The sequence below is a fragment of the Sorex fumeus genome, unplaced genomic scaffold (assembly GCF_029834395.1).
Source record: "Sorex fumeus unplaced genomic scaffold, SorFum_2.1 ptg000026l, whole genome shotgun sequence".
Taxonomy (NCBI): domain Eukaryota; kingdom Metazoa; phylum Chordata; class Mammalia; order Eulipotyphla; family Soricidae; genus Sorex; species Sorex fumeus.
The window spans coordinates 12,225,736-12,485,138 of record NW_026606083.1 but is presented as its reverse complement, the minus strand read 5'-3'; the positions used below and the strand labels follow the sequence as shown (position 1 = coordinate 12,485,138).

The 259,403-nt window shown below is 50.0% G+C and overlaps 6 protein-coding genes across 10 annotated transcripts; 3 read left to right on the top strand and 3 right to left on the bottom strand.

Moving 5' to 3' along the window:
• The first annotated feature begins 9,336 nt into the window (after positions 1-9,336).
• DCLRE1C (DNA cross-link repair 1C) lies at positions 9,337-31,872 on the top strand. Its single transcript, XM_056114624.1, has 14 exons — positions 9,337-9,451; positions 13,048-13,099; positions 13,825-13,909; positions 14,979-15,038; positions 15,603-15,658; positions 16,328-16,429; positions 18,185-18,257; positions 18,398-18,538; positions 19,357-19,458; positions 21,604-21,740; positions 22,362-22,416; positions 24,180-24,268; positions 24,757-24,851; positions 30,891-31,872. The coding sequence occupies exons 1-14, from the start codon at positions 9,343-9,345 to the stop codon at positions 31,778-31,780; spliced, it is 2,046 nt and encodes a 681-aa protein (XP_055970599.1). The 5' UTR covers positions 9,337-9,342; the 3' UTR covers positions 31,781-31,872.
• A 4,341-nt stretch (positions 31,873-36,213) lies between these two features.
• On the bottom strand, positions 36,214-53,726 carry SUV39H2 (SUV39H2 histone lysine methyltransferase). Of its 4 annotated transcripts, none has more exons than XM_056114655.1 (6): positions 53,650-53,726; positions 51,660-51,805; positions 41,313-41,978; positions 39,156-39,302; positions 36,715-36,844; positions 36,214-36,502 (listed from the first exon to the last, which is right to left on the bottom strand). In XM_056114655.1, exons 3-6 carry the CDS (start codon positions 41,973-41,975, stop codon positions 36,396-36,398), a joined length of 1,047 nt encoding a protein of 348 aa, XP_055970630.1. In that variant the 5' UTR covers positions 41,976-41,978; positions 51,660-51,805; positions 53,650-53,726; the 3' UTR covers positions 36,214-36,395. The 4 variants fall into 4 exon arrangements, with proteins under 4 accessions (XP_055970630.1, XP_055970627.1, XP_055970629.1 ...); XM_056114652.1 differs by lacking the exon at positions 53,650-53,726 and adding an exon at positions 52,451-52,581; XM_056114654.1 differs by lacking the exon at positions 51,660-51,805.
• A 1,986-nt stretch (positions 53,727-55,712) lies between these two features.
• Positions 55,713-76,063, bottom strand: HSPA14 (heat shock protein family A (Hsp70) member 14). Its single transcript, XM_056114589.1, has 14 exons — positions 75,918-76,063; positions 74,981-75,061; positions 74,820-74,902; positions 67,304-67,352; positions 67,069-67,174; positions 65,461-65,551; positions 64,276-64,380; positions 63,297-63,458; positions 61,188-61,343; positions 59,942-60,044; positions 58,454-58,666; positions 57,604-57,777; positions 56,819-56,889; positions 55,713-55,903 (listed from the first exon to the last, which is right to left on the bottom strand). Exons 1-14 carry the CDS (start codon positions 75,972-75,974, stop codon positions 55,825-55,827), a joined length of 1,530 nt encoding a protein of 509 aa, XP_055970564.1. The 5' UTR covers positions 75,975-76,063; the 3' UTR covers positions 55,713-55,824.
• Positions 71,373-72,933, bottom strand: MSANTD7 (Myb/SANT DNA binding domain containing 7). Its single transcript, XM_056114590.1, has 2 exons — positions 72,346-72,933; positions 71,373-71,904 (listed from the first exon to the last, which is right to left on the bottom strand). Exons 1-2 carry the CDS (start codon positions 72,884-72,886, stop codon positions 71,387-71,389), a joined length of 1,059 nt encoding a protein of 352 aa, XP_055970565.1. The 5' UTR covers positions 72,887-72,933; the 3' UTR covers positions 71,373-71,386.
• A 304-nt stretch (positions 76,064-76,367) lies between the features above and the next one.
• CDNF (cerebral dopamine neurotrophic factor) lies at positions 76,368-90,281 on the top strand. The gene is made up of 4 exons (XM_056114692.1): positions 76,368-76,530; positions 84,268-84,395; positions 85,707-85,848; positions 89,960-90,281. Exons 1-4 carry the CDS (start codon positions 76,416-76,418, stop codon positions 90,136-90,138), a joined length of 564 nt encoding a protein of 187 aa, XP_055970667.1. The 5' UTR covers positions 76,368-76,415; the 3' UTR covers positions 90,139-90,281.
• A 20,142-nt stretch (positions 90,282-110,423) lies between these two features.
• FAM107B (family with sequence similarity 107 member B) lies at positions 110,424-259,015 on the top strand. Of its 2 annotated transcripts, XM_056114656.1 has the most exons (5): positions 110,424-110,822; positions 170,953-171,013; positions 252,158-252,341; positions 254,836-254,986; positions 256,328-259,015. In XM_056114656.1, the coding sequence occupies exons 1-5, from the start codon at positions 110,424-110,426 to the stop codon at positions 256,442-256,444; spliced, it is 912 nt and encodes a 303-aa protein (XP_055970631.1). In that variant the 3' UTR covers positions 256,445-259,015. The 2 variants fall into 2 exon arrangements, with proteins under 2 accessions (XP_055970631.1, XP_055970632.1); XM_056114657.1 differs by lacking the exons at positions 110,424-110,822; positions 170,953-171,013 and adding an exon at positions 216,647-216,789.
• The last annotated feature ends 388 nt before the right edge of the window (positions 259,016-259,403 follow it).

Below are 259,403 nucleotides of genomic sequence, written 5' to 3'. Positions count from 1 at the left end.
GCCGGGGCGGGGCGGGGCCGGGGCGTCCCCCGGGGCTCGGCTCTCGGGGTTACCCTCGCTCGGCTACCAGGTCGGCCCGGGCGGCCCCCCCAGAGCTCGCAGAGAGCGCGGCTGCGGTGGTGTCGCTCCTCTGGGCGTCCCTGAGCGGAGCGGCTAGAAGCCAACTGTCGCGCCGCGGCGCCCTCGCGTCTCCTAGCAACGCGGCGCGCGCGCCCGCCCCGACTTCCGCACACAGGCCTTTGTGCGCACGCGCAGGGCGCCCTGTGGGTCAAAGTTGATGGCGCGGGTCTGCGGGGTAGGAGGAGGTTGATCATTGATTGACCTGGGTGCTCTGCTGCTCCGTGTCTAGGCGCATCAGGGCACGGGTGCTGGCGCGCCCGCCCCACCCCGTCCGGGTACTGGAATTCAATGGACTAAGTCGAGGACTTGGTGTACCTAGAAAGATTCTTTCTATGGCTTGTCATTATTTTTTTTTCCTATTATTATTTTCATGATTTTTGTTTGTTTGTTTGGTTGGTTGGTTGGTTGGTTTGGAGCCACACCCTGCGGTGCCCGGTGTGGGCGATCATATGGTCATATGGGGTGTGGGTCATCCCCATGCCAGGCAAACACCCTGTCCGTTATACCATCTCCGGGAAAGTGCACGGTTATGTTTTCAGGGCTCTTGTAGTTATTAACTCCTGATTGCGTTTCCGCAGCCCAAGTTTTCTGAACTCTAGACTTCTTTATAGTCAATGTCCGGCTGTGCAGCCCCTTTCCCCCACCCCGCCGCCCCCTGAGGCCGCACCCCAAACTCCCCACAGTCTCCCCCTTTCGGTAGAAAGGCCTACTAGATCTCTAGCCCACATTCACCCATCAGCATAATTTGTTGGCTTTCACTGCTCCCTCCTCCCCCCTCACCCCCAATCCAAGCCCATTATGTACCCGGATCTGGGTTATGGCAATAATCCCCAGCGGCTCTTGTTTACTATTTGTCTACTACTACTCTTGTCCATTTGCAATGCAGCAACTAGTGTGGGCCCTTGAAAACAGGAGCTGGGTCTGTAACTTCTCCTCTGACAATCCTACAGCATTTTCCGTCTTCCAGAGCCATAGTCACCGAAGCTATGTGAGACTTGCAGGTGTCCCTCCACCTTTGGAAGCCTGGAAGCCCTGGCCCTCTGCAGGTTCTGTTTTGGGGCCACCCTCGGTAGGTAGTGCACAGGACTGGCGATGCTCAGGGGACCGTACTTGGTGCTGGGGCTCAAACTGGAGTTGGCCTATAGTAAGCATCTTAACCCTGTATTATCATTCTGGCCCCAAGAAAAGTATGTCTTCTAGTAATTTCCCAACAAAGTCTTTAATTTACCTCAACAGCTAATTTGGGGGAGGGTTTTTCCTATAAACATAGCAGCCTGTTTGGTCCTGAAAAGGGAGAATAAAGTGAAGATTTGAAGTTCAAAGATCACTGGATTAGTAAAAGAGAGATTCCTTGGGAAATTTGGGACTGAGGAAGCTGACAACCACGTTCTAGATATGTTACCAGCATCCTCAAGAGGAAGTGCTCTCTTATTTGTTCATTGCAGCACTGTTTACAATAGCTAGAATCTGGAAAAAACCTGAGTGCCCGAGAACAGATAACTGGTTAAAGAAACTTTGGTACATCTATACAATGGAGTACTATGCAGCTGTTAGAAAAAGATGAAGTCATGAAATTAATATACAAGTAGTACTACATGAAAAGTATCATGCTAAGCGAAATTAGTCTGAAAAAAAGGGACAGACATAGAAAGATTGCATTCATCTGGGGGACATAAAGTAACAAAATAGGAGAGTAACACCCAAGAATAGCCAAGATAAGTACCAGGAGGATTACTCCATGGCTTTGAGGCCAGCCGCACATGCTAGGGGAAAAGTCAGTTCAGATAGAGAAGGGAGCACCAAATAAAGGGTGTTGGGAAGATCTGCCCAGGATGGGAGATGCATGCTGAAAGTAGACTATAGACCGAACATGATTGCAACTCAATGTCTCTTTTGCAAACCACAGCACTCAAAAGGAGAGAGATAGCAAAAGGGAATGCCCTGCCACAGAGGTAGGGGAGGGTGGAGGGGATGGGGGGTGAGAGGGATACTGGGATCAGTGGTGGTGGAGAATGGGCACTGGTAGAGGGATGGATATTTGATCATTGTATAACTGAAACCCAAGCACAAAAATTTGTAAGTCTACAACTGTACCTCATGGTGTTTCACTAATAAAAATTTAAGGAAAAACAAATTCAATTACTATAAAATAAAAGACAAATTCTCAGAAAAAAAAGAGGAAGTGCTCTTGTGCTTAGCCCCCAGAAAACTGGGCTCCTTTTAAAAAACTGGGTGTAGGCTGTCTGATCTGGGGCAACCTGGAGGGGGATGAGTGAGTCCTCCCACCTGCCCCAAGAGAGCCCCGGAAGCCAAAAACCTCCAGAAATCAGTCTCCACTATGTTCACCACCAATCTCCACAGACTGGGAGGAGACTTATTCATGAATGAATCTGCTGAAAAACCCAGGTATGCTGGACTGGTGACCAAAATCTCCAGGCTTGCAAAGAGTCAGGAATGGACAACCTTCCCATATCTCCCCATGCCTGGCAATCATGCCCAGAAACCGCCTCTGATACATATAAGCTCATTAATGTCCACAATCCAGAGACCCATAAATCTCTTGAAGAGAGCAACATGAGAGAAACATGCTGAAGAGATGCCTCCAGAGCCCAAAGTCACCATCCAGTTAAAAAAAAAAAAATAACCTCAGCTGTATCATTGTATTTAAAACTTGAGAATTCCTGGACACCTCCTACTTCGTACCACTGATGTACCAAGACAAGAGCTTAATGGCTCCAGGGTGGAATACAACAATTTTCACACACACACTTTCCACTAAGAAAACTTTTGGGGGATTATTTTTAGGAACGCCAAGAGAGAGATAGCCACAAAAAAAGCCTGTCTTTGAAAACTCTTGAGCTTATTCGCCAACGTGGTTTGGCGCATGCCTCAGGCAACCGCAAGCTAACGTCCGAACTTGCAAAGCAGTGCAGAGATGCGATCAAGGAAGACCTCAAAGAGAGAAGAGCAGAAGTGCTGGTACATGCGGCAGAAGCCGGGAAAAGTATTCGTAACGCCTGCCTGTCCTTCGCCAACTACAAGACCAAGATGACTGCCCTCCGACGTCCTGATGGATCCATCACATCCTCCAGAACGGCAATGGAGAAGATTATCCATGACTTCTACTCAAATCTCTTCGATAGCCATGTCCACTTGCCGACATACCAAATTCCACAGGATGGATATGTCGTTCCCAACGTTCTCCCTTCCGAAATCCAACACACCATTTCGTCGGTAAAGAAATGAACAGCACCTGGCCCAGACAAGGTCAGACCTGAACACCTGAAGAACCTGCTATCAGTACTCATCAATACACTGGCTCGGCTCTTCACATGCTACCTGTCTGAATGCAAGTTTCCGTCCCAATGGAAAACCAGCAGGACTGTACTACTGTTCAAGAAGGGAGACATCCATGACATTGGCAACTATCGCCCGATCTGCCTATTGTCTGTCATCTACAAGTTGTTCACTCGAGTCATCCTAAATAGGATTGGCAGAACACTAGATGAAGGACAACCATGCGAGCAAGCCGGGTTCCGCAAAGGATTCAGCACCATCGACCATATCCACACGATAACCAAGCTCATTGAGGTTTCTCGGGAGTTCAAGATGCCGCTCTGTCTAATGTTCATTGATTTAAAGAAGGCCTTTGATTCTGTTGAGACAGAAGCGGTCATTGAAGCCCTAGCCAATCAGAGCACTCAAGCCCTATACATCAAGATCCTCCGTGAGCTGTATTGCGGATTCACTACCAGGATCTCACCATTCTACAAAGAAGTAATCATTGATGTCAAGAGAGGGGTGCGGCAGGGTGATACCATTTCACCGAAACTCTTCAGTGCCACAACATCATGCGACGACTGGAATGGGAAGGAATGGGAGTGAAGATAGATGGTCGGCTACTACACCACCTCCGCTTTGCTGATGACATTGTTTTAATAACACCAAACATCAGTCAAGCGGCACAAATGCTGGCCGACTTTGACCGTGAGTGTGGAAAGGTAGGACTATAGCTGAATCTTACGAAGACAGTGTTTATGAGAAACAACCTCATTCCTGATGCCCCATTCGCTCTCAATGGAACGACCATCTCCGAATGCAACAGCTATGTGTACCTAGGTCGAGAAGTCAACATGACAAATGACCTGGCACCCGAGCTGTGCAGGAGGAAGAGAGCGGCTTGAAACGCCTTCAAGAGCGTCGAAGAAATAGCTAAGAGGACGAAGAACCTCCGGCTCCGGGCACATCTCTTTGATTCCACTGTTCTTCCTGCATTAACATATGCCTCAGAGACCTGGGCCCTTCGCAAACAGGATGAGAATGCTATTCGAGTCTGCCAAAGAGGAATCGAAAGAGCTATGCTTGGAATATCACGTTTCACTCAAATGAGAGAAAGAATCCAGAGTTCCAACATCCGTCGATGATCAAGAATCAGGGACGCTGTCTCATTTGCCAAGGTGTCAAAAATCAGATGGGCTGGTCACGTAATGAGATTTAAAGACGACCGCTGGACTAGAGCTGTTACTGACTGGATTCCACGGGATGTCAAAAGACCGCGTGGCCGCCCACCTTCCAGATGGTCAGACTTTGTCATCAAGATCACGAACGATCGGTTTGAGGCTCTTCATGTTCCTAGAGCGAACAGATGCCATTGGGCTACACTAGCACGCGACAGGGACGAATGGAGACGTTACTGATGGCTGCTCGAGCAAATCGACGATTAATGGGAAGTTAAGTGATTAAGTGATTATTTTTAGTGGATTATTCATAACAAGCAATACAAAAGAAATTATTTAGGTCCTGCTTTGGGGGCCGGCTTTGGGGATAGAGGTGGAAACATTCAAAACATGGTGGTGGGAAGGTGTAGTGTAACTTCCTTCAAACTTAACATATAAAATAGGGTGGTTGTGGGAGTGGCTCGTGTTAAGCCCTCTTTGGGACCCTAACTTTCCCTCCCTTGCAAAACAGCTCTGAGCTGTGGGATTAGCAGGAAGGATTTATTCCTGTGGGTCACTGGATCACTTGACATCCCGTTACTCATGGACTTGCTCGAGCAGGCACCAGTAACGTCTCCATTCATCCCTGTCTCATGCTAGTGTAGCCCAATGGCGTCTGCTTGCTCCAGGAACACGAAGAGCCTCAAACCATTCATTCAGGGTCTTGATGAAGTCTCGTAGGTGACTGGCCACATGATCTTTAGACGTCCCGTGGAATCCAGTTGGTAATGGCTCTAGTCCAGCGGTCATCTCCAAATCGCATTATGTGTCCAGCCCATCTGATTTTCAATGCCTTGGCAAACAAGACAGTGTGGTGGATAAAAGTAATAAACTTTTGTGAACAAATTTATAAAAATAAAAGAAAAATTAAAAAAAACCCACATAAGGGCTGGAGAGATAGCACAGCGGGTAGGGCATTTGCCTTGCACGCAGCCAACCCAACTTCGATTCCCAGCATCCCATAGGATCCCCTGAGCATTGCCAGGAGTGATTCCTGATTGCAGAGCCAGGAGTAACCCCTGTGCATCGCTGGGTGTGATCCAGAAAGCAAAAAAAAAAAAAAACCCACATAAAACTAGCTGTTTGGGCACTGAGGATGTCAATGGCCATGTTTGCCTTTCTCTAGCCGAGTCCAGCCTTTGCCCACCCCCCACACACCTCCTCGTGGCTATTCTTAATGTTTACTCTTTCCTGAGTGCTTGCCTCCCTCTTCCCCTTTAGCCCAGTGCTCTTACTTCTTCCCTTGATTCTTTCCTCTTACATACAGCATTGTGAAAAAGAAGAAAGAGCCAGTAGGTGAACAAATAAGGATATGGGCCGTTGGTCACTGCCTTGCCAGGCACTATACTCTGCCTGAGGTAACACACCGGATTCTCCAGATTATCAGGTGATTATCAGAAGGGCTGCAAATTCTGCCCTTCCTATATATTCTGTGCACAATAATAATCCCCACCTCCACCTGCCCTTGATTTATCACAGCAAACAAATGGGTTAGCCCCAGGATCTAGCACAGGACTTGACTCAAATGCAGCTGCAATGCTGTCAATTCTTTCCCACTCTTCTCAATACCTCTATTTCTTTCTTTTCCCTCCACTTCCTCATTCCCCTCTTTTAAAAAATGTTACATAATGAATATATTTACCTTTTTTTGTTGACTTGGCTTTTTGTTTGTTTGTTTTTGCTTGCAATGTACAGGGGTTACTCCTGGTTCGTGCACTCAGCAATTACTCCTGGCCGTGCTCGAGGGACCATATGGGTTGCTGGAAATCGAACCCGGGCAGGGCCGCATGCAGGGCAAATGCCCTACCAGCTGTGCTATCGCTCCAGCCCCTGTTGGCTTTGTTTTGGGGCCATGTTGGGTGAAACTCAGGGGCTATTTCTGGCTCTGCTCAGAAGTGAGTCCTGACAGTGTGCAGGGGACCGAATGTAGTACTGTGGGTTTGAACCAGTCTCCACAGCCATATGCAAGTCAAGTGTCTTAAACCTCCTCTAGCATATATTTTAATAGAAGCGAGTACCACAATTGCAGGAACATACTGATACCGTCTGAGGGTGGCATTATGGATTTTCTGGTGGTTTTGCAGGGCGGGGATTCGAACCCAGGACTTCACAGGTGCATCAGGTGCTCCACCACTGAACCCGAGCCAGGGAGCATTCTGATTTCCTCTCCTGCACAGAACTCATTGTTCCCGATTCATTCCCATTCCACTTTGTCTTTCTTGAGGAGTTTTATTCATCAATTTTGACCTCCAGATGGACAAGAAAGCACTGGAAGGCATATCTTGGCCACTGGGGCAATCATTGGTCACGGGGCAAAGTCTCTTCCGCTTTGATCTGCAGAACTTGGGGGCCCAGTCAGTGCTCGCGAGACATTTGTAACTAAAAACATCAACATCGCTCTGCCTACGGAGACTCACTCCACGGGGATTGGGTACAGTCAGTACCAGTAGGCTCTGATGACAGGGTGCCCGCCCTGGCAGTGTGACGCCCTGGGCTTGCTTCCTCTGCTGCTGGCGGTCTCTGTGGCTCTGCTCTTGGGGGCCCCCATGCTACAATAGCGTGGTATGGCAGGTACATAGCCCAGAGTGTGCAAGCGGCATTGGAAGTGTGGGGACCCCGCCCTTGTAATTATTATAGCTAAGAGTGTGACCCCCCAACACACCCACACACCCCATCACTGCAGCAACAACAGAACACAACAGAACAAAAAGGGGAAAGAAGAGGGGACTAAAATGTTGATCTGCTAGTTCAAAAACTCCAAACCCTCGGCTGGAGAAAACCAGTGGGGAGGACCCTTGGCTTGCACGCAGTCCACCCTGCTTTGGTCCTGGGCACCACATACGGTCGCCTTAGTCCCACCAGAAGTGATCCCTGAGCACACAGTCAGAAGAAAGTCATGAGGTGTGGCCCAACCGCCCCCAACCTCCCAATTCCAGATCTTTCTTCCATCTCCTATCTCCTTATCCCCCTCATATTCATCCTAACTCTTCAAACCTAATTTATAAAATACTATGGTTGTGGGAGTGAGGCTTGTGTTAAGTCCTCTTTGGGACCCTAACTTCTCCTCCCTAGCAAAGCACCTCTGAGCTGTGTGATTAGCAGGAAGGATTTATTTATTGTGGATTATAAGTGGCAGCAGTGCAGCATTTTGGAAAACAGTATGGACCTTCCTCAAGCAAACAAACAAAAAACCCAAACAAACACTAATAATAGGGCTGAAGCTGTGTAAGAGATCTGGGTTCAAACCCTGACGCCATGTTGGGTCCTAGAAACTGCAGGGCTGACTAAAAACCAAACTAGCAATGACAAAAATCACACAACAGATTAGCACTATAAGACCCAGCAACCCTACCTGTGGATTTCAGAGAAAATGAACTCATGAATTCAAAAACATACCCCAAATGTCTATGTAGCAAAACTCACAAAAGTCAATACATGGAAACACTCAAAAGTGCCCATCATAGGTGGTTGGGTGGTGAGAATGTGGCACAGTGAAATGTTTAGCTGTAGGAAACAAAAATGTCACTTCCAGCAAAAAAAAAAAAAAAAGGAAATCGAGGTGATTTATGTGAAGGCAAATGATTGAGATAAAAGACAAATAGTGCATTATTTTCACTACCTGTACAATATAAGGAAATTATACAAGTAAGATGGTGGCTAGTAAATCGATTTCCTAGGGGAAGAGAGTGGGGAAGGAGGGGGAAAAGGTGTAGAGTCTGATGAATGAGGGAAGTGTGAGAGGTAATATTTTACAGAAAAAATGTGTGTGTGGGGTGTGGGGTGGTGGAGGCGGAGCAAGAGTGCAGTGGGTAAGGTATTTGCCTTGCATGTGGCTGCCTGAGGTCGATCCTCGGCATCCCATAGGGTTCCCCCAGCACTGCCAGGAGTGATTCCTGGGTGCAGAGACAGGAGGCCCCTGAGCATCGCGGGGTGTGGCCCCCTCAAAGAGGGGGATAACCCCAGTACCATCTCCCCGCACCGCTAGAGCCTCCAAATCGAGTCCTTTGCCCCTCGGCCCGCTGAGCACTGCACAGGTGGGCCGAGAGCTCCCTCCAAAGTCCGCGAAAAGCAAAGAAATTGGAAACAGGGCCTACAAATCTGGCCTCGCCCACGACTCGGTTACGGGTGCTCTCATCATCATCATCATCATCATCTTCTTCATCATCATCATCATCATCATCATCATCATCATCATCATCCCGCAACTGGGGTAAGAGGGGAGGGTCGGAGCAGGCGTTCTGGTGCCCAGCCCCGCAGCTCCGCCTCCCGCTCTGCTCCCCCAGATCCTGGGGTCGGGTCCCTACACAGTCACCGCCCTCATCCCTGGTCTCCGTCCGCATCCCCCGGTTCCCGCCCCGCATCCCCGGTTCCCTCCCCGCATCCTCTCCGGTCCCCGCCCCGCATCCCTGGTCCCCGCCCCGCATCCCCGGTGCCCCCTGCTCATCCCCCTTTCCCAGCCCAGAACTCCGGTCCCTGTCCAGCCTCCTCGGTTCCCACCCTCATTCCTGGTCCCCGCCCCGCCGGCCGCCGCTCAGACCCGCCCCGCCTGGGCCAGGAGTCGCTCGGCCCCGCCCCTCCGCCCGTGATTGGACGAGGCTGCTTTCGGCCGGCCAATGGCGGGGCGGCGGCAGGTTCCCGGAAGTGTCGGCGCGAATCGCGGGGACCCGGGCCGCCGGCGGCGCCGGGGTTCGGGGTTCGGGGCGCAGCGTCCGGCCGGGCCGGCGCGATGAGTTCCTTCGGGGGCCAGATGGCCGAGTACCCCACCATCTCCATCGACCGCTTCGACCGGGAGAACCTGAGGGCGCGCGCCTACTTCCTGTCGCACTGCCACAAGGGTGAGCGAGCGCGGGGGTCGCGGTGCTGGGCCCGAGCCCGGGAGGGGCGAGCTGCGCTCTCGGGTCAGAGCGCCCAGGTCTCCTGAGAGGCGGATCGGAACCCCGTCTCCGTGTTTGGTTAGCGAGGATGGGGGGGTGGGTGGGTGGGTGGTCTTTCTGCTTTGTTTTCGGCCGGGGCATGGGGGTCAGTTGCAGCCGCGCCGGGGAGAAGCAGCTCAGGGGCTTCTTTGTCCCAGCGGTGCCAGATTCTAACCCGGGTAGGGGTGGGGGGTGTGATGCAAAGCGAGCGCGCACCCCAAGTGGGCCTGAGCCGTTGGAGTAAAGCGCGTGGCTTCCACGGGGCCCACCCCGCCTCGATCCCCGACACCAATTGTGGTCACCACCCCCCCTCCCCCGGCCCAGCTCCTGTGGGAGTGATGCCTGAGCACATGGGGTGTGGACCAGCACCCCCCACCCCCACCCCCTTGTAGAGCATGCACAGCGACCCTCCCCTCGGCGCGCTCTGAGCATCTCCCCAGCTCCTGCGCCGCTCTCCCCAGCCAAGGCGCGCATTTATTTTGGTTTTCTTGGTTCATCTCCTGCTTAAGGACATCCCCACGTCTGCTTTTTCGTGTTAAGACCCTGCCTGAATTCGGAGTTCCATCAACAAGTCGGGCTGGTTCTCGGGTTCTGCTGCCTTTGACCACTGTTATTCCCCTCCAGGGTTTCTTTCTGTCTCACGTGTGAGAGGGACCATTGATCATTCTGTGCCTCTCCTGGCTGACTTCGCTGGGCACCTTCCCCTTCAGCAACAATTTGCACGATCTTTATCTTCCCTTCCAAGCCAAGTAGTCGCTTCATCCATCCCCTCATCAGTTTTAGCTCACTTGGGTCGTTTCCAGATTTGGGCTACCGTGCATAGTACTGCAGTGAACATAGGAGTGCAGGCAGATTTTCTAAATAGGATTTTGGACCCTTGTTGTATATGCCAGGAGGGAATTGCCGCATCACAGGGAAGCTCAGTTCTTAGTTCTTAGTTCATAGTGTCCTCCAGAAAGGCAGAACCAATCAATGTTCCCACCAGCAGTGGATGGAGGGTTCCCTTTCCGCACATCCAAACCAACACTGGTGGTTTCCTTCTTTTTGGGTCTTGTTGGGGTGAGGCGGGAGCTCATTGTTTTCATTTGCATTTTCCTGATGGTAAATTATGCAGAGCATTTTTTCATGTATTTAATGGCCATCTGTATGTCTTCTTTGGGAACGTTTCAGTTTCTCTCTTCCCATTTTTCAGCGTTGTTTCTTCTCCCCATTTTTTGAAAGGGTTGCTTAGTTTTTTTTTTTTCCTATTCCTTCTTGTTAGGGTTTTATGTTTAAGAGAAGTGAGTTTGGAGATGATAGTGTAAACATGGACAGTTGGCCTTTCTCGTTATGGAGCTCTGGCCCAGAATTTAAGCTTTCATGGGAAGCTTCTCCACCAGGCCTCAGGGCTTCTTCCCCAGCCCCTCTACTGTGGAGATCTGTTTTTTTTTTTTTTAATTTCATTGAATCACCGTAAGATAGTTACAGGCTTTCATGTTTGGGTTACAATCACACAATGATCAAACACCCATCCCTCCACCAGTGCACATTCCCTACCACCAGTATCCCTGGTATATCCCCCCTTCCCACTCTCCCCCTGCCTCCATGGCAGACAGTATTCCCCGTACTTTCTATCTACTTTGGGGCATTATGGTTTGCAATACAGATACTGAGAGGTTATCATGTTTAGCCCTTTATCTACTTTCAGCACACATCTCCCATCCCTACTGGTTCCTCAACCATCATTTTCTTAGTGACCCCTTCTCTATTCCAGCTGCCTTCTCCCCTTTGCTCATGAGGCAGGCTTCTCTACTGTGGAGATCTTGGCTGACTTCGACTGTTGCCCGGCTGTACTTCTAATGGTAGCTTATTGTTCTTCCCTGCCTGTCCTGTACATTTCGCTTTCAAATTCACCAGTGAAGAGTGAGTCCTTGCAGCCCTGTCAGTCCCTACTTTCCCCCCAACAAAAGCAGAACCTCAGGACTGCTGCAGGCTTTCTTTACCTCCCCCAGCCCCCCATTTCCTGTGTGACCCCAGCTGTGTGGGGTAGCTTCCGGGCTTAAGTAGGGCATCTTGCGGTCTTAAGAACCCCAGCACTTGTTTGTTCATTGCAGCACTCTTTACAATAGCCAGAAACTGGAAGAAACCTGAGTGCCCAAGAACAGATGACTGGTTAAAGAAACTTTGGTACATCTACACAATGGAGTACTATGTAGCTCTTAGAAAAGATGAAGTCATGAAATTTACATACAAGTGGTACAACATGGAAAGTATCATGCTAAGTGAAATGAGTCAGAAAGAGAGGGATAGACATAGAAAGATTGCATTCATCTGGGGGATATAAAGCAACAAAATATGAGATCAATGCCTAAGAATAGCTGAGATCAACACCAGGAGGATTACTCCATAGCTTAGAGGCCAGCCGGGTATTCTAGGGGAAAGGGCAGTTCAGATAGAGAAGGGAGCACCAAATAAAGGGTGTTTGGAGGATCCTCCCAGGAGGGGAAATGCATGTTGAAAGTAGACTATGGACTGAACATGATTGCCACTCAATGCCTCTTTTGCAGACCACAACACCCAAAAGGAGAGAGAGAACAAAGGGGAATGCCCTGCCACAGAGGCAGGGTGGGAGGGGGGGGGTGGGGGGAAATGGGCACTGGTGGAGGGATGGGTATTTGATCATTGTATGACCGAAACCCAAGCACAAATCTACAACTGTACCTCATGGTGCTTCACTAATTAAAAAAAAAAAAATCACACACACACACAAAAAAAAGAACCCCAGCAGAGGGGCTGGAGTGATAGTATAGTGGGTAGAGCATTTGCCTTGCACATGGCCAACCTTGCTTCGATTCCCAGCATCTCATAAGGACCCGGAGTACCGCCAGGAGTAATTCCTTAATGCAAAGCCAGGATTACCCCTGTGCATCGCTGGGTGTGACCCAAAAAGCCAAAAAAAAAAAAAAAAGAGAACCCCAGGAGTTGAACTAACCAGTGCTTGGCATCGTAGTAGAGACCAGCCTCAAATGGGCAAAGGATCCAGGTGTCAAGGACTTTGGGAAACATCATGTTAGCGTGTATAGGAATTAAGAGACAGACCTCCTGACATCAGTCAGTGTATCTCTGGAACCCTGTGGGTCTGTTCACGTTCAGCCCTGCAGCTTCTGCTTTTGCGTTTCCTTGCAGGTGCTTTGTAATCTTTGGATGCCTGGTGACCTGAGCACCCAGCCATGCTCCTGGACACTGTGGTTCTGGGGATCGAACCCAAGGCCCTGCGCATACTAGCTATGTGCCTCAACCCTCTGAGCCATCTCTCTGGTCACCTTTCAGTGGTTCCTTTCTGTCTCCATAGGCTGAAGAATGTGCCATCACCCAGTTCTTTTTCTAGTTCTCTTCACCAACACTTAACACGAACAGGCCCTTCTCTGCCCCCTCCAGAAAACACCCCAGCAAACCAAAACACACAACAGGCTCAGTTTTCTTGAACTAACGGATTCTATGAAAAATTAAGGTTTCTGCTGTTGATGCTTTATTTTTAGATCACATGAAAGGGTTGAGAGCGCCTTCCTTGAAGAGGAGGTTGGAGTGCAGGCAAGTTATTCTGGGCTTGGGGGGCCTGGTGGGTGGGATGTGGTGTGGGACAGCTCCCCCCTCCACACACACACACACACACACACACACGCGCGCGCGCACACACACACACACACACACACACACACACATTCCCTTGCGATTCTGTGATTTTTTTTTTAAAGTAACCGTTTCACTGAGCAAGAACCTCTGTTTAGAAAGCGGCCAGGAGGCCGGAGTGATGATAGTACAGCGGGTGAGGCATTTGCCTTGCCCACGGCCGGCCTGGGTTCGGCCAACCCGGGTTCAATCCTTGATGTCACATATGGTCCCCTGAGTACCGCCAGGAATGATTCCTGAGCACAGCAGGGTGTAGCCCCCCCCCCAACAACAAACAAATAAATGTCTATTATACAATCAGTTTCTGCCCCCTGAATAAACAGAAACGGTGGGGAGAAGTACAGGGTGGAGGCGAGTGAGATGTCTCCAGTGCCGTCCCCTTCTGGACCCCTCCCCGTCCTTCCGGTAGCTCAGGGTATGGCAGCATCTCCCAAAGGGCTGACCGTGACCCACCTCCGGCAGGACCACCGAGAGGGATACTCTCCGGAGGGAACCAGGGACAGAGAACTTCCCCTCACTGTTCCTGGTGGGACCACCCCATGCAGTGCGGGGACCTGTGTGCGCGATCCCCAGACGGCTCGGTGTGGGTGGTCTGACAAGCTCTCTCTCTCCTGTTTCCCTTTCAGCTTGAAGGTTTTCTTATACTGTTCACCGGTTACTAAAGAGTTGCTGCTAATGAGCCCCAAGTACAAATTTTGGGAGAAACGAGTTGTAAGTTTTGTTTTCTGAATGACAGTTTGATTTTTTTCAAAGAGGGATCTGCCTATTTTTGGAAGGAGAGTGAAAGGGACCTTAAGTTCAGGCCCACATTGGCATTTAGTCTTCTGAAAAGAGCAACTCAGGAGAGCCCTTCCTTTTATTCTGGCTGATTTGTTTTTCTTGTCCTTCTGATTGTTTGATCTCGTTCTAAGTTCTGTTTAAGCTCTGGCTAAGATGCATTTTAAATATAACCATACTCTTTAAAGCAGAAAGTATTTATGAAATAACCAAGTAAGTTCTTTTATTTAGATGATACAATATATTGGGGGGAAATAAACAACCATTGAGCTATAATGAGAAAAGAAAGACACCAGAAAAAAAAGGCAGACTGCTTCGGGGTTGGAGAGATGGTTGAATGGCCTTGGAGTGTGTGCTTTACGTGTCGAGTCCTGGGTCTGACCCCTTTGCAGTATCTTTTAAACACGACGCTGGGAGTCACTCTGAGCATTGCTGGTTAGGACCCAAAAGACTCCCCAAAGAGAAAGAGTAACTTCTTCCTTTGGGAGGAAGGGGCACACCAGTGGTGTCCAGGGCTCACTCCTGGATCTGTGCCAGAGATCATTCTTGGGAAGCATCCAGGGGATCTAAAGTGGTTCCAGGAATCAAACCTAGTTCTGCTATGTGCAAGGCAAACGCTCCACCTGCTGTACTATCTCTCCAAGTCTGTGTGGGACCTAATAAAACAGACCCATTCACTGGTAACTTATTTGGGAGAAGTTGCTGGGATGTCACACCCAGGGTGTCACACAAGCAATATGCTGCACTGCTAAGCCATATCCATGCCCCCTACTCCATCTGTTCATTGGAAGGTAGATTGTAAAGAGAGAGGAACAAAGATATGGCACAGAGAAAACAAAAATGGCCTCAAGAAAGGCAGTTTTAATTTGGCCATCTTTCCAAGGAGGTAAAACTTCCTTAGAATGGCAGCTGTCAGTTTGTGCCTTTCTGGGGTTCAGAAAAGTTATCTGAAGTCATGGAAATTGGAAAATTTACGATGCACACATATCTCTTATTTTAACAGGTATCGATTGAAATCGAAAGTCCCACCGTGATACCTTTAATTGATGAAGCATCGGGCGAGGTAATTAAATATTAAATACTGTGGTTCCAAAAATTGTTACGTAGTACAAAAATAATCATCTCTCTCCAACACCTGCAGACAACACCTCTCTGACAACTGCAGGCAACACTCCAATACCCTAACACCTGCAGACAGCACTGCTCTGATACCTGCAGACAGTACTCCCCACACTAGCACCTGCAGGCATACTGTCTTGCTTATCTCCCCCCGCCCCTCATATGAAATCAGCAGAGGGGGGTAGGAATTCCTTGAATCCCTTCCCTTTGTTCCTAGGCAGTGGAGAGGGTGGTGGTGATGGTGGTATCCTCTGAGAGCTGCGGCTGGCTCTATTAGGGGTATACTTACTGGTTGGAGTGGTCCTACAGTGACTGAGGCACTTGTCTCGCACACACTGAGCCTAGCTTGGTTCGAACCACAGATGATCCTCGAGTACAACAGAGCTGGGAGTAAGCCCTCTGCACCTCCTACTCTGACCCCAAACCAGAGCCAAGCCAAAAAGGGTTTTATTTGCTGGGCTCTCAAAGTAACTTCTGTTGTTCCTTCTTGCTTTTCTTTTCTTTTTAGAAAGAAGAGGTGGTCGTGACTCTCTTACCGGCTGCTCATTGCCCAGGATCAGTGATGTAAGGGGCTTCTCTATCTCCCCATGTTATTCTCTAGGAAGATGTGTTAATTGTGTTATTTTGTAGTAGTACATTTTTAGAAGTTAGAAAATGACTAAGGAGAGGCCAGAGTGATAGTACAGTGGGTAATAAGGCCTTGCACGTAGCAGACCCGGGTTCTATCCCCAGCACCCCATACAGTCCCCTGAGCTCACTGGGTGTGATCCCTGAGCACAGAGCTAGGAGTGAGCCCTGAGCACCATCAAGTGTGGCCCAAACACCAGAATAGAGTGAAAGAAAAATGTCTAAGGAGATTTGATTATTTTCCTGGTGATTTCTTTAATCGACTCCCAGGTCACATTTGATGGTTCAAGGCCAAGGTCGAAATGTGTATTTTGGATTGGGGACAGGGCTCACACAGACGGAATGGGAGACCATGTGGTGCTGGGGGTGAATCCAGAACTTGTCACCCCGGGAGCTGGTCCTGGTGGCTTCCCGTGGCCTTGGCATGTCTGGTCACCTGGGTGCTGGTGTCCCATGTGGTAGGGACTGGCCTGACCAGAGCTGTTACTCTCCCGGTGTCTGACTGGGCCATGACACGCATGGAGGCAGCTGTCTAGGGCTGCATGCGCACCGTCGTTAGGACTTGGAACGGCACCGAGAAGTCACTGAGATCTATTTCCTCTCCAGGTTTTTATTCCAGGGCAGCAATGGGACTGTCTTGTACACGGGAGACTTCAGACTGGCCAAGGGAGAAGCCGCCCGCATGGAGCATCTGCACTCAGGGGGCAGGTGGGCCGGTGACTCTGTGTGAGGGACCGAGTACTCACAAGCACTGTTCTTCCCCAGACGAGTTCCTGTGCTGAAGTTAAACAGTCACACTTGGGATGAGAGAGAGCCGGAGGGTGGGGGTTGGGGAGGGGAAGGGGGAAGGAGGGAGGGGAGAGGAGGGGAGGAGAGGTGGGGAGAGGAGAGGAGAGAAGGAGAAGGCTTCAGGTGTGTGCTGTGCCTCGGGTTGATGCTAGTGGCATCCCCAGTGCCACATGTGGTCCTTGAGTACCGCTGCAAGTGTCCCCGGAGGGTCTCCCCCTCCCCCGACACTTCCTGGGATAGCCAGCTAATCTGTGGCCTTCGGGGCCCTCGTGGGGAGCTGCTGCCTTGGGCGACCTCTTCAGACCTGCCCCGCAGTACACAATCTAATAACAAAATCCAACTGATTTGTAATACTTGATTTTTCTTGGGTGTTTTTTTTTCAAATTTTTATTAGTGAGACATCATGAGGTACAGTTGTAGACTTACAAATTTTCACGTTTGGGTTTCAGTTATACAGTGATCAAATACCCATCCCTCCACCAGTGCCCATTTCCCAACACCACGGATCCCAATATCTGTCTCACCCCCCAACCCTCCCATCCCACCCTGCCTCTGTGGCAGGGCATTCCCTTTTGTTCTCTCTTATTGGGTGTTGTGGTTTGCAAAAGAGGCAATGGGTGACAATCATGTTTGGTTTATAGTCTACTTTCAGCATGCTTCTCCCATCCTGGGCGGGCAGCCATACCTGGTGATGCTTAGGGCTGACTCCTGGCTTCTCACTCAGGCATCTCGCCTAGCGGTGCTCTAGGGACCTGATGGGATGCTGGGGTTTGAACCTGGGTTGGCTGCATGCAAGGCAAGTGCCTTCTACACTATACTATCTCTCCGGGCCCCCTGGACTGTAGCATTTGAAATGGTGAAGGAAATGTTCTTTGCAGAGCATCTTGTCTCTAAGTTGCCTGGGGGAGGTGTGTACACGAATTGACTGAACTTCACCAAGCCATCTTTGTAATATGTTTATTTTTTATTTATTTACTTTTTATTTGGGCTGGAGTGATGGCACAGCGGGTAGGGCGTTTGCCTTGCACGTGGCCAACCCGGCCTACCCGGGTTCAATTCCTACACCCCTCTCAGAGTGCCTGGCAAGCTACCAAGAGTATCTCGCCCGCACGGCAAAGCCTGGCAAGCTACCCGTGACGTATTCGATATGCCAAACACAGTAACAAGAAGTCTCACAATGCAGACATTACTGAGCCCGCTCGAGCAAATTGATGAACAATGGGAGGACAGTGCGACAGTGCTACAGTGTTATAGTGCTACTTTTTATTTATTTATTTTAAGTTTTTTAATTTTTTTGCTTTTTGGGTCACACCCAGCAATGCACAGGGGTTACTCCTTTCTCTGCACTCAGGAATTACCCCTGGCGGTGCTCAGGAGACCATATGGGATGCTGGGAATCGAACCCGGGTCAGCCGTGTGCAAGACAAACGCCCTACTGACTGTGCTGTTGCTCCAGCCCCACTTCTAAAAGATATGTTTGCTTTCTTGGTGCCAGTCCATGTTCTCTCCCACCCAGCTACATCCCTGGCCATAATCTCCCTAGCATGTGGGATGGAAATCATTTCTCAGTAGGGTGGGTATAACCGGAATCTCAGCGGAATGGAGACCCCGGGAGATAATCGAGCCTGTGTGCCTGGGACATTGTTCTTTAGTACCGTTTTCCTCTTGTTGTAGAGTGAAAGACATCCAAAGCGTGTACGTAGATACGACCTTCTTCGACCCGAGATTTTATCAGATTCCAAGTCGGGTATGTGTGCTGGGGAGCTGGGTCTGGGTGGGCTGTGTCTCCTGGGGTGGCCCCGTCCCTGCTGGCCTTTGTAGCCGGCACTGGCAGGGGGTGAGGGATGCTCGGGAAAGTGCGCTCAAGGCCTTGGGACCCTCTGCCAGGAGGAGTGTCTGAATGGGATGCTTGAGCTGGTCCGGAGCTGGATCACGCGGAGTCCCTCCCATGTCGTGTGGCTGAACTGCAAGGCTGCCTACGGGTATGAGTATCTTTTCACCAACCTCAGTGAAGAGTTCGGCATCCAGGTACAGTTCCGGCCTGTCCTGTCCCGTCCCTCCTCCCACCCTCCCCTCACCCGGCCCCCCGCTGCCCCCAAAGCAGCCACTGCAGTCTGGCAAGAGTCTGGTCTGTTCTTCAGATTCTTCAGACTCTGACACAGGAATACCATGGGTTATTTATTTATTTATTTATTTCGGCCATTCTTAAAAATAGCTTAGGTGCTTGTCCTTTGAAAATAGCCAGAAGAGAAGATTTATTTATTTATTTTAATTAATTTTTTTTTCATTTTGGGTTACACTGGTGATGCTCAGGAGTTACTTCTGGCTCTGCATTCAGGAATTACTCCTGGCAGCGCTTGGGGGACCATATGGGATGCTGGGGATCGAACCCAGGTGGGCTGTGTGCAAGGCAAACACCCTCCTCACTATACTATTGCTCTGGCCCAGAAGAGAAGCTTTAAAGTGACACATTGGGGGCCAGGAAACTAGCCGGGAGGGTTGACCTGGGCTTGGTCCCTGGCACCAGGCGTCCTTTCCAGCACTGCCAGCTACATCCCTGCTGTCTTTCCACTCTGGGGAAAGTTATAGCCAGGGCTTACCTGCTTGTCTCTCTTTCCAGCCCCTCTCCAACCCCTGTCTGTGCCCCCCACATCACCCCAGCTGACACATTAGTTTTGACACCTTCAAATGCCTGAAAGTTTCAAAGCTGGCCAGGGGTTAGTTTCTTCCCAGACTCCAAATGCCGGAAGAGCAAGCCCAAGGCCGGCCGGGCCACCCCTGCCCAGCTACCCCTGGACTGTTTATTTCCAGCCCCTCATGTCAGCCGGCCGCTGCGCCTCCCATAGGTCCACGTGGACAAACTGGACATGTTCCGGAACATGCCCGACATCCTGCAGCACCTCACCACGGACCGTGGCACCCAGATCCACGCCTGTCGGCACCCCAAGGTACACGCGGCACTTTGCGTACTAGGAGTGGGACCGAGACGCGAGTGCCACAGCACTGGGCCCCGAAACCCTGTGGGCAGTGGGCAGAAATTGCCCGGGCGCCTTCCAGGCACAGTTCTGTCTTTGTAGTGTCTGTTTTTTCCCGGCGCTGGGGATCGAGCCTAGGGCATGCATGTGCTCTACCAGGAGCCACATCTGTGCCCGGTGAAATCATTCCAAACCCAAAAGAAACATCTTTGGCTTCAGGCCCCACCCAGGCTTCCTCTGGCTCCCTGCTCAGGGGACCCGTTTGCTATGTTGGGATGGAACCCAGGTCAGCTATAGCCAGGGCTTGCCTGCTTGTCTCTCTCTCCAGCCTCAGGAAGGTTAAAAATCTGTTCAGTTTTAAGTTTTGGGGGCTCCCAGAAACTCAGCCAACAGGGCAAGTGGCTCAATGCAAGGATGCAGGGGTGTGGCGGCACCGTGATGCTAGAGAACCCCATCCCCCTGGGGGCAGTGTTTGGGGACCTCCAGGGCTGCCTGTGGTGGTCAGAGGACAGTGGAGTGCTGGGGCCTGGGGAGTGTAGGATATCTCCCTGACCCCAAGGGGGGATTCCTTGGCCACAGCGTGGAACATTCTGCTGTGTGACACTCTCAGTGGACCCTCAGGTGAAGAGATCATTTTCGATACCTGGTCTATGTATTGTAACTTGCGCTGAGAAATCTGTTCACCCCTTTTTATGTGCACACACGCATACACATATACGTACTCGTGAATTTATGGTCAAAAAGAATAGAGACAAATACAAACTAGTTTGTCCTTTTCCTGTTGGGTTTATGATCTCTCACACAGGCTAGGCAGGTGCCCTCCTGCTGAGCTGCCTTCTGGTGGGGTGAGAAGTGGGGTGTGTGGCCAGCAGCCTCTGAATTGAGGAAGTGCTTGCCGCTGAGTCTGTTAATGGCCCCGAAAGCTGTTGGCCCCAAGGAATATAAGGGCCTGAAATGCAGGGCGGGGTATGCCCTGCCTGGTCCACTGGGCCGGCACACAGCAAACAGACAGTACAGGGGTCTGGGAGCATGTGGTGACCGCAGTTCCATCCCAGCACACATGGTCGCCCCAGCATCTCCAAGTGCTGGCGTGGAGCCCCTGAAGCACAGAACACGTGGGGCATTGCCCTGCGCCCCCCCTGCCCCCAAGGAGCGGGTAATGCCGCCTCCTTATGCCCCACCTGTTTGGCCAAGAATCTCTGGGCAGGGCCTCGGGCTTCCTGAACATTGCTGGGGAAACCCCTCCCCTCCCCCACCAAAACATAGCTGACAATGGGGTGCTGACGGACTGGCCCAAACATCGTGTCTTTGGGAAAGAAATGTCTTCCACGTTCTGGAAGACACTGGGGGTAGGTGTGGGGTTCCCCAGTGGGGTACCAGCTTTTTCCCCTCTACTGTGTATATCTGCGAAGCTTCCGTTGTGGGGGCACCAGCAGTGTCCTGAATGCACTGTCCACAGCTGAGTGGCCCGACCTGTTTGTGGAGCAGTGGGCACGGCCCCATCGGAGTCGCCAGCTAACCAGGTGCCACCCCTGTCCCCTAGGGGTCCTCCATCACTCCCTTTTCTATACCAGGACTCCCCAACACCCTCCGCTGGCCTCGACTTGAACCCGAGGCTTGAGGGCACACTTGGCACTTCCTGGGTCGGGAGGCAGGAGCTGGCGTGCCTGGTGCCCTAAGAAGCGTGTTCACTGCTCGCGGGGGCCCCTGGCGGCTCTGTCCTCACAGCTGGTCCCTGGGGCTCTGCTCTCACTACTCCGGTACCTTTTTGTTTGTTTGGGGTTACATGTGGCAATGCCCAGGGATAACACCTGGTTCTGCAACTCCCGGTGGTCACTCCTGATGGTGCTCAGAGGACCGTCTGGGGTTTTGGGGATCGAAAAACCTGGGTCAGCCGTGTGCAAGGCAAGCGCCCTCCCTACTGCATGATCTCTCTGGCACTTCCTAAGAGCAAGCGCAGGTCATTTGTTCCCTGAACGTCCTGCCCTCGCTCCCCTGTCCATTCTCCTGGCTGCCTTGATGGTTCATGCCAGAAACTGACCAGTGCTTATTTTGGGGGCCCTGCCGGCAAACAGATGGAACACACTCATCTGCGCTCCCATCTGACTCTTGTTTTAGGCAGAGGAATACTTTCAGTGGAATAAACTACCCTGTGGCATTACCTCCAGAAATAGGACCCCACTTCGTACCATCAGCATTAAGCCATCTACTATGTGGTTTGGAGAAAGAACGAGAAAAACAAACGTCATTGCGAGGTAAGAAAGTCAGACGCCTTCAGTGAGAACCCCGGCTTGCAGCTAGATTGACTTTAAACATGATTTTTGTTTAAATGTGCTTGGGCTAAGCTCGAGGAGATGTTGTTTATTTGATTAAAAAATTTTTTTTTTTTTTTTGTCTTTTGAATCACACCTGCACTGCTCAGGGGTTACTCCTGGCTCTGCACTCAGGAATTACTCCTGGCGGTGCTTGGGGGACCATATGGGATGCTGGGGATCGAGCCTGGGTCGGTTGCATGCAAGGCAAATGCCCTACCCGCTGTACATCACTCTGGCCCCAGAGGAGATGCTGTTTAGACTCTGCTTAGACTAAAGATCCTGCTGCCACCCCGCCCAGTAGCTGCTTGACGGTTGGTAGGAGGGCAGACTGGAGACTACCCAGGAGGGTCACCATTTAGCAACAGTTTTGTGGTACTGGTCCTTGGGAGTGTCTGTAAGAACAGACACTTCCTGTTTAGATTTCTGGAAAGAATTTCTTCCTGTCCCAGAAAGACATTCTTGACCATGTGGCAGCTCCCTATGGGAAATGGGAAAGCTCGAAGTGGAGAACCTCATTCTGATTGATGAGTCACCGTCTGTTGTGTTCTCATTTCCCTCTAGGACTGGTGAGAGTTCCTACAGAGCATGTTTTTCATTCCACTCCTCCTACAGTGAGGTAAGATGCCAACTACCCGGTCAGTTTGTCCATCTCTTGGTCTGCAGGGTCAGTGGAGGTCAGCCCCATTCTGTGGATTCCTGAGGCATCTCTTTCCCAGCACGTCTTCAGATTGGCTGTGACTCTCCCTATAGCCATTCAGGAGACGCATCTCCTGGATGAGTGACGGCTACAAGTGGAGAAGGAAATCGCTCTTTCACCTATTTGAACCCAAACACTGATGGAGGTTCTCTTCCTAAATGCAGATCTGTTTCCCCACTTCTGTGTTCCAGTCATTTTTAACTAGAGTTGTGAATCTGGGTGGGGAGAACCTGCTTCGTGTCCCCAGAGGGTTTTTTTTTAAGGTCGTTCACATTAATTGATTACATTCAATATTTCAACACCAGTCCCACCAGCATTACAACTTCCCAACACCACTATTTTGAATTTTCCCACCTCCATTCAAGCCTGCCTGCCAGGGTCAGATGCTAGATCGTTTATTTTATTATGACCATTGTGAGAGATCACTTCTGGAATTCTACAGTTGTAAATGGTTGGGGTCCAGAGACATCTCTGTAGGGAGCTGATCCATTTGAGATTCACTTGGGAGTCTCTGGATTGAGGCCGTTGATGCACTGAAATGGTACCAGGAGGCAGATGGTGGGCGTGACAGCCAGGAACCCTAGTGGGCCGGGAGACGGAGAGGGACACCCATCTCCGCTACTGCCCTGTGGCCTGGAGTCTTAGTCCTTGAACCTGCATACCTGGGTTTTCCTTTTGGAAGCTGGTGGCCACTGGGGTCCCATCTGGAGCGGGAGGAGAGGGCGCACCCGCTTTGTCTGAGGTGCCCTGGCAGAACTGGCTCGGTACGGCATCTGGAGATATCTCTGGCAGGCTGCTATCTTCCGAGATTCACTGCTGTGTCTCTGGATCAAGGGCTGTTGGTCTCCCCAGTGTTGTCTGCCTCGTGTGTAGAGCCCCTGAGCACTGTAGGGTGAATCCCCCTAAGAGCAGGTACTCAGAAATAATCGCCCATCATGGCTTGCCTCAGGTGCTAGTCAGATCTGGATCTTGATCAACATTCCTATTGCAAAGCCGTTTGAAGAACAGTATGCAGGCCAGGTCAGTGGCTCAAAGGGTTGAACCTGAGTAATGATTAAAAAAAAAATGGGGCCAGAAAGAGAATACAGTCTTGTGTGCGACCAACCCAGCTTTAGTCTCCGGTACCCCATGTTTTTATATAGTCTGAGCCAGCCAGGAATGATGCCTGAGTGCAGAGCCAGGAGTAAGCCCTGAGCACCATTGAGTGCACTTCCCCCCCCAAAAAAAATCTTGACTCTTCCCTCTGAGAAAAAGGGGGTTTCAGAGAGTACAGTGGTTCTGGTGCTCCCCTCGAATCAGCCAGGTCAGGAATCAGTCTCTCCCCATTCCCTGGGGGCTGCTGGCACTGTCAGGGTAAGACTTTTGCTTTCTGGGCTGTAACTAAGCTAAGACTTCTCTCTCCCTTTTCTTAGAAGGGGTGACCTTTGACAGGGAAGTGAACATCAGATATGGGTTCTTTGAGTCTTTAGTCTTTCCATTGTTCTGAAGGACTTTTCAGTATCTCTGTCCCCAGGCCCCATGGTCGCGCTGGTACAGGGTCCCTGAAGTGCACAGGGGCGCACTCAGAGAATGAGATGGCTCAGCTTTTGCTTCTCGTCCTTGGCTCCCCTTTAACTGATTTACACCCTTATTTTGCATGTGTGTTTTTCAGCCGTGATCGATTTTGTTTTCCTCTCCTCTAGATCAAAGATTTCTTAAGCTACATCCGTCCTGTGAATGCATTTCCAAATGTTATTCCAGTGGGTGCAACTCTGGACCAAGTGAGAGAAACGTGAGTGGTTCCTGCCAGTGTGAGGTGGGGTCAGGGGTGTGCTTGCTTGCTAGTGCTGAAGCTTCTGAGAAGTTGGCATAAAGCCGGTGCTGGTAGTAAGACCCTCGGGAGAGGTAGGAACCCCTCATGTCTGAATGTGCTGTTTCTGTTCATCTTCAGTCCCACCTCTCAGCTGCTAGAAAGAAGGAACCAACTTTGTGCGTTTCTTGCGAGAGGCAAGCAGACCTCAGTGACCAGGAAGGGGCAGCGGCCAGGACACTGTCCCTGAAGCCTGTTGTCTTCTGTTTATCCTGTTGGACAGTCCCACACCAGGCTGTGTTTCAGGGCTTCTCTTTACTGCACCACTGTAGTGAAACGAAGGAAACGTCACTTTCCAGTTTGACAGCTTGCTGCAGACTCCCCATCTGGTTAGATTTGCATTTCTTCAAGTGATGCCTCGATCCGTTTTCCACCCAGAGGGAAAACCCAGCTGTCCGTGTCTGTTTCAGCCTCAAGCCCTTCTGTCGCTCTTCCCAGAGGACAGCACCCAGCTATCGACCCCTGGGAAAGCTGAAGAGAGCCAGAAGCGCCTGCCCGGACTCAGGTGAGAGCACCCTAAGCAGGGCTCCCTGCACACCTGCTCTCCAGGGCTCTGTGCTCTGGGCAGAGTTGCATGGATGGCCTGTTCCCGCTGTCTCTCAGACTTGTCACAGGGCTCCCGAGGCGGGTGGCTAGTAGTGGAAGGGGCTTTGCTGTCCTGGCTGGTCCTGGTGGCCCTGGGGCAGCCCTACCAAAAACCTGTCAGCCTTACACGCTGCGGAGATGCTGTCAGTGCTGGCGGCTGCGTGCCGGCGACCTGCCAGGCTTACACATGGGTTTCTTCTGCAATCTCCTTCCTCATCGCTGTTCTTATCTTGCAGTGAAGAGGAGAGATAAGCCAAGGGTGCGCTTCCCATGCCACTTGGACAGCTGGGCCAGTGGGTCTGTGCCCAGGAAGGGGAAGAGGCCCCAAAGTGTCTACTTGGCTCATTCAGCTGGGCTTGGAACCCCAGCCGGACCTGCACGGCCTCCCAGGTGGTGTCCTGGCCCCAGTCAGGTCCCGAGCAGCTCCTGCGTCATGGGCTTTTACTGCTTTGGGCAACATGCAGTGCCTTAGGGCTGGTCCAGACCAGTGACGCTCCTCACTTGGCACCAAGCATGAGTCGCTGGGTCTTGTCCATGTTGCAACTCCATCTCACAGCACCTTGTGTGCTTCGTCATCCCACTTTTACTGCTGGAGGAAAGGAAGCCTAAGGGAGCCAGGGGCGTGCCAAGGTCCGGCCCGAAGGAAATGACACAGGTTGGCTGTCATCCTAGGCCTGGTATCCTATAGCCAGTGTGTTTCTTCTCCTTTACAATCTAATGGAACCATGTCATGTGCCAATGCCAAGACTGATACAGTAAGTCTATTACTAGTGTCTGGAAGAAAAAAAAAAAAAGCACATTTGTTTTAGCTTCAGTAATTAAAAGTCTTGAAAAAACATTTTTTTTTTGCTTTTTTTGGGGTCACACCTGGCGATGCACAGGGGTTACTCCTGGCTCCACACTTAGGAATTACCCCCATGGGATGCTGGGAATCGAACCTGGGTTGGTCATGTGCAAGGTAAACACCCTGCCCACTGTGCTATTGCTCCAGCCCCCAACAATTTCATTTTAAAAGTACCCCATGACCAGTTGTTTCCTTTGTGAAATAATTTTGAATCTTTTCACTCATTTTGTTTTTCATTGATTTACCATGGTTGGCAAGCTCCCCCTTGCATATTTGATATGCCAAAAATAGTAACAAGCCTCACAATAGAGACGTTACTGGTGCCCACTTGAGCAAATCAATGAACAATGGGAGGATTGTGCTACAGTGCTACCATGCCCCGACCCGTGGGACTAGTCAATGTGGATAACCAGGAGAGGGTGCACGAGTGGGAAAAAGAGAGAGACAGAAGAATGGGAGCAAGTCAAGACTGATCAAGCTCCAAATTTATTTCTCCCAAGCTAGCCTTTTATAATTGATGACACGAGGAAGTGGGCAAAATGGGGAATTAACAAAGCATGCAGATTTTTAAGAAATCGTGGTGTGAGCCCTAACAGTGGGCTAATGGCACTTATCCTGCGCATAGCTCAGAAACTTACGCAATGTATTTTAACATTTTTCCAAGAAGAGATTAGTTCTTAAATCGCAGGTCAGGCTCTACTGACATTTTGGCTCCCAGCAGTACCATAGTTAAAACAGAACCGCTGACCCAGCCACCCAACAATGGTGGGGGGGGCCTGTTATTCTTGTAAGGTTCCTCCTTACTTCCCCCCAATCCTTACTTGCTTAGCTTTGTATTTGCATGAGCAGTATAATTTGGCACTTGTCTTTTTTCTGACACACGCTGCTTAGTTTTTTTTTTTTTTCTTTTTGGGACACACCTGGCGATGCACAGGGGTTACTCCTGGCTCTGCACTCAGGAGTTACTCCTGGCGGTGCTCAGGGGACCATATGGGGTGCTGGGAATTGAACTCGGGTCGGCTGCGTGCAAGGCAAACGCCCTACCCGCTGTGCTATCTCTCCAGCCCCACGCTGCTTAGTTTATCACCCTCTGGATTCACCCAGGTGGCAGCAAACTAAAATTTTTCTTACCCGAGTAGTATTCACCTGCCTAATGTATAATATACTGCAGTTTCCATATCCCTCACCTGTGCTGGGCACTAACCAGCTTTACTGAATTATGGCACAGACTGGACAGAAGTCCCTATCAAGTAATGCGTCCACATTTTCTCCCAGTCTAGTTTTTTTCTTTTTCTTTTTTTTTGGGGGGGGGTCATACCTGGCGATGCACAGGGGTTATTCCTGACTCTGCACTCAGGAATCACTCCTGGCGGTGCTCCGGGAACCATAGGGGATGCGGGGAATCAAAATCGAACCTGGGTTGGCTGCATGCAAGGCTAACGCCCTACCCGCTATGCTATCGCTCCTGCCCCTGGTTTTTCACTTTCTGGATGGTAAATTTGAAATATAAAATTTCAAATTTGTATAAACCCCACCTTAGTTTTTCTTCTACACTGGGCTGTAGGTGTTTTTTCGCTAAGAAACTACTGCGCAAGACCAGGCTTGTTATCTATTTCTTCCTTAGTCGAGGGTGCATTTTCCTGTCTGACTGCATATCTGGTCATTTTACTGGGTGATGGATGTTCTGAACTGTTGCCTTCTTGTGTCATGCTCAGTCACGCTGGATCGAGACCTTTAGTCTGGAATCCCTTTCCACCCAGGGGCCAGGAGCTGCAGCAGCCTGACTGGGGGGTGCGGGATGTGTGTGTGTCTGCACTCGCCTTCCACTGAGCATCTTCTCTCTAGTGTGTGGGGAGCTGCAGCTGAGCCCCCAGGGGGCCCTTGTGGTATGGCAGATGGCCTGTTCTGGGCACCCCCCACGGGCCCACCTCCTCCCTTCCTGCTGGAAGCCAGGTGATGGGGGTGCGAGGGGCTGCACCACCAGTTGGTGTCATCCTGCAGGGTCACATCCACTCAATTCACTTTTTCCTTCTTTTGTTCCTACTAGATTCCTTTCTTTAAAAAAAAAAAACCTGAAAAAACTACTGCTAAAAAAGAAAAAGAGAAAAAAACCTCAACCCCCCTCTCCCCCACAAAACCTGGCATAGCTCTTTGAATACCCCTCTGGATTGATTCCTGTAGTGGAGGTTGCTTTTGGGGTGTTGGAAGCAGGAAGCGCCTCCCTAAGCCTCCCAAATGTGCGCTGGCCTCCCCAGCACGGTTGGCCTGTCCGTGCTGTGTTTCAGTTTTCCCTGTGTTCGCTGTGGTGAGGCAGCGTATGTGCTGGCTGCTGCTTTAAGGCCCGATTCCTGCTCAGAATCTGAAGGACAAGTTGGCAAGTCGTTCTTCTCTTAGCCTCTCTCGGTCTTTGGGCTGTGTCTTGCCACTACTGCAGTGAGCCCCAGAGGCTGTTTCACGGGTGGATAGACAGACTGTTGTTATGTGCAGGCGGCAGTGGGCCACAGGGCCAGGCTCCCGGATGGAGCTCATGCAAGGCTTTTTTCTGTGAAAGTGTTTCAGTGGAAAGACTGCATGATGCTTACAGGCAGAATGCCAACCTGCATCTTTATATATATATATATATATATGAATTTTCAGATATACAAAAAATTTGTTATCTTGTTATAATTTAGGTTATTACAAATTTCTAATTTTTACAAATCTGACATACTCTATTAATCTAGTCTGTCATTATTACTGGATTATACTGTCAATGATACATAGGGTAGAAAAATAAAGGTAAAGGCCCTCCCGTTGATCGTCGATTTGCTCGAGCGGGCCCAGTTAACGTCTCCATTGGAGACTTTGTTGTTACTGTGTCTGGCATATCGAATACTCTCGGTAGCTTGCGGGGCTCTCCGAGAGGGGCGGAGGAATCGAACTCGGGTTGGCCATGTTGGCCGCTTGTAAGGCGAATGCCCTACCCGCTGTGCTATCGCTCCAGCCCAGGGTCGAAAAATAAATTAGATATTTTGTTCCTTTTTTCTTTTGTTATTTTTGGGCCACACCTGGCATTACTCAGGGGTTCTCCTGGCTCTGCACTCAGGGACCACTCCTGGTGATGCTCGGAGGACCATATGGGATGCCAGAGATGGAACCTGGGTTGGCCACATGCAAGGCAAACACTATTTAGGAATCTCAGCACATATTTCTCAGTGGTAAATGGTTTTTCCTCTTTTAAGGATTTTGCATTTTTAGGTTATAACAAGGAATAATGTCAGAATAAACTTAAACTTGTTTTTCAAGCTCCACACATGACTCACAGTGGAAAGCTCACAAAGTAGTGTACAGTTGAACATGCCATGGTGCTGGTGTCTGTGGGTCCAGAACAGAAGCTTCTGACTCAGAAATGATACGGAAGCATTATTAAAAAAATAACTTTGACCCAGGTTCAATCCCCGGTATCTTGTATAGTTCCCTGAGCACCACCAGGAGTAATTCCTGAGTGCAGAGCCAGGAGTAACTCCTGAGCATCACCAGGTGTGACCCAGAAACCAAAAAAAAAAAATTCAGTAACCCAGGACTTAGAACTGTTTTGTGAGAATTCATCTTAGTTATCTTAACTCCTCCAGAAAGAGACAAATAAAAAGATAAGTGACTGGTCGAACGATTAGAAGCCATGGCTTGCTGTGCTGGGCAGAGGTCGGATCAGTCCTTTCTGGCTTCTAACCTGCATTACTCCGCCCTGCTCTGCGCCTGGCTCTTGCTGTCCAGGGTAAGCCGCACTATGGTTCTCAGAGCCTTTTTCGGGTTGGTTGGTTGGTTTTGGGGCAACGCCTGGTGGAGTAAGCTCAGGGCTTACTCCTAACTCTCTGTTCCTGAGCTCTGGGAACCGTATATGGTGGCTGGGATCAAACCTGGATCGGCCACGTGCAAGGCAAGTGCCTTCCTCCATTTGATGTTTGCCCTCTTAGTACCCTAAAAGAACAGTGTTTGGGGCTGGAGTGATAGCACAGCAGGTAGGGCGTTTGCCTTGCACACGACCGACCTGGGTTTGATTCCCAGCATCCCATATGGTCCCCTAAGCACTGCCAGGGGTAATTCCTGAGTGCAGAGCCAGAAGGAACCCCTGAGCATCGCCGGGTGTGACCCCCAAATAAAAGCAAAAAACAAAAACAAAAAAACCAACGGTGTTTAATGACCTCCTGTATCAGCAGGAAGAGAACTCTTACAAGCTTTGCATTTTCTTGGGCTGTGAGAGGAACGTGTGTTCCCAAGCCGATTGCTTACTGTTAGGATGTTAGAGGCAGTTTCCTGACACAGCACTCTGAGAACAGTGAGAAAGGTGCCGCTGGCTTTAGTTCCTGACACAGATGGCTGAGTTGGTATTTTGGTTCAAGATAATTTCCTCTGTGTCTCACACCTGTGCCACAGCTGAGAGGGGGCTCGGACATTTGCTTCTCCTAGTTTGAGAGGCCAGGTTGAACTGCTGGCAGATTGAGGGCTCAGTCCAGGAGCCACCGGGTGGTGGCACGTTCCTCTGAGGAGCATGCATTCTCACCCCCATCTCCCCAAAGCCCATCTGCACATACACGGTGGCTTGGGCTTCACGTCATGAATTTGGGAAGGAAAGTATACACGTACTAAGCACGCTTCGACGTGTTCTCGAAGGAAAACTGCTTTATTAACTGAGCTAGCTCCTTTCGCTTTAGCAGAGAATTCTGAAACGCTTTTCTAAATTTGTGAGTTTCCAAACCTGCCTGATGAACTTAAGCTTCAGAACTTAAAAAGGGAAAGCAAAAGGTCAAAGGCCTGGTTGGGCAGGGGTGAAGAAACGAAGCTGCTGGTTCTGAGACGCTCTCTGTGACTTGAATGCTGGGCACTGTGGCCTTACGGGGGAACACTGGGCTCTCTTCAGCCCGGGGAGTTCTAAGGGCCGAAGGATGGCTGCCTATTGCTCACTCTTTGAAGCAGAGGGTGCTTTACTTCCTGAAGAAGAGAGATCTTCCTCTTGGCAATCCTCATATTGGGGGTGGGGACAGAGCGCGTGCCTCTTCGTGAGCCCATGCACTGATGCTCAGAGCGCATCTCTGCCTCTACCTGTGCTGCTCTCACATCTGCCTGCTTGTCCCACAGACGAGGATGATGAGCTCTTTGACGATCCTCTGCCAGCACCGCTACGGCACAAGGCTCCAGGCCAGCTGACTCTGCCGCCTCACGTCTTCCCAGTAGCTGTTAGAGCTCAAAGCCCACCTGCATCAGGGGCCCCAGGCACAGTGGGCACGCCAGCCTCTCCCTGTGCAAACTTTGTAGACTGCGAGGAATCCAACAGTGAAAGTGAGGAGGAAACCCCAGCCTCCGCATCATCTCAGGGGGATCTGGGTGCTGCCCCATGTCACCCCAGGACTGAGGTGGAAGCCCCGCAGTGGGACGCCTTCTTTAAGAGAAGCCAAGAGATTACTGAGGATGCGGAGGTGGGGGGCGCACAGTCCCCAAATCTGCTCAGTGACTCCGACGGGGACTCCACACACATCTCTTCCCAGAATTCTTCTCAGTCAACGCATATCTCAGAGCAGGGCAGCCAAGGCTGGGACAGCCAGTCAGACACCGTTCTGTTATCTTCCCAGGAGAAGAAGAGCACCAGTGACCCCAGCACCTTGAACCAAGGTGGCCTCCGACCAAACATCAAAGGGAGTTTTCCTGTCTTTTATGTGGAACAAAGCGTCTTTAGCCCAAAGGATACTGACTCTGATCTGAAAAGCAGAGATGAGGATGGAGATAGAGGCCCTGGTGCAGAACCAGTGACTCCCAGTGCGGGGGAGAACACGGCCTCAGACGGAGCATCCCTGACCCTCCTTGCCTCCGGTGCAGAGTCCCAGAGCTCCTCTGACTTTGAAATCCCCTCCACGCCAGAAGCCGAGCGACCCACTCCAGAGCGCCTGCAGGACCTGTATGGGAAGCTGGCCGCAGGGGAGAGTATCACAGTTGGGAAAAGGAGAAGGTCACTCTTAGATGTTCAAGAATGAAGAACGCTTCTCAGCTATCACTAAAGAGCTGATACCAAAAGAAATGAAAATCATGATACATGAAAACAGTAAACTGAAATGTTTTTATGATCTAAGAGGAAAGAATAAAAATCATAATATATGAAAGTGGCAAACTGAAATGTTTTTATTATCTAAAAGGCAGTGAAGGGCAAAGAGAGCAAGGAAGAGCAGAGTGGGCGGGGGCCACCAACGACTGCAGGACAGGATGAGACATCAGAGATCACATTACAGGTAAGTGGTCGAAACCACGGGAAGCCCGGGAAACCCAGCTATGTACGTGTGGGCTATTTCCAGTAGGTTAAAAGTAAAAGGAGGAAAGAAAGATACACCATGTAAATGGTCTAAAAAATACGGGGTGTCTGTGTTAATTCTGTCTAAATTTTCTAGGCGTGAAAGGTCTCGTTTGCCACGGAGACATAATTCAAAATGTGCTCGCACCTAATAGCTTCAACTGGGCAAAGCAACAGCTACTTTAGCCCGCCTGTCGGGGAAGGAGTGAGGACCTAGCAGTCGGCAGGGACACAGATGCACCTCACCCCCAACACGGGCCCCAACACTCCCCCTGACAGCAGACAGTACAAATGCTCCTGCGACAGTTCTGGGGAAGCCTAGTGCTGGGCCAGAGACACTCGCAACTGGCAGAACTGCGTATCCATTAATGATTTACCATAAAATGCTGGCAACACTCTGGGAAAATGAAAGTTGAAACTAGAAAAATGAAAACCGGAAAGAACATAGTTTAATGGCAAAAAGGATATGAAGGTTTTCGGTCATCAATCTTCCTTAAAGTTCATCCAATGTTTATACCTTTGCATGCTTAGATGTGGATTTAATAAAGTTCCATAAACACTTTGGTATGCTGAATTTAAGAACTTTAGGAAGCAAAAGCACACTGCATTTAAAACAAATTTGAAAGTGAAAAATCCAACACCATTTAAAATAATGACCCTCATTATCACCACACTGCGTGCTAATTGTAACAAAAGTCAGTCTTGGATCCATAAGAATCAGTGAAAGAGGAAATTAAACTGGATGCTCAAAGCAGCCAAGAGCAAAAGGACCCAGGAAGTCAGCCCTCTTATTTCAACAGAAATTCTACTCCCCAAATGTCAGGACAGATTAGCCCTTGTCCATTGTCATGAGGGTAAACCACCTATATACATTTGTATATATTCACCGACACTTGAGTTATTACAATATAGCTTATAGTCAAGTTTTAATGCATGCCTATAAAAAACATTCTAAATATATGAGCATTTTACAATCACATCAAACAATAATGCACACTACTGCATTTTCATACATGCTGGCTGAATTAAAGATTTTGAAGTACAGATCGATAATCGAGATAATAGCTAACATTTGTACATGGTGCTTACCCTGACAGTGTTTGATTCCTTCGCTTCACAGCCCCCTTTGAGGTAGATACATTTTTAATCCCCATTCATGGATAGATCCTAAGGCACAGCGAGGCTATTCGCTCGGAGCTACGGTGGAGCAAAGGCACGGCTGAGACGCACAAGTCCAGCCTGAGCGGCCCTGCCACCCCCCTACCTGCCTGTCATGCCCCTCAGACAGGGTTGACCAACAGTGGCGCCTTGGCTTTATGTCAGGAAAGTGTAAAATAAAAAAGGAATCATTTTGAATACCAAGATAGAGAAGCAACCAGGTCCCTGCAGAGGTATCTTTGTTAGATGGTAGAAATGAATTCTTGACAAGTCTGCTGCTTGGTGAGTCAGGGCATGTGAACATTCCCTTAGCTCCTAACCTACCCACTCAAAACTCACTTCCTTTGGTGGACTATAGAAAAAACAGCACCAGCCTGGAAGCACAGGAATGCATATGAAGGATGTGAAGCTTGCTCTAACTCTAAAACTCCTCTGCCTTCCCAGTGAGTCCTTAGCACAGTATGCTTAAGTACCTAGTAGCTCCGACCCTGTGAGAAGCACCATTCACAGTACACTAACGATAACATTTACTTAATAAAAGGATGAACCATGACAACTCAACTTCCCTTGAAGTAGCATTTTGGGCCTGAGAATGCAAATAAGCCTTGTATATGCTTTGCAAGCAGGAGGCCCGGGTTTGAGCCCCAGCACTCAGCATCCCTCTGGGCACATCCAACTGTGGCTCCAAAACCAGAAGAAAAAGTAAAGTAGCATTTAAAGGAATTCTATGTAAACTTTTGGATCATCTCAATAGCAGGTAGTAGGAACTTAATCGTAATTTTCTCTCATCTGGAAATTATAGTAAAACAGAAAAAATAGAATTATGCCACCATAAACAGAAAATCAAATGTCAAATTAATTTTGTTAATAATGGTTGAAGGGTGGGGAAATAGTTCATGTGGCAGAGCATGCACCAGAACACGTGTGATGTCATGCCAAGGTCTGACCCGTGGCACCCCTTGTTGCTGGCCCCCAGCAGGGCTAAGTATAAGACCAGGCGTGGTCCAGGCACCCACAAAAATGCTTGAATTTTAAGAAAAATAGCTATGGGCCTAATGATCTTCAATATGAGAGAAAACACTGCCACGGCAGCATTCCAGTGCAGAGGCCCGGAACGAAGGTACTAGAACATCATTTGGGTGAGATGTCTGATGAATCCCCCGCACCACAAAACCAAATCCAGAACCTGAGGGTGTCAACATAACCTGCACAAGCAGATCAATTTTTAGATTTAAGGATCAAAATAGCATCCTTGAATATTGGGACGGTTAAGGAAACTAAAAAGCTAAAAGCTTTTAGTTTCCTTAACTTTAAGCTTTTGACTTAAAGTTACTGGGAGTTTCATTTAAATAATTTCTATTGGCTGTTTCAAGTTCAATTTTTAACACAAAGGAAACAAGTACTTAAAAGTTTCAAAGGTCCATTACATTTTCATTGATAACAGCCATATTTTTTTCCTGTTGCCCACCTGTTTCACATTTTCTTTGGCACAAGACAAGACAAATAACTATACAGTAAGAGACAGACTCTGAAAAATGCCAAGTAAGCCTGTAAGGACTGACTTTAAAGTAGGCTGGGAACAACCTGTAAGCCTGTGACCCTTTTCACTGCTGACCCCAGGTTGCTAATTTTTCAGAAAGGCAGCATAAGAAATGACACTTGAAAAATGGACTTTTCCTTGACACCACCAAATCTGATTAGCACAGATCCTCTGAAGTCCCAAACATGGAAAATTACCCATATCTTATATGCAAAGAACCAAGTCATCTTGGTGATATAATGAAAAAACAGAGTAACTTCTACCCCCACAAAGGACTAAGAAGCTATTCTGAATAGTTCTGCGTTCTTGAAGTCCATTCAGTTTCACCCACGCTTGCTTTAGTCATTAAACCTAGGGCAATGAACTTAGGAAGAATTTATTTGGAGTACAAAACCAGCTGCATTTACCTTCATGCTGGACATCATGATTATAAATCCCAGAATCAGAAGGAGATGAAACATAGTTTTTCCTGATTGAAGTTTTACTATGCGGGTATGTTGGAGGGGGAGGGCAGGCAGTAAGTGGTGGAGGGGAGACAGTGACTATATTCTATTTCAGTCTTTTTACTTCAAGTAATAAATGGGCTCCTAAATCAGGCACAAACTTTGCCCATGTAAAGTTAACTTTATAACATGTAAAAAGATTCATGTATGTACAAAATACCAGCTCAAAACAGAGATTTTTTTTAAATGGCTTTGTAGGTAATATCATTAAGTTTGGCGAAGAGGAACTGTTAAAACAGCCTGAAATATAAAAGCTGTAATGTTCATGTGAAATGTGAAATGTTATAGCTAGCTCTCAAGGGGTATGTCATTTTTAGTGTTTGCAACTTAATTATCCCACAGAGATCTGCTTGCTGACAGGCCTGAACATATACGTCCTAAATGCCTGGCCCTCAAAACCCTCCAGAGCCCCACTGTACCCGACCTTCCAAGGCAGCTTTACAACTGTCCATGCTTTCTGGAGAATTTTCTCTTATTTAAAAACATTAATTAAAACTTTAAGAAAACTGGCTCAGGCATACACCCCTTATAATAATCTGCACTGCTTCAAAATATGAAATCAAGTTGTAATTACATTTGTAATATTGTGTGTTTAATTTCTGTATAATTAAGAACTCAATGTTTCAATGAAAGCAAAAAAAAAAATAGAGTATAATTCAGTATTGCTTATTTGTCTCAAATGTAAGCATCGTGAATAGTTAAGTAAACAGGAATGATAATACAACAACAAAAAAGTAGAACTTGGCTAGCTGCCCAAACTGAATGAACTCTGCTTCTCTAAATTCAGGGTATATAGCATGACTGACTGTAGCAACAGCTACACTATCAGTTTACCACTTAAAACACTGAGAGAGACTTTCCTCTATTCACACAGGCTTACGTATATATTGATCTAAAAATTGCTTTCCTTCCAGGCTAACACCTGATACATATATTCTGTCACCTCGGGGGGCCTGTTTTTTCTTTTCCAGAAGCATCAGAAATATATTTGGCCAATAATGAGACACATGAACTATAAATTAACGTTGCATGTGGTCTTGATAAGAGGAAGAGTCTCAAATATCATAGGCTGTTCGTTAACGTCAGTAGCATTTCCTGAAGTGTCAGTTGAGGTAGCCTCTGCAGGTCACAGCCCCGCATTTACACACAGTTCTGAGTCTCTTTCTGGCTGGGCTGTGGTCGATAGAATCTGAAGATATATCTCCAGAACCTGAATACGGAAAAAGGAATGCAGAAGAAAGGGTTAAGCCAATTCAGAAGGAGTTTTAAAACTGCCATCAGTTTTACAGTAGCTCTGTATTCATATACAGGACCAGTGTAACAAGTTAGCTAAGGAGACCGAATTCCTTTCACATATATAAAGAAATTAAGCCATTTCACACGGAGACAGTACCGCCCAAGAAACCATACTGGGTACTCTACCTTTCATCTGATAATCAAAAGTCAGCTCTTCTCCAGCATTTATGGTCCTTGTGGAAAATAATGCTATTCGGGGAAGACGTGTATCGAGGTTATCGATGAAAACATTGAATACCTGAAGATTTGGATCACACTAAAAAGGAAATTAGAACCATAGTCAGTAAAACCGATGAACAAACTCTTCGACATGCCATAGTTCAAAAAGATCATCAGACAAATAAGTTCTAGTCAAAATCAAACTGCTGGGGCCGGAGTGACAGGAGAGTGGGGAGGGCGTTTGCCTTGCACATGGCTGACCTGGGTTCGATCCCCGGCACTCCATATGGGCCCCTAGGCATGCCAGGAGTAATCTCTGAGCATCCCCAGGTATTTCTCAAAAAGAAAAAAAAAATTAAATTGCTTATGGTTTTACTGTTGCACAAACAGTAAGAGCAGGCACACATAAAATACTTTCACTTACAGGAAATTTCAGATAATTGTAACTCTAAAGAACTGAATTACAATAAATGCATTGCCCACAGGTAGCTTTAACAGTTATTAGTATTTCTGCCTATCTTATTTCACCTAGTTACAACTTTTTCTTTTTTTAGTGGGGATGGGATGTGTCAGAGCCAGTTGTGCTCGGAGCTTACTCCTGACGCTCTGCTCAAGGATCAATCCTGATAGTGCTCGGAGGACCGTATGTGGTGCTGGAGATCGAGCCCGGGACGGCCACAAGCAAGACAAACACCCTACCCACAGCACCCTTTTTCTGGCCCTAGCTCTAACTTCACAATGTTCTGGAGAGCTTTAATACAAATCTCAGGTATCACTTACTTGTAAGCATTTCTCCAAGGTATACTACAAAACCAGAATAACTGTACTAAAAAAAAAAAAGTCAGCACTACAAAACCCAAAATTTCATACCGATGGATTTTGTTGCTCAAACTTGCTTAGAACATTTTGATATTTTGAAACTACATTAAGTTGGAATAGACAAAAACTAGTGACTCAGAAATGAAAAGGGTTTGATTACCCTTAAAAGAATGTCTATTCTGAGGAATATCTCAGATTTATCACTGAAGGGGGGAAAAAAGGTAAAAGTACATCAGAAAAAAAAAAAAGGAATCAAAATGTCTCTTACATTTTACTCATTTGAATCAAACCAGTTTCTTTAAACAAAGACCCATCGAAAGTTTAACATGGTCTATTTTTTGGGCTGGTCAGGTATGTAATGTACTAATGACACACAATTTCCTTGTCATTTATAAAGTGGAGCTAATGTCATTTTCACAAATCTAGTATTACCTTTCCACTGTCAGTGGCTGCCCACATCACTGTACCTCTGGCCCGTATCCAGGAGCCAGGCGCCCTGCCGCGAGACAATCCCAGCCCAGCCTTTCAAATCTTAAGAGTATGAAATTCTAGATATTCTTTGTTCTTTTCAAACATGAATTAAAACTAAGGAAAAATGCTGATTTGTACTTTAGGGGAAAAAAGAACTCCCTAAGTACTTCAATTTCCTATGCATTGTTAAATTTCATTAAAACGCTAACATATTCACATTTTGAGAAGTGACACAAATTAAAATCAGTTATCACTGTATCACTGTCATCCCGTTCTTTATCGATTTACTCGAGTGGACACCAGTAACATCTCCATTCGTCCCAGCCCTGAGATTTTAGCAGCCTCTCCTTACTTGTCTTTCCCAAACGCTGCCATATTGGAGGCTCTTTCAGGATCAGGCGAATGAGACCTGTTCTTGGTACTGTTTTTGGCATATCGAATAAACCTAAAATTAGCTATGATCTTCTCTAAGAACTGATACAACTGTGATTGCTTTTTGGGGATGGTTGTTTCTGGGCCACTCCTGGTGGTGCTCGGGGAACCCTAGGGGGTGCCAGGATCAAGCCTGGGTTGGTCTCACGAAGAGCAAGCCCCCTGGCCCCGCTAGACTATATTTCCAGTTCAAATTTTATCTTTAAAAAAATTTTTTTTTTTGGCGAAACCTGGTGGTGCTCAAGATTTACTTTTGGCTGACCCCTGCAGAGTCAGAGGACCATGTGGGATGCCAGAGATGGACTGAACTCCAGTGGGCCTCATGCCAGGCAAATGCCCCACCTGCCGCACTATGGTTCCTGCCCTAGCTGTGATGTTTAAACTTTATTGAATTCCTTGGCTCATTAATTTCCTCCTCTATGTAAGGAGAAATACATCTCTTGTAAAGTTGCTTGAAAGTCTCGATTATTTGAAAGATTCTTGCAAAATGTATTTGGCCGGCATCTGAAAAGTTTCCTTACACAGCAGTACTATGACTTAATTAAAGAGACTCCCAGATGAAAATACTTTGGAAATGTTGGAAAGGTAAGTAGTTTAAAGACAGTGATTCTTCAACGATCGAAAAAAAATCACTAAAAAGAGTACTGATTTCAATGACGTGTTCGGTCTAATTTAGTATTTCTTACACTGTGGTTCACAAAATGAGACACATTTCCGTATCGAGCTGCATCCACTGTGAATTCGTCAGATTCATAGTCCAGGTCAAAGAGGTATGTGATTCCTCTATTGTCATACAACTGCCCACGTCTTTCAGCTTCTTCGCTTGTGATTACCTAGAAAGAGACAACTACAGTATATCATAGAGCTGTTGCGGGGCTGGGACCCGTGAGCTTAACTCGCCCGTCAACGAGTCTGTCATTACCATATTGCTACAGGCACATTCAGCTGTCACCAAAACCGGCACACAACTAGAAAAGACAGAGGTGGGAGCAAGTACTAGAGGCACGACGATGGTGCAGGGGGATGAAGACACCGTTCAGACAGTGTTTTACTCTCATAATTCACTAAGGCCTCAGAGCTCTGCTGGAAATGACGGAACACGCAGCACTCTTACTTCCCCGAGTAAGTGACCTAGCACAGTGTCACTCCAGGGGTCGGGGGGCTGGGAGTACAATTAGGGGGGTGTTTTACTTCCCTTAAAGAAAAGGCAGGTTTCCAGAAGGAAGTGGAGTTTTTTCCTTTTTCCCCCCTGTAGCCCAAGTAAGTTTGGGAAGCTCTGCTCTGCAGGCACATTTCCCCTGTGCTCTTGCACAGGAGGAAAGGTCTGTTCGGTTTGCTGTTGACTGTATGGAAAGTTTAGTTTTGTAGAACAGGTTTTCATGAAATTCTGTAGCTTAAAACCATCACCTACAGTTTCTGCCCTTATGCACACGTTACCAAATGCTCACCTTAACAAAACATTAGGGGCCAAAGACATAGTATCAGGGTTAAGGAGCCTGCCTTGCACACAGCCTGCTGTGTTTCGATTCTTGGCACCATACGTGGTCCCCTAAATACTCATCACAGAGCCAGGAGTTAACCCTTGAGCAAGGCGTTCAAACCAAACAAGAAACCAAAAATTAATGTGACTCATGGTGTCAAAAAATTTAGCTGCTGTTATAAACCCAAAAGGGGAATGTTCTTCTCTAATACCCCACAAGGTTAGTTTGATTATATAGTATCTAGATTATATTGCTATGTTCACGTTCAGATGGCACCAACACCTTCACATACCTAGAGAAATTGCCCTGAACAATGATGTTTTAATACTGCCATTCTCTTAAACGAACAAAGACCAATTTAACCTCAACAACAACTTTTACCATCAGTCAGATTTGGGGGCCCTCAATATGTAGTCTCACTTTTGTTTTTCTAGTCTCAGTTTGAGAGCAGATGGAATAAAGGTAGACTGGCAGAGGGCAGACTTGGGTTCAAATCAAGACTCTCCTTACACCTATCTGGTCTCGGATTGCTTTAGTCTCCTACTAGGTGACCATGGAGACAGCAGTCCCAGCTCAGAGAGTTGTTGACTTAATGAGTCAATACAAAAAGCACACATAGAATAGCAACGTGATACATGAGAAATACCATTAATATACATGTGCTATTTGTATTTTAAAAGTATTAAGTAAAATTTGTATTTCCTTGTGAATAAAATAATTGCTTCTATGCATACCTAACAATACAGAAACTACAACAAATTGCTTTACTTTCATTATCTTTCATGTTGATATAAAATTGAGTCCTGTCAACTACATTTGCCCATCTTGGGTCAAATGGGTTCTTTACAATTTATAAGTCTCAAAGTTGGCAAGTGTTTAGATCTGATCTTAAGACTTTTTATATAAAAACCACTTCATGTTTTTCAAAGTTACAAATTGTCAGTTTTAACGACTGTTCATTGAAAGATGACTGTAAGTTTCAACTGTTATTACGTGCACTTCTTGTTTCTATAGCTACCCTCTGCCAGAGTACCTTTCTCTCAAAACTGAAATTCCTATAAATCCACAAGTGAGTATCAAAATAGATCCCTTTTTTTCTTCTTTTTTGGGTCACACCCGGCGATGCACAGGGGTTACTCCTGGTTCTGCACTCAGGGATTACTCCTGGTGGTGCTCGGGGAACCATACGGGATGCTGGGAATCGAACCCGGGTCGGCCGCGTGCAAGGCAAAAGCCCCCTGCCCCCGCTGTGCTATTGCTCCAGCGCCAAAAGAGATCCCATGTTACTGAGGGGAAAAGGGTATTTTTCAAAAGCATAAGCCTCAAATGCACAGGATTTGCTATGCATTACACTGAACTTACCTCTCCAACATACTCCATGACGAAACTCATTCTTTTAATCTTCACAAGCGTCTTGACACCCCAGCCACAGCCATTGCTAGTTCGGAAAATGCACAGTGAATATGGTGTGCCTTTCTGTACAATCCTGTTGGGACAGTCTGGTCCACACTGACACCTTGAGTTGCATTCATAAATGGGAGTACCAGGCGGGATTTTAATCTGTTGGTTTTTATTATAAGCCAAAAGAACTCCAGCTTCGGCAGGACAGCACTTCTCAAAGAAGCAATCTGTGCACGAACACCCAAAGGTCACTTCATTTACTAGGCTGATTCCAGGAGCTGGTTTATATTCATTAATGTAGTAGAAGTCTGAAGGTGGGCCCTCTAAGTCAACAGTATTTTCAACAAAAATCATTCCTTTATGATTCTTTCTTCTGTTGAGTTCATCTTGCCATCTCTGCAAAGCTATCCTCTGTTTAGCCTTCTTTACAACATATTCAGCAATGGCTGGCCTCAGAGCTTTGTCTTTTAGAGTTATTACTTTGCCTTTCTTTACCCGAGATAAATAATTATGCATGTCATTAGAGAACTGCTGAAGTAGTAACGGGCACTTGAGATTTTGCAAAGGTTCCCAAGTATTTGTAGAATCTGGCCATCCTTTCCATTTTACAAGATAATATTCCATATCCTTAAAATAGAAAAAGAAAATGCAAATCAGATGACAGCCCTAGTTACTTAGAATTAACACCTTAAATCAGGATTATCATTTCTCTTAATATATTCCAGGATGATAGTTAAAGGAATTTAGAAGAGGAATTAAAATTTTTTTCCCTTTATATCACCATAAAATAGGCACAGTATTCAGATGGGGTATCATGTTTCTTATAAGATAAGTAAGAGTTATATCTGAGGAAAGATAAAAGATGCTGATTCATTAGTATTTTACCAGTGGTTAAACTGATTAAGGGAGTTTCTTTTTTTCAGTGGTATTGGGGATCTAACAGGGCATGTATTCTACCACTGAGTTAAACCCCTAGGTCCAAAAGATCTATTTATGACCTAGGTTAGGGACTTAGATTGAGGCCAGCATTCTCTAAGCTGCTCCAGGACCATGGACACAAAGAGAAGCTAGTTTATCCTGAAGATATTTGTCCCTGGATACTCTAGAAACACTGTCTAATACAGTCCTTCCTCCTGGAACGTACCCGCCAGACACCGCCAATGCGCGTTAATGAGAACTCAGGTGTGCTTTCTCTGAAAAACCCCGAATCTCAAAGCTCAGCACAAGAGTAAACTATCTTAACTTCAAAACACAACAAAAACTCTGATTATATGTTGAGAAACCTATTTGGGATTATTAAACATGTTATGGAAGGCAGGCTGGAGCAACGGGACAGCGGGTGGGGCACTGTGTCTTGCACGAGGCCAACCTGGGCTCGATTTCTCCGCCCCTCTAGGAGAGCCTGGCAAGCTACTGAGAGTATCCCGCCCTCACAGCAAAGCCTGGCAAGCTCCCCGTGGCATATTCCATATGCCAAAAACAGTAACAAGTCTCACAATGGAGACGTTACTGGTTCCCTCTTGAGCAAATCCATGAACAGCAGGAAGACAGGGCTACAGTGTTACAGTTATGGAAAGAAATTTCACCTGTTTCTTTTTACTTTGTTTAATGTGATTAAGAAAATTTGAATCATCCCTATGAAAACTGGATTCAGGCTGGCAGTCGGTATTCAAGCCCTGAATGAATTAGTCTGCAGCCTGCTGAGGGCCTCTCTGGGCCTGGACCCTTGTCTTCCTCTGTCCTCAACTTGACTAGAATTTCCCCCCCCTGAGGCAATGCCAAGGCAAGTTTCTCTTAACAAGGCAGTCAAGGGTGCAAAATAAGAAACAGGGAACTACAGTCTCAGTTTTTCCCGTGGCCTGGAATAATAGATCTATGTGCTCAAGGACAAAATTCCTTCTGCAAAAGAAAAGCAACCAATCCATGTTCTAGGTCACTGTCACTGTCCTCCTGTTGTTCATCGATTTGCTCAAAGGGGCCCAGTAACATTGTGAGACTTGTTACTGTGTTTGACATATCGAATATGTCACAGGTAGCTTGCCAGGCTCTGCTGTGCGGGGGAGATAGTCTCGGTAGCTTGCTGGGCTCTCCGAGAGGGGCAGAGGAATCAAACTCGGGTTGGCCATGTTGGCTGCGTGCAAGGCAAACGCCCTACCCACTGTGCTATGATCCAACTTACTTGGGACGTACTTCCTTTTCCCTGAAATGCATCTGTGATGAAATTAGGACACTGAGTGCTGTTTGCACAGGTCAGTGATTATTACCGTTGCAGGGGCTGGGAAGTCCAGGCCATGGCAGCAACACTGCGTTAAATAGCCGTCTGAGGAACACAGAGACGCACCCCCTCAGCCCAGGCTGCTGCTCTGCTCTGGTCAGTGCTTGTGAGTTATGAGCACTTGATGAAAAGTGTGTACAGTATTTTCTATTTAAAAAAAATTGTACTTCCTTGACTGTGTGAGGAAGAGGATTCCTCACAATGGTGCCTGCGTGAATGACATCTCGAGATCCAGCGCACACAAGCCTCTAAGCACCCAGAATCCGTCCAACTAGCGAAGGTGTGATATGGATTTCTCTGTCCTGTGGGGAACTGCTATAGTCTGGAATTACTACCAGGTATCTGCTCCACAAAGGAACCAACTTACCGTATCTAAAGTACTGATTCCCCTACCCTGTAGGATTTTATTTTTTCTGATTCGGTTGCACAGTAGTACAACTCTGTTCGTTTGGTTCTGTTCTGCAGTTTTTGACCGTAGCCCTGGGTTACATAAAAAGCTGCCAGCAAAGCCTGCCTCATGAGTAAAGGGGAGAAGACAGCTGGAATAGAGAAGGGGTCACTAAGAAAATGATGACTGGAGGAATTGGTCGGGATGGGAGATGTGGGCAGAAAGTAGATGAAGGACCAAACATGATAACCTCTCAGTGTCTGTACTGCAAACCATAATGCCTCAAAGTAGAGAGAGATTATGGGGGATAATGTCTGCCATGGAGGCAGGGTGAGGATGGGAAAGGGGGTATGCCGGGGATATTGGTGGTGGGGAATGTGCACTGGTGGAGGGATGGGTGTTTGATCATTGTGTGATTGTAACCCAAACACGAAAGCTTGTTAACTATCTCATGGTGGTTCAATTAAATAAATAAATTAATTAAAAAAAAAAAAAGCTGCCAGCAAACAGTGAAACAGACACACTGGCCTCAAGAGTCAGACCATGAAGCCAAACTATCATTAAGCAAAATTAAACACAATGTCACCTAAATTTGCTTCTAAAATAATGTCTTGTATCATTTAACGTGAGTCATTCGCATTTAGAGTGACTAGGTATGCTGCTGATCACTTTGATACCTACAGAAGGCAGATGCCAAACACGAGTACATGAGCAAAAGTGCAGCAACACTGATTTTTCTACCTTGTAGATTTTTTACATTAAGCATATCCTATTTTTATTATTTTATGTGTGTGACTGGGGACTGAGCCTTGAGCCTCACATGAGAAGCACACACTCTACCAGTGACAAACATCCCTGGCCCATATTTTATTTTAAAATCCCATAAAGTGGGGGCCAGAAAGATAGTTTAGAGTTAAAGTGCTTGCTCGGCATTGATCTGGGGTCAGCAGCACACAGAACAAGCACTTTTTAAACTCTATATCGGCCTCCAAGGACCGCCAGGAGCACAGAACCAGGAGAAAGTCTTTAACAGTGTCGGGTGTGGCCCAACACCACCTCCCATTATTTCTATTTGGAAGAAGAAATAGGAAAAATAATTTCTGTCTTAATGAATTCAATGCCCTAAAATTCAAATCAAAGTCATAAAGTATGTAAGCCTCCTATATCCATGCATCTTTTTGAAATGCCATCAACTCTTGATTACCCATAAAAAATGGAATACAGTCATGAAAATGATACATAAATCACTCCTGTACTATTAGGGATGCGTCATTAGAGTTTCTCTTAAAGGCATGCTGGCCCCCACTCTGGTGGAGATGAAACCCATTCATCTTTCCTCTCCAGAATAATTAATCTTAGTCACCAGCGGCTATCTATTAGCAGTTAGGAGGGAAACTTCACTGGGAAAAACGCAGGAGGAAGCAACGCAAGGTGGTTCATTTGCAAAGGCCCAAAAGGGTGGGACAGTAAATCCCACTGGATGCCAACGAGGGAACTCAGTATAGTTAGAGGACCAGAAGGAACCACGCTGCTAGAGACTGATGGGTCGTGTTGGGCAGGGCACTGAGGCACTGGGCAGGGAACAAAAGGCACTGGGTAGGGGGTGGGAGGCGGGCTGGGAAGCACGCACAACTTGGGGGAATATCTCAGCACTGGTCAGGCAAGAGGACACAGGGGCCTGCCTAGTGTTAAGGTTCAGACTATGAACTGAGAGAAGACGAAGGGCAAGAGCCAACTTTAGGGGGCTGGAGCGATAGCACAGCGGGTAGGGCATTTGCCTTGTACGCAGCTGACCTGGGTTCGATTCCCAGCATCCCATATGGTCCCCTGAGCACTGCCGGGGCTAATTCCTGAGTTCAGAGCCAGGAGTAACCCCTGTGCATCACCGGGTGTGACCCCCCTCCCCCCAATTAAAAAAAAAAAAGAGCCAATTTTAGGCCACCACCAAAGCACTGGCCAAGGTTTCTCAGTCTGCAGACAGACAAGCTTTACAACTCTGCAGCTGTGGGAGGCTCCATGGAGGACCAAACCATTTGATGCCGAGTTCCTTAGGGACAACATTCTAGCTCTTTCCTAGTTGCTCAGACAAACCCCGGGCCTGCTCTTACTTTTCCCTCTGGTTCCTTCTGCGGCTTCTCGACAGACAGGCCTGTCCATCCCTGAGGCCACAGAGCTCAGCCTCAGCCCCTTCATACCAACAGGCTCATCTCTGGAAAATCTCAAGTTACCAAGTTCCCTGCAACAAGAATGGCATATGTGCTATCTTGGGTCAAGGGCATATGATGGTTAGGACATTCGAATGGCATTTCAGAGCCAGCCTGGAGCAGGACACAGCTCAGCAGCACGGCAACATGTACAAAACCCTGGGTGCCAGCCCCAGCACCGCCATAGCAAAAGAAATTCCTGCTTAAAAAGCTTTCTGACCTCGTCATTCTAACATTTTAATTTATTTTTGGCTTTTTTTGGGGGGTGGGGGGAGGCAATGCTCAGGCAGGGACTACTCCTGGCTCTGCATTTAGGAACTACTCCCAGCAGGCTCAAGAGGACCATATGGGGTGCTGGGGATCAAACCCGGGGCAAATGCCCTCCCTGCTGTACTGTTGCTCCAGGCCCAGCATTCCAACATTTCTAATGACATGCTGATAAACCCCTAAATCTGACCTCCTGCCCCACCACATGCCCTCTTAGGGGTAAATGGGGGACAGGGGAAACAGTACACAGGTGTCTGTGTATTCAAGGAATTAGAATGTGAACTACATCTGTTTAACTTTATTCTTATTAAAGCACCAAGATTTACAGAGTTGTTCATATCAGTTATTACAGGCATACAATGTTCCAACGCCAATCCCACCATCAGGGTGACCTCTCCTCCACTAATATCCCCAGAATTTCTCCTACCCCCCAGCCTGCCACCTTGGCAGACATCCAACAAATTTATTTCATATTGCTTGCTACAACAAAAAAAGTAGTGGTAAAAAGGAATTATCAGAAAGTAAATCAATAATGGTCAATTTGTGATGACTGACTGCTATATTAACTTATGTAAATAAATTCAAATCATTTAATACAATATTTAATGCCTATTCTCATTTACATAAGTAAGTTTTCAACTCAGGTACCTAAAACGTATTGCATTAATTTTTTTTTTGTACTTAGGTAGGTCTTTTTGTGGTAATAATGTCATTAATAAAGTTTTTCTAAAATTTTGTGCTATATATTTTTGAGTTTACATAAAACAGATATAAAGACTACAAATGTAAAATCTAATTAAAGTGAAGAGAATTAAAGTTTAAAGGGGAAGCTCTGGGGCCAGACTGATAGATAATACATCAAATAGGATGACTGTCTTGCATGTGGTTGACCTGAGTTCGATACCAGTCACCTCACATGGTCCCCTAAGCCTGCTGGGAGTGATTCCTGAGTGCAGAACCAAGAGTAAGCTCTGAGCACGGCTGGGTGTGGCCCCCAACCAAACAAATTAAAATTAAAGGAAAAAAATTTGACGTGTAAAAATAATACTGCTTTTATAGTAAGAAAGGAAATATTGATTTAATACTTAAAAACTTTTTTTTGTTTGTTTTTTAGGTCACGCCCGTCGAGAAAGCTCAGGGCTTACTCCTGGCTCTGCATTCAGAAATTACTCCTGGATGTGCTCAGAGGGCCATACGCACAGTCTGAGGTCATACCCGAGCAGACCATGCGCAAGAAAAATGCCCTCCTGCCGTGCTCTCTCTGATGCCCCCAGATTCATCTTTAAATTTAGTCACTGTGGATTAAAACGTTATTCACGACTAGGTTTCAAAATGATTAGAAAATATGATATCTACTTAAAGTGCATGGAAAATTTATACACAAAAAAACTATTGTCACTATTGAAAGAAACAGGGCACCAGGAAATAGAAAAATATTTGATGTTCATGGACTGAAGAATAATGTCAAAATAACCATCCTATCCAAAGCTTTACACAGACTCAATGCAATTCCCATTACAAACAAAGAAAAAAACAAAAACAATGATATTCTAAATACACTGAATCATAAATTTCCCTGAAGAGTCAAAGCAGTTCTGAGAAGAGATGGGAGGTAATGCATTCCCTGACGAGGAATTCTACTACAGGCAGGGGGCTAATATAGGCTTCAGGCACTTGCTGTGCACGTGGCCGGCCCCAATCTGACCCCAGATGGTTCTCCCCCAAGCACCTCCAGGAGTGACTCCTGAACAGAGTCAGGGTAAGCCCCTGTTCGGTGTGGACCCTAAACTGAAGACAAATACATCACAGTATTATTATTTATCAAAAAGGTGGCACTGAAGCAGCACTTCAGACTAAGGGGACAGACCCAAGAGCCCAGAGAACAGCCTCGGAGGAACTGGGAGCATGAAACGAGCAAAGATCCGCCTCCCTGGGAAGGCTGACAACTGGATGACTGCGTGCAGGAAATGACACTGGACTCGAAGCTCATGCTGTGCATCAACTTTAATTCAAAGCGGATTGAAGACCTCAAGATTAGACCAGGATCCAAATAATACACTGAGGAAAATAGGCAAATCTCTCCAAGATACAGACCTCAGGGGTGTCTTCAATGATCCCGACTCCACTGGCAAAGATTAAAACCCAAAATAAATTGGGGCGACAAACAAAACGTTTTTGCATGAGCAAAAATAAAGATATCCTACTGAATGGGAGAAAATACTTAAAATCATAGATCAGGCCTAATAGTCAAGATGTGATAAGAACTCACTAAACTCAACAGGTGGGGAAAAAAAAATCAATAATCTCATCAAAGACCGGGAGAGGGGCTGGAGCAGTGGATGGGACTCTAACCTTGCATGTGACAAACCAGGTTTGATCCCTAACACCCCATTTGATCCCCACCAGGAGTAATACCTCAGCACAGAGCCAAGAGTAAGTCCTGAGCACCAGTGGGTGTGGACTATGCCCCCCGTCCCTGCCAAAAAGGTGGTGAGATGAACAAGATCCTTGCCTAGTGTTCACTTCCATCTCGCACCAATGAAAGTAGCATACATTAAAAAAAGCTTGAAGACACTCTAGAGAGTGAGTGTAGGGGCTAGCCCACTGGATGCAGCCTACCCCAGTTCAATTTCCAGCACTGGTAGGTCTTCCCGAGCACAGAACTGTCATAGCATCGCTAGGTGAGGTTCAACCTCCCTCTTTCTGCACAATTAGAAACCAGGGTTGGCTGGGACGTGGTGAAAAAGGAACTCTCTCTCATTCACCACCAGTGGGCATGTGATCTGGCTCAGCCGCTAGAGAAAATGGGATGGAGATTTCTTTAAAAGGCTGGAAGCTTCCAGAGGATCCAGCAATACCACTTGAACACTAAACTGGCAAAGACACATGCACAGCTACGTTCACTGCAGCATTAAGTACAAGAGCCAGGACACGGAAACAACACGATGTCTAACAACGAATGACCGGGGGAAAGAAGATAAGGTACATTACATGCCCACAAAAACTGGGAAGCTGGGAAGACAGTACAAGAAGGTGTGTATGCATGCCGCCAACCCTGATTTGACTCCCAGAATCACTATGGCCCTGAGCACAGAGCCAGGAATAGTCCCCTGAGCACCACTGGCTGTGTCCCGATCACCAATGTCCCAACCACACCTAAATAAGATGCAATCTTGCAGCTTGCTGCAACAACAGTGGCATATTTTATGCAGCCACCAGGAAACAGGAAATCTTGCAGTCTGCTGTATTTGGGATGGAACTGTACGGCATCATATTGGGTGAAATGAAGTCAGAGGGAGAAGGACAAATAGTAGAAGGGCTCACTCGTCTGGCACACGGCAATACAAAGAAAAGGAACAGATAGGGCAGAGTGAGCTTCATGTCCCTGATATACCCAAGAGACATGAATACACGTGCCCACCAAAAGTGGTACAGGAATACTCACAAGTGCATTAACAGCAACCTCCAAACGGAAGCAACCCAAATATCCACTGAGTGGTGATTTAGCTGGGAAAGCCCAAACAATGGAGTCCTTAGCAAGAGGAAGGAACGGGGCAGTGCTGCATGCGCCACACAGATGGACCTCTGTGAACACAGCACGCTCAGAGAAGGAAGCCAATCACATTCACCAAAGCCCACGTCCAGCTCATATGCTTCCATCAGGTGACTGACTGCCAAATAGGGAGGGAGAGAGAAAGCAGATGGTGATCACCATCGTCAGGGCCGGAGATGAGTGGGCAGGTGTGGGAGGGACAGCTAAGAAAGGCAAGGCTGCTTTTTGAGGGAAAGAAAAATGTTCTTTAACATTTCTTGTGAGGAAGGCTGCGCAACGCTGAGAGTACATTACAAACTTTGCAGTGGACAAACTGTACAGTCCACACATTAGCCTCAATAAAGCTGTTTTCAAATAGATGGTACAAGGGCTAAGAAACTGGTCTTGCATGCAGCCAACTGGGTTTCACCCCCAGCACCCGATATGGTCCCCCAAGCACTGCCAAGAGTGATCCCTGGGCAGAGCCAGGAATAAGACCTGAGCACAGCCAGGTGTGACCCCCCCCCCAAAGAAAAAATACACAGAGAAGTTACTGAGAAATGAAATCGGAAAAGACAGAAATAACTGCTGTGTGGCAGAGTCAGGTGAACAATTTCATTAAGTTAGGAAGGAGCTGCAAAGGTTTCTGACTGAGATAAACCAGCAGGAATAGTTTTTGATAACAAAGCTGGCACTGCAGAGTAAGCTACGACTGAGGGAGGATGACAAAAAGGGGGGGGGGAGATAACACCCCTGAAAGTCAGAAGGAGGATAGAGGGAGCTTGTACGGCAGGATCCTAGTTTTCACTGAAGGAGAGGAGGATATCAGATAAGAATGAGAGGTGAAGAAAGGGGACGAGGTCTTGAAAAGGAAGGAAAGGCAAGCAAACTGCTGACAGGAATCAGAAGGAAGGTGACCAAGTGTCAAAGGGCCGGGACGTGGCTCAATGACGAAGGTCAAGGCTGGAGTGTCATTCCTGTGGGCAGAACCCAATGGGTCAACCCTGCAGGGAAAGGGAACAACCCCTGCAGGCAGTGTCTGGGAGGAAAGACAGGCTAGCCTTAAGATTTGGATCCAAAACATTTCTTAGAAGAACATCTGTCTTTGGAAAGGGGACTGGGAAGAGAGTGGAAGGAGAGAAGATACAGGACGCTGTTACAGTTACAAGCCACAAGGAAGGCAGAGTGAGTTGGACCCTGTTACAGTTACAAGCCACAAGGAAGCTAGAAGTGAGTTGGAACTCCAGCCACCTGGTCCCACTGGAAAACATGCGCATAGCTAAGGTTGGCGATTCAGTACTATCAAACTTGAATTTCTAAGTTGGTTTTTGTTAATAGTGGGGCAAATGTAATTCAGGAACATAACTGCCAGGAGAAGCCAATCTGTGAAAAAACATTCACTCTGGTAATCCACATGGCAATAGTCAAGAGGTAGAATAAAAGCACCCTCAAATACCCTAAAGCAAGAACATTTTATGCCTCAAAAATCCTCTCAATGTCATTTGGCAATAAAGATGACAGGGCATATAAATGAGGTTTAGAATTTTAAACATTAAGGAAAGCTGTGCTTATCTGTTTAAGTTACAGAAATAGGAAACACTGAAGTCTAATTCTCTTTTAAGGGACTAGGTATTTGCCTTACCTTTACTACCTTGTAGTCACACAAGTACTCCACCTCATAATTGTTTAGATTCCTTTTGGTGATTCCGATCGATTTACATGTGAGCTTTTCTTTTCTACATAATTCCTGAAGAGTATCAAGTGAAACTAGGCAAGGCACACACCAAGCTACAATAAGAAAATAGAATTCTTTACTAATGAAATAGCTACTCAATTAAAACAAGACAAACCAACAACAACAACAAAAAAAGGAAAAACTTAAGACCTCTATGTCCCCACCCTTCAACTGGCAATTTTATAGAACTGAAAACTAATGACAAGAAAAGTTAGGCATTAAAAACACTGCATTAGTAAAATGTGTTGAACTTTCTCCTCAGCCTCTCACCTATGCTGAACTGATGTCAATGTCTTCTAAGCCACTTAAAGTGCTTCAACTTTAAATCCATGAAATACTGAACTATTTGCTTAAGATTAAAGATGGAAAGGTCAACAGAAGTAATGCTTTTGGCTCCCCAACATAACCGCTATTTTACTAAACTATCTCTTTATGACATTGCTTAACGGTACAATCATAGGATTTGTTCAAATGAAACTTTTCCTCCTCCTGCTACAGATCTGAAATCCAACTGAGGTCTAGTACCATAGCCACATACTCATCCTTCTCTACTGTCTCCCCAGCTTAGGAATGCGGCATGAAATCTGAACTCCACTTACACTGCCAGGGCTGGAATGTTAGTGAATAAACCCCCAGCCACAATATTCACGAGAATATTGCTATCAACAACTGGAGTGTATTTATTTGCCAACACTCACTTCCTGTATTGCTTGGAAAGCCAAGAATCACAAAACAGAGTATTCAGTTGACATGATTCCCTACACCAAGCGGGAAGAAACTCAGACGCCTTAGTTATGTAGAAGCCTGTCACTGACAGTGCTCAGGACCCACGAATTCCTACGGACGGACCATCATCGCGGGTGAAAAGTTAACACGCAAAAAAACGATGCTCTAGACCCAGGGCGCGGGCTTGGTTCGCCGTCTCCCGCGGCGAGGGGCGTGCCAAGAAGACGCAGCGCCCCGTGCCGGCCTCTGGCGCGCGCCACCCGAGTCCAGCGGGGCTGTCCTCTCCGGAGTGGCTAGAGGGGCACGGGAGCCCGCCCACGGCAGCCCGCCCGGGCTCTGGCATCGCTTGGTAGCTCTCCAAGGTAGTTGGGTCAGCAACCTTTGCTTCGCAAGTCACTTCCACGGAAGGCGCGTACCGCCTGGGCACTGCCCGCTATGCCCAGCCCAGCCCCAAACTGGGCGCCGGCGGCGGGGATGGGGGGGAGGTTCCTGGCTCGAGGGCAGGAAAAGGGCCGCAGAGAAACGACCCCTGGCGTCCATGGCACTGACTTGACCAAAAACAAAACAAAACAAAACGAAACCAAACAAAAAAACACCCAAACAAACCCAACTCCGGGGCTTTCTGGGCCGCGTCCTGCGCGTGCTGGACCCTTGGGCGTCAGCGGGTCCCCAAGGCGTGGACGGCTGTGTGCTGCGCTAAGAACCGCGGGCCAGGCGCCAGGAGCCGGAGGGTGGACGCCGCGACCCTCCACGAACGGCCCCACCTTTTACTTTTTTTTGGGGGGGAGGGAGTGAAAAAAAAAAGAAAGAAAGAAAGAAAAAAAGGAGGACCGGAGAGGCCACGTTGCCGCTCTGCGAGCTCGGGTGAGGGTCGGACCGGATCACCGTGATTAAGAAACCCTTCCTGCCCGCGGGCGGGCGCGCACAGACCCCACTCGGCCGCGCTCTGGAGCGCGTGGAGAGCTCCCCAGGCTCCCCGCCGGGGCTGACATTCTCCGGGGAGTCGCGGGCCGGGCGCGCCCCGATGACCGTGAGCGGCCCGGGCTGCGCGCGGCCCCCTCGGCGCCCGGCCCTGAGCCCCCCGCTTGCTCCCCGCCGCCCCCCTGGCCGGAACGCTGCCGGCGGGCTCGAACCCCCCGCGGAGGAGCGCAGCCCCGGGGCGCCCGAGTACCTGCGCACGGCGGGCGGGCGGGGCGCGGGCGCGGCGGGCGCCGGGCGCCGGGCCACGGGGGGCGCAGGACGACGCGCGGCGGCGGCGGCGGTGGCGGCGGCGGCGGGGCCGGGGCGGGAGGCGGGCGCGCGGGCCGGGGCGCGAGGGGCGCGGCGGCGGGCGGCGCGGCTGCAGCGGCGGGGCCCGGGCCGGCCCAGCTGCCCTGGCTGCGCCTGCCCAGCCGCGGCGTCGCCCGCCCGCCCGGCCCCGCTCGCGCCTCGGCCGCCGCCATCTTGGCGAGCTTTCATTCAAACTGGCGCGGTCCGAGCCGATAGCTCAGCTGGCCCGACGCTCCACCCCCGCCGGCCCGCGCAGGCGGCCCGGGGCAGGAAGCGGGCGGCGCGCTGACGTCACGGGCCCGCCCCCGGCCGCCGCCGCGCCTGCGCTCTGTCGGGGCGCGCGGGCGCCGGGGCGGGGCGTGGGCGGTGCCGGCGCCGGAGTCCCCGCCCCCTCCGCCCCTGCGCGCGCGTGCGCGCTCGTACGCGCATGCGCCGCCGCCTGCGAGGCTTCTGGGTCTGTAGGGGCGTGCGTGGTTTGTGCGTCTTCGGTGGTGGCTGCAGCCCGGTGGGCCGAAACTGTTCGCAGCCCCCGGCTTCTTCCTTCTGAGCGCCGCGAACCAACTCTCTCTTCTCTCTCTTCGCTCTTTCTCTCTTCCTCTCTCCTCTCTCTCCCCCCTCCCCCGATCTCATCTCAAACTTGAGCTCTTATTCTGCAGATTGGCTGCTGCCTATGACATCGCGCAGTGCGGAGGTGGGTCCCGAGCGTGGGAAATTGAGAGCCTGCCCCCTCCAAGGGGAGCTCTGAGCGCTGCCTTGTGCGCCCAGCGGTCCCTTTAGGGCAGTCCCTTGGAATCCGGTTAGAGCGCAGAATAGAATTTGCATCCGGTGTGTCTGGGGCCTCCACGCCGGCTGGATGCCCAGGGCCAGCACCCTGACCGCTCCTGAACGGTGGGGCTCCACCCGCCAACCAACACGCCCTGTTCACGCTGATCGGCTCAACCTTCGAGAACACAAGTCTTGGCGGAGTGGGGAGAACAGCATCAGTGGCAAGCCAGTGGGCAGCTTACCCAAGTGTGGAAACAGCCAAAGAAACCTGACGTGCCTGGCCATCGTGAAAATCTGAAATACTGGTCATAGCGTGAAGGAAACGGGCCCACTATGAGATCGGCTAGCCATTCATTAAAGAGAGCACTGCACGGTAGCACAGTCCTCCCGTTGTTCATTGGTTTGCTCGAGAGGGCTCCAGTAACAGCTCCATTGTGAGACTTGTTACTGTTTTTTAGCATATCGAATACCTCACGGGGAGTTTGCCAGGCTCTACCCTGCGGGTGGGATAATCCCGGTAGCTTACCGGGCTCTCTTGAGAGGGGCAGAGGACTCGAACCCGGGTTGGTGGGGTGCAAAGCAAATGCCCTATCCATTGTGCTATGGCTCCAGCCCAGCCATTAAAGATATTTATGAAAATCTTAGTTTCATGGGCAAACTGTTTATGATAAGAAAAACTCGAAAAATTCATAGTTTGAACTATGTAAGAAAAATGTATAAATTCAACCTAAACATCGTCTGGGAGGGATTTCCTTTTTGACCTCCCATAACAACTTTCTGTAATGTACTGAAAGTAATGTACTTTCATGTAATTACTTTCTGATTACCTTGGTGAGAAGGAAAGGGTCTTCTCACAAAGAGGTCCTGTCACATATATATATATATTTTTTATTGTTTTCGGGGTCATACCTCTGGTGCTCAGGGCTCTACTCAGGGATCACTCCTTAAGGGGGCCTAGGGACCTTATATGATGCCTGGGATAGAATCTGGATTGGCCACACGTAAGGCAAGCACCCTACCCACTGTAATTTGTGAAGAGAAGCAAAAAATTTAGGACACTGTCAAATTTCTAGTAAAATGTCTGCTCAGATCTTTTCATCCTAGTTTAATGACAAAAAAATTCTTTTACTTTCCCACCAGTCATGACTAATCTGAAGTAAAAACCAGAAAAGATCACAACACTTACCAATGAATTATTGTTTATTAGAAACATTATACAGTTCATTCAAAAGTATTTTAATATAAACATATAAACAAAACCAAATAATGTTGATGTTCTAGTTCTAGAAAGTTCCAGGCTTCTCCAGGCGCACTAGGATGCCACCTCAACGGTGAGCGCTTCGCATTTCCCAGTCTCCTGATCAGTGCACATCACATGTAAAGATCCGTCCCTAAACATAAAAAAAACACGTTCCACAAACTTATTGATAAACAGAAAGTCCATGAGAAACTGAGGTCCTGAGTAACAGATAATTTATAATTTTCTTAAAGGAGTCTTAAGAAACAATAAGCATTTTCAGGGTCTTTGTTTTGTCTCTTGGGGAGCCATACCAAGCAGTGCTCAGGGGTCACTCCTGGTCCCTCAGGGAGCCTTATATGGTGCTGGAAAGGGTTCGCCATGTTCAAGGCAAGAGCGTTATCCCTGGGCTGTCTCTCCAGCCTCATGTGTCTGAATTTAGTTACTGTTTACTATCATTAGGTGGCTCTTCTTAAAAATGTCCTCATATCACTGAGATAAAAAGCTGTATTCACTTTCCCACAGTGATAAAGACTTTGAGTTTAAGGCTTTACTCAAGATGTATCAGGCCATTCACAGATATAGGCCACAGCAAAACCAGCTTGGGAAGTCCAGAGTCTAACCAAGTGTGGCTGATGGAACAAGCTGTTCCTAATGTTAGTTTGATAAAATTTACTTGCAAACAATGCTATTGCTGTTTGTATTGGAGAAACAGTAATGAGGATTCAGTAACTCACTTATTAGAGAAATGTTGGTGGCCAGAGTAAAATAAACTTACTCTCTTTGTAGTCACGAAATTTTAATCATTTGAAACCTTAGAAAACTGAACTTTAAATTGACTGAAAAAAAAAGTATCAAATTTATAAGGACCAGCTGATTACTGACTTAGATTGATTATAACCAAATTAGTGAGTTCATAAAAACTCAGAAAGCAAACGACCTTAGATAAGACTTTGCCAAATACAGTCATTTTTCAGGATGAAAGTTAATAAATAATCGGGTGAAGGATCAAGAAATAGGTTGCCTCCCAGTGAATTTTCTTCACCGCACAAGTAGTTTAATTTCCTACCTTTTCATAGTAAGAACAGCTAATATATCACGTAATCCACTTTCTTTTTTATCTAAATCCTGAAGTACAACCTGTTTATAAGAAAATAACACAAAGATTATTCAATTATTTGGCCTGTGAATTGGTACATTAATTACTCCATTGTACTATATCTTATTACTGAAAAAAACTTCTACCATTCAGAAATAACTTAGAGAGTAGGGCTAAAGTTTTCTTGACTGGAAATGTGTTCTCTAGGAGGGTATTTTAAGATGATTAATGTATTTATCCCAGGTTAAAGTGACTGTTTCCATGAAGTGTTGTTACAGAAATAAAGATTACTTTGGGAGTCAAGATATTAACTATTACATGTAAATTATATTCCAGTAAGTCTTCTCTATGTACTCCCCAAAACACTCACAAAACCTATTAAAGGAACAGAGAGCAAATTCTTTTGTACAGTGAAGATTACATATACCTAAAATTGAGTTTTATGCCGGGGGAATCAAAGCTCTGACCTCTCAGAAGGGTAATACAGACCACACTCAGCTGTACTTGCCTTCTTACCACGGAGAGTTAGGGGCTCAGAGAAAGCATTAATACACTTTTTCGTCTACTTTCCCATTGCTTTCACACTAAAATTATTTCTTCTCTCTTTCCAAGATGACTAAGTATCCCACTCGTGAAAATGTGCCAGATGTCACAGTCATATACACATGTCAGCTCCTAGAAAATGGAATCTCACCCAGAAGAGAAGGCTCACGCGTTCCCCGAGATGAGTTTATGGTCTGATTTCACGTGGTTACCTGCGCAAACTTGTTTTCCTCTTTTGCGGTGCTTTTTCCCTCAGACTCATAGAGCTCCAGGCACACGGAAGACGCACTCCCAGGGGCCTGCAGTGTGTGCTGTCTCCGTGCCGGCAAGGGCGTCCCAGACGGGAACAGAAGAGTGAAGAGGCTGCCTCCTGAAGCATCCACTCCCTAAGCAGCAGGAGAGGAACAGGGGCTTTCAACAACAACACTCTTACTGCAAGGTCTATGCTTCTGGTGAACAATCTGGAAACTCCAGCCAGGCAAAGAGAAGGAAATAGAAGCGATCCTTAATCCCAACCAACCACTTTACTTAGAAACAGAAATGTGCCTCTGTATATTTCAGACTCATTCACTCATTTATTTTTGTTTGGTTTTGTTTGGGGGCCACACCCAGTGATGTTCATGGGTTTACTCCTGGCTCCACACTAAGGGATCACTCTTGGTGGTGCTTAGGGGATCCTATGTGGCACTAAGAATCAAACCTGGGTAGGCCATATGCAAGGGAAGGGCACTACCCACTCTACCTCTGCCCCTAATTAAAGTTATGTTATTATGAAATTAACTTTAAGAAAGTATTGTTAAACATTGCTCCTAAAGAATTTCAGGTCAAATGGCTGAATTCTATACCAAACCTCACAACCAGAAATCAGATATTCACTTCGTGAAGCAGAAGAAAAGGGTTCCACATCGAAAGCTGGAAATCAGCTATGACATTTGTTCAAAGTAAAATCATGTATTTGAACTGAAAACACTTGACCAGGTTCATAAGGAAAACATGGTATGTACAACAACGTACACAATTTGCACCATCCTTGATGGAAAAGTGAAGAACTGCAGAGCATACCTTAACTAAAATGTCTTTGGCTGAGCACTCTATCTTAAGACAGTCTTCCGCTAACAGGTTTTCTTTCCCAATGAGAATTCCTGCTTCCAGAGCCGCACCAATAGGGATGACCTCATCGGGAGGGATGGAATTCAGAAGCTCAACAGCTGGGAAGAGATCTCGAATCAACTGCTGGAGCCTTGGGATTCGAGAAGACCCTCCGCAAAGGACAACCTAGGAAATTAAGAATAACTTCCAGATTTTTTTCTTTTAGAAGCATGGTTGTTTCTCAAAATTGAGTGAACATAGGCTAAGTTATCTTCTCCATCAAACGTAAATGGTGAAAGTAAAAAAACAAAACTTTTATATTCTTTTGTTAATAGTAACACACAATATGCATGCATTTGTTTTGCTTGAGGGCCACACAGAGCTAGGCTCAGGGTTCACACTGGCTTTGCACTCTGGGATTATTCCTGGTGGGGCCCCGGGGGGCGGGGGAGAGAGAGAGAGAGAGAGAGAGAGAGAGAGAGAGAGAGAGAGAGAGAGAGAGATGATGAGACCATGCTGCCTGGAACACGGTCAGGGCCCTCTGCAGGCTGCTGAGGCTCAGTCTGTCCTGTGCTTCCTGCAGGAGGGTGGGCAGCCTGGCCAGGCACCCCTACTTGGTGCTGGGGTCTTTCCCTGGCCCTCTCAGAGGCTGCCTGGGGTGCTGGCCTGGGCCAACTGCAGGAGCTCAGATGCGCAAATGCATGCGACCCCCTCTATAGCCAGGGAAGCCCCCTGGGATTCTGCCCCACTCTTCCCCACCAGGATGGCGTGTCCAAGAGCCTGTGCCTGCTGGTCGCCTTTGGGATGGGAGACCTCTGAGACGCGGGTGTCCTGCTCACACAGTCCAGCTCTCCAAGGCCAGCCTCTCAGGGCGGTGGGGAGAGAGTCTTCCCCGACAACCTTAAGCCTAAGGTCAGGTTTTACCTTAACACAAAGGGAAGTGCTCTGACACCTAACGACAGGTTCTGGCGCACAACACACATTCAAAATTACACGGAGGTCTGCTTTTCACCCGGAACTGAAGATTCCTAACTAACTCGGCAACATATCATAGTTTTTCTCATTTAACACAGTTTAGAAAAGACTCAAATTAATGAAAATATACATCTAGTACTAATGGGTCGGGCTAGAGCAATAGCACAGTGGTAGGACGTTTGCCTTGCATGTGGCTGGCTCGGCTGAGCCGGGTTCGATTCCTCCACCCTTCTCGGAGAGCCCGGTGAGCTACCGAGAGTATCTCGCCTGCATGGCAAAGCCTGGCAAGCTCTCCGTGAGGTATTCGATATGCCAAACACAGTAACATGTCTCATGACGGAGATGTTACTGGGCCCACTCGAGCAAATCGATGAACAACGGGAGGACAGTGCTACAGTGCTACTAATGGATCATTTCCTAGCTCCAAGTCTAAAGCTACTTTGAAAAAAAAATAAAATTAAAACCAAACCAAAACAAAAAAGGTACCTTATTGATGTCGTCTGCTGTAAAGCCGCTTCTTTCTAGGAGGCCTCTGATTGCGTCTATGCATTTATTAAAAAGCGGAGAACAGAGAAGCTCAAATCGGGCCCTGTATAGATGCAGAGAGAGAGGAGTAAGATACAGAGAAGGACTGAAATTTGATTACATGGGGCATCTTTTTCTGATGAAGAAAAAAAAACTGATTCAAGAACTCTCTTTAGGCAGAGAGGAGAGTCCAATGGGCGGGGCACATATTTACATACAAACTATACTTTTTTAAAAAAAAGTCTCTTCACTAAGCTACTTAAATGCAGGGGGCTGATGTTCCAATGCAGTTATGTGCTCTCAGCACTGAAGCACACTGTATGGCTGGTCTGTGAAATCAAAGCATTATTTCCTTCATGAAAATCAAAAAATTCTATGTCCTTCTTAGTTGGTATTAAAAATCAGAAATGGGCAAACATAGCGTTAAGTTAGGAATTCTGGAAACAGGAACAACAGCAGAAAAAGCTCTGCGCACCCAGGCGAGCACTTTCTTCCTCCTGGAGGCTGAGCCTCTTGGAAGTTCTCGGGCGCGCTCTGAACCACAGGAGACCCACAGCACCCCTGAGCATCACCACTGGAACTACTGCTGCAGAGGAAATACATTCTTAAAAAACAAAACAAAATACAAATTTTTTTTTTTTTAGGATTTTCATTTTTTTTCTGTGTGCTGGGGCTGAAACTTAGGCCTCCTACATGTGAGGACCTGCTTACAGTTAACTCAGATGCCCATCCCCTCCACTGATTCCTCATCAATTTTTTTGGGGGGGCACACCCCCGCAAATGCTCAGGGGTTACTCTTGGCTCTGAGCTCAGGAATCACTCCTGGCGGTGCTCAGGGGACAATATGGGATGCCGGGGGCCGAACTCGGGTGGGTTGCCTGCAAGGCAAGCACCCTCCCCACTGGACTACCGCTCTGGCCCCTAGAAATTTAAGAAGTTTTTTTTGAACTTCATTTTTTTTTTTTTAAGGAGGAAGAGAAAGTGGGAGAGAGTGGGGAGTATCATGCTCAAGAGAGAATCCAGGCTTCCCCAAGGGCAGAGAGAGCCCCTACAAACATCCCAGCATCAGACAGGAAAGCAGGAAAGTACTCATCTCAAGAGGGGAGATGTAGGAGACACATGTGCTCAGGCACTACATGTGCTCGGCCATGTGGGCACAAGCAGCACACGGGCTCAGGCAGCATATGCGCCCGAACTTCATGTTTACCTGGACACAGTGCAGTCAAAATCTTGCCCTTCATATAACGAGTCGAGAAAGCAGTTGGCGCTGCCCAGGGTTGATAAGGAATGCTTCGCGACGTCAGCACTGCTCATCAACTTCATCATGGCCCGGCTGTTTCCTCTCACGTCATGTCTGAAGGACCTACGTTGCACAGAAAACTTTCAAGTCTGAAAAATCACTAGGCCACTTTCAGTTGTTCTGAACTGAAATCTGGATAGATGAGACCTGTCAGAGTAACAAGCGCTGAGACGACTATTCTACCAGATTCTATTTTTCTCTTTTCTCTTCTTGCTGTTTGGAACACAGCTGGAGGTGCTCAGGGGTTACTCCTAGCTGCTCAGGGAAGCACTCATTGCTTGTGGGGATCATATGGGGTGCCAGGGATGGAATCTGTGTCATCCTTGTGCATGGCAAGTGCCCTACCCATTGTACTATCTCTCTAGTTCCCCTACCAGATTTTAATATCGGGCATCTAACCCTCCAAGAATTTTAAAGAAATTTCCCAGTAATTGAAAGAAGGATCTTGGGGCTAGAGCGATAGCACAGCAGGTAGGGTGTTTGCCTTGCACGCAGCTGACCCGGGTTCGATTCCCAGCATCCCATATGGTTCCCCGAGCACCAGGAGTAATTCCTGAGTGCATGAGCCGGGTGTGACCCAAAAAAACAAAAAACAAACAAAAAAAAATAAAGAAAGAAAGAAGGATCTTCCCAAGAAAAGATACTAACAAATACATGTAAAACTTTGAAGTACTTGGTGACGGAGAGATGGTACAGTGGGGAGGGTGCTTGCCCTGCATGCAGCTGACCCAGCTTCCATTCCCAGGACCCTGCATGGTCCTCAGAGTCCCACCGGAAGTAATCCCTGAGCACAGAACTAGGCATAAGCCCAGAGCACTGCTGGGTGTGCCCCCCCACCCCACCAAAAAAACCCTCCCCCTCTGCAACCACAGCACAGTCATTGTCTAATGGCATGAAAGTATCTGCCTGGCATTACAACCAACTGGAAATTCTTGTTCAGAGCGACCTTATGCCTATGAAAGCTGGAACATTACAATTCCTCTATCTCCACAGTGAGTTCCTTTTAAAAACACCTTTGTAAGCAGTATAGCTCACATCGAGTACCAGTATTTAGTAGTAAAGTCCACTGTCAGAGCTAGCACAGATCTTTATCATAAAGTTGACTCCTGGTTCTGCACGCAGGACTCACTCCTGCGGGCACTGGGGACCATCTGGGGTGCTGGGGAGGCAAACATCCTACCCTCTGTACTATCACTCGGTTCCCTTAAATCTTCGCTTTAATTTTTGTATCACACATGGAATAACTCATCTATTCGCTCTGGGGGTCACTCCTGATAGTGCTTGGGGGACTCTATGGAGGGCGGGAACTGAACCAGGTCCAACCAGGTGCATGTCAAGTGCCTTTACCCCTGACAGTGCTTGGGGGACTCTATGGGGGGCGGAAACTGAACCAGATCCAACCAAGTGCATGCCAAGTGCCTTTACCCCTGGACTATCTATCCAGCCCAAGGTGCTTTTTTAAAGCCTGATTTAGTCAAACTGATGAAAAGGCTGTATTGATTATAGTTTTTTTTAAAAAGCGCTCTAAGTGTTAACTGTTAAACATTGAATTTTTGAGTTGTCAGACAGGTTTTGAATTTTGCGTGAGATAATTATATTCATTAACTGTGGCAGTCTTATTCCTAAATCACTAAGCCATGAATCCACTTCAATGTGACTCTAATGTCAGGTGATCACTCTCAGAAGCCCAGAAACGCAGACCCCGAGATCCCCAATCACAGTGCCCAGGTCTGAAGAAGCCTCAGCGCAGGGGCAGATGTAAGGGCACTGCAGGGCTGGGCTGGGCTCTGTGGGAGCACCACTGTGGATTCCTATCACATGCAAACAATCGAGCCCAGCACATTGCTGGAGGCTGGGCCTCTGCCATCCCCGCTGCCGGGACTGGACAGAACGCCAGGCAATGTAATGGAAAAAAAATGAAAAATCACACCTCTTCTGAAGCAGGATAGTTTACAATAAATCTAGGGGATGAAGCCCCCAAAGAGAAATTTCAAGTAAAACATCTCCGAGACCCACCTCTGGAACTCGGACGCTAGATACTGCGCCAGGGTCTCTGTGAAGTGTGCCCCGCCGATGTTGGCATCCGTGTTCGTGCAGAGAACTCTGTAGATTCCACTGTTGACCTCCATGATGCTGATAGATAAGGACGTTCCCCCGAGTTTAAACACCAAAACATTGCTTTGAAGAAAGACAAGAAGTCAGGGTGAGTTCGCAAAGAAGCACAACACTTTGAAGTAAACTGGGCACTAGAAGTAACTTATTTTAACTTTTTTTTTTTTTTAAGCTATGGGGCTTTGGGCCACACCAGGCCATGCTCAGGGCTTTCTCTGGCTCTGCGCCCAGGGGTCACTCTTGGTGGGCTCCAGGGGGATGGAACGTGTTGGCCATATGCAAAGTGAGTACCTTACCCGTGGTACTATCCCTCCAGGCTCTGAATTTTCTAGAGTTTTAGACCTAATAGTTTGACTGTGAGATTAGGGAGAAACAAGCCACCAGAATTAATATTCCCAAGCTGCAGCCCATATGTTGGGTCTCTTTAAACTCTCAGAGACTTTACAAGTCTCTGGCAACAAAATTTGGAGCATATCTTATGATTTCATCATCATGAGTCTTAAACTCCTGTGCTGGATTTTCCACCAATGTATGAAAAGCGTTCTCACTATTTCCAAACACATTTCCCAACTGGAACAGGTAGTAACATTAATAGTGCCCTAGCTGGAGCCGGAACTTGGCAAGGATTAGACATTTTAAATGTTTCTCCTATAAAGAGACAAACTGTGAGTGATAAGAGCAGAAAAGCTCCTGTGTTCCCTCCTGCTGGGTCCTTTGGTTTCCGAGGGCATCCCTCTCATCTACGTGATAGCCTCTAAGTGGGGGTTTCACTGTTTCACTCATAAGAGCTTGGAACCGGTGCGTGAGAGACGACTGGGTGAAATGGCTTTCCTCTAACCTGTTTTCTGTGCTGAAGAGCTGAAAGCTGCAAATGTATTTTTACCTTTTTCCAGTGGGGGAGTCTTGTCCGATGCCGTAAGCCAGAAGAGCTGCAGAGGGCTCGTGGATCAACCGCAAGACATTCAAACCTGCAGCTCGCGCCGCTTCCCTGTGAACAATCGGCTCTCAGTGAATTCCACACCACCAAAAGCTCACCTACATTTCTAGAAATGCCCTGCTGAAGAGTTCATGTGGCAGCCAATAGGATTTTATAAATGGAAGAGAAAGGGCAATGCTCTTTAGAAACAACAGAACAGAAGAGACGAATGTGACTTTCTAAGAACTGACCACTTTTTGCCTAAAATAATAATATTCTGAGTCTGTGTTCTCGACAAAAGGACACGTGTTGATGCCGCTGAATGACGAAAAGAGAGCTCTCCAAATGTCCAGGCTTACAAAGTGTGGGAGCCACTAAGACACACTTATGATACAGTTTAGAATTTCTAATTTCTTCAATTTAGGGTAATCATTTCTAACATTCACAAGTTCAAATTAATAAAGCAAGTCTCTGCTAAACTGAAAGCAACTTAGACGATGCCCCAAATCCAAGCCCACCACACAGGTATGGCCTGTTCTAGGGTCACCAGTTAAATCTGCTCGATGACCAGAAACACGAAACACAACGTTCCGTTTGCAAACTAAGAAGAAGGTGGAGACAATGCAAATACAACTTTATAGAACTCCTGCATAAATCTGAATTACGTGAAAACTAAGATAAGAGATTCCTCCCGCCCCGCCCCTTTTTTGGTGACACACAATAGTTTTTACTGAAACCTATTTAGAAAGCTGTGAGGGGAGAGAGGGAGACGTGTGTGTTCAAGAGAGAACAGAAGCTTCTCCAGAGAAGGAACAGGAAAGCAAAGAAACACGGTGACCAGCCAGCTGGACACGTGTCCAAGGAGGACACGGGCTGGAAGAAGAAACCCACAGTGAGACTCAACTACCAGTTTCTTGGTAATCAAGAATATTTCCAAGCCAAAAAAGCTACGAGAGAACCTCAACTATGTACTTTTGGCATTTCATAAAGAGCAGAAAATATTAATGACCATCACCCTACTAATCATATGTACATAAATATGCAATGCACTGACAAATAGTTTTGATATGAAGTATTTCTGAATTTAATTCTTTTACAATGTAATATTACACAATTTTTAAGCAAATAAGATAAATTGACAGCTCTGCTTACCCAAGAGCACTTTTTTGCTTTTCTCCAAAATCAAATGGAACCGTAATGACGACATCATTTGCATCTGAGCCCAAGACAGAGTGTGCTGTTTCTGCATATGAAGACATATAAAAATAAGTTGACACCAAAAAGAGGTATTTTGTGTGGAGTTTTGTTTTTTCTTTTTGGTTTTGGGGATAGTGGTGCTCGGGGCTGACTCCTGGTTCTGCACTCGAGGGTCACTCCTGGCTGTGCTCGGGGACAGGATACGTGCTGGGATTGGACATGTGCAAGACGAACGCCTTATTCCTGTACCATCTCTTGGGTCACTATGAGATTTTTGTTTTGAAACGTGCGCCATCATTCCTCCATCAAGATTTGCCAGTTCACTGGACTGCTCCAGCCTGCTGATTTTCTTCTCCTGCTCTCTCAACTAATGAGCTCCACCCTGTGGTTGTGGTTTAGTCTATGAGCAGGAAACATGGTAGTTTCCAGAGGGCCTGGCTCTCAGGCGTCTGAGCGGCAACCCTCTCCCAAACTAGACGGTTCCACAGAGCGGTTTCTAATGCATCAAGGTGAAGACCGAACCAGCATAATGTCATCAAGCACGTTTCAAGGGCTGCATCCATCCCACAAATTTATAACACATCCCAGGAGCCTCATAACTGACACCAAAGGACAGTAGACACAGGGCCAGAAATATTGCTCCATAGTTGGAAGCCTGCTCATGAGCTGGGGGAGAAGGCAGCTGGAATAGAAAAGGGAACACTAAGTCAATGATGATTGGAGGGATATTTCGGGATGGGAGATGTGCGCTGAAAGTAGATAAAGGACCAAACGTGATAGCCTCTCAGTATCTGTACTGCAGACCATAATGCCAAAAGTAGAGAGAGAGAGAGTATAGAGGAAACTGTCTGCCATAGAGGCAGGGGGAGGGGTGGGATGGGACAGGGGGATACTGGGGACATTGGTGGTGGAGAATGTGCACTGGTGGAGGGATGGGTGTTCATTGTATGACTGAAACTCAAACATGAAAGCTTATAACTGTATCTCAGTGATTCAAAAAAAAAAAAAAGGAGCCTCATAAATAACCTGCATCAGAAATGCCACATTGTCCCACAGAAGGCAACGAGAGTCTTCCCCTGACCAGACCTCTTCCCCCTGCCCTTCCCGCTGCCCAAGGCAGTGCTGAGCGCGAGCGTCCACCCCAGAGAGGCCTCAGTCCCCAGTGCCAAGCACACTTCCCAATTTTGTATCAGAGAGCTGTGAGCACACCAACCTACTCAAGTCCATTTGCATTATGCCAAAAGAAAAATCAGAGAAATGGGCATTTGATCCGGAGTGGCCTGGTCAGGAGGAGGAACCTGTAGGTCTCCTGACCGGTGATGTGCTCAACTGCCCCGTTTCAGTCAGGACCAAGTGGTCTCTCTGATTTGTTTTGCAAGGGGCATATACCATGGTGCTTGGTGGCCTAGAGGGCGGCCCACCAGGGTATTTCGGGGTGACATTCAATCCCAGTGTGGGGGGACCCAACCCCGCGCCTCGAGGGCCTTCACTACTGAGCCACATACCCAGCCTCACTCCAACTTCCTAAGTGTCAACTTTCAAAAGGTCTTTTGGGCACGATACCTTTCATTTTACTAAATATCAGTTTGGCAACATCTTCTGGGTTAACGAATTTTGTTTCTTCGCCTGTATCTATTTGATATCGCAATTTCCCATTTTTTTCGGTGACCTATAAAGGAAATGATTTATATGTTAAATAAGAAAATTCGGTTCATAAAAAAGGCTCTTTCAAGTCAGGAAAAGTTCACAACTTTAGCGACTACTTTGTGTAATAGAAATGTAACAAAAGCATACTCACTAAACATTTACTTTCTGTGATGTATTTCTGAGCTTGGGGGTCATCAGAGCTGACAATAAAGAGAGACAGGTATTAAAATTAACATTGCTGACATGTAAGGTTTAAAGAATTTGCATTTTTCAATCACTGAAAAGTGTACCAAAAATTTAAGTTGCTGACATTAAAAACATCAAATACTAAGACATAATTACATCCCACGTCCATAATTATACTTTGGATTAAAAGGTGCATTTACAAAGGTCATAGTCATTCCACTGAAGTGTTCACTTTCGCACCTGACAGTAAACAGCTTTTAACTTGCTTTCTGATCTTGCTATTAGCACATCTCATACACCGAGGGGTGACTGTTCCTATCAGGGATTTGCGTTATAAAACAGCTTTCACATCTGATTCTCAAAACTCAAGCACCGAGGTAAACAGGACAAAGGAGATTTGCAAAACAGGACAAACCAGGACACCAGACACCATCTTTATCACATGGCTTCGTAACATGAATCAATACTCAAACCCCGAAGATCCAGATCGAATGCTCTATAAGAAAAGGCATAAGAGTACAGAGCACGTGTGCGTGGATGCATGCGTGTGTGTTATAATATAGATGCTTTTAAAGAAACACTGATGGCAAAAAAAAAAAAAACACATCAAAAAACCACAATGGGCATTACATTGCTCAAGAGTAACACCAATTTATGCACGCTGCACAAAGCCTTTCGCAGGTTTTACCTCACAGAACTTCCCGACAGCCAGGTGGAGATAGTTTGGCCCAGGATCCAAAGGGGTCAATGACTTATCAGCTAAAGCTGTGACTCCAGGCCGTGTCCACCTGACTAAGACAGTGAATGGCCTGCACCTTGATCAGAAAGTCATCCACAGTCAAATTCTTCCAGAAACTGAGAGATTTCCCCCCAACCCCACCAAGCCCTTCTCCCAGGGGCCTCGGGCGGTTCTGTTGAGGCATCTTCAGTGTTTTATGTGGGGAGGAGAGGAGTGATTGGCCTGGCTGCTGGGGACTTGGGCACCTAAGGACTGTTCTCAGAGGACGAAGAGGTTTTAAAATGGACAGATTTAGCTTAGAACTCTAAAACACTTGGGTGGCCTCCGACTTCTTCCTCATCACCTAGAAACAGGCAGGGTACGGGGATGGAGTGTGTCCAAAGCCACATGACAGAGCTGGATGGAATCCGAGCGTTCCCAGTGAGCATCCTTCCCACTCCTCCCTCGCCCCACTTTTCTCGGGTTTAGACTACACCCTGGATAATTACTTGAAAAGCCATAAAAAAAAAAAAAGACGAAGCCTGCGCATAATTTGAGGTTGTCTGCACGCGGGCATAACCTCAGCATGCTATTCATCAGCTCTGCTTCCTTCGTAACAGGATTTGCCAACCAGAGCCGGCTGTCCTGGTCTGGGCAGTGACGGGTAGCACGCGGACATAATTGTTTATCTGGGATTTTACGAGATAGTTTGCTTGTGGTCATGCCGAGGGCCCGATTTCGTGAGAACAAGCACAGGGAGCTCTGGGCCAGAGTCAGACGTTGGTAACGAGCTGGCAGAGCAGCAAAGAACTGAGGTGGTGACGGAGCGCTAGGAGGCAGTGCACTGACCCACAGCGACATACAAGCCAAAACTTTATTTGTGCACACCAGGATTAGGCCGCGTGACATACACAGAGGGTAGCAGGCGGGCGGCACACACATGGCACCTTGTTGATGGGCGTGCATCCTGCCAGCTGCTTCCCCCAGTGTGGCCGCGGGCGGGCACACCCCCAGGAGGGTCCCTGCCCCGGAGCGTGGCAGCCCATGCATGTTCTCCCAGCGTGCCCGGAGCTGATGTGCATGTGGGTAACCGACCCCGCTGCCAGCATCCTCTGGGGCTTGGTTGCAGCCTCAGTTTCCTCTTGACAGCCTTTTCTCTTTAGTTTCAGTGCCACATGGAGGGTACTTCAGCCATGAGCATGTCGTGCCATGCCCTGCCCAGCTGAACTCCGCTTCTTCCCTGGGTGCTAAGTCCCCTTGGATTGCACTTCACTGCCACAGGGAGACCCAGATCGCCATCGGCAGCTCAGAACCCCCTTGTCCTTCGGGTACGTGGCTGGTTTTTTCCAGTGAGTGCACCTACTAACGGGGTTACCTGGCCACCAGTGACACACTCCCATGAGGGTCAAGAACAGGGAAGATGTGTCTGTGTCCCCACCTCAACTCTGAAGATATGCTCTCCTCCAAGCTGGGATCCGCTGTCTGGGGAGAGACTCACACACATGCCTCGAGAGGAAGAGTGCGGGATGCTTCCTCGCCACTTGCCAATGGGAAAGAGTTCAGGGAAAACCTCACATTGTCATTTGCCATGCTGCTTAGCACAGAATCTTTCCCCCCACAAATGACCAGTACTAGAAGACATCGAGCATGAATTCCTTGTTATTAAAGAAACCGGAGGGCAAATGATTCCGGCAGAGACAGACCAGGAGCAGGCGAGGCCCCTGTGGTCTAGCTGAGTCCCACGTCCTTCAACACATGGGCAGCTCCTGCAGGCGTCACTGTCCCAGGTCACCGGCCTGCTGGGCATTCACTGTCCCAATCTGTCTGGTGACGCTTACCCTTTCCCTCCACTTTTTTTTTTTTTGGACTCTTTGGGTCACACACCTGGAGATGCTCAGGAGTTCTTCCTGGCTCTGTATTCAGGAATTACTCCTGGCAGTGCTGGGGGACCATATGGGGTGCTGGGGATCGAACCTAGGTCAGCCGCATGCAAAGCAAATGCCCTTCCCTCCACCTTTTATTATCTCCAGTATTTAGTTAAGCACCTAAGTCTAAAAAAGAGAAACAAAACTTCCCCTTGCTTTTTTTTTTTTTAAATAGCCTCTCGATGGGAAGAAAGCTTTTAAAATTCTAAGCTCCCAGATTGTGCTTTCAGAAAGTTCAAAGTTAACCACTAAAAGCTTCCTCCAGTGAATGGAAAGTGCCTTTGAGCTCTGGGGCAAGGCAAAGTCCCGGTGAGGGCTGGGGCTCAACAGGACTCAGCTCTGCCTTTATCCACAACACGCCCAACAAGTCCCAAAGCGCTGCTCTTCCACCACCTTTATGCCCATCAGTACGTCAACTTTCGCCCACATCCTTTGAGAGAAAGGTATCTTTTGAGAGTTCCCCCAGGAGGACAGTTTTTGAGGGCTCGCCTTCTGTGACACATTAAACAGGGAACAGCTCACAGAAGAAAAAAGAAAAATAAAAAAGTGCATTTCTTTTAGCAACTTGCCCGTACTTCTCACAGGCCTCAAGTATTTCCATACTGTTCAAATGGCAACCCAAAGTTGAAGGCCTGGAATCACACATACAAAGTAATATGGAATGTAAAGAATTTACATCCATCCAATCTTTTTTATAAGACAGCCAGCATCTACCACGTCTATCAACACGGACCTGACTGTGGGTCCCTGTCAGTTCCTGACCATATCCTCCCAGTGACAGGAGACTCAGTGGGTAAAACCGGAGAAAAATGGCTCGGCTGTTCGGGGCGCTCATGTCAGGTGTCTTATGGACACAGCAGTGTACATGTGAGAGGGGAAAGTGCAACCACATGTTATGTCTGCGCCAAACAAAGACCCCAAACTCCAGGCAGCAGCCTTGGTAAAGGAGGGAAGTTTCAGGGATGTGGTCAAGGCGGGTACCCTTACCCTAGCACCAGCACCAACTAAAGTGGCCCCCAGCCCCCGAGGCCAAGGTCCTGTCCCTTAGTAACCTCCTCCTGCTTTCAACTCCCAACCCCTCCACATCTACCTAACAACGGCCCTGGGGGTTGGCAGGCTATCTCCTTGCTCTGATTCACAGAGGAGGAAACTGAGGAAGCGGCAGATGAAAGTGCTCTGCCCCAGTGCCCAAGGCGAGCTGCCCGCTGCCTGGCCCTGGTGCCAGTGATGCCCTCCTGGCCCCCTCTCCCACCAGGAGAGTGTTTCTGGCGAGAGGAGACCCTCGGAAAAAGCCATGGGCATGAACATTCCTACCCCTACAGGGAAGAGGGGGGGGAGGAGGAGGAGGAGGAGGAGGGGGAGGAAGAGCCGGGGACCTGGGGAGTGCCCCGTGGACCACCCGCTCCTAACTCTTGGCATTGGAAATGAGCCTCTGTAGCAGCTTCTCCAGCCCCAGCTGAAAAGCCCCGGTGGCCTCTTCCACGGCGCTGGCCAAGCGCCCGACGGCCACCACGGCATCCCTGCGGAGCGCATTGGCTGCGTCCTGCTGGGCGCTGGCCTCCTCGCCCATGGCGATCAGCCTGTCCAGCTTCTCCTCCTCGCGCCGCGACAGTTCCCGCGCCAAGCGCCTGTTCTCAGCCAGCTCAGCGGCGATGGTCCTGGCCACCGACCGCCTTCGCCGCCGGCCCCAACGTGGCAGGGGCTCACTGGGCACAGGCCTGGCCCCCCCGGAAACAACAGGTGTCCCAGTGGCAGGGGTGGCGTGCGGGGGCTGCTGCGGGGCGGCCATGCCGGGAGCCTGTTGGCCGGGGCCGGGGTCCCCAGACACAGCCAGTCTGGTCGGGGGGCTGCTCCGGCGGGGAGCGACCACCCCTCGGAAAAGGCGGTGGGAGCTGCGGTAGCTGGGGGTCCCTCGCGAGCACCCTGAAAGACAAAGCACCAAGGTTGCAAGAGGGCCGCGGCGCCCAGGAGAGCCAAGACCATCTCTGTGGGGGGCTCACTGCCGCCTTCTGCGCCACCCCCCTCGCCTGACCGGCCCTCTGCCCACACCGTTCTCGGTCCCACTCAATAGCTACGGACACAGGGTGCCCATCCAATGCAGCCAGAGTGACCTGGGGGAGGACTCAGGCTGCTTTGGGGCACAGAGGGGTCACCCCCTTCCGTTCACAGGGTCACAGCTTTTCAAAAGCGGGTCTGCAAACCATTAGGTTTCTTTTCTTTCTTTTTTCTTTCCTTCCAAAAGAAAAGATTGGGGGAGCAGGGGCAGAAACAAAGGTGATGCCCAGGAGGGCGGCATCCCGCCACATGGCGCAGTGGGGACCAGGAGCCCCAGGGGCCCCTATCCTCCTCTTGCCGGGGAGTTACCTGGGCCCGAGGATTCATCCCAAGAGTCCTCCGGGTCACTGATTCTCAGCTGACAATCCTCATCGGATCCCTGCACTGACCCCAGGGCAGTCTGGGGGGCTGCGGCCTGCGGCCCCTGGGCATGCAGAAGGCCGGTCACCTCTTCCCGGGGGGCCTCGGAGACCACAAGGCCCGGTTCCCCATGCTTGGCCCAAGCCGCACCGTCCGATAAGGGGCCTGGGTCTGCCGCGGTCTGGCTCCGCAGCAGCTGGTCGAGCATCTCGTAGAAGGGGCAGTGCGGGGCGTCCCCTGAGCTGGTGGCCTGGGCCACGTAGGCCTTGAGGTACAGGGCCTTGAGGACCTTGAACTTGGAGCGGCACTGGCGCTCGGTGCGGCGGAAGCCTTCCTGCTGCATGCGCTGGGCCACGGCCTGGTAGACGTCGGCGTTGTGGTGCACAGTCTGCAGGCGCCGGATGTACTCGGCCTCGCCCAGGATGGAGAGCAGGGCGCGCGTCTCCTGTCTGGACCAGCGGATGCCCGCGCTGCCGCTGGCCCCGGCCATGGCGCGCTGGTGGGGGGCAGGCCAGAGGGAGGGAGGAGGCTGGAGGTGTGGGGAAGCTCCCAGGGAACTTCCGGGGAGAGCCGACTCTTCCCTCTCGGGGCTGAGTGCTAGGAAGGCAGGGTCAGCAAGCGCACTTCTGGCTGGAGGTCCACTGGGAAAGGAGAGTCACGGGGAGGCCAGCGGGGTCACTGGGACATCAAGCGAAGTGGTGCTGCCTGCGAGTAGGTCACATACACATGCACGGGAGGGAGGAGGGGGGGGACCCACGCTCAGGCCTAGAGGGACACACACGAGAGGGAACAACTGCTAATGAGAGAACTGGCGTGTCCGCCAACGGTCAGAAGGCTGCGCGGCTGAGAGCTATGAGAACCCTGGCCATCTGGAAAATGGTTCTAGAAAACAAACAAGGAGATGAAGGGGCCCATGGCCTGAACTAGGAAGCAGTTCCCTTAGGAGCGCAGACCACGGGCTAGCAACATCCTCCACCGACCTGCCGAGGCTCCCTGGGCCGATCTGTCCCCTCCAGAGCCTGCCTTTGTTTACAAGGTACCATTCAGGCTCATCAAAGAAGGCTGATGGCTTTAGTTTGGGCAGCAGGAGACCACCTGCCCTAGGATACTGCTACCGGGGGACTGTTTCCTGCTCCCGAGAGCTTCCACGTCAGTGTCCTGGTTGTGATACCTACTTTAATTTTGATTTAGAATTGTTACATGATGTTACCATGGAGTGAAACTGGTGAACCCAGTGAGACATTGGATCTCTCCCTTCTCCTAACTCACAACCATATGGGAAGTTCAAAGTCTCAAAATAAAAAAAAAAACCATAAACTAAAATAAATAGACAAGCAAGTATAGCTATTGCCAAAAAAAAAAAAAGTGAGTTCTCTTCAAAACACTCTAAATTTTGGTTTAGTGGATAGATATCCTAAGGAAGGAAATACAGATCAGGTTCGATTTAACGAAACATAGAGAGATAACTAAACGAATGTAGGAAAGAAATATTAGTGCACTAATCTGTAACCTATCATCAGAAGAGAGACAGACACAAGGAAATAACTACTTACGTTCTCAACAGAATGAAGTAAAGAGCAAAGAACCCACAACCCAGGGTCTGGGGATCTGAACTGCACCCCCTCCAACTAATTCAGAGGTACCCTAACTTCTAGATGCCTAATTTTCGAACTCATAAATGGAAGGGAAAAATACCACCCCAGCGATCTCACAGGGATTTAAGAGGATTAAATAAAATAATAGATATGAATGCACTTTGAAAACTTAAAAACACAAAAGCAAGTATTACTATCCAGTGAAAATACGAAGCCCTAATTACTATGGAAATCTGTAATTTGAGGAGACAGAAGTCTGGGGAAGCAAGCTGCTTTAATCTTTTGATTAAAGTCACAACAGATGATTAACCTAATTCTTAAGATGTTAATTAAGCTAGTTCTTTAATGATTAACCGTAAGTCAACTGGAAAAGTTCGTTCCTGGAAAGTGTCACAAGAGGACCTCCGGAAGAAAATCAATAGCTTCAAACCTAAACTATGAACACTAACAATAGGTTATATGAAATTCACGTCAAGTTCACAGAAATGTTCAAATTCCCACAAATTTTTTCATTTCCCTCCGTTAAAAAATAAGAAAACAAAAGTTCAAATAACCACTTCTGAATGAAAAAAAAAAGTTATTAAAACTAAATGCATGTTGGACACTAGCAGAACTGTCAGTAACAGAAAATAATACAAAACAACAAATACCTGGGTGAATCCCTTCTGTGAACCAACACCCTAATCATTGTCAAGAGACCATCAATGTTCCACAATGACCATCCTCAGCACCGAAATCCAACTCTGCTGCTTGCAGCCGGTTTCACACCATGCTCAGCGGGCATCACCCCCTTCCCGGTACTCCACGCAAAGATGCTTTCTTCCTTACCTTCTGCCCAGGATCTGCTTGACTTTCATCACAGTGTTAGAAATATTTCTTATTCTACTCTGTTTCGCTGCCAACCCCACAACCTGGAAGAGAGCCCACGATTAACAGCAGGTAATTTTCACTGATTCTTCACAGGGCCGCACAGCCGAGGGAAGGCTCACCTCTTCATTCTCCGAGTAGGCGACTATCGCTGGAGTGACTCTGTCCCCGGCGTCATTGGCCACCACGTCCGCCCGTCCATCCTAAGGGGGAAACACAATGTGCTGAGTGCTGAGCATGAACAACACTGTTTCCCCCGGCCCGTGGAGCACCCAGGGGCCGGAGTGGCCTGCCCAGCACTGCGGGGAGAGACTCGCCTGTCACCCAGGCTTGGGAGCCTCCAGTGACCAGGATGGCTTTCCTGGATTTCTCTCCAAGGCCTCGCTTCCAGGGTCTGCTCTGCAACCCACGCCCGGCTCCGACCCGAGCCTGGCGCCGCCTCCTTCCCCTGCAAACGCCCTTCCTCTCCGCATGCACCTTGCGGGTTTGAGGGGTTTCCTGAGGCCTAGCGTGTAATCGTGACTCCCGCTGGGGTCAGGGAGAGGGGTCCTGAGTACCAACCCTCTCTCCTCCCCTCTGATGCGACGAAGGCAGGCTCCCCACTCCTGGTCCAACCAGAACGATGCCAAAGGGCCAAGCCAGCACCTATGCACTTCCCGGGTCCAGCCAGCATCAATGCACTAGCCACCCGGGCGGGGTCGACAGCTTGGGTCTCAGATGCTGGGGGAGTGGGGGGTGGGAGGGATGAGGGTCGGGCCTCCGGCGACTACGGCGCCCCGGGGACCTCCCGCCCCACAACACGTCCCCCACTCCCGCCTCCGAGTCTTGGGGCCACCGCCCTCCCACATGGCCTGCAGCTCCCACGAGCACGGGCACCCCCCCCCTTCACCCAGCAACTCCCGGTAGAGGCTCCCGGGGGTCTCAGGACCCCCTGACCGGCCTCCAGGTTCCGGCATCGTCCCCCCACCCCCAGCCTCGGGCTCCCAAAGGCACCGGGAGCCCCACCCGGACCTCCGCGTCCCTGGACCCCCAGCCTCCCCAACTCCCCCAGCCCCTCACCTTGTAGACGGCCACGCAGGCTGATGTGCAGCCCAGGTGCACCCCGATGGCCGCCATGAGGCGGAGGCCCAGTGGTCACAGCGCCCAGGCTGCGCGGGGCCCCATCAGGCACCGCGGACACTTCACGTTCCCGCCCGCCCACTGCGGCCAGCCCCTAGCCCGCCGGCTCCGACATTGCGGCCAATCACGATCAAGATCCCGCCTCCCCGCCTCAATGCACAGCCAATCGCCTTAGAGCGTCTCGCCCCGCCCCTCGTAGCACAGCCATTCCTGCAGTAGTGCGCACGCGCCAGTCCGGGAGCCGGCCTGCCAGCCGCCCCTGGCTCCGCCCCCTTCCCTTAGCGACAGCCAATGAGAACTCCTAACTGCCATAGGCCCCACCCCCTTCCTGTAGCAACAGCCAATGAGGACTCTGAGTCACCTGGCGTCACGCGTCCCGGGAGCCCTGCGGCCGGTGGCGGGCGCAGGTGGCGGAGGCGCTTGTAGCTGTCGCCCGGCATGTGGGGCGCAGGCCCAGCCGTTGTAATCGCCTTGTGCACCGGCCTTTGGCTCTCCCACCTCCGGCCCGCGAAGGGCCAGGAGGCCGGAGGGCGGCCGGGGGCCGACTGTGAAGGTGAGCGGTGTGGAGCCGGCTTGCATGGCGGTGGCACCGCGCTGGGGCGCAGCTGGCTCGGCTTTAGCTGCTCAGGGCTCTGGCTATAAATAACGTTCATCGGGCACCGAGGGCCCCGGGCCCTGAGCTTTCCATCGCCTCCGCCAAACGGGGACGAAGGTTGGCTCCCCAGACCCGGGCCTGGGGATTCCGTGGAGGACGTGTCCTGTCGTGCTGTGATTTCCAAATTTAAATCAAAGCCGGGTGGGATTGGGTTTGGGTTCGGGATCAGGTTCAGTTTTCTGCAAAAGCCGCTAGAAGCCGACGACCCTGGCGATGACCTGATGCTGCTGCTCCTAACCGGCGACACTTGGCTCCCTACTGTATGCATGAAGTCTTCTAAATTCAGATTAGTTGGACTATCCAAAGGCCAATAAAATGGGACGAGTTGTCTGTAATCTAGTGGGCTTAAATCAAGACCTAGCTAACGTTTTTTAGCACTTTAGAGTCGAAGGACTGAGCAGTAGTACAGCAGGTAGGGCACTTGCCTTGCACGTGGCCGACCGGGCTTCAATCCCCGGCACCCCATATGCTTGGTCACTTGAGCACTGCCTGGAGTTATCCTTGAGCACAGAGCTCAAGTGAGTGATCCCTGAGCACCGCCGGGTGTGGCTCAAACAGGAAACAGAGTTGGAGAAAGAGGAGTGCTTTTCTAGTCAAACTGCTGCCCCAAATAAGACCCAAACAAGCCCTCTGGCTCTTCATGGTAACCCCTCTAGGAACATTTGGCAGCTCAAAGAGAATTAGCTACACAAATAGCCCCTTACTCTTACTCTTCTCTAGTTGCAATAATTGTATTGATTCATATATATTAATGTATCTCACCCCCACAAACCTTTCTCTAAGTCTGATACTCTATCCCTCCATAATAGCAACTGTGTCTGTTGCCCCCATGACCAACATCTATACATAGCTGAACTTCATAGTGGAAGTCCAGCCTTCTGTCAGCCCTCCAAGAATTAAAACTTTTTCTCCAGAAATGCAAATGACTGACATGCTGTTACTTTAAAAAAAAAAAAACTTTTAGGACAGGTAGATAACTAAGTGAACATTTTGCTTTAAGAGCGCATAGAATGCAACTCAATCCCCACTTAGTAGGACTGGCAAGGCGGAATCGATTGATGTGACTAGTCATTTGTAGTCTAAAGTCTCAGCCTCTGCCTAGAATCACTAAGGCTAAGTGAGAACATCTGGTCATTGGATGGGTTGCTTGTGCCTCTTTTCTGAATTGGTGACAGCTTATTGCTATATGAACCAAGTCTGGCCCACCAGGGTATATTTTTCACTTACTAAAGAACTTGTAGGATCACAGGGAAAGACCTAACTATGTTTCTGGGGCATGCGAAAGGGGGCGGGGGGCTTGGAGAGTTGGTGTTGAGCTTACACCAGGGCTTACACCTGGCTCTGCCCTCAGAGATCACTCCTGCTGGTGCTCCAGCAGCCTTACAGGGTGCAGGGATCGAACCCAGGATGGCCATAAGCAAGGCAAGCGCCTTCCCTGCTGGATTGTCACTCCAGCCAGGACACTGCTTTCAGAACAAGAGCTAGGTTCAAAATGGCTGTCTTACTGCAAAAAACAACAACAAAAACAAACGTTTCTGATCTCTTCCAAAGGACTGCAAGGATTGGGCAGTGAGCCTGTAGCATGTAACCCTGGGACACTCCCACCTCTGGCTCCCCCCACAATAAAAGGGGCCAGAAAGATAGGACAGTGGGTAGTGCGCTTGCCTTGCATGCAGTGGAGCCAGATTTGATCCCTGGAACTCTGTATGGTCCCCTCGGCCCCTCTAGGAGTGATTCCTTGAGTGCAGAGCCAGGTGTGGCCAAAAAGGGATCTTTTGGTGAGTCAAAGTACCAGTTAGATCCCCCTGGGCCCATTGCCTAGAAGACACAAGGGTAGAGCATTGTATAGGAAGCCCAGGAAGGGTTAGTTGTTGGGACACTGAGTTTCTGGTCAGAATCAAACGAGGATTAGAGGCTGCTGAGGCCTCTCCCCAGCGGCCCTGTCTCCCTCTTTATCTCTCCTCTCCTCTTAGCTCTCCTCTCTCCTCCTTTCTCCACTTCACTCTAATCTCTCTCCCTCTTTTTTCCTCTCCTCTCACCTCTCCCACTTTCTCTTCCTTTCCTCTCCTCTCCTCCATTCTCTCTTGTCCTCTCTTTTGTCCATTGTCCTCTTTCCTTCGTTTCTCTCCTCTTCTCTCTCCTCCTTTCCTTTCTCTGCTCTCCCCACCTCTGTTCTCTCTCCCTCTCCCCCAAATTCACACCAATCCATTTTCCAGCTAGGAGGAACCAGAAGCCACCTAAGCCGCAGACCACTGCACATTGCATTTTGAGTCCAAACTTTCATCTGCTGAGTTGATTTGTTTTCAGATTAAGATCTGGAATGGGGTCCTGACTGCCTGCTGCCTCCTTGGCCTGAGCTGGGTCCTCCCTTGGTGTGGCAGCCTCTGTCGGCTTGTCCTTTCCCTGAGTCCTTCCCCAGGGTAGTTCCAATTCCTCTTGTTCCCTGACACCCTCCTTTCTAAAAACCAACACCAAAACAAACCAAAAAAGTTAAAGAGAAATAAAGGTATGATGAGAACCCAGAGAAAAATGGTGATGCATGTTCCTTGGACTCTCAGAAGGAATAGAAAAAGATGTTTTCCCCAAACTGATCCAAGTCATCAGCTGTAGACTTGGAAGTCCAATGTATTCCAAACAGCATATGAGAAAAAACTGGGTAATGGAGAAGTGCAAAAGGAGGAAAAAGAATCTCCTGTTGGATTTTGTTTAGAGGGGGTCAGACCCTGTGGTGCGGGCCCTGAGCCTGAAGAGAAAAATGTCTTGAGTTAAGTCCTATACTAAATTGCTCCCCACTGGAGGAGTTGCTTTTTTCCTCTTCTACTTGGCAATAAACTTTTCTAGATTCCAAAAGAAAAGAAAGAAAAAAAAATGTCTTACTCAGAGAGAAAAGACTGAGTCCCTTCTAAGGAAGAGCAGCAAGGCCAAGTTAGTTGAACGATGCAAAACCCAAAAGCCGGCTGCCAGTAAGGCCAATAGGAAATGGAAAGACAAACGGAACAGCTGGGGTCCTCCCCGCCCCACCCCGGGTCCCATGCCAGCTCACCTCCTCTTCCTTCTGAACGTGGTCCTGAAACTCATTTATTTAGAGCAACATCAAAAGCGAAGGTCGAACAATGAAGCAGTATGCCAGTTATTCAGGAAACTCTGGTGATGCTCCAAGTCTTCACATAATGCATTCATTCATTTTAAAATGACAAGATTCCTCTCACCCTGGTGCCCAATACCACCAAGACCAACTGGGGGCTTCTAAGTGTGTATGTGAGTGACTGAGTGTGTGTGCTGGTCTCCAAAATCAAGACTGAAACCCCAAAATAGAGTACAGTATGACCTGTTATACAATAGAGACTGGCCTTCAGTTCTAGGGGATGTGGATGGAATGTGATGCTCCTAGTCTACAAAAATACAATAATACAATCATTCCACAAACCTGATTTTAGGGCATTTGCCTTCCGCGCAGCCAGCCCGGCCGAGCTGGGTTCGATTACTCCCCCCCCTTGGAGAGCCGGGCAAGCTACCGAGAGTATCTCGCCCGCAGAGCAAAGCCTGGCAAGCTACCCGTGATGTATTCAATATGCCAAACACAGTAACAAGAAGTCTCACAATGGAGACGTTACTGGGCCCGCTCAAGCAAATTGATGAACAATGGGAGGACAGTGGGTTTTTTTTTTTTTAATTTTTCTTGTCTTTTTTGGGGGGGGCGGGATCAAACCTGACGATACTCAGGGGTTACTCCTGGCTCTGCACTCAGGAATTATTCCTGGCGGTGTTCTGGGGACCATATGGGATGCCGGGGATCAAACCCAGGTTGGCCACAGGCAAAGCAAATGCCCTCCCTACTGTACTATCACTCCAGCCCTTGATTTTAAATATTTCAATCATTATATATTTTTGGAAAAAGTTGTAGCTCTTTTCCTGCAGGTGGCATTATTATAGTTTTTAAATACCATGCTTCTCTCTTGGGTTCTGACTAGTTCCTTAATTGAATTAGAATTTCACTTAGCTATCTTTAATTCAATTCTATGAATATTGCCTTTTTATTTTTTAGTGCCAGAGATGAATCCAGAGCCTCATACATGTAAGCATGAGCTTTAACCTCTGAGCTACAATTCTGACCCCTACAGCCAACTATTTTATTGAGACTGTTGGGAATTTTTGTAAAAAAGAATTATGGTACATTTAAATGGAATAATATTTCAAGCACCCAAAAAAGAGGTGATAAATAGTCTTCATACCTAGATTTAAAGTTGGTATGTTGTCATATTTGATGCTGCTCTCATAAAAATAGCTGTATCCAGAGCCAGCTACTTTATTTTCTCTGATCCTTTTCACCTTTGCAGAGGTGGCAAATGCCACTATTCTAAAGTTAATACTGCATGTTCTTTCATTTTTAAGAACTTTTACTAAAAATGTGTACATTAGGACTGGAGAATCAGGAGGGGGTTGGGGAGGCACTTGCTTTGCAGGCAGCTAATTCTGCTTCCAGCCTTCCAGCTGTTGACACCGCATGTGGGTCTCTGAGCACCTCCAGGGGGCCACTCCTGGCCCAGTCCCCACCCCAAAATACATGTATCCACAAATAATCGATGCCTTCTTTGTGATCATAGATATACTGTAAATTATGCACTGTATGTATTGCAACTTTTCCTTCTCACCATTACATTGGGGCATTTATGCTCATTAATAACTATAGGGGAATTTCTCTCTTAACGCCCCATCAGAATTCTGCTCTATACAGTACAGCTCATTTGTCAGTTCTCTCTTTGAGGGAGTTACATTTCCCCCCACTTTTACACAATTTTTAAGAGGGCTGCTTTGAATATTTTTTTGGGAGGTTTTCCTTGCCATCTGCAAGTGGAAGGTCCTGCTTGGGATAATTTATTTGGGAGGCTATTTTTGAGTCTGGAATGCTGTTACATTAATTTATAGGGAAAAATGTTTAAGCATTTCCAGACCCTCCAAAATAATCTACCAGACCATCCCCGGCAGGAATGTTTTGCCTTTGAGAAGCACCCCACTAAGCACATACATGATGAATTCTCCTGGTCACAGGACAATAGCCGCTGAGTCACAAGGCACATGCAGTTTTTTTTTTCATTTTTTCTTTTCCTTTCTTTTTTTTTGGGGGGGGGTGTACTTGGCTCACAGTCAGCTGTGTTCAAGCTACCCCCAGCTCTGGGTGTGCAAATTTGAAATTGCAGTCCGGATCTCTATATGACCTTTGATTTTGTTGCAAACATGTGGCTTAAGAAGTGTCTTACCTTGATGTTTTGTTGATCTAAAATCACCGCCCCATGAGAGTGGTGGAAAGTTAGGACATCAGCAGGTAACTAGAGAAAGGACCTCTGAGTGACCCATTTTAGGAACTGGGCAGAGATGAATGCATCGTAAATCTAGTTATGACTAGAACAGAAGATTGGACTGACCCGACCTGGACAGGAATAGGGCCACAATTAGGAAGAACCTACTGGGAACTGAAAACAGAATCTACCTACCACAAACATTCCTAGCAGCAAGACTGTGGTGTAAGTCCCAGATTCTCTCCAGGTGCCCTAATTGCACGTTGTTACAATGCAACCAGTCAGGAAGCTCTATTCTCTGACTCATTTTCCCTTTGTCCCATCCTCTGCTGGATTGTCAGAAATTTACGGATATAAGGTGCTTTACCTCTGATCAGCTCCAATAGCTTCAGGCCATTTGCCAAGCAACAGTCCCTGGGCATTTTGGCCAGTGTAAATACATCTTGCCTTTTGCCCCCCACCCCAAGACTGTCTTGTTGTGCTTGATTAAGCAAAATCTGTTAAAAACAAGGGGTCAATCCCAGCAGTGCTTGGGGGACCATTGGTCCCAGGGATGAAACCCACTGAGTTATCTCCCCATCCTCTCTGACTTTCCTTTTAGAAGAATGGTTAGAAGCCAGAGAGAAAGTACAGAGAGAATTCAGGCTGCCTTGCGTGTAGCTACCCCTGGTTCAACCACCAGCATCTCATGGTCTCCTGAGCATCTCAGGGTGCAGCCTTGAAAGCCCCCAAGCTCCATGAGTATGGCCTGTGTAATCCAAGGTTAAGCATCCTTGTACCCTACTTGGCCAAGAATCACGAGGAGTGGCCTCTAGGACTCCTGAGCTCTGCTTAAAAAGCCTGCAAAAGTGAAGGGAAAGGAAAGGAAGGGGAGGGGAGGGGAGGGGAGGAGAGGAGGGAAGATGAAAACAGGGGGAGGGGAGGGAAAGAGGGAAGGAGAGGAGGGGAGGAGAAGAGGGAAGGAGAGGGGAGGAGAGTAAGGGAGGGGAGGAGAGGAGAGGTGTAGAGAGGGGATAGGAGGGGAGGGGAGGGATTTTAGTAATCAACAGATCTGATTCTAGCAATCATCTGGCCAACGCAGGGGCAACTATAAAAGCGAAATTATAAAAGAATCAAAGAGCAGAGAAGAGAAATATTTACCAGAGCAATATGGAAAGGAAGGCAGCCACCTGGAGAAAGAGGAAACCTAAATAATAGCTAGTTATGTCAGCAGTCATGATGAACTGGGTAGAGTGTAAGCATGAGGGAACCCCAAATACAAGACAATCTTGACATCCCAGCTGGGGCGGCAAGGAGGACTCAGGGTGAGATTCCCAGGTTCCTTTATCATCCGAGGAGAGAGCAGACATGAAAGATAACCCAGATTAACCTTCAGCTACTTAAGCATATTTCAATGCAGGCAGGTGGGAGAGAATGCCCAATGCATCTCTGAGTTCCATCGCTGGACACCTGGGCACAACCAGGTGTAGTCCAGGGAAACTCACCTCCCCTGAACCCCAGCAGCACCCCATTGCTGCTGGAGCATTGAACAGTCTGGCCCACACAGCTGGGCTGAGCGCCCTCGGCTCCTGGTGGTAAACGCAGACTCTGGAGTTTGCCAACAGGCTGAGTTTATGGCACATATTCAGACTTGGAGTGATAGCACAGCGGTAGGGTGTTTGCCTTGCACGCAGCCAACATGGCCGACCCGAGTTCGATTCCTCCGCCCCTCTCAGAGAGCCCGGCAAGCTACCGAGAGTATCTCGACCGCACGGCAGAGCCTGGCAAGCTCCCCGTGACGTATTCGATATGCCAAACACAGTAACAACAAAGTCTCCAATGGAGACGTTACTGGGCCCGCTCGAGCATTCAGACTTGACGTTGTTCCTTCGTTGTTTTGGTTTGGGGGCCACACCTGGTGGTGCTCAGGGCTTACTACTGGCTGGGTACTCAGAGGTCACTCCTGGTGGGCTTGGGGGACCATGTGAGGGGCCAGGGATGGAACTTGGGTTAGTCGCACGCAAGACAAGCACCTTACCTGCTGGACTGTCTCTCCAGCCCCCTTTTAATGTGCTTTTAACCTATCCATGGCACTTAGAGAAAGTTGTCTTTTCTCTTAAGGTCAGTCAAATTTTGTAAGGTTTATCTTATTTTAGGTGGAACTTGGTGCCAAAGTTGGGTTGATTGATTCCATAAGCTCAAGCCCCAATAGAAAGCCAAGAGTGATTGGCCCAACTTTTTTCATTTGAATCCATTGTCACCACACATTGAACCTTCCTTTGTTTGGTGAGTGGGACATACCCATAGACGTGGCAATGGTCTATTGGACACAAATCCATCATCTCTTGGTGTCTTCTAGTATGTACAGAATTCTTGGGCAGATTCTACGACTCCCTGAGAGCCAGAGGAATCGACTTTGCTCTGGATACCATAGAAAAAGAACTGATCAGTTTTTGCTTGGATGTCAAAGGAAAAGAGAATCGCCTGGTATGGTAAACTTCTGTCTTTCAGATTGTCTGGGCGTGAAGACAAAACTAACACTTTCATTTCTAATCTTTGCATTAATATTCTGCTTAGATGCTTGCTACAGTCTGTTCGCTGTGGAGAGCCAGCATGAAGCCATCTCAACGAGCCAATCAACTTTTGCCTAGAATCTATCTGGTTCCATTTTGCTTTCAAAATAGACTGCAATTAAATAAGTCCTTATTTTCTCTTTGAAAATAATTTAAGAATAATTTTATCTTGGGATGAAGGGAGAGGAAGGGAAAGGGAAAGGGAACGAGAGAGGACAGAGTCTTAAGAAAATAAAACAATTGAATTGATATTGAGAATTTGTCTGCTGAGTTTAGAGTGGGTAGATTTCATTTGTTACCAAGACAGTGAAACCTACCGAAACATTTTGTGTGATTATTTATGGATAACAAATGAAGTATTTATGTATATTTTTGTAATGGCCTTTTATGGCATTTCTTGGGCACCCCCAGATGACTTTGTTCAATATACTGCCTTACATCACCCAAGACAATCTTAAGTCCATCCGGTTTGCCTGAAATTGCCAAGCGGTCAGTTGTCAGTCATTTGTGGCTGGCGTTTATCCTGTGGCTGGGAAGAGTGGGATGAGTGATTTGTGGAGGAAAAGAATGGCAAAAAGCCTATTTCCTATCACATTAGGAATCTTCTCTCAGAACCATTTTGGACAAGCTTGGGGGGAAAGTTTGCATTGTTGGTTTCTCACCACTGCAATATGGAAACCTCTGTCACTTATTGGTGCCATTTGATGGTCTAGTTTTAAGTGTCAACGGCTTAAGTTGGGCCCCTTGAAAGACCACTGAGGGCATGCTGGGAAAGATCAAGGCCCAAGATTTTTGAATTTAGCCTGGTCCAGGGGTTGGCCTAATGACCTTCAGTAGGCTTGGGTAGTAAATGGTGATAATAATAGTCCTCCCTTCACAGGGCTCCTGTGAGGGCAATGCCTTCAAAGCCCCCAGATTAGTAGCTGACTGGGGGGGGGGGGGAAACAGCTTGCAGGTGTGGGCTCTGGAGGCCTCCCCCCACCCTCCCCTTCATCCTGAGCGTCCCTGTGAAGCGCTTCTAATTAGGATGGTCACGAGTGCAGAGTCATTTGTTTGCTGGCTTCTTTCTTGGCAGGGTGGGGGGGGGTGAGACAGGGGTGGGGGGCAGAGGGTGTGTGTTAACTGGGCCAGGAAAATTAGGCCGACCTTTTTCTGACTTCTCAGAAGGCTAGTTCTTGACTTTTTATAGCATCGGGGACACTGAGTTCTCTTAGTTCTCCTTCAGTGCTATTACCTAGGCGCCACTTCGGATGCGGCCACCAAGATCCTTGGCGAGGTCACACGACCCATGAGTGTGCACGTGCCGGCCAGGAAGATCTGTGAGAAGCTCAAGAAGATGGACAGCCAGATCTGTGAACTGAAATACGGTACAGAGGGGGTTTGAAAGCGTTTCTCCCCATCGGCTCCCAAAGGAACTCCCAGATCTCTAAGGCCACATTGGCAGAAAGCCGGGGCCAGAGGGAAAGCTTCCTCCCCTTCCACCAGCCAAGGGCCCCTCAGATGTCTGAGCTTCTTGGAGGCAAGATAGTAGAACAAGGGCCTGGTCCTTAGGAAGGGAAACCACCAAAGTGCAAAGTGTGACCTCTCAAATCACCAAGGCTATTCAGACTGAATGTCAAGGGAAAATTTGTACTGGAAGGAGCAGCCACTTGGGGTGATTTTGTTCTTGGTGAGCTATGAAGACAAGGATTCCATCATTCAAAGATGAAGTAAGGGGAGGCAAGAGACAGCTCCGTGGATCTGGGCCATGCCTGCAGGAGACTGAGGTGTTGGGGCGAGCAGGTGTGGCCCTAAGCCAAAGCCGAACCAAAAATGGCGTAAGGACATTTGAGTCTGATCCCAGCTTCTGCCCCTGACTTCACCCTCCCAGCCTTTCTGTTTCCTCCTGCTTTAGGAAATAGGTTAGTCACCTCAGATCAGGCTTGGTCTGGTGAGACAGCCCTATAGACTGTGCCGAAAATAAACAGCCAGCAAAGGAGGGCGTTCTATTTAGGACAGGAGCTTGGGCCTCGCACCTTCCTCAAACCTATTCTTAAGCTGAGGATTTGCATCTGGGCCAGCTTTTTGAGGGGAGGGGGAGGAAGTGGGGGAGGCCTGATAACATCTGGGAATTTTTTTAACCCCTGAGATTCCACCCCAATAGAGACCCTCGTGTTTCCCCCCACTTTTTTGGGCTAAGTTGTCCTACTAGACCTGGCACTCAATGGATGGACCATTGTCAGCTGGAGTGCATTTACTCCCATTTCCCAACGTAGCTACTGGATAATGCATCTTTGCCACAGCTCCTTAGTTACCTTGAAAGGGTTGAAAGGGGAGGAGAAACCAAAGACAACGTGCTTCTCCCTGCGCCCAGGGTAGTGATTATGGGCTAGACAGCCCTTTTTATTAGCTTCCTGGCACTGACACCTGGGCAGGAAGCACCAAGCCGTGAGAAAAATTTTTCACGAAGGGGCTGGTTCTTCCATGCCACACGTTTCTTTTACATCATCTCTGCTGTGTGTGGCTGGAGCCATAGCTCAGCGGGTAGGGTGTTTGCCTTGCACGCGGCCAACCCGGGTTTGATTCCTCCATCCCTCTCGGAGAGCCCAGCAAACTACTGAGAGTATCCCACCCGCACAGCAGAGCCTGGCAAGCTCCCCGTGACGTATTTGATATGCCAGACACAGTAACAACAACTCTCACAATGGAGACGTTACTGGTGCCCACTCGAGCAAATCTTGAACAATGGGAGGACAGCGCTACAGTGCTACAGTGCTGCTGTGTGTGAGGGCTCTTTCTGGGCCCTTCAATGATAGGAAAAGGCATCAGATATCACTAGAACAAATATTTGCAAGCGCTTGTACAATGCTGGCCACTAGGGGCCCTTGGGGAGCCACAGACCAGGGGGAATTTTGATACTGACTTTTTCTTTCGGAGATTTTGGGTCTCACGGAAGTTTGCCCCCCTTTTAAAGTGAATGCTAGGCCCCACCTCCTCTAGAAAAAAGATGCTAGAGCTTGAGTTGTTGAAGTTCTGGCTTCTGAGTCTCAACTGAGAAATTCAACAGGATATGAATCATCTAGGTTATAAACATTTCTAGTTTTATTTATTTATTTTTCTTATTTTTATTGAGATACTGTAATTTACAATACCATTCATGACAGTTTCAAACATATGCTATTTTTAAAGGTCAGACAGAATTTAAATTTTTTCTTAATTGAATCATTGTGAGATAGACCCTTACAAAGCTGTTCACGACAGTTCTAGTTTTAAAGACACTGGGTCAAGTCAGCAATAAAGTTAACAAACAAGGTAAGAATCAAGTGGGATTTTATGGTGAATTAGAAAGGTGTTTAATGTTTTATCTGAAAGAAAGTGTTCACTTTCCAAACTTTCTTTCCACAGTAGTGGGGCTGGAACCCAGGTTTCATACTTGCAAAGCATGTACTCAGCCTGTTGAACTATCTCTCTAGCCCTGGCCTTTTTTTTTCTTTTCTTTTTGGGTCACACCCAGCGATACTCAAGGGTTAATCCTGGCTCTGCACTCAAGAATCACTCCTGGCAGTGCTTGGGGGACCCTATGGGAGGCCAGGGTTTGAACTCTGGTCGGCCGCATGCAAGCAAACGCCTTCCCCACTGTACTATTGCTCCGGCCCTGGCCTTTTATTTTTTAGAGAGGAGAGGAAAATGATCCTTTCCTGGAAGAGGAATTATCGGTGTGAGTATTTTATAGACTAAATTTAAGTAAACCTTTGTGGGTGGCTTTACAGTAGAGAGGCAGCTTGAGGTTCTGACATTCTCTGCAGATAATCTATGAATCGGGGACCAGAGGTTGGGCTGGAGGCTTCAGCTCAGATAAGGCTGCTGAAGCCAGAAAGGCTGGCATGGGAGCACACACCAGCCAAGAGAAGTGGGTTTTCCTCACAGGGCAGTAAATGAATGCCATGAAAAATGAGCAGTTCCTGGGGCAGTGGTGCATTCACATGAGTTGTTTTTTTTTTAATTAGTAACTTTATTAAGTCATTAGTTTAGTTACAGACATTCCATATTCCAACTCCAATCCCACCACCATTGCACCTTCCACCAGTTATTTCTAATTTTCCCAACCACCCCTTTAGCCTGCCCCTCATAGCAGGCCCTCAATAATTGATTTTTATATTGCTTGTTATAAATAATTTACTAAAAGGATGATAAAAAGTTTCCTTAGAAGGAAGTCAGTGAAGATTGCTGTATCTCACCGTGAGATTACTAAGATGTTGTTACAGGTTAAGCCTTCTGTGTTTATATTTTATTAATCAAGATTGTTTGCCTTCTACATTCATCTCGTCCAATCTGCTGTGCCACTCCTGGTTTATAAGTGTTATCGAGTTTGAGCTCTTGCGGCTGAAATCGCGGCTGTGCATTGTTCTAAGGTGTCCAAAATTTTTAATGGGGTGAGATAGTTGGAGTTTAATTCTTAACAATCAGATGAGTTTTAAGCAGCAATCCCCAAACAATTAAGGATCAGAGAGAATGCTCTTAATTTTATCATAAGTTTGGGTTTCTCCTCATTTTTACCTAAAACTTTGAGAGAGCCTTGTAAAACTTTAGGAGGACTCATCTGTGTGTTTTTTTGGGGTATTGTTTCGGACCATACCTGGTGGTGCTCAGGAGGTCAGGGCTCAGTGCTCACTCCTGGATGTGCTTTGGGAGACCATGTAGTACCCAGGAGTGAACCCAGTCTCCTGTATGCAGATCACAAATGGCAGCATGAATTGTTCATCTCTTTGACTGCCAAGAGGTATTTATATAAAAAGTGGACCATGGGGCCAGAGAGCTAGTACAGAGGGTCAGCGCTTGCCTTGCACATGTTCAGCCTTGCTTCCATCTGAGCACTGCATACGGTACCTTGAACATCACTGAGAGTGAGCACAGAGCCAGGAGTAAGACCTGAGTTCAGCCAGGTATGGCCCAAATCCCCGCATCCCCTCCCCTAAATGTTCCAGCTCATTTCAGTCTATGGCTTTCGCTTGGCCATGCTCGTGGGACCACCCCAGAGCCCCACTTTTCAGGATCACTTCCCTTCTCTTTCCCTTCGAAGCAGTGAGTGGGATACTGTGTAATCACCTGAGGGGTCGTCTTGGAAGGCTAGGCATGGGAGCGGACACTGCAGAGGCCTCTGCTCTGCAGCAAGTCAGTTCCTTGGCCAGAAAGTCTTCTAGAACATGAGTGTTCCCAGTCGTTTTATAGAGAACTCAGTCTCCTTTGAAATCAGGAAGGGCTGGAAGTGCATGTGTGGCACGCACGGGCTCTGGCACACTCTGTGTCCCCTGTCGCCTCGTGGTATCCAATAATACAGGGTTAGTGGGTAATTCCCACCCACCCCACACCCCAAACCCGGGACTATTTCCCCGCTTTGGATTAGAGCAAAGACAGGTCACCCCCACACCCCGCTTGCCCACTTGCCACCACATGTGTCTCCCATTCCTTAGCCGGGTGCCTTTCCTCATTGACCTACAGACAGGAAGTTGGACTTGGCCTCGGTGGACTTGCTGAAGATGAGAGTGGCCGAGCTGAAGCAGATTCTGTACCGCTGGGGAGAGGAGTGCAAGGCCTGTGCTGAGAAATCCGACTATGTGGAGCTCATCCGGGAGCTGGCGCCCAAGTACGCAGCGGCGCCGGCCCAGACAGAACTCTGAAGCCCGGATGATAATGTGCCACGGGATGGCAGTGGAGGACACGGTCATCCGGACCGACAAACCCCAGGAGCTGCGGGGCGTGTGGTCCATGCTTTGTTGGCTGAATTGATAACTCTGAGTGAGTTACTCAGCTCCTGAAGTAAACCGCTAAGATTTATGAGATCTGACTTTTGCTGTGTCCCCCAAACTAACCGGGTTGTTCTGAGAGTCTTTGACCTGGGCAGGTGAGCAGGCCTGCCTCCTAACGTTGGGAGAAATGACCTACTGAAAGAAATTAATGAGGAAATGGAGTCTAGAAGGAGGTGTGTACTCAGACTCCCCATGGCTTCATTTTCAGTTCAGTAGGGTGGGTAAAAGAAAAACATTTCAGCTTTTCTAACACCCCACTCCTATTCTCCAGACCACAGATAATGTAGCATTATCACAACTTCTTCCCTTTTTTGGCTACATTCAGCTGTGATCGGGGCTTACTCCTGACTCTGTGTTTAGTGATCACTCCTGGAAGGGCCCGGGGGCCATACAGGTGCCAGGGGTCAAATTCAGTGGGCCACCTGCAAGGCCGGCGCCCTGCCCGCTGTTCTATCTCTCGGGCCCATCCAAAGCTTCTTAGAAAGCACACTTGGTGTTTTCCACTGCAGACCATGTTCCATTTGCATGTTCTTCGCTATCAGCCCTGCACAGCAGCAGGCACCCCTTGAACGAGTCTTTCACTTAGAAAGAAAATATCCATAAACCTCCTAAAAGAGCTGGGGATGCCATCAGGAGGGGTCTAGTGGATGGTGTCAGCACTCAAACCACTGATGCTGGCTGGTCTTACTTGTGGTCTTTTCTCTCTTCTCCCAACTCTATGTTAGCAAGCTGGCCAGAGAGGACACAAGCCCCTTTAGGGCATCTGTAGGAACAGGACGCTTGATGGCCTCAACCAAGCAAGGCACGAGGCACATCCCTGGCCCCGGTTATTATTACTTTAAGAATTATTTTGTTTTGTTTTATGGCCGCACCTCGGCAGTGCTCGGAGTTTACTCCCGGCTCTGCACTTCAGCCCAGGTTCTTAATGCTATAAGGTCTTTTATTTGGCTTTATTCCCTGACACCCAGGAATGGGAACCCCAGTATAGACATGACTGCCTCTGCATGGCTGGGGGTGGGGGGTAGGTGTAGCATTTTTTGGGGTGAGTGTGGGGTTACATGGAAGAACATGATAATTCACACATTCTGAGTACCCAGAGGTACTCAGAGTTTACTCCTGTGCTCAGGGATTACTCCTGATTCTGTGCTCAGGGATCACTCCTGGAGACACTGCGAGGACCCTCCCAGAGGTGCTCAGGCTTATTCCTGTGCTCAGGGATTACTCCTGATTCTGTGCTCAGGGATCACTCCTGCAGGCACTGTGAGGACCCTATGCTGTGTCAGAGATTGAATCCGTCTGTCATATACAGGACAAATACTTTTTTTTTTTCTTATGGAGTCACACCCAGCGATGCTCAGGGATTACTCCTGGCTCTGCACTGAGGAATTACTCCTGGCGGTGCTTGGGGGACTTTATGGGATGCCGGGGATCAAATCCGGATCAGCCACTTACAAGGCAAATGCCCTCTCTGCTACACTATTGTTCCAATTCAAAATTTGCATTTCAAAATGGGACATAAGTAAATTTTCAATTGGCAGTTGGCATTCATGAGAATTTCCGCTGAGTCTCTTTCAGATGAGAGTGGGAAGACCTTGGTGCTGTGAATGGCCAAACAGGTTCTTGTTTCTGGACTCTGGCAGTTTCCTCAGGCTGGGCGAAGCATGTCCATTATCAGAACGTGAGCTTTGAAGAGCCACTCATTTTTCTCTCCGGATCACCCTGGCCTTTACTGTTCTTTGGTGCATTCTGAATCTGTAATAACACGCCCGACGTCTGGTCTTCAACTTGGCCAGTTTTCAGGATATATATGTGGGGAAGAGGAGGAGGATAGGTGAGATTCTTCTCGGTGAGCCCCGAGTTGGCCTCTTCTAAGATGTGCCTCCTTGGTTGGGGTCTAAAGTCCTTGCTGGGTGCCATGGCCACGGGAAAAACTGTCTCGAGGACTTTGGACTGCAAGGGAGGCCTCGAGACTGGGAAGATGCTCCCCTTTATGACCCGGAGGATGTCACTGACTCAAACTTAGTCCTCTGCTACACCGTCTTTAGTTTTGCAGGATTGTTTTTGCAATTTTTTTTTTAAACTTTGTTATGGTGCCACACCTGCGGGGCTCAGGAGAGCATATGGTGCTGGGGATTGAACCCAGGCCTTTTGTGTGCCAAACGTGCGCCCAGTTCACTGAGCCATCTCACTGGTCATTCGTCATTTTTAAAACTGAGGACAATGGGAGAGATGGTGTGCCACAAGCAGCCTCTGCCACAGTGTCACTTTTTGCTGCCTACAAATGTTTATGCTAATTCCAGGTTGTCACACCCCAAATAGCACCTCAACCCGACAGCCACTGAGCTGTTTGCTGCTGTTTTGAATGTAAGCAGTTAAGTCTTTGCTTCTTTGTCTTTGGTTTCACGAGAGGTTGTTGCTGCTTTTCTATTTTACTTTTATTTTAAATGTCTTCTTCTTGTGAAGAAATCCATAAGCATACAAAACTTCAAAACCTGACATTCGGAGAAAAAGTGATAATAATACTTGGGGCCAAAATTTGGGGATGGGGGGAGGTGGTGGTGGCTTCGATGAAACTTCACAGCTTGCAAATGGCATCTCTCAGGCTGGAGAAGCAGATGGACCAGACCCAGTGTTGGGTATCACACAGTTCCCTAGCACTGCCAGGAAGGACCCCCCCACCCCCAGCATGGTGCCAGAAGGAGCCCGAGAATACTGCTGATAGGGTCCCCAAGCAAAAAAGAATGTAGCTCTCATTTGCATAAATAGTCATCTACATTCCACGAGAAATATGTGACATTTAGATCAATCTAGCCTGGCATGAAGTTTGACAAGAAAAGATTTGCTCCCTACGACTGGCCTTTGCTGTCTAAAGCCCTGTTTGTGGGTGAGTCTAGGTAACTTTTCTAAGCAGAGAGAACTTCAGCTTCTCCCCTTTCCAGGAGGAAGGTGGGCTGGCTAGGCCCACCTCGCATGTCCACTTCAGCGAGAGTGATTGAGATAAAGCAGTTCCACTGGCAGAGAAATCCTCCTTAAACCTGCTCGCATTCTAAGTTTGGAAACTTGTTAATTTTAAAATCCGTGTCATTTATTTTAATTTCCTCCAATTTCCACCACCTCCTGGTTTTTAACAGGGACCTTACATTTCTATAGTCACAAGGGATTAAAACAATTTTATTGTTTTTCAAATTATTATTGCCCTAAGAATACTCTTCCCTGGGGCTGAGGGTATATCACAGTGGTTGAAAGAACACTTGTGTGTGTTTGTGGCCCTGGGTTTGATCCTGTTGTACAAAAAAAAAAAAAAAAAAATCAGGAAAAATCCGCCCCCTCCCCCAACAAAATAAGACTCATTAGGGAAAGAGATGAAAAGCATAGGCCCAGTTTTCTGTTTTGTTGTGCGTTTCACTGATGAAGATGTCAAGATTTGCGGATTGTGCAGACAAAGGTGGGTGCTGGCATTTGAAAGTTCACCAGGATTTTAATTAAAAATCTAATGTGGGAGGCTGATAAGTTAAAACAAAATGTATTGGGGGGCCCTCCCAAGCAATGAGTGGGGAGTTCTACCAGGGCTCACTCTAGACCTGGAGTGGAGCCATCTGGCTGGAGGGGTGCAATTCTCAGGCCAGTGGAACTGGAATGGGGCGGGGGCTGGGGTGGCTCTGGGGGGAGGGGTCCACCCTGTCATACTGGAGAGTGCATACAGCATCGTGGGACAAACTCAGATCATCGTGTATGCATGTGCCCCAACCCCTGAATTAAAATTTAAACTCCAGCCCCACTGACTAAACATCCTTAGCGTGGCAAGGGGCAGAGGTAGAGGTGGTCCGTGAAAGGAATCAGTTGTTTTGTTACATGGAGCCATCAGGACCCCACCACTGTGCCCAGGGATCGAACTCGGGGCCTCGCACCTACCTCAGGGGGGTTCTACCACTGAGCTGTTACTTCCTGCCTTTCAGCTTGGCTCTTCCTCAGAAGCACAGGGGACCTTTGAAACCTCCTGGAGGCCAGACTTAGGAACGGACAGGGTCAGGTGTCTGGGGTCCTCACCTGTTCTCCATGCAGGCTGTGCATGTGTCCTGGACCTGTACATTGTGTTCACCATCCCCACACTCAGCCCTTCCAGGCCATCAAATTCTTTTATTTTTTTTCAGGCCACACCTGTGAAACTTATGGGTCACTCCTGGCCCTGTGCTCAGGAGTCACTCCTGTACTGCTTGGGAGACCATATGGGAGGCCAGGGCTCGAACCTGGGTCAGTCGCCCTACCTGCTTTACTATCGCTCTGACCCCAAGGCCAATCAGATTCTTGACCTTGTAAATGGACATACATGATTGGGCATGTTTTCTGTGCCTACCGGCTCGTTAAGATCCTGGAGATTATTGGTTCTGCTTGGCAGGAGTTTCGACCAGCGAATATTAACTCACATGTCAAACAAAAGGAAAAAGAGCAGAGAGTACAGGACCTGTCTGTTACCCAAATTCTGGAGTTCGAAACTTTCAGATTCTGGAAAGAGGCAGCTGGCTAGGGAGGTCAAGCAGGGTCCAGGCGCTTTGCACGTCCAATGTCCCGAGTTCAGTCACCTGAACCGAAATGCACATTGAGCACCAGGAATGGCCCGGAGACCCCTGAACATCATCACTTCACTGAGCACCGAACTATCTGATCCAGTTGACTGAGTATCACCAGGAGTGGCCCCTTGCCTCCCCACCAAATAAAGTGCATATATTTATTTTTTTACTTTTGTTTCTTTTGGTCAGACCTGGTGGTGCTCAGGGATTACTCCTGGTGGGCTTGGGGGACCATATAGGATGCTGGGGATCAAACCTCCGTGTGCAAGGAGAGTGTCCTGCCTACCACACCGGCTTCAAGGTACACATATTAAATATTGTTTTGATGCTGAGGGCTTTTGGGGTTGCCCCAAGGGACACATTCTCCCATAAGTCCAGGCCAGGTTGTCATGGAGAAAGTCTGGCTTTGCTCAAAGAATGAGAAACTTCAATGCCCTGTAACTGTCAGAGCTTGTTGGATTTCTGAAGTTTGGGCTTTAAGTTTTTCACCTTGATGGTGGGAGTCTGTGGGGATGCCAAGGCTGATCATCAATCAAGACTCCTATCTTTGGAGCAAGCTCTCCCTCCCGCAGGCCCTTGCATCAGGAAGAAGGTGACAAGCTTGGGGCCGGAGAGATAGTACAGTGGGTAGGGCTTTTGCCTTGCACACGGCCCTCTGCTTTCCTTCTCAGTGGCCGGTATGGTTCCCCAGTACCGCCCAAAGTGATTCCTGAGTGCCGAAGCAGGAGTAAGGTCAAAGCAGAAGGAGATCTCAGGCTTTCCGTCTCCGGGATGCGCCTTCGCTGATCCTGTCGGGTAAGCCCCTGTTCCCCCAGGAAAGAAGCCCATCTGCCACCTCCTATCTCCCTTGGGGGGCCGCGGCTGCTCCTCTCTCCAGCCCCCACCCCACTCCCAGGCCCTGCATCAGCCGGGCCTTCGCGCCCTCTCTGGTCGTCCCTGGAACTACAGCGTTTACAGTGCTGCGTTCACCGCGAGCGCTCTGGCCCTTTTTTTCCTTTTGAATTTTTAAAGACCCATTTTGGAAAGAACAGATCGAATGTTGGCGCCTCTGTGACGGAGCAGCTAGAAATAACCTTCGGAGGGACTTGGGCCGTGCAGTTTCTCGCAAGCCGTACATTCACTCACCTGATGCCTCGTCTCCGTGGATGTGCGCCCCAGGAGTCCTGGGGAAGCTGCTTCCCGGACTCCCACGGGCTCCAAAGGCGGAATTCCCAGCCCCAGCAGCCTGCGCCTGGTTTCTTTGCAGAAAGGACTCAGAGTTTCTCTCCCTGAGTATGCTTTTGGCCTCTTGACACATTTTGAGGGCTTGTAAGGGATCAAAAGCCTGGTTTAAGTCCTCATGTTCTGCAAGATTTTTGCTCTTCCCTTAGCTTGCTCCAATACCCTTCCTTCCTTCCTTCCTTCCTTCCTTCCTTCCTTCCTTCCTTCCTTCCTTCCTTCCTTCCTTCCTTCCTTCCTTCCTTCCTTCCCACCTGCCTTCTTTCCTTCCTTCTTTCTTTCTTTCTTTCTTTCTTTCTTTCTTTCTTTCTTTCTTTCTTTCTTTCCTCTTTTTCATTCATTCTTTTCTTTCTTCCTTTTTCTTTCCCTCCCTCCCTTCCTTCTTCCTTCCCTTCCTTCCCCCCTTCCTTCCCTTCTTCCTTTTTTAAATTGAATCACAGTGAGATATATAGTTACAAAGCTGTATGTGGTTGGGTTTGGTCCACTGGCCCTTGTTTCTACTGTCCTTGGGTATTAGTTTTGGATTATTATTTTTTGTATCCCACAATTGAGTGCAATTGTGTCTGTCCCCCTCCTTCTGACTCATTTCACTCAGTGTGATGCTTTTCATGTCCATCCATTTATAAGTGAATTTCATGACTTTATTTCTCCTGATGGCTGTGTAGTAGTCCATTGTGTAGATATACCATGTTTTCTTTTCTGGTTTTCTTTTTCCTTTTTTTGGCTGTTTGGGTCACACCCAAAAATGCTCAGGGGAATTAATTACCCATGGCAGTACTCAGGCAACCATATGGGATGCCAGGGATCAAACCTGGGTCAACTGTGTGCAAGACAAATGCCCTACCTACTGTACTATGGCTCTGCCCCCATCCCTGTTTTCTTTAACCAGTAGTTTATTCTCAGGCACTCGGGTTGTTTCCAGGGAATAGTGCTGTAATGAACTGTAATAGAAGTGCAGATGGCGTTTCTGCAGTGTGCTTTTTGGCCCCCGGGGTCATTCCCAGAAATGCTACCAGTGCAATTTTTAATGGGTGTCTTACCCCTACCCCTGCCCCCCCAACCTTATTTCTATTGGGACATCCTACTTGGTAAAAGGATCTTAATTAGGGAACTGAGAGACACAGTATGGAAGTAAGACACTTAACGTTGGCTATCACTGACCTGGATTCGATTTCTTATCCCCTATTCCCCACCCCGAGTTCCAGTAGGGGTCAATTCTGTGTGCAGAGCCAGGAGTAGCTCCTGAGCACTGCCAGGGATGGGGGATGGCCCAACCCCACCTCCTCATGGTCTCGAATAGCAAAAGATCAAAGTAGAAGCACTAAAAATCAGAGCCCTGAATTGCAATTTGAATCCTGCGTTTGCCCCTGGCTAGGTGCAACCAGAGAAGCTTCTGTCCCCTTTTCCACCCTTCAGGTTAATTCCTTAGGATGTAGCTAGTGCTGCCTATGCAGTCATGTGACAAGAGGATGGGACAATGTGAGAAAAACAGCTAAGAGGGCCAAGAACAAGTCAGCGGCAAAGCTGAAGCAATGAGGCCCTCAGAGACTCTCCGAATCTTCTCTATGGAAGCGTGATGGGTACTGGCCCATTTTACAGATGAGAGACTTACCAGAGCCCGGAGATGTGCTCTGGCTTGGGTGTGGTTTGCAGGCTGCGCAATTCAAAGGGGATGAGGAGGTGCTGATTGGGAAACTAGACCTTTCTAATGATGCATGGAAAGGAGGCCCCTTCACACCGCATGCCTCTGAGTTCCGCAAGAAAGAGTCCCATAAAAACGGCCTAAGGCATTGGGATCCAAGCAGCCCTGACCTTATTCCTAGAGTGACACCCTTGGGATCAGGGGTGACCTACTCTTTTATTTGAGGTGACTCAATATTCCCGGGACATCTTTGATTCTCTGTGCTCAATGACGTCTCGCTTCATGGGCGAGGCAGAGAATTTAGGTCGGCTGTTTTGAGCAACAGCAGAAGGGGTGCTGAAGGGCGTTCCTGGTCCTTTTATTACAGCCACTTCGCCTGCTCCCAGGATACACCCTGCAAACGCACTCAGCACTGTTCTAAAATTCTCACCTGTGCCATGTCCTCCACTGTGGGTTCTCACTAGAGCACTTGGGAGAGCACTGCAGTCACTGCTCAGTGATTCCCTCCCCCCACCCTGGCTCCCTATTTCGAGTCAGAAAAAGAAAAGTAAAATAATAAGACAAAATAATAAGAGTAGAATAATAATAGATGTAATCCGAATAATTAAAATAATAAAATAGCAATTAAAATAATAATAAAGGTAAAATAATGCAGGCAAAAATAAATGACACTGTGGTAACTGTTGCTTCGAGTGGACAGGTTGCATACCCTAGTTTATATCATTCGAAAAGAGGAGGGTTGGTTTTGCTTCCAGTTTTTGTGGCAGTGTTGAATATTTTCATCTCGTCTGTGTTTATTGGAGCCCACTGAAATTCTAGGTCTTCCTGAAGGAGAAAATCAGACACAGATTGCTGGGGAAACCCTGATGGACCCAAGGGTGTGCTTTGGCTAAATGTGCTCTCTGCCTCCATCTTTTTTATTTTTTAAAATTGGGGCTGGAATGATCGCACAGCGGGTAGGGCATTTGCCTTGCACGCGGTCGATCCAGGTTCGATTCCCAGCATCCCACATGGTCCCCTGAGCACCGCCAGGGATAATTCCTGAGTGCAGAGCCAGGAGTGACCCCTGTGCATCTCCGGGTGTAACCCAAAAAGAAAAAAAAATAACTTAATCCCACTCTGTAATTTCCTTCAGCCCCTTCTGCTGTCAGGGATGGGGTGATGGGTCGGGGGTTTCCTCGCTTCTGGGTGTATGCATTTCCATACTCAGCCACTGCACTCCCCTGGGGCCTCCCACTTTTCTTGGTGCTTGCCCGCACCTTTTTGGCAAAGACGGCATGGCGGAGATGGCCCACTTGGTGGCAGCACCAGGACCCCAGACACGCAGAGTTGCTATCTACACCCACCCCCGGGATCAAACTCCAGTCCTCTCAACTACACGGGCAAGTGTTTTGCGCCTGAAAACCAACCCCAGGTCCTTGACCTACATTTTATTTATTTTCTGTTTTCTTGCTAGTTTTCAGATCAGGGATATGCTTTAGGATCACCCCTGGCGGGGCTCAGGGGGACCATATGTGGTACTGGGGATTGAACCCTGGCCGGCCGCATGCAAGGCAAGTGCCCTGTTTGCTATACTATTGCTCCAGTCCCTTCTTTCTAACCCCAGCCCCTCACAAGAAAATCTAGACTACATTACCAAAGGCTTACGAATCACGGCCAGTTAACTTGAATGGGATGGAGCCCTCAGCTGTAGGAATGATGCTGGAGGGACGAATCAACCCTCTACATTATTATCTCTGAGAATGCACGGTGCTGGAGATTGAAGCCAGGCCTCCCAGCTACGAGGCATGTGTTCTGCCTCTGAGCCACTCCTGTGGCCCAGATTCTCTGTGTACAACATGCTTTTATATGTTTGGTTTGAGAAGAGTGCTCAGAGGTCACTTCTGCCTGGTGTTCAGGGGTCACTTCCGCCTGGTGCTCAGGGGCCACTCCTGCCTGGTGCTCAGGGGTCTCTTCCACCTGGTGCTCAGGGGCCACTCCTGCCTGGTGCTCTGGGGTTGCTCCCAGAGGTACTCAGGGATCCAGGTGGAGCCGTGGCTCTAACCCAGGACTTCTACATAGTCTGCGCTCCCGCCCTCTATGCTCAATCTCTCACCTGATTTCAGAGTTTTAAGGTGTCTAGGGAGAACCGAGCATGGTGGAGGTGCCAACAAGCGTTTCAGCTCAAAGATCTTGCTGCTGCTGTGTCACTCCACAGGCGATGCAGACAGACGGGGTCTCTGCGAGTCCTGTCCTCTTCATTCCACTGGTCCCGCTGGAAGCGCCCAAAGCTGTGAGCACACGGAAGCTGGCTTTCCGTTTAGACCCAGCTGCTGGCAAAGCCGGTGCCATAAATAACCCCTTTTCTGTGTCTCTAGCCCCATCGGAGCCCATTTTCATTTTATTTATTTATTTATTTATTGCTTTTTGGGTCACACCTGGTGATACTCAGGGCTTACTCCTGCTCTGTGCTGAGGAATTACTCTTGACAGTGCTCAGGGGACCATATGGGGTAGTGAGGATCGAACCTGGGTTTGCTACATGCTAGGCAAACTCCTTACCTGCTGTACTATCGCCCCAGCACCCCATCTCCCCAGGAGCCCGTTTTAAAAAGTAGCCATTAACTCCCTATGGCTACTTTTTTCTTTCTCCCTAGCAGAAAGAAAAATCTAATTCTCCCTGTCTGCCAGTGTCTCTCCAACATGCGCATAGGTTGGCTTAAAGGGGTGTTGGGATGGGTGACATACACCTGAGGGATTCCTTTCTCTTGAAATAACTATAAACTTAGAGAAGCATTTCCAGTGGAGACAAGGCCACAGAAATCCCGTGTCCCCAACACGGCTGCGCCGTCATCCTGGCCGTTCAGCTCCAGCCAGGCTTCAGGTTCCTTTTTCTCCTCAACCACTTCAAGTTGTGAAAGGCATTGACTATCCAGGGCCTGGAAAGACTTCGTTGTGGATTTCCTCCAAGCAAGAACGTTTCCCACCTGGTCCGCCATCAGCACCGGAAACAGATGCAGAGCCAGTCTGGGTCCCGACTCGCTCTGGCGTCCTGTATGGGGATGTCCCACATGGGGGACGTCTCTGCCAGGTTCTTTCACACCCTGGGCCTGCTCAAAGTATACACGCCAGCTTCTTTTTTTCCCCCCAATTTTTAAAATTTTAATGAATCAACATGAGATACAGTTAGACTTACAAACTTGCATGATTACATTTCCATCATACAATATTTGAGTACCCATCTCTCCACCCATGCCCATTCTCCACCACCAATGTTCCCAGTGTCCCTCCTGCCATCCCCACTCCATCCCCCCGCCTCTGTGGCAGGCACCTTCCCTCTTACTCTCTCTCCTTCTGGGTGTTATGGTTTGCAACACATGTACAAAGCGCCCATCAAGTTTGGCCCATAGTCTACTTTCAGCACGCTTCTCCCATCCCGAGCGAGCCCTCCCTAGCATCATTCACTTAGTGGTCCCTTCTCCATCCCAGCTGCCTTTTCCCCCAGCACACGAGACTGGCTTCCAAGCTGTGGAGCGATCCTCCTATGCCAGCTTCATTTAAATATTAAATATAATTATTTTTGCAGTTTCAATTTTTGGGGATCATCAGGGTCAGATTTGGAGGTGCAAGGGGTGGGGTATCAGTGTCAAGGAACTTGAGACCTCAGGGAGACCAGGCATGTGCTCCAGCCTTGGAGCTGTCTCCTAACCGTCGCCCCCGCCTCACCACTGTCTATCCCCCCAGTCTCTTTGAACAATGTTCCTCGTTATAAGGTGGTGGATATTTTGTCACGAGAATATCAGTTCTGTCACGGGAGTAGGTCCCTGAGTGTGGTCGGACCGATTAAATTGGTTCCAGATGACCCAGTCTTTCACTGGTGGTTGTCGGGAATGGAGAGCCGGGACTGTCAGCAGTAAAGCTTATTAATAAGCACGTGGGCCAGCTCTGAGTAAGCACGAGGCGTCCCTGTAAGATGCTGATAAGCACTTACAGCAGCGAGTTTAAGATGGTCCATACCTAGTGCCTCATTAGGTTTTTGCCCCTTGATTTGGGCACCTACTGAAGCTTCCGGCCTGACCCAGCTGTTCTGAAGGTGGCTTGGTCAATGACGGCAGAATCCCCCTTCCCTTCCGTGCCCACTTGCCAACTTCCTGCCGTGGCTGGCCATACCTCCCGCCCACTTCCAGCCTACTTGCTCTGCACCTGTCTGTTTGCAGCAGCCTGGGGTCACGGATTCCTGTTTAATTCAAAGAGCAGTAATTCATTACCAGTATGAACTACTCTGCTTTGACTCTGATTCGAACAGCGACAGTCTTTGCCAGCACGGGTGACCTCTGAGAGTTCCTTCATTGTCAGACATCTGCCTTTCCCCATCACAGAAAATTGCAGACTTGGCTGAGATGCTCCTGCTCCCCCCTACCCTGCCCCCAGGCTGGAGAGGCCCCTCTCCAAGGAACGTGAGTTCCCCGAAGCTTAGAACGCTAGAGATGAAGGTTCAGGCCTTCAAAGTGCTTCCCATCGGCGCTCTCCTGAGTACCACAGCAAAAGACGAAAGAGAGCAAGGGCACCCCTTTGGGCAAGGGTATGACACCACCCAGGGCTCACCAGTGGCCAAGGGATGCAGAAGGAGGGCAGGAACAAGCTGCTTCATGCAAGAGGCATTGTTGGTTCCCTCTTCTCTTGGAAAGGCCCAGCTGAGCTGGGGCTGCACCCCAGGGCTCTCTCTCTCTCCACCTTCATCCTCCCTCTGTCACAGTCCACAGCCTGGAGTGACTCCACCTCCTTCGCTGGAACTGCCTGGATCCCTGGGTTTCCAGTATATCTGAAAAGTTCTTTGCCTCCCCCCCCCCCCCCAATCCCCCATCTGTGTGCAGGCAGCCAAGCCCTTGCCCAATACACTCTTGCCTTGGCCCATGTGAATGGGGAACTGAGGGCTCTTATGTCACCGTGAGTTGCAGCCCTGAAGGCACAAACCCTTGACTATCTGGAGGACCACCAGGCCATGCTGACCATAGGGTCAGAAGGTAGACGGATGAAATGCCTCCGCCATCAGACAACGCCGTGATTGGGGCACACATGTCACCACTTCTCCTCTGAAGGATTCCTCATTTGAGAGGGGATAGGCAGGAGAAAGCAGGGCCCCCGGTGGTCCTCCCTGCTGGGCATTAGACCCCGAGCCTCAGAATAAAGGGCACTGCTCTCAAGAGCTGACCCAGTGGGAGAGAGGTCTCAGGCCTGGCAGGTTTCAGGCCCTGTTTTGGATCTTGGGCACCACGCAGCTCACTCATCATCGCCCAGTGCAGTATTGGTGGCCCCAAGCACTGGCGGTCCATGGTGGTCCCTGGCTCTACCAGGTGTGGTCCCCATAAAAATAACCTACTGGAGGAGGGGCAGATTCGTAGTATAGCTGGGAGGGCACTTGCCTTGCATGTGGCCAACCCGGGTTTGATCCCTGGCATCCCATAGGATCCCCTGAGCACCACCAGGAATGATATCAGAGTGCAGAGGCAGGAGGAACTCCTGAGTATCACTGGGTGTGGCCCAGAGAGCCAATAAATAAGTAAAAGAATAACTAGTGAAGGGTCCTGATCCTGTGGGTAAGGAGCATTGGTGGCCTGCAGAGGCAATGAGATCAGAGGGAGGGACATCAGAACCTGCAAGCCGAGCACACGCCGGGGGCTTCACTGCCTCTCAGGACCCCTGAGTGAGGATCAAAGGTGCTAATGTCCCTCAGTTCCCGTGAAACGGGGATGTTGCAAGAATCACTCTCTACCTCACCCCCTTTCCCTTTGTTCTCCCCTTCCCATTTGCTGCAGTTGTTGCAGTGACTCGGGTTGTGGTCCTGGCAGTGTAGTCCGCACACTTCTCAGCTGTGGGCACTTGCCAGGGGTCTCATGCTTGGAGGTTCCCAGGGGCTCACAGAGTCCCCCTGTCGCAACTACACTGGGCACCTCTGGGCATCACCCTTGCAAGGTGGGTGCATTTTGCCTCCGAGCTGTTCCTCCCTGCACCGCTTTGCGAAAGAAAGAAACAAAAGTAAAACTCAGAAAGTGCCAGAAACAAAATGAAGTGATGTGGGCATCCCTGGAGGGGGAGAGGAGTCCCTCTTTCTCTCTTGGACAAGCGCCCTGGGCTTTGGTTCTGCAGAGGGCACAGGAGATGGTGGGGTTGCCTGGGGGTTCCCGCCTGTGGCCAGATGCCACTCCCGAGGGTGGCGGAGGCTTCCTCCTGAGGCAGCCCTTCCTCCTTCCCAGGTGCTGGGCCCCCGAACAGACTTCCTGCACTTTGATCCTCTCTCAGCGCTCCTGGCTGCCATCCAGACATGGGAGGGGGGGAAACCGTGGCCTTTCTGAGGCCAGTGCTACGGCCCCGTGGCCTCTGTGGGTGGGAAGCAAATGCTTGTGAAGAGCAAATTCAGGCTCTGCAGGAGGTTCGCACACAAGCAGTGGTGGGTGCAGCCTCATATCTCGGCTCTGAACGTTGGATGAGTTCAGCTGGTGGCCGGGGGGCTGAGGGGCACTAACAAATACCACCTCAGAGGCCACACAGCACTGTCAGGATTTCAGGGAGAAAGCTGGGGAGGATGTTCAGTGGGTGACTCTTTCCCTCCTTCTGTTTTTCTTAGGGGGATTGTTTTGGGGTCACATGTGGGTGTTCAGAGGTCACTCTTGGAGGTGCTGGAGATCGAACTTGGGTCTCCTGTATGCAAAGCATGCACCTGGGGTGGGGGTTATTGAGGGGTACACACTTCCTGTGATTTATATATAGCCATACCCAGCAGTGCCCAGGGCTTCCTCTTGGCTCTGTGCTCAGGGATCACTGCTATTGGGCTCAGGGGATCCTAAGGGGTGCCAGGGATCAAATCTGTGTTGTCTGCAAGCAAGGCTAGCGCCCTACCCACTAAATTATCACTCCAGCCCATGAATCTTGTTTAATATGGCTGAACAGTTCAATGATTAGGTGTAATGCTGCTCTGGGCGCCACCAGGGCCCCACCCAGCAGTGCTCAGGAGACACATGATCTAAATCTATGTGGGGCCCTGCACATGCCCGGCATGTGCACCAACCACTGAGCTTATCTTCTTGGCCCTCATGATATAGTGTATTTGTAAAGAATTGATTTTATTAATCCTGCCCTGTTCCCTTTGCTGTTGCTGTCGTTGGGATGCCACAGGGGTTGGGGGTGGGGCTCTCTGGGATTTGCCGCCTTAGCAGTGCTGCTGACGCATGTTCCTGCTCAGTGTCCCCCTGGGTCTGGTAGTGTCATGGCCTTGATCCCCACGGACTCACCCCTGGCTGCCTTCTTTTGGTGATATCCTTTCCTTCCCTGGCTCCTAGCCGTTTTAAGGACACAAAACTCGTTATAACCTTGGGCACGAGGGGCTACGCCTGAAAGGTTTGTTAATGTATAAGCGAATTTAAGACAGACTGAGACGGTCAAACAAGATCTGACAAGGTTAAACCCACAGAGCATGCCAAGAAATGCCAGATGCAGCCACTCACTCACTCACTCACTCACTCACTCACTCACTCATGCACTCCTTCACTCATTCACACACTCACTCACTCCTTCACACATTTACTCACTCATTTATTCTCCCATTCATTTTTTTTATTGAATCACTGTGAGAACAGTCACAAGGTCTTTCAGTTTAAGTCTCGGTCAGTCATACAATGATCAAATACCCATCCCTTCATCAGTGCACATTTTCCACCACCAAGAACCTCAGTATATCCCCCTCCCACCCCACCCCCCCACCTGTGTAGCAGATTTCCACTTTACTCTCTCTCTCTCTATGTTGATCATATTCAATATTACGACAAAAGACCCCACATTATTATTTGGAATTTTCCACAATATTCAGACCCGCCAGAAAGACATCATTAGATGATTTGTTTTCTATTGCTGATTATGAAGAGCATATAATGTCATGTGGCTGCAATAGCGGAATAGAATTTGGATTTCTGATATTTTAGTAATAAGCCTAGAGGGATTACTGCCAAAAGCCCCTGGGTTCTGAGATTGGTTTGTGTGCCTCTGGGATCATAGTCATTCAGAAGCTGGAGGAGGCGTTTGAGGGTGGCAACCCGGGGCATTGTCATGGCAGGGAGCAGGGCCGATTTCACCCCCCATCCCACGAGACCCCACGTGCCTCGTCAATGCAGTCTATATCTAGCTGTTCATTAGGCTCTAAAAGATGCAGGCCACCATGCCACCGCTGCAAGGGGAGACAGGTGGAGGGACAGACACCCTTCCCCTCCCAGGGTGGCATAGCACTGTAGTTAAATGCACAGTCCAGATGCATTTGGGTTGGGCATTACATTTTGCTCAGATTTTCCCACCACCATTCAAGCCTGTCTTTCAGGGACAAATGCTAGATCATTTACTTTCCATTGATCACTTTGCACATCAGGAAATGTCGCTTGGCTGCTTATGCGCGACATTTATCGTCCTGGTACCCACATACGGAGCCATGCTTGTAGAAGCTCATGGTCGCTGGGATTCCATCTGGAGAAGGCGGGGAGTCAGCACCTACCCCATCTGGGACCTCCCGGTGATATCTATTCACCCATTCATTTGTGCATGCGTTCATTCACTTGGTCATCATGCATTTCCTTATTCACTCATTTGTCTACCCATTCATTTACTCATTCATTCATTCATTCATTCACGCATTCATTTATTTACTCATTCACTCAGTTCTACTGAGGTATCATTTACTAGACTACAAGTACTTGAAACTTCAGGGGTACAGTGTTGCTACACCTTGTCTACCCCCAAAATGTCACTAACCCTTCACATAGCCCATCAGGCCCCTTAGCTCTCCCCCACTTCTTAGTGAGCTCCATTCTGTGGTCAGAGTCTTGTTTTCCATTTGATGTTTTCTGTTCCCTTTGTTTTCTTTGTTTCTTTAGATGGGGGTGGGGAGGAGAAAGCCTACCCAGTAGTGATTGGAGGACCAGGCGGTGTGGGGGAGTCGAACCCAGGTCTTCCACATGAGATGCCTGAACTTAGCCTGTTGAGTCTTCCTCCTGAATAATTTAGATTTCATCTGCTTTTAACAATGGGAATTAGTTGACCTTTCTTGTATATTATAAGCCTCTTTCCTATTCTCTTTGGTGTTATAAATTTAAGGCTTTAAGAGAAACCTTGGAAGGCAGCTATGCTAGCCACTATACCACTACCGAATGTAATCTGCTCACACGGCAGAGTCTGGCAAACTCCCCGTGGCATACCCAATATGCCAAATACCAGTAACAATGATGGGTCTCATTCTCTTAACCCTGAAAGAGCCTTGAATATGGCACTTTTTAAAAAATCTCTGGGCTAGGATGAAGGAGTCGTTACTGGGGCCTGCTCGAGGCAATCAACGAACAAGAGGATGGTTGTGATCGTGATCGAAGAGAAACCTATACCATGACCTTAATGGGTTCTCAGAAAGGGAAGCCAGAGATGCACCTGCTTAATTAGCATTACACCAGAAGTCTCCATCTCTTTCTTTTTACTAGCTGTAGAGTCATTGATTGTAGAGACGTGTTTGTATATGCCAGCTCGTCTCCTCCTAATGCAAATGAATTCTGTGGGTCCAGACACAGCTGCGGTGGGAACACAGGTGGTCTTCCATCTGTTGCACACACAAACACACACACACATTTGTCGAATAAATTCCCAGACGTGGAGGTCGTTGATAAGTACCTCTTCAGGGCACGGCAGTTCTGGAAAATGATATTGTGTCATGATTAAAAGCCTGAACTCTGAGCCCAGCCCGTGTGAGGCCACAGTCCTGCCTTTCCTCCTTAACCATGCTGTGACCTGGCACAAGTGACTTAAGTTACAGGGGCTTGTTTTCCTAATGGGTAGAAACCAGAGGGAGTCAGATCCCCTTTCTCCCGGGCTCGTGGGGGTGAAAGGAGGGAGTCTGCAGAGATTCTGCCTGATGAGAAACGTCAGTCACTGCTCTTGGTAGGGGCTCGCATCCTAAAATACCCTTGGCGGTCACTCCTGTCTTCCAAGAGCCACTCTTCTGTGTGGCTAGTGCTCCTGGGCAGAGGGGCAGAGGAGAGGGTCCCCCCGAATGCGGGGTTAAGAGGGAGCCTGCTGTAGGGGAGGTAGGCAGGCCCCTGCTCAGGGGGAGGAGGAGAGTCATGAACCTGTCGGGAGAGATCTGGCACTTTTCTACTGTGACCCACGAAGCCACTTGAGTGCGTCAGTGTCTCCTCTTTTGTTTCTCTAGAGCTAGACAAGGCTCCAGGTTTACTGTGGAATAAACACAGGTTCCTCCCCCACCTCCCCACCCCCATTATCCCAAGCAGAATATTCTGAAAGCTTTCCACTGGAATGGCAAGAAGAACAGAAACAATTTCCATTTTGTTTTTTTGTTGTTTTTTCTTTTTTCTTTCTGGGTCACACTCAGCAGTGCTCAGGGGTTACTCCTGGCTCAGCACTCAGGAATTACCCCTAGTGGTGCTCAGGGAACCAAATGGGATGCTGGGAATCGAAACCGGGTTGGCCGTGCGCAAGGCAAATGCCCTCCCCACTGTGCTATCACTCCAGTCCCTCTCATTCGTTTTGATGGCAAAATGTTGGCGTGTTCCTAGACCAGAAAAGGGGGAAAAATCACCCAGTGATACCAAATAACACCCCAAGACCAGAGGCAAGCAACAATTTAGTATAAGTTCCCGGCTGTGCAAAGCGGTTATAGAGACACGTTCTCAGGCTGGAGTCTGGCCCCAGGGGGGCACTTCCGTGGCTGTGAAGCCACGTGCTGACACAGTGATTTCACTTTTTGCCCGTTGTCATGACAGTGGGAACCCTCCCTGGAGTTCTCCCTGCCAGCAAGCGCTGGCACTTGGGCTGGAAAAGAATTTCATGGAAGGGTGATGGGCAGAAGGCCCATGTTTACAAAGAGTGGGCCAGACCTGTGAAGGAAGGTTTGGATGAAATCCACTCGAGAATTGTTTTCCTTCCTCTTCCATGCTTCCGGTGCTCCTTGGGTCTTCAGAGTGGCCTTACCAAGCATTTGAGCCTTGCTTTGGAAGTGGGGGGGGGAGTGGTGAGTCTACTGGGGGCCCAGGAGTACCTGTGAGGAGTGACGACGGCGTTTTGTTGCTTGTTTGCAGTTTGGGTATTTGTGTGTGTGTGTGTGTGTGTGTGTGTGTGTGTGTGTGTGTGTATGTGTTTTGTTTTGATTTTTCTTTTTGGCTTTTTGGGTCATACCCGGTGATGCTCAGGGGTTACTCCTGGCTCTGCACTCAGGAATCACTCCTGGTGGTGCTCAGAGAACCATATGTGATGCCGGGCATGGAACCTGGGTGAGCTGTGTGCAAAGCAAATGGCCTTCCCACTCTGCTATCACTCCGGCCCCTTGTTTGAAGTTTTAGGAAAGATGCAAATTGTCTTCCTTTATTGCTCTCTCTGCTTTCTCCCAGCCAGACCTGACTGTGTGATGAGTGTGACTGCTGAGAACAATAGTCTCAGGACCAGCAAGGCGAGATCAGCAGCTGATGGCCGGGTGGAGCGAGACTCAGAGACCAGACAGTGATGGAGGGTCCTGGACTTTGCATCTGCCCACTTCAGCCCCATAACTTTCTGGTTGGCTCTGCAAAATGTCCAGGAATCAGCTTCTGTAAAATGGGGATTAGTGCCATAATATCTGCCACCTGTCTGGGCTTACGAGCACATCTTGACAGCCAATCAGGGAGTGAGCAAATGGACAACCAGACCCTGAAATCTTGACCCCTTAAGTCACTATGGATGGTAAAACCATTACAGTATTATATTTTTCTAACATTCCTAGTTGATGCATGCCTAAGGAAAACCTTTGATTTAAACACACACACACACACACACACACACACACACACACACACACACACCTCAATTTTGAGCCACGTGAGAAAATTATAATGAACTTTTTCTACCATTCACCATCCACCATGTGTTTAAAAAAAAAACCTCTGTGTTCAAAAGAGGGGTGAGAGATAATTAAGGCACTTGTCTTCCAGGTGGCCTTCCCAGTTCGATAACCTGGCACCACATATGGTCCCCCTGGCCACCTCTGGGGAAATGGGTCTTCATTTGGAGAACAGAGTGGCCTTTTGTTTGGTTTGGTGGAATAAATATTTGAAGGGGGTAATGGAAGACGATGATGCCACCGTTATGATGCTATAGATACCCAGACTGACACTATTCTGGCAGCCTCTCTCCAGCAACATTATCTTCATGCGTCCAAGGTAACCCGAAGCGGCTGTTCATTTACTCGGCATTACCTGCCCAGAGACTGTAATCCAAGCCAGCCACGGAGTCGGAGACCCTGTCGGCCTCAGGGACGGGCGCGCAGAGAGCTGTCTGGCATGGCCATTCCCCAAGAAGAGTTAGCTGGCGAGTGAGTTCCCAGGGGCCATGCTCATGCCTCTGCTAGTTAGGGGAGAACCACTAGAATGTTCTCTTCAGGCTAGAGAGGAGCTATTTTTTTTTTTCCACAGGAAGAGGTGATCGGGCCATTCCGGAAGTCTCAGGCTTGTTCTCAGATCTAGGTTCAGGGGCCACTCCTGGTGGTGCTTGGGGGACCACATGTGGGGGCTGAGGTTTGAAGCCCGGCCAGCCGTGTGCTTGGCAAGCACCCTGCCCGTTGTCTGATCTCTCCAGCCCCCTTAAGAATAGCTTCTTAAAAAGGCAACTGGAGGTGATCTGAAGCCCCGGAAGGCTTTTGTTTCCCCTCCGTACGTCGCCAATGTCTCTCCGCAGGCCATGTCCACGTGGAAGTCCAGGCTTGCCAAAAGACTGACACTTCCACCGGGAAGGATGCATCCATTCCCCTGCTCCGCGCTGCTGGCTTGTTTTGGGAGCACGCGGGACAACCCTCCCTTCGACCAGCCCAGCGTGGTGGACGCTCATGCCACTGTCCATGGGCAGCCACATGCCAAGACTGGCCGGCACACAGGTCCCACACCAGGGGAGGAAGGAGCCCTGGAGCAGCGAGATGCCAGTTTACACACGGAGAGAAATGGTGGTGCCAGAAGGAATTCGAGTGACCACAGCACCGGTCAGCCCACTCGGCCACCTGAGGACTTGCCCAGCTCCCCAGACGGGGAAGCAACTCCCCTTCAGACGTCTATCCCCCGACCATCCATCGTTGAAATGCCAATGGTGAGTGAGGATGGCAGAGAAGGGGCAGTGTGGTGTTGGGACAGTGCTGGTCATTTGGAGAGTGACCTTCCAGAAACCCCCTGGTCACATTTCAGTGGTAAGATGCGGAGGGGCCATCGGGAGTGAGGGGAAGCGGGGCAGGGCTAAATGCTCAGAAAGTTCTCCGTGACCGCGGAAGGAAGCGGCAGGAGACACAGACGGAGTCCCCGAACAGCCGTGGCCCCCAAACTGACCTGTCATGGGGTGGCCAGGGATGGCCGGGGCCCCTGGATCTATCCCACAGTCTGGAATCCCCCAGGCCAGACTGGGCCGGCTTCTTTGCTTAGCTGTGTGTGAATTCCTTTCCATGAAAAGCCACAGTCCAAAAGCTTTGCTGACCACTTTTTTTTCTTTTTGGGTTACACCCCACGATGCTCAGGGTTACTCCTGGCTCTGCCCTCAAGAATCACTCCTGGAGGTGCTTGGGGGACCATATGGGATGCTGAGGATTGAACCTGGGTCAGCTGCATGCAAGGCAAATGTCCTCCCCACTGTACTATCGCTCTGGTTCCTGCTGACCACTTTTGAGAAAGGGCCTCTGTGTACAGGGCATTGTCCCATGACACAAAACATCGGGGGAAATTTGGAAACAGTGAGCACTGTATGCTGAGCAGGAATGGACTTAGAATCCTGCCTCTCACTTAGATGTGTCTGTGGCAGTGCTGAGACTTCAGGGCGGGAGAGGGGAACTACTTGTGAAAAACGGGGGCAGGGTACTGCTTTGAAGAGGGCTGCTCTTGTGATATTTATTTTCTTTCTTCCTGAAAATTTTTTTTTAAATTCCCATGGAGGCCTGTCCTGGCGGTGCTCAGCTGTGTGGAACTTAGGGACCAGTAGGGTGTGGAGAGGGCAGTGCTGAGGGTAAAACGTCCCAGGGCAAAAATGTGCCAGGCAGATGCTATACCACCTGAACCCCTGCCAGCTCCTCATACATTCTAATTGTTGGAGAATCTAGTTGCATTGAACTGCACAATTGTGTCGAAGTCTTGGGTGTCCCACAGAAAGACAGACCCAGATGCCCACCTGTGAATTTTCACCCTGAACCTTGAGCATTTCTGGCCATATTTCTTTTTTTTTTTAATTTTTATTAGTGAGACATCATGAAGGACAGTCGTAGACCTACAGATTTTTGTGCTTGGGTTTCAATTATACAATGATCAAATACCCATCCCTCCACCAGTGCCCATTTCCCACCACCACGGATCCCAGTATCCCTCCCACCCCCCAACCCCTCCATCCTACCCTGACTCTGTGGCAGGGCATTCCCTTTTGTTCTCTCTCTCCTTTTGGGTGCTGTGGTTTGCAAAAGAGGCAATGAGTGGCAATCATGTTTGGTCTATAGTCTACTTTCAGCATGCTTCTCCCATCCTGGGAGGATCCTCCCAACACCCTTTATTTGGTGCTCCCTTCTCTATCTGAGCTCCCTTTTCCCCTTGCACATGTGGCTGGCCTCCAAGCCATGGAGTAAAATTCCTGGTACTAAGCTCGCTCTGGCCATATTTCTAACTAGCTTCAAACCAGGTTTTTAAAGTGCTAGAACAGTGAGGAGGGTGCTTGCCTTGCTTGTAGCCTTCCCTGGTTTAATATTCTGAACCATATATATAATCCCCAGAACCCTGCCAAAAGCTGTTCCTGGGCACTGCATCAGGAGAGAGCCCTGAGCAGCACCAAGTGTGTCCACTACACCTCTCAAAAGGGGTGTCTGCTCATCTGGTGAGAGAGAAGACCTTGGCAAGAGCAGTGGGGGAAAGGAAGCCATTCAGAAATGTCATATGATCCCTGACTCCTCCCACGAGTGCTCCCCCAGTGAGCACAGGGCCAGGAGGCAGTCTGACCACTGCTGGGTATGACCCTAAAACAAAACCAGTTTCTCGTGACACGCTATGGGTTTATATCACATGATGGAGGCAGAGCCTGTAGCTTAATATTCCCCGATTCTGAGACTGGACAGTAGATTTCACCAAACCTTTTGTTACACCAAGAACTCTGGTGTTTCTTTTATTTTTTAAAAATTTAATTTTATTTACTTATTTAGTTTTTGCATTTAGGGTCACACCCAATGATGCTCAGGGGTTACTCCTGGCTCTGCACTCAGGAATTACTCCTGGCAGTGCTTGGAAGACCAGACCATATGGGATGCTGGGGATCAAACCCGGGTTGGCTGTGTGCAAGTGAAATGCCCTCCCTGCTGTGCTATCAATCCAAGCCCCTCTGGTGTTTATTTTCTTCTCTTTTTCCTTTTTATATTTTGGGTCACACCTGACAGTGCTCAGGGGCTACTCCTGGCTCTGCACTCAGGAAGTGCTTGGGGGACCATGTGGGATATTGGGAAACAAACCTGCACCAGCCGCATGCAAGGCAGACACCTTAGCCCCCTGGTGTTTCCTTTCTAAATCAGAACTTCCAAAAAAATCCAAACCCAAACCCTCAGAATGTTTGCTATTCAATTTGGAATTTCTGCTCACATCTACATTAAGATGTTTCAGGAGCCCTGCACTTAGCTGAGTGGACGTCAGAGCCAAGCCTCTGCTGCTAGCTCACTCAGGGCACTCTCATGGCAAGCGTCAACAAACCAGCTGCGGGAAGCATTTCTGGCTACCTGCACCTTGCCCTGCATGGCCAAGCAGTGTGGTGCAGAGGGTCTCTTTGGTTCTTTTGTTTTGTTTTGTTTTTGTTTCTTTTTGGGTCACACCTAGCAATGCTCAGGGGTCACTCCTGGCTCTGCGCTCAGGAATTACCCCTGGCAGTGCTCAGGGGGCCATATGGGATGCTGGGAATCAAACCTGGGTCGGCCGTGTGCAAGGCAAACGCCCTACCCACTGTGCTATCACTCCAACCCCTCTTTGGTTCTTTTTTTTTATTTTTATTTTTTTTTTAATTTTTGGGTCACACCCAGTGATGCTCATGGGTTACTCCTGGCCCTGTACTCAGGAATTACTCCCAGAGGTGCTCGGGGGACCATTTGGGATGTCGGGGATCAAACTGGGGTTGGCTATGTGGAAAGCAAACGCACTATCCACTGTGTTATTGCTCCAGCCCCACCATTTGGCTCTTTCTGAGTGGGATTTGTGATACGAGGCTCAAGGCAGATTCATGTATGGAAATACAAGAAATAGGGTGGAGTGATAGTCAATCCTCGGCGTCCCATTGGGTCCCCCAAGCACCACCAGGTGCACTCATTCCTGAGTGCAGAGTCAGGAAGTAATCTCTGTATCATTGGTGGTGGAAAATGGGCACTGGTGGAGGGATGGGTACTCGATCATTGTATAACTGAAACCCAAGCACAAAAATTTGTAAGTCTACAACTGTACCTCATGGTGTTTCACTAATAAAAAATTTTTTATAATGTAAAAAAAGGAAGTAATTCCTGAGCATTGCTAGGTGGAACTCAAAAAGCCAAAAATAATTAATTTTTAAAAAGGTTTTTTTTTTTTAAAAAAAAGGAAATACAAGAAGCATTGATGGTAACTGTGCACTTGTTGGGAGCAAAGCCTTGGTGGACTCAGAAGTTGGGAGGCCCTGGGGTAGTCAGCCCCAGCACAGGATGGCGCCTGAGTGCCTTAAAGATACCTGTACAGGGTGGGCAATGGCGTATTGGCTTCCAGAATGACACATTGTCAGGGAGACAGGATTCGAGATTGGTCTAGAGACTCACTTTTTGAACAGGAGGTCATGATCCCATGTAGGTTCATGTAACTGAATGCAGGGGGTCACGACAAGTCTTTAAAAAGTTTTAAAAAATTGCGTGTGATTTATCATCAGTCCATGTTTGATCTTTCTACCTATCTTAGAAACTTATAGATAGGTTTACCCCAGAGAGTGTCAGCATTTCACAAAGGGAGAAATGCTTAGCAAGTCCTGCTCTAAGAGTTAGGATTTATTTTATTTTTAATTAAAAACATTTAAAAAATTTGGGGGTCACATCTGGCGATGCTCAGGGCTGACTCCTGGATCTGCACTTAGAAATTACTCTTGGTGGTGTTCAGGGGACCCTATGGGATGCCAGGAATCGATCTGGATCAGCTGTGTGCAAGGCAAACTCCCTTTGTGCTATTGCTCTGGCCCTGAGAGAGGATTTAAAGTTAGACTTTCTCACTTCTTACTGTTCCCCTCCCTCTTCGCTTGATGGTTGATGTCATAATGCTCGTCACACACCTTGGTGGCACATATCCCAATGTGGAGCTCAGGGGTGAGGCCTGCATCTTTGGTCAAGTTGCTCACACACACTTGATTGCTGTGGCCTGAAGTCGTGCACGTCATTGTGTGACCTGGTGCTTCAAGGTGGGAATGATGAAGAGGCCCGAGGGGAGGCGAGTCCCAGGGATGTGCGTGGGAGAGGAAGTCATGTGGGACAACGGTGGCACCGACCCAGGAGAGGCAGATGGAGGCATGAGCTGGGCCCTAAGAACATGGGCAGAGGAGAGACATGCTCAGGTTCTATTCTGGCACCCCAGATGACCCCCAAGTTCCCAGGAGTCAGCCCTGAGCACAGAGTGAGGAGGAAGCCCTGAGCACTGCGGGAGGTGAGCCCCAAACCAAAACAACAATAAAAACCAAGACAGGATATACTTGTTGAATTTTGAGGACTGTTGGGGGATTGGGGGGAAGGGGGAACTGGCCCCACTGTGGGGTTCCTCAGCTGGAAGCACACTCAGAAAGGAAAGGCCAGGCCTGGGGGTGAGCAGAGGCTCAGAGGAAGGGAAGCTCCAACTCCCTCACTGTAGGTAACGGCCGTGGCAGAACATTACCCGTCAGCCCCACGTTCCGTGGCACTCGATACATTTGCGCTGTGATTTTCTATGCATGCGTGTCTTCTTCGGCTTATTTCAGCAACATGTGGTGGCTGTCAGTGTACAAGTCTTTCACCTCTGAGGTCGAATTTATTCGCAAGTGCTATTTTTTTTTTCGAAAATGTGCTTGTAAATGAGTTGTTTTCTCAATTTTCCTTTCAGCCTTTTCGTGCTAGTACATAGACATGCAATTATTATTGTGCATGAGTTTGGCATTCTGTAATTTTGCCAAATTTGTTTATTAATTCGAATGATTGTGTGTGTGTGTAATATTGGTTTTCTGCTACAATTATAATCATATCAACCGTGAACAGAGATAATTTTGCTTCTTCCTTTCCAGCTGGGGTGCCTTTTGTTTATGTTTCTTATCTAATTATTCCGACTGGAACTTCCAATATGCTTCAACAATGGTCTGTTGAATAAAAAAGGCAGAAGCGAATAACCTTAGCTTTTTTCTGATCTTAGAAGAGAAGGCTCTTAACTCCTTCACTGTTGAATACAATAGTAACTGCAGTTTTTATACATGGTCTTTGTTCTCTTAAAGTGGGTGTTTTCTATTCGTATTTTATTGATTTTTTAAATGAAAGGCATTATTTTTTGTTTGTTTTAATTTGGTCTTGGGGACACACATGGTGATACTCGAGGGTTGCTCTGGGCTCTGGGCTTGCAGGACGGGGAGATCACTCCAGGTGGTGCTCAGAGGACTGTCCAATGCTGGGATCAAACCCAGGGCCTGACATATGCAAGGTAGGTCCTCTTCCATTGAGTCATAGCTCTGGTCTGCATGGTGTGCCATATTGTGAATGGTTTTTCAGCATCAACTGCTATTTTAATTCCTTCATTCTGTTAGTGTGGTTTTTACATTGTTATCATTATTTTTTTTTGCTAAGTTGTACCTACCATTCTTAAAACATTTATTTTTATTGAATCACTGTGAGATACAGTTACAAAGCTTTCATGTTTGAGGTTCAGTCATACAATGATTGAACACCCATCCCTCCACCAGTGCACATTCTCCATCACCAGTGTTCCCAGTATCTGCCCCTAATCCCACCCCTCCCCCTGCCTCTATGGAAGATGATTTTTCCCCATACTCTCTCTCTACTTTTGGGGATTATGGTTTGCAATACAGATACTGAGAAGCCATCATGTTTGGTCCTTGATCTACTTTCGACACATATCTCCCATCCTGAATTATCCCTCCAACCATCATTGACTTAGTGATTCCTTCTCTATTACAGCTTCCTTCTCCCCCAGCTCATGAGGCAGGCTTTCAACCGTGAAGCGATCTTCCTGGCCCTTGTCTCTACTGTCCTTTGGTGTCAGTCTCACATTATGTTATTTTATATTCCACAAATGAGTGCATTCTATGTATGTCCACCTCTTTCTGACTCATTTTTAGCACGATACTCTCCATGACCATCCATTTATAAACAAATTTTATGACTTCATCTTTCCAAACAGCTGCATAGTATTCCATTGTGTAGATGTACCAAAGTTTCTTTAACAAATTGTCTGTTCTCGGACACTCGAGCTGTTTCTAGATTCTGGCTATTGTGAAAAGTGCTGCAATGAACATACAATACATACAATGCATTCACCTGGTCATAGTAATCTTTTAAATGTATTATGGAATTCTGTTTGCCAGTAGTTTGTTGAAGATTTTCGATTGATAATCACCAGGGATGTGAGTCTGTAGTCTTTATGCTTTTGTCTGACTTGACATTTTGAATGATGCTGACCTCACTGAGAGAGTTAGGAAGAGTCTGCTTTTCAATATTTGGAGGAGTTTGCAAAGGATTGGTGTTAATAATTCATCAATGAGGCCATCTGGCCCCAGGTTTTTCTTTGCTGAGAGGTTCTGATTACTGATTTCTTGGTTAGTTACAGGTTTAGTCAGATTTGCTGGCTCATCAAGATTCAGTGTGGTATAAAGAAGAGACTTCTGATAGTTGTTGCTGCCTTTGGAGTCACACTGCCTCTGTTCATGGAGCGGCTCCCAGCTCTGAGCTTGGGGGTCACTCTCAGCAGTGCTTGGGAGACCAGGTGGCACTAGAGACCCAACTGGGGCCTCCTGCATGCAAAGCCTATTGAGCTGTATCTCATCCTTAGAGGAAATGGCTTAGTGGCATCACCAAGGCGTAATCACCGGAATCAGAGTCACCACTTACTGAGCGTGTTTGACAGAGCGGGGTGATGCTTCTCACGGCTTAGCCCATTTGACACTTCTAATGATCTACCAGTGGGAGTTCCAGGCAGTGCCCATCACCCCTCTGCTCAGAAGCCTCCTCTGGCTTCCCCTTTCTCCCCACTATAAGTCTAGCCCTTGTCAAGGATCCCAGGTCCTGTAAACACTTCCCGATCCTTTCCCTGACCTTTCCACCTAAAGTTCTCAAAGCTGGGGTGAGCAGGCTTTGGTGGAGCAGAGATTTTGATCCGTTTCCACTCCGGGGATGACCTCTCCAGCAGACTGGAAATCAGTTGACCCCAACCCCCCCTCCCCCCATCCCTCCTTAGGCTGAGCTGAGCGCCGCCCTCACTAACCTCAGCTTGGCTCTGTCTAAGTGCTCCATTTTCCTCACGACACCTGTGCTCACTCTGCCAAGTCCTGTGATGGCTTCACTCACCTATTTTCAGCTCCCTTGGCTGCTCCCTCAAGGCCACGTTCATTGGAATTCCAGGTTGAAGGCACGTTAGTGTGACTAGGAGCTGAAAAGCTCTTGGCTGTGCTCGCCCTGAGAGGCCGTTGGTCTTGTTCGACAAGTTGTTTTTATTTTCCATGTCTTAAAATGGTCTTGAATCCAAGTTTTGGAGAGTTGAGGCTGGAGTGATAGCACAGCGGGTAGGGCATTTACCTTGCACATGGTTGACCCTGGTTTAATCCCCAGCATCCCCTATGGTCTCCCGAGCATCACCAGGAGTAATTACTGAGTGCAAAGGCAGGAGTAACCCCTGAGCATTTCCAGGTGTGATCCAAAAAACAAAACAAAAAGCAAAACCAAACCAAACCAAACCAAACCAAGATTGGGGGAGTTTAATCTATCAAGGCAGTGCTGCTTGGGAACAGATTATCAATGGTGAAAACATCTACCCACATACCACGCAAACTCTGCATCTCCCTTATGTAAGGACATGTTGGGAGCAACATGGTCCTTCCACTTTGATCTTCATTTGATGCTTTGACATCACTCTTTACATATATATATATATATATATATATATATATATATAGAGAGAGAGAGAGAGAGAGAGAGAGAGAGAGAGAGAGAGTCACCATGACGGCAGTTACAAAGCTTTTGGGTTTAAGTCTCGGTCATACAATGAAACACCCATACTTTCACCAGTGCCCATTCTCCACCCCCCCAAAACCCAAGTATACCCCCATCCCACACCCTCCCCCTACCTGTGGGGCAGATGATTTCCACATTACTCTCTCTCTACTTTGATTACATTCAATATTTTGACACCAGACCCACCATTATTATTTCGGATTTTACCCCAACACTCAGATCGGCTGAAAAGGCAACAGTAGACAATTTGTTTTCTATTGTTGGTTAAGAATAACATACGATGTCGCTTGGCTGCAGTAGTGGCCGCACAATTTTGAAATTCTGAAATTTTAACACTTAAATCTGGAGGGATTTCTGCCAAAAGCCACTGGGTCCGAGATTTGTTTCTGAGTCTCTGGGATCATGGCCATTAAGCAGCTTGATCAGGAGCCAGAGAGGCCAGCACTGGGAGGCAATTGGGGGTCTCGTTGGGGTGGGGAGGAAAGGGTCGGCTCCACCCCTATCCTGTGAGGCCCTCGTGTCTCATCACTGAGGGCCCAAACCTGACTGTCCAATGACCTCTGGAGGATGGCAGCCACTGGGCCTCCAGGGGAACAGGCCAAGGCACAAAACCTATTCCCACCTGGGGTGGCCCAGCGCCAGTAATCTACTGCAGGAACCAGGTGCATTTCTGCCAAAATCTGTTGGGTTCTGAGATTTGTTTCTGAGTCTCTGAGATCATGGTCATTAAGCAGCTTGATCCGGAGCCAGAGAGGCCGTTTGTGGGCAGCGACTCGGGGTCTCTTTGGGGTGGGGAGGAAAGGGCCGGCTCCACCCCCATCCTGTGAGGCCCTGCATGTCTTGTCACTGCGGGCCCAAACCTGACCGTTCAATGGCCTCTGGCAGATGGTGGCCAGAGAGCCGCCAAGGGGGAGCAGGCGGAGGGACAGCACCCTTTCTCCTGTGGCGTGGCCCGGCAGTAATAACCTACTGCGGGGTCCGGAAGCATTTCTGCCCAAAACCACTGGGTTTCGAGATTTGTTTCTGAGTCTCTGGGATCATGGCTGTTAAGCAGCTTGATCAGGAGCCACAGAGGCCATTTGTGGGCGGCAACTCAGGGTCTTGTTGGGGTGGGGAGGAAAGGACCTGCTCCACCCCCATCCCGTGAGGCCCTGCGTGTCTCATACTGTGGGCCCAAACCTGACTGTCCAGTGGCTTCTGGGGAATGGCGGCCACTGGGCCACAAGGGGAAAGAGACCAAGGCACAAAACCTATTCCCACCTGGGTTGGCCCAGTGCTGGTAACCTACTGCAGGAACAGGATGCATTTCTGCCAAAAAGCCGTTGCGTTTTGAGATTTGTTTCTGAATCTCTGGCATCATGGCTGTTAAGCAGTTCAATCAGGAACCAGAGAGGCCATGCCTCCAATTATATAGCTGAGCCTGAGGTGGTTTGTGGGTGTGTCTCCCACATACCTAACTTTGGTCGTTTACTTTCTTGGTAAATTTTGCCCCAAGTTTTTAGGATTGACCAAAGGCACAGCAGCAATTTTGGGGTATCTAGAAGTCTGAAGGCGCCATCAGGCTTCTGATGCATTTGCTTCACAGGTACAGATTGACCTGCTAGCAGCACCATACCCCCAACATTACTCTATTTTTTTTTTTTTGTAGGAGAGTGCTGCTATTTATTCAGCCACTGATTAGCTGATTAAATTGGGCATGAACTCCACCTTAATTTTTTTAATTTATTTATTTTTCTTTTTATATTTATTTATTGAATTACTGTGGGAAAAGTTACTAAGCTTTCAGGTTTAAGTCTCGGTCATACAATGATCAAACACCTTTCCCTTCACCATTACTCATTTTTCACCACTAAGAACCCCAGTATACCCCCCTCCCACCCCTCCAAATACCTGTGAGGCAGATGATTTCTACTTAACTCTTCTCTACATTGATTACATTCATTATTTCGACAAAAGATGCACCATTATTGTTTATAATTTCTCCCCAAACAATCAGAATTGCTGAAAAGGCATTGTGAAATATTTTGTTTTCTATAGCTGGTTATGAGAATCATATAATGTCACATGGCCACGATTTTGGATTTCTGCAAAGAGCCAGATAATTATGAGATTGGTTTCTGTATGTCCGGTGTTATGGCGGTGCTGGAGAGCTGCTCGTAGGGGGTAACTCGTGACCTCAGTAGGGCGTGAAGGACGTGCCGGTACCGCCCTCCCTTCCCATGAGACTGCAGTTGCCCCGTCACCGCCGGCTTGTACCTGGCTTTCCTATAAGCTCTTAGGTGGTGGCCACCTAAGGCAGAAGGGAGCAACACCCTTACCCTCCTGGGGAGGCATGGTGCCGTAGTTTAACGCATGGTCCATTCACTTTTCTTCTGCAAGCTGCTGGGCTCTGGACTAAGTCCTTTTGCCTCTGGAGCCATGCTCATGCTGGAGAGTCGCTTATGGGGGCAACTTATGACCTCGGTAGGGCGTGAAGGACAAGCCAGTACTGCCCCCCCTCCCATGAGACTGCAGTCGCCCCTTCACTGCTGGTTCATACCTGGCTTTCCAATAAGCTCTGAGGTGGCAGCTACCTCGCTGCCAGTGGGGAAAAAGGCGAAAGGGAGCAACACCTTTACCCTCCTGGGGAGGCATGGTGCTGTAGTTTAACGCATGGTCCATTCACTTTTCTTCTGCAAGCTGCCGGGCTCTGGATTAAGTCCCTTTGCCTCTGGAGCCATGGCCATGCCAGAGAGCCGCTTGTGGGGGGCAACTCGTGACCTCGTTAGGTCATGAAGGACGAGCCAGTACTGCCCCCCCTCCCATGAGACTGCAATTGCCTCGTCACCGCCGGCTCATACCTGGCTTTCCAATAAGCTCTGAGCCGGCAGTCACCTTATATGCAGTCCATATGCATTTCTGCCAAAAGCCACTGGGTTTCGAGATTTGTTTCTGAGTCTCCGGTATCATGGCTATTAATCAGCTTGATCAGGGGCCAGAGAGGCCGTTTGTAGGCAGTGACTCGGGGTCTTGTTGGGATGGGGAGAAAGAGTAGTCTCCACCCCCATGTGGTGAGGCCCCGTGTGTCTCATCATTGCAGGACCAAACCTGACTGTCCTGTGGCCTCTGGAGGATGGTGGTCACCAGGCCGCCAGGGGGAACAGGCCAAGGCACGAGACCTATTTCCACCTGGAGTGGCCCAGCCCCGGTAACCTACTGCAGGAACAGGACACATTTCTGCCAAAAGCCTTTGGGTTCTGAGATTCGTTTCTGAGACTCTGGGATCATGACCATTAAGCAGTTCGATCAGGAACCAGAGAGGCCATGCCTCCAATTATATAGCTGAGCCGGAGGTGGTTTGTGGGTGTGTCTCCTACATACCTAACTTTTGGCTGTTTACTTTCTTGGTAAACTTTGCCCCAAGTGTTTGGGGTCTGGCCAAAGGCACAGCAGCAATTTTGGGGTATCTGAAAGTCTGATGTTGCCATCAGGCTGCTGATGCACTCACCTCACAGGATTGACCTGCTGGTGGCACCATACCCCCTAACATCACTCTTTTTTTAAAAAAATAATGTTTATTTTATTTTTATAAAGTTGTTAACGATAATTTATTGCATTCAATATTCCAACACCAATCCCACCACCATTATACCTTCCCACCACCATTATTTTGAATTTTCCCACCCCCTCCCCAAGCCTGTCCCAAAAGCAGGTCCTAAATAATTTATTTTGTATCACTTGTTATGAATAATCTACTACAAATGATCCGGAAAAGTTTCCTTAGAGGAAAGTGTGTGAAGATTGTTGTATCTCACCCTGGAGCCCGTAAGCCCTTGACATCAAACTCTTACGAGGAAATGACTTACAAATTCATGCGAGTCAGTGTTTGTTTTTCAGTTCCTTTACGTGCTCCCAAGTGAAATCACTAGCTGCCCCTTTGCTGGCAAGGAGGAAGTGGCCTGCAGGACACCTATCCTGCTCCTGTTCAGCCCCCATCATTTCTGTGGGAAGGTTTCTCCTCTCAAAAGACATGAAACATCATCTTACAATAGTGCGTGATGTCCCAGATTCATCTGGCAGAGTTTCCAATTCAGAGATTCCATTGCATCACAACTGGAAAAGAGAGAGGGGGAGAGAGAAAGAGAGAGAGGGAAACAGAGGGAGAGAGGGGAGGGGAGAGAGAGGGGGAGAGAGAAGGGGAGAGAAGGAGGGCTTCTTGGCTTCTCTTAGAATAAATTAAAAGGGGCTGGTGCTATAGCACAGTAGGTAGGGCATTTTCCTTGCATGTGGCTGACCCAGGTTCAATTCCCAGCATCCCATATGGTCCCTTTGAGCACCACCAGGGGTAATTCCTGAGTGCAGAGCCAGGAATGACCCCTGTGCATCACCGGGTGTGACCCAAAAAGAAAAAAAAATGAGAATGAATTAAAAGAAATTGTCCTTGAACATTTAATATTGTACAGCCTTGACTACTGGAAAACCCCCATAGGAACCCACAGAAGAAGGCAAACTTCTCAGCCCTTCAGCACTAAGGCAGGATAGATTCCATATGGAGACACGCAGGGTAAGTGTGTCATGTCGTCATAACATAAAGCATCCTTTTAAAGCAAGGTGACCCCTGCGTTTACCATTCTGACGAGAACAGTAGCCATTTCCCAAGTTGGAGGGAGCCAGGTATGAAGGAAGGGGTGGGGGTCTGCCTTTCTGGTTCATGGCCTCTATTTCTGGATCATCAGAGAGTAGCTGGCCACTGGCCCGTGACCCACCTGTTTCTTTACCTTCGTTACTGAGGGTGGTGAGCAAAAGATCGCCACCTTCGATCCTTTGTTCCTAGACAAGGTCTGGAGTGTGCAGCCAAGGAACCATCAGGAAGATGCTTTGACAAGACCCAGCCCCCCAACACCTGCATCTGGAGAGAGAGCTGGCATGTCTGTTCTCTTCGTTATACAGCACGGGGTTGCATTTCAGGAAAGACAAAACAGAAACAAAATTCCACTATCCCATCGCCTGGGTATGCTGGCAGTGATTGCACGGTTTCTCTCTGCAGCCTGTATCTGTGTGCTGGGTCTCTCCCGGGACGCAAGGGGGCTGTTTCCAGCGCTGGGCGCTGTTCACCTGACCTGAACCACCTGGAACGAGTGTCCCCGCTTCCCCATCTCCAAAGAAAACAGGGCAGGCAACTTTGCACTTATTTTCCAAGAAGAGATTGACACACTTGGTTTTGGAATTCCAGCCAAAGGGAAAGTGAGAGTTTGGAAATTTAGGGTCATTTGGGGAAGGAAAGGGGGAAGTCTGCATAAAGGAGGGAAGACCTGCAGTGGGTGTGATTATGATGTTACGGGTAAAAACTGCCTGTGGGTTTATCATGCTCAGCTCGTGGAAAATGGCGGCTCGGCGTCTGTGAGCACCCGTACGCGAGCCAAATTAGGCTGCACGTGGCAAAAGAGGACATTTCCTTCAAAGACCCCAATGCATAAGGGCAGTCCCATTATGCAATTTAAAACTTCAATCCTGGGGCTGGAGCAACAGTGCATCGTGTAGTGCCTTGCATATTGTCAACCCAGGTTCTACCCCTGGCACCCTATATGGTCCCCAGAACCCTGCCAGGAGTGATTTCTTAGCACAGAGCCAGGAGTGAGCCCTGAGAACTGCTGAGTGTGGCTTATAAATACCAACAAAACTCAAATAAGTGAAGTGGAATATTATTCAGCCTTCAAAAAGAAGGCAATTGTGCCCTGGGGAAAATAGGGACAAATCTGGAATACATTAGGTTAAAGAAAAAAAGCCAGCCACAGAAAGACAGACACTGTGGATCTAAAAAAAAAAAAGTCCAACTCAGAGTTGACAACTTTCCCTGGAGGCCTGGGCGAGGGTGGGTTGGGTGGGGGGTGGTGCTGAGTGCGGGGTGTTCCAGAGCATGTATGGACCGGAGCTGTTTCTTCCACTCTATCATGGTTGGACGTTGGTATCATTTCCGTATCTGAGTCAGGTAGTTTAGAGGAAACCCAAGCAAAGCATAGGCGGAGGAAGGAGACCAAGTGAAGAGAGGCCAGTCCTGAGGGAGGTGGTGCGTCCCCCAGAAACAGGGTTGGAGGGAGCTCACTGTCATCACCTGTGTAACAGATCTGAGCCCACCTAAGTTCCCTGCTTCCACCACCTCTGTGTAGCCAGCAAACCTGCCTCAGACTCTATCAGAGTTAGCTGGCCCACAGATGAGCCTGAGAGGGTGAGTTGGCGCCAATGGCTTTGGAGGTTGGAGGATGGAGAGTCCTTCCCCTGCCCTCAGCCTGGCTTTGCCTGACCGGTGGCTTCCTCTACAGTTAGGAAACGACTCTTGGCAGCTGGGTTCTATGCCCCCTCATCCCCACTCACCCCCTCCGACTCCCACTTTGGACCATTCACAACTTTCCTGATCCAGACACCATCCTGCACCCCACGGTCCAGTTTCCAGCTTCCCTGGGGCTAGCCAGGTACTTGGCACTGACCTGACTGAGAACTCTCCGTGCAAGGGCCCTGCGTCCCGACTTCCAACCAGCTGGAGGGCAAGTTCCATGTCTGTTTTTCTTTTCTTCATCCTAGGTAGTGCCTGGAACAAAGTCTGGCAGGCAGGAGGCGCTCGGTTAGCTGCTAAACAAGCAAAAGGACAGATGCTAAACAAGCAAGCAAAAGGACAGAAGCCAGGGCTCGCCTTCTGCTCCGATGGTGTCATGGCTGCTGGGTCCTGGCCTGCTCCTCTGTTTCCTCTTGTTGGTCTCTCCACAATCCATCCATTACTTTAGAAATAATAGAAGCAGTTTAGGACCCCCATCCCTCAGGGGAGGTACTAAGATCTTTTCCTCCCTTGAAGAATGACCTGCGTCTGACTTTTTTTGGTCACATCTGGTGATGCTCAGGGGTTACTCCTGACTCTGTACTCTGGAATCACTCCTCGTAGTACTAAGGGGATCCCATGGGATGCCGGGTATCGAACCCAAGTTGGCCACGTGCAAGTATTGCTCTGGCCCAAATGAATGACCCGCATCTGGCTTGGGTTCAAGACCAGAGAATAGGAACAGCTTATTAGTCATTTTGGTGTTTTGGCCGCACCAGGCTGTGTTCGAGGCTTACTTCTGGCTCTGTGCTCAGAGATCACTCCTGGCGGGGCTCAGGAGATCATAAATGGTGTCGGGGTTCCAACCTAGGTCAGCCACATGGAAGGCAAGCGCCCTACCCACTGTACTACCACTTTGGTCCCTGAACAAGTTTATTTTCAAGGGCTCTTGGCCAATGGAAGCAGAATCATTTCAGCTGTCCTTCTGGTGTTTTTCTGGGTCTTTGGAGACTTTTATACATTTTAGTTGTTCATAATGGTTTATTACATTCAAGATTCCAACACCAATCCCACCATCATTGCAGCTTTGCGCCACCATTATTTTGAATTTTCCCAACTACCACCCAAGTCTGCCCCAATAGCAGAACTTAAATAATATATTTCATATTACTTGTTATGAATAATTCACTAAAAATGATCAAAAAGTTTTTCTTAGGAGAGAGTGTGTGAAGATTGTTGTATTTCACCCTGGAGATATTAAGCCTTTGTATAAAAAAGATTACTAACATGTTACAGCTTAGGCTTTGTGTGCTAATATTTTCTTAATCGAGATTGGTTGCCTTCTACTTTACATTCCATACAATGTGGTGTGCTACCCCTTACTCCTAGCGTATCAGTGGTGTAGATTTGAGATGTCTCCTGACTGCAACTGCAGCTGCATACTGTGGGAACTTTTTTCTTTTTTTTGATAAAATAATAGCACAGTGGTAGGGCATCTGCCTTGCACGCAGCCAGCCCAGCAGAGCTGGGTTCAATTCCTCTGCCCCTCTCGGAAAGCCTGGCAAGCTACTGAGAGCATCTCGCCCGCATGGCAAAGACTGGCAAGCTCCCCGCAGTATGCCAAACACAGTAACAACAAGTCTTAAAAAAATGGAGACGTTACTGGGCGCGCTTGAGCAAATCGATGAACAAAGGGAGGACAGTATTACAGTATTAAAATGCCTTTTATGATTCTGGTAGTCATGCATGGAATCTGAAATCTATATTTGCAACAAGCTCTCAGGTTCTTGTGCCAATTCCAATACTTACATAATTTTGTTTTACATCTGACAGTTGTGTTTATGGAATTTCTCCCACATTTTGGTCATGGTCACGGTCCTCCCGTTATTCATCGATTTGCTCGAGGGGGCCCAGTAACATCTCCATCGTGAGACTTGTTGTTATTGTGTTTGGCATATTGAATACATCATGGGGAGCTTGCCAGGCTTTGTCTTGCGGGCGAGATACTCTCGGTAGCTTGCCGGGCTCTCCGAGAGGGACAGAGGAATCGAACTCAGGTCAGCCATATTGACCGCTTGCAAGGCAAATGTCTTACCCACTGTGCTATCGCTCCAACCCCCCACATTTCTTAAAAAATTTTTATTAGTGAAACACCATGAGGTACAATTGCTACTGTGGGAACTTTTTAATTGCAAAGAACTCACCTCTGTCTGCTGATTTTGAGGGTGAGGATAAGGAGAACTTTTATAATCCTAGACCCATGTTGGGGAGAGTGACAACCTATACAGAGCTTTAAGCACTGCAGGAGAAAATATAGAACATTCATAATACAAATGGAATTGCCATGAGCAGGGCAGTGGCAGAAAGCTGGGAGAGGGCTGTGACCGGGAGATTCTGGATTTGAAGAACATGTGAAGACAATTCATCCCCGGGGTAACATTCTTCATTGATTGACACTGACCTGTGCTAACAGCTCTGCCCAGAAGGACTTGATTTCCTCCCGGTCTTTGACCGAAAAATCATACTTAAAAAAATATTCATTTGTAGATAACTCACTGTCTTAACAATGTTGCTAGAGGATCTGTTTTAAATATAAAGCATCTGATATTACACTTAGTTGGAAATTTGTCAATTAAGGATAAGAGTCAGTGATTTGCCTATTTTGATTAAGTTAGAGAGTTAATGGAAAAAAAATTTCATCCAAAAGGGAGCCAAGAATTTGCAACAGTCCATCCTTCTGTGCTCTCAGAACTGGGTGCAGGCTTGGCCCTGTGCTTGGAGGTCTCCATTCATCTAGGCTCAGGGAGATGACACAGGGGCTGGGGTGCAGCTCTGTCCTGGGGGTGCCTGGGCAGCCGTGAACTTGGGTAGTAGTACATGGCCCCCTCAACACTGTCAGGAGCGACACCCGAATAAGTGAGCCAAGTCTTTAGGGGAGTTCGGGGTGCACACTTGGTGCTGCCTAGTGCTCACTCCTGTCTGTGCTCAAGGGACCACACGGGATGGAACCAGGGGCTGCGCCTTAGCCATTGGACTGTGCCCCCAGCCCAAAGCCTTCACTCATTTCTCAGTTCAGCTATATTGGGGGCCTTGATGGGCCAGTGTGGTGGTGGGTGCTCTGGGAAGAGCCAAGGTGGGTCTGAGAATGGCGCCTGGCCTGCCCCAGGAGCTCGTTCCAGGCATTCACACTAGGGTGCCGCTTTCTTCTCTCATCCGCCGAGACTCCCGTGGCACTGAGGGACCAGATACCACAACCTTTCTCATCACGGGTCCCACACTCCCTGCACTGGGCCGTCTCCTGTGCGCCCCTCCCAACCCCAGGCCACTCTGGTTTCTTCTTATGCTTGTGCCCTTTCATGCACCTCATTTGCTGCACCCTTGTGACCAGGGACAGGGTCCCTAAGCTGTGGAAGGGAAGCCTGGAGCATGTGGGAGCTCCGGGTTTGATCCTCAAACCCCTGCGATCTGCCTGCAAGCACCAAGTTGGTAGCTACTCCTCAGCACAGCCCTGAAAGCAAATCAACCAGAAGAGCTGGGCTGCGGGGCAGGTGAACAAGACAGAGAAAGGCAATGGAAAAAGGGACAGGAGGGAGGGAGAGAGGGAGGGAGGAAGGATGGGTGGAAGGAAGGAAGGAAGGAAGGAAGGAAGGAAGGAAGGAAGGGAGGAAGGGAGGGAGGGAGGAGGAGGAAGAAAGAAGGAGGTAGGGAGGGAGGGAGCAGGGAGGGAGGGAGGGTAGATTTATTTTTCGCTTGTTTTGTCTGTCCTCCACCAGAGCCATGTGTCCTCCCTGTGGGTCCCCAGGGTATTTCAAGGGAGCTACAGCTAAAAATTATGTTGATGGGGGGGGGCACAGCAAGAGACTGGGGTGCCAGTGAGTGGACAGGGGCTCACAGGAATTCAGCAAGGTGGGCAGGGACCAGGGTCAGACAAAGGCAGAGAAACACTGCCAGCTCGCCAGCCGTGGCTCCAGCCCCCTTGGGAATCACGCAGGCTCTGAGTCTTCACCCCTGTGGCTTCCAAGAAGCTGCTGATGTCATGGGCACTGCCGACCACCCAGAACGACGGCTGGAAGCAGGCTCTCTCTCCTCTCAAAGACCCCATCTGGCCAAGAACTCCCAGGGTGCAGACTTCCTCTTGAACAAGAGTTAGGACTCTCTTCCACTCTCTGTCTCTGTCTCTCTGTCTCTATCTCTCTCTGTGACTCTCTATCTCTGTCTCTGTCTGTCTCTGTTTCTTTCTCTGTCTCTCTGTCTCTGTCTGTTACTCTGTCTCTGTCTCTCTCTGTCTCTCTCTCTTTGTCTCTATCTCTCTGTCTCTTTCTCCCTTAAAGGAAAAGTACTCTGATTCCCAAGAGCATGGTTAGATCTATTCTTACACTCGCCTTGAGGAAAGACGGGGCTAAAATCCAGGGCGACTGGCAACCGGGCCAGCAGATCGCACAGTCCTCCAGAGGCGGCTGAGTCTCACAGGCCCTGGCATTGTCACCTGGTTTCCTTTGTGCCACATGTAGGCCAGTCAGTGCTGTTCCTTTGGAGCCCGGGTGCCAGGCAGAGTCTGGGGCTGTGGGCAACAGAATCGAACTTGGCTTGATCCAATTTAGGCCTCAGAGGAGAGCTGGGGGGTCGTAGAGCCCCGGGAGACGGACCACATGCTGGGCATGGCACCCCCGCCAGCACCGTGGAGGGGTCCTCTGCCCTGCTAAGCAGCAATGTGGCACCTGCCCTCAGCACCAGCCAACTATGGAAACTGGGCATTGCCACTGATGCCATTCCTGTCCGTGGGAGGGGTGGGGGCAGTTTCCATAATGACCACCATGACTGGTTCCTGAAACGGACAGTAGCATGCTTCTCGGGGAACAGTGTGTGGGTGCACGGGCATCTGAGAGCAGGAAGTCAGGGCAGGAAAATGGGCACCTGGGTCAGTGGGCACCTGGGTCAGTGGGCACCTAGGAGAGTGGGCACCTGGGAAAGTGGACACCTGGGTCAGTAGGAACCTGGGTCAGTAGGAACCTGGGAGTGTGGGAGTGGGCACCTGGTCAGTGGGCACCTGGGTCAGTGGGCACCTGGGACAGTGGGCACCTGGGTCAGTGGGCACCTGGGACAGTGGGCACCTGGGACAGTGGGCACCTAGGAGAGTGGGCACCTGGGAAAGTGGGCACCTGGGTCAGTGGGCAGCTGGATTAGTGGGTACCTGGGAGAGTGGGCAGCTGGGTCAGTGGGCACCTGGGCCAGTGGGCAAGTCAGCACAAGAGGGGGAGGCAGACCCCGCTTCCTCGCTTCCTCGCTTCCTCGGGTAGGGCTTCCTACACGCACAGGGAGGGCTCGGCTCCTGGAGGCTCCACCCTCGAGGCTCAGTTGCGTCCTCAGTTTCGTCTTTCCTGGACTCCGCAGCCCCAGCTTGGATATGTTCATTTACTCAACATACATCGGCCGAACACTTGCAAGAGCCAAGCATTGTAATTCTTCTGGGGGGACAGGGCCAGGTCACGATCACGATCACGATCATCTAGTTGTTCATAGATTGCCTTGAGCAGGCACCAGTAATGTCTCCTTCGCCCTAGCCCTGAGATTTTAAAAAGTGCCATATTCAAGGCTCTTTCAGGGTTAGGAGAATGAGACCCATAATTGTTACTAGTATTTGGCATATTGGGTATGCCACGGGGAGTTTGCCAGACTCTGCCGTGTGAGCAGGTTACATTCGGTAGCCTGCCAGGTTGTCCAAAGTAAGAATGAGATAATAAGATGTCCACTTCCGGGAGCTGAGTTTTATAGTCTCTGGGTCTTGGCCTTTGACGGGATTACCTGGCGCCGGGGGCAGTTGGTAGGTGCCTACTGGAAGATGGAGGGAGGATCTGGGTGGAGGATGCTCAGCCCCGATCTGAGCAGGCTTGGAGATCTCAGCCCCGGGACCCACATGCCTTTGTTCCTCTGCTGGTACCTTCATGCGTGTTGGAGAGTGGTCTCAACATGGTTGTGGCTAGTTCTGGAGGTCTTTGGCTGCCGGAGCTCTGCTCGGGGCAGGAAAGGAAACTCAACCTGCCCCCCTTCAAGGGGCCCCAGCATGGATAGCCAGGCACGGGGGCAGGAGACTGCACAGGGGCAGGTATAGAGGTAAAAGAGAATGACCTTGGGGTCCAGAGGGAGAGGGAGACTCAGCAGGAAAGAAGGGGTCTGGCTGGGGCTGGCTACTGGGAAATTCCCAGAATCAGATCAGAGAAGATGACACTGAAATCAAATCTTGGCCAACAGGAGGAAGTTGCTGAAGGCAGTGGCAGGAGCTTCAGGGGGATGGTGTGGTTGTGGGGGGGGCGGGGGGGGGGAGGCGCGCACATGCAGGCGTGGACCCTGAGGCGTGGACATGCTGTAAGGGCCCGTGCCTTACAGTGGGGCTTGGAGTTTATCTGGAGAGAACGTTGGACCCTTGGGGAAGTCTAAGGAAAATCATCTGATGGGACTGGAGACATAAACACAGGGATTAAGGTGTTCGCCTTGCATGTGTCCGGCCTGGGTTCATCTGGCTTCAGTGCTGTGTACGGCCTCTCAAGCCCCAGGAGTGTTTTTTGAGCACTGAGTCAGGAGGAACCCCTGAGCACCGGCAGGTGTGGACCCACCTTCCACCATTCCCTCCTTCCCCCCCAAAAAAAGGAAACTCATTTTGGCAAGCATTACTTTCTCATGGGAAATAGAGAAAACCCTAAGACCCTATGGAAATCTAGGAGAGAACTGATGATTCCAGAAGGACAGCATTTGGGAGAGGCTGGGAGACAGAAGTCCCAAGGGTCACTGACTCTGAACATGGTCTAGTGGACACAGAATTCCATGTCAGCGTCCATGTACTGGAGCCGGGGCTTTTCTCCTAGCTGTGCGGGCTGGGCAGTTCTGGGCAGTGCTGGGTTTCGGGGTGGAGAGAGGATGTGTTTGATTTGGGGCAAGATACAGCTGGCAGTATCCTGAGAGGCTTTGGACTATTAACATTACTGAGAGCAGAGGGACACGAAAATGTGGATTTCGGGGAAGGAGGATCCGACGGCAGTTGGACGCCAAGACCATCTCGCTCGTGACGGAAGGCATGGGAGGGAGTGATGTCCCTTAGGGAGAACGCCGGTAGGCAGAGTGAAGCAGAGGAAGCTGCCTCAAGACCAGTCAGCAGCATCTTCCAAACTACTTGGGAGAGAAACCGGAGAAGTAGCAGGGAAGGTGGGTGTAGGCCAGGAGCGGGGGAAGCCAGCGAAAGAGAGGAGGAAGAAGGAAGAGGACTCAGAAAGGTCGCGAGACACAGGACTGAAAGGGGCCTTTGATTGGGGTGGAAAGACACGAGTGAGCGTTATACAATGTCTGTGCGGTGTGGTGGTGTGACGGTCACCTGGAGGAGGCAGGGAGGTGAGCTGTGGAGGTGAGGAGTGCCGCAGAGTTTCCAGGAAGTTGGATAATGAAAGAGAAAGCAAGGGATCAGGCAGGAGTAAGTGGAGAGACGGGACTCCTAGGGAAGTGCCCACACACCCAAGCCTGGCCCTTGCACGCGAACAGGGTACTCACCTCCCCACTTCTGCTGTTTCAGCAATGGAAGCACAAAGATGGAGCTGAGTAGTGGGTCAGTGAATTTTCACGTGCATTTGTGATTTTAAAAATTCCAATTCATTCCTAATTTGTTCTCTCATTTATGAGCTTTGGGGCTAGAGCGATAGCACAGCGGGAGGGCGTTTGCCTTGCACGCAGCCAACATGACCAACCCGAGTTCGATTCCTCCGCCCCTCTCGGAGAGCCCGGCAAGCTCCCGAGAGTATCTCGCCCGCACGGCAGAGCCTAGCAAGCCACCCGTGATGTATTCGATATGCCAAACACAGTAACAACAAAGTTTCCAATGGAGACGTTACTGGGCCCGCTCAAGCAAATCAATGATCAACGGGAGGGACTTTACTTATTTATGAGCTTTGCCAACGACCCAAAATGTCTGTGTACAGTAAGGCCAGTGAGGCTGAATTTTATTTTTAAACTGGCCACTATTAGCTGCAATACTTAATAATATGGGGCCATTTGAATGAATAAACATGTATGAACAGAAGGGAAAGCTATCGAAAGGGTGCTTTGTTCATGAATAAGAAGTTCCAATTGTTAAGACAGGCTGGTAGCCCAGGGACAGAAGTGCTCCGGGGAGGGTGATGCTGAGTGACCTGCCAACTCCCGCTGGTTCCTTCCGTTGGAGCTGACTTTACCTTGCTGTGTCACTCAGTGGCTCTGGAGCACCTGCCTGCAACCCCCAGTCTACTGGAAGGAGGGATCCCCTTTGCCCAAACCATTCTAGAAAATGTCCTAGACCCTTACCCAAGTGTCCATCCCAGAGGAATGAGCTATCTTTCTTCCCTCCCTCCCTCCTTCCCTCCCTCCCTCCCTCCCTCCCTCCTTCCTTCCTTCCTTTCTTTCTTCCATCCTTCCTTCCTTCCTTCCCTTGTTCCTTCCTTCCCTCCCTTTCCCTCTCTCCCTCTCTTTCTCTCCTTCTCTCCCTCCTCCTCTCCCTCCTTCTCTCTTTCTCTCCCTCCCTTTCTCTTTCCTTCCTTCCCTCACTCCCTCTATCCTTCCCTCCTTTTCTCCTTTCTTCCTTCCTTCCTCCCTCCCTCCTTCCCTTACTCCATCCCTTTCTCCTTCCCTCCCTCCCTCTTTCCTCCTTTCCTTCCTCCCTCTTTCCTCCTTTCCTTCCTCCCTCTTTTCTCCCTCTCTCCCTCTCTCCCTCCTTCTTCCGTTCTTCCCTCCCTCCCTCCCTCCCTCCCTCCCTTCCTTCCTTCCTTCCTTCCTTCCTTCCCTTTTTCCCTCTTTCCCTCCAACACCTCTGTGATTCAGGCACTGTTCTAGGCCCGGATGATGATTGGTCACACCCAAATAAGAAAGCAGAAGACAGAGGAAAAGGGAGAAGGATGAAACTGAGGTGAAACCTCTCCTTCCTACAAACACTGTGACTTGAATGGGTAACACCTCTGGGCATGGCTGCCAGAAGAGAGCAGGTTGGATCCCGGGTGCCGAGCAGGAAACTCTCCTGGTGCATGTCCCAGACCCCCTCCCTGGAGGCTGCCACCCCCACCCCCCACCTCCCCCCTCACTCACATCTCCCCAGCCTGACACGTAGGGCAGATGGGATGTTCTGCCATTGACAATTGGAGTCTCTTCCTCTTCCTGTGGCTGGCCTCCTCTGTGTTGGCTCTGATGGGTGACAGGATGACAATGACATGACCCAAGTTCTGGGTGTCACCCCTGAGAAACCTGGCAGCTTTTGTGGGGGTGTTTGGAAGCCACCATGTTGGACTATGAGTGCCCCGAGACCACTGTGCTAGGTATAGGGGGCCGGGGAAGGAGAAGCCCCACAGAGGATGTTCTCTCAGGGAAGCCCGTCCAGTCGATCGCTCCAGAGGGGACGTGGAATGAGTGGGTCAGAGCTGAAGACCTCAGGGGAGCCATTTCCAAACTTCTGGCCCACGGAAGGAACCGTGAACATCATCAGATGGCGGCTTCCATCCCCAAGCTCGGGGGTCGCTGGTTCCACAGGCATGAGCAAGTCCAGAGCAGATGGCGAGTGGCCTAGCGACGCATCAGCTGGAATGTGGCGCCTGGCTACTGCCTGTGTTTGCAGTCCCGAGGGTGCTGCTGGCCTCCTTCTGTGTTTACTCACTTAACCTCCTTCCGTTCAAACGGTCTGTGACGGGCTTCAGGCAACCCAGAAATAGGATTTCCACTGGGAATCCTGAGGGAAGGTTGGGGGCTGAGAGGCCCTGGGGGCGCTGCTCATTCCACAGAGACAGTTTAGGGAGAGTCAAGGAGGCCCAGAGCCAGGGCTGCAGGCTGGAGGCAGCGCCTGGCCCGAAGTCACAGGGTCGTCCCTCACACCACTTTCCAAGGATGTGTCTCAGTGCCGAGGCCGGGCTCAGGGCTGGGATCGTGCCAGCTCTTCTGTGACCTGCACTTCATCCTCACCCTGGCTCCCGCTCCAAAGTCAACTCTGTCCTCGTTGCTTGGTGTCAGCCAGTCTAGTCTCTCTTAAGCTCGCCTGAGCTCTGAGTGCAGCCGTTTATGACCTTTTCAGTATTGCCTTCAAGGTCCTGAGTTTCCGCTTCCTGTGCCGTAGACCAGAGAGCCGTTTCTTGCTGGTTTCTGTACATCTGTGTGTATATTATTACAGTCCACAAGGTTCTATACAAAGCACACACATGCTCCCCGTGGTGAATCAAGCGCTGCTGGGGAAGGAAATGTCCCGAGATGAGCTTCATCCAAGGACAGGTTTGCTCCCGTAAAGCTCAGCAGCAGCAGCAGCCAACAGGTAAAAGGGTCTCAAGGGGAGAAGACAGAGCTAGCTGGGTCCTGAGCTGGGGCCGGAGTCAGAACGAAGCCAGAGAGAATGAGGAGAGAGAGAGAGAGAGAGAGAGAGAGAGAGAGAGAGAGAGAGAGAGAGAGAATGAAAGAGAGAATGAGAGAGAGAATGGGGGGAAGAATGAGAGAAAGAGAGGAAGAGAGGGACAGAAGAAGAGAGAGGATGAAAGAGAATGAGAGAGAGGAAGAGAATGAAAGAGGAAGAGAGAAAATGAAAAAGAATGAGAAATAGAGCAAGAGAGACGGAGAGAGAGAATGAAAGAGAATGAGAGAAAGAGTGGGAGAGAGAGACTAAAAGAGTGAAAGAGAGAGGAAGAGAGAATGAAAAAATGAGAGAATGAGAAAATGAGAGAGAATGAAAGACAGAATGAGAGAGAGAATGAAAGAGAATGAGAGAGAGGGAGAGAATGAGAGAGGAAGAGAGAAAATGAAAATGAGAAATAGAAAAATAGACAGGGAGAGAGAGAATGAAAGAGAATGAGAGAGAGTTGGAGAGAGAGAGAGTAAAAGAGCAAAAGAGAGAGGGAGAGAGGATGAAAAAATGAGAGAGAATGAGAACATGAGAGAGAGAATGAAAGACAGAATGAGGGAGAGAATGAAAGAGGGAAAGAGAGAGAGGGAGAGAATGAGAGAGAGGGTGAGAGAATGAAAGAGAGAATGAGGGAGAGAATGAAAGAGGGAAAGAGAGAGAGGGAGAGAATGAGAGAGAGGGTGAGAGAATGAAAGAGAGAATGAGAGAAATAGAGAGGGAGAGAGAGAATGAAAGAATGAGAGAGAATAAGAGAAATAGAGCGAAAGAGGGAGAGAGAATGAAATGAAGAGAATGAGAGAGAGGGAGAGAGAATGAAAGAATGAGAGAGAATGAGAAAATGAGAGAGAATGAAAGACAGAATGTGACAGAGAATGAAATGAAAAGAGAATGAGAGAGAATGGAGAATGAGAGAGAATGAAGAGAGAATGAGAGAAAGAATAAAAGAATGAGAGAGAATGAAAGAGAGTGAGAGAATGAAAAAGACCTGGGCCTGGCCCCTGAACCTGTGTGTGTTTTCAGAGCTGCCTCTCCGTGGAGGTTGGCATATTTGTCATAGAATTTTCCCCTGTGGACAGAAAATGCTATTCCCGCCCCCCCCCCCCCCAATGGAAATGCTTTTCCTCATTCTCCTCAGCTCTCTCCTTCCTCCATCACCCTGACCTCTCCTCTGTGACACAGGAATTCCAGCAAGCAGAGAGCAGGACAGTGGGGGTCTACTGAGCAGAGGGGGTCTCTGTGGCCCCTCACAGCAGGACAAGATGCCTCATCCACCCTGCCGCTGGGATTCCTCTGCACTTCCGGGATTTCTCCTCATCCCCAGCACTCCCCTTATCCCTTGGGCCTCCCATTCCTTTCTGGGGCAAGAGCTCGCCCCTGGCTGCAACTCAGACCCCCTGAGCTGATGTCCCAGTTGTAAGCAGAGCAGGGGAGGAGGGGAGGGTGGATGAGATCAGCAAAGTTCCAGCAAATTCCTCCGCAGCTTGAATCCACAGCCTTTGCTCTGTCTTCTTTGGGCAATATTTCCCGTTGCTTTCATGGAACCTCTAATTTTAGATGACCCTTTCAAAGGCCCAGCATGGACAGTTCTAAAATAATTGTACATACTTGTGAGTGGACATAAATCCCAGGAATAGTAACCCTTGGCTGGAGTTAAAGTAAATTTTTAGAATTCAATAGTAAATGATTTATGATGTTTGTACTTAAGAAAAGATTTAAGTGTATCTTGGACTTAGGAAATGGCATTGATTTATAGAGCCAGTGGAGGAGAATTGAGTGATAATGGGGTTTGGGTTTGCTTTCTTTTTTGTAGCACTTACATTGGTTGTGTATAAAATATTGTTCAAGGAGCACTACAGGAAGTTGAAGAACATGCAAAAAGACGAAGGGTTAATTAAGAGTCTATAAGAAATCTGTCCTGAATAGTGAAGTTTATTTCTTACTGGGGAGAAGGGGGCCAGGGAACACACATCGCATACCATCGTGAAACTATTCATACTGGCTCAAAACAAGCTGACAAGTTTATAGAAAGATGTTGTTGTTTCCTTTAACTTCTAGGAGCGACACAAACATAAGCCAATGAGCTGTCTCCCCAGCTCCACTCTTTTTTATTGCCGAATAATAGTCCATTACTTTGTAATATTATATTTGTTTGTCCACTGACCAGTTGATAGACATCTGAATTAATTCAGCTTTTGGGCTTTTATGAATAATTTTGTTACAGCTCTTTTTATACATATTCACACATGATTTCCCCGAATATGTTTTTATTTCTTTTAAATTGGTGCCTAAGAGGTATTCACCAATTATATGACAGGATCATATAAATGTATATTAAACTGTTTGTGTGTGTGTCTTTGGTGGTTATCAGGGTCTGGGGGAGATTAGGAGGGAAGGATTAGGGAGTTTGTGTGGTTTTTTGTTGTTTTGCTTTTCTTTTGTGGTCCCGGGATGGAGTCTCATGTGTGCGAGACACGTGGCCTACCCCTGAGTCACTGCCCACACGCTGAAAAACGTTGTAAACTGCTTTCTAAAGTGACTGCACCATTTTCTCCAACACACCAGCAATGTCTGCGCATCTGTTTTCTCTGTGTCCTGCCAACACTCCTTCCTGTCTGTTGTTTTGATTGCAGCCATGGCTCCTGGTGGGTGCGAGGTGTTGTGTGCTTGGTCACACTTCTGTGACATCCCCTGAGACTGAGCTTCGTAGGAAGTAAAGATGGCAGAGTGGGAAAAGTCATATGACCAAATATTTATTTAAAAATATAGTTTTAAGTAAATATTGAGTCACAGTGAGATGCACAGATACAATGTTGTTTATGGTTGGATTTCAGTCATACAATATTCCAACACCCATCCCTTCACCAGTGTACATTTCCCACCACCGATGTTCCCAGTTTTCCTCCCACCTCCCACTCTATGGCAGGCCCTTCTCTCTCTCTCTCTCTCTCTCTCTCTCTCTCTCTCTCTCTCTCTCTCTCTCTCTCCCCCTTTTAGGCATTATGGTTTGCAGTACGGATACTGGAAGGTTATCAGGTATATCCCTTTACCTACTTTTTAATTGTTTTGGCTTTTTGGGTCATACCTGACGATGCACAGGGCTTCCTCCTGGATCTGCACTCAAGAATCACTCCTGCTGGTGCTTGGGAGACCATATGGGGTGCTGGGAATCAAGCCTGGGTTAGCCAAGTGCAAGGCAAACACCTTACCCACAATACTATCGCTCCAGCCCCACACTTTACCTACTTTCAACACTCAGCTCTTGAAATGGTCAAATATTTAAGACAAGATTAAAACTATTAAAACTCTTATGATTAGATAAGGTGACTTTGGAAGCATATAGCATGTGTACGTGTGCATGTGCATGAGAGAGAGACAGAGACAGAGACAGAGACAGAGACAGAGGCAGAGGCAGAGGCAGAGGCAGGGCAAGGGCAGCATTACCAGTTCTCTAACAAGCCATGTTCGGTGCAGGAGGCACCTGAGAAAGCCTCAGGAAAGGACTATTCGGGGCTCAGGGAGACCATTCAAAGGTTGAGCCCAGGCTTTATACGTGGGTTTGAACCTAGAGACTGACAATGCACTCTGATCTTTAGGGCGCAGACTCTACCAATTCCTTTTTATTTTTATCTCCCACTTTTTTGAAAAAGACATTTAAATATGATGATTTGCAAAGTTGTTCATCATCCAGTTGTCTCAGGCACTCAGGCATTCAGTGCTCAGCAGCAACCCCACCACCTGTGTGACCTTCCCACTACCAGTGTCCCCAGTTTCCCACCCACCTCCTAATGCAGGGGGCCCCGCCAGACCACTCTCCAGCCCGCGGAGGTGGCCCTAGGATCCGTAGGTGCAGGGAAGGACCGACCAAATGAACACACAAGACACAAGAGACAGAGTACAGTTTAGAAACAGAGATAAAGAGACAGGACAGGACAGGACAGGACAGGACTTTATTCAGGGCAACAGGGGTATTATATACTTTGCAACGCAGGAAACTATGCTTACGTCACAGAAGGCAATTACATCACTAGGTCATATCATATATTGTTAGGAGAGTTACAAAAACTACATGTTCCATGTGCTTGATTAGTCAGTGTCAGTTACTTCTTATTCTTGGGCTAGCTGTGACAAATGTTTTCTTCTAGACAACCATACATAGCTCATAGGCTGCGGTCAGAGCAGACACAGTACCAGATTTGCGCTAGTCAGGACCCACTTGTTCAGGGTCACATAGGCCAAGATAACCATACATAGCACAGGCACGTAGGCCCTTGGTCAGTTAAAGGGCCAGCTTCCCACACCCTAAGCCTGCCCCCTCAGCAGGCACAAACAAATGTACTTCCGATGACTTGTGACAATAAAAACGAAATGATCAGAAGAGAGACCAATAAGAGCCAGTTCATGGTGACTCTTATGTCTCACACTAGCGTTACTAGTCTTTGTCTGAGGATTCACGGAGCTGGTTGGTGCGGGTTGAGCCTTCAGGGCTACTGCTTTCGTTTGTTGAGTTTGGTGTGTTTCTACGCCATTTCCCCATCAAATTTGCTGTGGTCCTACTGGGCTGTTAGTATGTGAGATCTGGAGGAGGTGTCACCAGGAGCTGGGCTGTTTCTGTGTGGGAGGCCATCAGAACGGCAGCTGCTGGTCCCATCCGGGGGGAATCTGCCCAGCCCCAACCTGAGATGAAGAAAAGCATTTCCATGGAGGAGGGGGAAAAGCATTTTATATCCACAAGGAAAAGCTCTAAGACAAATATACCAACCTTCACAGAAGGGCAGCTCTGAAAATACCCACATCTCTCTGTCCCTGTCTGTTTCTCTGTCTCTGTCTCTCTGTCTCTCTGTCTCTCTGTCTCTCTGTCTCTCTGTCTCTGTCTCTCTCTCTCTCTCTCTCTCTCTCTCTCTCTCTCTCTCTCTCTCTCGCCTTTGATCCCCCAGGCAGTGAGCTCTCGCTCCCCGCTTCTTCCTCATGAAGACTTTTCTCTCCAGCTGCACCTGCTTCTCTGCTGGAGACAGGACTAAGGGGAATTCAAAGGGCTTCTGCAGTTGCCATCACCAAAGTAGAACTTGCGGGGGGAGAGGCTGTGGAAAGCACGCCAGCTTCTGGGGCAAACTCGGGTGGGGTTCAGCTCTTACTCGCTTCTTCCTTTCCGTTCCATGTTGGGTCCATGGCAAAATCTCTGCAAGCTGCCATCTCCTCGTCGTTGTGGGAGGAATGACTGACCCTCGGGCCTAGGGCAGTGAGATAAATCAGGTTAGGTGCTAGCAGCCGATGAACCATGGTTTCCCTTACCATTCTGACAGAGAGCTTTCCTCCGGGGCCATGTGGATCTACCCCTCCTCCCCTCCCCTCCCCCCCTCCCCCCGCTGGTGGATTTGCCAGTGTAATTTCCTGCTTGTGACAGAGAGATCCTTTGTCCCCAGACCCTGCCATTCCAGCACTAAAGTTGTCGTCAAGGGTAGAACAGCACCTTTAGATGAATAGATTTGTCAGGTTTGTACGAAATGATGATGTTCTGTGGCCGAAAACGCTTTAGGGAACCCGTGCACGGGCTGACAAAATTGAAAGATGGGTTCTCTGTGGGCAAAGCTGGACCCGCTCCATTGGCTGACGCTGGTGTTGCTGCTGAGTCGATTATTGGACGAGGTTGACAGGGTGTGCTGGGACTTACCTGCTCTTTTGTGGCAAGCTGGCTCAGTGGCTATTAGCAGCTGAAATGGTCCTTTATGTGTAATTAATTCTATCCCCGACAAGCTAATATTTTATAATTATTAATACAACGATACCAAATGGTAAGGTAAAAGGTAAAGGCCCTCCCGTTGATCATCGATTTGCTCGAGCGGGCCCAGTAACGTCTCCATTGGAGACTTTGTTGTTACTGTGTCTGGCATATCGAATACTCTCGGTAGCTTGCCGGGCTCTCCGAGAGGGGCAGAGGAATCGAACTCGGGTCGACCATGTTGGCTGCGTGCAAGGCAGACGCCCTACCCGCTGTGATACCAAATGGGATTTTTAAATTTTTTTATTTGTATTGCCACACCTTGTCATGCTCAGGGGTTACTCCTGGCTCTGTGCTCAGTAATTCCTCCTGGTGCTGCTCAGAGGACTATGTAGAATGCTAGGGATTGAACCTGGGTCGGCCGCATGCTAGACAAGCCGCCTACCCATTGTACTATCTCTTGGGCCCTCAAATATGATTTTAAATGATAAAAATATACTATGCATGTATTTAAAATATTTAGTTATTAGGGGATGAGTCATCCATGGGCTTACTTTCATTTCTGTGCTCAGGAATGACCCCTGGCGGTACACTGGGGACCACATGAAGTCCAGGGGCTACAGAGGGGATCAGATGCCTTCAAGGCGAGCATCTTATCCCCAAACTATCTTTCCAACCTGGCGTCAAAGTATTTAGACTTCAAGGGCCAGAGAGTTAGAACAGCAGGTAGGGCACCAGCCATGACATGCTCAACCAGCACTACATATGGTTCTCCCAGTCCTGTCACGAGTGGTCCCAACTACAGAGTCAGAAGTCAGCCCTGAGCACCAGTGAGTGTGGTACTCCACTCCCCAACCCTAGAATTTAAAAAGTATATATTTGGGCTTCACATCTAGACATAGATTTTTACTGGCAGAACTATTTGGGAGTTATTGAGCCCGTTGTATCAAGTGTCACCTCATGTCCAGTGGACACCATCGTCCCTTTCTAAGTTTGGGGACACTCCTGCATCTGTTTGCTCCTAACAACCTGCTCAAAAGAGTCCAGGTAGCTGGGAACAAGCCCCCTCTGGCGAGGAGAGCATGCGTCTGGGAAACAGCTCTGAGGAGCGTCCCATCCCTGGCATGACCATGCTCTCCACTGGGGGCTGTCCCGCGGGCACCTTGTGATCGATATTTTCCCTGCCAGGCTGATGAATGTCCTCTCCTGGAGCCGCTGGCCGATGGAGTGGAAAAACAGACGAGCTGCACTTCCTTGTTCTTGCTGGGGGGTGTCGGGATGTAGTCAATAGCTGCTCAGTGGTGCTGGCTGCTCTCTGGAGTGAGGAAATGAACAGAGAAAATCAATGCTGGGGAGTGTGATGAAGGTTCGAGAGAGGGTGGCTGGCATGGCTAGAGGTGAGTGCATGATTTCCCGTGGAACCTGGGGCTGCTTTCGAGGGTGAAGGTATGTGATTATTAATAATGACAGTGCCAGTGCAACAGGGGTAAACACTGTCCTCATGAAAGCACCTTTGGAAACTGACAGTGTCCAACAGGAAGGCGGTGAAGACTAGGAGATATGCATGCTGCAATTGCTTGTGTGTTTGTTTTTAGGCCACACCTGGCGATGCTCAGGGGCTACTCCTGCTTCTTTGCTCAGGAACTACTCCTGGCGGTGCTCAGAGGACTGTATTGAATGCTGGGAATTGAACCTGGGTTGGTTGTGTGCAAGGTAAGTGCCCTCCCCACTATATTATCACTCTGGCCCTGCTGGCTTTTTATTTTTTAAATGAACAGGAAGGCCAGAGATGTAGCTCAGTGGAAGAGCACTTACCTTGCATGGGTGAGGTCCTGAGACCAATCCCTTTGTAGTGTCCGACAAAAATAAATAAAAAGAAATTCAGGGACAAATACTTGGATAACATGAATGAATCACCACTACATAATTTCTTTCTGGAGTAGGGTGTTGGCATTGCACGCGGCCAACCTGGGTTTGATCCCTGGCACCCCCATATGGTCCTCTGAGCCTGTCCAGGAGTAATTCCTGAGTGCAGAGCCAGGAGTAACCCTTAAGCATTGCCAGGTGTGGTCCAAAACCTCCCCTCCTGCTTCCCGACCCCCCCCCCCAAATTAAAACTGGAGGCAGAGTCCAATTATTGATCTCATCTCTCTCTGCCACCATGATCTCCACCGGGGCAGACATCCTACCATTCTGTTTTTTCCTCAGTGCCTTGCTCTTAATAGGTGCTCAATAAGTGAATGGATGAATTGGCTGCTCTTTGGGTTCCATGATCCATATTTTGGATTTTGTCTTGGGTACCTGAAAGTGAGCAGTGTTCAAGTGAAGTCAGTACTATCTGCTGTCTTGGTCAGTTTAGTTCCAGATACAGAAATAAATCGCCATAGACCAAGTGGTTGAAACCACAGACATCTCTTCATACAGTTCTGAACTCGGAAGTTCAATGTAGAGGTGCCGGCAGGTGGGATCTGGTGAAAGCCTGGCCCCCAACTGAGGAGGCTATTTCCACACCGGGGAGGGATGAGCCATCCTTTCTGGGGCTCTTAGAAGGACACGGATCACATCCACAAGGGCTTCAACTAACTCAACTTCTGGGCGTCCCAAAGGCCTCACCCAAAGTTCAGATCCAGGTCTGACTCTGGGTCATGTGTTAGGACCACTTGCCACTGCAGAAGTGTCTGTGTCCAGCGAACTTGCTTTGGATTCAGAATTTTGCAAATAAAATGTCCCAGAGTGGTAGGGAATCCTGACCCTTTCCCGAGTTGATTAGAGTAATATGGGTGAAAGGGAAGCTTCTGACAAACAGAGGAAGAAATATTGCTCGAGGCCCTTGAAGGGGAGCCAGCAGGGAATCAGAACCGAGGGGTTGGTCTCGTCTTCCTTCCGCTTCTTTTCTACTTAGTGTGTTCTTGCTTCATAGTCCTCGCTGATTTTACTGCCAAGTTATGAACACAGCCGCTGGCAATTAAAAAGAATACACACATACCCCCTCCTCCCCCGCCACACACACACACACACACACACACACACACACACTCATATAACAAAAGAAATAATCAGAAAATACGGGCCAGAGTGATAGTACAGCGGGTAGGGCGTTTGCTTGCACACAGTGGACCCGGGTTTGATTTCCAGCACGCTATATGGTCCGCTGAGCACTGCCAGGGGTGTGACCCAAAAAGCCAAAACAAACAAACAAAAAAACCAGAAAGACAGTATTATTATTCCTTCTTGGGCGAGAAGGTTTGTATTGGAGTCAGTTTCGATCAATGGGAAATCTTGGACTAAAGAAAATTGTTCAAATGCAATAGATCTCAAAGACTCAAATAATATCACTTCATGACTCTGAGCACACACCTCAGACCACCCACTGCTGCACACATGTTGTGTTGGCTGGACAATTCCTTTTGCCTTTGGGGGTTATTCGGTATATTTGTTTGCTTTATAAATATATGAAGGTGGGTGGCAGATAATGTGTGTATGAGAGAAAGAGAGAGAGAGAAAGAGAGAGAGAGATGATTAAGATGGTTAGTCACTGGTATACTCAGCTCTCTTGGTTTTGGGGATGGAGGAGTTTGCTAGTGGGTATTTCACTGCGGTACATGGTACATCAGCTTAGGGCTTTCATTACAAATCTTCTTGAAGCTTCAATATTTACCCAAGCTTCCTCAAATCACTTTCTAAGCTTCTTACTTAAAATTCGAAGTGGATGGGCTATTAAGGCGTGGAGGTTTATATTCTGAGTGGATATTTCAGGGTGAAATATCCTGAAAACTTCAGTAAGTAAAGAAGGAAGTGATTCCAGAAGAGAAAGTCCTCACGTGGCCAGCTACCAGGCAGAGACCCAAAGTCTGATTTCACAGAAAGGTAGAAAGAAGTTCTTGTATTAGCAAGACTCCACTCAAGGGCTGGGGGCGGGGGGGGGGGGGGGGGGGGCGGCTCGGGGGGGGGGGGGGGGGCCTTGAGGCAGCTTTTCTTGCTGTTTCTGTGAGGTGTTAATAGCCTGCTACTTCCCACTGCTGGGTCCCAAGCAGGCACAAGGCATCACCTGCACCCAGGCTGGCCCAGAGCCACAGTTCAGATCTGAGAGCCGTGACCGGATGCCCAATCCCAAAGTTCAAAGTGAGATAGTACCACCTTGAGAACAATCTAGAACAATGCCAATTTGGATCTGGTTTTCACAAAGACCTGAGCCTGGATCACACTTCAAGAACCTCCAGTCCCTGACCTTTGGGCGAGCACATTGGATATAGGATGAAGCCATTTGTCCCAGGCTGGCCGGCCTTGCAGGTTTCTGGTTGCCGTGGGGCTGGGTATGGCTCCCGGGCGAACCTTGGTGCTGCAGTTCCTAATTCTGGGTGCTTGCCCCAGAGTTGCAGCAGGCAGGTGGTGGGTTCGCAGTTGTCCCAGGTTGTCTCGGGCAGTGGCTTCAGACCTTCCTCCTTCAGACTTTCATCTTCCTGCTCAGCTTTCAGGCAGAACCACAAACCGTGCCACGCCGCGGTTCTGCCATGGCCTCACACCACCCGCGCCCCCGTGTCCACTTTCCTCCCCCCGCCCAGTTATGGCTGGGTGCTGTTGTCACACAATGACTGTGTCCCTTCAACCTCCCCCTGTTGAAATTCCACATTGTTAGTTGCTGTGGGGCTGGAGCGATAGCACAGTGGGTAGGGCGTTTGCCTTGCATGCGGCCGACCTGGGTTCAATTCCTCCGTCCCTCTCGGAGAGCCCAGCAAGCTACTGAGAGTATCCTGCTCACGTGCCAGAGCCTGACAAGCTCTCTGTGGTGTATTCAATATGCCAAAAACAGTAACAACAAGTCTCACAATGGAGACGTTACTGCTGCCCGCTTGAGCAAATCGATGAACAACAGGAGGACAGTGCTACAGTGCAGTGCTGGTTGTTGTGGGGCAGCAGGGAGGGTGGCCTCCAAACAGGCCTTAGAGTGGCCACACCAGGTAGTGTCAGCTCCACCAACTCCAGGTGGCTCCCCGGGGGCACACGTGGTCCTGGAGAGCAGACCTGGGACTCTAATTCAGGGTCCAGCCCAGTTCTTCCCACGGGCAAGTCCACGTTCAGCCGCAGTGGGGTGGAGTGAGGAGCTGGGGCCTCTGGGAAGGTCGTAAAGAGGAGCCACTGGTTCAAAGCAGCATCCTGAAGAGAACCTTGAGAGAATGTGCGCCCCTACCTCAGCCTGAGGAGACATGAGGAAAGGGGCCTCCTTAGACCAGGAGCCAGATGCCCTGGACACATGTCGATTGACCTTGGACTTCAGCCTCCAGGACTTCCAGAAACAAATGTCTGTTATTTAAACACCACCCCGCCCCCCCTCCCCACTGTGATATTTTTGTTATAGTGGCCCACATCACTGTATCACTGTATCACTGTCATCCCGATGAATGTCGAATTACTTGAGTGGGCATCAGTAATGTCTCTATTCCTTCCAGCCCTGAGATTTTTAGCAGCCTCTACTTACTCATCTTTTCCCAATGATTGGGAAAAGGCTCTTTCAGGGTCAGGGGAATGAGACCTATTGACATTACTGTATTTGGCATATCGAATATGCCACGAGGAGCTTTCCAGGCCCTGATCCTGAGGGTGAGATACTCTCTGTAGCTTGCCGGACTCTCCAAGAGGCATAAATGGGTAGGAAGTATCTTATAATGTGTTGTACAGCCTCGAAGTCTGGAAAGCAGCCTGGAGTGTGGCAGTGGTTGGGCAGTGGAAGTCAGCTTCCGGGGCTGGGTCCCTTGGAGTGGGGAGGGCTCTCACCCGCCCCACAGCCTGGCTTGGAGTCCCACATAGGTTTGGAAAAATATTTAAATTCCAGTAGCAAAGCTCTCCAGGGGTTCCTAAGGTCCATCTCAACCTCTTTCTCTGGCTTTTTTTTTTTCATAATTTTTGGACCCTCACCTGCGTTCAGGGAGGCTAGCTCTCTGTTGGGGCGTCCTGGGTGGTGCCAGAATTCAAATCTGGGCTGCTGGCCCTTTCTGTGTCCTTCAAGGAACTGGTGTGTCTCCTTTGCTGTGGGACCTCTCGCCGCAGGGACACATGGTCAACTCCATTGCCAGAAAGCTTGGACAGAACTGAAGGGGCTGTCCCCACCCTTTCCGTGGGGCTTGTGGTTTGCACGTGCTAAGTGCCACCCTGCACCGCACTTGCAAAAGGACATTGGTCCTTAGGTGCTGTCCCCAGACCAGTCCCCAGGAGCGCTCGCCTGGCCCTCCTGCCACCTAGAAGTCTGCACCTAGGAAGAGGAGGTCACTCCAGCACCCTAGTGTCAGGTTTCCAGTCTCAGAAGGGTGAGGGACATTTGCTTTTATCAGCCAGTTGGTGGCATTTTGTTCCTCCAGGATCACGTGTGCAGGCCGCACTAACTAAAGCAAGTAGCTTAGGGGGTGGGGGTGGGGAGTGGGGTAAAAGGCACCCCGAATTATAGGTTATTTGAGGAAAGCAGAATTACCTGGGCTAGGTTAGAGGCACAGATGTGGTGTGGCTGGGTGGCAGGTGGGGAGGTGAGTTGGGTGGCCTCCTGTGGCAGGTATCTCAGACTCTGGTGATGGGCGAGGCTTTGGCACTGGCAGCCCCCTGGGGTTAGGTGTCTGCCAGCCATGAAGGGAAATAAGGGCGTGGAGGAGACACACGCTTCTCCCCACCGCCCCCAGCAGCTGAGAAAAGAGCTGCCCCCTGTGGACCCTCTGTTGTCCCCCTTAGCCATATGTACCCCAGGGTGCTCAGGACCTGGGCTCCCTGACTTACACCCTCAGCCCAGGGAAAACGGGTGCAAGAGGGGACAGTGATTTGTCTCTGCCATGGAAGTCAGCTCACATCTCCCAAAGGGCAAGGCAAGGTTGGGCGCCATTTCCAGGGCTAAGAAGACACACGTGCAAGTGCGGGTGGAGAGAGAGACTCAGAGGGTCTGGGTGTCACCTCCCCCCCCCACCCCGGGCACTCCTGGCACTGCGGCAATGACCCTAGAGGTCCCCAGTGTCTCACACTGCCAGGTGCAAGCAGAGACCCCCAGACTCGCCCCGTCAGGCTGAGTGTTGCTGGGAGTGCCCCCGGTCCCTAAGCACTGCTGGGGAGACCCCCCAAATTACAAGAAGAAAAAGAGGAGCCAGAGAGGTAGTACGGGAGGTAGGGCGCTGGCCTTGCACATGGCCACTTGGGTTTGATCCCCGGCATCCCACATGGTCTCCTGAGCATCGTCTGGAGAGATTCCTAAGTGCAGAGCCAGGAGTAACCCCTGAGCATCACAGGATGTGACCCAAGCCCCCTTCTCCCACACAAGGAAGGCATAATTTGGGAATGGATTGTCCCCAGGGACAGTCCTTCTTTTTTTTTGCTTTTTGGATCACACCCGGTGATGCTCAGGGGTTACTCCTGGCTCTGCACTCAGGAGTACTCCTGGCGGTGCTCAGGGGACCATATGGGATGCTGGGAATCAAACCCAGGTCGGCCGCGTGCAAGGCAAATGCCCTACCTGCTGTGCTATCTCTCCAGCCCGGGACCGTCCTTCTAACTCCGACCGCAACCCTGCAAATACCAGGCAGATAGCAGGAAGCACAGGGGCCCCTCTTGGGAGGGGGGATGGTGCGGGGGTTCTACATGGATGGAGGAATTATTCCCTTCAGGAGAAGTGGCTCAAGGCTTCTCTCCATCAAATTAAGAAGCACTCTCTATTGTATATTCCATTCTTGTTCTATTCTTCCTAGGATTTCTTTTTTAAGCTAGGAGTAATTAGGGGATCAAGTGAAAATGCTGCAGTCTGGATTTTCCCGATGACTTTCAAAGATCTCTTTGGATCTCAGGTGACCTTTGAACACACAGACTCAGATCTGGTTGAATATTTGATAGGACAGGGTAACCAGAGGGAGGAGCTGGCTGGTGGTTTTTACATCACGCCAGACCTTCCTTGGGCCTCCCAGGCCTTCTGCTAAAGAGCTTATTGTTCTTCCCAGACACGTGTCCAAGAACTTGTGCAGTGAGAACAGAGGCCTCAAGCTCATGTGGCTAAGCCTGCTAATGGGACCGGTTGGAATAATTACAGAATAACATTTATTGTCTACTTGACAGATGCCAGGGATTAGGTACTTTACATCTGCGGGCTGTTTGTAGTTCCCTAGGTTAAGAACTGAGGGTCATTCTACAGAGGAGGAAGCGGAAGGCTCCCAAGATCAGATCACTTGCTCCAGACTGCACGGCAAAGAAAGCAAGACCCTCCACAAGCCCCTGGACTCCCACTTTCCACCAACTGAGGAAGACACACTCACACCAGTTGTGTAGGATAACAGGAAGGAGAAGCTCAGGCGAGGAGACATCTGGTATAAATAAAATACAGGTTTTCTTTGACCACATTAGAGTTTTCTTTGCTTGCTTTTTAAATATGGGGGTCATGCGTGCTTTCTACATTATAGAACATCCTAACTACCATTTCAAGCCACTTATCTGCATTATGCAGTCTGAGGAATGAGCTGGTTGGTGGGCAGAGAGCAAATGGAGCAACTATTTACTGTCATTTGCACAGAGAACCGTTTAGGAAAAGAAGATAACAGAACAGTAGAGCCTGAAAGATCTGTGGGTCAGAGCAAAAAAGACAAAGGTGGTTCCTTTAATATCAAAAACACTGGACGGTCTAGGATTTAAAGGGAACCTCGTCAACCTGATGAAGTGTACCCCTATCATCAGACTTAATGGTGAATGACTGAATGATTCCCTTTAAGACTAGGAATCAAACACGGGTGTCTGGCTTTGCTGCTTCCGCTCAATATTGGACTGGAGGCCCTGGATGGGGCATTCAGGAACGGGGGGGGGGGGATGAAGAGCACCCAGACTGGATAGGAAGGAGTTAAGCTCTCTGTTTGTAGATGACATGATCTTGTAAGGAGCTCACTAAAATCAAACAAGCTCCCAAACAACAAAAAGCTATTGAAGCTAATAAAGGAATGCAACTATGTTGAAGGATATAAGAACAATATGAAATTCAATTTCATCACTATGCCCTAGGAATCAAACCTCCAAAACGGAAATTAATAAAACTATTCCATTTATAGTAGCATCAACAAGAACAAAATACTCAGGAACAAATTTAACATAAGAGAAGATTTTCACGCACTGGATGAGCTTCTTAGATATGACACCAACAACATGAGAAATGCATAAAAAATAGATTTTATCAAAACAATCTCCTGTTCATCAAAAGACACCATCAAGACATTGAAAATATAACACATAGAATGCAAAGAAAATACTTGCAAATGATATATCTATTAAGGAACTTGCACACAGAATATACAGCTAGCAATAAAAGGATATATAAACTAATTTTTAAAAAGGTGAAGGAGGCCAATAGCATATCGGGCAATGTGCTTGCCTTGCTCATGATATACCTGAGTTTGATCCCTAGCATCACATGTGGTCCCCAAGTGATTCCTGATTGCAGAGCCAGGGGTACGTCCTGACTATAGCCTGGTCTGGTCCCAAAACCAATCAACCAAAATTAAAAAAAGAATTTGACTGGATATTTATCCAAAGTAGATATATAAGTGACCAAGAAAACACATTTAATGTATTAGCCACTGAGGAAATACATATTTTAGGAGTACTAGATGCCACTTGACAACAGTCAAGAGCAGGAATATGAAAACAAAAACAAGGGGCTGGATCAATAGCATAGCAGGTAAGATGCTTGCCTTGCCTGCACCCGACCTAGGTTCAGTCCCCGGCATCCCATTTGGTCCCCCCACCACCACCCCTGAGACTGCTGTAAGGAGTGATTCTTGAGTGCAGAGCCAGGAATAACTCCTGAGCATCGCTGCCTACAGCCCCCCAAAACAACACCTCCAAAAAAATCCACCAAATCCCAATATGAATACTTATGCAGAGTAACTGGGATCCTCATTCTTTTCTGGGATGTTGAATCATATAGCCACTTTGGAGAACAGATGAAAAGTTACACAAAATATCAACTAAGATTTGCCATATGATCCAGAAACTCTACTCTTGGGTTATATCTGTGCAAAACTGTACAGGAATGTTTATAATCACGTTATCCATAATAGTCCCAAAGTGGACCCACCCACATGTCGACTGATAATTAAACAATATATGGTCTCTCCGTGCGGGGCATGTTGTATTTGGCTGTAGAAAGGAATGTGGTGTTGACAGAGACGAGAGTGGCAGGGAACATTGAAAACCATATGCCAAGAAGCCAGTCACACAGCCCACATAGTACAGTTTCTTTTATGAAATGTACACAGTAGATAAAATTATAGAATCAGAAAGTATATTGGGGTTTGCTAAGACCTGGAGGGAGGAAGGGAAAAAGGGGGGCGGGGTACAGTTGTGAAGAAGTGTGGGATTTCTTGGGTGATAAATGTTCTGGAATTAGGAATGATGTTTGCACAACTTTGTGAAGATGTTAGAAACCACTGAAAAGGTTAATTTTGAAAGTGTTAGTTCCTTAAAAACTCTTAGGTATCCCAAGGGGGATGGAGAAGTTGGCACAAAGAGACTCTGCCATGAATTCGAATTCTTTGGCTCTGTGTAACGCTGAGGACGGTGGTATCTGGTAGAATGACAGAGGGATCGTTTATTTCTATTTTTTCTCGTTTCCAAGTTGGCCCTTCAGTTGGTTGAGCAAGTGGAACTGAGAAGACCCAACAACTTCTTGATGTCACTCAAAAAAAAAAAGTCTTAGAAATACAAATTAGAAGGTGTTTGAACAGAGTTTGTCCACTGCTATTTGACAATCTGAACAATAAAACTGATGGCAGGAATCACCTGGTCTAGTTCTTTTGTTACTAACAACAACCCCTCCACCCCCCCACAAATGGTTACAGAGACCCCAAGATTGGATGTTCACCACTTGAGGGTCAATATTCAAGATAAGAGTTGATGTGAGACATGGGGTTTATTTGGGGCATCCTGAGAGGATGGTGGACTCATACCCGAAAAACATCACCTTATCTGCACAGCCACAGGAGACAGTTTTATAGGAAAACAGAGGCTGGAAGCACATTTTTGGTCAGGGTGGGTTGCAGACAAGGGGGCGCCAGGGCGGCCCATAAATTCCCTCTGGGCTGAGCCCTTGTAGCACACTTCCCTTGCTGCTGCTAAAGAAGATTCTGGATTATTGTTTCTCGCAGCTTCTCCTTCAGGGCAAGATAAGGGGGACATTTCATTATTTTCCATCATCCTGGCTCAGACATGTTTGCTGGTTTCTACTATAGAATTCCACTCCTCCTTCCTTTGGGCTGGTTTCAATTTCATTTGCAGAAAAGAAAACTGCAAAAATACAAAACAAAACAAAATAACCAGCCCTTGATTTGGCCATGACCCTTGTCTTGTGCCCAGAGTCCAGGCCTCTTCCAAATGCCCATCCCTCGCTCCCTTTGGTGGTCACCAGTCAGCCCCCTACTTGGGGAAGACCTTGAGCCAAGGCTGGAGGATTACACAGGGCTGGTGATACTGGGCACACTCTACCTACAGCCCACCTGGGTTCCATCCCTACCACCACATGGTCCCTGGAACACTGCCGGGCGCGGCACATCTGGGGGGGGATTCCTGACAATCCCCAGCCCTGAAGGCCCCTCTCACCACTGCATCCTTGGGGCCTGGCAGTGACCCACTGCCTACTTGGCTGGGAGTTATCAGGTGGGGTCCTCAGGTAGGTATCACCCTCCTCTCCAGAAAAAAACAACTGGAGACAAAGGCCTAAGAACTGACCAGTCTCTGATCCTGATGACCCACCATGAGCAGCCAGAAGCTGGAAGCAGCTTTTACCCTCGGGCTGAGCTGGACCCAGGGCCGAGGTGGAGTGAGCAGAGCTGGGGGGAGGGCTGGGAGACACTTCCAGGAATGCTGGTGGGCCCGACAGAAGGGTCAGAAGAACCCTGGCTTGTCTCTGTCCCCTCTGGGTCTCTGGGGGCTCCACTGGCCCGGTCCAACAGGAAGCCAGTGCCCGGGGGATCCTGGGAAATGTGGGGGAGCAGCAGAGACCAACTGAGAGAGCAAGCAGAGGGCTTGGGCGAGTTCCCAGAGCAAATGACTCGCATTCTTGCAGCTCGCAGGCACCACAAAATATTGACATTAATTGAAATAATATGAATGAATTTCTTTGGGACTCTCAAGCAAGACAAACAAAAAGCCAGGCCTGGAAGGCAAGGTATTATTATGTTATAGTCCTAATTTAAAAATGTCTCTGGCCTCCACTGCAGCGGTCTGAGGAAGTCAGGAATCTTCGTTTAGGAACTGTGGATGCACCGATCGTGCCCATGTACAAGGGTCCTCAGGTCGCCCCCCCCGCCCCCATCCTCCCCCTCAAAAAGCAGAAGGCCACGGGAGGCTAAACTCTGACTCCTGGCGGTGGCCGACAGCCTCGGAAGGGCAGCCCTGGGCCTGGAGCAGACTTGACGGCAGTCTGGCCTGCGCCCCGTGGCCAGGAGCATCTCTGGAAGGACCCTTCATCCGTCTGAGGTGCTGTCTCCCTAAGTGGATGCTGGGAAGGAAACTAAGACTTCCCTGGTTCCAGGTCATGGCAAGACACCCAGGGTGCGTGGAGAAGCCCTTGTGAGGGCACAACTGATGCCATGACAGGCTGCAGTTAACATTAAGTCTCAGCTAGGCCTCAGTTTCTGTTTTCCCCTGAACTTGACTTGCAGTTTCTGGTAAAACTCCCAATTGAGTAATTCACCTAGATAAGGAACTGGGCAGTTGGGTCTGGCTGGTCATGAGGGGTCACTGTACCCTCCTTAGAAACTGTTGCTAACCATTGCCTAAGTGCTGACCACCATTGTAATAGGGCCAATGCTAAAAAATAGACCAGTATATAAATTTCTTCTTAATTCTGAACCTTATATAAACTGCTTGTGATTTGGAGTCGGGGTCCTTGTCAAGACTCCATTGCGTTGGGTGAGACTTGGACCCTAGCTCGAGCTAGCACTGGCTTGGGCTAGTAATAAGATAACAAAGTTCTTTTGCTTTTGCATTATTGTGTGTGGACCTGGTCTCTCTGCAATTGGAAATCCAAAACTCAGGCACAACACCCTTAACAGCCCTAAGGCAGCATCAGCCTAAAGAGCCTTTTCTGTGGCAGTCACCAGAACCGACCTGTCCCCTAGGGGTCATTCTGCCCAGCCTAGGTGGGTGGGCTTGGTACTACAAGCCAAGAACAGTGGCTCCTTCCCAGGTAGAGCTCATGGGGCAGCGTGGACTTTGGGCTGGTTTGTGGCCTCTTCTCTCTGTTCACCAAATGGTGCCAAGATGGGCCCTGGCATGGAGCTGAAGATGCGATAGCTCTTCTGAGTTTGGGCAAAGATCTTTCTAGAACTAGAAATCCAAACATGCCCTTTCACGGGCTGAAGAGGTAGTTCCCTCCCGAAGCAAAAAACTCAGATGTCAGACGGGACGTCTGGGCACGGGGCAGGTGTGGTCACTGCACCCAGCCGACTTGACCCCGAGGACACCCTGTGCGGAGTACTGAGTCTCACTGGGTTCTGGCCTGGGGCTCGGCCAGGACTGAAGGGAAGTTTGCGTCTGACCACAGGCCGTCCCAGCCATAACCGGACTGTGATCCTGTGGGCGCCTGCCTGTGCCAGTCGCTTGAAGCAGTTCCTGCTCAGTTGGACCATCAAACCCGTTTTACAATGGAAAAGACTGAGGGCAGATGAGCCGGTTCACGGGAGGACACGGGATCCGGGTAAATGCGTGACTGTGATGCCAGGATCTCTGTTCTTTCCTCCTCCCCGCACCCTTCCCTCCTTCCCATTAGCTGGTTTTTCAGCTCCTCCTCCTGACTCTCTCCGGTGGACAGGCCAGGCTGGATGGCTGCTGGACACTCTGCCCTGGGCAGGGACATGGCCACTGCCTCTGGCTGCAGGGAGTAGCTATGCCCAAGGGCCACTGCAGTGACCTCAGGTCAAGGCCAACCTGCCTCAGCCTCGGCCAGACCCAAGTCACTGCTCTTGAGGCCTGGGGCCTCCAGCCCAGTGAGGCTCCTGGGAAGAGGGTTATTTCTCAGAATCTTTGAGAAAACTCCTTTTTTATGCACTTAACTTTGTTTTGTTTTCCTTCCTGGGAGATTCCCAACTTTACCTGCTGGCCTTTTAACATTTCAACTATCCTATTTATAATCTCTAAGGATCTTCCCTCTCCTCCCCTCCCCTCTCCCCTCCCCTCCCTTCCCTTCTCTCCCCTTCTCTCCCCTTCCCTCCCCTCACCTCCTCTCTTCTCCTTCCTTCCTCCCTCCCTCCCTCCTTCCCTCCCTTCCTCCCTTCCATTCTTCCTTCTCTTGTCCCTCTATCCTTTCCTTCCCTTCCTCCCTCCCTCCTTCCTTCCTTCCTTCCTTCCTTCTTTCCTTCCATTCTTCCTTCTCTTGTCCCTCCATCCTTTTCTTCCCTTCTTCCTTCCTTCCTTCCTTCCTTCCTTCCTTCCTTCTCTTGTCCCTCCATCCTTTCCTTCCCTCCTTCCTTTCTTGCTTCCTTCCTTCTCTTATCACTCTTTTCCTTCTTCCTTTCTCTTCCTGTTCCTTCCTTCCTTGCTTCCTTCCTTCCTTCCTTTCTCCCTCTTTCCCTCCCCTTCCTCCCCTTCCTTCCCCTTCCCTCCCCCTTTTCATCTTTCCCCTCCCCAACCTTCCCCCCTCCCCCCAAAGAAATCTTTGTTGCTTAAGAATGTTTTTATCAAATGCAATTTTTTTTTTTGTGGAATAGATAGTCCTAATTTTTTTTTGTGTGTGTGTTTGGTGTACTCTCTGTTCTCTACTTGAGCAGAAAATAAGCATTTTTAATTTGCAATGGGGGGGTGGCAGTGTGTGCCCCACAGCTGTTTGGAAGCATGTGTGATGGTGTGGCTGGGCTGTGCTGTCATCTCCATCACTGTTCACCACTCAGAAGCACATTTGCACATGCTCAACGCCAGTCACCTGCTTGGGCCTCCCTGGGAAAAATGAACTACCTCTTGTCTGCTCAGACACCACCCCAGGACAAGTCGACCCAGGGCTCCTGTTCCTGAAGGTCAGCAGGAGGACACCTCACAGCCCCCTTCCCGCAGCCTCTTCCTTGGAAAAGAATGTTGCCTGGGGCCAGGCATGCAGCCCGTCTGGTTCCTCTCCTGGGCTGTAACCTGAGCGAGTGTACCAGAAGGCTCTGGAATGCCCGGAATGGCCCTTTGGCATTCTTTCCCTTCCCACAAAGGAGTGTTCTAAGATACAGGTACTAAGGGCAGGAGCTGCTGTTACTGTTTTTTTTTTTTTTTAAGGAGCCTTTGGCCTGGCAACTTTTTTAAAAGGGAAGCTTGTTAGAGACCATTAAGGACTATTAGACCTTCCCCTAAGAGTTCTCAGGGAGCAGGTTAAATGGGGACATTAGGGAACTTTAAGGAACAATGAGTTTTGACTGGGGTGGGGACTGCCAAGCTGTGTCCAGGGGGCTGTGATTGGGGGACCACTTGGATTCCTTGCAGAATGGAGACCCCAGGACCATCCCAGTCGTGCTTAGGGGACCTCGTGGTGGCAGCAATTCAATCCCTCTCTGAGTCCCCGGCCCCAAGGAAGGTTTTAATAGAAGTTCCTGAAACCAGATGAATCCAAAGCCTTCTTCCATAAGAGGGAGAGTTTTCCAAGGAATTTATGAGTGGGTTTCATTTCCCGCTTGGGTCTGGCCGGCTGAGTGGTGAGGGGCGCACGTGGACGGCTGAATACCAGACCAGCGCGCACTCCACGCGCCCGCCTCGCTCCGCTGTGCCCCAGCACCCTGATGGAGGTGGTTAGCTAGTCCAGAGAAAGGATGGGTTTTCCCGCTCCTCAGGCAGCGCGCAAGTGACCAGCCGGCCCGTGGCCCCATCCCCGCGGCTGTGTGCGTGGGTATCTGGGAAGCAGAGGACCACGGTTGGCAGAAGCAAACGGATGCCCGGGTTCTGGCGCGCTTCACGCATCCCGCTCAGAGACACAGCGAGGCCGGGTCTGTGCGCGCCTGCCTGAGCATCCCCCGTGCCCCTGTTTGGATTGTCATTTGAGAATCCAAACATGCATCTTTTTCTTGGCTCTCTCCTGATGTTCGCATGAATTCCTCTTCCCGCAGTCAACTGTCTGCAAACACGGAAACACCCGCGGGGCTGCCACAGGCAAGGAAACTTCTGTTGAGCTCTGAGAACCTCCTGCCGTGGGGGAGGCTGCACCCCTCTGGCCCCTCACTTTGTTGGGGGCACCCAGAGAATGAAGGTCTTGAGTTTATTGTTGTGATCTGACGGCACTGAGGCTCATGAAACCCTCCAAGGCTGTCTCCCCGCCCATGGTTTCTGGGCTCTTCATGTTCCACACTGCGCTTTTGCTTGTGCTCTGGGTCGGCTACTTTCCCTGCCTTACCACTGTTATTACTACATTTAAATTTAAATTTAATTTTATTTTTGAAATTACACCGTTTTGATTTGGAGGTTTTGAAGGTAAGGAGGGAGAGAAAGTGGGAGAGAGTGGAAAGTAACATGCTCAAGAGAAAACACAGGCTTCTCCAAGGGCGGAGAGAGCCCCTACACTGACCCCAGCATTAGACAGGAAAGCATGAAAGTCCACTCTCAAGAGGGGATATGCAGGTGACACATGTGCTCAGGCACTGTATGTGCTCAGCCATGTGGGTGCAAGCAGCACATGGACTTGGAGAACATATGCGCCTAACTTTATTTTTTTTCTTTTTATTATTATTATTAGTGGATCACTGTGGGGTATGGTTACAAACTTATGAACTTTCGTGTTTTCTTTACAGTCATACAATGATCACTTACCCATCCCTCCACCAGTGCCCATTCTCCCCCACCAATGCCTAAACTTAATTTTTGAGTTCCCCAGTCCCTGCCTTTTGGAGAGCAGAGATATATCCGGTTGTGCTAAGGTCTTATGCCTGGCAGAAGAATTGAACCCGTACACAGCAAGTGGTTCTACTATCTATACACCCTGCTTTTCTTTTCTTTTCTTTTCTATTCCTTTTCCTTTTTTTCCTTTCCTTTCCCTTTATTTCTCTCTTTCTTTCTTTTTTTTTTTTTGTTTTTTTGTTTTTTTGGGCCACACCTGGACTTACTCCTGGCTTTGCACTTTTGCACTCAGGAATTAATCCTGGTGGTGCTCGGGGGACCGGGTGGGATGCTGAGGATCGAATCCAGATCAGCCGTGTACAAGGCCCTACCCACTGTACTATTGCTCAGGCGCCCTTTTAAAATTTAAATAGCTCTTCACTCTCAGGCGCTCTGTGCCTGTCTAGCCCAGCACCCTTTCCAGACATCTCCCCAGTGGCCCTGCGGGGCTCCCTGCCTCCAGGAAAACCCACACGGAACCAACAGGCTTAGCTCATTCCTGCTACCCTACAAATGTCCTCTCCACTGCCAGAAACTTCTGTTCCTCTACATACACCTCCACTCCCTGCCTTTCCTCACTCTGTGCCCTACGGCTGCCAAAACCTTCCCTTGGGACACCTCTACCCACTCACAGAGCACCCAGCGCCCAGCGTCCACTCATCTGTCTGACGCCCAGCGTTTCCTCAGTTCCTTGGTCTGCCCACTAAGTAGTGGCAGAACCCTCCTGCCGCCTTCCTGCCACTAGGTGTTTGTCCCCTCAACCTCTTGGAGAGCAGGCAAGGTCTTCTGACCTGGGCAGCCAGGGATGCTGGTGTTTTGGTTTGTGGACTTCGAGCACAGCCTGCCCGCGGAGCGGGAGCACGGAGGCCTGCCGGGAGCCAGACTCGGGGGGGAAGTTGGTCTTAGCTGTCAGATTTGGTCAAGCCTCGTCCTTCGGGTGCTCACGTGTACTCAGGACACATGTAAGTGTGAACAGTATTTAGTGACTGGAATGGAAACGTTTGCAAGTGGTTTTAAAAAAAACGCTCTGGGACTCAGGTGTTTGACTCTCCTCCAGGTTGGGCGTTAGCCCTGCCCACACTGGATTAACTCTCAGCTGCCTCCGTGGCAAACTCAAGATCCAGACAGCTGTGGGCTAGGCTTGTGCCCTTCACTGTGGCAAGTTCTCCATAATTTAGGTTGGTTTAGGAGTGCCAATACGCCACCATGTTTTGTTTCCATGAGTTGGACAGTTGCTAAATCATGGGCCTGATTTTTAATGTTGGCATTTGTGCTTCAAGATCAAAAGGTAAACAAATTGGATTTGGTGTATTGTGTGAGTGGTTCCAAAGCAATAGAGGCACCAGAAAGGGTGAAAAAAGTATAAGCGAACACACTCCAGAGCCATCCATGCGCGAGGGGGAGCTGGCGGCTGCTTGTTGACAAACCACAGGGACCCATGTGTGGGGGACCAGACCACTGTGGGGGTTGCCTGGGAGTGGAGATGTTGGGAAGTGGCTGTTTCTCTTTGCCCCATTTCAGCAGTCATTCATCTGTTGTGAGAGGGTGAGGGACAGACTTCGGGACACAGGAGTGGGTGAATTGTTGGCACTCAGTTTGCATTTTGCTTCTGATTCACTGACAGATTCCCGCATTGCGCTGGCGGGACCCACTCCCAGTTCCATGAACACTGAGTTATTGCAAAAACACGTGGCTCTTGCCCTGGGAGTGACCCCAGGTTCCAGACCGTGGCACCTTCTGAAGGAGCTGCTGGGAGTCAGGTGGGTTTAGAGACAGGGCGTTAAGGGTGAGGGGTCTTGGGCATGCGCAGAGGAAGGAGCAGAAGAAGAAGCCCTTTGAGTCACGGGTTGAACTGGACGCCCACAGCTCTGCTGTGGGCAGAGAACCAGGTTGGTTTCCATCCCAGGTTGGGGTCGAAAGACCCTGCCAAAGACCTTGCACTCAGCTACTTCCTCCCAGCCCTCTGCTCCAGTTTTCTGTCTAGACTGTCAGTGGCTTGGGATTTATCAGAATAAAATGTCCAGGTTTGTCAGGAGTGGTGGGGAGGAGGACACAGTCCCTGGGACAGACAGGATTCCGACACCCTACGGAATCACTACAGCACAAATTCCCAAGGGCTGGTCTCAGTCTGTGGGCCCTGGGTGGGTGCCACATAAACCACTTTTTGGTGAAGTCTCTGGCTGTGTTGGCAGATGCGATCCACATTCTGAACCAGCTAGGGGTTGGGCAGTGTGGGATCCCTGGATAAGTTGTTCCTGTCAAGTGAGGCAAAGAGCTTTGGAGGCAGGTGGTGTTTCGAAGCCCACTTGGAGGAGAAGCTGATGGAAGATGCATTCTCCCAGAGTGGGCGAGTTTCCCATATGCCTCTTTCCTTTACATGGGGTTTCAGCCCCGAGGCTGCATTGATGCAGTTGCTTTTGTGGGTTGGGTTGCGGAGGGTCCCCAAACAACAGAGGGAGGACTGACCAAACCCAGGAGGCCTCAGCGTGGCTCTTGTAGTCCTGAAGTGCTCGGTGATCTCTTGGGGCTGGTTCTTGTGCACAGACCACCAGCCCTGGGCACGGCCCCCATTTGTTCCTGCCCACAGAGGCCTACAAGTCTGTGCTTCTTTTCAGTACCTGGAGATGGGAGGGTTAAGGATCAGGTGGCTTAGTCCAATAATGGGGCGCAGGCAGCAAAGCATCACCCCTCTAAGGCCCAGGCTAGGGGCTTGTGAGGCCAGATCCGCCACCTCGCTCCCCTTCTTTCCTCAGTTAGATCCAGCCGAGGGAGAAGCTTGGTTTTTCACCATCCCCGGCACTGGGAGAGTGAGGAGGGGTGCTACCCGAGGCCCCTTGACACCAAAGGCAGAAACCTTGATCTCTGGTGCTTTCAACTCAGGGTGAAAGGAAGGTAGTTCTTTTTATGAGGATCTTAAATTTGCATTCTTCAGGATTTATGGGGCACTTGGCATTTAAAAGCATTTGCATTGCCCGCCACTCACAGAAGTCCTCTCTGCTAGTTGGGTTGGCTGCCCTGGTACCCAGAAGAAGCAGATGGGGAAGCTGCCTGGCACCCATGCTGCCAGTTACATGCAGAACACGTCTTAAATGCCCGGTGCCCTTGTTCCAGTCAGTACAACACTTCAAAGCAACTATTATTAGATTGTTCCATTATATCCCTTCCAGGAGCAAACCTTTTTGCTTTTCTAGGTAGAGGTGTACACCTGGCGATGCTCAGGGGTTGTTCCTGGTTCTGCACTCAGGAATCGCTCCTGGTGGTTCTCAGGGGACCATATAGGATGCTGAGAATAGAACCTGGTTTGGCCACATGTAAGGCAAGTGCCCTACCCTCTTATTATTGCCCCAGAACCCATGAGCAAATCTTTGACGACCATGGGGCAAATTCTATTTGACTTGCCTCTTGTTCTTCTTTCTGATTCATTGTGAATTATTTTCTGAGGACTGATTCTGTCATGTAAGTTCCTAATGGGGCTCCAGGAAGCTTGGTTTTCCAGTTAATTTCTCACTGGGTAGATTAATAACAGAGATGGAGTTTGAATTATAGGGCTTAGCTTCCAGATCTGTCACTGTCTCTCATTCACCAGACACAATGCTGCTCATAGTTGGGAACTGTCGATTCCAAAAAGTGACCGTGCGGTGGAGTAGTTAGAAGCAATGGGCTAGATGAGTCCAGATGTGGGTTGGAACCCAGATGCTAAATACTGTCATCATGAGCTGCTGAAGAAAGGGAGACCAGAGGTGCATGCGTGCGTGCGTGTGTGCATGCCTGCGTATGTGTGTGTGTGTGCACGTGCGCACACGTGTGTGTGTGTGTGTGTGTGTGTGTGTGTGTGTGTGTGTTTCACAGGGGTTTTCAGAATCAACTCATTATTGTTTGAAAAACTCCCAGCTCCCTCCTGGCCCTGAGTGGGCCTTTGTCAACGCAAGCAAAGACTTGGTTCCAGAACAGTGGACTCGGGGAGGGAGCTCAGCCAGTGAGGAGCCTGCAGGGCATAGGCTGGGCACAGGCTCATGCCCTGGATTTTCTCCAGGTGCTTTTCTTTTCCAGATGTGGACTTTAGAGGACTAAACCAGGCTAGAGTAGAAATTCCCAAAGAAATCATCTACCCCATAGATATTAAGATGATTGTATTTATAGCAATTGATATTTTTGTCTCCCAAGTTGGATTCAGGGGTTTGGAGCCATCCTGGGAGCAGCTGGCTGACTGGGTCGGGCAGTTTGGGGCTCTGGTCTGGCAATGATGCTCCTGTTCAGTGGTGCTGGGACCCCCAAAGCCACCTGTGGAAGTGCTCAGGGAGTCTCTGAGTTGCAGAGCTGGAGGGGGCTGTCAGCATGCAAGCCGTATGCTCTAACCCCGTGAACTCTCTCTGGCCCCTGCTGAGATCATATTGAAGGGAAATTAAGACACACAGTCTAACAACAAATGTGACCGCCACTGTCTCAGAAAATTCACAGTGTGGTTCTGTGGCCTGTTGTGTTGTAAACAGTTGGCCAGTGACGAATGGCATGGGCGCACATGCGCACATACCCCCCCCCCCCACACACATACACAGAGACACACACACACTCACGTATGCGAGTTTTTACCTCCTGCTCGCCTTGATGTGTTTGCTAGTCACTCTGTCTGTCCAGGCCCCAACAGGAAACAGATGGTCTTTGATTTAGGATAGTTCAAGAAGAGTTTAATTAAGTGATGTTGGCGAAAGCTCGGGAGGGGTAGGATGGAACACCTGGGATCCTAGTAATGGGGGCATGACTGTCATTGCCTCCACCAGTGGAAAGGCACCTGGAGTGACCCCCACCGCGATCCTGGAGGTAGGAGCACTTTCCGGGGAGCTCTGGAAGGAGAGACTATGGACCCAGGGACTGATCTTCCTCAACTCCTATCTGTGGGGGGCCTGTGGGTCCTGCCAGGGGGAGCAGGAGGGGAGAGAAGCTTCGGGAACCGAGCTGTCCCAGATGCCATGTGTGTCTAGACAGAGAGTGGAACCCGGGACTTCACACGTGCAAGGCATGACCTCTTGCACGCAACCACAATCTGGCTTCATGCTATTTTCTATAGCTTTGTTTGTTTTTTTGTGCCACACTTGATAGTGCTCAGAACTCTTGGCTCTGAACTCAAGAATCACTCCTGGCACGGCTCAGGGTGGGGCGTATGGGGTGTGGGGGTTGAACCAGGTCAGCTTCCCACAAGGCAAGTACCCAAGCACCTACACCATCAAGGGCGCAGCTGACCCATTTAGTGTCTGAACAGAACTCACTTTCTGGCTCACTGATGCATAGCTTGGCCCTGTGCCTTCCCATGGTGGAAGGGGAAGGGAACCCTCAGGGGCCTCTTTTATAAGGACCCTGATTTTGATCGAGGACCCACCTTTCTGAACCCTCAAAGGCCCCAGCTCCCAATACCGTCATGTTGAAACTTTCCCTCCGGTACATGAATCTGAGGAAACACTTCAAAGCTATGAGGAGAACACCTCACTCCTACCCTTCTCAGGGCCCAGCAATCTGAAAGCTTATTTCAATGAAACTATGCAATCATTAAGCAACTTTAAACTTTGAACCAACGTGTTATGTTACAGCCACAAAGATTATGTCAACCTTTCCTGTGCTTTGAATTCTGAAGTTTCCACCACAGGATCAAGGTTGTTTTGTTCTGTGGGTCCTTCGGCCTGAGATGCCGTAGCACTGGAGCACTGTCCTCCCATTGTTCATTGATTTGCTCGAGCAGGTACCAGTAATGTCTCACAACAAATTGTGAGACTTCTTGTTACTGTTTTTGGCATATTGAATATGTCATGGGCAGCTTGCTAGGCTTTGCTGTGCGGGTGAGATACTCTCGGTAGCTTGCAGGGCTCTCCAAGAGGGGAGGAGGAATTGAACCCGGGTTAGCCATGTGCAAGGCAAATGCCCTACCCGTTGTGCTATCACTCCAGTTCCTGAAATGCAGTATACTCTGGAAATGCATGAAAGTCTGTCTTGGAAGTGACCTTTCTGGGCCCGGGGCGGTGGTACAGTGGGTAGGGCGTTTGCTTTGCACATGGCGGACCCGTGTTTGATCCCCAGCATCCCATATGGTCCCCTGAGCACTACCAGGAGTAATTTCTGAGTGCAGAGCCAGGAGTAACCCCTGAGTATTGCCAAAATGACCCAAAAAGCCCCCCAAAAAAGGTGACCTTTGCTAACGAGGAGTTACCTTTGTCAGACTCTAGTCTGTTGCCTGCTAGTTCTCTTCCATGAGACTTCCCTTTACATGCACCTGTCCTGTCACTAGTTGGTCTTTCCATTGATGGCATTTCCAGGGGTCAGAGAGTTAGCTCACGGGGCTAGCTGGGCACATGCCCAGCACGCAGGAAACTCGGGTTCCATCTCCAGCACCATAGAGCCCCCTGAGCACCCCGCCTAGCGCAGCTGGTGACTCCAAAAGCAACAAAAATGATTGATGTTTTCCAAGAAGAAAAAGAACAGCTACATGGAGCATGGGTGAAGGAGGGAGGGGAGAGCAGACTCCAACCCAGGCAGATGGTGGATCTTGCCCCAAGCGGGCAGTGTCCCCACGATAGTCCTTAGAAGGAGGGCCAATGCACGACATACGGTGTCCCCCCCCAACACGCTCCCCCTCCTCCACAGGAGCCCTCGTGCCTGCTCCCTTCTCTCATCTCGGCATCGATACTTCTCTGCCCGCCCATCTGCAGTCTGGTGGGTTCCCTGCCCACAGGTGCGCCCATGGATGCGTTCCCTTCCGGCACTGAGTGAAGTGGGCCTCCGCTCTACATCCTCCCATCCCACTTTTCGAGAATATCACGAGAGTCTATTCTAGGATGGATCCCTGTTTCAGAAAGACCGTTGTTAAGATGTTACTCAGGGATAAAAGCAGTTGGGGGCTGGAGACACATGCGTTTGTTTCCGGTTGGGTTTTTGAGGGGCCACACCTGGCGGTGCTCAGGGCTTCCTCCTGGCTCTGCACTCAGGACTTATCCTGGCGGGCTCAGGGGGACGACTTGGGATGTTGGGGATGGAATCTGAGTTGGTCATGTGCAAGTGCCCTCCCCGCTATAGTATTGCTTAGGCCCTCTGTTTTCATTTGGGGCCACACCTGGCAGTGCTGAGGGCTTCCTCCTGGCTCTATGCTCAGGGATCACTCCTGACGGTGCTCAGAGGACCACCTTTGGTGCCAGGGTCAGAACTGTGGCTGGCCGTAGCTGGCGCCGGGTTGTACTCTGAGTGAGTCAGTAGGTGGGTGCGGCCAAGAGGAGCAGACAAGTGACGCAGAACTCCACGTGATTCTCCCCCACAGCCTGGAGGAGATGTGAGAAGACCCTGAAACAATGGCAGGACCCAAGACAAGAGCCGGGGGAACATACAGGGTCCGGTGTTTATTGGGGTTTCCGAGGCAACGGGAGGCAGAGAGGGGAAGCAGCTTCATTTGAATGATCCTGTGGACTTTGAGCATGCTGGTCCCCTGTTGCCTAGCACCCGACCCTGCACTAATTAAGGTTCCTGGGGTGCCGGGCCATAGAGGAAGTGCTGGCCTGGGGTGGGGGTGGGGGCTTAGTTCTCTTATCACAGACTCCAGGGGGGCCCTTGCTCTCTCTGAGTTGGCTAGCCAGAAAGGCTCTTCTTTCCTTCTTTCTTTTATTATTATTATTAATTGAAAAATTTTTGGTCACACCAGTGATGCTCAGGGGTTACTTCTGGCTCTGCACTCAGGAATTACTCCTGGTGGTGCTCCGGTGGAATCCTATGGGGTACCGGGGATCGAACTCAGGTCGGCTGCGTGCAAGGCAAATGCCCTCCCCGCTATACTATCGCTTCAGCCCCAAAAGTCTATTTTTCTATGCCAAAACATCATAATACAGAGAAATTTTAAAATATTTATAATACGTCACATTAACCCACCGTGAGAATGATTACAGTGAATTCAGCTTAAGCTTTGGGAACAAGTTCGTTTCTTCAGATTCACTGAGTTTAGCAGTAGTTTAAAAACAATCTATTTTTATCTTAAGGTAGACTCTATGGTTGTGCCAGGCCCTGGGTTGGACCCTAGCATTTCTAAGCCCCTCCCCCACCAGAGGTTGTTCCTATGATTAAAAATATCTTTACACCATGAATACTATAACTGTGCTCACATCCGGTCATTTGCATCAGCCAGTTTGCAGTAGTGACAGCTGATGTTACCCTCTGGAAAGGTCTGGAAACAAGGAGTGAGTTTGCTGGGAAGAGATCCAGGTCAGTTCCATTGGTCTCCTTTGTTTGCAAGAGACATGAGGAACTGTGGTCTTCACATCCTTCGTTTGGACAAAGTGTCCCACCTGAAGTCAAGAGACCAGCCAGGAAGGGCACTTGCCTTTCATGCTTCCAACCCCGGCTCTATCTCCGGCACCTTAGAGGGTCCCCATCCCTGCTAGGAGTGATGCCTGAATTCAGAGCCAGGAGGAAGCCCTGAGGACCACTGGCTGTGGCCCCCAGACAAAGCAAACAAACTAACAAAAGGAGTGCAGAAAACCTGACAAATAAATTTGTTCAGATTGATGTCTTTTCCTTCACATTATAAAAACATCTGCACTGACTTTGGCTCTGATGGCCAAAGGGATGACTGGTTTGGTACCACCAGAATCCGTGGCAATTGTCTCTGGGCTCTGCCATCTTCACTGCTGGCTTCTGTCTCAGCCACATGTGGCAGCAGCCACAGCAACCTTCACAACAATCTTCAGTGGGTTAAAGTAGGAGCCAGGATTCCTGGAAGTCCAGAGAGCTCTCACTAGCCCACATGAGGTCACGTGAGCCAACCCAGTCAATTGCAGGGAAATGCAATCCTAAGGGGCCCGGTGGGACTCTTAGGAGCCAAACCACCCTGCACCAGATGCAGGGACTGAAAGATAATGGTTAACACTGGGCAGGGTTGTTCCTAGACTCGTGGGGAGGAAGGAGCAGAAGGTGAATGAAAAGTTGGTTTCAAAGGACTCACGGTTCATTTACAGTGTAGGAAGGCTTTAAAGAGGAAGGCAGGCTGCCCTTAGTAGATTAGTAGTGAAAGTCAGGCAGCCAAATCAACAGATGTCTACTCCACTTGTACTATTCTCATTCCACACTAGTGGTGCTGGGAAAAAATTAGAACAACTTCAGCAAACCACAAACTTGAGCTGAAGAGAAGGAATATAAACATGGAAGGATCTCAGCCCCTTTTCTCAAAATAGAAGAGAGTTTATGCTATGGAAGACAGATGCTTGTTTATTCAATGCTGAGCGCTCTCAGCTAAAAGGGATTCCAAATATCCTTCCATCTGCAGATCTTTCCAGGCTTGGCATTTTTTTTTGTACTAGTTAATGGGAAAATCTGGGGAGATGCAATTTGAAATATAGTCATAAATATGTTTCAAGAAAAACTAAAGGGTTAGGTTATTTCATAATTCTGGAATCCAAAGCAATAAAAGGATAAACAGTCTTATTGGCTGAGAAGGAGTCTCCTTTCATCTATGAAATAATTTTGAGTTATTTTGGCATCTTGAGATTTTTCCCTGTGGCTCTATTATAAACCCATGTCTCGTGTGTTCATTATATAGTGTCCTGTTGGCTCTTGTAAAACCAGAAATGATTTGCTGCATTGAATTGCTATGTGATAAGCTCATCACGAATTTGTGTCCTTCAGCAAGTTCAATGAATTCACAGACTTTTCTGAAATGTTATTCTATAAGTGATTTTTCATTCCAATTTCTTATCATTTAAATTTGAGATCATTTATCCAAACTGTCCATGCCAATTCCATTTCCTGGAAGGAAGGCAGAACTTCGGAACTGGTTTCTGGCAATAAATATTTGAAAATTTTTTGATCTTTGAAAAACATTTGTTCCCAACATGGGTGAAATCAGTTGCCTTAAGAGTTGATCCTGGGGCTGGAGTAATAGTACAGTGGGTAGGGCATTTGCCTTTCATGCAGCTGCTGATCCGGGTTTGATTCCCAGCATGCCATATGGTTCCTCAAGCACTGCCTAGAGTAATTCCTGAATGTAAAGCCAGGAGTAACCCCTGTGCATCACCAGATGTGACCCAAAAAGGAAAAAAAAAGTTGATCCTGATGGTGACTGAATGAAACTTGTCTTCCAGAATTTGAAAGGAGACATTTCTTTCTTTTGCTAAGCTAGCTTGAAGACCTGTTGGATCAGATGTGTTATCATCTAGAAACTGCCAACTTGGAACAGATGTGGGAGGAGGGGCAGAGCGATAGTACAGTGGGGAGGGCGTTTGTCTTGCACACAGCCAACCTGGGTTTGATCCCAGCATCCCATATGGTCTCCTGAGCACTGCCAGGAGTAAGTTCTGATTGCAGAGACAGGAGTAACCCCTGAGCATTGCTGGGTGTGACCCCAAAAGCAATAATAATAATAATCACGGTCACGGTCCTCCCGTTGTTCATCGATTTGCTCGAGCGGGACCAGTAACGTCTCCATCATGAGACTTGTTACTGTGTTTGGCACATCGAATATGTCACAGGTAGCTTGCCAGGCTCTGCCATGCGGGCGAGATACTCTAGGTAGCTTGCTGGGCTCTCCGAGAGGGGTGGAGGAATTGAACTTGGGTTGGCCATGTTGGCCGCTTGTAAGGCAAACGCCCTATAATAATAATATTAATAATAATAATAACAATAACAGATGGGAAAGCACTCTGGTGATGGATAATTTTATACTCTGGCTCCAGTGATGCCTCCTGTGTGGAATTCCAAACCTTGTTTATGATGCTTTAGTCAGGTTCTATTGGGCTCACCTCTTGGGAAGAGCAAAGGCTTCATGGAAAGGATGCAGCTGACCAGGCAGCCGGTTTCATTCAAGGAACATCACAACAGTCCTTACTGGATATCTGAAACCGCACAGCCACTCAACACATCACTAATATTGTATTCACTACTAATGAATAAGTAGAAATCATTTTGTGGACAAAATTAGAAAAGAATTGGAGTAACTGTTGATCCTTGCTCCTAGGAGGTGATAGCATATAAGAACAGCATTAGGAGAACAATGTCTTCTGGACTTGACATAACTAAACTCTGAAAGATCTTTCCAGAGTGTGAAGCCAACTTCTTAAAATTTATGAAGAAATAAAACGTGAGACCAGTGTGATAATATGATGGGTAGGGCACACTTGCCTCCAGGTGGCCGGCCCAGGTTTGATCCCCAGCATTCCATATAGTCCCCTGTGTACTGCCAAGAACTATTCCTAACTGTAGAGCTAGGAGTAACCCCTGAGCATCACCAGCTGTGGCCTGAAAGCAAAACAAACAAAAAACAAAACAAACAAACAAAAAAACCCCAGAAAACAAAACAAACAAAATGTAATTCTCTGACTATAAAGTTGTAAGAAGAGATGGAATATTGTGGTTTGCCAAAACTTGGATGGAACTAAAGGAGATCGTGTTAAGCAAAATTAGTCAGAGACAGGAGAATGAATACTGGGTGATCTCACTCACCTGTGGACTAGAGAGCAAGAGAGCAAATGAGAGAGAGAGAGAGAGAGAGAGAGAGAGATAGAGAGAGAGAGAAAGAGAGAGAAAGAGAGAGAGAGAAAACAAAGAGGCAGACAGAACACAGGATGACCACGAGCCTTGGATTACAAGGCTGAGCTGATGGAGCAGTGAGAGGAGGTTGAGGGGAGGAGAGAGAGCTGGACTAGAAATGACAGAAGACAGCGGTGGAGGATCTTGGGCCACTCAGTGGTGATAAGGTGCAGTGACTGTGCATGTCAAAACCATACACATTAGCACATGCTGCCTACAGGGACAGTAAAAATCAGAAAATAAAAATAAAAATGTCATTCTCTTGTTCCGCAATGCTGACAGAATTGTACCTTTCAGAGGAAGCTACGCACCTAAATGATCATCACTGAAGCATCTTAGGATGTAGGGAAGCCTCTGGGTGGTACTGGTTGGTGGGGGCGCGAGGCAGCAGTTTTACGTCTACTTCTTCTACTGTGGTGGCACCCTGGATTTGTGACCCGCACCCCCACGGTGATGCTACCTCATGTACACACTATTGTGGACTTAGCCATTGGCCCAAAGCCTCCTTTCTTCCCCCACCCCACACACCTTATTTAAACACTATGGTTTACAAAATCATTCATAATTATTTGTTACTACAGGTGTTCAATATTCCAAGCTCAACCCCATCACCACTGTCTCCTTTCCCCACCATGGTACCCATTTTCCCAACCATCCCTCAAACCTGCCTCGCAGCAGAACCACAATAACCTATTTTATATTGCTTGTTACCACTAAAGGGTTAACGAAATGATTTCAAAAACATACATCAGTCAAAGAAAATTCGTGAAAATTGATGTATCTCACCATGGGGACATTCAATCTTTGTCTGAGGGTTTACTAAGTTGCAAGGGAAGCCTTTGGTGTGAATGTTTTTGTTGGTTGAGATTAGTTGTTTTCTACATTACATTCCCATAAATCTGGTGTGCTCCTACAAGGATGTTAGCACCATCATGTTTGGAGATGACACCACCTGCACTCCAGAAAATCCAGAATATTTAACTGGGCCACGTGGCTGAGAGCATGGCAGTGGCCCTGGGATGTGAGTGTGACTGCTGGGGCTTTGATAGGGCAGGAACTTGACCCATCCGCCTCCCTAGGTTGCCTGGATAAAGCCTCCTTTCTTAAGGGCTTGGTTTAATTCAAGTCCTGGTCTTATATCAGTGAATGGGTTGGCAACAAGTATTGGCTGCCAATAAATGGATTATTTTTACTCTCTCTCCCCCTATTTGTCTCATTTATCTGACTGGAACTCAGGAAGCGGAGGGATCCCAAGAAGAGCCTCACTGCCTTGAGTTGGGACAGAAGACGACATCAGGTAGAGGCCCCGACTCCCATCCCCATCCCCACTCCCACCCACACCCCACGGTATGACTCCTGGCTGAGCTAATCCACTTGTTCCAAAGGGTTGGAAACATGATGAGAAATGCTTCTTCCAGGCCCCAACATCTGGATTGTGTGGTCATGATGTAGAAAAGAGCCTTTTCTCTCTCTCTTTTTTTTCCCAATTGATGACAGTCCCTGTTGAACCAAACACTGGCAATAAGATAGATGATGCCAATGACACAGAAATTTCAAATTCAGTAATGCAAAACAGAACTAGTGTTGATATTTACTGAAGATTTATGATTGCCTAGAAAATTGTTGTTCAGGTATATTAGATGGTTTTTGGTTTTGATTTTGGTTTTTTTTTTTTTGGTAGTAGATATGCAGTTTTGCTCAAGTTCATGATAACGGGACTCTTGTGGGATAATGTGAAAGAAACATCAGTTAAATGAGTTTGAAACAATTTATTCCGATGCTCAGTGGTGATAACACGATGTGGTGGGCCCCACCACCATTATTTTTGCATTTCCCACCACCACTCGAACCTGCCAAACAGGCATATGCTAGATAATTTATTTGTATTGCCTGTTGCAGCCACACATGCCTAGAAATCTAAAACTTTAGATAGGGTTTTGGAGAAATCTCTGCAGTGGGCTGCTCAGTTCCGATATTCTTTTGTGTGTCTCTGGATCATGGCTGTTAATGGGCTTAAATAGTCACCGGAGGCAGCTCATGGACGCGATATCCAGGGTCCCAAAGGGGCGGGAGATCGGGAGGACCAGCCCATCCCCTATCCCATGAAGACTGGAGTTTGCTGTCACTAATCCCGAATACTTGCGCTTTACATTGGGTTCTGGAAGATAGCAGCCGCCAGGATTCCTAGGGGGCAGGCCAATGCCTGCCCCCATCTGAGGCATCCCAGTGAAATCAGCCTGGTGCAAAGTCCGGAGGCATCTCTGCAGCGAGCTACTTGGTTCTGAGATTCTTATGTGTATTTCAGCCTATTGGTTTTTCAAACCCCAAATCTACCAAGGGGCTGGAATATGCTGGCGACTATTACAGGGTTTTTCCATGTCATCCAGCAACTAGACAGGAACATTCATACAGATGACAGCTGTATCACCATCCCTATAACATCAAAATCGAATGTGCTTCCTTCATTCTCATGCTCGGGCTGAGAGCTGGCACGGAGAAGCTCTAGGGCTTGTTCATACAGGTCTTCTTCAGGGTGACCCGGTGAACCAACCTGGGTCATGGCAGTTTTCTTCCAGAAAACTCTCAGGACTTTGACCCTCCCCTTCATTCATTCATTCATTCATTTCCTCGTAAGCATTCATTATTCAGTGCGGGCCCAACTGTGCAGTCAGGAGAAAGCTCTTCTGTTATTTGATTATCTTGTTGACTTTGCATTGGTCTCCAAGGTAATGGAATGTTAGGGGCTTTGCTTCCTATCCCAACCTGTGTGTGATGGACAGTACCACTTCCACCACCAAAGTTGTTGTACCTTTTCACTACCACAAAGACCCTCTGCTTTTCCCTCCCACCACAAGCCCCTTCCCTCCAGTCAGTGATGGTTTCCACTGGGTCTTGGAGCTAGGGTTTTTTTTTTTAAACCAGTTCACTTGCTTAGGAACTCATATCCTACATATGAATGAAACCATCAGAACTTCCTTTTCAACTGAAGGTCCCCAGAGACAAAAGGGGCCCAAGCACCCCCTCACAGTGGCTTTTGGTCTAGCATTGAGTCCGTTTACATTTTCTGTGGTCTGTGTTTTCGTGAAGGTGAAGTAACAGAAGAAACCAACGTCTAGTGGTTGAAATCTTTCCAGTAAAAACAAACACAGTGAGGAAAGAAATATCTCTGTATTTCTGAAAGCTTCCGGGGAAGTGAGAACAGGGTCCACCCAGCAGCTTTGTAAGGAGGGAACGTGTGTGTATATGTGTATGTGTGTGTGTGCACGCAAGCACGTGTACATGTGTACACATGCATGTGTGCAAATGTGCCTGTGTTGTAAATGTTGTATTAATGTGCTTGCAGACACAAATTAAGAATGAAATTAAGAATAAAAGAATTTAAAAAAGCAGAAGGAGAAGTAAGAAAGAGGGCAAGAGTGAGAGTGGAGGGAGAGAAGGGACTGACTCATTTTGAGATATATTTTGCAAGTTATTCTTAATTTGTGTATTCATGCAAATACAAATATAGATATGCATATGAGCATTGGTGCCTGTGTCTATGTGTGCATGTGAGTGCATGAGTATGCATGTATCTGTGCGTGTATCTATGTAAGTGTGCATGCATGTGTACATGCTTGTGTGCCTTTGTGTGTATGTGTATGAATTGTGTGAGTGTATGTGTATGTGTGAGTATGGACACATACATGTACCACAAGTCCTGTTTCCATACTCCTCTACTTTCTTGTAAGATTTTCCTGTTTATAATTTATCTGGGGTCCCCTGTGCAAACCTGTCCAAGAGTGAAGTGACCGTTAATTACCTGCAGCTATCTGGGGAGGAGCAGAGAGTTCAGTCAAAGGGCCAAGGGCTCTCAGGTCTCAGCCCACACTGAACGGGAGAGGGTAGGATGGGATGCCTGGGGGTGTCTGTCCAGCTTCCCCCCCACCCCGTTCCCCCAGGCCTGCCCTGCGTCACCTGTCCCCAGATCCAGTCAGGCCAAACCAGCCTCTGGAGGCTCAGTAGCCTGAGCTCAGTTTCCTCCCAGGGGAAATCCATTTGGAAACCTGCAGCAGGGGCTGCCGCCCCGCCCCCCCCTCCTCAGGAGTGGTGGTGAGGTGGCAGTTCCAGCCCCTGGGTGCACCCAGAGTCATCACTTCCCTTCAACAGCAGCTCCCCTGTCCACACCAAGCTGTTGCCTGGATATTGCAACAAGAGGGGCATGCGGTGAAGTAACATGCCCGTCCAAGAGACAGGAAGGGGCTCGCGCAGGAGCTATTGGTGCACAGAACAGGGGTGGTGGGGAGAAGGGGAAGGGCCATGGGGAAGTTGGGGGTGTGGCTAGGGCACCTCACACGGGCCCTGCCATCTCCGCCCAAGATTCCCCCCATCCCCGTAGTCACTCCTGGGTGTGGGGAGTTAGCACTTGGGGCATTTCCTGGGTGCCGGGGGTGGGTGTGCACTTACCTTCTGCTGCTTGGGGGGACCCTGGCACTAAGTCAAGGTCCTTTGGCACAGGTCTTGCGTTTAATACAACCGTCGCATCTGGGAGATGCGTGAGTCCCAAGAAGATCTAAAAGGAGAGTGTGTCAGAGAAAACTTTAAGAAAGAAAATTTAAAATTCCATCCAGGGATTAGAAAGCTCATAAGGAGGGTTGGGCACTTGCCTTGCCTGCAGCCGACTCTGGTTCCATCCCCAGCACCACATATGGTCCCCTGAGCACTGCCAAGAGTGGTCCCTAAACACAGTCAGGAGTAAGCCCTGTGCACCATCGGGTGTGGCCCTGACACCCCCCAAAAAACTCCCAAACAAAGTAAAAAATTCAATCAAAATGCACAACTTATCTCAAAGTCAATCCCGTCTCCTCAACCCCTCCACTCCCTCTCCTGCCTTCTTGCTTCTCCCTCTTCCGCTCTTCCCTTATTCTTTTGTTCTTAATTTTATTCTGATTCTTCTTGGGGGCCTGGGTTAGGCCACATCCTGCAGTGCTCAGTGCTTGTAGGGGTTGTGTGCAGTATAGGAGATCAAACTGAGATGGTCAGGGGACCACAGGCAGTGTGGGAGATTGAGTCAGGGTCAGCGGTATGCAGGGGTCAGAATGGGGCCTCAGACATGTTGAACCAGTGCTCTCCCACTGAGCTCCATCCCCGGCCAGAAGCTTTTGGGGTCCGCAGTCACTTCTGAGCTTTTGCACTTCTAGCTGCTCTAAGATGGGTGTCCATGGACTAAAGGTTGGGAAGAAGGAAAAGGAGTTTTCTGGACCAGAGTGAACCCTGACAAAGCCTCTGGGCTCAGGTACTGCATGTTTGGATTCTGTTCAAACCCATTGGGTTTGAGTCTCAACGAGATCTGGAATCATGGGGCCATTGGCTTCAGAGTCCCAGACAAGGGTCTCATGTTCCCCAAGGACAGAAGACACAAGGGCCAGGAATATTTCTCTAAAGTTGTAAGCCTACTTCATGAGCTGGGGAACAAGGCAGCTGGAATAGAGAAGGGATCACTAAGTCAATGATGGTTGGAGGGATCGCTCGGGATGGGAAATGTGTGCTGAAAGTAGATAAAGGACCAAACATGATGGCCTCTCAGTATCTGTATTGCAAACCATAATGCCCAAAAGTAGAGAGAGAGTATGGGGGAAATTGTCTGCCATGGAGGTAGGGGGAGGGTTGGAAAGGGCAGCGGAGGTGGGGGGGGGGTATACTGGGGACATTGGTGGTGGAGAATGTGCACTGGTGGAGGGATGGGTGTTTGATGATTGTATGACTGAAACTCAAACATGAAAGCTTTGTAACTGTATCTCATGGTGATTCAATAAAAAAGGCGGGGGGGATCGCGTGTTCAGCCTAGTTTCTTGTTGGGAGCTCTGATGGCTTGAACCCTCCACCCTCCTCTGAGTCTGTGGTTTGAAAAGATACCAGCTTAGGAAAGGCTTCTCTAGCTGGTTCCTTCTTCTTCACTGGAGACCAGGAGAGAGGCATGGATGCAGTGAGATGCTTCATAGCCTTCTCCGGTGTGTCCGAGTATGTGCAGGTGCCAAGAACAGAAACTAACTCTGAAACCCCCAAAGGTGATTTGTTTTTAACTGCTTGAGATTCAAGCAGGCTAAACTCACAAATGGGTTTTGCTTGCACTGCAGCCTTTTAAAATCTTTTAAATATCAGTTGGTACTGGGTTGTTAGGCATTCAAATTAATCAATGCTTATGGTCAAGTTTGTGTTGACAAGGACACCGACACCACCGATGCCTCTTTTGTCGCATATTCTGAGTAATAGTTCTTTTCCAGTGTCGAAAATGGCATGATGTGATTGATGCCTTCTTGTCTCAGTCAGACCAATGATGTCAGTCAGACCAATGATGTCGTACTTGATCTTTTTTTTTTGTTACTGTTTTTTTTTCTTTTTTTATTAGTGAAAAACCATGAGGTACAGTTATAGGCTTACAAATTTTGTGCTTGGGTTTCAGTTATACAATGATCAAGTGCCCATCCCTCCACCGGTGCCCGTCATCCATCCCCATGGGTCCCAGCATCCCCCCCCCATCCCCCGCCCCCGTCCCATCCTGCCTCTGTGGCAGGGTATTCCTCCTTGTTCTCTCTCTCTTCTTTTGGGTACTGTGTTTTGCAAGAGAGGCTTTGAGTGGCAATCATGTTTGGTCTATCGACTACTTTTAGCATGCTCTTTCGTGCTTGTACCATCAGGTCCTGGATGGATGCATCTGATGCCAGCGTACGTGCATTGAAAGTACAGACAGTCATTTTTGTCTTTCTTCAATTTGGCAGTCTAATTAGGCCTTGAGATTTTATCAGCCTCTCCTTCCTCATTCTTCTTAACACTGATGTATTGGTGGCTCTTTTAAGGTCAGGGGAATGTGACCCTTTTGTATTTACTGGTTTTGGCATATCAAATACGCCATGGATAGCTTGCCAGACTGTCATGCGGGCGGGAAACTCTTGGTAGCTTGCCAGGCTCTCCGAGAGGGATAGAGGCTTTTAGGACAGCCTCTAATCTCCCTTGCAGGTATTCCCATGGTTCAAACCATATTTGAACCCTATCAAATATGGTGAAGCAATCCTGAGATGGGTATTAACTGTCTTATGATGTGCAGTCCGGAAAGTGTCCTGGAGCATGGAGGCGACTGGGTAGTGGAGTAGTGGAGGTAGTGGAGGTCTGCTGATGAGGTATTTATCTGGTGCCGATTGGGTGGGTCTTCTGTGTGTAATCCCAGGGTTGCCAGGCAGTTTGTGGAAGCAGACAGGGCAGGGTAAGGTGGGGCTCCTGATTTTAATCCCTTGGTCACCTGAGGTTGATGGGAGCAGGCAGATGTATCACATCCTCCAGAAGGGCAATGGAGAAGATTATCCATGACTTCTACTCAGACCTCTTCAATAGCCACATCCACCTGCCCACATACCAAATTCCACAGGATGGATATGTAGTTCCCAACGTTCTCCCTTCCAAAATCCGATACACTGTTTCATCAGTAAAGAAGCGAACAGCACCAGGCCCAGACAAGGTCAGGCCCAAACACCTGAAGGATCTGCTATTGGTACTCATCAGTACACTGGCTCGGCTCTTCACACACTACCTGTCTGAATGCAAGGTTCCGTTCCAATAGAAAACCAACAGGACTGTACTGCTGTACAAGAAGGGAGACACCCATATTGGCAACTATGGTCCGATCTGCCTATTGTCTGTCATCTACAAGCTGTTCACTCGAGTCATCCTGAATAGGATTGGCAGAACACTAGATGAAGGACAACCATGCGAGCAAGCTGGGTTCCAAAAAGGATTCAGCACGATTGACCATATCTGCATGATAACAAAGCTCATTGAGGTTTCTCGGGAGTTCAAGATGCTGCTCTGTCTAACGTTCATTGATTTAAAGAAGGCCTTTGATTCTGTTGAGATGGAAGCAGTCATCGAAGCCCTAGCCAAACAGGGTGTTCAAACTCAATACATCAGGATCCTCCGTTAGCTGTATTATGGATTCACTAGCAGGATCTCATCATTCTACAAAGAAGTGATCATCCATGTCAAGAGAGGGGTTCGGCAGGGTGATACCATTTCACCGAAACTCTTCAGTGCCACCCTCAAGAACATCATGCAACGATTGGAATGGGAGTGAAGATAGACGGTCGGCAGCTACACCACCTCCACTTTGCTGATGACGTCGTTCTAATAACACCAAACATTAGCCAAGCAGCACAAATGCTGGCCGACTTTGACCGTGAGTGTGGAAAGGTCGGACTCCAGCTGAATCTCACGAAGGCAATGTTTATGAGAAACAGCCTCGTTCCTGATGCTCCATTCTCTCTCAATGGAACAACCATCTCCGAATGCAACAGTTATGTGTACCTAGGTCGAGAAGTCAACATGATGAATGACCTGGCACCTGAGTTGCACAGGAGGAAGAGAGCGGCTTGGAATGCTTCAAGAGCATTGAAGAAATAGCTAAAAGGACAAAGAACCTCCGGCTCCAGGCACATCTTTTCTATTCCACTGTTCTTCCTGCATTAACATACACCTCAGAGACCTGGGCCCTATGAAAACAGGATGAGAACGCTATTCGGGTCTCCCAAAGAGGAATCGAAAGAGCTATGCTTGGAGTATCATGCTTCACTCAAATGAGAGAAAGAATCCGGAGTTCCAACTTCTGTCAATGGTCAAGAATTAGGGATGCTGTCTCATTTGCCAAGGCATCGAAAATCAGATGGGCTGGACACGTAATGAGATTTGGAGATGACCGCTGGACTAGAGCTGTTACCGACTGGATTCCATGGGACGTCAAAAGATTGCATGGCCGTCCTCCTATGAGATGGTCAGACTTCTTCGTCAAGACCCTGAACGATCAGTTTGAGGCTCTTCGTGTTCCTAGAACAAGCAGATGCCATTGGACCACACTAGCACGCGACAGGGATGAATGGAGATGTTACTGGCACCTGCTCGAGCAAATCGTGAGTAACAGGATGTCAAGTGATTAAATGATCAGTTGTTACTGTTTAAAAGATAAAATGTTTAATGTAAAAAAACCCCCAAAAAACGGGGCTCTAATTTCCCTTGAGAAGCCCAAAGAACTGGCTAAACTGGGCCTGCATTCCTAAGCGAGGGGGGAAATAATGAACAAATCATCCCTGAGAGGTTCCCTCAGTCATGCCTGGGGTCTGAGCAGCAGGTAAGAATGGGGGGTGGGAGGGTGGAGGGTTGGGAGGAGGGTTGCTATGGAAATGGGCAGAAAGTTCTAGAATCAAGCTGGTGTACCTGTCCTTGACCCAGCCATGGCTACTCCCTTCTCTGAACACCTGCTGGTCTGGGTTCTGGTTTGTTATGTGTAAGAGGCCAACTATGATATTTGGATGGAGGATTCTAGCTGCCCGGGAGGAAACTCCAGGGAACAGAACCACAATGTGAATGGGGTGGCCCCAGGGCTAGAAAGGTCCTTCCTATTCCCTGGAGGTCCAAGGGCATTGGAGGTGTCAAAAAAAAAATCTCCAGGATCTGAAGCTCCTCCTCAGGAGAGAGGAGAGAGGGGAAAGGGAAGAGAGAGGGAAGGAGGGAGGGAAGGGGGGAGAGAGGGAGGAGAGAGCAGGACAACCTTCCATCCAAAGCCCAGTCCTCCCCAGCAAGGCCACAAACAAGGACGCGTTTCTGGTATTATTCATCAAGTCTCAAAAGGAAAGTCCTCCCTGCCTGGGCCATTTGGCTGCATTTTGATCAAGCGCCGTGTCTAGTTAGCAGGGGAAATCCCAGCTTCCCGTGCAAGGAGAAACTGACCAGAAGGACAAGCTGCCTTGATGTGGCTGAGTCACAGCCATAGGACAGATTGAAGACACTGAAAGGTTGGCGCGTGAGACCTCTGTGGGAATGACTGCAGCCCGCCGACTTCATTCAGCCACGTGGCCACGCATGTGTGGCTCCCTCCCTTGATGCCTCGCATGGAGGTGGGCCTCTGGTCTTGCCTTCTGGGTCTTATGTCCAGCTGGACTCAGTGACTGCCCTCAGATGATGGCCAGACTTCCAGAGTCTTGCTTTTCCATTCTTTTCTAGCTCTGAATTCTTTCCATGTCTGCCTTGTTTAAAGAGGTCGGATCATCCTTCACTCCTTCCAGCAACTTCCAAGGCCTCCAGGACCTGGAGTTTCTCTCCAGCATCCCATAGAGTCCCTGAGCACCGCCAGGAGTAATTCCTGAGTGCAGAGACAGGGATAACCCCTGAGCACTGCCGGGTGTGGAGCATCTGGGGATCCCTCCTGGGAATGGTGACTTTCTCCCACTGACGGTATCGGGGTCCATCCAGCTCCCCTGCTGTTTTAGATCTAATCAGAGACAGGACCACATTATGTGAGCTGCTCCGACAGCAGGATCAGAACACAGAGCATCAGTCACTGAGGGCTGCCCTGCTACTCCCATCCCCCACTATGCCACCTGGCGTTTACCAAGTACTTGGCATGCATGAGACACAGTGCTAAATGTTCTCCAGGAATTTCTGGTTTGATCCTCTTAACAGTCCTACGAAGTGGTATTTTAGAATCCCCACTTTAAACTTTTTATTATTATAATTATTTTAATTTAAGGGAGAGTTTCAGGCATCTAATGTCCCAACACCAATCCCAGCACCAGTGTCAACTTCCCCTCAGCAGCGTCCCCAGGGACCCTCCCACCCAGCCTGCTTCCTCAACTGCCCATTTCTAAGTCTGGTTGCCGCACTTTGGGTCTCTAGCCTGCAGTGCTGTTGTCTTTGTGGATTAGGTCTATACACCTCTCTCCTCTCCGCACCACCAATGTGGCCACTGTTCCTGCCCGTCTTCCCTCCCACCCACTGCATCTTACTTCCCCTGCCCTGATTTCTTTCTAGAACCCCCACTTTCTCCCAGTCCCGGCTGGAAGTGGGGGGCAAGGCCTTATCCTTTTGCAGTTTCTCTGCAAGAACCACAGTCTTCTAGGCCGAACTGAGACTTTCTGAGCGGGGCCCCACTGGGAGGGCCGAGTGATAGCTCCCTGGGTTGAGCCAGATTATCAGTTGGGGAATCTCAGACAAGGTCCCTCAGGGAGGTCTCAGCCTCCGGATTCTCTAGAAATGGTGGGAAATGTCTGGCCCAAAGGTCACGTGAGGCCCATGAAACCCTGGGACCTGGCCCTGGCCCATGGCTCACTAGGCACAGAAGCTTCTTGTTGGCTACTCCAGCGGTCTTCGTGGAGAGTCAGGCCTGAGAAGGATACTCTAACCATCCGAAAGGCCTTTGACAGAAAAAAAAGGTCTCTATCTCTGTTCTAGGAAGGCTGAGCACCAGGGTAGGGTAAGTTCTTAGAATTTGCCCTGGGCACATAAACTCATGCTTTGATTGAGTTAAAAAAAATTTTTTTTAAGTCTTTGCTTTATTTTATCTTTTAAGATATGCTGAAGTTGGGCCAGAATAATACTGCTTGTGGAGAGCACTGACCTTGTATGTAGTCGACCCAGGTTCTCTCTCTAGCATCTCACAGGGTCCCTGAGCACTGCCAGGAGTCATTCCTGAGTTCAGAACCAGGTGTGGTCCCCAAACAAAGCAAAAACAGATTTGGTGAAGGTGAATATCTGTGTCTGAAATCTTACTCGCTCTAGCAGGACATCCTGTTCCAATGTGGCAGAATCAAAGGGAATGAGAAAGTTCAGCCCAATTTGCCTCTACTTCCCGCGGGAGGATTTTGGATCGCGGTGCCCCCTCCCTCCCTGCCTCCTGTCTCCTGGCTCTCAGATCACCCTTTCTGACTCCCGCCTGGACTTCCTGACTTCTTGGCAGCCTGACTCATGATTCTCCCATCTTTCCAAGCATACTCCAGCTTAGATTCTTATGCTTTCACTCAAACTCTTTTTAATAGATGGGGTTTTCTGCCTCCAGACTCTCTTTGCATCCACCTTCCTACACCCCAGACTCAGAGTGTCTGTTCACTTACTAAAATCACCCCCTGAAGTGAAGGGCCAATCCAAACCCTGGAGTCTCCATGAAGATATGCCAAGATGTAATCTCTCTCCAACACCTCATTCATGGTTGCCGTTGATAATGATGTGTACAAGTGTGTGTCTGCCTGTTCATCCAATAGCCAAGCTCTCTCCTTGAGCTCCCGGGAGGTAATAATACTGTTGGGTGTTGCTGGTCCAGATTATCAAACTTCATTTTCCAATCTCCCTTCCCATAAGGGCAGGTCAGGGGATGCCACCCCGGAAGGAGATCCAGGAGTGGAAAGAGGCTTCCAGAGGACCTACCAGCAGAGGGGACCCAATCCATGGCATTAGTGACGATCAGCCACTATAGCACCTGGGCTTTCAGCCTCTTGGGGGAATCTCAGGTAGGGCAGGCAGTGGACATTTCAAGACGTGCATGTTGAAGGTGTGGGAGCCGGGGAATAGGGCTGGGTTTTTAATTTTTAACAGGCCCACTTCATTATTGCAAAGTCTGGTTGGTAGTTCTCAGGAAAAACTGAGCAAAAGTACTCTCTGTACCCTGTTCCTCTACATAACTAGCTCCCGTACCAGCCTTGCTCCCCAGAGTAAGAGACATTCATTGCAATGGATGAGACACCCAATGTTCAGCATAGCACTAGGGTTCACTTTGGGTATCGGAAGTTCGTGAGTTTGGACTGGTATTTAAGGATATGCATCCATTATTCTGGTACTATGCCTATCCCGACCTTCCCCCACTCTGTAGTTTGACCAATCTCTCTAGGCTGGTTGGTTACCCTGGAAGCCACTGATATTGATGCAGTTCATATAGTTTTGCCTTGCCTAGAATCCCATGACTCAGGACCATCCAGTATGGTGGTCTTGCATACAGCCTTATACATGTAGGCCTGCCCCATAATGTCATCATTTTTAGTTCTGAACGATAGTCATTTGTCTGGACCATGGTTTAATTATAGATTCACCTACTGAAGGATATTGTCTGGAATGGATTGAGCTGCTATAATGTCCCCAGGCAGGTATTCCGTGGACAAAGTTGGAGGATAAATATCCACTTCCACTGGGTAACTGTCAAAGCATGCAATGGCTAGAGCGAATGGTAAGACCATGTTTCTGGGGTCTGAGAGGTAGCTCAATGTGCTGAGAACATGCTTTGCATGCAGGAGGCATGATTTGGAGTCTTGGCATCCCATGGTCCCCAAGCACAAAGCTGGGAATAGTCCCTATGCACCACTCCTCAAAAGACTATGTTAAATTTTGCAACAACTGCCAAACTGTCTTTATTTTTCCATTTCATTTCATTTTTATTTTTTCACTTTAGGATTTAAAACATTGTTTTAAATTGAATCGTTGTGGAGATAGAGCCTTCCAAACTGTTTTTGAAGCAGCTGTGCCATTCTGCCTTTGCAGGGAGCGAGAGAAGCTTCTGTGCCACACCCTCTCCAACACTTGATAGTGGCCTCTGGGTTTGGGTGGGAGCGATAATGCATCTCTGGTTTATGGCTGGCTGTGGGTTTTATGTTTATTTGTTCTGGGGCTTTGGGACTACAGCTGATGGTGAATGAGGGCTGTTCTCAGGGTCCATCCTAGCAGTGCTGAGAAGACCTGTAGGATCCGGGATCCAGCCCAGGTTCCTGCATGCAAACCACAACGCTCAAGCGTTGGTGCTGTCTCCCCAGCCCACAGCGTTTGAGTCAAATTGGAAGTATTGCTCATGGCAAAAGTTCTTGTAGTAAAATGACCAAAAGCTAATGATTTCATGTTACATCAACAGGGCAGAATGTAAGATTATTTACTACCATTGCAACCACAATAGTGATGCCTAACTTCATACACGCTTGGTAGAACGCTTGGGTAGTTACCCACCTTCACCACCTTAACTCCCAGCACAGCTAGTAGCAGAGCTGTGAATGCAACAGTATTGTGACTCTAAAGTCAATATTAGGACTAGGGGTAAATTAACTCCCGACTCTGCCATAATGAGGCGCCATAATTTTCTGAGGGATCTGTGCTCAAGGCCCCCAAGGGAGCCCTTCCATAACCACCAGGCAATTCTCAGACACCAACTTTGTGCCCTACGCTTCAAGTCAGTTTTGGCGCCAGGTCGACTGCATTCCTATCTAGGTGGTCCCCTGCATTTGTAAACAGTCGCCTATGAAGCAGAGACCTTACCAAACCCTCCTTGAATTCCATTCATTTGTCAGCATGGCTTGCAGGACCAGAGTCAAATCCTCCACAGACTCTGTGGCAAGGGCCACGTGGGCATGTGAAGACAGTGACTGTCTGCTCTCAGGGGACTGACAATAAGTGTGTGTGCACATGTGCGTGTCTCCTCTGTCAGCCTGGGAGGAGGAGGAGAGAAGGAGGCTGGCCTCTTAGCCAGAGCAGCAACAGGATCTGGATTCACACTTGTTCTTTCCCAGCATCCTTGGCTCTCCGTGTCTTGCGGGGACACCAGGCCTTGCCCCGTGTTACCATGACGTCTGAGCTTGGAGAGCAGCTTCCTTTCCTGCCGAGCCCCAGAAAGATAATTCTAGTGATACTGGAATGGCATGGTTAGCTGTGTGTGAACACAGAGGAAACGGCTCCCTAGCAACCGCAGCCTCTGAGAGGCTCTTGAGGCGCTGGCTGCCCGCTCCGTTTCCTCGATGCCGTGTGGCCTGTCCTCACCTAACACAGCTGCACCTGCTCTGGGCTGGGCGCAGCCAGCTTGTCCCCACACCGCGGTTTCCTTGCTCGGAGGCCTTGTTGTTCCTCTTTGGGTCAAGCTTCCTCCTGAGGTCTGGGGTCTGTTTGCCTCCCAAGGCACCCATGATTACCTCAGCTCATGCTTCCTCTTTTGCTGCTCACATTTTGTCCAGATTTGGAAAATACTGAGGTGCCTGAAGAAAATCTGAGTAGCTTATTTTATTTTATTTTTTTAAGAGGAGTTGTTGCCCATTTTCCCTCAATGTGCTAAATCTCTTAGGAAAAAAATGTAGTCGTCACTTTTTCCTGAGGCATCTTTTCTCACTCCTTTGTTCACTTTGTTTTTTTTTTCCATAGAAGCAAAACAAATTCCTCATTCCTTGTGTGTGTTCTTTCTTGCCACCGAGCTGAATAATCAAGGATCTTCTTACAATGCTGCCTCAGTGGAGCCAAGTGCTTGGCACGGGAGGAATCATCCTTTCTGGGGAGGGCGTCGATCCCCCAGGGCCTGTTTTAGAACATGTGGGTTTACACAAACCAGGACACAGAGTTCCAGCCTACACTCACAGCTGCTGGCCAGAAACGCCTATTTTTATTTGTTTGGGGGCCACACCCGGCTGTGCTCAGGGTTCAGTCCTGGTGGGGATCTGGCGGCCACATATGGTCACCGGGGATCGAACCCGGGTTGGCCATATGCGAGGTAAGCACCTTACCCACTGTGCCATCTCTCTGGCCTCCAGAAATGCCTTGTTTCCACCTCCAAAGGCTATTTCTGGTGGCGAGCAACCCTGTCTTCAGAGAGGGATGCATGTCTTTGCCAACAGCTGGCTGTAATCGGTTGGTAGCTGAGAAAGTCTGTTCAAGGTGGCAGGAACCTGATTATTATTGAAACCAAGAGCTCCTGGAAATCCCCTCTGTATCTTTTAAAATATTTTCACCCACTTTCATTCAAATACCAAAGAGCCATACTTGCTAGGTCCTGTGTGGTATAATACACAGGTGGGGAAGGCCAGGAATGACACAGTCTGTAACCTCAGGGAGGTCTCACCAGAAAGAAGAGAGGGCTGGAGAGAGGACAGGCTGGCACTATGTCCCCTCAATCACTGAATCACTGGGGAAGCATTGGGGTGAGAGTGAGTGTGGGTCCTTGGAGTCCTACTTAGTAGTTCTCACCCTCCCCCACATAAACAGATGAAATAAGAGCAGGTAAGCTACATACTCATGTAATTACAAGCAAGACCGAAAGCTAAACACAAATAGCACACACAATATTTTTTCCCTCTTTCTTTTTTTGCTTTTTGTGTCACACCCAGTGATGCTCAGGGGTTAGTTCTGGCTCTGCACTCAGGAATTACTTCTGGCAGTGCTTGGGGACCATATGGGATGCTAGGGATTGAACTCTGGTTGGTTGGCTGCATGAGAGACAAATGCCCAGACCGCTGTACTATTGCTCTGGCCCCTAATGCATGCGATTCATTGGACCTTTTATTAACTCTTCTTATGAAGGACACAGTGGGTCCCCTTCGTGTGAGCACATAGAATGCGAATTAGGCCCATTCTGTAGATAAACCGGGCACGGGGTCCCCAAGACAAGTCCTCTAGCTCTGATGAATCTTCTATTTATGATAATGACAAAACGAAAAAGCAAGAGCACATTCTCTTGGCCCCCAACCGGCTATTTTTAATCAAAGCTAAGCGCATGACACATGTCAGCAAAAGTGACATAAAGCAGGAACCAGGAAGGGACTTTATCTGGGATCTGGGAAAAGTGGAAAATAAATTTCCCCGGGCTTGAGGGAAGCTTCAATGGCCTCTGTTTATCTTCTTTTCCCCCCAGGCATTATTTTCCACTGGTAAATGAGAAAGGAAGAAAAATGTGCTGCAGTTGCCAAACCCTCAGGGAGTCACTGTGTCCCTCTGCTTAATAGCCATGTCCACCCCCACCCCTGACCCAAGCTCAAGCGTCTATGCACCAGCAATGGTGTGTTTGGTTGAGAGCATTGTCACGGCTAACCAGGAAACAAGAAGTTATAAATCAAAGGGGATGCAGAGAAGGGAATCCCAGCCAAACCAGACAGAAGTGGCATAGTTCTTTCTCAAGCTGGCGGGCACTGAATGGGGACAGAAATCTAAAAGTGCTTGGTATACCCAGGTGACAAGTCTCTCAACCCTGAAATGTGCCTTCTACACAATAGACGTCTATGAAAGATTGACCGGGAAGCCAAGGCGGGCCAGCAGGAACCTTACAGCCCTTACCGTGATTTCCATACGGGATAGAAAGGACAGTGAGGAGGGACTTTCTCAAGGCACTGTCCTGGGCCATGAGCCTGGGGCTCTGAGGTCAGTTGAGCCGCTCTTGGGCTTCCCCTGGCACACTGAGTGTTTTCAATGATGTCTCCTCGCTTCCAAGAAGGTCATGGTTGGGGATGGTTTTAGGGAGCTGAGAATAGATTTCCTGTGTTACTTGATGTGCATGGACAAGTCTGGATTAGTCAGTAGTCTGTAGAGAAATGGGAGAAATGAATTTAACCAGTGGGAGGGAGGGAGGGAGGGAGGGAGGGAGGGAGGGAGGGAGAGAAAAGGGGTGGGAAGAGAAGGGGGGAGAGAGAGGGAGGGAGAGACAGAGACAGAGAGATGGAAAGAAGGCGGGGAGGGAGAGATTTACTATAAGGAGCTGGCTCATAATTATGGAGACAGGCCAGACCCAAGATCAGAAGATTTCTTCATAAGCCACGGCCTGGCTCAAGTTTAAGGCCAGCTGCACACCTGTTGCCCAGGAGGCTCTGCTGTGTCCCTGAGGTGCCCAGAGGAGCCTTTTCTATTCTCTTCAGTGCTTCAACTGGGGGCTCAAGGCCCACCCATTGGAGAAGCGTACGTCTCACACATGCAGTTAGATGTTCATCTTATCTCCAAATGGCCTCCTGGGCACGTCCAGACTCTGGCACCCCACAACCCCGACCAGTGACCCAGAAAATAAGCCTCCACACAGGTGCTTCTCCTCTGTCCAAGCGCAAGAAGGAAACGGCTATTTCCAAGCACCTTCTGACCAGACTCTCCACTGGTCCCTTGTTATCGGGGGCGAGCTCCTGGCTGCTTTTCCCGGCAAGGCACAGGGAAGAGGGGAGAGGGATGGCTAAGGAAGGCCATGTGGTGTCTGTCTGTGCCAGGAGGGGAATAATCTCTTCCTTTCCCTCACCCACACACCGGGCAGACGCCCCCACTAGCAGAGCCCTCTGTGGAGTGCCTTCACCGTCACAGACCAGGGCGTTAAATCCCCTCCCGTGAGGAAGGACAGAGACAGTCCTCACAGACCCAGGACAGGAATGGCATCGCAGGCAAAGGAAGGGACTTGCTTTAGGACACGTGGCAAGGTTGAAGCAAAATCAAGAAGTGGCCTGCATATTCTCTCACTCTTCTTGGAGGATGTGCCCGGCATGTTTGTGGTCTTGATGACGGGAATGTCTGTGGCGCCCTTGGGGGTGGGGTTAGGGCATGACTTGGTGATCACGCTTTGGCCACCAGGAAGGTTCCCAAGGCCTGTCTCCCGGCAAGGGGGAGGGTAGCCTGGCAGCAGATGTGCAGAGGAGAAGGCCACAGCGAGGGAGTCAGCGGATAAGGAAGTGAGGAGAGTGATCGGCCCCAGCCTCAGTCTCTCACTCCCTCCGGCCTTACTGCCTGACAGGATGAAGGGAGAAGAGGAGGTTGTGGCAGAGCAGGAGGAGAGGAACACTCCTTCCCCCTTCCACCTGATCACTCTTCCTCACTGCCAGCACCATTAGAGAATTCCTAAGTGATACCCCAAGGCGTGATAGCACAGTGGGTAGGGCATTTGTGGCCGACCGGGGTTTGATTCCTCCATCTCTCTTGGAGAGCCCGGCAAGCTACCGAGAGTATCTCGCCCACACGGCAGATCCTGGCAAGCTCCCCATGGCGAATTCAATATGCCAAAAACGGTAACAACAAGTCTCACAATGGAGACATTACTGGTGCCCACTCAAGCAAATTGATGAACAACAGGGGGACAGTGCTACAGGACAGTTCTACAGTGGCAGAAAACGCCCAGTATCACAGAGCTATTTACTTAGGTCTCTACCTAGACAGACTTGAAGGGCTCTCTGGCCTGACTGGCTGGGTCTAGGCCCTAGCCATCCAGTCACACAAACTCACCACAGCTGACTGACTCTGCATCCATTGGGCCAAGCCAGATCCACAAATCCAATGCTTTGGGCAGCAAGTGGTCTTTCCCGGAGCGAATGCTAGAATGACTGTCCTCAGAAATCTCAAATGGCAAAGGGCTTCCAATTCCCCGCCACCCCCTTCCAATGTGCTCTGTCAGAGAGAGCAGCTTGGTTCTCTTCTCTCTCTCCCTTAGAGGGAATAAGGAAATCAGGTAGTTGGATAAGCGAAGGGAGGTGAGGTTTTGTTGATCAGTTAGGTCCTTTGAACAAACACATGTGGTGAAAGGGTGTTTCCCCCTTCTGCCTCTGCTGCTGGTGAGGAAGGCGAGCTTGTCTCTTCATTTGCGAGACAAAAGAACAGTCGCTGGAGAGGCCTGTCAGCCATCCCTTGGAACCCAGCCCGGTTGGCAGTGCAAGCAAATTCAGAGCGATAAAGGGTGAAATCACTGCCGTTGGATCAACAACTCTTCCAAGGCACATTTTAAATTTTTATTCTCAAAGGAAAAAAATGGAGAAAATGTCCGAACGGGCAGCACCCTAGAGAAAGAGAATGTTCCCATAGATTCTGAAATATTTTGGCTCTTCTCCCTGTTTCAGCTTGTGGAGTTAAGTACTAACTAGCTCTGTGGCCCAGCAGATGGATTCTTCAGCCAGTCAGAGCCTGTCTCCATGTCAGCAAGTCAGATTGGCGGCACCGTCTATGAGACCCTTTCAGCTCTAAGGGTCTGGAACTCTAGCAAGGAAGTATGTAACAGTGCTATTCTTGGAAACCCAGCAAATAAGAGATGTAAGCTTTCGTGGAGGAAAGCCCCTCCTTAGTAGCGAGTAAATGCCTCTAAGCACGCAGCCAGGCCTTCCTGGGCTCAGGGTGTGCTTTTTTGATCTAAATTTGGTCATTCCTCTGCATTTTTCTCCAAGAGTTCCAGCGCTGATAGGAACTGCCCTTGATGGGTGTTGTTTAAGACAAGTTCACCCCAAGGTGTTCATCTGAGTAGCATGGTCAAGTGTAAAGGAACAATTCATAGATCTCCCACCCTTCTGGAGAAATCTTTCATTCGCACCCGCATTCATTTAACTGATACTTCCTGAGGATCTAGAATGATGTTCTGGGTTCAAACCCTGATCCTACCCCCTAAGTGTGACCTTCAAGCCAACTACCACCTCTATTTCCTCATCTCCAAGATTTTCTTGGGAGGAAAGTGGGGACAAGTGAGCTAATAGTATTTACGTTTACTAGTTATAGTATGTGGTTGGGGCCAGAGTGATAGCATAGCGGGTAGGGCGTTTGCCTTGCACGCGTCTGACTTGGGTTTAATTCCTCCGCCCCTCTCGGATAGCCCGGCAAGCTACTGAGAGTATTCCACCCGCACAACAGAGCCTGGCAAGCTACCTGTGACATATTCGATGTGCCAAAAACAGTAACAAGTCTCACAATGGAGACATTACTGGTGCCCGCTGGAGAAAAATTGATGAAAACAATGGGAGGACAGTGCTACCATGTTACAGCATGTGGTTGTAACTATATACAAATGAGTTAGTAGCTAATAACTGTAGACTATAGTCGATATCGATAACTGTACCCAATGTCAATACAGAAGCATTGTATGTTAACCGCAGACAAATTGCACACACCTGAACTTGGGCGGGGTCTCTGTGTTCAAGATAACAGACTTACCAACCAGGAAGCAGAGTTACAGGTAGCTGGGATCATCCAGCTGAGTCTCCCTATGGACATCAATCTTTGTTCGATATAGAAGGAAAGTTGTTTCCAGAGCACTGGAGGTGTCTGCTAAAGCAGGAAGGTGTGAAGTCATTTTGCCAGGTGGAAGCTTGGGAATAGTTGGAGTTTAGGAGACAGGAGACACAGTGTAGGTGACCTGCAGAAGAGGTGAGTTCATGAAAGCGTTACTGGTCTCACGGGCAGATACTCCATCCATACCAGGGAAGTGTTTATAGTTGAAAATGCCACCACCAATATTTCTCAAAAAACTATAAACTGAGTTCCCATTTGACTCAGCAATACCACTTCTGGGAATATACCCCACAGGCCCAAAAACACAGCAGAAACATCATCTGCACTCGTATGTAGCACTATTCACAATAGCTAGAATCTGGGAACAACCCGAGTGCCAGAGAACAGACAAATGGATAAAGAAACTCTGATATGTCTACACAATGGAATACTATGAAGCTATCAGGAAAAATGAAGTCATGAAATTTGCCTATAAGTGGATGGACATGGAGAGTATTATGTTGAATGAAATGAGTCAGAAGGAAAAGGACAGATATAGAATGACTGAATTCATCTGTGGGATTTCAAAAAATATGTAATAGAAGACTAATATCCACTGCCAAGTGAAACACGGCCTAGGAGGACTGGTCAATGGTTGGAATCAATCATAATTGTGTGGAATGGAGGATAGGTAAGATAGAGAAGGGACCAGTATGACAATAATAGCTAGAAATGGTCATGCTGGAAAAGAACTGAGGGTTAAAAGTAGGTAAAGGGATATACATGATAACAGAGAGAGAGAGAGAGAGAGAGAGAGAGAGAGAGAGAGAGAGAAGAAAAGTGCCTGCCATAGAGGCAGGCAGGGGGTGGGTGGTGGGGGTGATGGGAGGGAACCTGGGAACATTGGTGCTGGGAAATGTACCCTGGTGGAGGGATGGGTGTTGGAACACTGTGTGACTGAAACCTAATCATGAACAACTTTGTAAGGGTCTATCCCACAGTGATTCAATAATAAAATCTTAAAAAAGAAAAGAGAAAAGAGTAGAAAGTGCTACCACCAGCAAGTCCTCCCCTGCTGGGAGACTGCCCCCCCTCCGGGGAAGAAAACTGGAACTGGAATAAGAAAGGAGGTCAAGGAAGGGAAAGGACTTGGATCCAGCACTGGCAAAGCCTGGCGCTGATGAGGTAGGAATAAGGCATCTTGTTAATACTTGCCTATCTCATGCGCCCCATTCCACGCTGCTTTCTCATGCAAGGTTTCCTATTCCTGTTCCTACTTCTCCTGGCTCCCTTCCAGATTGCAGTTCCAATCTTTTCCATTGTGTTGAACACTTACCATATGGAAAGTGATTCTTCCAGTAATGATGCACAGACCTGACACAAAGCATGGCCATTCCTGGCCTGAGGGCTGGGTTCTTGTTGGGATGGAGGTGGGGGGGGAGGTACATAATTCATACTCGCATGCCAATTTTCTAAATTTTAGAATATTTCGAATTTTTTTAAAAAGGTTATTTTATACTTAAAAAAATCAATAACACTGCTTTAGAACTCAGTTACAGAGAAGACCTCACCTCCTATCTGAAGGCATTCTGGGATCACTCAGGGGACCCTATGGTGTGCCAGGGATTAAACCCGGGTTGACCACTTGCAAGGTAAGCACCCTGCCCATTGTACTATCATGCTGACCTTTGATGCTTAGTTTATACTGTTCATTTAATCTCTTCTCTTGATTTCATTTATCATCCTCTATATGGTACCAGCTGATCAGGAACATTTAAATTCTTTGCAATGAGAAGAGTCAAAGAAACATGAGTCAAACGTCTAACATAACTTCTCTGGCCTCTTTGTGAGAACAAGAGTTATCAACTTTCAGATTGGAAAATTTTAATTTTGAGAGTTGGGTGTGCATAGGGATTTTTTCTGCTTTTATCCACCATTTATCTGCTCGACAAGTATCTGTTAGAATTCCACTCTATATTGTTTAATTTAGACAATTTAGTAATTTGAGGATTAGTGATGTGCTGGTGCATCCATGCTTCATTCATTGATTAATTTATTTACTTAGTTACTTCATACATAATTACTTACATCAAATCAAGTAACTTACTTAGTTACTTCATGAAATAATTTACCAGCAAAGTTCTAAGCACTCTACGGATTTGAAATATTTACATTAGCATTACTAATCAGTGTCTCTCGGTTTCTATTTAACATCGGTGACATCTTCTTGTGGTCCTCTTTAAAACCAGGAGTTCACGTGCAGGATCTGTATCCATTCTTTTACAATTTTCTCTTTTCTACTTGGTTTCATTAAGACTCAGTCTTTCTTCTCTCTTTTCCTCTCTCATCCTTATCTTCTCTGTCTGGTATTACATTCATTCTTGTCTGGGAGAACGTGGCTTTTGGATTTTTAAAAAATGGTATTTGCAGAGTTCTGAACAGCTTTGAAGGAGATTCTGATTCTGATTTTGTTCTGGTCTTGGGGGTTTGTCTTTTGGACCACTCCCATGGTGCTCTGGGCCTGTTCTTGGCTCTGTGCTGGGGAATAACCGCTGGAGGTGCTTAAGGGACCATATGTGGTGCCTGGGATTCCAACCAGGGTTGTCGGGATGCACCCTCAGACTGTCTCTCTAGCCCCGACACTGGTGTTAGTTACGTGGTGGTTCAAGAAAGAAACTCTGGAAAAGGAAGAAGGAAATAGCTCAATGATCGAGCATGTGACTAATATCTGTAAGGCCCTGAGTTTTATTCAACCGCCCCCACTCTGGGGCTCCCCAGGTGCCACCAGTGGCCCCCTGGTGGCCCTGAAACACTGCTAGCCACAAAAACTGTGCTCTTCTGAGGCAGTTTCTATTTCTATAAAAAGAAGAATTTTCAAAATCCTAATGAATGGCCTAAGAAGAAGATCATGACGGACCTGTGACAAAGGTCCCAGGCAGGAAAAAGACAGAGGTTCCCGTGTGAGAAGGGAGATAATCACAAACTGTTCTGGAAAGCATTTGTCACGTGGCTCTGCACAGAAAGTCTTTGTAATGATCTGTATAATAGAGGCCGAGTTGAGATGGGAGATCCAGGCCTTTCTGCCTGCTTTGTGTCCATGGGCTCACAGCAAATGTACGAAATAATCAAGGTCTATTAGAAAAACCATTGTAGACAGGCTCCCTTCCATTGTGTCCAGAGGAATTTCCAGGAGGAGATCTCTGAAGCATCTTTGTTGAAGTTCGTTCTCCTAATAACCTGAGTTGCTTGCTTGCTAGCTCTGAAGAGAGTTCATTACAAAGCATGGATTTGGAGTCTGTAGTGTCTGTGTGGGGTACAAAACACAACTCTGCCTCTGTGCAGTTTTATGTTTTTTTTAGGAATTTGGGGTGAACAATAGGCATTTGCAGGCAACCCAGTATTGTAATAGTGATGACTAGGGTTAATGATGGAACTCAACGTTTTTCTGTAAGTCTCTTTCTAGTGTGTCTTTTAACCCAGAGAGATAAGTGATGATGTCGTGAACCTAGCCACCGAGTTTTCATGTTGCGTGGGAGGAACGACCTGCTTTCCTCAATACCAGCTGTGGAAGTGAGCAAGAGAAGCTCATTCTGCAGGTTTTCTTGAATGTCTTGATTAATTCATGAAGCTTGGTATATGGAGGACAGGAAATTCTACAGCCAGGAAACTCCTGTCCGTCTACATAATCCCGAGGAAGGAGATTATCTCCGCCAAAGACGTTGACCCCCATGCATCTGCTTCTTTATGGTGGAATCTCAGAGAACAGACATATTCTGGAGAAAGGGTGGAGTTACACCCAACAGTGCTCAGGGGTTACTCCTGGCTCTTGTTTTCAGAGGTCACTCCTAACAGTGCTCAAGTAGGACCATTTGGGATACCTTAACACTTCCAGTGCCTCAAATTTACATATTTTTATGTAAAAAAGGTAAACTTATTTTTTAAAACATTATTATTTGTTTTTAAAAGGTAAATTTAAGTCATAATTTTCCTTTTTTTCTGTGGTGGGGGGCACACCCAGCAGTGCTCAGGGCTTACTCCTGGTTCTGTGCTCAGAAATCATTCTTGGCAGGGCTCAGGGGACCATATGGGGTGAAGGGAAATCAAATTTGGGTCAGCGTCATGCAAGGAAAATGCCTAAATTGTTGTACTATGTCTCTGGACCCTGATTTATCCTTTTTTTAAATGTGATTTTGCTATGTATGATGTGAAAACAATTTTTAAAAATCACTATAAAGACCTTCAATTAATCTTTCAACCTCTTTAAAACCCAGACTTCTTTAATATTTTAAAATTAATAATACATATGCACATTATATATTTTAATTATACCAGTTTAGCTTTAATTGTAAGTCTTTTGGGTGTCTCTTACACCAACATATCCCCCAAATGTGAATGATATAAATCTAATTACGGAAATTATTCTTACATGCTTCAGATAATTGTTATCTTAAATTCTCCTAAAATTTAAAAATATTATTGATAAATTAGGTTTTACCTCGCCAATTTGAAATCATGAGTCTAAATCAATTTCCCATGCCACTTCTTTAAGACAAATACAAAGACCACCAAGTCTAATGCCTATTTAATGCAAAAAATATTAATGCTATGACTTATATTCCTTACTCATCCTTAGTCTTAGCTCAAAGCTTGGCTGGGGTTAGAATAAACACACTCACCCAGGAGCCAATTGCAGGATCACACATTAGTTTTATCTTCCTTTCCAACTGTATTTTGAGATGCTGTTCCAAGGATTAGGATTTCCCTTCCAAGCAGAGATGTCACTGCATGGGAACTAGAGACACCAGCTTAGGTGACAAAGAGTGACAGACAGTTGGTTTTATTTTCTTTTCTCTCTCTTTTTTTTAACCAAAAGATTGTCTTATTGAATTATTTTTTTTAAAAAAGAGAGAGATGTGAAGTAGACGTAATGTAAAATGAACCATTTTATTATTATTGGGACACACTCAGCTGTGTCCCAGAACTGTTCCTCAGGGGACTATATATGATGCCAGGGATTAAACTGTGGTCAGCTGTGTGCAAGGTAAATGCCTGAACGAACCCCTGTACAATCTCCTCTGTCCCCAAAGGGACCATTTTAAAAATCAAAAGCTCAGTGGCATTTTAGTCCACTGGCAGTGCATTTCCCAGCCCCGTTATTTATTTCTGAAACATTCCCATCCCTCCAAACTAAGACCTATGTGTAGTTATTACCCCAACCTGCTTTCTCTTTTTTTTCCTTTTTATTAGTGAAACACCATGAGGTACAGTTGTAGATTTACAATTTTTTGTGCTTGGGTTTCGATTATACAATGATCAAATATCCATCCCTCCATCAGTGCCCACTTTCCAACACCATGGATAATATCCCTCCCACCCCCACCCCCCATCCCACCCTGCCTCTGTGGCAGGGCATTCCCTTTTGTTCTCTCTCTCCTTTTGGGTGTCGTGGTCTGCAAAAGAGGCATTGAGTGGCAAACATGTTCAGTCTATAGTCTACTTTCAACATGCATCTCCCCTCCTGGGAGGATCCTCCAAACACCCTTTATTTGGTGCTCCCTTCTCTATCTGAGCTGCCCTTTCCCCTAGAATGCCCGGCTGGCCTCTAAGCTATGGAGTAACCCTCCTGGTGCTGATCTCAGCTATTCTTGGGTATTAATTTCATATTTTGTTACTTTATATCCCCCAGATGAATGCAATCTTTCTATGTCTATCCCTCTCTTTCTGACTCATTTCGCTTAGCATGATACTTTCCATGTTGTACCACTTGTATATAAATTTCATGACTTCATCTTTTCTAACTGCTACATAGTACTCCATTGTGTAGATGTACCAAAGTTTCTTTAACCAGTCATCTGTTCTTGGGCATTCAGGTTTCTTCCAGTTCCTGGCTATTGTAAAGAGTGCTGCAATGAACAAACAAGTGCAGATGTCACTTCGACTATACATTTTTGCCTCGCTGAGATATATTCCCAGGAGTGGTATTGCTGGGTCAAATGGGAGCTCAAATTCTAATTTTTTTAGAATCGTCCATACTGTTTTCCAGAAAGGCTGAACCAGTCGGCATTGCCACCAACAGTGAAGGAGTGTCCCTTTCTCACCACATCCGCGCCAGCATCGGTTGCTTTTGTTCTTTTGAATGTGGGCCAGTCTCTGTGGTGTGAAATGATATCTCATTGTGGTTTTGATCTGCATCTCCCTGATGATTAATGATGTAGAACATTTTCTCATGTGCTTTTTTGCCATTTGGATTTCTTCTTTGAGAAAGTTTCTGTTCATTTCATTGCCCCATTTTTGGATGGGGTTGGATGTTTTCTTCTTGTGGAGTTTAACCAGTACTTTGTATATCCTTGATATCAACCCCTTGTCAGATGTGTATTCGGCGAATATCCTTTCCCATTCTGTAGGCTGTCTTTGTATTTTGGTCACTGTTTCTTTTGAGGTGCAGAAGCTTCAAAGGCAGAACTGCAGACCAGTGGAACAGGGTTGAATACACTGACATCTCCCCTCAATCATATGATCATTTAATCTTTGATAAAGGTGCGAAAAATGTGAAGTGGAGTAAGGAAAGCCTCTTTAACAAATGGTGCTGGCAAAACTGGACGGCTACATGCAAAAAAAAATTGGCTCAGAACTCTGCCTAACACCTTGTACAAAAGTAAGATCAAAATGGATTAAAGACCTCAACATCAGACCAGAAACCATAAGGTACATTGAAGACAAAGTCGGCAAAACCCTCCATGACGTTGAAACTAATGGTATCTTCTAAGATGTCACGCCACTGGCTGAGCAAGTGAAAACAGAGATAGATAAATGGGACTATCTTAAACCTGCTTTCTCTTTCTGTGGGTTTATGCATTCTGGGTATTTCATGTAGCAGGCTTATATAATATCCCATTTTTTCCCATCTGCCTTCTTTTAGCAATATGTATTTGAGGATCATTCATGTTGGACTGGAGCAATAGCACAGCAGGTAGTGTTTTTGCCTTGCATGTGGCCGACCCAGGTTTAATTCCTCAATCCCTCTCAGGGAGTCCGGCAAGCTACCAAGAGTATCCTGCCCACACGGCAGAGACTGGCAAGCTACCCGTAGTGTATTCGATATGCCAAAAACAGTAACAACAAGTCTCACACAATAGAGGTGTTACTGGTGCCCGCTCTAGCAAATCGATGAGCAATGGGAAGATAGTGCTACAGTGTATGTTGCAGAGGAAATCAGTACAAGATGCCTTTTTATGAATGAATACTCTTCCCTTGTACGGAGAGACTGCAGTTAAATAAAGATTATCCCTTTCATCTGCCTGAGGACACAGGCTGTTACCTCTGGGCTATTGTGAGTAATGCTGCTCTGTGCATGCCTAGACTGGAACTTTCCAGAACACCTGCTGTCAGTTCTTTCCAGCATGTGCCTGGGAGAGTAAATGCTGGGCCAATGGGAGTTTTGCCTTTCACTTTTGGAGCATTTGACAGTTCTTCCCATCGGCTAAACCACCCTGCATCCTTCCCAGCAGCGGACGAGCTAACCAATTTCTGGACTTCCTAATACTTGTTACTCTTGATGCCTAAAAAGTTCTAATTATCCCAGCAGGTGTGAGGTGGTACCGTCTGAAGGTATTCACATTTCCTGGATGACTAAGGGTGTTGGACACTTGTGAGTGTTTCGCTTCTGCCAGTGGGGAACTCTTCAGCACTGCCACCACTTCCGCTCACTTGTGTCCATGAATTCAAGTTCTTCTTTTCTGATCCTCTCATTTGTGCCCTTTGATTCAGGCAAATCATAATATGCATTCATGTATTCTTCCTTTTTAAAAATTTGAAGCACAGTGACATACACAGTTACAAAGTTTTTCATGACTGGGTTTCAGTCACACAATGTTCCAACACCCACCCCTTCACCAGTGTACATTTCCCACCACCAATGCCCCAGTTTCCCTCCTGCCCCTCTCAGGCACTTCTCACTCCCTCTCCTTGACTCTCTCTCCCTCCCTCCCTCTCTCTTTCCCTTCCTCCTTCCCTCTCTCCCTCCCTCCTCCCCCCTTCTCTCTCTCTCCTTTTCTCTCTTCCCCTCTTTTGGGCACTATGGTTTGCAACACAAATACTAAACGGTTATCATATATATCCTTTTACCTACTTTCAACTCTTAGTTCCTGTCCAAAGTGATCATTTCCAGCTAGTATTGTCATCCTGGTCCCGGGATCATACAGTTAGGATAGAGAAGGGACCAGCGTTCTTCCCTTTAAACCCCAAATCTGTCCCCCTTTTTTGTGCCATAAGCCATTTGGGTTGGGCCAATCTGTGTAGCGATCATCTCTGAACTCTCTTCACATTGTTCCCGACTGGCGAAGCTGCTGCGTAAGCGAATATTTGGTTGATAGCCTTAAGAGCAGAGCATGTCTGTTCTGCCATATGATGGTTTTTCTAAAATCGCTTTAATTATAAGAATCTACATATATGACATACTGAGAGGTAGAAACTTTGAGGGGGGCTGGGGAGGGGGTTCCAGTGATGCTCAGGTGGTGTGGAGGAACAAAGTAGGAAATTTGGGGCTCTGATGAAGGTATGTTTGGGTTAGATTAGATGGTAAAGCTTTAAGAATGAATAGGCACTCATTTAGAAAAACTTCCTTTTTAATCCCAAGACCACAATTTAGACTAGCCTATTTAAGCGGTGACAATTTTCTGAAATTGTCTTGGTGGTAATTGGTGCCTGGGAGGAATGTCCCCCACCCCCCAGTGCCCAATTATTATTGTCGTTTCTGAAGCTTTGCCTTCCGGACAAGGTCGGTTGTGCCTAATAGGATTGTGCTGGGAGGGAGAGACGCTGATGGAACCAGGAGCAGAGCCTATTGACATCGAAGAAAGTCTGAATAATCAATAGGAATTTACAATGTGACGGCGGAGAGGAGTCATCAGGGGCTAGCCTCACCTAGGAGGGCAGATCAGGAATGAACTCAAGGACCTTGACTGCGTGCCCAAGGGCACTGTTCACAAATGAAGTCCTTCCAAGATACCCACAGCTCTGAAAGGCTCCCGTTCACGTGCCACCACCCATTTCTACACAGAGAGAGCAGAGTTAGGCAAGGATGTGCCCATCCCAGCTGGCCTACCCCTGGCACCAGATAACTCCACCTTGCCATTCCAATTTAAATAGATACGGTTGGCATTGTTCCTCCAAACAATTGTCAAGCGAAGACACAGGAGGGGGAGTGCCTGTTCATTCATGTGACAAGGACCTGCCTGTGTCAATCCCAGGCCACCCAGGGACTGGCAGTGGGCTGCAGAGAACAGCCCTTCAGGAAATGAAATCATCACCCGCCCAAGAAATGCTCTCTCTCTCTCTCTCTCTCTCTCTCTCTCTCTCTCTCTCTCTCTCTCTCTCTCTCCCTCTCTCTCTCTCTCCCCCCTTCTGCTTCACCAGCTTCGAAACAACCACTGCCTTGAAAGAGTCTCCCACGGGCTTGGGGGCACCCACTCTTCCCTGGCACTAACCAGGGAGGCGGTAGCACCTGGTTTGGATGTCCAGCTGTTGGTTTGCTAATGACTTAGGGTTTTCCGGGCTGTCTCTGTGGAAGCCTTGATCATCCGGCTGCCTGGTGCAAATGAGCTGCCGATTTATCTCTGCACAGCTGCGCCCGGCGCTGGGCGTCTGGGCTTGTGGCGTCTCACAGAGCGGGTCTGCGCTTAAGGGCTCTTGAGTACTTCTTGGCTTCAGTGGCTCTCCTGGGGCATCCCTTATGTTCAGCAGCAGCACCCGAGTCGGTGACCGCTCGCATTTCACCGTAAGAAGTGGCCCAGACATTTGATCCAGATGGTCAGCCACGACTCGGTTCTGACAGGGGCCCCGCTCACTCTGTCCCTTCTGCCCCTCTCCCTTCCACGAGACCTCAATGCCGATCTTGGCACGTGTTAGCACAGCTGCTGAGCAGGCCCAGGCCCTCCTTGGGTCCTGTTCTTACATGCTGCCCACGGGGCAGCCAGAGCCTTCCCAAGAGATCGTCAGGCTTCAGCAGGAGCAGCTGCAAAGAGCTTGTTTCAGAGCAGGGACTAAGTCCTTCTCTTAGCCCTAAAAGGTATGGGAACCCCCCTGCAGCCCCAGCCCTGCCCACACAGACACACATGCACACACATATACACAAGCACACACACACATATACATAAGCACACACACATACACACACAAGCACACACACACACACACACACACACAACAAGCACACACACACGCACACTGGAAATACTATCTCCACCCACAGCATTTCTGCTGTGTGTCTAGGCGCACTGCGCAGGAAGTTTGAGTTTTTCTGACGCTTGATTATTTGCTGATGGAGATCAAACTTCCTTAGGACCTGGGAACCCTCCCACCTGCCCTACTCTCACCTCCTTTTCCCTCTGTCATTCAAAGGGGCAGCTTGGGATGCTCAAATACAGACCCGGGGGACAGTGAGAACAATGTGAGTTCACCCCCACTTCCTCTTTCTCTGTGATAAAGCGGGCAGCCAAGAATCCTGGCCTCAGGCGAGTGGGCTCCCCCATTTCTCCACCAACCTTTCACCCAGTGCTGGAAACTCTCCTCCCATCTTCTGTTAGGGATCTTGGCTGGGTTTGGGTCTCCGTGATCTTTTTTTTTTTTTTTTTTTGCCTTTTACTAGTCCAGGGTCTTTTTGAAGGGTCTCCTATGCATTTGAAAAACTAGCCTCACCTGCCTCTCCTGACGGTTGCTAGGAGGGTTTAGAGACGGGTCTCATGGTGGTTGATGTCATAAGCCAGTGACAGTCTCATGGTGGCTGATGTCATAGACATGTGACATTTTGCAAGACTTTGTTACTCAGGGGAGTGCTCTGATGTGGGCAAGTTCATAAAAAGCCTGCTGTCCCCAGCAGCAATGTCTAAAGGTGATGTTGAGAATAATGAGTGTGTCCAATCCGTTAACCATAAAAAGGTGGTGGGAAATGGCCCAGTTCACTTGCCTTTAGTAGGAAATGTCCAGTAAGATACAGAGCCGGAAGTCAGGCCCCTTCTCCATGCTCCCATCCACGGGAAAGCATTCGTGCACCCAGTCCTCCATGCTTTAAGCTCACTTGCATTGTCTCTGCTTTCTCTGGAGCCACCGTCCACCCTGGTATCCCCTCTGATTCCCCAAGCACCGCCAGGAGTGATCCCTGAGCACAGAGCCAGGAGTCAGCCCTGAACACCCCTGGGTATGGTGGGAAAACAAAAGAAAACAATACAAAAGTCTCTGTAGCGTGCACAGGACAGGCTGAGTCCCCAGGCAGCCCAGCTCCGGCAGTGGACAGTCCGTTCTCTGTATTCTCCTGCTGGTTGAATGGTGGATGAGAAGGAGATGCGTTGGTTTCAGATTATTTCAGCAGTTGTCATTGTGATGCTGTGACATAAGTAGAAGTCAACAAAATCGCAGTGCCAAAGACAGAGTGTGCTTGTCATTTTGAAAATCAAACCCAGGGCATGGAAAACCATAAAGCTGAGCTGCCTAAGCTAAAGTGCTGTCTAGCCAGGCGTGAGCCAAGGGCGGGATGGGATTCCGCAGAAATTAGCACAGCGGTAGGGAGTTTGCCTTGCACGCAGCCAACATGGCCGACCCGAGTTCGATTCCTCTGCCCCTCTCGGAGAGCCCGGCAAGCTACCGAGAGTATCTCGCCCGCATGGCACTGGCAAGCTCCCCGTGCCGTATTCGATATGCCAAACACAGTAACAACAAAGTCTCCAATGGAGACGTTACTGGGCCCGCTCGAGCAAATCGATGCGATGAGGCAAGTGGTAAAAATCAAGAAGGGTTTTGGTTTTTGTTTTCACTTGCGTTGCTTTGCAATTCTCTCTACATTCTTGCTCCAAACTGGAAACTGTGCAGGTTGTACATTGGGAGTGGTGGGGAGGAGGGTGGGGGAAGAGAAAAGGGGGCATGAGCACAGGAAAGGGAGAAAGAAAACCCCAAGCAGAAAGCCTGCTCCTGGCAATCAGGGGACAGGTGAACACAGGCCCAGACTGAGTGTGATCAGTATTCAAGAAGAGATTGTTTGGAGCTAGTTGTCCACCTAGATGAACTGTCCAGCCACAGGAACCAGATTTCCAGTGCACAAACCTTGAACAGAATTCTAAGGAGCTGTCTCCTCCGGGAAGTGACTCTCCCCTCCAGCCTGAACAAGGAGGCCCTCACCAGAAATTATTGGTCCATCATAGATATTATGACACAGTAACTCTCTGTGAAGTACTCTCTCTTTCCCTTTACCTCGCTCTCTCTCTCCCACTCCCCCCATCTCTCTACCTCTCTCCCCACTGGACTGTGAGCCTACCAAGGGCAGGGAACTCATTCTCATTTATTCTGAACCATTGTCTGGCCCCAGTGGGAATGCTCAAATACTCATGGAATGAACAGGAAAGACAGACTTCATTCAAGAGACTGATTAAAAAACAAACAAAAAAGATAGCCCAGTGGGTAAGGCGCTTGCCTTGTGCACAAACAACCCAGATAGGGTCTCCCAAGCCCCACCAGGAGTGATCCCTGAGCAATAGGCTTGAGTAGGCCCTGAGCACAGCGGGGTGTGAACTGAAAACCAAAATTAAAAAAATAAAACAAGCAGAAAATGCCTACTTTATGGGATAACTTTACTGGCAGGCTAAGCTGTTTCTCTGGAATTTAAGAAGCATTAGGTAAGTTTAAAGAGAAGGGACTCAGGATCACAGAGTACTTGGGGATTGTTTTATTGTTTGTATTTTGTCTTGATGAGTCTTGCAACTGCACGGTATTTTTATCTGTCTTTTTTCACCCCGCAGCATTTCCCCTTCCGGTTCTCTTTTGCCCTCCACATTCTGCTCTCTCCAGCAGGCAACGGTGGGACCGCCTCAAGCATCTGAGTCCTCCCCTTCCAGATCTTGTCTATTCTCCTTCCTCTCTTTCCCTAACCTCAAATCAACATATGCTCGAGGCTGGGAAGTTCTCAAAGCCACGTTTCCTGTTTCCTTGAATAGACTTGCAGCCCGACTAAGCGAAGCAAAGCGTTAGCTTCTCTTTCCTCTTTACCTTCTCTGATTCCTCCATCTTCTCTCTTTAATCAGTATTCTGCTTTCATGATCCCTTGCCCTGTGGCACTTGGCTTATGCCTAGCCACAAAACGTTCCAGTTTGTGTATCTTTCAAAGAACAGTTCACAAGAGGAAATGGTTTCTCCAAAGTGAACATTATCATTTAAACACTTTGAAGTGAAGAACCAAATGGTCTTACAGCAGGAGCTGGTCAAAGAATGCCAATGATTGGGCACAGGGGAACAGAAAACTTTGTAGTGAGTCTGTGGGACAGATATCTCGGTGGACTTTTGATGTGTTTGCGTGTGAAACAGAATCTCATTCCTCACACATGTTCCTTTCTCCAGAATCCTCTGCAAAACAATGTCAAATTTCAAAATCAGAAACTAGGGAGATGGCTCAGAAAGCTGAGTGATTTGCATGCAGGATCCCCAGGTTTAATTAACAGGACTGGGAATGACAGCCCATAGCAGACGACAAACCAAGGTGTCACCAGAGAGCATCTGGGCATTAAGTCTTCTTCTTTGCATCTTCTAGCTCTGACATGTGAGGGAAATCTTAGATATTCCTTGGCTTAAGTGCATGTTATTTCTGTCTCTGCTCCTGTTACTAAATGGTCATTTTTTGCCCCATCAAAGGCCTGAGATGCTTCCCCTTTTCTTATAAGGCTGAAAGCTGCAGAGGGATTGTTCTTCTTTTGGTTGACCTCATCTTCATTTCTTTCTACTTTTTTTTGGGGGGGTGACACCCAGCGATGCACAGAGGTTACTCCTGGCTCATGCACTCAGGAATTACTCCTGGCGGTGTTCAGGGGACCATATGGGATGCTGGGATCAAACCCTGGTCGACTGCATGCAAGGCAAAAGCCTTACCGGCTGTTCTGTTGCGCCAGCCCCTCTTTCTTTTTCTTTTTTTCATGGAATCAGCATGGATCACAAAGTTATAAAGACGTTTATGACTGAACTTCAGGCATACAATGTTCCAACACCAATCCCTCCACCAATGCCCCCAGTTTCCCTCCCACCCCCTCTGTGGCAAGCACCTTTCCCCTCACCATTGCCATAGAGTTCCCTTCCCTAACTTAATCCTCCCTTCCACCCCAGGGCCAAGCTTCCTACTGAAGACCAGCTCTCCGGCTCTCTGTTCCTTCTGCCCTTGGGAATTTGATATTCCCCGAGAGAGTTTCTTAATAGCCCACAGATGAGCGTGATAATTCTGAGTCTGCTCCTCCCCCTCTGACCAACTTCACTCAACACGATACTCCAAGATCCATCCACATAGCAGCAAGTTGCATGAGTTCATCTTTTCTTATACCTACAACAACTTTGGGTTGGAGCGATAGCACAGAAGGTAGGGCGTTTGCCTTGCATGCAGCCTGCCTGGCCAACCCGGGTTCAATTCTTCCTCCCCTCTCGGAGAGCCCAGCAAGCTAGTGAGATTATCTCGCCCACACGGCAACACCTAGCAAGCTACCCGTGACGTTCAATATGCCAAACACAGAAACATCTCACAATAGAGATGTTACTGGGACTACTCGAGCAAATCGATGAACAACAGGAGAACAGGACAGAACAGGACAACAACTTTACTTCCAAAGAAGGTACATCCGGTGAAAGGTTAAATTACTTGTTGGGTCCATTTAACTCATAGCATACTGAACCCAACAATCCCACACCTACTCAAGGGAGAGAGAACCAATGCCTGCCCCACCTAAAAACCATCAAAGTGTATTTTAGCAACTTTCTTCCTGGTTCCCCCGGTGGAGGAGAATCCACTCGCCTACAGTTGGATAATGCATGGTGCATCCAGATAATGGAAAACCACTTGGAAATGAAAAGGAACAAATAACTGACATGAAGAATAAGGACGCACACCCATGCAACGACATTGTAAGTGAAAGTCGCCCCCCAGAAAAGGCTGTGTACTCTAGGACCCCACTTACTTCCCCTGCTGGAGAAGGCAGAAAGAAATCTCTGGGAAAGAAATCTGGAGTGACTGTGAGGGTGGAGGAGAGGGAGCTTTTCTCACAAGCAACAGGAGGCCACTTTCCTGGGGATGTGAATGTTCTTTCCCACGGCTGTGGTGCTGCTTATTTATATTTTATTCACTTTGGGAGGTGGGGGGACTGGGCCACACCTCATGGTGCTTAGAACTCAGGATTCTGTGTTCAGGGCTCACTCCTGGTGGGACCCCAGGGGACCCTATGAGGTGCCAGGGATTAAACCAGGGTAGGCTGTGTGCTAGCCGATATCTTCAATCCTGTACTGACTCTCTGGTCCCTCGCAGTGGAGGTTATACATCGTATTTCTGGGTCAAAATTCTTGGAATTGTATGTTCAAAAGCAAAAATTTTAGTGTAGGAAACTTGTATGTCAAAAACCAGACTCTCCTCAAAATTCATTGAGATCTTATGAGACAATCTGTTTCCAGTGGTTCTAGCTCGAGGAGGGAAGGAGCTAGCTAAAATAAGGATACACATCAGGGTTAAACAAAATCCCATGAATTCGGCATAGCTTCTCTTGGCAGGAATTAAGATGTCAGCAGGGGCAGAGGCCTTGCTTGGGGCAGAGCTCCCTGATAGTTATGGGAAGCTCTAAGACAGTCCAAGATGAAGAAAGCTGGGCTCTGCCGGTGGAGAGGCAGGCCCGACTTCTCAGCACACCTCTGACAGGTTCATGGGCATTCACCAGATTGTTCTCTAGTGGGGTCTGTCCTCCTGGCAGCCCTCACCATCCCTGGCAGTGTTCTGCTACCCTCCCTCTCCCCCCAAGACAACCCACTCTATTTATTTGTTTGTTTATTTATTTATTGCTTTTTTGGGTCACACTCAGCGATGCTCAGGGGTTACTCATGGCTTTGCCTCAGGAATTACTCCTGGTGGTGCTCGGGGGACCATATGGGATGCTGGGAATCGAACCTCGGTCAGCCGCGTGCAAGGCAAACGCCTACCCGCTGTACTACCTCTCCAACCCCGACAACCCACTCTTGTATTTCATCTGGCTCAGCTTTGGACAGAGTTTTCCTCCTGGCCCAGTGGCAAATGGGTCTCTGCTGCCATTTGCTTCCATTTGAAAAGTTGAAACTCAGCTCTTAGGTTTCTAAAGACAGAGTGTGGAACAGAACTGCAAACCTTTCATCTCATGTCTCCTGTCTGGCTTGTTGGACTTGAGCAAGACCAGGCCATTCCTCACTTTCCCTCTCAGTATGAGACATGTAGATCTATCTGCCTCCCAGGGTCCCAACCAGCGAAGGTGTTGGGATCTACCTCCAGGTGCCAACCCTCCTCTTGGCAGATGCTCTTATCCTAACACACAATGATGGGTTAGAAAGAGCAGGAGAATCGCACACAGGCCTTAGCAGGAAGGTTGGTTTCCTGATTCTTTCATTCACAGTGAAAACTGGAGCATGACCTTCCCCCTTCAAAAAGAAAAAAAATCTTAAAATATCCCAGGGTCCCTTCCCTGTGAATTTCCTTTTCCTCCCCAGCCTGGGACTGGTGTTTCCTCTTCTTTCTGCTCACACAGTTTTTGTCCCTGTCACCCTCCTCCCTGTCTTATTTCTGCTCCTTCCTTTTTCCGTTTTCTTCTCCTTCCTTCCCTTCTTCATCCCTCATCTGCTTACTGAAAAACTGCAGGATGCTCTGGTTTGGCAACATTTAGCATTCTCCAGGGGAGAAACTGTCCCAAATTTCCCCACTAGCTACTAGGTGGGCCCTTCCACCGTTTCATTCCAGGCGGACCCAGAAACAATAGCGGTTATCAGCTGCGTGGTAGATCCTTGCTCATGCATACTTGAATTTTTGATACCATGATTAGGGGACTGGCTTGAGTCTGTATCACTGGGAGAACACAATTGTGGAAATTTCAGTGAAAACAATCAATGTGCCTGATCTGTTGGTCACTTACCTTGATATAATTTGAAATGCATGTTTCTGATTATGCCACAAAACTTTAAACAGATTCTCTTCCTGTATGTTAAACCAAGACTTATAGACAGTTGTCCCCCAGCAAGTGGGGCCGTACCCCAAGCTCAGGTTCATTATCCGAATTCCTCATAAAGATTCTTGGTTGTGCCTTCCCAAGGAAATGAGCATGTCTCCCCCAACCCCACCAACCCCAATTTTGAGGCATATCTGACTGTGCTCAGGGACCACTTCTGGAGTGATCAGGGAACTAATTGTGGTATCAGGGATTGAACTCAGGCCCAGATATGCATCAGGCAAGCACCTTTTCCCCTACACTGTCTTATAGGACCTATATTTAACATAGTGGGAAATAACGAGCATCTTTTTGAGAGATTGAACATCATTGTTCTGGGGGCTGGAGTGATTGTACAGCAGGTAGAGCACTTGCTTGCCTTGCTCATGGGCAACCTGGGTTCAATTCTTGGCTCCCCAAATCATCTCATGAGCACTACCAGGGGTAATTCCTGATTTCAGAGCCAGGAGTAACCCCGGATCATGGCCGGGTGTGGCCCAAAAACAAAAACCAAAAAACAAAATCGTTGTTCTGAAAATGTTTGAAGGAATAAATGATTAAGCTAAGGTCGTTAGTGATTATATCATTCAGTTGGGAAGAAAAGCAATGAAAGTTTGAATCATTCCGTTGAAGGTCCTTTAATTTGATCCCAAATAGAATCCAACAGCCATTGATAGAGGGCTTCCTCCAAAGTTACCCATTGAGGAGGCAGCGGTGGCACTGCCCGTTGCCTGCCTTCAAGATCTACAAAGGTGCAGGGGGAGGAGGGCAGAGCAGATATGCGTTGGTTCCATTCTGGAGAACACAGATTGTTCTTTACTCAGTTCACTCAAATGTAGCTCACTCCTTTGCTGACACACTTAAAAGGTGTTTCAAGGTACTACGTGTTTCGAAAGGAAAGCAGAGAGCGAGAGGGATCCAGATCACACAAGTTAGGGAAGGCTGGGAATGGACACAGGACAAGCTGGGAGAGATGAGTAGATTCAGATCTGGGGTGGGCATCTGATACACCCAAGGGAGCAACACTGACAAGGGCCTAGCACATGCCTGCAGAGAGAGCAGAGCTTCATGTGTTGGAAGACAATGGGCTGATCATGAGTTCTCTTCACAATCCTTTTTTTTTATTTCTTCTTTTTTTCACTGAGGCTCGAACCCAGGGCCTCATGCATGAAAGACAAGTGGTTTGCCACTGACCCATCTCCTCGACCCAAGCCAGGAGTTCTCTCAATTCAGGACTCAGCCCCATGTGGTACAAGTGTTTAAATGTGGGGGGTTGACATGCAAATGATGCACCCCTGACCACTAGGCTATTTCTCCAACCCCAGAAAACAAGTTCTTAACATGTTTTTGTATTTTAATGGGAAAAAAAGAATGGTTTGGATCTGACAAGCCTGGTCGAGCTGTCCTGGCGGGCAAAGGTCTGGGGAATGGTACGGATAGACGGTTGGTGGCTGCCTACTCAGTGGGGATTGCATAGCTATGGTGTGGGCTGCACTGAAAGAGCTAGTGTGTGAAAGGTATGAATTGGGAAGAGATGATAAATCAAAGGCCAAATTTGGGGACCTAAGTGGATGCGGGACCTGGAAAAGGGAATGAAGATCAAGTTTGTGAGACTGTCAGGGGCTCCTTTAATAAAGGGGCCTATGGTGGGCAAGGAAGGTCGGAGTGAAAGGGAAAAATTCTGCTTTTCACCAGTCCTCACAGATAAGTCTCACGAAGTGTGAGAATATATCCCACCAGGCTCTGAAATGGCATTAGCGAGTCCTGGAAAATCAATTTCCACAGCACAAGATTCCCCCTAGTCTGTGAGGAAACAAATCTCCCAGCCAACCTGTTGAAAATTTAGAGACCTCTCCGAGTTTCCTATTTGCCCTAAGTGGGGTGTTCAAGTTTGCATTCCCATGCATACATCTTCTCTATTCCCAGTCAGAGTTCTATTATGCGTGTGTGTGAGTGTGTGTGTGCGCATGTGTGCACGCGTGCACGTGTGTGTGTGTGTCGCTCTTCAATCTTTTAATTTTTTAAAAATTATTTTAAGTAGTGGCTCATGTTCCAGGGTTGCTGGGAGCAGATGGCTTAAGCAGTTGTAAGGAGAAATGATCTGGAAGAAGCAGATGCTGGACAAAATATTTTTCTGCAGTAACTCTCAGCTGTTTCTGGAGAAGGGAGGCCAGCGGGCCAGCTGGAATGGGGACAAGACAGGTTGTTCTGAGGATGAACTGAGAGCTGGAAGAGGATTACAAAACATCTTGAGAAAGGGCTCTAGCTATCCGGGAGGACTTGATCCTCTGCTACTTCTTGCTCTTTCTCCTTATAAAGTTCCTCTCTTGGTGCTGAAGCCATGGTCCAGTGGGTAGGACGCTTGGCTTGCACATGGCTGACCCATGTTCATTCCTTGGCACCCTATACGGCCCCCAGATCCCTGCCAGGAGGGATTCCTGAGCCCAGAACCCAGAGAAAGCCCTGAGCACCGATGGGTATGGCCCAAAAACATCAACAAAAAAATTCAAATCTTTATTCATTATCCAGCCAAAGTTAACATTACTTAGGACTTGAATTCATGTTCAATTTTGGTGAACCAAATGGAAAAATATTATCATTGGAAAAACACTATTTTTCTGGAAGGGAGCATAGTCTCCAAGCTGTATTCCGGGGTTTGAAGGCCACATGTGGCAGTGCTCCAGGGACCATCTGGTACCAGGAACCGGGCTTGGGGCTTCCACATGCAAAGCATGTGACCCAGTCCTTGAGTGCTCTCCCGGGCTCAGAAGAGCACTTTTAAAAAGCTCAGTAGTTATTAACACTTTCAGTGGGCGGATGACACCATTCACTGGGCAGTTAATAAGCAAACTTCCTCTCACAAGTTTTAATATAAACAGAAGCTTGGGTTTTGCCTGTAAGCATCGAGTGGACCAAGCTGCCGCTTATTTTGAGCCAAATCTGAGTGACCTGGATCTCCATTATTTGATATGAGTGGAGGCATGTTTGCGTCTCTTGTCAAAGTCACAGAACTAAGACAGCTGGTTCTGCTCCGGCCTGGGCTTCATTCCGCTATTCAAGGAACATGTCTAATTTCATCACTTAGAGGATAGGATCTGGGGCTTATCACTGATTTCAATACTAACATTTTAAGGTACAGTGATCCTCGCCTTGATCCACAAATTTACCTTTTGTGGTTTCAATGTTTAGCTACGGTGACAGTCAGAAAAAAATTATGTACAATCAGATTAGCTTGAGAGGAAAAGTAAGGTCAAATATAGATCTGTGTGTGTGTGAGTGTGTGTGTGTGTGTGTGTGTGTGTGAGTGTGTGACTTTGTAGCATCATCTTATAATGGTTCTATTTTATTCTTGTTCATCTCTTACTATGCCTAATTGATAAATGAAACTTGTCTGCAGGTCTGTATATATAGAGAAAAGCTTTCTATAGGATCTGGAACCCTCCACAGTTTTAGGCATCTGCTTAGAGGTGGTGGGGTGGCTTGTTACACAGCCCCACGCTGGACAAAGTGGGGACAGTCAGTGATCCCCTGTCCCAGGACGCAGGCCCCGTTGTCATGTGACTGTCACTTGTCCATCTCCGCGATCTGCCCTTTTCCCAAGCCTTGGTCTCTGGGATCTATTGATAGAACAGCATGGTGGGGCCTTGGGGCCTGGTCCCTGGAGATCGGCCACCGCCAATTCCAGCTCTCAGCTCTGCTGCTCTGTGAGAAAGTCCCAACCCGCAGAGGGACCACAGAGGGCAAGGGCCACCACACAGACGCTCTGCTCAGGGGCAGTGTCTGGTCTGGGAAGCCACTCTGAACAGGCTGGGGCCTGGCTGAGCGCCCCACCACCCCACCCCACATCCAGGGCGAAGGCCAGAGGCAGTAGACCGGCCCCTTCCAAGCACTGGGCACAGGAGCACCATGTGCCTTTTTGTGGGGAAAACAGACAAACAAACAAGACAAACTGATCTTTTGCAGCAATTTCTTATATAGCAATGGACATCTGATACAGATAATCAAAGATGCGACTTCAAAAATATGAACAACTGTGTAACTGTGAATAAAACCTAAAGTGTACTTAAAAGCTTAAAAAGAACATGGTTTTAAAATGAAAACTTTTGGGGGATAAAATGGTAGTACAATGGGTAGGGTGTTTGCCTTGCATGCGTCTGACCTGGGTTTGGTCCTTGGTATCCCATATGGTGCCCAGAGCACAGGCAGGAGTGATTCCTGACTGCTGAGCCAGGAGTAAGCCCTGGGAACCTGCCTAATGTGGTCACCCCAAAAACAAACAAAAATCTAGGCTGTGGAAGACCCAAAGGAGTTTTCCCTCCAAAAGAACCTTTCCTCCTCTGGGCTGCTGGCAAGTACCTCAAGTTGCTGGGAGCTCTTCTGGTCAGTGGTGGGGGTAGAAACAAGAACATTAACATTGCTACTGGTGGTATGTGCGTGTGTGTGCACGCATGTGAGTGTATGTGGTGGTGGGTAGGAGGATACCAAATCAGGAGATTTTTAAAAAGGCAATTTATTTTGTTTCAAATAAATTTCTTTGCCCCACTATATGCCCCCCCCCCCCGATAGTCATCTCTTTCCATTTTCCTTAGGAATTATTTTTAAAGTCACTCCCCCCACCCCACCCCCCCACACACTCACATACACGGTGACTCCAGATGTCTAAGCAATGGCCAGGCCGAGCAGCTGGGCATTGGCTGAAAAGTTCTCTATGACATCCATTTTCTAGTCAGGTGAGAATCTCACCAGATGGGTTTATGACTCGAAAGTCCACCTGGCGGCTCTCTCCCTCAGGCTGCACTTGGAGAAAGCCAGTCAGCAGGAGGGCTCTCTGCTCTCTGCACCACTTGTCAAACTCAGGACCGGAGTCCTGGAGTCCAGGGACATCGGTCTCAGATGACAGTTGGTGTCACCTGGCATAGCCTCGAGACTCTCCCGTGAGGATGTGGGGCTGCAGGCTGACCCGTCCTACACTCTCCTCCTCCATCCACATTTGAGGGTTTGCACACCCACACAAACATCAGTCCCGCCCACAACAGTCATGTTCTTGTTTGAGGTGTCCACCTGGAGTAAATTCAGGGCCCCACACAAACCAGACACCTGAGCCAACTTGGTTCCACACTCTCCTCCCATGACGATTCCCAAGAGAGCAAATTGTTTTGTCTCCAACAGCGGTCTTAGGCAACAGCGGGAAGGCACTTGCATGTGTCCAAGCTGGGTTCAATCCCCAGCCCCATACAGAGATCCCTGAGCATCGCCAGGATTGATCTCCTAGCACAGAGCTAGGGTTAAGCCCTGAACACTGCTGAATGGGACCCCAAACCCTCAAAACTAAACAAAAATCCAGTGGGGCTCAGGATAGCAGGACCCACCCACACCCTCCCCCACCATATACCTACTACATCACCAGGTACGGCTCAGGATCCAGAAGTTCAAAATACGTCTTTGCTCTTCTCTCACTGCTGTGGCCTCAGCAAAATGACTTCCTGATACAAGGCACAGGCGATGGCCGTGACACCCAATCCTTGAAGCCTTTTGCCCTTTCTCTCTCTCAGGGCCACGACCAGGTGGCCACTTGACACATCCAGACCCATTGCCCCTGACCAGTCATGCGTGTGCTTCCTGGGCCTCTTGGGAGTGTCTGTGTTTTTCCAGGCTTGGACTCAAGAGCTCTACGTGGGCCGTTGGTGTTGTTCTGCCTGAACCACAAGTATTTATCTTCTCACGCCCAAGATCAAGGGGCCAGCAGGCTTGGTTTCTGGGGAGGCTGGCCCCAGGCATGCAGGTGCTGGTCTGCTCTCGTGCCCGCCTTTGGTGGGCTCCTCTCTGTGTGTGGGCAAAGAGGTAACGCGGCGTCTTCCTCTGACGCCAACAGCTCTGGCCACTTCTCTTAACCTTAACCCACTGTCTCCCCAAAATGGTCAGTGGCGGGGTGCAGGGGTCAGGTTTCCACATTTGACTTTGGGGAGGGGACACTTCAGACCGCTTTTTATATGACAGATGCCACCGTGGGTATAAGGACAGGAAGACCACTTTGTTTATCAGGGACAAACAGAATGCTGCCAAGCAGAATGTCAAAACAGGATAATACAGGACGAGCTCTGGCTGGGGCTGGAGGTGGGAGAGAGAGCTCCAGTTTTAGGAGTGGAAGGAAGGCAGGCTTTTCTTTCTTTTTACTTTTAAAAAAATTTTATAAAATAGTTCACAATATTTGACTACACTTAATATTAGACCACCAATCCCACCACCATTAGACCTTCCCAGCACCATATTTCAGATATTAACCCCAACCCCTGTTCCAAAGCAGAACAAAAATGCTTTATTTTGTATTGTTTGTTATGAAAACCACTGAAAATGCTACAAATAAGTTTCCTTAGAGGAAAGAGACTGTAGATTGTTGAATTTCACTCAGCCATTAAGCCCTATTATAAGAGATCACTAACATGTTGTTAAAGGTTGGGCATTGTGTGCTTATATACATATATATGTATGTATGCATATATATACATACATACATACATATATATATATATATAAGCTCCCCGTGGCATATTTGATATGCCAAAAACAGTAACAATAGCGGGTCTCATTCCCCTGACCCTGAAAGAGCCTCCAATATGGCACCGTTGGGAAGGACGAGTAAGGAGAAACTGCTAAAATCTCAGGGCTGGGATGAATGGAGACGTTACTGGTGCCCGCTTGAGCAAACTGATGAACAATGGGATACATTGATACAGTGATATATATATATATATCACTGCGTGTATATATATACATATCACTGTATATATATAATACACACACATATATATGTTGTCTTGCACGCAGCCAACATATATATATATATATACATATATATATATATATATCACTGCCAGAACTGTAGAACTGTGAAGGAGGAAGACAGCAGCATGGAATGCCTTCAAGCGTGTTGAAGAAGTTGTTAAGAGAATGTAGAACCTCCGGCTTCGGGCACATCTTTTTGACACCACCGTTCTTCCTACACTCACATACGCCTCAGAGACCTGGACCCTATGAAAACAGGATGAGAACGCTATTCGTGTCTCCCAAAGAGGCATTGAAAGAGCTATGCTTGGAGTATCACGCTTCACTAAAGTGAGAGAAGGAATCTGGAGTTCCGACCTCCATTGACGATCAAGAATCAGGGACACTATCTTGTTTGCCAAAGTGTCGAAAATCAGATGGGTCAGACATGTAACGCAATTTAGAGACGACCGCTGAACTAGAGCCATTACTGACTGGATTCCACGGGATGTCAAAAGGATGCGTAGCCACCCACCTACAAGATGGTCAGACTTCTTCGTCAAAACCCTGAACAAATGGTTTGATGCTCTTCCTGTTCCTGGAGCGAGAAGATGCCATTGGGCTACACTAGCATGTGACAGGGACAAATGGAGATGTTATTGGTGCCTGCTTGAGCAAATTGAAGATTAATGGGATGACAAGTGATACAAGTGATATATACGTTTAAAAAAATATTTCCCTCTAAGATTGCTTGCCTCCTACTTTAAACCCCATCAAATGCGGTGCGGTACTCTTGGAGTATGGGTGATGTGAGGTATAAGTTGTCCAGTAATAGGTTCACTCATGGCTGAGCCTCGGCCCTAGTGTGTGGAGAGCGGCCGTGAGCATGGTGGTGGTTGGGTTCTGGAGGTTTTCGGTGGAAGGCAGCCTTTTCATAGGGAACCTGGGCCTCAGAGAGGAGAAGGGATCTCCTTGACCAGGGGTGTAGGAACTGGGCCCCATGACAGTGTTCGTTTTTGGTTTTGGTTGACACCAAGCAATTCTGGGGCCATTCCTGAGGATTGAACCTGGTTGACAGCAAGGCCAGTGCATTTAACCCTGATCTACTCTGGCGGCAGCAGTTAGGAGGGAAGGCGTGTGTGAGGCTGGGGCACACACAGTTGGGGACGCCCTTTGGGACAGCTCCCCAAGGGCTAACAGTAGGATGGGGAGACATGGACCTGGAAGGGAGAGGCATTGCGGCTGGATCCCTGGCTCGAGGCCTGGGATTGCTGGGCCCAGGTCAGGGTGAGCCGAATCACCGTGCTGGCCCGGGAATTTCTGGGATGTGCTCTGCTCTCTTGGCCGGGCAAGCAGTTTTGGAGTTGGTGACAGAAATTCATCACACACAGGACTTTTCTGTTCCTGTGTTTGTTTTTGAGCTGCACCCGACTGTGTCAGGGATTACTTCTGGCTCTGCACTCAGAATCACTCCTTTTTGTTTTCGGTTTATTTATTTTGGCACACCCTGTAGTGCTCACGGCTTGCTCCTAACTTTGTGCTCAGGGATCAGTATTGGTGGGGCTTGGAGGGGGGCATATGGGGTGCTGGGAATCGAACTCTGGCTGACTGCACACAGGGCAAGGGCTGTATCTGCTATCCTGCCTCTGCAGCCTCTGCACAGCACGTTTGTATGAGATCACTACTCGTGCTGTTTTTGTGAGAAAGCCTTCCCAATATATAAGCCTTCTCCATCCGTTGCCAGGAAAACGAGAAACCTTTTGATCTAAAACTCTATTAGCCGGCTGTGTTGAGTGCGTGTTACTCTGAAACAGATCTCTGCGTTTCCGTACCTGCTGTGATTCGGGTAGATGGTAATCTAAGGCAGTAGCTAAGCCCGGGCAGACAGGCGATTTGCAGGAGGATAGCCCCGGGGGAATAACAACAAGACAACCAAAAATCTAACTGTAGAGAGAGCAAGAGGTCCAAGGAAAGCCTCCAGGCGGCCCCACTGAAGCCCTCAACCACCCTGGGGGGCAGGAGGGGGTGGGCAGGCCAGCCCCGGCCCGGCTGGACAGCAATCTGTACAATGACAACAAATCTGTTTCCTTTTCCTCCTGGTCCCTTTTAGTTTTCCTTCCTTGACATATGGCACAACTGCAACGGGAATTGTGCCTGTCTGAGCGTCAACGGGGTGGAGCATGGTGGGGGGTTGGGAAACACCCCTATTTCGGGTAGGGGGGAAACACACCCATTGGCGCAGACGGAAAGACCTCCAGACTTGTCCAACGCGGGGCCCCGTGACCGGGCGCCCACTTCCCATAGGGCGACCCCGGGGCTTTGATTTCTTTCGAGGGCCCCAGGAAAGGCAACTGCAGGAGCTCGCCAGGAGAACCCTCGGGCACCAACCGCGCACTCTTGGCTTCCAGATCGCGCCGGGCCGGCCAGAGGTGCTCCCGGGGAGGAGGGAGCGCAGCGGGTCCCGAGCGCGGAGCGCAGAGCGCGCAGCGGGGCGCGGCGCGAGGGGCGTGCCCGGGGCGTGTCCCGGAGCGCGTCCTGGGCGTGGCGGGGCGTGCCCGGGGCGTGGAGGAGGCGTGTCCCGGGCGGAGTCTCCGCTGCAGGCCCCGCCCCGCCCCGCCCCGCCACTTAGTTGGGCCGCGCGGGGCCGCGGGTGGGAACGAGCCTCCCCGCGCCGGAGCCGCCGGAGCCGACGGAGCCGCCGCCGCTCCCCGCCCGCCCGCCCGCGCCGCGTCCCCGCCGCGTCCCCGCGCGCCGCCGCCCGACTCGGGGCCCCGCGCCTTTGTGCGCGCGCGAGGTAGGTTTCTCCTCCCGCACGCACTTGGCACACAAAGACCCACGCGGGCGCGGCGGCGGGGGCGTCCGGTGGGGACCGCGCGCGGGGACCCGACCCCGGCCCGCCCGCAGGGGCCGCGGCTGGCGCGCGCGGGGAGCCCCGGGCGCCCGGATGAGGGGCGTGGCGGGCGGGGGGCGGCGCCGCGGGGTCCCCGGGCCGAGGGGCGCGGGCCACCGCCGCCGCGCTCGCTTTATTGTTGCTTCCTGGGGCCTGCGCGCTGGCGGCCGCTGCCCCCCGGGGCGCCCCCGGCCCGGCCCCGCGCGCCCGGCGCTGCCCCCGCGCTGCCCCTGCGCTGCCCCCGCGCGCCCCGCGCTCCGGGCGGGCCCGAGCCTCCGCTGGGCAAACAAAGGAGGGGCCGCGGGCCGGGGCTTGGGGGCGGGGGGTGTGCAAAGGTGACCGCGGCGGCTTTCCCAAACTGCCTGCCGGTAACTTTTGCTTTGGGGATCCTGCGACTCCGTGACCCTGCCGAGGTCTGGGGGCTTGCGGGAGTCTGCACCCCAACAGGCTCCCCAACCCCCATTCCGAAATCGAGTCCGCAAAGCAGCGCCAGGTGCACCGGGAGGTCCCAGTGCCCAGGACCAAGTTGTAACACGCTGGGTCAGAGCTGGCAAAACCCCTTTAGGAGCGAAGTGCCCTGTCGGAGAGAGGAGAAGGCGCTACCCTTCCTAGAGAGCCCTGGGTGAAGGGACCGGACTGTGCTTTTAGAACAGTGTGACGGTTCCCCGGGGATGTTGCAGAACTGGGGGATCTTCCCTTTCCCCGGCCCCGAGGACTCCTGGCTAGCCGCTCCGTTCGTTTTTCTTTTCCCCATCAATCTGGAGACTTCGGTGTCCCAAGTTGGAATAGTGGCGGCGGGACCTGCCTGCTTAAGGGGGAGCTAATTTCCAGTTTGACACTTGTCTTGTAAAATCGTATATGATCTTTAGAAATCAAACACAGAGAAGTCGGAGCCGTAGTACTGAGGGGAGAGTTTTTGCCTTGCGCTTCGCGGACCTGGGTTCGATCCCGGCATCCCATAGGGTCCCCCAAGTACCGCCAGGAGTGATTCCTGAGTGCAGAGCCAGGAGTACCCCGCCAGCCCCCCTCCCCGCCCCACCCCCAGCAACGCCAGGTGTGGTCCCAAAACAAAAAACAAAAAAACACAGAGCAGATAATGTCACTCATGTGCCTTCCCTCTTGCAGGGCCAACTCAGCCCACAGATCTTTGCCTGATTTAACTTGACAGAAGGTTCATTTATATGTATGTGTGTGTGTGTGTGTGTGTGTGAGATGGATTCTAATTTCTATCAGCCACATCTGGATCAAATGTATGCAGTAACCACAAGTCCTCCAGATAGTGATTTGCCCCCTTGGCAGATCACTAATAGCCACATCTTGGACATTTTCTTTATAGCCTTTTCCAGAACCACCTGTCTGGGAGAGGGCGGGAGGAAAAACAGTGTCATCTTCTTTCCGATTTCAGTAGTTGGGGCCGGAAGAACCCCGCAGAGGTCAGCTTCTAGGCGCCGAGCGGAGGCCTTCTCTTCCTGGAGAGTGAGGCAGAGCTGTGGCCCCGTGGCCGTGACCATGATGGCGTCCAGGGACCGGGCTGGGAGGAAGTAATGAGGACGGGGCAGTTTTGAGAAGTGTGCCTCATGTAAAACAAACCTGGCAGCAAGAGCAACCCAGATTCTGCCACAGAACGCTTCCTTTATCACAGACTTGTAGTTTCCACTTGTAACGTGTTTGACCCTCGGGTGGCTCCCATACTGGGAAGAGGCTTCCCAGGGATCTGCTGACGTCGGTGCAGTTAGCCGAGCGCACGGGAAGGAGGTTGTGGCATGTGTATCAGGTGCGGGGTCGGCTCCTGTTCCTAACTTGGGGTGCCTCTATCTGCATGCACACTTGGGGTGGCCTCACTGAGAAGTCGGCAAATGACAAGGCTGTCACCGCGGCTGAATCGATCTCTAAGCCCTCGCAGAGGAAGTCAGAAGAGTTACCGACAGGAAGTAGAAAGAGACTGAAGTAGGAAGGAGCAGTGTTCTCACCCATATTAGAGAATAGGGTTCCCGGGGGGCCCGAAGGCAGAGTCCAGCGTCCCCGCTGTGTCCCCTGGGTCCCTGGAAGGTCCCTTCCTGCCTGTTCGCTCCTGGCATGGAGGCTGGGTTTGTGCTGAGGAGCAGGATCGTGAGGACACCTGTCTGAACTGGGTTGGGAGAGGTGCTGAGTTCTTCATTCATTCATTTATTCATTCATACCTGGTTGGAAACATCAGAGGTAGAGGAGGGACGGTTTTGAGGGGGTTTCTGTCAGCGGACAGGGCGGGAAAGGCTGGGGAGGTGGCAGCTGAGTGAGTGACACAGCTCCACGTTATTCCTGTCATTTGGCAGGCTGCTTCCCTCCGCAGTGCTCCGTGCCAGGGTATGGAGGAAGTGGGTCAGGAGGCTTGGTCGAGTGTGACCGAGATTGCGGGCAGTCACTCACTCACGTCCCCGATATCCCCAGGCACCATCCTTGCAATCTGGAGGAACGGCAGTTGCTCACCTGCAGCTCATTCTGGGTCCCTGTAGACATGGGCGGGCTGAGTGCCAGACAGGCCTCGTCTGCTGGGGTCCTGGTGGGCGTTCCTGGGTGTCTGTGTCACTTCCTTGGCTAACCCCTTTGCCCCCTTCTTTCCTCTTTCTTGCTGGGGACCCCTCCCCCTTTCCTTTCTGTTCCTTTTCCATTCAACTTTTCCTTCCTCCACGTGTTGAGGGCGAAAGGACGCAGCGCTTGAGCCCGATGAGAATGTTGCTTTTAGCAGTGCGCTGGTGAAGCAAATCACGTTGTCAGTCTGCTGGCACGGGTGGACCCACCAGGAGCTGTTTCTGTGACTAATGGGGGTGACTCTGCTTTTCAGTTACTCCTTTTTTTTTCCTTTTGGCTTTTTGGGTCACACCCGGGCATGCTCAGGGCTTACTCTTGGCTCTGAACTCAGGAATTACTCCTGGCGGTGCTCGGGGAACCGTATGGGATGCCAGGGATTGAACCTGGGTTGGCCGCGTGCAAGGCAAACGCCCTACCCACTGTACTATCGTTCCAGCCCCTACTCCTTTTTTTAATTTTTGGCGGACCGGATTTTTGATCAGACCCAGGAGAGCTCAGGGCATGCTCCTGGCTCTGTGCTCAGCACTTAATCTTGGCAGTGCTCAGGGGACCCTGTGGTGCTGGGGATTAAACGGAGGTTGGGACACGCAGGGTAAGTGCTTACCCTCCACTGTAGCCCCACCCCCTCAGTCCTCCACTATTTTTTTTTTTTTTGCTTTGTGGGTCACACCCAGCGATGCTCAGGGGTTACTCCTGGCTTTGCACTCAGGAATTACTCCTGGCGATGCTTGGGGAACCATATGGGATGCCGGGAATCGAACCCGGGTCAGCCGCATGCAAGGCAAAGGCCCTACCCGCTGTACTATCGCTCTGGCCCCAGTCAGTCCTCCACTTAAGCAGCGTTGACCTTGCTGGAGTTCGTCAAGGCTAGATCCTGCTGGACACTGGTTTTACGCCAGGCCCGACTGTCCTTAGGAGGGCAGATGAGGGAGATGTTTAGACTTTTGTGAGTCGGACGACAGACAGGGAGAGGGACAGGGACAGGCACAGGGATAGTGCTAGGTGATACACTTCTGTTGCCAGCTATGAGGGGATGGGCCTTTGGTGACTTCCAGTCTCCTGGAAGGAGCCTGATAAATCCCAGCAAAGCTTGACAGTTTCTGAGGCAGGGGGCAGGGGTGAGAGTGGGCCCAGAGAGGAGGAGGGGAGGCAGGGAGCAGGCCCCGGGCTAGGCTGTACCAGACAGGGCTGCTCTGTTTTGTCTTGGATTTGAGCGAGGGGTCAGGACACTCAAGGGGTCCGGGGCTGCTAACCAGGGAATCAGTGGTAGGATGCAGCATCCTTGAGTGGGTGGAAACTGGATTCAGCAATCCAGTGTGGAATGGGACCCAGCCAGCTGCATTATTCTCCGGGCGCTGGAAGGGGGGGCGTTTTGGACGCTGGCAGGGAGCTCGTGGGGGAACCCCAGCAGCGAACTTAGGAGTAGATCCGCCATCACCTTCCTGGGGGGGCAGGGCACAGTGCTCAGGGCTCTGCACCCAGGAGTCACTCCTGGCGGGCTCTGGAGACTGTGTGGGGTGCCCGGATTGGACCCGCCAGGCTGTGTGCAGGGCGAGCACCCCACCTGCTGTCCTATGGCTCCCTCACTTGTGTGATTTTGTTTTTCTACCCCCCCTCTCCCCCGGCCCCTGTGGCACTGGCAGAACCGCAGCTTTGGGGCGTTGTCTTCCTTCACAGCAAGGTCTCACCATGCACACCCCTCTGGGTGGTGCAGCAGACGGGGGGGGGGGGGGGGGGGGGGAGGGGGTTGGGGGGGTGGACCGGAAGTGAGTCCCTGGAGAATGTGACTGGGGGGGTTGGGGGTGCTTAGCCTGGCAGTGAGCCGGGTGCCCGTCTAGGGTCGGGAGCGATAGTGGGGGCTTAAAGGGTGCGCCCCTCTGAGAGAATTTGAGATCAGAATTAGGGTGGGGGGCTGGGGGCAGCCCCCCTCCCATCCTTGCAGAGTCCGGTAGGCTCGAGGAGCCTGAAGCTCAGTTGGGGAGCCAGGCGTGGAGCCACTGTGGGGCAGGAGGGGATGGACAGACGGGAGACCCCACGGAGGTGCTGGCTTGGGTGGAGGAGCAGACCTGGGGTGTAAGGACGCCCCCTCTGGGCTCAGGGGGGACAGTCAGTGCTGCAGAGCTGACCTGGATGGAATCAGGAGCTCTGTGGAGGTCCAGGGGGGCTCGATTAAGCCCCCTGAGGATGGAGAAGTGACTGAGACCCCCACGACTGGCTGGCGGGCTGCGGGGGGAGGCAAGGATTGTTTTCAGCTTCTCAGTGGGGTGTGGGGGGGTCCTCTGGGCTTTGGGTGGTGCTGCCTGTTCCACTGGTGTGGGGGCCCTAGGAGCAGCAGGGCTGGGATTAGGACCCTCACGGGGTGTTGCCTGTGCCGGCCCGAGACATCCCTGCCCTTGTTCTTCCAAGCACTTGCTCTGGGGCAGGCTGGCTGGTGGCACCTTGCTTCTGTACAGGATAGGATGTGCCTGTACCCTCCCCCACCCCCCCCACCCCCCACCCCCCGCCCCCTGCTCCCCTTTGTTTGCAATACGGTCCAGCAGGCACTTCCTGTTCCCACTCCTCTCCCCGTGTCTCTACGGCTCTTCCTTCCACCTCCAACGTTTACACTAGAAATTGCATGTGCAGGCCGTTGAGGGTCCGGCTTTGCTCGTCCCCTGGAACATTAGTGGGGCTCAGCCCCCAGCTCTGCCTTGGTCCCCACAGGTTAGCCTCATCTCCACGGAGGTGGGCTTTGGGACAGTGACGGGGCGTCTCCACTATCTCCGCTGTGATGAGCGAGTTTCCAGAGAGGGTGATGCTGCCCACTGCAGGAACAATGGGTGGGGGTGGAGGGCAGTAGTAGCTATGGGGGTGCTTCCTGTATGTTCACTTAAAAAAGATGGTAGAGTATCTAGGCAGGTGCTGGTTTCTTTTTTTTTTCTGAAAAGGGGCGGAAGGCTGCGGGAGTTTTGGACTCTGGCATGGAGCGGTGAGAACACTTGCCTTTGGGGGCAGAGCTGGGCTCCAACGGGGACCCTGCTCTCTGCCGGTCTGCACATGGTGCCCAATAGCCTTGAGCCTCTGAGTGTCGGGCAGGATCGGGGCTGGAACTGGAAGAACGCATTGGTCGAGGCAGATCAAGGAACCGGAGGAGAGGGTTCCTTTTTGGGGTGAGCCTTTGATTTGGCTTTGCCAGAGGGGAACAGTCACACCTTAAAGGGATGTATTTCAAATCACTTTCTTTTTTGTTTGTTTTGAGGGCCACACCTGGTGGTGCTCAGGGCCTACTCCTGGCTCTGTGCTCAGGGATCACTCCTGGCAGGCCTTGGGGGACTATATGGGATGCCAGGAATCGATCCTGGTCCTGCCGCATGCAAGGTGAGTGCCCTACCTGCTGAACTGCTTCCGAGGCCCCCAACGTGGCTTCTTCCCCAGGCTTCCCATGAAGCCGGTGCCTGGTGCAAAACACCTTCATTAAGTCTGAGTCAGAGCTTGTGTTGCCGGAAATGCTGGCTTGACATAAAGCACCCTAAGGGTTGATGCCTGGTTATTAAGGGGTGGGGTAGAGTTAATTAAGCATCCAGGGGCAGGACGTGCTTATATGACTACATCTTCTTCTCCTTCTGGCATCTCTGTATCTCTGCAGCATCATTCCCCTCCTCACCCGTATTCCCTGTGGGAAAATTTCTCCCCTTTCCCTTTGCTGTTATATAACGAAAGCAGGGGTGGAGGTGGAGACATGGAGGGGAAGGGGAGATTCCCTCCCGTACTTGCTTGGGGGCTCACTGGGGGCTTCCGCTTGGCGGGGCTTATGTGCCTGCTTGCAGTGGGGAGGGGGCGGCCCCTTCTTTAGCTGTGGTGCCTGCATATATTGTGGTAGTTGTGTGTATGGGGGGTTCCCGGGGTGCCCATTCACACTGGCCTTGGGATGGAAAGACAGGGCAAGTCACCGTCACCTGGCAGGAATTGACTCCAGGGGGCCTCGGTTCATAGATCGTCGGGGTTGGCTCGTCTGGGCCCTTCTCTTCCTTTTCTTCACTGCCCTCCCCCCACACCGCACCCTGTTTGCTGAGTCTGATGTCCCTGCCCAGTGGGGGGCCGTTCTGCTTTCCCACCTGGTTGGAGAACAGACTGGTTCTGGCCGGGTGGCAGACAGGAAGAGCAGAGCAGGGTGGCAGGGGCTGGCGGCCCCTAGCAGGGACTCGTACTAGCTCCGTTGGCTCGGGACCGAGCATCAGCGACTCCATTTTGGGCCCATCGTCCCTCTTTCTGACGACACCCGGGGTTTCCGACAACGCCTGTGGCTGTGGCTGGAGGGGCCCCCCCCCAGAGCTGTTTCTGGTGTCAAGCGCCACTTCCCCTTCCTGTGGTGCTGGGTGTGGCCCTACCAGCCGTGCCCAGCTTCTGCTTTGGGGGTCTGCCTCTGTCTCCCTTTGCTTGTCTCCCGGGCACACCCAGCGGAGCGCAGGGCCTTCTCCTGGCTCTGTGCTCAGGGATCTCTCCCGGTGGGGCTCAGGGGACTGGGTGCCAGTGTTGGGGGCAAACCCGTGCCAGCCTCATGCGAGGGCAGCTCCGTGCCCTCTGCCCACCCCAGCCACCTCAGTGCTGTCTTGCCTTTCAAACGGGGTGTGGCTCGGTGTGGCTCACCACACACAGAGTTTCAGGTGCTAAGGGGCGGGGGCAGCCCTGTCTCCCCGCCCTGTTCCGCCTCCTCAGAGCATCTTCCCGCCAAGCCAGCGCCAAGCCAGCGTCAGAACTGAGCTCACTCACTGGCGGGCCCTGTGGGGTGTGGCACCTCTGCCCTGCTCTCGGCTGCCCGTGTTGGACATTGCAGATAGGCCCGAGTCCCCTGCTCACAGGACCCCCCCGAGCTGGATCCGACTGGTAGTGTCCTTCAAGCTCGCGTGCTGTGTCTCGCTGGAAAGGCAGCAGGAAAGCTTGGTGGGGTTTGAGTTCTGTTTGCGGGGGCGGATGCAACTTGAGGGAGACATTGTCTCTGGAGGGTCTGCCTGTGGCTCCCCCGGACCGGGCATGGTGGCAGCCGGGTCTCTCCTGGTCGAGTCCTCGCCTTCTCCTGAGATCTCTGTGGCTTCCTGCGCCAGGGGTCTCGGGTCCCTCTCTCAGGGTACATGGGGGCAGCGGGAGAGGGTTGGGTGTCTCCAGGAATGCAGCCACTGTGGGAACAAGGGGGAGGGACCCACAGATCCCAGGGACACGCCCAGTGGGTGGGCAGCGAGGGATCTCTGGGACAGCGTGTCTTTCTTTGGCTTGTTCTAGAAGCTTCTGGATGGCTGTTTCTTTTCTCACTTGTGGCTTCCTCCATAACATTTGGACTTGGCAGTGCTTGGATCTGCCCAGGCCATTCTCTCTCTCTCTCTCTCTCTCTCTCTCTCTCTCTCTCTCTCTCTCTCTCTCTCTTTCCTACCCTCTCTCCCTCTCTCTCTTTCCCCCACCTCTCATTTTCTCTCTCATCTCTCTCATATCTCTCTCATCACTCTCGTTTTCTCTCTCTCTCTCTCTCATCTGTCTCCCAGGGGAAGGGAGATGCATGTGTGTCTGGCGGCTGGGGTCTGGGGGATCATCTCAGATGCTGCCCGTCGCTAGCCCTTTGAGCCTCATCATAAGGAGGGGAGATGTTTTTCCTGCTTGTGCTGTGGAGAACAAGCCCACTTGGTAAATGGAGATAAATTGTCTTACTCTGGGGTGACTGGCTGGACAGTCCTGTGTAAGGGCCCCCTCCCTGCCTCGTCTCTCTACTGGGCCCATGACCTGTGTTGCTGCACTTTGCAGTGGACCTGGGATCACACGGCAGGTTAGCCTCATACCAGAAGCTGAAGTTTAAGGTGAAAACAGGCTCCTCAGGCGTACCCGGGAACAGCCCTCTCCGATTTTGCAGCCAACTTTCTTCCTTGCTCTCACCCACTATGCCTCACCTTCCCTACTCCTGAACAGACGAATATAAACCAGAAGACGAACTTTGAGTTATGTGAGCGAGGTGATGATTTGCGTGGAGAAAGTCGTAAAACAGACAGACAGCCCAAATGAAATGATCACCCTGCCCTCCTGAGTTCTCCTTTCAGCTTAGTCCCACTTCCAGTCTAAAAGCACGGACCGGTAGAGATGTCATTCAAGGCCAGGAGGCAACTACATGGCCGGAGTGCATGCTGAGGGGTGTCGCCCCCAGATGCCATTTAAAGGGTGCCCATGGGCCTCGCTCTTTAAATAACTGAGAACTTCCACTGATGATAGGTGCCCGTTGTCCATGTTAAATAATAATACAGCCGCCCCTTCCCAGGTGGGGTACTAGGGTGCTGGGGAGCGGCCTGGGCTGCCAGCCTACAAAACACAGTCGTGCTTTGGGCCGTGCCCCTGACCCCCATGTGGAATTATTAATAGGACCTTCATCTGCACTCTGGGGTGCCAACCTCTGACCTGCGTCTCCTTGGTTGCAGATAAATGTTTGTGTGTGTCTGTGTGTGTGTGTCTGTGTGTGTGTGTGTGTGTGTGTGACTATGAGTGAGTGTGGGTGTGCATGTATAGAGCCCGATCAACAGTTTGGGCCAGACTGAGGGTCTCAGCTGAGCCTGAGGTGGCAATGCCCCCCTCCCCTCAGTTCTCTGCCCCTTAGTGTGTCTCAGAGGAATGGGGTTCCCTCCCTCTTGTTTGTCGGGTCCTGGCCGGGCTGGCTGGGCCCCAGGGCTGTAATCCTGCCTCTGTTAATTGCTTCTCCTTGCCTGGAATTCCTCTGGAGATTTTGCTCTTTCCCGGGGCCCTCTGGGGTGCAGTGCTCCCCCAGTTCCCCTAGAAGCTTGGGTGTAGAGGAGGCCTCACTCGGAGGGTTCCGGAAGGCTTCTTTGGCTGCCTGGAAACTGACTCTCTGTGGGGGTGCCTAGAGCTCCCCCGGGGGCCTGCTGCTAGTGGAGGGGTTGGGGGGCTCCCAAGCCCTGCTTGGGGCCTTCCGGCTACCACTCCTGGTGATGTTTGCCACCTGGGTAGCCTTGTCCTGCAGTGCAGAGACCTCCAGGACCACCACCAAGCTCCCCGTGGTGCTGGGCGGATGCTTGTCCCCGGGGCATCATGCACAGCTCAGCTTCCATGTCGCACGGACTGCTGGGTAAATACAGGTGCGTGTGGTCCACGCGTAGCCTGGTTCCTCCAGGACAGCCCCAGAGGGCTTCCCCTTCACAGCCCCGCGCACCACTGACCCTTTCTTTTGAGGAAAGGGAGCCAGGGCGGGAGGTGGGGTGCTTTTATTATTTTTTTTCTGGTGATGGAATCTGGACATTTGGGGGCTGTGTTTTTCTCCCCCCCACCCCCACCCCACCATAAGAGAGCCCCAAACCACCTTTACTCCCAGGCGTTCAGTCAGCTCTGGTGCTCTGGGCGGGGGCTCATCCTCTCAGTTTTGTTGAGTGTGTTGAGGATAGTGTGTGTCTGTGTGTGTTTTCCCAAAAAGTAAACCTGAAGTGACTTGATTTTTTTTAACCTAGCCCCCCGCCCTCCGCCCCGCCCGTCTCCTGTGCAAAGAAGTGGAAGATAACAAAGCCACCCCTGTCCCCCTTCCCGCAGCTCCCGCTGCTCTCCCCGCCGGCCCCTCAGTAAGTAATTGTGTATCTGACCTGCTTTTGAAATTTTCCTACCTTTGTGTGATTTTTTTTTCCTTGGGAGATGCCAAGAGAACATTCCCCGTTTGGGGAGGCAGAATTCCCAGTGCTTTGATAAGCTCAGGCAAGGTGACTTTAGGCTGGCAGCGAGCTGGGCAGGCCTTGCAAAGGATCAGGGTACAGTTTTGGGGTGAACTCAGCAGTTTCTCTCCGGTTGAGTCTGGTTGGGAGAGTTTTGATACTTTGCAGTGAAAATGCTTTGTAGTAAGGACGCTGGCTTAGGGACACTGAGTAACTGTGCTCTGAATATTCGGAGAGTTTCTCAATCATCTTTCGAGAAGGCTGAGTTTGGTTGGTGGTGCTGGGCGCAAAACCTGGCCTTGAACTTTTCCTCTCAGCAACTTAGTGTCTTGCCGTTCCATGGCTGTTTGCGAATGCTGCGTCAGCCCTGGAGCCCACGCTGGGAAAATGTGCATTCCACCAAGTGCGGTTTTCAAAATGAGCTTTTTTTTTCTTTTTCTTTTTTATGATTTTATTATTATTTTGTGTTTTGGGTCACACTTGGTGATGCTCAGGGTTCCTCCTGGCTTTGCATTCAGGAATTAGCCTGGTATTACTCAGGGGACAATATGGGATGCCGGAGACTGAACCCAGGTCCGCTGTGTGCAAGGCAAATGCCCTCCCCACTGTCCTATCACTCCAGCCCCCAAAACGAGCTTGTTCGACCGGCACCTCCTCCATCAGCACTGGAGGAAACATCTTTCCCTGAGGACACCAAGTTTATTAACCCGGACCTGTGCTTAAGGTCTGAGGGAAGGGGTGCTGGGAGCCGTTCCTTTCTGGGTGATCCTCATTCTTCCTGAGAGCCCACAGGGTTGAACCAAAGCTGTGTTGTCCCTGGGGTTGTCAATTTTTACGAAGTTTCTTAATGAAATGTGCGAACAAGACTCTCCTGTCAGCGTGTGTGAGGATGAAAACCTTCTCCCCTCCCCAGTCTGACTGGAAAGCTCTGAAATACCAAGTCACGCATAGCAGGGTGAATTGAATCTCCATATTCTTTTTTTTTTCTTTTCAGTTTTTTGAGGGGCCTTCTGAAGTAGGGGCTCATCAGTGATTCTCAGTGAACCAGATTGTTGGTTATTAGGGCCTGCGGAAATGGTGCAGCTCAGGGCCACCCGGGTCAGGCTCAGGGCCACCACGGCTGCCTCTGGCCATGCTCAGGGGGCCTTGTGTGGTGATGGGACTCCCACCAGGGCCCGCCATGGGAAAGGGTCTCACCCCTGCACCACCTCACTGGTCCCTCATTTTAGACTCTTCTCTGTCACTCACGCTTTCCTGGGACTCAGCCGGGAGCCCTGAGTCATTTTGATGTCTCCAAGTGGCAGTTTGGGTGTTTCCAACTTGACCATGGCTGGCCTTGCTCCCCCTCTGTGCGGTGTGGACCCCGAGAGTGATTCCACTCTAAACAGCCCCTCCGAGGGAGCAGTCAGTCAAGGTTCCCTCTCTTGACAAATCTGAGATGGGCCAGTTGCCCCCGTGAGGGGGATCGGGTAGGATTTCGAACACCCAGGAGGAGAGTAACTGTGTTTGTAGTCGTAGCTGGACACTTTTCTTGTCTGTATTTTGAACACGAGAACCATATTTCTGAGGAATTTGGCCCAGGGGAGGATGAGAGAGAAAGGTGAGGAGGCAGGGGAGGGCGGGGTGGGGGGATGCATTCATTCTTTTGATCTTAAGACCCAGTGTCCGGGCCACAAGTGACCTCTCCCTTGTCAAGAGTTTGCTCCCGCTGGGAGACTGCAGCATGGTGGAGAGGGTGGAGAGGGGCCAAGTCGGGTGTGGGGGCTACCCCTGGGCTTGTGGCACTTTGCCCGATAGGAAGAAAGCATCCCTTGCTCACTGCTCTGACCAAGAGCCCAGAGAGCGCGCTAGCGACCTTAACACTCAGCCTCCCTCCCGGCTGAGTGCACTTGGCAAGAGCTGGGGAGGGAACCTCGCTAAGGGGGCGTTTGCACCTCGACCTGTCATCAGACTCAGCCAACGCTTTGCCCGTTTCATGGCCTTCAGAGGCACAGGAAGATGAATGGGCTGAAAAGATCCAGAATGTGATGAGTGAATAGAGAGTGATTGGTGAGTGAATTTCTGTCATTTAACAAGAAATCATCTTGGGTGGCTGGAGCGATAGCACAGCGGGTAGGGCATTTGCCTTGCACGCGGCCGACCCGGGTTCGATTCCCAGCATCCCATATGTTCCCCTGAGCACTGCCAGGAGTAATTCCTGGATGCAGAGCCAGGAGTAAGCCCTGTGCATCGCTGGGTGTGACCCAAAAACCAAAAAAAAATTAAAGAAATCATCTTGGGAGGGCTCAAGGTGATGGCGCTTTCTGACCTCTTGCTTGAAATTCCGTTAGATGTCTTCTTGCCCCTGGTTTTCACTCGAGGTGAAGCCTGCCGGGCCCCAGACTCCTTTGGGCAAAGACCCCTGAGTGCCTCCTTTTGGGGGAGGAGGATCTCTGCCCGACTCTTTGCCTTTTCATAGTCTTCTAGACTTTTCCACCAACGAATGGCTTTTGAATATTCCAAGCCTCGAGAAGCTAAGATGCAGAGGGCTGACGCAGAGCATTTTCCTGTTTCCACCTGAAGCCCCTCAGTCCTGGATCCCCAGGACTGTGCTCTGAACCCCTGAGGGTGTCCTCCTTGCCTCTCAGTTTGACTCTGTTCCCTCTTCAGTGCTGCGTGTGCCTGAGTCTCACGGGGTCTGAGTGCGAGTTCCCAGCTGTCAGCCGCTTCTCCATGGATTGTTCAGAAAAGGGTGTCACAGGGAGGGGGGGTGGGACTTCACCCTGGTCCCACCCTCAAGCTAGGTGGCGGGGCCCCCAGGGCTTGATGAAGCAGGGGGACACAGGCCCGCCTCTCCGGTCCAGACTCTGCCCCCTAAGTGTGGGCCACATTTGCAGGCCACTCTGATTGCCCTGTGCAGCCCAGTGCTGCCTCTAAAGCTGTGAGCACTTGCAGATCCCCACCCCGTGCCGTGCCATGCCATGCCATGCCTTGCCACGCCACATCACACAGGGCGCTACTTCAGTTCTATGGTCAGTTCCGTGGAAGCAGAGCGCGGGGGTCTGGGCCTCCGTGCTCCTGCCGTAGGGAAGAAGCGCTTACTCACGGGCCCGGCTGGGTTCTGCCAAACTCTGAATGCAGCCGTGAGACACTTGGAAAGAGTTCAAGTGACTCAGCTCTGGGGAGCAGCCGTGTTTGCGGGGTTTTCCTGGGCCTTCCCCTCCCTCTGTTCTCTCTCTCTCTCTCTCTCTCTTTCTCTCTCTCTCTCTCTCACCTGTCTCTGTCTCTCTATCTCTGTCTCTCTCCTCTCTCTATGTCTCTGTCTCTGTCTCTCTCCTCTCTCTCCTCCCTCCCTCTCTCCCCCACCTCCTCTCTCCTTCCCTTTGCCCTGCCCTCCCCCCCATGCTGTGCCCGGGAGAACAGCGGCCTACAGCATCTCTTGCCATCAGAGAGCTGGACTGTGCCTGTGCCCACGAGCTGGCCGGTCCACACTGCCTGCAGCCAGAATTGCTCTTTCCTTTGCCAGAATGAGGGGGCTAGGCCTAGAGGCGGTCAACAGGGTGGTGGAACAGGGTGGGGGTGCTCAGGCAGGCTTAGGGCCTTCTGCCCGAGGCGGGTTCCCACTCTGTTCAGCCCTGTGGGTTCAAATGGGGAAACTGAGGTCCCCGTATGCTGAGTCGGATAGAGCCGGTGGGCCGCGCTATTCCTGGGGCGTGTTGGCCTGTTGACGTCTGTGGCCGCCCACTAGCTGAAGGCCTGATTCACGGGTGACTGTCTGCTCCCGCCGGGAGGGGTCCCCATGCACGCAGCGAGGTGGTGACAGCTCATTCCCTGGGCGGTTGGATCCCCCGCGGTCCCCATCGGCGCTTGTTTTCCATTGTTGGCACTGCCAGGTGCCCGGGGAGGCCACCCGGTGCCTCAGAGGCTGCACACGCTCCCAGCTGTGAGCTCTGGGGCTGCTCGGTGCCAGTGGGGGGCACGAGCGCTTGCAAGGGGACGTGTTTCTTCACCAGGAACTCAGAAGGAACCCTTGGATTTGTGACCTGGCCCAGGAGCCTGCAGACCCTCGGAGGTGAGCCTTCAGGCCCCAGAACCTGGGTTTGCAGCCTTGACCCCAACGTGGCCCCCTTCCATCTCGGTTCCTCTCTGAGCCCCCCAGCCCTGTACCAGTTGGCCCCTGTGGCCCCTGGTCTCATGCCTGTTCTATCTGTAGCACTTTCCACTTGTGACCCCCTTGGAACCAGTATAGGGCATCTGGGCCCCCAGGGGTCAGAGGTCACTTTGTCCCCCTAGGAGTGCTGGATGTATTTTGAGGGGGCGGGCCATAGTAGCTTCCTGCACTGTTGAGGGCACTTTCTGTCTGTTTCCTTAAGTAGGTGGATTTCCGGGGGCAGGGGTTGCGCTGCAGGTGTGTTTTTAATTTGATGGAGGGGCTAGTAGGCTGGGTCAGCATGGAACCCTCTGCTCTGTCACCTGGAGTCACCTCTTCCTGGAAAGGGGACTGGCACCGGGGCTTTTCATGTCCAGACTCAGTTCCCGAGAGGATGATGTGTGGGAACTGTGACTGTCTCTGAGCGAGGAGCTGAGTGTGCGTGAGGAAAACATGAGCCGAGAGTCCCTCCCCTGGGCCCTGAGTAATTGAGTCCGGCCAGTGTGTACACTTGACCTGTGGGTTTAAACAAACGGCAGTCCTGTCCAGACCAAACACAGGCCACGTCCCACTCTGCTGGTGGACGGACTGTCCTTCAGGGAAGGGACTTTGCCGCCAGACTCGTGTTCTCCTAAGATCTTCTCAAAGCCTGGCCCTTGCTGTCACTCTCTGGCTGAGATGTCCTTTTGCATACTTAAAAAAAAATTTTTTTTTTTTTGTATATCCCATCAGTTTTATCTCCATTTGTGTGTGTTTGCTCTGCCTGCACCCAGTGGTGCTCAGGACTTACTCCTGGCTCTCTGCTCAGGGCTGACTCCTGGCTCTGTGCTCAGGGCTAACTCCTGACTCTGCGCTCAGGGCTTATTCCTGACTCTGTGCTCAGGGCTTACTCCTGGCTCTGTGCTCAGGGCTTACTCCTGACTCTGTGCTCAGGGCTTACTCCTGGCTCTGTGCTCAGGGCTTACTCCTGGCAGGATCAGGAGACTTTATGTCGTGCAGGGGATCGAATCTGATTAGTTGCATGCCAGCCGGTGCCCCAACCCCTGTACTATCTCACTGTTTCCTGGATCTCCATGATCTCTTTCATCTTTATTAGCTCAGCATCCGGGATCCTGATTAAATGGGCATTTTTCACTCAAGCTGACAGCTTCATGGGAAATGGGAGTTGGCAAATATTTGGAACCTGGCGTTCACCTTCTCCCTGGTTGTGGTGGCTATAATGCAATACCTATACACTGGTGTATGCTCACAGCCCACCGAGTGCGTGAGGTTGAGCTTCAATCTCTGCTACTAGAGTGCTGAGCCCAGGGCCTCAAACACGGGGACTGCCTGACCCCTGATTAGCATATTATCCCTTGCTTGGGATTAGAGGGAAGAGAGGCTTCCTGGGTGGCCGTTAGGGAAACAGTATTTTAAGGCTCTGTTAATACCTATAGGACGAGAAGGGATTTCAGGTTCCTGGGTGGGGCTGGGGATGGCGGTGCATTTCCCAGTGGCCCAGATATGTTCGGGTCCGCTCTGTCCTTATCATGCTCTGGCCTGGCCTCCCTGTGGGCAGAGAATCGCATGGCAACGTAAGGTTGACCTAGACTCAGCTGCCTGTCACCCCACCCATTTTCTTTGTGAAAATTTACTTTAGAATAGGTTTCTACCTGATTCTCCCTCAGTAAGTGCTTGGTTTACGTACTTCCTCTGTGTGCCTGTCTACCTGGAGTCGTGTATGAATTTGTTGGGAGAGAAACACACAGGTGCACACATGCACGTACACACACGCACAGTGTCCTGGGGTTGGCGTGGGATCACCCGTCTTTCTGCCACCGCTGAAAATGTCTTGGAGTTGTTTTAAATTGCTCCTGGGAGTCTCCCAAGCAGTGCTCAGGCGTGTGGGTGGGTGATGGTCTGGTCAACGGGTCTGGGTCTCCTCAGGGCTTCCAGGCCACACCTGGTTTATGACTGGCCCTTGTGTTGGCGTCCCAGAGTGCCAGAGGCACCTCGCACCTGGGCTTCCTTCCCTGTGCGTTCATAAAAGATGTTTGGGGACCCGCAATTGTCCTGGACGGCTTTGGTGCTCTTGCGTATGGACAGGAACCCAGAGCCGCCAACGTTTTTCTAAAAACGAAGGATTTCATCCTGGCGGTCTTCACGTTCCTTGGGATCTAATTGACTGAATGCGTAGCTGCTTCCCGAGCAGAGCAGGAAGCGAGCAGGATGCGTCCTCTACATGGCTCTTACCCGGGAGAGCTGAGGCGTGGCACTTCCGAAGCTGAGCATCCAGGGCGTGGCCTATGTGCGTCGCTGTCCCGTCTGCCCCTGTCGGAGGAGGAGGAGGCGGGCGCCAGGGCGCAGCTCATTCGGGGATGGTGATGACAGACTCCTTAACTACCTGTTTTCACACAAAAATCCCAGCCCGGCCCCTCCTCACAACACCTGAGTACATTCTTGCAGCAGCCCCATGCGTCTGGATCCCGGCTATGTCGGGGGACCCCCTGCTTCCCCCAGCTCTCTGTGTTGATGGGAGGAGGCTGGGGTGCGCTCCAGCCATCCCTCCTGGCTGCTGCTTCCCAAGACCTCTGGGACGCCTCTGTTCTTTGCACTCTCATTTCTGTGGGGATGGAGGGAGGCCTGTCATTGTCGGGACTGGGAAGGGTCACAGGGTCTAAACCAGGAAGGACGAGTTATCCTCTTAGGAGGATTGTGTGCTCTAGGGACTTGTGCTTGCTCGTAGCCCTAGAGGACAGTTGGAAATCCTGGGCACAGTTTGGTTCCCATCTGCCCGGCCCTGAGCCTGTGGGGGTCCTGGTGCTTGGCGGGGGAGGGGCTCTGTGAGGCCTGAAGGGACTCTGTACCCATCAACCGGGGGTCCTGCCTCTCCCCCCTAGATCTCAGTTTCCTGACCCCTTCTGTGTCTTTGGCACCTTTGGTCGAACAGCCGGAATACCCGTGCTGGTCTCCTCCGCACCTCTGTTCCCACTCTGCCCCAGGAAGGGGGTCACAGGAGGCTGCTGGCTGCCCACTGTAGGAGCAGCCCGGCTCTGAGCCCCAGGCCACATCTCTGAGTTCCTGCCCAGGGCTCACCGGCTCTGGCCAGCTCTCCCGGCACGCAGCTGTTCTGCTCTGGTCTCCACCAGGGAAGGGCCTGGGGACGGCCAGCAATGGCCGCCAGTGGGGGTGCAGGAGGGTTGGGGGCTGGGCTGGTGCCCCCCTGGGTGTTGCAGAAAGGAGTCGCAGGTTGTTGAAGTGACCAGTCCCAGTCTGCTCGTCTGCTCGTGGGGGTGTGCTGTTCTGCTGCAGCTGGGCACTGTGTGTGGGGGGGGGCAGGGGGTTGGTTTTGGGGTCACCCAAACCTGTCAGTGCTCAGTGGGCTCTTCCTGGCTTAGTGCTCTGAGTACCCGGCAGTACTGGGGAACAAAGCATGTCCTCAGCCTGTCCCAGGATGCCTGTGTGTTTCTGTATGTTGTGTGTGTATGTGTGTTTCTTTGTGTGTTTCTCTCTGTGTATGTTTGTTCGTGTGTGTTTCAGTGTTTCTCAGTGTGTTTTTGTATTTTTCTCTGTATGAATGTGTTTCTCTCTGTGTGAGTATATGTGTGTGTTTCTGTGCGTGTGTGTTTCTGTTATTTGTATGTTTCTCTGGGTATGTTTCTGTGTGTATCTGTTATTTGTGTGTTTCTCTGTGTTTGTTTCTGTGTATGCTTCTCTCTCTGTGTGTTTCTGTGTGTGTGTGTTTCTGCATGTGTGTTTCTCTGTGTGTGTGTGTTTCTCTGTATGTGTGTTTCTCTGTGTGTTTCTCAGTGTGTGTCTCTGCGTGTTTCTCCGTGTTTGTTTCTGTGTGTGTCTCTGTGTGTTTGTGTACCGCTCCGAGTGGAAGACCCCCCACTGCTCAGCTGCTTTTTCCCATTTGGCTTTTGGCAGTTAATAAGCATTCAAGCTCTTCCAGCACATTTTTATTATACCGGAAGAACATGTTATTATGGTGTGGAAGTGTTTCTGAAAACTGAGCCACAGAGAAGGTATAGGTGGTCTCGGCTCCAGACGCAGGTCACCCCTCCCCGCCCAGCACCCTTCCCCACCCCCTGACTGCCTCCCCCCAGACTCATGTAGGCTCCAAACTCAGAAACAGAGGAAGGGTGTGTAGTGAGAAGGGGATTTGGGATTGGAGAGTGTGGTAAGTAGGGTGCTGGTGCTGCACCCACTGACCTGGTTTTGCGCCCTCATTTAGTCCTCTGAGCCCTACCAGATGTCGGTTCCCCCAAAACAGAAAGGAAACTGAGAGCAGGCAAGCGCTTGCCTGTTGGCCTTATCTGTTTAATGCGTGTCCTGGACGTTTCTTGGACTTTCTGTCCAGTTTCGGTGTAATAATCGGTGCCACTTCCCTGACTGATAGCGATGGCCTGTTAAAAGCTTAACCCGTGGAGGTCAAGTCCTTGTTTACTTTCACACTTCAGGGTGGAATAATACACCGTGCCAGTTTCCCCCTTGGCTTCAGGAGACTGAAGGTAACTGTAGGGACAGGAGGAGGGAAAGGTGTGCTGTGTGTTGTCTGTGTTGCCCGCCCCTGCGTGCCCGTGCCCCCCAGCTCACCCCAGTGGCCCAGTGGTGCCAGTGAGCTTCCAGAATGCCAAAGCTTGAAGGTGCATCTGGGCCAGCTCAGCCCCCGGGGGGGAGGCTTGGGGAATGGGGGTGGGGGGATTACCCGCACAGCATTGAGTGGGGCAAGAGGTGAATTTAAGTCTTTTGTTCTAAAAGTGCTTAAAAAGAGAATTTGCTTGGCTCCCAAACAGGAAGAGACAGCTCTTCCTGTTTTTCTCTTTCCCCCTGGCCAGGGGCTGCCCGAGCGAGAGGAAAGGTACAGTGATGAGGGGAAGTGCCCGGCTCTTCTAACCCACCCTCTGCACAGGGTGCAGACTCTGGCCCTAGCAGCCAGCTGACCGTGACCTGGCCTTGACCTGACCTTGGGCGAGCTGATGCCTGCCTGGCCCAGGGGTACTTGTGAACCGGAGTGATTGTCGGTCGCCCCCAAGCTGGTTTCCGGAGCTCGAATGGGATACCACAGCAGCATCAGCAGTAAGCCAGGAGTTTGTGTGGAGAAGGAGGGGTTCATGTCTGTGGATTACTGGGGTCCACCCCCTTGATGAGGCAGTCTCGAGGACAAGTGTCTCACAGTTTTTAAAAGTTCCCTTTTAATCTACCCCACTGCAGTAGTGCACAGATTCACCAGGGCTGGCATTTAGTAGGGAGAAATAGGAAGCAAAGAAATGTATTTTGCCTGAGACTAGTGAACTGTGTTGAAAAAAATTTATTTTTAAAAATATAGCTCTTTGTTGAGGCCGGGGCAATACAGCAGGGAGGGCGTTTGCTTTGCAGGTGGCCGACCCGAGTGGGATTCCCCAGCATCCCGTAGGGCCCCAGGAGTGATTCCTGAGTGCAGGAATAACCCCAGAGCATCGCTGAGTGTGACCCAAAAAAAGCAATATATATATATGTTTATATATATTAAAATATATGCATATATATTATATAGCTCTTTGCAGTTTTTTTTCTTTCATGCTGCCCTTCCTTTTCCTGTGTTGCTGCCGTTGTGATTGTGGCGGATTGTGGTGCTTGCTGGGGGAGTTGCACACTTTAGTTCTTGTGTGTGTGCGCGCGTGCATGCCGGAGGCTTAGGTTCAATCCCCTGCACTGAGTGTATGTTTCTGTGTGTGTGTTTCTGCATGTGTGTTTCCTGATACCGCCAGGAACCAACTCCTCCCCCCCAGGAATAGGCCAGCGGGGGCCCTGACACCCACAAGTGTCACCCAGGAAGTAGTAAATCTAGTTGCAAGTGTCGTGGTGACTTGTGAGAAGCTTTGATCTCCTGGTGTGGGCAGGAAACGCGCCAAAGAGTTCGTGTGGTCACTTTCCAAGGCCCCACATGCCCAGGCTTGCAGGGTCGAAGGTTTTGCCAAGGTCACGCCGTCCAGTGAAATGAATAGGAAATGCTCAGTAATGAGGAAATAAATAAGGCTCAGTTGTTCCAAGTCACTGAAGAGACCCTTTTTATCTCTGCAATGAACCATCTTAAACCCACGCGGTACGTAATGGGGTGGAAACAGAAGTTGTTTTATGAAATAAGAATGAGGCAAAATAAAAGCTGGATTAAAGGCAGAAAGGAAATGTTGGCCTGGGCGACTTTGGCTGTGTTTTCTAATCAGGCGTTCAGTTATAATGCCCGTGGGAGCATTACCAATGATTTCTGAGTTCTCAATGTCGCCGTCACTTAATTGAATTAAAGTAACAGTCACATTCGCAAATCGGCTCCTATTGGATATTATTGTTCAATATCTGGTACTTAATTTCATCATCATTCCTCCTCTCCCTCCACCACCCCCCTGAAAAAAAAAATAGCACTGTATTGCTTCAGATTCTGAATGCCTTTATAAATGTCAGTTTCCTGTTTCCTTGAACATTCATAAGTTCAGTCGATGTCATTTAGGCCTGTGGTTGCTTTCACCGAGTGTCACGCTCACAGGTTGGCATTCCCCTTCACTTTGGCAGACCTCGTGATTGTTGGAAGGTGGTTTTCATACCACTTGGTAACGAATGTGCAATGTCAGACAAGTTCAAGATCTCGACGGGCCTGGCTGATGGTTCCGGTTCACTGCCTCCATTTCTGGCCGACACCTCTCACCCAGGGGCGCGCCTGCTCACACAGTCCCTCTGTATTGGCTTCGAAAACGCGCTGGGTTAGTGACTAGGGGACCTTGTCCCTGTGTCCTTCAGTGCTTGGTTAACTGATTAAGTGAACTTGGCTGGTGTCTTTAGCTTCTCACCATGCGCCAGCCCGCCACGGTGCCCACTTGTTTCAGCAGCAAGAGGAAGGGCAGGGGCATTTGTAGCCAGTGAGAGGGAGAAGAAGGGGTCAGGACCCGGTTTGGAAAAGTCTTGTCACGCTCATTAGCTCCTCGGTGCCGGTGCTTCCTGTTCCCTGCACCCAGCCTGGCACAGTGAGACGGTTCTTGCCTCCAGCGGCATGCCTGGCATAGTTGAGGCCCAGCTGCTCTGATTTTTGCCAAATTCCCCAAGCCACAACCCCTCTCTCTCTCTCTCCTGCAGCCACCGCCCGGCCTGCCTTGGGCTAACGATCCTCTGTGGTGACTAAGTTTCCTAAGAATTGTTCCAGTGCCCCTCTGTTCTGCTCTCTGTGATTTCCTGCCTGGCACTGATTGGGCAGCCCTGGCCTGCCTGGTGCCCCCTCCCTGCCACTGTAAACATGGGCAGGTTACTCACACAGGCCCCCTCTCTTGATGAGACGGGCGGGGAGGGAGGGCACTAAGCATCTGGCTAACAGGTGAAGCCTGCCCAGCCGCGTGACCTGTGCTGGTGACAGCTGGTATCTGGGTCCCTGAGCTTGGGCACCCTCCCCGGCCAGGCCACAGTGGGTAACCTGGTCTCCACCTGGGTCTTCACTCTAACCCTCCCAGGATGCATTTTCTGAACTAGGGGAAGTTTGGGGCTGGAGTGATAGCACAGAGGGTAGGGCGTTTGCCTTGCACGCGGCCGACACGGGTTTGATTCCTCCGTCCCTCTCGGAGAGCCCGGCAAGCTACCGAGAGTATCCCACCCGCACAGCAGAGTGTGCTGGTAAACTCCCCATGGCGTATTCGATATGCCAACAACAGTAACAACAAGTCTCACAATGGAGATGTTATTGGTGCCCGCTCGAGCAAATCGATGAACAATGGGAGGACAGTGCTACAGAGGAAGTTTGGGGGCCTCTGGGACCTGAGGAATTCAATCCAGCATACCCCGGTGCCCGTCCATGGGGGAATAGGTTGCCAGGATATGAACCGGTTTTCCTTCTTGAGCGGGGATCACCAGGCTCACTCCTGCCAGAGCTGGGTTTGAGATCCTCAGCTGCTGACCTCAAGGCTCGGGGCTGGCCTGGCCTGACAGCTCTGCCCAGGGAGGAAGCACAGGCCTTAAACAGGGAGACCCGGGCTCAATCCAGAGCACCTTGCTATCCCTCTGACAGGCGGGAGCCCCTGAGCACGCATGGGTGTAGCTCCAGGCACCCACTTTTGGCCTCACTCGCTATTTCCTGCCCCGTTTTCCCTGAAATGGAGTTCGGTGGTCTCTGGCCCTGGCTCTGCCTGGCACACCTCGTGCTGCGTATGTCACTCTGAAATGCCTGGAATTTGCTCTGCTTAAAAATATCCATTTTTTTTTTAAATTGCATCACCTCTAGTTTTTTCACTTTCTGTATTGGTATCCTTTTCATTGCAGATAGATAAATGATTGAAATCATTTTGAAAAGCAGTTTGAGGGGCTGGAGTGATAGCACAGTGGGTAGGGCATTTGCCTTGACCGCGACCAACCTGGGTTCGATCCCCGGCATCCCATATGGTCCCCGCCAGGGGTAATTCCTGACCGCAGAACCAGGAGTAAGCCCTGTGCATAGCTGAGTGTGACCAAAAAAGCAATTTGAATGGGCAGAGGTGGGGGTGGGGAGTTCTCTCCATCACCTCTGACCCCTACTACCCGTAGCAGGAGGGGAAAAAGACGTTTTAACTCTGGGCCAAGGTAATTAACCCTAGTTCTCGTTCTGTCTTTTACTTGTTCACACTCAGAATGACTCTGTTATTTAACAGACTTAGAATAGTTCGCAGAGAAGATGGCTTTCGTCTGCCAGCACCATTTAGCCTGGATCAGACTTTGAAAAGCTCGTGGTTTTTAAGTGTTTCCCGCTTGGAAGGGAAGATGGGGATTGGCATTTTCCACTTCTGGGGGAAGGTCTCAGGTGCAGGCCCTGTCTTGGCGCCGCGGCCAAGTGACTGTGGCAAGTTTAAATGAATTCGGGGCAGGAGTTTGCAAGCTGTATCCATTAGTGGGGTTGTGAAATCAATCTAGCAGGCACAGGGGCATTGCAAAAACAGGAGACAATGAAAATGGCAGCATGCACATCACAGGAGCGGCCCAGCTTGCTTCTGGGAGCTGTGACTAGAGCTAATTTTAGCGTGCGTGTGTGTAGGGTCTCTGGGTTGGAGAAGGTTCTGGTGAGAACATTTGAAAACCATTGATCAGAGTTCGTTGAGTACATTTCTCAACTTCAGAGCAAGCCTGACAGTGTTCGGAGCTGAAGGGCCTGATCCCAGAGTCTGGGAACGTTCATCATCACTGTCAGACTTGGTGAAACTTAGGAGTGATGCTTGTTTCCGCCCCCCTGCCCCCCCCCCCACACACCCACAGTTCAAATACCTTTTATACAGTTTATGACTTCAGTTCTGAAGATTGGCTGATGTGTTTAAGAAAATAAAGTATGCTGTCTTTAAGTATAGAAATGGGGTTTATATATCATCATGTCTATAGGTTTCATCCTCTGAATCTGAGTTTACATTGTTTGGCAACTTGTACACCCTAATAGAAGGAATCTTACTTGACTGGACATTTGTAAGCTTGCAAATCAAAGAACAGAGAATTTATTTCCAGATTGTATCCTTTGAATTACCTTGAGAAACTTTTTATACAGCTCTCCCAATTTCTCGGGCCTTTGGACAGCGTTTTACTGTAAACACTTAGTGCTTTTAAGTACATAAAACTTTCCAATCAAGCTAAGCTTCTCAGATTTAGCTTAAAAAAAATCAAAAGGGAAGTAGTAAGCTACTGAGATACACCACTGTAGTTTCTTGCTAGGGAATTATTTTCTAATCGCTCTTTTGGAAGCAGTGAATGATTTCCTTTATAAGCAGCTGCAAGTAAAGCACACATTTTCTTTATGATTGCACTGACATTGGTCTTTTCATTTAATGAAATCAGCCCATAATTCCTATTTGTGTGAATTTGAAAACAGGTAAACTCTCTCTCTCTCTCTCTCTCTCTCTCTCTCTCTCTCTCTCTCTCTCTCTCTCTCTCTCTCTCTCTGGGCCACACCTGTCTCGTGGCATACTCTTGCTCTGTGCTCAGGGATCACTCCTGCTGGTACATGAAGATTGAACCCTGGTTAGCTGCATACAAGGCAAATGCCTACCCTCTGTACAATCAGTCCAGCTGCGCACCCCACCCCCCGACAGGTAACTCTTAAAACTCCTGAACATTCGGACACAAACTCTAAAAGATTTTAGATACGGATGGAGGTGATGTGGAGGATTCTTCTAAAAGAAAGATGATATGGAGGATGGGAGGTTTCTGGGTGCCGATTTAAAAAAATTTTTTTTTTATTACAACACTATGATTTACCAATAACAATGATGGGTCTCATTCTCCTAATCCAGGAAGAGCATTGAAATGGCTCTTTTAAAATCTCAGGGCTAGGAAGAAGGAGACGTTACTGGTGCCTGCTCGAGAAAATCGACGAACAACAGGATGATCATGATCGTGATTTACCAATTTCACGGCACAGTTGTTTCAGGAATTAATGTCCCAACACCAATGCCACCTCCATCGTGCCCTTTTCTCCACCAATGTCTCTAGTTGCCCACTCACCATCCCAAGGTGCCTCGTGGCAGGCAAAGATAAGTGTACTTCCTGTTGTTTGTTATGACACAGAAGCAAATGGAATGATCAAACCTTAGATGAATGAGAATTTGTGAAAGTTGTTCTCTCTCATGCTGATGTTACTAAGGTCATTATCTGAGGATCTGCTGTGCTGGTTAGTGCTGGTGGAGCTTTCATGGATGCCGGTTCTTGAGAGTAATGAATTGTGTTACAACATAAGAAATGAAAACATTTCGGTCTTGGGTAACCTGGGGAGAGAACCAAAGTTCTCCATGTCCCAAGAGCCCGTGACAGGTGGAGCAGATCTAAGCTTGCTGATCGCCCTGCTGCTCTGATTCAGTCACTCGATGATGTGGCAAGACTAGGACACATCATTCGATTCTAGAACCGTTGGGTAGTAACGAAGGTGTTAGACATGCCAGAGTGATTATTAGAATTATTTTTCTAATCGTTCTTCTGGAAGCAGTGGATGATTTGCTTTATAAGCAACTACAAGTAAAGCACACATTTTCTTTACGATTGTGTTGACATTTTTTTTTTCATTTAATGGAATCAACCCATAATTCCTCAACATTGCTTGTGAGGACAAAAAGCTTACCTCTCCCCGTGGCCACCTGGGCCTGGGTGCCACAGACAGCGTTCGAAGTAGTCGTGAGTTCTGGCTTGCAGAGGAAGAGGAAGGGTTTGCTGTTCCAGCCTTGAGACAGAATGAAGAGAGCATGAAAATTTACACAGCGGATGGGAGCTACAAAGTAAATAGGAGATTACGGCAGTTGTCATAAATTAACCTCAAAAGCATCCTGTTGGGATGACGATGAATGAAATCACTGCGCTTCTCTGGGATCTGGATGATGAAGGATGTCTGTTTCTCATCACTAAAATGAAAAGATGATCTCTCCAGGGCCTCTTTTAAAGCCAGAAATAGGGGGATTGTTGAAATCTTGCGTCTTTTCCACGACAGGGGGGCCCCTTCCCATCGGATAAGCAGAAAGGCGGGTTTGCTTTTCTGAGTCCGCTGGGGGCCTCCGCCCATGGCGGGGCACGGTCTGGGTCTGGCCATTGGCAGAGTTTCCTCTGGGTGTGCCCGTGAGCCGGGGGTGTGGGGGGTGACCTAAAGCCTGTTGATGGTTGAGTAAACAGCCTCCTGGGTGCCTTGTTTTCGTGTTCCCCACCGTGCTGCAAGACAGCCCGTGGGAAAATGGGACGGCTCTGGTGTCTGGCGTCCCAAGGCAGCTGAATGAGAGCAGGGTGCCAGCCAGGAAAGTCGGAGCACGGGCCTTGCCTCCCGGGTTCCGGAGCTCACACCCACTGCGAATGTGTTTACGTTTGGAGGGTTGCCCAACCCCCCTGGCTTTAAGAAGGGAGGTTTTGTGCGGCAGCGGCAGCGGGAAAGGCGCGCAGGCTAGAGGGTTTCCATTAGAAAGCCTCCCTTCTTTGTTGCTGCCTGCAGCCGTCATTATAGATGCTGAGGAGCCGAGGACCAAGCCCAGCTCACAAAGTGCCCCACTGCAGTTCTCCATTCAGCCCGGAGCTGAGGGGAGTCTAGCTGAGTGACCACCCCGAGGGGCCCCTGGCAGGTGGGGGCTGGGGACGGGGGGTTTGAAAACAGAGCAATTGAGTGTCTCAGCTCTGGCAGCCTAAACACCAGGAAGGGGGGAGGCTGGGGTGGGGAAGGGGTTCAGCAAGACGTTTCTCTCAGGGTCTCGCTAATAAGGACTGTCTGTCATCTCACAATTCCGTGAAACCCCAGACCCCCAGAGGCCCCACGTGAAGCCACTCTCATGTTGGTGTAGGGCTGGGGCAAATGGATGTCAAGGGGGTCCGTGGTCAGAACAAGTCTGGGGTGTGTGTGTGTGTGTGTGTGTGTGTGTGTGTGTGTGTGTGTGCATGACAGAGACACAGAGAGAGACAGAGACAGAGAGTCGTCTCTGGCGCACTGCATTTTTCTGCTTTCCCAGAGGCCCTTGCAGCCCTGGTAGTCAGGTGACACGGTTGTGGCCAATGAGGCGGGAGCTCGCCAGGGGTGCCCTAATACCATTGTCTACGGTCAGCTGCCCTTCCCCTCCCAGGGACCACACCCACTCCTCTAGTCTTTCTAGATCTTTCTAGATCTTTGAACTCACAGGCTCTGCGCAGCCATAGCTTTCTAGATCTTTCAGGCCATACCCTCTGCCCCTGCAGAGGAAAACTGTCTCGCTCTTTCTTTCTCTCCACCCCCTCCCACTATTGGGGTCCCCCCGTGGGGTTTGGGGAGCCCTGTGAGGTCTCACCTCCAGCTCCTGACTTGGAGGTTGCACAGAGGTGCCTTCCTGCCCTGGAAGTGCCAGGTCACCCCCCTCCCCCCGAGAGAGGGGCGCAGGTGGGGGTGTTTGCGGGAGCCCGGCCGCCCTCAAGTTCCCCTGAAATTCTGGTCCCGGAGAGTTTTGGAGAAGAGTGTCCTGGGGAGCACATGGCTGAGGACCACTGTGGGGTCTCATGGGACTCTTGTTCCACTCTTGGAGACAGGATGGCCGGAGGGCTTTAAAAACCAGTCCAGCAGGGAGTCTTTTCTGTGACCCTTGGCCATTGTCCATCTGCTTGTCTGTCGTCTGCCCTCCGGTCTGGAGTGAATGGGCTGCACTGGGCTGTCCAGCTGCCCATCCTCTTGCTCAGTGTCCTGCTGCTTCCTCCCAGACTATTGAATGGGACTACACGTGCCCAGTTGCTGGCCAGAATTTTGTGTGCTGGAAATTTGAGTGTCTCCAGGACCATAAAGTGAATGTAAGAGGGGCTGTGTGCATACTTCGCAGGAAGGAGGGAAGGAGGGAGGGAGGAGAAGATCCCAGAGCAACCGGTTCATAGCCGATAGTGTAGACCGCATAGTTCTGGGGCAGGACTGGCATCACGGGGCTCATGCCAGCCTCCGTGCCCTCCAGGATGGCCTCAGGTGTTCGCCCAGAGGTACTGAGTGCCACTCTGGTGAGGGAACCCCACCATCATCACATCTGCACCCCAAGAGCTGAAAATCCACAAGGACAGACCCACAGAATGCAGAGCTGCCCGGGCTCTCCACGCCGTCCATCCTGACTTCCTGAGACAAGGCAGTGAGATTCTTTATGGCTCCCTTCAACTTGGCTTTATAGGTTTTTCAAAGTCGAACCATCATCCTGGGGCCGTCGGCCATGTGCTTGTGAGAGTTTTGGGGGCAGCAGGCAGCAGGGGCTGTCCAGTCCAGGGACAGGGAAGTCACAGCGTCCAGCTGCACTCCCCTGCGCACTGGACCCCACCAGCACCCCACAGATGTGTTTTTTTCCCCAGTGCTCTGTCACCCTGGGCCTCTCCTTGTGCCAGTTCCCCGCACTCTAGTTCTTGTACATGTGTCCCCTCCCTGCCCGTCCCTGAGATTAGGGCCAGGTGTGTGCCATGCCCCCGCCCTTCCCCCCCCCCCCCCCCACTGGTTCTCTTAGTGCTATCAGAAGAGGCGTCACTGGGAAGTAGGGAAGCAGGGAACCGGCTTAGCGTTTCTCTGGCCAAGCGGCGTCTGTGAGCTCCGATGAGGTCGAGCGTCCGCCACTGGGTGCCACTGTGGTACCATGGCACAGACCGCTCAGGGTCCCTGACACCAGACTGCTCCCTGCTGTGGGGGGACCCAGAGAGTTCAGAACACAGGAGTCATCTGCTAAAGGCTCTTTGAGGCGTGCAAACGGTGAGCACAGTTTTTCATTAATTTGCTTTTGGGGAGAACACACCCAACTCTATCCAGGGCGTTTGCTCCTGGCTCTGGGCTAAGGGGTGTGGGATCGGGGTGCCACGTGCTGGGCCTTGCCCCGTGACATCTCCCCAGCCCCTGGGCAGCTCGAAGGCCGGGGAGCTGGGGCAGGTATGAATGAGTCTGTTCTCTGATGACATTCTCGCCCGAGGTTTGCGCGAGTTAACGGGCCGCCCGCCTGTCAGTGATGGGCTGAACACTTCCTGGGAGCAGGAGAGTAGCCACAGCGCGAGCAGGAACTTCCTGCCTTCGGCCAACATGCCATCCGGCCTGGCAGTGCCAGGAGCACCAGGGAGCGTGAAGGAGGGGACTCTCGTTTGGGGGCATCCTCTGCCAGCTCAGAGCACACACATCTGTTCCTCATGCCGAGTCTCCAGCTCTGTCCTCAGGGTGGAGGGCAGGTCCCTAGGGTTCTGTCAGAAGGGAGACGGTGTACACAGCTCAGGTAGACTGGCAGTTAGCAGCAGCCCTGGGGACAGGTCTAAAGTTGAGGAAGGGGCTGGTGCCCACGAAGGTTGGAACCAGGGCTGAGGGCTGGGGCCATTTGCCTGAGAACAGCGCTGCTGACCGCTGACCCCATGGTGTTGCCTCAGGCCGGGCCTGGCCGAATGCGCTGGAGGCGGTGTGGGCGCCGCCGTTTTCCCCTGGACTGACCCTTCCATGTGGTGTCAGAGCTTCGCCTGGGCCCGTGTTGGGGTGTCAGGGAGACAGCGGTGTCTGTGGTGGCCACTTTCTCAGTGTTTCCAGGGCTGCAGACCCTCCTCGCAGGATGCTGGAGCCTGCCTGGAGGGGAGGTGCGGACTGTGACCTCACGTTCTAGAACTTTCTCAGGAAGCTGACTGAGTGTGTATTAGGAAGGGCCTGGGGAGAAACTGGTCGGTGCCTCATAAGCTGTGGGTTCCACCTAAGATCCCCTCGGCTACCTCGAGGACATTTTTTGGGGAGGGGGCTGGGGGTTTGTTTTTCCACTTCTCTCTGTTTCGTCTTCAAATGTTTCCAAGTTAGTTTGAGTATCGAAACTTTTATCATCACTTAATCACTTAACTTCCCGTTAGTCGTCGATTTGCTCGAGCGGGCGCCAGTAACGTCTCCATTTGTCCCTATCACGTGCTAATGTAAAGTGCCACAACTTTTATCATAAAGACAGATTATTCCGGAAGTGCCTTTCCTTTTCCTTAACGAAAGAACAGCTCTGGCTTTCGGTGTTGTTGTCCACGGTGTTGTTGGACAGTGTAGAGCATTCCTTTGGGAGGGGGCTGTGGGGGTGGCTGTGGCCAGGGCTTGGCCGAGGCTGCAGGCCTTGTTTCTGGGGCTGTGTCAGTCAGGGGCCGGAGGCAGGAGGGCTCAGGTGCAGGATGGACGTGCTGCTCCCCTTGGCCCACAGCCCAAACGTTCTCTAGTTAACTGTCAGAGTTGCTTCACCGGCCACACGCCGATGGGATCCAGGTGCCCAGGGCGCCCTGAGACAGGTGCCCTGAGACGCGGGCCTAGCACACCTTCTGCCTGTCCTTGGGCGTGTTACGGCAGGCAGTGACGCAATGAAGAGTGTCGAGAATAGGCCTCACCTGTTGGGGCCAGAACAGGATGTGCCATGGTGCCGGGTTGGCCACATGGCACCAGGACAGGGCGGTTCCGCGTCTGTCCCTTGCTGCTGCATCCGCAGCCCTGGACGGGCCTGGCCACACAATCCGTGCCCTAAAAGGACCTTTCCTGTTTCGGCGGAGGCTTTATTGCCCTCCGCGCAAGTGACTTCCTTCAGCTCCCACAAGGAACCTGGGATGGTTAATAAATGACGGCCGTGAATGAAGACTTTCTTGATGTTTCCAGAGGAATTCTTTTATCAGGCTGAACTAGGAGATGGTGTGTCTCTGGACATGCCTCCTCATTGTGCAATGGCCCTGTGCTCAGAATTCTTTCAGCAGCTTATGAAAGAGCTGAGTGAACTCACCTTGAATCACGCAGATAAGCAGAGAGGAGAAACCTGTCAGGATCTACGAGACTCCGGCCAGCTCTGGGCGCTGGCGCCTCTCTGCTCTGTCCTTGTTTGTCGAGGCTTCTCTCTGCTCCTCCGTTTCGTCCTCCCTCCCTCCCTCTCCGGACCCCCTCAGTGGAAAGAGGAATCAGCTGAGATGGGCATTCTCCCTTCCACAGCATTAGCCTGTGTGCTTGATGGCTGACCCTGACACTCTGTCGGACTCAGAGCTGGTGTGGGCCGTTGGCGGTGGGGGGTTCTGTTGGCTTTTGCTGGTGGGCACTGAGTGTGGCCAGTGGTTCCTTACTCCTTCCGGTGCTTATGACAACAGCAGTGGCAGCTGTGCATGCCCACATGCGGTTGGCAAGACATGGGTTCAGGAATCAGTGCAAACGTCCAGAACTGGTCAGAAGCCAGGCCAGGTAGTCTTCAAGTGGATGCTGGTCCCATGATGTCTCACTCCACCTTGGCCAATGGACAGAACCACCCAGCAGCCACCGGCCAGCCTGCTGGTCACTTCCTAGCTATCTAGTGTGTCCAGTCCTCTGCAGTGTCAGCATCTTCGTGGCACGTTAGAATGTGTGTGTCATGTAGAGATGAGCAGAAAAATGGAGTTTCCGTGGATTGCAGCACTTCGAATTATGATTTCTTGGACACCACCGAACACCGCACCCAGCCCTGGTGTACCCGCCTCCCTCTCCTAGGGAACCCCCCAAACCGACTGAGGAATTTTTAGAAGGAACCAACTGTGTGAGTAGAAGCTGGGTCTGGGCCAGAATGTCGCCATCTTCCCAGAAGTCCCCGTCCCCTCCCACGTGCTGCCAGTTTCCAGAAAGCCCTCACCTGACGGCCGACAGCTGGCAGGCTTGTTGTGTGTCCCGTGTGTGTGCACCCTGCCAGCCTCTCTCAGTGCCCACTTGAGGTTTGTGACATGGTGGCCCGCCACCTTTCGTTGCCTTTGCACCATTTCATTTGGCCTCTGGCTTTTTGTTTGGTGTAACATTGGGTCAGGGGCCAGCATGGATTTCTCCAGACCCCTGCCAACGTGCCTCCCCTGCCCCTCCCCCACCGCCATGTAAATGGGATGCAGAAATTATGTGAGATCTTTGGGGGTTGCACCCAGGACTGGGAAAGCCACTTTTGAGAGGAAGGAGAACGCTTATTGGCAGAGGAAAGCTCTGTGGGTCTCTGAATGAACTCATGTTCCTTAATGTGAACTTCCTGTTAAGAAATTAAGGTCTGGAGTGGTGGGTCTCGGTGTGAGGGTCCCAGATTCTGCGTCGCCTCTATAGAGTTCAGCCAACAGAAGCTCCCACCCGGCCAGCGCTGTGGGCACTCAGGCCGGCCGGCGTCTCCCGCAGCCCTTACAAGTGTCTTCACAGTGGCTGCTGAGGTCGGGGATGGTGGCTTGGTCAACACTTTTGATTCTGCACCTCTTGGACTCGATAATGACAGACTGACAGCGAGGGTGTCTGCATGCCCCTTTCTGGAAGAACTTCTAGCTTTACTTCCCAGTTGTTACTGTGTTTGGCATATCGAATACATCACGGGGAGCTTGCCAGGCTCTGCCGTGTGGGCGAGATACTCTCGGTAGCTTGCCGGGCTCTCCGAGAGGGGCGGAGGAATCGAACTCGGGTCGGCCATGTTGGCTGTGTGCAAGGCAAACGCCCTACCGCTGTGCTATAACAGTTGTCACAATGGAGACGTTACTGGGCCCACTGGAGCAAATAGATGAACAACGGGAGGACAGTGACAGTGACAGCACTTCCCAAACGCTCTTGCTTCTAGAGCTTTGTGTGTTCCCTCTCTTGCGCTCAGCACCTGCCCCTCCAGACGGCCCAGGGACGCCCTCTGCTGGCGGCTCCTACCCCAGGACACGAGCAGCCCCCCTCTGCCCTGCAGGGTCCAGCCAGGAGGGTCTTCAGAGTGCACGTGGGGACACGCAACATCAGAAGGCTGTTTCGGGTCAGGGAGCAAAAGTGCAGCCTGGGAATGAGGCCACAGCCCCCCCCCCCCCCGCCCTCTCTCGGGCTGAGTCACCTCCTAGCTGCCCAGCGGGCCCCTTCCAAGTCAGCATGTCCACACACCGGCTCCAGGTCACGTCACCATACGTCCTGCCCCAGCTCTGCCTCTGCAAGTGCCCGTTCACCTGACCCGCCTGCTCCCCGCCCAGCCTTCCTCCCGCCTGTCCCCTCATCCCCAGAGACCACATCACTTCCGGTCGCCAGGTGTGTCACCTCCGCGCCCCGGCCGTTCTGGGTGACATCAGCGGTGCGGCCCAGTTCTGTCACTCGCAGACAGACGGTGTGAAGGGCTCGCGCCCACAGAGCCCCATCCGCTCAGTGCCTGGGGAAAGTCCCGGTCCTGGCCTCTGCCCCAGCAGGGCCCGTCCCCCGGACCTGGCCGCACGCCCTCCTCCACAGGGGCATTTGCTCAGGGCCGGGTGGCACTGGGGGCGCCAAGCAGTTGACCCTTTTCTTAGAGGGTGTACAAAAGGACACAGGGACAGATGCAGAGACTGGGTGCAGTGACCGGCCTGTGCTCTCTCTTCCCCGGGGCCAGAAACCGGGAGAGGCCCAGCTGGAAATAAATCCTCATCTCCTGGCAGCAAAACATCTTGGTTCCACCCCGAGAGAATCCTGTTTTCCCTCTCTTAGGGTGCTCAGGACTCTCCCCCCCCGGAGTGCCCGCTAGGCCGGGCCCTCTCACCCACACCTGCCAGCCACAGGCTGCTCCCAGCCCTGGCCTTCCCCGGCTCCCCTCCCCGGACCTGGAGCGGGATGTTTTGATGCCGTGTCCTGGAGACGAAGGTTTAGGGTCACATCACATCCTTTTATGGCAGCGGGCGGGCAGGCGGGCGGGCGGGAGCACTTGACTATTGATTAACCCGAGGGAAACAGCCTGGTGTAGCTGGCACAGGCGTCTCCAGACCGTCTCTAGCGCGGACACGGGATGCAGTCTGCAGTGTGGCCGGCAGAGATGGGCCGCCTGAGTCCCCGAGCGCGAGGTTTGTCGCCCTCCGAGGGGAGCTTCCCGCCGCCTCCTCTCTGGGTCACTGAGGCCGTTTCTCTTCCCGTTCGATCCTGTGTGATGTCGTCTGTTCCACGCACTCTCTTTGGAGACGTGAGCCCCGGCCATGCAGTGACACCTACGGCCTGTAAGCAGGGGACCCGGGACAGTTTGGAGTCTGCGTGATTTCCGTATTCTTGGCCGCCTTTGCCACAGCAGGAGCCGTCCTCTGCACGGAGATCGGGGCCTTGCGAGAGGCGCGGCTCCCCTTTCGTAGCACGGATGAGGATTTGACTCTGGTTCTCCCGCTTTACTGTCCGCAGCAGGTGGGGGGGCGGTGGTGGTGTGGGGCGGATGCTGGGGGCTTCTGTTCCCAGAGGGTCGTCACCGCAACGCAATGCACTAGGGCTCATTCTAGGATCTCAGGGGTTGCTACTAACCACAAGGGTAGCCGTGTTGCTTTCGGGCCAGGAGGCAGGTTAGGATTCAGGAAATCATCGCGTGTGATGTGGAAATCCAACGAGTAGGCGTTTCCACTTCAGAGCTCGTGGGTACCCCTCTTTTATGCATTTCCAGCATTCACCTGCTCCCCAGTGCCACGCTGGAGGTCCACCCCCACCCACCCACCCAGCCAGCCAGCCAGCCAGCCACTACATTTCCTTTCAGCCCCCACACCCTCCCCCTCGGCCAGAGCGCTCTTGGGGCAGAAACCCATGGGATGGACCCGTCTTGGAGACACAGATCCGAGAGGCTGCGCCACCTTCCTGCTGAGGGCAGAAACCATGCTTGGCCTCTGCTCTGTGCTGGGCATCTGCTGGCCCCAGGCCGTTGGCTGCACTGCTTCTGAGGGCAGGTCTAGCGCGTGCTGGGCACAGAGCAGCCTGCAGTGAGCCCGGGAGGCGTGGATCCAGCCGGGCCGGGCCCAGAATGATTGGTGGGCCAGGAAGGAAGCTCATCTTTCGGGGACATGGAACCAGGGCCTGGGCTGCCAGGCATCTTGACGTGCTGGAGTGAGGGCCAGCACCCCGAGATGGAGGGTGGACCAGCACCCTGAGATGTGCCCACGGCCATTGGAGTCTGCGGCTCTGGGTGCTTCCAGTGTGACCTTCTCGGGGCACCCCCGGGTCTCACCTTGGCTGATGCAGGAGGGAGAAAGGGGAGCAGAGGAGGACCTGGGAGAGTCCCCGTGAAGCCACCTCTTCTCCTCCCACTCAACGGAGTCCAGGCTGGGCACGGGCAGGGGCAGCTTGTGCGCTGAGACTCTACGGAGGCTGGAAAGAAGGACCCTCGCTGCAGAGGCGGGGGTCCACTGGAGAAACGTGGGGGCGGGTTGGAGCAGGGGCCAGGAAGTGTGGCCTGCCAGGTGGGGATGTTTCAGGACGCTTCAGGACTGGGAGGGCTGTGAGCAGGACAGAGCCCAGGGCTGGCTTCTGGGGAGAGGGACCCACCAGGTGAGGGGTTGGCTCTGCCTTCTGGAACCTTCTGGCAGGAAGCAGCGTCGTGGGTCAGTGTATGTCCAGTGCCTGCGGGTTTGGCAGGTCCATGGAAGCGCTGCAGGCCGTGGGCCCTGTGTGGGCTGAGGAGTCTCCAGACACGTGGGTGACAGTGGTCCCCGGGTTTGGGTGGGCAGATGGCCCTGCTTCCCCCCCCCGACTTCCTGGCCCCCGAGGCGGCCCCAGAGAAGCCCCCTGACATGTGCCTCGTTTCCCGTGCAGACAGCCCGCGAGAGAGTCCTGACCCCAAGGACACGTATCTCCTCCCGAGAAACATCATGGCGGAACCCGACTACCTGGACGATGACAACCCTGAGCTGATCCAGCCCCAGAAGCTGATCAACCCTGTCAAGATGTCCCGGAACCACCAGGATCTCCACCGAGAGCTGCTCATGAATCAGAAAAGGTAAGTATCTCCGGAGTGAGCTGCCCCCTACCCCATGCCTTAGATTTGCAAGCTCTGGCAGGCGGCAGGGACCCCCTGTACGATCCTGGCCCCCTTCTCCAATGACGCAAACTGCCAATTTGGAAGAAGGTAAAAGCAGAAGAGAAAATGCATTCCTTTCCCACTTCAGAGCCTCTCGCCTGTGGGAAAGTGTGGAAATCACACAGCAGTGCTTCTTGCTCAGCCCTGAGCAGAGAGAAGACTCGAGAACCATTCGGGCTCAACTAAAGGTCCAGATATCCCCTTTCTTAGAGTTTCTGCTTTTTAAGTTGCACCAAAAGTTATTACTGGCATCATTTCTGTTCCTAGATTTTCTTAGAACAGCGAAACAGCCTCTTCCTATCTTCCTGGTTAAACCACTTCTCAGCACCGTCTGTGCCGTGGAGAATAAAGAAGTTCTGTCCACTGGGGCAGGACGAAGGCGCTTTCCTCCTCTACCCGTCGTCACGGCCTTGCAGCTTTGTCCCGGCTGCTGTGCTCACCTGCCTTCGACTCACGGGGTGCAGAGGCTCCCTGGGCACGCAGCTTCTCCTGCCTTGCCTCTTGATTAAGGAAGGAACAGGGTCAGCGGTGGTTTTTTCTAGGGACAAGTCAGAAAAGCTTGCTGGGGAGAAGAGACAGACACGCAGCCTCCAGCTCAGTGAGCGCCCCACGGTGCTGAGTCCCAGGAGTGGGTTTTCTCTGGGGATCGTAGGATTGAAGCCAAGTCCCTGCCCGGCAGAGCAGTTGTTCCAACTTGGAAACCTGCACTCGTTCTGGAACAAAGTCTGCCCTGCTCTCGGCCAGCTCTCGGCCAGCTCAGCTCCAAAAGAGACAGTCCCCTGTCACTGCGTGTTTTTTGTCAGCATAGAGGATGGCTGGGAGTGCGCCCGGTGCCGGCCGTTGGTTTCAAGAGGCAGTCCTCCTCTCTTTTGTAGTTGAAAGACAGTTCTCATAAGTTCTTAAAAATGTGAACGTTTCCAGTATAACTTAGAAAGACTCAGTCTTCGCAAAGAGCACTTGGGGTGGGGGCAAGTTTAGAACCCTCACTGTCTAAATCCATCCCTGAAATCGTTCTCAGCCTGGTAAGTCTCACAGCAGTTTCTCATTCCTGAGGTTGATAGTTGGTCATTTGGGGCATCCTTTGCTCAGAGAAGCTCAGTGATTAACTGTTGCCGTGCACCTGGGAAGAAATACAGGCAGCAGGGATGTTTGCGTTATGACCCCCAGAGCAGGCCCCGGGCAGCCGTGGCACTCCCATCCTCGCCACCAGCAGGCGCAGCTTTGTCCGCTGCGCCTGGGCTTAGGGGTCTGTGCAATGGGTGGAGGAGCAGACGGTCCCAGTGAATCGGGCTGCCCCACGTAGAGCTGCGCCCCCATAACCCCGGTGGGGCCCTGGCCTACAGTTGGAGATGTTCGCCCCGGCCTCTGCAGGGACACATAGCCATGTGGCTCTCTGGGCCTGGAGCCTGCTGCTCGTAGCCCTTTGAGGGCAGTTTAGCTGCAGACTGGGGATAGGAAGCAGGCAGCTGCCTGGCGAGCACATCTCACATGCTCGTGTTGGGGGCAGGCAGCCCTGCAGCCCCCCTGATGCCCCCCGGAACAGCAGCAGGGCGGCGTGTGTGCCTGCAGGAGCAGAGGGGGCAAGCGAGCACTGTTTGGGGAGTGGGAGGAGCATGCAGGGATGGAGTGGGTGGGTGCGGCCCAGACGGGCCCCCCTCCCTGGCCCGAGTTCAGCGTCACCGTAGAGAGGCCCACAGGACGGGCTCGGGAAGCGAGGCGGTGCCCTTTGCCCCTTGCCATGCAGTGATGGCATCTGTCCATGGCTGTGTCGGGTCACCCGCAGCTCCTACCGTGTCTTTCCCCCACTCCCGGCCCAGAGACTCCTCAGCAGTGCTTGTCCGTTCCGCACCAAAGGCTCAGCCGTGGGCTCCGATGAAATATTCACGACGTTGCTCCAACTCTCACTTATTCAAAGTGCAGAACATTTATCATCTCAGCGCCATCCCCGACTTCTCTCTTTCTGGGTCGTTTATCTTTCTGCCGTGCTCGAGTCCCGTCTCAGCCCAAGAGTGACAGTAGCTCAGCGAGGCCCATGCCGGGCTCGCAGCGAGGGCTGCTCTGGGCGCCTCCATCGCAGGGGCTTCCCCGCTCCCGCCTCATCCCAAAGACCTTAGTGATGGTGCATTTGCCCGTGGAGGGCGGGGAGGGAAGGAGGTTTGCAGTTGAGTACAGAGCGCTGAAGTCCCTCTCCTGAACTTGCCTCCCCCACGCGGTGTGGTGGGACACAGGGACTTGGAGCAGAGACAGTCGTTCCTGTGCTCAGTGGTGCTTCCCTGGTAGCGAAGCCAAGCTGCTTTTCTGTGCCCATCAGCAGGCCTGGCCTGCTCCTGCCAAGACCCTTTCCCTGTGGCTGGTCCTTCCGTTAGGCTCCCAGGCCCCAAAGACACAGCCCTTTGCTTGTTTCTTTTTGCAGGGGTCTTGCCCCGCAGAATAAGCCAGAACTGCAGAAGGTGATGGAAAAGCGAAAACGGGACCAAGTCATGAAGCAGAAGGAGGAAGCGGCGCAGAAGAAGAAATCGGACCTGGAGGTCGAGCTGCTGAAGCGGCAGCAGAAGCTGGAGCAGGTGGGCCGGGCGCGAGCGCGCTGGGTCCTGGCCGGGTCCCTCTCAGAGTCTCTGTGGCTCACGGCGAGTGGTGCCACGGGGCTGCTTCCCGCCCCCACCTGGCTGTCCCCACCATCTCTCGGCCTTTACAGGAGGGTATTTCAGATTTCTCTCAAAAATGGTAGCATTTGCCTTCCTCGGATTCTTTTTTTTTTTTTTTTTTTTTTTTTTTTTTGCTTTTTGGGTCACACCCAGCAATGCTCAGGGGTTACTCCTGGCCCTGCACTCAGGGAATCCTGGTGGTGCTCAGGGGACCATATGGGATGCTGGGGATTGAACCCAGGTTGACGGCGTGCATGGCAAACGCCCTACCCGCTGTGCTATCACTCCGGCCCCCTCAGATTGATTTTGAAGGTTGCCTTTTTTTTGTTGTTTTTGTATTTTATGGCGGGGGGGGGGGGGGGAGGAGTCACACCTGGCAGTGCTGAGGGCTAACTCCTGGCTCTGTGCTCAGGAATAAGTCCTGGCAGGGCTCTTGGGGACCATACGGGATGCTGGGGATGGAACCCTGTGAGCTGTGTGCAAGGCAAACTCCCTCCCCAATGTACTATCGCTCTGGCCCTGTCTTTTTTTTTTTTTTTAAATATTTCTCAGTGCCAGGGACCGTCCCCAGGCATTCAGTCACACTCTGCTTCTCGGCCGCCTCCTCACCCCAGCCGCCATCTCGGTCTGTAGGACGGGGCAGAATTTTCCAGATAGGCCCCCCGCCATGAAAGGAAAACATAGGGCCAATTTGTCCACAAGTGGGCTGAATGCCATTCAAGGAAAGAGGGGCTCTCAGGGGGCCCTCAAGGAGATTCCAGGGGCACAGCCCCAGCCAGGACTGGGCCCTGAATCTCACCAAGACTCCAGGATGGCACCCAAGAGATCAGACAGCAGATGGGGCACTTACCTGGCATGAGCGGGCCCGGGCACAGTTTTCAGTGTCCACTCCCCGCTGGCTCCCTGAGCACTGCTGGGTTAGCCCAGCGGCAAACAAGCGAAAACAGAATTCAGGGCAAGCTTTTCCCCTTGGCTGCCATGTCTGAATTTCTCAGCATCTCCCCAGTTTGCACAGAGACAGAGAGGATCACAGGCACGTGTGCGTGTGTGTGTGTGTGTGTGTGTGTGTGAGAGAGAGAGAGAGAGAGAGAGAGAGAGAGACAGAGAAACAGAGACAGAGAGACGTGTGTGGGTGGGCTCCAGGAGGAACTTCCCGCTCCCACTGCCAGAATAAGTCAGGAGGGACTTTGGAAAGACGAACAGGGTTTGGGAAAGTGACTCACAGGGTAAGTAATGTCCCTCTTTCTGGATTTCATTTAGCTTGAACTCGAGAAGCAGAAGTTGCAAGAGGAGCAAGAAAATGCACCCGAGTTCGTGAAGGTCAAAGGCAACCTCAGGAGGACGGGCCAGGAAGTGGCCCAAGCGCAGGAGTCGTAGGTGTGAGGCCGGAAGCTGCCCAGGCCTCCTGCCTGCTGGTCCTGGGCCCCGCGTCCAGCCCGGCCCGGCCAGCACTGTGACTTTAACGAGGATTCGGTTCCCTTCTCCTCCACTCTGGGTGCACCAGCCGCCTGTGACCGTTACAGTTCCGATTCGCCAAATGAAGGACATAAACCAGCGCGGACGTCGGATAACGCACCTGTGCTCACGGGCGCCCACAGCAAGGCCACGGTCACGGAGGAGGAGGAGGAGAACACGGAATCCATGTTTGAAAGTGGCTTCGCTATCGCGCCCAGGCTGCGTCCAGCTGAACACGGTTTCTTCCTCGGGACCCCAGGATGGCCTCATCGCTTCTCTCATCACTGTCGGGGAATCCAGTAGATCGCCTTTAAGTGCCCTCGACGGATGCGCTGCTCCCAAAGCTTGCAGGTCGCGGGTCAGGCAGCTGAAATGTTCTCGTCTCCGTCTGCTTTCGCCTATGTTCAGATGAGCACCCTGCGTGACCAGGGCTCACCGCTGGCCCCGGCCCCCATCCCGGCAGTGGGCGGGTGGGAAGGGTCAGAAATCTGGAAACTTTTCCTGCTCATAAACATAAGTCGGCAAACATCCTCCTTTGGTCTCCTTTGCGCTGCTTTGGACCCTGGGCGCTTCGCCGGCTCCATGTGTGGCGGTTTTTGGAGATTTCCTGCTGAGGTCTGAAAGCCGCCCAGCCAGGCCACGGGGGAATCACGTCCATCTGTCTGCGGCCCGGCTTCCGTGGCAAGATGCAGGCTCTGGGGCTCTTGCTTCCCCTGAGAGCACAGCACACTGGCAGCTCACTGCTTCCGGCCAGCAGGTGCTCCTGGTTTGGGTGGGGGGCAGTTTCGAGACCACCCCTGGCAGTATGTGGGTGCTCAGGGGAGTTGCTCCCAGGGGTGCCCGAGAGGCTGTGTGGTGTCAGCACGGGCCTGGGCTCAGCCACGCATGCCCGGCGAGTGTCTTCACGCCAGCCTCCCTTCTTCCTTCTCTGGGGTTTTTAATGTGAAGCAAACAGAGGCCAGCCTCTGGGGGCCCCTGGCGGGAGACTGGATAGTGATGAGACTCCAGGCTCCGCGGATTCTGAGAAATGAGCACACTGTGCTTTTCCTCTCCCTGTCCTCCTCACCCTGTGTCTATGAGTGAGTCTCAGGAAAGCCAGGGGTGGGGAGAGGCCACTCGGCACCTCCCTTCACAGCCTACCCGAGCCAGCGCCGGTTAGGGCTGGCACCAAGATTCTGCAGGCAACATCCATTTAAATTGCAGTGACGGGCAGTCTGGATGGTCTGGGGGTACAACCCATTCTCTGTACAAACAGATGGTTCGGCCAGTGATTCCTGATGCATGTCCCTGGCCCCCACAGGGGCTCTCAAGTGCGGGGGCCTGAGCACTGGGGGCTGGCGGCTAGCACTGGGACGCTTTCGTGTCTGTAGCTGACATTAGGCTCATTCAGTCCCAATGTGCAGATAACAAAGTCGAGGGAGTGCAGCCACTGCCCCTGACCCGTGATGCTGCAGAGCAAACGCCGTCCTGTCCAGGTTTGCTTCTGAGAGACGGCATGGTGACCGGGGTTAGGCGGCGTTTGGGCCACATCTGCCGACGCTTGGGAGTTACTCCAGATTCGATGCCTGGGGTTGCTCCCTGCAGTGCTCGGGGGACCAAGGGATCAAATCCAGGCTCCTGCTTGCAAACTCTGCCCTCTGACCCCCTGAGCCATCTCCCCGGGCCCCCCACATCCCACTTCTGATCCTTCATTGTCTGAAACTCTTTCTCCGTGGACACGGGCTGATGGCTGTGACTTGTGCAGGGAAGATTCAGGCAGGGCGAGCATTGCCTGTCACGGGATGTTGGCTCCTTTGGTCCCGCGTCCCTGAATCCTTAAGCCACTGGACCACTTGGTGAAATTTCCAGGAGCCCACACCTTCCTTGTGAAGGGCCGGTTCTTTTCCTCCGGCCCACTGAGAACTTCTCTTGGAAAAAAAAAGTAAATCACGAAAGCCTTTTTCTGCCGGACCCCCCTTCTCCCCTCCCCCCACGCCGCTACAGGCTTCTTTGCAGTGAATAGAACCAGGTCTGGTCGAAAGTAGACTTGTAAATAGCGTTGGGATGACTTAGAGCTAAGCAGGTTCATGCGTTAGAGACGCTTGGCTCAGCTCTCCGAGCTTCTGGAGTCCCTCCATCCGCTTCTGTTCCATCCAGCCCAGGCGCCTGAGCTCCCAAGCATCCGGCCAGTTTAGTGCTTTGAGCCACTTTCCCACCCAAAGGGCCCACTCGGTGGTTTTCTTACAATCGTTCCGTATCTCCTGTGTCCTGGTCAACCAGTAGGGTTGCTTCCTAAGCCAGAGCGGTCGACTTTATCTTTCCAACGCCGAAAGAGCTGAACTTGGTCGAATGTATATAATATATATAAAGGCAGCCTTAATGGATTTGTTTTCATAATTTAATATTTTTTGTATTTGCTCTTGTATAATTGTTTTTAATGGAAAGTATTACAGAATCGAGGATGGAATTCTTAGAACCAAAGTTATTCTTAATAAAAATCACCACACACTTGGATCACGAGTCGTTATTTGTCTGGTCTGTTGGCTGTATGCGGGGGGGGCGGGGGGAGCCAGGGGACTCTCTGTGAGGGTGAGAAGCTGTTCTGGGGGATCCTGATGGTTACAGTCCTTAACCCGCACTTCCGGACTGGCAGCTCGTGTCACATGAGACCCAGAAAGCCATGGATGGCAGTGCGTAGACACCGTCTCTTGCCTGTGGCTGTTGTCCAGATCCAGACCACATTTCCCAAAGTTCCGGGGGAGCAGACAGTAGAAGGCCGGGATGGGAGCGGACCCTTTTTCCAGCTCATGACCCAGTACTGACCGCATGTGTGAAGTGTGGCTGGGAGTTTCTTAACACCTTCAGCTAACTTCACGTTCCCTTGGGTCAGCTGGGAACGTCA

Excerpts from the sequence above, each read along its gene's own strand:
- MSANTD7 (XM_056114590.1), bottom strand. The coding sequence starts at position 72,886 with ATGGCCGGGGCCAGCGGCAGCGCGGGCATCCGCTGGTCCAGACAGGAG. Across the intron at positions 71,905-72,345 it reads GGATGAATCCTCGGGCCCAG|GGTGCTCGCGAGGGACCCCC; the intron begins GTAACTCCCCGG and ends TTTGTCTTTCAG.
- FAM107B (XM_056114656.1), top strand. The coding sequence starts at position 110,424 with ATGTCCACGTGGAAGTCCAGGCTTGCCAAAAGACTGACACTTCCACCG. Across the intron at positions 110,823-170,952 it reads CCATCGTTGAAATGCCAATG|GAAGCGGAGGGATCCCAAGA; the intron begins GTGAGTGAGGAT and ends ACTGGAACTCAG. Across the intron at positions 171,014-252,157 it reads GGGACAGAAGACGACATCAG|ACAGCCCGCGAGAGAGTCCT; the intron begins GTAGAGGCCCCG and ends TTTCCCGTGCAG.
- CDNF (XM_056114692.1), top strand. The coding sequence starts at position 76,416 with ATGTGGGGCGCAGGCCCAGCCGTTGTAATCGCCTTGTGCACCGGCCTT. Across the intron at positions 76,531-84,267 it reads GCCGGGGGCCGACTGTGAAG|TATGTACAGAATTCTTGGGC; the intron begins GTGAGCGGTGTG and ends GGTGTCTTCTAG. Across the intron at positions 84,396-85,706 it reads AAGGAAAAGAGAATCGCCTG|TGCTATTACCTAGGCGCCAC; the intron begins GTATGGTAAACT and ends GTTCTCCTTCAG.
- DCLRE1C (XM_056114624.1), top strand. The coding sequence starts at position 9,343 with ATGAGTTCCTTCGGGGGCCAGATGGCCGAGTACCCCACCATCTCCATC. Across the intron at positions 16,430-18,184 it reads CATCTGCACTCAGGGGGCAG|AGTGAAAGACATCCAAAGCG; the intron begins GTGGGCCGGTGA and ends CTCTTGTTGTAG. Across the intron at positions 22,417-24,179 it reads TCCACTCCTCCTACAGTGAG|ATCAAAGATTTCTTAAGCTA; the intron begins GTAAGATGCCAA and ends CCTCTCCTCTAG.
- HSPA14 (XM_056114589.1), bottom strand. The coding sequence starts at position 75,974 with ATGGCGGCCATCGGGGTGCACCTGGGCTGCACATCAGCCTGCGTGGCC. Across the intron at positions 65,552-67,068 it reads GATATTTAGTAAAATGAAAG|AAACAGCACACTCTGTCTTG; the intron begins GTATCGTGCCCA and ends CTTCATATGCAG. Across the intron at positions 63,459-64,275 it reads GACTCCCCCACTGGAAAAAG|CAATGTTTTGGTGTTTAAAC; the intron begins GTAAAAATACAT and ends CTTTCTTCAAAG.
- SUV39H2 (XM_056114655.1), bottom strand. The coding sequence starts at position 41,975 with ATGGAATATTATCTTGTAAAATGGAAAGGATGGCCAGATTCTACAAAT. Across the intron at positions 39,303-41,312 it reads TCATGGAGTATGTTGGAGAG|GTAATCACAAGCGAAGAAGC; the intron begins GTAAGTTCAGTG and ends GTCTCTTTCTAG. Across the intron at positions 36,845-39,155 it reads CTCATTTTGTGAACCACAGT|TGTGATCCAAATCTTCAGGT; the intron begins GTAAGAAATACT and ends TTTCCTTTTTAG.